The sequence below is a fragment of the Plectropomus leopardus genome, chromosome 8 (genome assembly GCF_026936395.1).
Source record: "Plectropomus leopardus strain MGB_pleo_1.0 chromosome 8, ASM2693639v1, whole genome shotgun sequence".
NCBI classification, from domain to species: domain Eukaryota; kingdom Metazoa; phylum Chordata; class Actinopteri; order Perciformes; family Serranidae; genus Plectropomus; species Plectropomus leopardus.
Window position 1 is genome coordinate 23,944,851 of NC_142183.1, and position 243,991 is coordinate 24,188,841.

At 40.8% G+C, this 243,991-nt stretch overlaps 1 protein-coding gene and 1 long non-coding RNA gene across 4 annotated transcripts; both read right to left on the minus strand.

Moving 5' to 3' along the window:
- Positions 1-7,142: 7,142 nt before the first annotated feature.
- On the minus strand, positions 7,143-8,011 carry LOC121966331 (uncharacterized). The gene is made up of 2 exons (XR_015777289.1): positions 7,829-8,011; positions 7,143-7,258 (listed from the first exon to the last, which is right to left on the minus strand). It is a non-coding gene; the product is annotated as an uncharacterized LOC121966331 (long non-coding RNA).
- Positions 8,012-17,904: 9,893 nt separating this feature from the next.
- Positions 17,905-242,395, minus strand: nlgn3a (neuroligin 3a). Of its 3 annotated transcripts, none has more exons than XM_088081221.1 (8): positions 241,870-242,395; positions 125,628-126,336; positions 124,486-124,545; positions 112,873-112,932; positions 104,900-105,049; positions 61,942-62,127; positions 31,703-32,492; positions 17,905-18,873 (listed from the first exon to the last, which is right to left on the minus strand). In XM_088081221.1, exons 2-8 carry the CDS (start codon positions 126,091-126,093, stop codon positions 18,015-18,017), a joined length of 2,571 nt encoding a protein of 856 aa, XP_087937347.1. In that variant the 5' UTR covers positions 126,094-126,336; positions 241,870-242,395; the 3' UTR covers positions 17,905-18,014. The 3 variants fall into 3 exon arrangements, with proteins under 3 accessions (XP_087937347.1, XP_087937346.1, XP_042349654.2); XM_088081220.1 differs by lacking the exon at positions 241,870-242,395 and adding an exon at positions 159,325-159,661; XM_042493720.2 differs by lacking the exons at positions 112,873-112,932; positions 124,486-124,545; positions 241,870-242,395 and adding an exon at positions 159,325-159,660.
- Between the last annotated feature and the right edge of the window lie 1,596 nt (positions 242,396-243,991).

Below are 243,991 nucleotides of genomic sequence, written 5' to 3' on the forward strand. Positions count from 1 at the left end.
CATTATTGCAACATACTATGCTATGGCATGTCTCAGCAAGCTACTTTATGCTGTTTTGAGGTGTTTTGAGCTACTTTTGGGACATGTCATAATTTGACAATTTAGCCTTACTAGCCCTCTGTTTTTGGTCATTTTTTCAACATGCTGTATCATGGTGTTTTTTTTTGCCGTTTTGTGTAAATACATGTCATAGCATAGAATGTTGCAAAAAGCCCCGAAAGACCATGATTTAGCATGTCAAAAAAATGGCCAAAATGCTGTTTTGAGATGTTTTCAACTGTTTTTGGGACATGTCACGTTTTGACATTTTTCACCATACTATAGCCTTGCATTTTCAGTCATTTTTCCCACATGTTATATCATTACGTCTTTGGCCTTCTTTGGCCTTTTTTTCACATGCTATACTATGACATGTCTCTATGAGGTATAATCAGTGGGTCTTTTTTGGAAATGTCAAAATTTTAGATTTTTTGCCACACTGTACTACACAGTTTTTGGCCTTTTGTTCAACATGCTATGGTATTGCGCGTGTCTACGAGCTCTTACAAGTGTTTTTTTAGTTATTCTTTGGTCATGTCAAAATTGGAGATTTTTCAACTTAGTTGACTATGTGGTTTTCAGCCATTTTTTGGACATGCCATATTATGATGTTTTGGGCCTTTTTTGGCCCTTTTTTTCCCACGTGTTATTCTATGACATGTCTCCACCAGCTATAATATGCAGTTTACATTTGACATTTTTAGCACGTCATATTTTTTGCTATCCTTCAGTATGGGGTTTTCAGACATTTTTTCTAAATGCTATATTATGAAATTTTTGGCCTTTTTTGACCATTTTTCGAGATCCTCTACTATGACGCGTTTGTTAATATATGAATTTTGAAAAAATGGCTGAAAACAACATGTCATAGCTTGGAGAGAAAAGTCACACTTCATGTCAAAAACAGGGATATATATATATATATATATATATATATATATATATATATATATACACATGGCTGAGAACCATGGCCTCGGATTTGAAGGTGCTGATTTTCATCCCGGCCATTTCACACTCGGCTGTGAACCGATCCAGTGAGAGCTGGAGGTCACGGCCTGATAGAGCCAATAGGACCACATCATCTGCGATCCTGAGGTCACCAAAGCGGACGCCGGATGGTGGTCCAGAACTTCTTCGAAGCTGTCCGGAAGTCGTTCTCCATGGCCTCACCGAACTCCTCCCACGCCAGGGTTTTCACCTTGGCAACCGCCGTAGCTGCACTCTGCTTGGCCTGCCGGTACCTGTCTACTGCCTTCTTTAGCTTGAAGGCATCCCTCACCACTGGTGTCCACCAACAGGTTCGGGTGTTGCCGCCCTAACAGGCACCGACCACCTTACGGTCACGGCACCGGTCGGCCGCCTCAGCAACGGAGGCACGGAACATGGCCCACTCGGACTCAATGTCCCCCGCCTCCCCTGGGACATGGTCGGAACTCTCCCGGATGTGGGAGTTGAAGCTCCTTCTGACGGGAGACTCTGCCAGACTTTCCCAGTAGACCCTCACAATGCGTTTGGGTCTGCCAGGTCTGACCGCCGTCCTCCCCCACCATCGGCGCCAACTCACCACCAGGTGGTGATCAGTTGACAGCTCTGCCCCTCTCTTCCCTCGAGTGTCCAAGACATGCGGACGCAAGTCTGACGACACGACTTCAAAGTCAATCAACTGCAGCCTAGGGTGTCCTGATGCCAAGTGCGTACCCTTATGCTTGAACATGGTGTTTGTTATGGACAATCTGTGGCAATACAGAAGTCCAATAACAAAACAGCACTTGGGTTCAGATCGGGGGGGCCATTCCTCCCAATCATGCCCCTCCAGGTCTCACTGTCGTTGCCAACATGAGCATTGAAGTCCCCCAGCAGAACGAGGCAGTCCCCAGAAGGAGCACTCTCCAGCACCCCTTCTAAGGACTTCAAAAAGGGTGGATACTCTGAATTGCTGTTTGGACCATAGGCACAAACAACAGTCAGGATCCGTCCCCCCACACAAAGGCGGAGGGAGTCTACCCTCTCGTTCGCTGGGGTAAACTCCAACATACAGGCAACGAGCCGGGGGGCAATACGTATTGCCATCCCTGTCCAGCACCTCTCACCAGTGGCAACTCCAGAGTGGAAGAGAGTCCATCCCCTCTCGAGAAGACTGGTTCTGGAGCTCATGCTATGTGTCAAGGTGAGGCCGACTATATCTAGTCAGAACTTCTCAACCTCGCGCACCAGCTCAGGCTCCTTCCCCACCAGAGACGTGACATTCCACATCCCTAGAGCTAGCTTCTGCAGCCGGGGATCAGACTGCCAAGGTCCCCGCCTTCAGCTGCCGTCCAACTCACACAGCACCTGACCCCTTTGGCCCCTCCTATGGGTGGTGAGCCCAAGGGAAGGACGCCAACAGGCGCTTGCCATCGAGCCCCATCCCCAGGCCTGGCTCCAGGGGGGAGGCCCCAGTGACCCGCATCCCGGCGAGGGAAACTTCTAACCATTTGTTGCATTCATCAGAAGGGGTCCGGTGAGCTACACTTTGTCTGGTCTCTCCCCTAGGACCTGTTTGCCATGGGTGACCCTACCAGGGGCATAAAGCTCCCGATAACTGAGCTCCTTGGATCACTGGGACATGCAAACCCCTCCACCACGATAAGGTGGTAGCTCAGGGAGGGGAAGTTAAAATTATATTCAAAATTAAATTCAGATTAATCTCCCAACCCTACGTCATAGTATACCATGTTGAAAAAAAGGCTAAAAACATCATAATATGTCCAAAAAATGGCTGAAAATGGCATAGTACAGTATGTCGCAAAACATCAAATTTTAACACGTTGAAACAATTGCTATATACTATACTATGACTTATTTTTATAAATATTTGAACAACATTCTATAGTATGATGTTTTGGTCATTTTTTGAATGACATTGTAGCGGAGTAGGCTAAGCTAAATTGTATGAAAAGGTGACAAATATTTAAATGGACTAGGAACACACAGAAGATAACATGAACATACTTAATAGCCCAATGTTAGGAGTCCAGTGTGTGTGAATACAGAGACATGAGGCAAGGTATGTTCAAATGATATATATTATAAATTCTCAGAACATAAATCAACATAATTACAAACACGGCTGAAAAGCTGACAAGCAGACTTCTACCTGCCTCCAAGGGCTCTTTGGGATTCAGGTATTGTTTTGGTTGTCAAGTAGGACTGTGCTTTTTCTGTAATGGTGGGTAATCAGATGTGAGATCGTGAAGGGGTTTTATGATGGCAGAATAATCCTTAACAAACCTTCTGTAATACCCAACAAAACCAAGAAATTACCTCATTTCCTTTAGAGTTTTGGGTACCAGCCAGGATGTGAGGGCAGAAATCTTCTCGGGATCTCTTTCAACACCATGTCAAGACACCACATGCCCTAAATAACAAACAAATGTCTGGACAAAGATGAAATTTTCCAAAGACAGCTTCAGGCCAAACTTCTCAGCCTTTCAGCTTGGTAAGTACTTTAATCAGCCTTGCTTCATGTTCTTCAAGTGTGGATGAAAACACGATCGAATCATCAATAAAAACAAGAACTTCCTTCAGATTCATTTCTCCCACGCATTTCTCCATGAGACACTAGAAAGTACTTTGTGCTTTGGTTAGTCTTTGGGGTATCTGGTCAAATTCCCAAAAGCCTAAGGGACGCAAAAAGGAGGTTTTGGGTTTGTCTGCCTCCTCCATTTCAATTAGGTATTATCCTGATTTCAGATCCAGCACCGACAACCACTCAGATCCCAAAAGTGCTGTGAAAGCATCCGCGAGCTTTGGAAGGGCATAGGCATCTTTGACAGTCTGAAAGTTCAATTTCCTATAGTTGATACAAAGTAGCACACTGCAGTTTTTCTTCCTTACCACCACAATCTGTGACGAAGAGGAGGGCTCAGACTCACAGATTACACTGCTTCCAAGAAGTTCTTGAGGGGTGTTGAAATACAGCGTCGATGTCTTGATGATGGATAGATCTTGGTCTGTGTTTCAATGGAGTTTCATCTGACAATCTGATCTGGTGAGTAACTGTGAATAATTGTGAGATGATGCGATCTTTTCGTTTAGTCAACAGTAGGAAGTCACCAAAATTGAAACTCATCTTTGGCCAGGGTCTGATGGAAAAGCACTCACCTCTGCAATAACAGACTTAGCAGGGATGACAACATCATGATCAAATTAATCTGTTATGATGAAAGGCAACTGACAAAGCTGCTGTCTGGGAAAATCAACAACACATGCATTGACCATCAAGCCACCAGGCAAAGGGAAGGAAGACAACAACAGACCTCTCTGACTGCAAGGATTGAGTGAAGTCCCTCCAAAACATTGTTTTTTTCCTGCTGGGATGGTTTATCCATACATTTTTGCAACACCTTGGTAACTTTCAGTTACTTGTCTGTGCCTGAGTTCAAAGATCTTCAATACCGCTCTGTACCCATAGAGAACAGAATCATTAACTGGCAATTTCTCTTCCAAGAGTTTCTCAAAAACAAAATCAAGAATGTTGGTGCCAATGAGCACAAGAGTGAGAGAAGTCTTTACATTAGGTACCACCAAAGCAAGAGTGTGCATATCAACTAGCCTACCAAAGAACTAGGTAGAAAAGTGAGATCAAGCTGCAGTAAAACAAGTAGGGAACTGAAGTGACTTATGATGGGAAGTGGACTGGGGTGGAGACCATTTAGTGGGAAATTGACTCGCTACAGGCCCTGTCTGTCCCTCCGCAAAGGCTGCATTCAATTTGATGAGTTAAATGAAATGTTCTTCATGTCCCAGGTCTGCTGTTTTTGTTGTAACTGCTTCTGTTTTGTCATCACGGGGTCTGGATTAGCTGGATTGGCCGTATTACATGATGTGGTAATGTGCCCATCCTCCCCGCACCTGAAGCAATACCAACATTTGGGTCTCTCTGCCTGTCGTGGCACAGCAGTGTTCGCAGCTCTGGACTTACTTGCTTTGGTTTCAGGCTTTGGTGTGGATTGCAATATCTTCTGAGAAATCAGAGATGTTAGTTGGCTCTGTGGTTTATTCATTTGCTTTCTGACATCTCCTGTTACACTGAAATGTATTCTGATTTTGCACCACAGGAACAAGCACTTTGGGAATTAAAATTAATATGTTGCTTAGATGAACTCCTGTGTTTCTTCATATAGCTCTCTTCTGTAAATTGTCTATCCTCTTCGGTGTGCAACAGGAGTAACAGCTCTGGAAAGGGAGGAGGGTTGTATTTTTTCTGTTCATGCTACAAGTGTGGTATGACTGTTGTCCCGGCATCCACGACAGAGCTGTCTAAGAAGTTGTTGGTTTGAACAGACAGCTCCTCTCCATAGTCAATGCTGCTCCTTTCCTCTTCCAGGTGTTCACTGATCTGGCTCATCATGTCCTTCAGCACTTCTTCAAGTTTTTTCCTACTTTGTTTTACCAATTTCTTCAGCTGATTGAGGTAGTTTGTTGTGCAACTGCTGCCTAGTGTGGCTGTGTACTCTGTTGCTAAAGCCTTGACATAGGAGGTGACTTCAGGCTTAATGGGATGTGTATGTGAATATGGCAAAAGTGGTTCTAATGCTGCTAAAGCTGAATAATTTATGAATTCAACAATCAGGTTTTTGTTCTGACTTGTGGGATCATCAACTGGAACAATTTTCTTAATAGACCCATATTTTTTTAAACAGTTGAACATTTCCTCATCTGCTTCTGCGTTAGTAACACCACTAACAATGACAGACCTTGACATGCTCACTCCTGCGGAATAACATTCATCTTGATTTGAAACAATCTTTAAATCGGCAATCAAATTTATAAACACTTAAGTATTCACACTTATTGGGCTCCTGCCTATCTCACCAAATTTTGTAGTGAAGGAGGCTAAGCTAAATTGTATGAAAAGGTAGGATTGGGTGATTAATCAAATTTCAATTTAGATTTTGGTTTTGGCTTCCCTCGATTTTCAAAACAAGATAATCGAGATAAAACAATTATGTGCGGCATGATGAGTCAAACCATGTTGCTCCCGCTATGTCTTTTAATTCGTAAATCAAGCATGGGCTTTCCTTATGCTCTGTTGGTCCCACCAGAGTCCAAACAGGTTTCAGTACGGGTGGAAAACAGAGAGCCACAGCGCACTGCTTCTTTGGTTGTTTTGAGACTTTGTGGTCTCATTTTGTTTCCAGACAACGTGTGCAGCGAGAGTGAGAGTACAAGCGACAACAAGCATGCGTGGGGAGAGCAAACGTGTATGTGCCGGTGATGGTCTCAGAGGAACAGAGAGTATGACGAGAAACCAGCCCACTGCTGTTTTAAGTGACAGAAGTTAGCCTCAAAGTTAGCAAGCTGAGTTAGCTTCCCACTGGAAACAGACCAGGCTCTCTTAAGGCGGACTGTTAAAGTGGACCGGCTTTTCTCATTGTAGTGACAGTCCCAGCTGTTTCTAAACAGATAATAGAGAAATGTCTGCTGAGTCTCTCCTGAGTTAGTGAAACAATCATTAATCCCAATTCAACATGGATTTTGCTGCTATTGATACAGTAACTGCTATATATTGTTAAATTATATTAGTTTGGTTAGGTTTTATTATTGTGGGAATATAAACAAACTACAGTAAAGTGCAAGACATGTTACAGTTGTGACTGCTCATTTTTTTCAGTTCACTTGTAGGCCTATTTAAAGTTAAAGATCATCCAGTGTTACAAATAAACACCAGAATTAATGTTCAATCACTGCATGATGCACTAAAGGCCAATGAGTAATCATGTAAATAATCGTTAAATAATCTTGATTTCAATATCAATCAAAATAATCATGATTATCATTTTTGCCATAATCAAGCTGCCCAATGAAAAGGTGACAAATGTCACTAGGACCACACAGAAGATAATAGGTAAGTACTTGAGAGCCCAATGTGTGTGAATACAGAGACAGGATGCAAAGTAAGTTCAAATTATATATATTATACATTTCTTACAACTTAAATCAACATAATAACAAACAAAAACAAATATAGGCCTTTAAGTTCAGTCCATTGATTCCAGTATAGATGTGTTTGCTTCCGTTTTTTTTCTTTTCAGTTCATTCAAGTTCAGTTCGGTTAGTTTCGGTTCATTCAAGTTCCAGAGTACGTGTTCCTACCACACTTTGAGGGAGGAGAGGACTCCAGTGTTGGCGGGTAGCTCGCCATCATCAACAGTCCATCCAAAAAAAACCTGACCTGGAGAGGTCATGAAGAATAATAAATCAATCAATATCTCTATTGTTGTTGTACAACAGCAAAATATTAACAAGATAAAAATCATGTTCATCAAAAGCAGAGGCACCTTTAAGTTAAGGCTAACATCAAAATATGCAATTACTCAAGTTATAGTGAGATAACTCAACAATATATTCATTTACAGGTTGAATAGAGTCAGTAACATCCACACTGAGTGGCAATATGGCTTACTGTGAAGCTAACAGTAGCTAACTCACTCACATACAAATCAATGCATTGTCAACCGTGATGCTAACTGCTAGGCTAACAGCTTCTAACCAACATGAAGATTATACAACGTAAAATGAACAGTGGTAGCTGAAGCTAGCAGTAGCTTTAGTCCATACAGCCACAGTACGATGCTAACCGCTAACCGCTAAGCTAGCGGGACTCAATAGCAATTGAACACACACACTATGCGATGCTAACCGCTAAGCTAGCGGGACACATTGGCAAACGAACACACAATATATGATCTGATAACCAGCTTAACTGGCGAGAACCTTTACGAAACATGCAGATATAACTCACCGCTGGACAAGGGTGAAAAAGTCCGTATGTGTGTGGGGAACACTGTGATCAGGTCATAGATCCGTGGCTCAGGTGCGTTTGCGTTTGCCATGTTGTACCGGGGGCCTGACTGTATCAGCATTTGGACTGCGTAAATATGCCAGATTTTATTTAGCTTGTTTTATGTCTGTTTGTATAAATTTGAATAAACATGAATAATCATGCATCCCCGAGTCCTTTATTTTGACCTGGAAAAAACTACCATTTGTTTATTAGATTGATCTAACAATTACCTGTGTTTGTGTGTGTGTGTGTGTGTATTCCTCAAAATTTCGAACACACCAATACACTGATTTACATTTTGTATTTGATTTTTATTATTATTATTAGTAGTAGTAGTAGTATTATTAGTAGTAGTAGTATATTGTAACTATTTATTTATTTATTGACCATTTATTTATTCATACATTTCATAAATATGTCATAATATAGTTTGTTCTCAAAAATATAATTTACAATTCATACTACATTTTGTTGTTAAACATATAATGAAAAAAGTCATAGTACAGTATGTCATCAGAAATAATATAAAACAATCATAGTTTAGTATGTTCTTGGAAATATCATCAAATAGCTGTAGCTGACTCTTTCTGTAGTGTTAACTAGCAACAGTTAATAAGCTAATGTGCAAAACTAAGATGTGATCATGGTTAAGATTGAGGGCCTTTCTCTGCTAACATTGTTATTTTCAGTGTAATGGCATGCTCATTTCAGCATTGAGCTAAATCTGCACTATTGCTGCAACAGCCTCACAAATCCACGTGCATGTCAGAGGTTTTCTTTCTGATGCAAGATCTGCATTTTGTGTGTTTCTTTACTTTTTCTAATGAAGCACGCTGGCCTGTTTCTGTGCTGTGTCTACAACAGTTACTGTAGTTATGTAAATATACCTTTCACAGCATCAGAAAACTGATGAGTCCTTCAAGTAGTCTGTGGATCTTTAAGTGAAATAGATCGACAATGTAACATTCATGAAACACTCTACACTTTCAGGAGGGAAAAAAAATCACAACTCTCTCATTTTAAAGTTGTTCGTGCCAATGGAAATTTGGTTCTTTTGGAATTTGTGGTCCCTGCCACGTGAATACATGGCTCTACCTATATTCCATGTCATTTCCTGTTATGGTCTCTGACTCTCCAGACCTCATTGTATGGACCAGGAAACCAGTATAATTACTTTCAGAGGAATTCATTCCCGAAGAATGTGACTCATCCTACCACCCCTAGACTTCAAATGAGCCATTACATCACCAGTGACTGGGAATTTCTTGACGCCACTTCACCCTTCCTCTTTTAACTCAGACAGGCAATTTACTTGAATTCATTACTGAAACTCAAGCAAACAACATACAGCGTATCAAAGGGCTCAAATATAGTTACGGCTCTGTTCTTGAATTATGCAGAGCCTCTGTATTTTAAATAATGTCCAGTTTAAGCACAAGTTATATATTGAACACTGGTGAGAATAGGGAGTGAAAACAAGAGGTTGCAGATGTGTGAGTGGAAGTGACAGTGAATATAGTTTTAGCAAATGCCATGGGGTACCTAGTGGGCAGGAAAAAGTGTTCTTTATTGTAATGTACCCAGCTAGTGAGCTGTCAGTCACACAAGAAGATCTCCGTGCATCTTTATAGCTGTGAAAATGTTTTCAGTGTTTTAGGAGTTTCAGGCAAGCGAAAAGAAACAAATGTGTACAATTTTTAAGATCCAACAGTAGACTTGAGAGTTGCCTGTGGTACCTAGACTGCCTTGCTGCTGACATTTCTATTTTTCAAAAGTGTGAAGCATTTTTGTGGCATCTTTTGAGTCACTTAGCTGACATTTTTTATGCCACAACTCATAATAACATAACAGGAACTTTAAATCTATGTCAAAGCAGGGCGTGTGACAGTGCATTTGCTTTTTATGTGTTAACACTGAAGGAGCAAGGACCTATACTTTGAGAAACGGTTGGATTGAAATCAGATTCCCATCTGCAAAACCATTACATCTTTAAAAAAGAAATGAGTAAAAGCTTTATGAGGTCAGACATTTATCAAACTTTATGATTAAGTATTAACAATATCTGGGTCTATTTGCGACAAAAAACTACCATGCAAACATCTATTCAATTTGTCAGAGAAATTGGAGAGTTCACTTCACAGGACTAACATTTAGGCATCACTGACGAATGAATGTCTCTGCCTCTCGGGGCAAAAAATAGGCTTAACTTCAAAGGATGTTTCCAGTAGTTTTCACAGAAAAAAAAGTGGTGCAGATTTTTTTAGGCAGTAAGCTCAGATATTAAAGTCAAACTCACAGTGTATTTGATCTGAGAGATCTGTGAAAAGCCTGGTAGCCTGGATTAGCACTTAAGATCAAATTGGTGCCACCGAAAGTCATTGTAATGTGATCTAAGTGATAAGATACTTTCGGGAAGTCATCTGGGAGTCGTCTGTAGTCTGTGCTGGAGTTCACAGGCCAGAGAGTTCAGACACGTAAGGTCCACTGACGCAACCCTCCCCTGCCACCAGTAACCCACATCTGAGAAAGGCATTAGTGGACTGCCATCTGATGGTGAACTCCAGCTGATGCAACTCAGAGATAGCGGGGCCTGGGCTTGGCCTCAGCTGGCGAGGAACGACTTTCCAAAATAGCTCTGAATTTGCGAGATAATGCTGTGAATAATGAGAGCAGTTAGGAAAGGAATGAAACATCCTAAAAGTCTTGCCATGAACATTTCTTCTCCACTGCAGCCATCAAAAATGGACCAACAAGGAGGAAAAATTAGTCATCAAGCAGCATTTTGTGGCTTTTTTTGTCAGTGAACTACAATTGATACTGTGTAGAGGCTTAAAATATGCTTTTTCCTGCTGCTGTTACTTCCCTCACACACACTGGGAGCATGCAGACTTTAGTCCCAGCAGCCTCAGTGGTATCTCCAGGCCATCCATCTTACAGAGGGCAGATCATTATGTAGTCGACAGGCAGCTTTAGGCCGGGGGCAGGTGGGACTGCTTGTACTAGATGAACTATAGGTTGCTACTGTTCTTTACTGAACCTCCATAAAAACCAAAGCAGCCCCTTTTACTGTTGAATAGTCCATTACACTTGAGCTCGTTCTATTCTTACAATGCTGCTACAATTTTGTTGCACCCAAAGCTGCATTTAAAGGATTGTGTTGGTGTTATTTCATCTTTTTTTATTTTTACCAACAAATTCCATTAAAAGACCAAAAAAACGCAATGAATTTATCCTGCTAACAAGTGCTGTCTGTGCAGCCACAGCTTGGAGCTTATGCCTCTGTGCCGCAGAACTTCGTCGCCATCCAAGAACCATTAAAAACACATAAAACAGCCACACCGCTGGGCGATACTCTAGTTTGTTTTGACACAGCTCGGCAGCAGCATTTCTCTGGACAGTAGCTCCACGTTGGGCAGGCGTCACCGAGCATGCCTGGACCGTGCTGTGGCTCCTTGCTTTGCTGGTTTGACGAGTCATGAGGACAGAGCTACCCTGTCTGTGCTTGTTGTAATTAAAGAATATGTCACCCAGTGCACCAGTCTGACTCTTTTCTCTTTTCTTTTTAATAGTTTTTGGATGGCAATGAGTTCAATGGCACAGAGGCATACGCTACATCTGGCTGTGAAGTCAGTACTTGTTAGCAGGATAAATTCTTTGTTGGTTTAGGCCTGTTGGTGGGATTTGTTGATAATACAATAAAAGATTAAATATGCCGGCCTTATCCTTTAATGCAAAAACTGTGATGTTTTTTTGGGGGGGGAGAACAGAGCACTCAAATACTGCATTTATAGAGATGCTCTCTGGGATTGCGATGCTCTCTCATTAATCATTTTGTAAGATGAAAAATATACAAAACATTATTATCAGCACCAAACTCCCTGGGCTCGCACCCACTGAAAATGAATGTCATGTTCTATATTCATGAGAACCACAATGAGATACAGAAAGAATAGATATTTTATTTTGATTACTCCAGTTTTGCGAGATTATAAATACATTCTATGGACATAAACATAGAAGTAACAGGGCATCTTTAGTAATCTGTACAATGACACTGAGATAACAGATTTTTTTATGATGTATTTGGAATCAAACACCATTGTTTTTTGTCGATTTCGGTCCTAGTTTCTAGTGAAAAATGTGTTACAATATCTGGGCTGGATGCCGCCCCAACATAAAAAAAGCTGCAGTGCATGGTGGTCCTTGTTAGGAAAACCTGAAAATATGCCAGTGATTTGTCTATGCTCTGTGGGGATGAAAGAAAATTGTCAGGAGTGTGTTTTTCACATGGAAACAATAGATTATTGATGTTTTGACAGAATGCAGAATGATTTCCCTTTGGAGAAAAACAGGCTATTTCAATTTAAGCTACAAGCGTTTTGGTTCAGTGACTGGTTCTGTTCTGCTTCCCAATAAGTAATGTCAATTAGCGTCTTAGTCAGCAGAGAAACATAGTAACTCAAGAAAATTACACCTTAAATGATTGGAAATGAGCGAGCAGTCACCATTATGGCACTTACAAAGTAGAAGAGAGAGAAAATGGGCAAGTCGCGTCCGCGTGAGACAGAGGTAGAGCCGCTCAGATTGCATTTTGTGTGAGGATGAAAAAAATACCTGCATGAAAGAGGAAAGAGAGAGCAAAGACGAATGAGACACAGAAAGAGAGCGATGACTGTGAGACAGAGAGTGAGAGGAAATATAGGTAACAACACGTTCACCGCGGTAGAAATAAAATCCTCAATTTCTGCACACACGAACACCCACACACACGCACACTCACACCTGCAGCTCTCTCCCAGCGGGTGGCACTGTGTAATTTGGCACATCCATTTCCGAGGCTGGGTTTGTCTTCCGTGCTGTCGAGGCAGTCACAAACCCCATCGGGGTATTCCAGCCAATCCTTGAATGATGTCACTTTCGAAACACACTCACTGAACTGCAAACAAATCTCTGCTGTTGAAAAGTGTCTCGCTCCTAACTGTCCCATTTTTCTACCAGTGATGATTCTCGTCATAGGAAGTTTGGACTAATTTCATCCAGCCTTCAGGTGTCTGATTGCTGAAGGAGTCTGACCCCATTTCCTCTCACTGCACCACACCACCGCACTTTCCATGGTCTTCCCCTTTGGTCTGCCACTTAATTATGTGGCTTTTCATAGGGCCATGTATCCCAAACCGTGTCCCCGAGGCCGCCAGGTCTATCCCTGCCAATACCCAGTGACATCTGCTCTGCTTTAACAGCATATGGGAAAATTACATGGCAAAAAACAAGTTGCCCTCCCATGACATTTCTTCCCTTTGATACTTCACTCTCAACTCCTCTACTCAATTTTAGCCCTGTGCCACTGCATGTGTGTGTGTTGGAGCCAACGGAAACTGACCTCCCAACACTGCAGACTGATCAGACCAGGGGACTACTTTTATCTGATTCATACTTGTAAATGTACGGGTCACCTAAATATCAAAAAAAGACAAACACTCAAACAGAACATATTTTGACAAAAACTGAAACAGACACATCTTATGACATTTGCTTATAATAAATGATGAATCAACAAGAAATAGAACGACGGATGAATGTTTGTGGTGCTAACAACAGTTCAATCTAAACCTAATTGATTTTTGGCCACACAACACTGATATCACCTAAACTTGATATGGTGAACTTGTTAGCAAACAGTTGCTTATTTACACATCCAGGAGCAACATTCATTTGGAGTCTCTCATTTTATCTCTATTTCACTTTCCCCTAAACTCCTGAGGGAAATATTTGTCTCTTAGCTGCTAAATGCTGCACTGTGTTCACCAGCTGCTGCTAATTCTGTCTGTCTGCTGTTTGGTGTTGGGCGGGTAGCGCACAGTGGATTTATGGCTTTTTTGTTGAAAACAACTACCTGCTGAATCCAGAAATTAGACTATGGGAGCACTGAAAAAAAACCTGAAAGGTTAAGTTTGTAGGCCATAAACCAAAACAATGAGCTAAAGGTGCTAAAATGCTCTGTGGAGCTGAGGGGGACTGCAGAGTCAAGGAATAGCTACCTTCTGATTTGTCCACAAATGAGTAGTCACTTGAACCATTGTTGGTATAAAAATATAACTTAATAGCATTTTTAAAGGTTTACTATGCTGAATTGTTGGTTACTGTTTGTAAACATACTCGCCAACAAAAGTCAAACTAAAAGTGAACCTGAGATTCACTCTCATTTGGCATTTTGCTGAGCTATCTTTGCATTTTTTAGCATTCTGTCTTGAGTCATTTTTAAACAGAGATCATGATATAGGACCCGATGAAGCCACTTTTTTATGCTACCTTTGCATTTTTACACAGAACCAAACACCGGCATCACACTGCTCCAGAGTGTGATTATAGACAGCATGCCGACATGAAGGAAGCAAAAGAGGCGTGACAGGTGTGCCATTTGCCACAACACGCATAACTCGCCATCAACATATTACAAGTGTCCCCCCTGTTCCCCCCAAGATCTAGTCCTGCTACACTTGATTTGACGCTGTTACTACCTCCATTGCTGGCTCAAAGGTGAGAAAACCCTTGTCCCCCTACTCTGCCATTGTACCTTTTATACAGAACAGTGAGGCAGAACAAAAGCGCAATATTCCCACCATGAAAAGGCAGTGTAAAAGGGGGCTTTAGATTCCTGCTGCTTAGGTCTGGCACCTGGTCACTACCTTTTCATAAAGCCCTGACATCACCCGAGCACAGTGAGGGTACATGCCTATAAATATCCTGAACACAGAAAATAAGAAGAAAATACGAAAATGTAGGCACAGGGCTCTTTGCAGTCTTTGCAGAAAAACACAATGCAAAACAATTCTAAGTGATGATTGAGAGAGATTATTTCTGTATAAATCCATACATTGTTCTTCAGGAAAATCCAGCATAGTATATCTTTGAAGAATTAAATAGCAACTCGTATTTGTGAAACAATGTCTCTGTGACTGAATAATCTATACAACTCGTCGTGTTTCATCAGTTTCCACCCAAAAAAACAAAAGTCCATAAAAACGGCGGCACTGTTAGAGGAATGTGTTGTAGAAGGGATGTTTTTTTTCTGGAAATGATGTCACATTTTGTGATTTTTGTTTTTGAAAATGTCATATTTCAATGCTGTGAGCACCACAAATAAAACTACATCTCCTTCGATGGTATGGAGGTGGCTGCAAAAGGAGCCGCATTTCTCAAAACCTTTACAAATAAAACTAAACCTTTCTGTATTGTTAGATTCCACAAAAGGTTAGTTAAAAACTATGTTTTTAAATAATTTGGGTGAATCAAATCTTTAGGGACATATTCCAATAAGACTTCCATTTTGCATTAAGGAGCATTTAATTATTTTGCTCATCAAAATGCCATAACGTTGCTTCATTTCATTCCAGACAACAAGCTGCCTCTGATTATTGCTACTGAAACCAGTTTGACTATTTGCATAGCCTACTCCTTACATAAGCACAGAGACATTATTAAATGTTTCTGTATGCGTGAGACAGCTCCATGTAGAAGCCATCCGCCTGTTTTCTTTCTTAGTGGCTGCGGCTCAGATGAAGATGCCGGCTGATGAGGAGGTGAGCCCCATATAAGGCAGGATGAGCAAAAACAAGATGACTCATATAGATCAGTCTCTAAGCAATTTCCCTCAAATAACCCCTTCTCTCTTTCTGCTACTGGCAGGATCAGTGATGAGCTGACCAGACTGTGCTTCTCGCTCTGCTGCATCTTCAATCATTAAATACCAGGGGAAGTTGTAATGGAATACTTCATAAAAATGTTGAGGTCTATGTGCATGAAGTATCTAAGAATTGCAACACTGATCCAGGATCACTGGTCAGGTCGCATTGCCACGCTTCACCATATAGTGCAGGAGACAATCTGCGCAACGCCAAAATACTTAATGAAAATTGTCAGTCTTACTCGCAGAATCAATAACTCCAGTTTTCTCCCAGAGAATAACATATAATAGGATGCAATGTGAGTACATCAAGGCAATCTTTTCACAATCTCCCATTGCTGCAGCACTACTTTGCATGAATTACAGTAAAATCTGGAGTTATGCACGCAGATAGGCCCCAAGCTGTTAGCCTGTTTTTCTCAAAGGTTTCAGCGAGAGAAAAGGAGAGAGGGAGGAGGAGGAGGAGAGAGAGGAAGAGGGAGGTAGAGTGGAAGTCCTGGGGGGAGACTTGCACTTGCTGCAAGAATGTTTCTTTTTCAACTCATTCAAAATGGAAATAATAAAAAGTCATAAAAGGGAGAAAAAGAACTTTGATCAAGAGAGAAGAAAAGTTTTGTGAAACTTTATATTCTTCATTTTTTTTACAGTTTTAATTTGGCACATGGCACAATCAGCATGTATGCATCTGGTATACATAAATAAATATTAAATATTTTATACATAAATATACATATAGAGCTCTTACAAAGACACCTAGAGAAGTCTTGGCTTAGGATGTTTCAGATGACAACAACAATACATGAAGATTATTTGTGTTGGTGCTTTGCAATCTGAACAGTGTTTTAATCATTTTGTAAGTAGGAGCGATATCTCCATAGAAGCCCTATACATATATGTATGTATGCCCATATTTATATATATATATTCAAAGAAATACAAGTGTGCACTGATGTAGGTTTATTCAGTGCAAACAGGCCACTGTCTGCTTTTGTAGAGGAACTCTTACAAAGTCAATGGAATCATGTCAGTTAGTTCAGTTGAATCTTTAGCTATTTTTTTCTCTTACATGTAAAATAATAGATTTATTTTGTAATCTTTAAGCAAAATTAGACATATATAACTTTGAAAATAACAAAAGTGCTATTTCGCAAAGACAGACACCCAGAGACGCAGCAGAAACACTACTGGTGGTGAACCAAAATCAACAACATGAGAAAGTACTCAGCCCCCACCCCCACCCCCCTGAAAAAAACCACATTATACAACCTACAAACAAAAAAACAGGTGCACGGACACACACACACACACACACACACACACACACATCCTCAACCCCACACACACACACACACACACACACACACACATCCTCAACCCCACACACACACACACTTGCTCGCCACTCTTGCTTTTGCAAGTTGCGACAATGTGTCTCTTCCTTTATCTCAGCCTCTTAACCACACTTGCGCGCAAGGAACGAGAAATCATTTTCACATGCACACAAACACACAGGTGCTCTAAGCAGCATGTGTACGTGCACACTTTGTGGAGATAATATCAGATAGCTTAACAGATAAATTGGCTGTAAAAGATGCACTTTTTTTCTTAACAAAACAATCACAGTAACATAGTATTTATCTCTGCCTTCTCTTCTCCCGGCAAGAGCTGTCCCAGACAAATCATTTCTATACGAGATTTAAAAAAAAAAAAAAAAAAGAAAAAGATAACACCATTTATGTGGCTGTTGTGTTGGTACACAACAGAAAGAAAAAAATGAATTGCCCAAAATGGGTTTTAAAATCTCTACATCTGCATATCCTCTAGGTTCCCTTCCTGGATTCAGTCTCTCATCTTTGAGTCTCATCGCCTTGTAACACACTCCACTTAGAATAGTCTCAGGGAATAGAAATAATGACAAAAAAAGAACAAGCTTTGTAAGGCATTGAAACGTAAAACAAAACAAAGAAGCAATTAAAAACATTTCGCGAATACTGACGTAGAGGCCATTGTTCGAGATGTGTCTCCCGCAGGAGGAAGGGATGGGAAATAAAAAGCACTTCTCTTTGTTTTTGTTATGAATTCAAGATAAGTGTTGATATCTCCTCAGTCTGCTTAAAAAGGCTTTTAAAATGATTATTTTAGAAAAAAACACTGCAGAAAGACCCCCTCCCCCGATCAGGAGAAGGGAAGCAGTTTGATTTTGGCAGCTCTGCACAACTTGACATCCACAGAGAGCTCTCAGCAACTCTCCTCGTAGTAAAAGTCTAGTTAAATCTCTTCACGTTTTAATCCGACTCATGCCCTTCCCCTCCCCTCCCCCTCGCAGCCCTCCCCCTCCCTGTGATATTTATAAAACACAATCCTCTCCTCCGCTCGTTCATCCTCCTGCTCCTCCTCCACCACTGCCGCCGCCACCTCCTCCTCCCCCGCCTGCGCTGGCTGCCCCTGGCCTCCTTAAAGCTATACGCGGGTGGTTGAGTGGGAGTGCGGCAGGCCGGTGGAGTTGAAGCCGGTTGTGAAGGCGTTGTAGGGGTGCAGGTTGGGCATGCCCACAAGGGAATTGGGGATCATGGTGATGGTGTTGGGGGTCATGAGGGGAATGTCGTCCGGAGAGCGCCGCAGAGTGAGTGTGTAATCGGGCAGCGAGGCCAAGCGTAGTGCCCCCTCGTTGCTGTTCCCCGCCTCGCACTCATGGTGCGTCTGGTTCATCTGCAGCGACATGATCTCCTCCTCGGGCGCGTGGTGGCCAATGTCGTTGGAGGTGGTCTGGCGTTGCGGGCTGGGCTGCCCGTGGCCGGAGTCCTGCCGCCGCTTGTCCTTGCGGTAGTAGAGAGCTGCGAAAGCAAGCACATTGAGGAACAGCAAAGAGGCTCCAACAGCGATGGTAACGCTAAGCTCTGTGGAGTAATCCCGCGGGTTCTCCACCACCAGCGGTCCCGGCTCCTCGTCGTCGCTCCAAGAGTCTTTGTCCTCGCTGTTGTAGGCCGGTGACATGGGAGGCCGCTTGGTGTTGAACGGCCATGAGGTTTTGCCGTTAGGCCTCTTGGTAGACAGGGTGTTCTGGGTGGTCTCTGGCGGGGGCACTTTGGTGGTGGTGGAGGTGTAATGGAACATGTCGTGGAGGTTGTACAGGTGGGGCACTAGGTGTTTCCAGAAGGCCACTTTGGTGGCGCGGTAGTGGTCGCGCACACGTGGCTTCAGGCCAATATGGAGATACAGCTGATCCTGGGGGTTGTACTTGGACCACGCCACCTCTTCAAAGCGGTTGGCCTTGGTGTGGATGAACTTCGTGTCTTGTGGAACCGGTTTGTTGGGATCCCTGCAGAAAATGAACATTCAGACATGATAGAGGTTTACATGAGATTCTGACAGTACATTTAATTATTCATGCTCTCACATTCACGTGGAAATATGAAGCATATAAAAATATTAAAAAGGAAACATAACAGTTTCAGTCACAGCTTATATTTTGGTGTGAAAGGGGTTCAGCCACCACTAGAGAATTTATTGATCTAACTTGGCGAAAACCACAACATCGAGAAGCACAAACCCACAACAGAGACTAACAGGCTGCAGTTAATAATTGATTGAGGTGTATATGGCGAGGTATGTATTGCACTTTTTGCAGCTGCATCACCTGATATTTCTTTTCAATTAATTTCCCCAATCCACTTACATTTTCACTTGCAGAAAAAGATCTCCGTGCAGCACAGGCACGTCTCTCTCCTCTTTTAGCCACCTCTCTGTGGGCATAATGTGTCTGTGTGTCTCACCACCCTCCCATCCTCTCACCCCAGATGTTGTTCTTAATTCACTTCTGATGCAGCCCACCCACAAAAACCAGGGCAGAGGCTTTTAAAGTAAACACATATGAATAAGTCAGCAGGCTTTAGGGCTCGCGTCAGGAGGCATCTTGTTGTTGATAATCCAACGCTAGTGGAGCCCCTCTGCTAATTGCTCAGGGAAGGCAGCACAGTGTGCATTGGCATCCAGTGTACTGATGTAAAGTGGACCATATTAATCAAGACACTAAGAGGGAACTGCAGAGGCGCGTGTGTGCTTGGATATAAGGATGTTTGAGTGTGTGTGTGTGTGTGTGTGTGTGAGAGACTGAGAGCGAGAAACAAAAGGGATGTGAGTGAGTGTGTGTGTGTGTGTGTGAGAGAGAGAGAGAGAGAGAGAGAGAGAGAGAGAGATTCTTGGTGCAGTACCTCTTTTGATCTACAGAGTTCACTGTTCCACTTTTCAGTGTTTTGACACGTTGCCTCAACACCGGATGGCCACCCATTTCAATTACAGCGACGCTATTGATTTATTGAATGAATTAACATATAGCAATCTCCCACAATCACACAAGTTCGTGTTACCTTGTTGCCATACAGTGTCAGGAGTGGGAGTTCTGCAGCCCTTTGCTATTGCTTTTTGTACTGATGAAATGATTTTCTGTGAAAGAACCTGAAGAATAGCGCTGCAGCCTTGAAAAAAAAAACATAATAATTGATGCCGCAGCCGAGAAGTAAAAACTGTGTTCTCGTGAAGAGGCAAGGATCTGCGCGACATTTCTCTAAATGTCATGAAATATCCCTTTGTGGTCCACTTGCTATGTCACAGGCAAGCAAAGTTCAAATTTAGTTCGGGATTTGGGGATATGGCGCCTACAGTGTTTTTCTGGCATGGGCTGAAAAACCTCCAAACAACGGCCAAGAGAATTAAAAGCCATGCCAGAAGAATTCACCCTCCATCCTCTCTCCTGTTCGTTTCTCTGCTGTCAATTTTTCTTTTTCAGGTCAGTGCTTCTGGGAGAGGTGAGAGAGAGAGAGAGGAAGAGAGAGGTAAAGCAAATTGAGATGGCTGGAGCTGAATCCCTGGACCTGGGCCGGTGTCAGCAGAGCAGCCCGTAAATAACCTCTTTTATTAGGCCCGTAATGATCCCCAATGAATATTGACAGCCAGACTATGATGACTTTGTAGCTGAATATCAGTAATTAAGTTTCAAAGGAGTGGGTGGTGGAGGTAAGGTCATATTGATCTCCCCGTGTGCAACATGCCAGAGAACAGGACGTCAATGGAGCAGCCTGAGACGTGATTGTCTGCAGCCTGCGTGCTTCATGAATTCTCACAGCACTCCTGTGCATGCTGTCATACACACACATACATGCAAGCAAATTTTCTGCCCCTGTCTCTCTCACACACATATACATACACACACATGACAACAATGATGGAGGTCAAAGCAATCTCCGTTAATGGGAATTCCGGGCATTTCCATAACACTGCAAATGCTCTCTTTTCAGGAGGGTCAATTTGCTGAATTGTTACAGCACAAAAATACTGAAAAGGTACTTGGATAGATCTCACAAAGCAATCGGTGTGTGCAGGGAGCAAGGGAGCGGTGGCGTGGAGGAGTCAGAAAAGCTCTTTGGTGGCTGGCTGGCTGGTTCAGTGCAAGTGAAGATGAATAATTTAGGGAACACAAAGAAATCAATGTGGCATCTTTAGTTAATTTGATTTGCCGCATTAGAGAACAACTGGCTGCCTTATCTAATTACACACACATATGCTTGGGTAATTGTTGCAAAGTCAATAGTAAACAGGCTACATTCCTTTGAACAATTTCTACCACCGCTGCTCAACTTTGGGCTGCATGCTGGCTTTGAAGTCCTGCCCTGAGCTGTAGAGTCGGAGGGAGTGATCTGAGCTCCGTCTCTGCTGCTCAATGTGGTGAGGGCTACAAGGTTACCCTGCTCTGTTTGTACTGAAGCTTACTGGGCACAGTGTGATGCAATGTAGGCAGATACACTTTATAATATTTCCTGAGTACTGTGCTGATATGTTTTCCATATGAAATCGTGCTGTAATTATTGCTGACATTTTCTGTAGGTGGCAACCTGCCTCATTTCCATGTGGAAATTATAGGTGGTTCACCTCATAGCATATATACAATATAATTCAATACAAAAGTCCTAAAGTGAACAGTAAACTAAACTTATCGTTATAGTCTCTCAAAAGTAATTGAATTACTTTAATAATTACTGCATATTTTAAGTAATTAATTACTTACTTTACTATTAAAACTATCTCTGGGTTACCTTTAAGTATCTGCTTCGGTTATCTTATTAATGCACACTTAGCTATATTACTTTATTAGAGTTGCTGTGGCACAGTGTGGGACAAGACAGCTGAATACAAATGACAAATCAATGAAACCTAGTGGAACAACACCCAAAACAAACAAAAAAAAAACAATAGATATGTTTTGACAGGCCTATTCATTGTACCCTCAACATGGCGTCAAATCAAGCAGCAAGTCTTTTTTATACTTCGTTCATAAAAAAAGGGACACTGAAAAATTTTGTCCAGAGTATGTAATACAACTCTAGCAGTGTGTTGCTCTGAACAACCAAACAATATAATCCAACAGTGCTCTTTATTTACGAATGGACCCGTTTTTGTCAGAGTGTGATCTGACTATTTTGAAACTGCCTTTAATATATTTTGTTCCACTCTTTGTACAATACGTGTTTTTTTTTACTTTCCTGCCATAATCTGATTGTTAGTTTTTCTGTACCATAAAGAAAATGTTCATCTGCTGTCTACCGTTTGCTGAATCCATGCTAATGCAGCATTATGCATTATAATTATCATTAATTCATTGCACCCCATTAAGTCAAGTAATGTTAGATTGCAAACCAAACAAAATGTGGTGAAAAGGCTGCATTTCTCCGCTATGCTCCAGATAAAGGAATGAGAAACAATCTCATTTTAGATTAAGTAATTGAAATTGCATTATTTAATTTGAAAACATAATTCAGTCATCTGCAGTTACTGCTATAATCAGTGGCTTTACAGTGTAAACACTTTGTAACATGTTACTTCCGACAGTGCATGAATACTTCCAGAGGCTAGCTCGCATTGGTTGTCCAATGGTTGAAGCGCTCACTTTGTTTACGCCGTAAATTGTGCCTTCATTTTCGCAGGAGAGTGTACTCATTGGCAGACAGAATGGCTTTGTGAAAGCAAGGCTTACAGGGAACCAGTATAAATGCAGATGGTGTAATTATTCTTCAACCATTACATTGTGCCATCAACGATAATGACAAAAGGGACAGTTCAGCCCAAAATAAAAAATACATATTTTTCAACTCACCTGAATGCTAGTGCTATTTATGGATCTATATTGTTCTGTGTGGGTTGCTGAGTGTTGGAGATATCGCCCATAGAGATGTCGGCCCTTTCTCCATTATATTAGAACTAGATGGCATTGGGCTTATGGTACTCAAAGTGCCAAAAAAAAAAAAAAAAGAAAAACTCATGTCCCTGTTATTCAAAATAATATACAGAGCTTTTTGTGAGCACTGTCATGTAGGAACTATTTATTTTATTACCAAACTACAACCACCAACCATATCACGATGCAGAAATAAGTGTTTTTCATCGCTAGCTCAACTAGCACACAGCTTTGCTGAGGGACGCCGTTAACATCTCGCACTGTCACAAGCATGATCCTCTCGTCCATACGTAGATGCACGCTTACTTGAAACAGTTGGCAGGTGCCGTTGAGTAGAAAGAAAATAGTTCCTACATGAAACTGCTCACAACAAGGGCTGTGGATTATCTTGAGTAACCAGTTCATGATTTCAGGAAAGAGACATTGCTGTTAAGTTTTGTTAAGTTAAGTGTCATCTAGTTCCATTACACTGGAAAAAAAGCTGAGATCTATACAGCCGATATCTCCAACACTGCAGCTCACACTAAAACAATCTAAACTGATAAGTAGCACTACAGGTAAGAGGAAAAATGTGTATTTTTTATTTTGGAGAGAAATGTACCTTCTAAAGCAAAAACTTGTCTATTTCCACTTTAATATATAATTCAGCACAAAACAACAGCAAAGCCCACAGTCTTTCTTTGCAGTCACAATCTGACGCAGAAAAATTATAAGCTCCACAAGATATTACCGTGTACAACCTTTGTAGATAATAAATAAATATAGACGGTTTGAAGTTGTTCCACCTAAACTGTGCAGAGCGTCTTAATCTCCACGGCGAGCTCTACGAGTCTGTGAACAGAGATATTCAGTTCTCACTCTGTGCTCTGATTACTTTAAAAACAATGCAACGACTATGACGTCAGCTGAGACCAGTCACAGCTGAATACTCAGAGATACAGACAGAACAAAATAGAATTTAATAGCCCGGAAAGAGAAGCTTGACGATAAGATATCAACAGTCTGCTGATCTTGATGGGCCGAAGACTTTTAGAAGTCACCGCGCAGTAAAGAATTTCCGTTTGAGATAAAAAATGAAAACACTTATTGAACATTATCTTAAGCTGTCAAAAAACTTCTGGCAGGCTGAACTGAGGAGGTATGTCGTGGTGTAAGAGTACCAACATTTTTTTAAAAAGCTGCATGCTTTGCCTGTTCATTTGATGCGCCCGAATAGCCTCAAATTACAGCTGACACTCAAACCTTGTGGTCATCGCATAATTTCACATTCAGATATTCTAACAGTCAGGTGATAAAACACTGCATCGTTGTCAAAACACTTCCCAAGCTTGCTGAGTGTGTTCAGCTCTGTGGCAAACGCCTCGTTGTGACTTCTTGTATGAACAGCCCTGGCATAATGTGATGTTTGTGGCCCTCTCACAGCTCCCCTGCATTAGCTGATAGCCTGCCTCCTGTCAGACCTCCCACTTAATCCGGATGGTCATTGGAGCTGTGGCTGGACTCCCAGGCAGAGGAGAGGGATTATTACACCCATAAAAGCGGGCGTTTTAATGGCCTTTCAGATTTCCTGTGATGTGTTCATATGGCTGCGGTACTATAAACCATCGCCTTCATCTCCTTCTCAGCCAACCCCCTCCTCCTCCTCCTCCTCCTCTCATGATGACCTGCTGACCCCCTCTAACCTTGGCCTGCCATGCGTGTATAAGTGCTCCCACGTGTTTGTTTCTGTGATTGACTGAGAGTTTGTGTGTGAGCGCTTCATCTCTGCTCTGTCTGCTCATGTACCTGTGTGTGTTTGTGTTTGTGATGCATCATAGCTCTGATGACCTCTGGGGCCACACAAGCGCACCACTTGAACGCAAGACATGTCGTATTTCACTAAGCAGTACATGCTGTGAAGTGATGATGACGAGACTCTCCAGACTGATATAAGGAGAAAAAAAAGTCTTGTGCAAGTGTTAAATGCTCTTCTATAAGAGGCTGCAGCACCCGGATGACAGACACGACTCCCAGCTCCACCTACACATGTGGCAGAACAGGGGCCTGTGCTCATTACCTATTCTGAGCCCTATCTGCACGCACTGATGTAAAAGGTAGATAAGGGGGAAGAATGAATATCATTTTCTTTCTTTTTTTCATTTCCCATGTACCTCCTTCCCCTTTTCATCCTGATGTAATTTGAAGCGCTTGAATGATCATAGACCTAGCCATCACCAAATCTGAAAAGACACGTTTAGGCGCCCTAAGGCAGAAGACAAGAATCTATTTTCACCACACTCAGGGTCTCTGAATCTGGAGCTGAGTATAGCTCCTCAATATAAAACAAGGAACATTAATTCAGTGGCACTGATGCTCATTTTGCTAAGCTGCTAAAATATGCAAAGTTGAGGTCTGTTTTTTTCTGCTTTAGTCATTGTTACTGTTGTGTAACAAATTCATCCCCTGCAGTTGTTTATCTACTTACCAGGTAACACAAAGTAAGCAGCTAATTGTAATTTTGTAACTCTGGCAGAAGGTTCCCAACACCTCTTGCTGCATTCTGTGTCAATTTTCAATAAATACGCTCAATCTAATTCTCTTTGTAGACATTGTCTCGTCTTGGCTCGGCAGAGGGGGGCAACTTCAGCACTGAGCGGGCAAATTATCAGGCTGTGCTCTTTTACCCTTCATGTGGATGCACGCTGGGGCAGAGGGCTGAGTGATGCGTGGTTCATATTTAATGGCAGCCTCCGGTTCAGCAGGCTAAGTGATGCAGGGCGAGGCGCTGTGACTTTGGGGCGTGCAGAAGTGTTGGAGGACACAGCTCTCGGACCACTCCTTATTATGGATGCTATTGATTTGTTTGATTAGATGAGTGGCAGCAAACACAACACCTCCCCCAGCACCTCCCCTACATTCCCTTTCTCCTTCTTCTCAACAATTAGTAGCTCTCTCCCTCTTTGAAATTGCTATAATTTTTTAAATAAATTTTACTTCTTTTTCCCATTTTAATTTGACAACTACTTGGATGTACACACGCAGATATACTTCCTTTTCTCCTCCCACCCCACCGCCCTCCTCTCATTACATTCAGCACACAGCATGGACACCGATCAATGGCATCCAGGCTCCTTAACAAGCCACACCACTTCCTTACCTTCTCTAATGCAAATCAGGATATTGGCTACAAATCTCCTATCAAGTGAGTGCCTATTTAATGGAGTAGCTAGGTGGCGGTTCGGGGCTGTGCTGCTCCACAATGCTGAGCATTCACAGACTCTTGGTACAGGTTGAGTTAACGAAGGAAGCTGAGGGGGATAATCCGAAGAAAGGACAAGGAAGGGGGATCAGGGATGAGTGATGTAACTACTAGACAGCTGGGGTAAAGAAAAAAAGGCTGAAGGAGTGCGTGAATGAGGTCAGACAGGAGAAACAGTTGATGTATACGTTGTTAACCCCGCAGAGGAGGGTTGTTCGATTGACAAGCTGGAGGAAAAAAACAAAAAAAATCAACTAGCAGGGCTGTAAATCAAAGCGCTGGCTGTTTAACTGCACTACAGACACACTGTAGTTACTTCTATCTACATTTGTTTGGTCGGCAGCCGTTGTCACTAAAGACAAAGCAATCAATACTGCATATTTTAGCTCATGTTGTGAACGTAAAACACGAGTAGACTTTCTTTCTTTTTGTACAGATTAATGAGAGAGAGAGAGTGAGACGGAGGAGAATGAGGAAAAATATTCAACACATGACAGCGCTCTGCTCTTTAACTGCCTTGCCCTGCGCAGCATGTGGCACAGCTCACGCACAGAACAGGGGAAATGAGCACCAGCCAGCAGGAAAAAACAAGTAGTGGGAGGATGGACTAACGTATTTATGGCACTAATAATATATATATAATGATTGATCTTTTCTTGTGCTTTTCATCATTCTGTCTTTTCTGAAGTGTTTTTGTGTGTTTCGCCGCATTTGTGTTAAAGACGGTGTTGCTGTTTGTGGACTTGTTGCAAAAGTTTTGGGGGAAAAGTGTTAAGAAGAAGTTTGTCGTGGCAATAAAGCGTGGGGCCATTTTTGCCTGTCAATAGTAAAAACAAATGTTGCAGCCAGAAAAATAACTCTGAGCTGAGTAAATCCCCGGCTTCTGAAACATCCCTAACTCTCAGGAAAGAACAGCCTCATAGTGTAAACACACACGCTCTCACAATCGCACTCACACACATGCGCACAAACACACTAAGAAGATTTGACAGCGTGCACTCTCTGTATGCTTTTATGCTTCACTGACACTGATGGAGGAAAAAAAAAAAAGCGCATGGGCAGGGATTTGCCCGGTAAAGATGACACATGAGAGCCAGGGACAGGAAGAGCTTTGGGGAACGCTGCTATGATACACACTGTTGACATGCAGCACAAGTGTCTCAACATTGTGTCACACATGCTTCTACAGCCGATTTAGAGAGAGGGCAGGAAGTGCAATCTGGGTCAGTTCATTAGGAACATCTGGAAGGGGAGTGAGAGCTGCTTTACAGATATAGGGAAGATGGTTGCTGGACGGGCAGCGAAGGCAAAGGGAATTCAACTGTGTCTTAATTAAAAGGATGTCCTCCAGAGCCAGATTGGGTTGGGTGGTGCTGGAGGAGCGATCTATATCCCCTAGTGTGATCTAAATGAGGAGGTTGAACTTCAGAATCTATGAGAAATATCTGACATCACATATCTGACCGACCCCCCCCCCGAGATGTTGATGGTAGAGTCCTACACTTGGACTGGGGTAAAATTACCCTTTGGATCAGCTTGCTGAGTTTTCTATTATCCTGGCATCTAATCCTAGGCTCTTTACCATCTGAGTGCCTAATTGTGGTCTGCATGTAATCCCCCAGTCTGGAGTTACGCCAAGGCGACACACCATAGGGTGGATACTACCCGTATTACAGCGAGCGCGGATACAGAACCAGCTTGCTTCCCGCTGCTCTGCTCCTAAATCAATCAGTGGCGCAGAAATCTACAAAACTGACATGGGGTCAGGAGTAAAAGTGCAATTTGTTTTTTGACTTCTGCTGCTTGCCACGGTGAAGGCCAGGTGAGGGTTATGGCAGACTTCCTGCCTGTGGCATCGTGTTGAGTCTGAGTGGTTGTGGGTACGATGGGCAGGCTGTCATCATCCATTACAATTAATTTCACTGACGTCGCAGGATCCCAGCTCAGAGTGATTCACTACATAAGCACGGTGCATTGTTACCTTGAGGCCCAGAACTTTTCTCATTAAAATTAAACACGCTTGCTCTTCTTTTAACGGTGGATAATATTCTCGAAAGCACGAGTACGAAAATTCCATCTGTATCTGCAAATTGCAGCCTTGTATGTGTTGACGCAAGATGGCTGCCAGGCAGAGGAGACAGCTGTTTAGTCCGAGCATCTCTGATGGACCTCAGTGCTTTTCCTTGAGGAGCCGACATCAGTCCATCTGCACTAGTCTGCCATTAGCAGCTCAAGGATCTCGCAGAGCCGGCAGCACGGGGGCTCAGCCTATCAGCCAGACGACTGGATGTAAATGCCACCTGATTGGACAGCGGATGATATACAGACAGATAAAAAACAGAACAAGATTTCAGACTACGTCCCATTCAGGATGGGATCAATACCTCTCTGCGAGCAGGATTGTCAAATTAAATTTCAGTTGTTAGAAATGATTACTAGTAGTCATACAAAATGGCCAGGCTGTCTGATGGGTGGGGGCGAAATTGAGCTTTGTGGGGAGCGGGACTCACCCAGGGCACGAGTGATCGACTGGGTCCACGCTGAGGGAATCAATACCACCGAGGGCAAGAGTTTGATATGTCTCCCTGATAAGTCTCTGTGTCTTTTGGGCTTCAGTGTAATAGAGCATAGATAGTATTTCCAGCCAAACACACACACACACACACACACACACACACACAAGCACACAGAAAGTATACAGAAAGGCAGGCAGCCATGCACACATACGCAACCCAAACAGGCAGCCAAGCACAAATAGCACAGCACACACTCTGGAGGAACATTTAATCTTCCTCAGATTCAATATGTCTCAGGTTTTCAGTCTAGGTCCCAGGAAGTCCGGGCAAAAAACACCTCTGAAAAAATGTCTGTGTTGAAAAATGCCTTTTCTGTCCTGCACTATCCATTGTAAAGCTTCCTTTTTCCTGCAGCCTCTTTTCTGTCACACAGAAGTCCTTTTAATAGGACTGTGACAGGATTTCTCTCTGTGACTTTCTATTTATAATAAATCGTGATTGTGTGATCACTGGTTTTACTAATTTGCAAGTACCGTTATTAAAAGCCATTTAAAAGACAAACAAGTAATATGTGTTTTTGCTGCTATTATTAGACTCACAATAAAAAGCAAAAAACCCCAGTGTAATCTAAATTGGAATAAGAGATGGATACCGGTCTAATTGGTACTGATTGGTTCCTGATTGGTCAACATCACGACACGGAAACCATCCTGCAGCAGTCAGTGATGCTATCGGTATTCTAATCATTCATTTATTGGTCTTAACAGTCGACATTTTCTCCTGGATCACTCTAACATGGAATTTACTTTATTTGGGTGATCTGTCTCAAGGAATAACAGAAAATGACCCATACCTATTGAAATTATTTACAATAGCAGCCACAAAAGCAATCACTCATAAATGGCTGCAAGCTGGTCAGTCTATGGTATATAACTGGCTTAAAATGATCAGATTCATGAGATGGAAATACTACTTTTACCTACTAAGACTGAGAAGAGTATGTTTGCTGGTTTGCTCCACCCATCATCGTTGCTGTAATATAGTGTCTATATTATCTGGATAGGTTGAATATCATGATGCCTGGCAATGTTCTGTATTACTGTTCTTGAAAATGAAGGACCTAATAAAATGTAAGTATATCAAAAAATGCCATTTTAATCACTTTTTCCTGACACGTCTGCTGATGTCGATGTGCTCCTTCGTGTTGTGCAAATACATCATTGTTGTGTTCACACTCTGAGCAGGTAAAACAGATGAAAATGCTTGGATGGCCATCTAAATAGTTGGCTAACTGAAGCAAAGAGAAAGGACACACAGCCAATGCCACCTGTATTACAGTTGCTGTGTATAACAAGGGCAACACTGGTGACCAAACAGGATAAAATGCCATATATTTACAGCATATGACTTTTTGAACAAAGCGACTGCTGCTCCACCATCACTGCAGTCAGTTCACTCCTTCTGGTGCGATTTAGCAATCCGCTTCAAGGCCCAGAATAATGCAACAAGTCGACCTTAAGTCAGGTGAAACAACTTCACAATTATCATCTTTAGAAAGAAATACTGCAAGTAACATTTCTGAGAAACTTTTTGTCATATTTCCTGAAACTGTCACTGCATCCAGACAGTCATAAATGAGACAGATAGTCTGGGGAAAAAAATCATGTTTCTTCTCCTCATAGTGCTTCTAATGGCATCCACTAGAATAGACTGCAGCTAAAGGAAAACAACTAATCATAGCTGCGGAGTCCCAAACAGAGCTGTCAATCATGTCAGTCACTGCTCATGAAGTGCAGTCAAAATGTCAAACTAAGCAGCATTGATCATATATGAATCATTATTCTGTTACTGCATTGCGTCAAATGTTTTCAAAACATATTTTAGTGTACTCTTCAGCTGTAAAATGTGAAAGCTGATCTGGCTGGAGGTGGTGCTGAAGCTCGACTGTATCCAACATGGCAACTGGGGCACAAACATTCTCATTTTACCGCTGAACCGTACACTAAAATAGGATTCTGAAAAAAAAATTTGAGATGATAACATATTTTAGTTTACTGTTTGGCTGTAAAATAAGAATGCTTGTGACCTGGCTGCAAAGTTAGAAACAGGATTGAAACAAAACACAGCACACCTTTATCATGTGATCGCTCGCCTTGATCGTGGTCTTGTGGTCCTGTCTGAAGCTGCGCCTGTGTTATGGGCCTTGGTTGCGCAGATGCCTTGATCCTGCTTGACATGACCTTCTACTGACATTATTATGAGTCATGCCTCCACTATCAGTATACGCATGGGAAACTTATCAACAGCTACAATATTTGCATGTAACATCACATGCTATCACAAAGTGAATTTAGTAATTCTACACCTATCACTGCTGTTATATGACATGCTATTGTTACCATTATTGCTGTTACATCTCTCCTCCTCTCTCCCGCTTTCTCTTTCCTTTTTGTCATTATTGTCATTTAATTGTTATTTACGGCATCTATTGCACGTTTGTCCGTCCTGGAAGAGGGATCCCTCCTCAGCCACTCTTCCTGAGGTTTCTACCATTTTTAGCCCCGATACAGAGTTTTGTTGGGGGAATTTTTCCTTAGATAATGTGAGGGTCTGAGGGCAGAGGGATGTTGTATGCTGTAAAGCCCTCTGATGCAAACTGTGCTTTGTGATAATGGGCTTTATAAATAAAATTGACTTTACTTGACCTTTCACAGCTAAATGCTACACTAAAATATGTTTCCGAAAACATCTAAGGCAAGAAATAGTTAACACAGTAACAGAATTGTGATACATATTTAATTGAGCTGCCTAGTTTGACAGATTGACCGCAGTTCACAAGCTGTGATTGACAACTCCCCGGCTCTGATTAGCTGTTTTCCCTTAGCCGGGGTAGATTTGAACAATGCTATGAGGAGAAGGAAGCTGATTGAGACTATCTATCTCACTTACTATGATCAGGATAGAGTGACAGTTTCAAATATGGCAAAAAGTTATTTTCATAAAATTTACCAACTGTAGCTAAACAAATGTTTAAAGACTATAGCACAAAATCAATATCAACAGGCAGTACCAATATCAATATCAATATCAGTAATGATAAAATACTAACAATAACCATTCCTAATCGAGATAAATGATAAAAAATAAGAGACTTTATTCTACTCACCCAGTCTTGGCAAAGTTGGTCCAGTAGGTCATGACCACAGCGCTCAGCATGACATCGTTCTTGGAGAAATTACACGGGAAAAGGTCAGTGGGACCAATCATAGGAATTCCAAAAACATAGGGCACCTCGTCCCCGTGGGCGGCGTCTGACCAGGCTGGCTTCATCAGGCTCTGGCAGTGGTGGTAAAAGGCGTAGAAATAAGTGGGTGAGCCGTAGCGAGCATGGAGGTCAGCCGTCACCACCGATGGCTCCACCCACTGGTGGTCGGTGAACAGAGCCACTAGTGTCTTGCGCCTAGTCTCTGGATTGTCCCTGTCTGCCCAGTCTGTGTACATGAACTTAATGGTCTCCCTCAGCGTGTCCTTGCCCTCCGGGTACCCGTACAGACTGTCCACAAAGTCTGACACAGAGAAGTCAAAGTCGTTTCCAGACACGCCGTCCTCTGAATCCACCACGTTCTCAACAAACCGCAGCCCCTCACCCTGGTTGACCCCCAGCATGATGTCATAGTTTAAGAACTCACCCTGCTCCATCAGGATCTCAGGGTCATCTGGAATAACATCCCCATCGATTACAGGTCCAAAGGCCACGTGGTACCTCGCTGGTTGGATGTCCTGCTCCACCAGCTCCCTGGAGCTCTTCTTCCTCAGACAGTCCACCATGTCTAAGGTGTCCAGGACGTTACAGCCTACCTTCTCTGCAAGGAGACGTGTATACTTGACTGGCTGGTAGTTCACCGCCCAGCTGGAGAGGGCTGACCCGCTCTGAATGATGGCTCTGTGAAACAGACCTGCACAAGGACACAGGAGGAAGAGACAAGATGATGTTTAACGTGTCACTATCACGGAGCATAACTCAGTTATGTGCCATACTACATGATAGTTGTTAATTTTGCTACTGCCATGATCAAAAGGGGGCTGTCAGCTACACAGTTGATAAGAATAACAAAGGCCAGACAGAACAAGTCCTTGTTGCCACACAGAACAATAATGGAATCATGACTGTGATAATGAATGTGCAGATGGCCTGGTCTCAGACAGCTCGCAGACAGAGGAGGGAATCAGCCCTCTGTCTGTCATCCTCTCTTCCTCCATCCATCTCTATATGCTCTCGATAATAATCTCTGTATGTTTGTCAGGAGCAGATGCTGCCAATATGGCTCGATAGGTTTTGTTGCAAACAGAGGATTGACTATACCACAGCAAAAATTAAATACTTTCCTTGTATGAAATGCAGTCAGCTTAAAGTGTTCTTAAATATATGAACCATGCACGCACGCCATTCCCCCGTTAATGTACTTTTCAAGGTAGCTTGAATTGGATGAACCTCAAACACTGCAATTATAGACACTGATGCTCCTCTTTGCAGTCATTACACATACACACACACACACACACACACACACACACACACACACACACACACACAGACACACACAGACACACACAGTACCTCTGCATCAGTTATGCCTTGCGCAAGTTAAAAGTCATCTTTTTACCTGAAAGATCACTAAATTCTACAGTTTGTGGGTGGATTGCTATAAATAAAACCAGACTCCTACTCCCTACATTTGCAGAAGGAATGGAGCAGCGCACATTCACCCAGCAATACAATGCAACATGGTGGCACACAATGAAAGAAGCTGAACAGAACACCACGGTCTCCTGCTTCTAATGTACAGAAATAGATACATGTTGCACTAAGAGTCAACACATCATCTAGTATGTGGATCTAATTAGGAGTTTGGTGTTGGTGCATGGGTGGGCTTTAAAGGGGGTGAAGGAGGTTTAGAGACGAAGGCGAACAAATCTACAGTCTCTTTGGATGCTCTCACAAATTAAATTACATTTTAGTTGCAGTGCTGTATGAAAGAAAATCTACAATGACTTTTCAGCACAAGGAACAGATCCCGAATAACAAACATCATTTCCTCAGGAATAATTGAATTGCATCCCCTTTGAAAAATTTCTCCTTACAGACAGGACAGTGAAGGTGACATGACATCCTCTCTGTCACGGGGAGGCCTCCCTCACATCGTCGCCGAAGCCTCGCGTACTCCGTCTTAACAGCACCACTCATCTGTCCGCCTGATACGATTTTCAAAATCACTAGAGCTGTTTTACCAATCTCGGAGAAAATCAAGAGACGTAGTTCCCACCACTTCACCACACTGCTTTATTGTCCATGGCAGTTTCACTGCCGGAGTCATGGAATAACACTGAACTCATAATACTGAAAGACACAGCGGATGAAACGCTCCAGAAATGGCACGCATATAAAAAAAAGTCGTTATATGATCCCACATTGAAGCCACAAAGACTAGCAGATAAATATACAAGCACGCAGACTCAGTTTCAGCGTCAGTGTGGGTGGCTGTGTTGAAGCCTTTGTGTTTATGAGGTAAACAGCAGACTTAAGTGCCAGATATATCACTTTGGTAGTCTTAATCAGAGGCGGCGGGGGGCTTATTTCTTCTTGGCGAAGATGAAGTGTTTATTTACAGAGCTATTTACATTTATTTGTTCGCAAGTAGTAAGTAGAATTAATGTGTCTGGGTGAGTGAACTGTGAAATGTTTCTGTGGTGAATGTGTTTACTAGTATAAGCCACAATTTGTGTATTTGAACAGTGATTTTGAATTTGAATGTGGCTGCTGGCAGACAAGATTTCACCACGTGAATATACATTTCTGATTTAACCGCAGAGTTTGTTTCTCTGTTTCTGCGTCATTCTACATGGATGAGTCCATCAGCTTTCGGCAGCCTCGCCAGGACGCTGCCCTTGGAGCTGTCCTGTGGTTGTGCGTCTCTGCAGGACGGCGGCCCGCGCCGTGTCCCAGGGAGCGGAAGCAGATGTCGAGGGTTTCACCCACTTGAAAGCATTAAGAGGGGCAGCCGCAAGATGAAAGATGGCCGCTCGGAGGCAGAGAGGGGGCTGGGGCTTAATCCTGCCATCCCTCCCCTCTCCTCCTCTCCTCCCCTCCCTTCCCCTCCCCTTCGCTCTTTAGTGGTATTGCCTCTCTTCACATCTCAACTCAGATTGCGCTGTGCAAACAGAGCCAGTCATGGTGCAGCGAGTCTGTCCTGAATCCCAATGCCGACAGCCATGCCAGAGCCACTTTCTAAACGTCTTTGATCAGAAAGTTGCTGTAGGAAAACGTTTGCCAGCAGAGCCGCTCCTGTGATTGCCAAGGCGATTTTGACAGACATACGTATATCAAATCAGTTTGCCGTAATTGAGGAGAGCAGCTTGAATGCAACTAGGCTTGGTCCCCTTTTCTATCTGATCCCACAGATGACCAGCTGCTGAGGAGGCTGCAGGTTGACACTACTAGATTTATCTTGCGCTTTGGTTGATGAAAGGGAGGAAGAGTGACTGAGGCTTTACTATTGTATGTCGGGAAACATATAAATCCAGCGTGCACGAGCTGTCACCGGACCGATAAATATGCATTAGAGCTGTGTGTGATGAGCCCCACTGTGGTAGGAAGCTCACGTGGGGAAGGTCAGAGAGAGAGGAGAGAGGAGCACAGGCTCCATCACCCACTGAGGGAATCCACTAATTATCCACACAGGGAGGTGTGCACGTGTGTTTTTGCTGACTTTGATTGATAAGACATGGACATGATGAATAGGCTGACTTAACAGGCGTCATCGTGATAGAGGTTAAGCATTTGTGACATTGTTTTGTCTCTAGTATTGACATCTAGGCGGTGAACGATTTTTCCCTTGACGTTACGAAAATTAACCAGGAAGCATGATGCAACACCTTCAACATGTGTGTCACATTCATATCTTTGCATGTTTTACTCTGTAAAAGCAACAGATAGCCCTATCATTATCTGCCTGTGTTTGACATGCAAGGACCCGACACCCAAACTGTGAGCAGATCCATCAAACCACAGCGTTGCTGGCAGATTGAGGTCACGCTGAATTATGACTGGAGCTCCGAGGTAATCACTCATTGGGTCCCTGCTAAAATGCTGTCGCGTCGCTCTGCAGCCGCCTCTGTGCCGCGGTTTGCCGACCTCGACCGCGCTGCCCCCTCGCTAGACACCCGTTAAATGGGCATGCGGTTAAGGCCCGGGATTGGCTGAATTGCTTGTGAAGATAATTCACCGCTGATGGGAAGAAAAAAAAAAGCTTGACCTTGGGGGTGACGACCGCTGCATAGGTTAGAGAGCCACAAACACACCCACAGGCTCGAACAAACACACACAAGTTTCAGGCCATGTTTTGACAACAGCAATATGGATGCTGATATTAATGAGCCAATGCCGCATCACTGAAGAGACAGAGAGTGACGTGACGTGGCTGTGCTTTGGATCACTGCTAATGTATTACGTGGCAACTATGGTCATGTGTGAGCGTTCCGTCCGTGTTAATGGACACGGATGTTCTGGTGGCGATGATGCCAGTAAGCGCCATAAATGACTGTACTTTGTAATCTGGAACAGCTGGCAAAAATCACTGGAGCATCAGCGTTGAGTTTTATCAGTCTGGCCCTGAGATAAATGCCACTGTAAAATGCATCCTGCAAACTACAACCTCAACGACGTCCTCCACATTTTAAAAGACTTAACAAAGACGTCTATCAGATGACCTTGAAAGTTTGGACTGGTCTCACTTTATAGGTCAGCGTTTCATTTTCTCAACAACATTCCTTGTGACTTTAAGAGTTAATGGGGAGGAAATATGTAAAGCAACAAAAATCTTATCAAAATTCTTCTCAGACACATAAAAGCCATCGCGAGAGAGGAGTAACTTGGCCACAGGGACGTGTCTCTCTCTTTTTTCCCCTTCTCCCGCAACTCCTCTACTACACACTTTTTCCTTGCCTTTCAATCTCTCCTCTGCTCTGTTTTTCTGTCTCTCACAATCTCCATCTCACTCTCCGTCTTTTTTTTTTTTTTTTTGAGGGACCATGCTGAGTCCCTCCCTGCTGATTATTAGACATAAGCCCGCGTTCAGCAGAGCCTGAATCCTCTGAGCCATCTTACCTCCACCATCACTTCACTGTAAGCAAATCTCCACAGACCCGTGGACTATGCCGAGCTCCCTCTGTTGCAAACATTTCTCTCCGTCGACAGTCAAACTAGGCTACCACTCAGTTGGACACACTCAATAACTACTGCCTCTGTTGCTGCATTTTCACTATTTTCTCTCTCTTTCTCAGTGCTGTTTTATTTTTTCCCCATTCTCTCCTAACGCTCATCCCCTTTCAGGAGCCCATAGTGTTATTGTTTTCTAAATTATCAAGATATATGAAGCGCTTTAATCCCACCTGAAATATTTAAAGCCAGCTGGGAGATGACTACTTATAAAATTTGCCTAATTGTACATCCTTGGCCACTTGCAGGCTCATAATACAGGGTTAAAGCTGCTGTCTCCATGGCTACAGCCTACAGTACCACAGGCTGCATCCACTTAAACACAAGTGCCTCTGGTCTGATCATGCATTAGTCCATGGATAATTTCACACTGGTCTGGCAGCCTAGAAACAACACCTACATTGTTTTTCTGTTCCATTAAAATTTCCACCCATCATCGAACTCGTCGACTTCAAAACAAACGACCGAGCTGACGGCATCAGGAAAGGGCAACGTGCTGCTTTCTGAGACGGCAGTGTCATTAAATACACTTCCTGGATTCCCTCGGGCTACAGGGACATACTGTAAGTCAAGCATCCAGGCAGTGTATGTGTGTGTTCATGAGCGTTAATCCAAGCAAGGCTGCTATTTGCCGCACTCATTTGCTTAAACATTAAAAATGAAACATGACATAAAACAGCCCAAATAGGACTTACTACTTATGATTCATTGCATGCATGATTTATTTTCTTGCTCTTTTATGGCTGTGACTATTCTTGTTACCTGGCTTTACATGTTTCCTCTAAACCAGATTTACCCTGGACTGATTTCATAACAGATGATCCAGCAGGATAGCTGCCAAAGAAACACACCGTCCTCCTCCCTGAAACTGTTTTGTTTTGCACGGATCAGAACACAAAAGCGAACTGTTGCCGAATTCCTATGAAACTTAAAGTATGTCTTCTATCCCGGGAGGTGTTGTAGCAACATTCAAGTGAAGAGCAGTGAGCTTTGAAACAGAAGGAGGACTGCCCTGCTTGTGTTTCATCATGTCCATATAGAGACAATGTCTGAGGGGTTGGTGTTTTCATCCATCAGTGTGAGACATGCTTCATGCCAGTCCTATATAATGTTGTTTGAAGCTGTTGGTCTTTGCTTCAGCCTCTGTAGAGACTGCCTGCTTGCCTGCAGGCTGTGGCTTAGGCCAGATAAAGAGTTTGATCCATGGGGGTGGATGGAGGGTAGAGGGAGGGAATGGGAAAGCAGAACAGAGGAGAGAGGTGAAACAAGACAAAAAGAGGATGGGACAGGAAAAGAGAGGACAGGAAGGGAAAGATGAAGGTATGAGTGGAGGAGAGGAGGGGAAATAGCAGGAGGCAAAAGGAGAGGAGGATAAAAATGACCCCATTGACAGGCTGTACCCAGGTTCCAGGATCGATGTGCATCTGAGCCCGGCGAGTGTGATATCTCCTACTAATCACGACGTGACATCCACTGGTCAATACCACACACTCCAGGCCTCATCATCACGCACACTGGCCTTCCCCTCTGTTTGCATGCGCAGGCACAACAGGGCCAACCCTACCTCCTTGAACTCATCAATCTGGCTACTAATCACAGGCACGCACGGCGCACCTGAGTCGAACAGTATTTGTTGACTAATTCTTAGAATTTAATTCAGCCTAGAAAGTGGCGTGGGCGGAGGCTTTACTATGTCGGGACATTTCAGATTAGCGCATGCTGTTGTTGGCTGGAAAGCAGATTAAATAGAATTTTTACTTCTCTGTGATTGTCTAAACTTTTTGGGTGCTTCTGTGTTGTATTGTACAAAACTGTAAATTGGATCTGGCACTTTTAGTAAGATAATGCTGCTATTTATTTGAAAATCCTATGTGATCCAGTTACGGTGCCCACGGACAGGCGCACAAGCATAAATAGGCATAAACCCACTCACTTACTCCTGGCTAAAAACATATTATGACACTTAATTGAGCGTTAGGGCAGCTTTTAAGTGCTTTGCAGTAATGTGCATTTGATGGACAATCACAGGGTGAAAGTAGGCCTTCTTTTCTTTAGCTGACATCTGGTGACTGACAAAGCCATGCAGCATGTTCAGTATGTTCTATGAAAGACATACAATTCAAGTTGTTTCTAAATCTATGAACAGACTTGTCATCAAAGAAGAATTCTTGTGTAAGAGACATGTTCGACAAAGAAAGAAAATCATTCCATTTTCTTTCATTACTGATCGTATATGCACCCAAATCGAGGCAAGAAAATGCCCTTTAACCTATTTACTATTCATTCAGCTCTTTCCTGTATTTTCTGGGACGTTATCTGTGCATTCTCATGACTACACACGCAAACACACTGAAGTCATTTCTGTCCTCTTTTCCTCTTGCAGCCTCCCTGCCAAACCAAGAGACACAGAGAGCCTGCACGGTGAATTTTTCCATTTGCACTCATGCATGTGTCACTAATGCTGCAGCCTCTGAAAGGCAAAGAATGCTATCTCCGTGTCCTTCTACTGCTAGCTCTCTTTGTGCTGTGGCATTCGAAGCCGTATTCACCGAGCTCCCCTCACACTGCTGCAGTGCCCAGATTGGCCTGATTGTGTGTGCACAACAACAACACGCACCGTCAGCGAGCCTTGACTAGGGCGTCGATGTGGAAATGGGAAGAATAATGAGTTATTACAGGGTTATCTGTGTGTATCTCCATGTCATGACTGTGTAAGCGGCTCTGCTAATCTCATTAGATGGGACAAGTTGTTAAAGATGTTTTCTGATTTCCTCTCTCTTCTCCTACTGTGTCCACAAATAGATTTCAGATCACTGTGCTGAGAGGAAATGATAAGTGCCTTTAGCTCCCAGAGAAACCAGTTTTCATAGGAGAATTGTGCAAGGGGCTGCTGTGTAGTAACAGTGCAAACATTTGACTCCTGTTGTTTCTAAATATATGCACCATGTTTTACACCCCATCTGCATTGTACGGCAGCCCCAAAGCTTGGTTCATTTTTATATATGCAGCAAGCAGTGACAGCCAGAGACAAAGAGTGCGCTTGCTCCAAGGAAGCAAAGCTCCATAAGTACAAATCAGATGTAAAATATGTCTAGCATGGGAGGGTCAAAGATATAAGTCACACACAAATATGACAATTCAGCCATGAAATGTGGAAGGATGGGAAGCTTCTATTCTTGGCGACATCTTGCCAGTGACAGCCAGATGGGGATGGCTGAAACTCATTTTTGGGCCAAGCAAAGCCACGGAGAGGGCGCAGTTGCATTTGTGACAGACAAATTATCGCAAGGGGTGTACACCCCCCTGGGGGGAAATCAGAGGGATTCAGAGCAAAGACGGAAAGAAAGAGTGACAGAGAGAGAGAGAGAGAGAGAGAGAGAGAGAGAGAGAGAGAGAGAGCTCGATCTAAGTGCCTTAGTCTTGCAGAAACAAATTAGCTGCGAGCTGTAGGGGTACGGGAGGTGAAACTGAGATGGATACGCACATCCCGGCCAAAAGCAGGAGGTGGGTGGAAGCTTACTGCTTACTCTGGCCCTTTTCACAGTCCTCCAATACAGCAGATCACTAGCTTACAAGCCTTTGAGCGTGGTTCAGAAAAGGATATGTTACTGATTACATCTGATTGTAGCTAACAAACAAAGGCAAACAATGTGCATGCTTTTGCTCCTCTAAATGAAATGTGCATCCTCTAAATATCAGCTGTTTCTCCCGGGAAGTCAAATCCTACTCTAGCTACACAGAAAATACCTACAGGCAACATGCAATATATGTATACTATACAACCCGCCTACATAAATGCTGCCAGCGTGCATGCACCTGCGCAGACACACACACACACACACACACACACACACACACACACACACACACACACACACACACACACACACACACACACACGCACACACACACTCACTCACTTATATAATTCAGGAAGCTCATTAGGCATCACACACAGAGCACCTAGTAGGCAGCAACCTTTTTTCTCTGACCAAGAACATCAGCAGCTCTTTTAATCTAAACCGCCATTAATGAAGCAGAACCAGAGGAGACATTAGAAAAAAAATACTCCCCTGGATGTGCTGTAATTCCTGCGCCCCACTCCAAATTATAGTGCTCTTCCTATTAGAGAGAGTTCCCCTGTTACCGATGCCTTTTAGGGTCAGTGGTCACACCAGCAGCAGCGTCTGAGCTGATTAACTATTGTGTGAGGCATGAACGTGCCAAGGCTGGGCGCGGGCTCCAGCAGTGTAAACATATTCTTCTAGCTGTGCCTATGTCACTCTGTGTGTTCCTCTCTCACAGCATCTGACACCACTGTTCCCCGCTCTGCCCATTGTGCCAGTTGCCCTGCAGCCAGAAGCCACACAAGCTCGGTCTAATTCAAGGCGGCACACCATGCAAACAGCGGACAAAAATAGGATGGATATGCGTCGCCCTCGCCTCGCCCTTGCCTCGCCCTCATTCTTGGTAGCGCGCATTAAAGATTGAGAGAGGGGCCCGGGGTGGGACGGCGCTCAGAATGTGATCCCGGCACCTGACTGTGGAATTACCTGAGGTGGGCTGTTTGTGCATTTACTGAATGTGTGTGTGTGTGTGTGGTCTCTATACTGAGAGAAACACAGTGGAGGGATAGCAGCACTGTCACAACAGCCCATCCCTGGAGAGCACTATGTCTGCTTTCCCTGCCTCATGCCTCATACTGTAAACTCCCATTGAGTCAATTACTGTGGCAGACTCTTTAGCCACCATAGCCACTTACTGTAAGTGGACGCTGAGACAATTGGGTTATGACATGTCCTACTGTATGTCCATTGGCGGCAGCGGCTCCCCGAACAAATCAAGTCAACTGGAAATCCCAACAATTAAGAGCTATTTGTGCAGCCTATCTGAATTCAGCGTTCGGCCGCTGAGCATCGATCCACAGCAAAAGTAATCTCAATCAATCCATTCAAATGTTTTTATTTTGATTAGGAAACAAACAGAGTTGCTGAGATGTTGACTTTAGTAATAGAGATTAAAAATGTGTTGACCAGAGCGTTCATCAGTCTGAGATCCTTCATTTTCTGCCTCCTCGGAACAAAAGCGTGCTGACTACACATTTATCTGCACCACAAACTAGAAAATACATCTTAGCAAGACAAACAGACAGACATATGGATGAACTAAGCTGTCGACATCTATTCTCATTGTGTCACAGACGGCGAGGGGAGGGAGGGAAAAAAGGGGAGGTCATGGAAGGATAAGAGAGGAGGGGAAAGAGGAAAAAAATAAAGACGAAAGTGAGAAGACTCAAAATTCCTCAGTGGGTGCTATTGTCCCTGGAGAGTATTCAAGGCAGGCAAAGGCTCTCTGCATAAGAAAATGGCACTCCGCATGCTAACTGTGACTTTGCATTCATTGTGAGGAAGACACAGGCATCTCAATGCATTGGGTGACTCATGCAACCATTTCATCTCCGATATGTGCCGTTCTTGAGCTCAATACAAGGGCTTAGAAATGATTTCAGAGTGTGATTTGGTTGAATTAGATTTCTTAACACCGAGATGCTTCTATATAAGGGATTGGAATATAGTGCAGATATATCACCGGGATTGAAGACAACTATTTTCCTCCTGTAGTAGATTTGTCAGATCTATTCAACAACAATTTGATTTCTATTGACTCTAAGACAATGAGAAAATGTTATTCTATTTGTCAAAGGGCTTTTGGCAGTTTAATTCTTTATGACAGTTTAAGCCCATGCAGTGCAGAAACTACTGCATTCTCAGCTAGTCCACTGCTAAGAAGCTTCGATGGCTTTCGGAACAGTTTGCTCAAAGCATTTTCATTTAACTGTATTTTGCGCGGCTCTGCCGCCCCTCTATAGGGTCATATTGGCTTATGATACTCTGCAACTGTGAGTAAATATAAGCCTGTGTATTAGATTTGGGGGCCTGAGATGAAATCTAATTTCTGCGAGCTCAGTGAGAGAGATTGCTTGCTGATACACATCCACATATCCAAGGCCACATCTGGCAGGTCCTATCAAATATACATGGACCTCAGGAGCTCATGATATGGCTGCACCCCCATTATTTCCTCAAGTCAACAGCACATTCTTGTTCAGTGTAAGGTGTTAGATGCCGACATTGACATTTACTTTGATATTTACCAACTACCATGTGCAGATAACCATGCCATGACATCTACATTTCGCATTAGTTTTTGGCACCGTCTTGGTTTTTGCCCGATCTCATGAGGATACCATTGAAGAAATGAATATTGTAATGAAGGCAATAAAGCACGGTGATGACTTGGCTGATATTGAGAAGTGACAGTTAATTTCAGTCATTGGGGTAGCCAGCTGATAACAGATTGATAGTGTCACAAACCGTAATGGACAAGTAATTAATATCTATTGCACAGACTCCATTTGGGACCCTAATGCATCATATTGAATTTCAGATGAAACAAAAAAATGGAGTGACAGAAAACATCTCAATGTCTGGCGCCGTGTCAACCTCATTTCAGACCAGCCGGCCTAATAACAAGGACTATATACATTCTCCTTTCACAGCAGCACTCCAGCCGGTTTCAATTTTGGCAGGACAGAATGCAGTGTATTTTTACCTCCGGTCCTTTCTGTCAAGCTCTGAAAAGGCCAAATGGGTAGTGGTGGACAGTTTCTTCACCACCTCAATACCCAAAATTGTGTTGGCTGCTTACAGAGGAGTGCTGGTGCAGGGAGTAAAACGCAGAGTGACAGGCCGAGGTCCCGGCACAAGGGCAGAGAGCTGTGAGCTGAGCGTGGTGAGGAGCAGTGCGTCCCCCGCCCCGGCAGCCTCATTCACTATTTATTTGTATCTGTATCTGTGTGTGAGCATACTGCCCATGCTAGCTGGCGTCATTGTGTTTGCTTATGCTGTTGTGGCGTTCATACACACGCGCGCGCACACACGCACACATACATTCAGGCGAACTTTCTCGTGGAGCTGTGCGCCTGCCTCGTAGAGGTAAGAAAGGCATTCAATAGTTGCCTTTCTGCCTGAGCGGTCACACTTCAGATTATCAGTCTTTTACATTCAAACCAGGCTGTAGGCAGCGGAGGAGAAAAAAGAAAAGAGAAAAAAAAAATCACATTCGTGTGAGAGAGTGCACAAGTTCCTTTCTCATGTTTTTGTTCTCTTTTCCATGGTAACATGCCTTTCACTGCAATCTGTCCGTTTCCATATCCCCCTATATTCTCTGCTCTCTGTTGTGTCTTTTGCTGCCAGTGCCAGTAGGCACACAGCTGTAGCCACATGAAATCCCCTTGAGTGGGGGTATGTGGACTTACATGTACACATGGACTCTGTGTGTGTGTGTGTGTGTGTGTGTGTGTGTGTGTGTGTGTGTGTGTGTGTGTGTACATGTTTGCGGTGCTGAGCTGAAGTGAGCTGAGCATGGGGGGAATATTTACGCGGGCCAACCTTTAACGACAGGCAATCCCACGAGCCTGGACCTGCCATAGCCAGAGCCCTGTGTGTGTGTGTGTGTGTGTGTGTGTGCGCGTGTGCGTGTGCGTGTTATGAACGTGTACAGCAGTGTTTGTGCTAGTACGTACATGTTTGTGCAGTATCGATGTGAGTCTGCGAAGATGAGTTATGTGCATGTACGGGCGTGCGCGTGTGTGCACACCTATCAGTTAGGCTGCACGCTGGCTCGCTCCACTTTCTCAATGTCAAGCTAACACATATTCAACAGCAACTAACGTCACAACCTTGACACATATCTCACCCACAGACATTCTTTTCCAGCACACATTCAGAGTGGCATCGGTAAGCCTATTGCCATTACTATAGAATGTGTCATTGTCAGCCTCCATCACTGCACAGAGAGATGACACACAGGTCTGGTCTGTAACTCACAGATTAGCTACTCAGTGTGTGAGAAATATGTATCTGTATATCAAACAACAACTACTCACTTTGGGCTTTAAAGGTCAAGTATCACCTTTTTTACACTTTAACTTACATTACTTTTACATTTTTACCTGATCTGACTATTACAATACATGGTAGATGTACCTTAGCTTAAAAATAATTGTTTAAAATAACCATTATTACCATAATTACCGCACTTCTGCACACTGAAATTTTATACACTGCATAGTAGGGCTGCGACTAACTATTTGTTTTGATAATCGATTGATTTTTCGATTACTCGGATTTAAAAAAAAAAATAAAAAGAGAAATAATAATAAAATAAGGATTTTTTTCTCTCCCATCACTTTGTTCTATCTATCTATCTATCTATCTTTCTATTAGGGAGATTATTATTATGATTTTCTGGTATAGATTTAAAGGGCATATGGGGTGCTGACATTTTATTTTTTGCAACAGGCTTTTTCATAGAGGAAACATTGACATAAAACAAGACGGAAAAAACACGTGTAAATAATAAAATTAATGACTAAAATTTCTGCTGCTTCAGTTTCAGGGTTCTGCTAATGTGCTTATTGGCTCACTCTCATAACTTAATTGGACTCTTAAACAGAATAGAGCCATTGTTAATGTTAGTAGTAACACCTGTGCTTTTCCGACAATGACTGCTATAGAAAAAGCTGGTTGCAGGTTGATAATTTTCATAGAACAAAGATCGACGTGGGGATGCATTCTTTGTTTCAGTTTTAATTTAAAAGTAAAGAGCTACTTGATGAGTGTGAACTCTTCACATAAATATTTTTAAGTGATTTTAATCATGATAATGCTCCATAGATACAAATAAATCTTAAATTTTAATACAATGTTTTGGGTACATGTTTAGAAGTAATGTTATACCCTGTCAGACATCATTTTCAGGTCGCTGTCAAAAAATGAAACTACATATAAGTGTTTTGAAATAACAAATATACTGTATTCAATTACATTTGAAAAAAAAAAAAACACCCCCAAAATAATATGCTTTTAGAGGAATAAAAATGCCTGCTGATGCGATACTGGGAGTCATATCCTGACTACAGTGAATGCTCAATATAGGCTAGACTGGACACCATTTCTCTTAGTAGTTTTTTCATGATTTCTCTAAGATGATTGGTCCAAAAGGGATCAATCTAACTTGTTTTCTTGATTTGTATCACCTTCCACCGAAAATTAGGTGAGCAATCAAGCTTGTATGTGTATGTATTACAGCCACAGCCTAAAAGGCATTTCCCCAAAGGCCACCAATGTAAAAGAGACATCTGTAAAACTGTTGACAGGATACTTTGAACTGCTTTTGCAATGATTTGATCCATGGAGGTTTTATATTTGTATAACTTTCATGGAGTCAAAAAATAAAGATTTAAAAATCTGTGGCGTCATCATAATGTAAAGTCTATGAGCTGAGCGGTAACTTGCAGGTGGGGCCAGCAAACACATATTCAGTGGGTCGCATACCACCTAATTAAACCCAGAAGCTAAAAACTTTTTTTTAATGATGCGCCAGGCGAGCAACTCGATTGAAATTAATAGTTGCCATATCAAGGTCTGGTATGTTGGTATTATACTAAATCTATGCCACAATGTGAATTTACTTCACCAGTCATCCAAATACTATGATTCCACATTACTGAGCTCACATGACAACAGCGATATCTCCACGACATCAAGCAAACTCCATCTGTTAATTAAACTGGGAAAATCTTTTGTCTGGATTGTTCTTTTTTTTCAAACCATTGAGCTATCTTTTCATGTTTACTGCATTTGATTTAAATGACTGCATTTAAAAATGTTACTACTCTAATTTAAGTATATCCAGAAAAAAAACATTTGAGTGGGCAATATAAATACAAAAATCAAAAACACAGTTTTTGTCATCCAATACTGTCATGCTAAATTAATTTTGATACAGTACATCAACAAAAATCAACTTAGGAAGTGAAAAGGAGTAAAATAGCCACAGAGGGATGTTTTTTTGGCAAATGTAGCAAATTACATACCTGATAAATCAAGGCACAACAAATACTAAAAAAAAAACCAAACAAAAAAAACAGAAAAAAATCCAATTTTACAGAAAGAATTTCTGCTTTTTGATTTGCAACATTGCCAACAATGGTCAAATATCAGAATCAAATCCCCGACGGTATGTCTCAAAATGTATATCATTATATTCCAACCTTTTTTCAAAAGATTTAATATACATATGTATTGTCTTATCCAGAGTGCTTCTTGTTAAAAAATAAAAAAAGAGATATTTATTAACAAAGAGTCAAAAGGGAGCACGGTTGTATTATCATGGTCCTCTTATATCTTACTATTATGGTATCATTATTCACAGGTGAGAGTATTACGTATTCCGTGTACACTCTGTCCCCCCCGAGTACATTTCCACATGACAGCAGAATCTACAGTTGCTGTCATTTACCGTAAATAGCTTGGAGCATATCAGTTCTACCACACATTGTCCCCCCCCCCGTGTCGCTGTGCACTTCATTTGCCTGCATTTCTGCACAGGGAATGTCACCAACTGCCCTGCGTTAATTCAATGAAGTACTTCCATGGTAACATGTTTTCCTGTTTGAATTTTAATCAAACACGGGCCACCGTTTTTTCAGCCAGGGATGTGTTTTGGCTGTGACAGTGGTTGCAGTGTTTTTGGCTCTGATCTGTAGCTGTTCCCATGAACACCATCAGATATTCACAGTGCCATCTCTGATGTCGCAGCTTTCCCTCCTCCACGCCAGCTTCATCAGTTTTGACACGGAGAAATAGACTGGTGCTTTCTGGTTACTGACAAATTACGGCAGCACAATCTACAGTCTTTGAATAATTTAACACCGTGCCGCTTTGGGGAAATTTGCAAAAAAAGAAAAAAAGAAGAAAACCTACACAGAAAGCTAACCCCTTCTCTCTCCGGGGTTTGAAGACGCAGGTATCATCTGTCTGTCCTCTGGGACTTTGTAATCTTGTATCTTTCAGTACTTCTGCAAGTGAGGAGCATGTTTTGGTATCAGAGAGGCTGATGGCTGTCTCAGAGGAGGATTCAGGTACCCATAAACCCACTGTCTTTCCCAGGAGGTGGGAGGTCAAGGTGGGCTGGATCCTGTAGATAGTTGATCCACAGAGGGAAGGTTTATTCCATACAGCGCTTTAATAGAGACCAGAGGGAGAGGAGGAGTAGTGGAAGCTGGTAGGGCTGAGGCACAGTGACGCTGTTTCCCATCGAGTCTGCCTCCCCTCTCCTAATGAGCATTCTATTAGCAGCTAGGGGACGGATTTAGGCAGTTAGGCATACGGAGAAGGCTGGCTAACAATGCAAGTGGTTAGCTAAACAGCTGTTCTCTCTCTCTGCTGCCACCTCCCATCCCCGGCTAATGAAGCCCTCACCGATGAGCAGGAGTCCCGGGACATGCCTGAGAACAGCCACAGACACCCAGACAGGAAATCTCAGTCACTCGCAGGCCTCATAAAAAAATCTGTGTGGGGGGAAAGCTTCACCGATAGGACAACCAAGACTCCAATTAGATAGTGGCTCTAAGGGGAACCCTAAGAATAGCACATCGGGCGAGCGCAGACATTTTTATGAGCACTCTGCGCTGCTCTGTGTTCGGAAAGTAAACACTCCTTTGCATTGTTTTTCCGAGTGGAAAGCTGTGGAAGCCATGATGCCTTTCATAATGGATAATAAACAGATCACTGTGATGATTTTGGTGAAATGTTGCATCGCTACATTTCATTATCCTCCACAGTGTGAGTAGTGTTCGCAGTGGTGGGCATCGATCAAGATTAGTGGCATGCCATATGGGTATGTCAACATCTGAAATACTGCGGAGGATGCGCGCTCTCCAAACAGCCTTCACTTAAACAAGGAGAAATGTTTCAGGAGCGATGCCTATTTTTCATTTGATAAAAAAAAGAAAGAACTTGATGCAGTATTATGTTTGGCTAGCAAAAAGCAGCATTTGTTTTGGTTAAATGGCGAGTCTGTCAAAGGCGTGATTGTCTGACGGCGGCCCGGGTCACCTTCAAATGATACTTGCATTAACATTTACTTTGCAGATACTCTCTTTGACTTTGTTGAGCACTTTAGCTGTCAAGTCTGCTGCATGCTTTAAATGAAGAGCTGTTCTGAACTGCATCAGAGCCTCTGATTCTGAATTCTTAACTTATATTTTGCAGCAATTATCCAGGTGTGCTAAGGTGTAAAAATAGGCAGAGTTTCTAGTACACTGCATTTTCCTTCTTTGTTAATTTTTCACACAGCCAAGTCTGCCACTGTGTTGAATACTAAACTGTTCATCACGAACAGCTTTGAGGAAAAGCTTTCTTTTTAGTGTTTGCTTTAATCTGCATTTGTTAGCTCATGGATATCGTAGGAGTCGCACTGGGAGTTTTGTTTTACTCCCACATTCCTGTTCTTACCTTTCATCTAACAGATAGGAGCCTCGCTGGTTTCTGATCCACTTCATTGCTGCGCTTTGTCAGCAAACACTTCCTCAGCACTTCCTGCAGCTGCTTCACAATAAAAGCCTTCAGGCGGCATAATCAATTTTGTAGGCAACACTGTTTTTCTCATGGCTTGATTGCTGCATTCTATTCTGTTTCCAATGAAATCCTATGGGACCAAAGCGTCTTGATGAAACGTGACCAAAAAGTTTGAAAACATTAAAACCTGTGGTGTAGATCTTATTACAGGATCTTCTTTCCTTTTTGTTGAAAAAAGATACAACTGTGGTAAAAACTGCTGCATATGGGGCACACTGGTATCTCAATGGGGAGATCAGAGACTATCTATAAAGACAGATGACATAACAGTTCTCCAAAAGTGAAGCGGCAACATCTCAAAGCCCCCTGGTGGCTGGCAGTAGAAAAGGTAATTAACCCCGCCCCCTCCATGTTAGCAGACAGGACGTGCCAAACTTAAAAAATTGAGTGCACTCCAAATTAACTTTTCCCAAAGATGGTTTCTTTCATTTTTAGTCAGTTGTCATCATGCTGATGTTTGTTCAAGTGTTTGTTTTTCTAAAATACATTTTAGCTTTAATGAGTTGTTTGATGCTATAAAAAGGGGTTTTGACATCATGATTGACAGCTGTGTTTGCCAATCAGTATGCTCGCAATGAATAATGCTGTTCAGTATTGGTCGGACGGGGGTGCATGTGATAACTCCACACTGCAGAGATTACTACTGTGCAGACTCTGGGTTCAAATAACATCACCAGCACAAGATGGCAGTGGCCATATCTGGGATATTTAGGCTTCATTTGTGTACAGTGGGAGGAAGTGAAGATGCATCGTCATTCTTTATATTCAGTCTATGGGCCAGATGCATCAAACTTTGTGTAGCTTCACAACTAAAACTGTGTGTACACAAAAAAGCAAAAAATAAAAAAAGATGCATACATATTCTTTTTGCCAGATTCATATAGCTGTATTTATGCCTGATTCTGTTTTATAAACCAAAACAATGTGCCACTGAGCGCATGGGCACAAGCCTCATTTTCACTCCCAAAGTATTACCATATTGATACTTGTGCCCTTCCACCATTCACTGGACCTGTCAATGACAAATGCGGTAAAAAAGTGCAATTTCACCAACAATGTTGCATCAGCAAGGTTCTCCAACAGCACCAGTGCAGCTGTCATAACGCACTGCTGTGTCGATTTGTGGCGTAAAGGTACTCTTCACTTTAAGGACAAATATCACTTGAGTAAAATGTGTCAATATCCGTTCTCCTGAAGAAGGAAAATCCTCATTTGGGTAACTATGTGCAATTTCTTGCTCTTGTTATAAAATCAAATGATCTGAAGCTCAACCCTGAGGTTGTTCTGTGAATATTTATCTAATAGATAATAGATGTAGCAACTTCTGAGCAAACCATATATATCTGTTTTAACACAGCAAGTTTTGTTTCGATCCCAGTCATCTCACCCATTTCCAGTTAAAGTCACACCCACTTTGAGTTCAAACTCCATCCATTCAGAGTATAGATAAGGATACAGATAATACAGTTGGATGAACAGATACAGATAATGATGTACTCGCTCATTTCCAGTCCATACCAACAATTCATCACAACGCTGGTAAAGTCTCAATCATCATCATTATTAAACATCAGAAGGATGATCAATAATTCGCGCTCATGGTAAAACTCACTTCATAAAAAATTATTCACAACAATTAGATTAAACAATCACCAACAGGGAATTGAAAGTAAATAAAAATGATAAAGATTAATCACTCAGAAGAATTGAAAAAATAACTTTGCAAATGCCCCTCTGAAGAATGAGTGCGTTGCGCATATTCTTCTTTTATAAATACCAGTTTATACGTGGGGAAAAAAGGCGTATGCATGGTTTTTGGGCATATACAATGTTATTCATCAGACGTAGAGCGTGCACCATGTCTAAGCTGAGTCCTTAGCAAGGCCTGTGGTTCAAGTCCGACTTGTGGCCCTTTGCTGCATGTCAACCCCCCTCTCTCTCTTCCTTCATATTATCTGTCCTGTCAAATATCAGCTAAAACAACACAAAAAAATCTTCAAAAAAAGTTGCTCATTTATTATTAAAATAGAGAAGTTTTGTGCATTTCTTTGTAAACCATACACTGCTGAAAAACTGCGAAATGCCTGAAATTGTTTTCTCTATTTCTCTAAGTTCCCTGTAATTAGTATCAAATTCTGCAATTCTTTCTAGGAAACTTCCCATGAAATGATAGACCCAAAATATGAAGCTGTTTTATCTCCAAACATGAAGGTCTACACACTACTTCAAAGCCCTCTCGATACTGCAAAAAATAAAATTCTGGTGGAGAGATACAAATTTTATTTTATTTTTTGAGTAAGCTTATAAAATAACCACCATTTACTGCAGAAAGAACCCACACTGGATCCTCAAAACACCAATTATCACAGGGAAAATACAAGAACATGACCTCAGTGTTGTCAGTGGTTGCTATGGCTTTAATGTCCCCAGATCACTTCTGCAGTTGCCAACGTCACAAATGTTCAAATCCTACACATGAGAGCTTTAAGGTGCCCTTGAAGGCTTTTTCTGTCAAGCAGCTGCACCAGGTTAGCCACTGTGGGCTAATACATTTAATGCAGTAACAGCTGAGGGAGATTTTTTTGTGGCCAGAAGATAGTGAGATTTCTATCCCACCCGGAAAAACATATCTCCAACAGTAACCCCAGAGCTGCTCATGTTTATTATTTCGCCTGTTTATAATGCAACGCCTCTCTGTGTAAGACAGCTTCTCCCCCACCTTCAATTTAGCTAGTTTGAAAAAGGTGTGAATGATTCACTGTCACACGCGGCTGGATGATGTGTTGTGCAAGCTAGTTTGTTAAAAGTATGCAGAAAGCCTTGCATCCTGAGATAATACTTTATTTGTGGCATGCGGATGCTATTTCTAAAGTGTCAAACTGCATTTATGTCTTCGGTCTGAACAGGTAGCCTCTCAAAATCAAATATGAATACTGTAAGTTGACACTCCAAATGACAGAAATTGTCTTCAAGTTGTGAAATAGCACTTTTGCCATATTGTTCTCTGACAGTTGCATTGGATTTGGCGAGTCACTCTCTTTTACCACTGAAAAGGATCTATAGTGTATGTTACCTCTCTAAGCTAAAAATCTATTACAGCCTTTCAGGCTTGAGAGCTAAAGATTTAGTCTTTTTGTCAGGTTGCACAATGTTGGCCCTTTATAGAAGAGGTTTCTGCTCGTCAGCATGTTTGCTGAAGTTCCTCTCATTGGGGATTTCATTGTGCTCAGACTATGCAAATTTCACAGCTAAGGCTAATGCATTTGCACTGCCCAGAATTGAACGTCTTGGTAGGCAGGCTACAGCTTGTGACTGCACGTGGACGGTTAAAGTGTGCACTTAGAGCACATTAAGTCAGTGATAGGGATCCAGATGGCACACATGAATGTCGTTCTCTCTATATCACACTGTTATAGGGAAATCGCACCAGCTTAGCCCAACAGCAAAGTAATTGGACTGATGTTTTTTTTTTTTTTACTATGCGACACTTCTTATCACACATTGAAAAAACAATTTTCCTTCCAATCATTCTGTCTGTAAGCACAGACTATAGCAAGCAGGCTCTGTGTAAACAGAATGATATATTCCTGGATGCCTATAATCATGCAGTAAGTATTTTTCCTCTCTGTGCAGATGAAGCGGTTATACCAGAATTAAGTGAGCACAAAGTTATACATTTCCTATTTCAAAAAATAATTCAGAAGTTTCAAAAAACATCACCCGAAACACCCAGTTATATGCACTTTCCTGCTGCAGAGGATGTATTTAAATCACATGTTGAGCAAACCTGTGGAATTGATGAAGAATGAGATGGTGTCTTGGCTTCATAGCAACTCCGCAGCATCAGTATGTTATTCATGCAGAGACTCTGAGCGCTTTCCTCTCAGCGGGGATAAACAGATGTACGGAAACTGAACGACTGACCTAGCTAGCCGCAGAGGTGAGCTGTCAGCAACAACAAGCAAACACAGAGTGCTCGTGGTCATCACCGAAGGCCAAAGTTCAGCTAATTACACCATAGTTGTTCATCTGGCAGACAAACAGGGGCAAAAAAAGTCTATTTAACTACACATCTACTCAGCCATGTTGCCGATTGCGGAATGCCTAATGAATAAACACTTGTGAGTAAAAAAAGAAACAAATAAAAATGTGCAGCGAGGAAGACAAAAAGAGAGAGCCCACAAAAGAGAAAATGGAGAGGCATAATGAAATGTGAAAAAATACGAAAGGGAAACTAGTGAGCAGTGGCAGAAATTGGGCCAATATGTGTGGAACAACAGGGAATAAAGGGAGGGTGAGAGAGAAAGGGAGATGGAGAAGGTGTGAGAGGAGGAGGGAGGTCAGTGGAGATGTGGAGATGGGCGGAGGAGGAGGGGGAGAGAGGAGCCCCCAATGCTCAGCTGTCAGAGCTTCCTCTGCAGGTGGGGCAGGAGGAGTGCCAAGTCCCTCTCTCCCACTCACACAGACACCCATGCATCACTCTATAATGGATGCTTTACACTGGTGCCAGAGAGAGAAAGACTGAGGCAGAGAGAGGGAGACATGGTGAGAAGACGAAAGAGAGACACGGGGGAGGGTGGGTACTGGAAAAAAAGAAAGAAACTGCTATGAGGAACAGGGAAAAGGAGCTGAAGAAAATGCCTCAGAGATTAAGGCAGTGGAGTCGAGGTAGCAGGGAAATGGATAGAAAGACAGGCAGACGGAAACCTCCATCAAGTCATTAGACCAATCAAGAGAGGAAACAGACGAGACAGTCTGGGAGCAATATGATGCGGCTATTGGTTTAATTGATCTAAAGCCTAACAGGATCAAAGAAAGCCGGGGCACAGCCCGGAGCTGCAGCCACCATTCCCCCTCCAACATTCTGCTGTCACTGTCCATTACGAGGTGTATGAATGCGCCCTTGACAATGATTTATCAAGAATGATTCATAGATGGCATCTACCTGAACTAATGACTCGCCGGCGTCTTCGCTGGGGATTGCAGGTCATCAACAGATGACATATTCTGTAGTCACCTCGTTCATCAGCTGCGATTAGATTCCAAAAGCAATCTCGGCGATACATCACCAGATGGGTCTCGTTGTATTGTCTTGGAGAATATTGCTGAGACAGCCCATGTGTGCCACATGTCGCTCAAGCTGCCGAAGCCAATTTGTACGGTTGTGGATCTGCGGCCACAGGTATATGCAATGCTCTGAGCTATTACCTTGGTTGATGGAGGCATGGATTTACTAAAGTACTCAATTATCCCCAGCTTCTTTCTTTGACCTGCTGCTCGGCTCTTTAACACCTATAACTCTATGCTTTATAGGCTCAACTACCTGCAGCAAGCAGAGACAGACTGATGGCTGGACTACCTGAATGAACTGCCTTCACCGTTTTCGGGCCATTTGTCAATTCTTCATTCCTCTGCTCTCTTCTGGCTAGGGATAGGTAAAGCTGCCTCACTCTGATGGACAGCCCAACTGGATATTATTTACTAGAGTGTTACCTCAAACTGGCTATCTGACATCAGCGGAGTCAACTTTACCCCAACAACACCCCTCCCACCTCACATTACTCTGCTGAGTTTACCTTTTTTTTCTCTGCTCATCACAGCTTTGGCTTCATTTTCGCTTTACAACGGTGAGTAGTGAAGAGAAAAAAAACCTATTTGCTGCCTGAATTAGGCCGTTTCCAATTTCTCACGAGTCCAAAAAAGAATAATACCTTTTAGTTGGTGAGTAATCCTCCATCTTTGTTTTGTAAAAATAAACCTTTTTTTTGCTCTGTCATGCAAAGTCAAAAACAAGGCAGTTCAAAGAGTGACTGAAAAACGCCACATAGGCCACTTGTTCAAAGCAGTTTGCTTTTTCCTCACAGTGACTGCCACACTATATGGCAGACAACAAAGCAGAGTAGTCAGCGTAAATAAATACAAGCATTCTTGCTCTGCAGAGATGGCATCCCCCTGGTTTAATTATCGCTCTTGTCAATCGAGGTGGAAGAATACGGCACCTGACAAGGCGCGTCCCCATTCTCTCATCTCGCATAGGCCTTTTTCACACCCTGAGATGCACAGACACCCTTCAGCAAACAGCCAAATCAAACCTTGAGATGGAGGCATTCTGTTGCCCCAAACACCCAGGTAACTTTACAGTGTCGAGTCGCTGAATGCCTTTGACATCTCAGAAATAGGGTCTATTCAACTTCGACAATTGTCCCTGGTTTTTCTCAAGCACGAGGCATTTGCACAACAATGGTGCTGAATCGTGTATGAATAACATCCCAGGGATGCGGTTACGCAGCTATCTTTCCCTGTGACTCCTATTCACATCCCAGCTCTTGCAAGGGGCCTTTATTTGATGCTTAAACTCCACAGGAGATGGATGGCTGCTCGTCAACGCGGAGAGTGGATGAATTGCACCTCCAGATGAGTACGGAGAGAGCTCAGCACAGGGGCATTATGTAGTGGGGGTATGCAGACATTTCCACGAGGAAAAAGTCCCATGAGTCTCGTTTCAGATAGGAAACCCACACGTGTTATTTTCAAAGGTCATAGCCACATGTAACATTATGGTTAAAGCAGTGATGTAGTGTAACACTCACACACTTTTCATCTATATGGCCTGCTTGCCTCATTCCCTCCACTCTGGAAGATAGGGTAATTTGGAGCAGCATTTAGTCTTAGATCACCTGTCGATATCTCAAGATACAGCACTGAATGAGTACACACGTTCTCAAAGCTCAACACACCCTCACAATCCCCTGCAGCCTCACTACAACACTGTTTGTGTTGTTCCCTCTGAGGACAAATACGAGCCCGCATGTACATGGTGAATGATTGTCAGAGCAGAGGTTAGGTGCTCGTGGCAATGCAGGCTTTGAATCCCACAACGGCAGCACTGTATCAGCGAGACTGACAGAGGCAGATTGATTCCAGGTCTAATAAACGTTGTTGTCAGTCTCATTTCCTTCCTCTGTAAGTCCACGAGGTAAATACATGCCACAAACAGCAGTCATTTACACTGATTTGTGCAATTTGTTCTCTAACCTTTGATGTGATGTCATATGGGAGCAGTCACTCGTGATGCCATTAAACTGCCAAATATTAAAGAATACTTTACCCACATAATGTGCATTTGTGTATCAAATATTTACTGTGTTGAATTTATGAAGAAAACATTTTTCTCGCATGCCTCTACAGTGAACGCAGAATCCAAAAAGGGCGCACGTTCCCCATAAATTGAAGTCACTGGAGAACATTTTAACAATATCAACACATTTGTTTACAAACTCACACAGCACGTGCAGTGTGATCAGTTATCCAGTCTATGCTCAGTACTTTACAAACCCATCAATTTTTGCTACTCAGCCGTGCATGAGTGTTTGTACGGATATGTTTTTTAAATCACAATATTTTAGCAAAACTGCATGCTTCTGCGAAGTACTGAGCATAGGACTGGATGAGTTAGACTTGGATTATACTGCACACGGTAAGAGTTTGTAAACTGTTTTTTTTTTTAAATAAGGATTTGCTTTTGCTAAATTTGACCTTTGATTACTTCAGTTCATCAATCAAGTTAGCATGTTTTGGATTCTTCGTTCACCATGAGGGTGCGTGAAATGAATGATAAATATAAATATAATTATTAAGGATACAACTCATGATTGTTTTAATTATAGATTAATCTATCGATTATTTTCTTAATTAATTGTTTAACTTCCTTTCACTTCCCAATAAATGAAAACAGACTTAAGATGTCAACTACTGAATCAGCTGCATTAGACTTGGCTCTATCTGAATACTGTTTGTTTGGCATTTTTAACCAGTCAATGTAATGATGAAGCACCTTTTGAATTAATAAAGCAAATGGTGTGAATAAATTAGAAAAAGCTTTTATTTTGAAAAAATGATTTTATTTGAGGTCCAGTCCATATGATAAAATACTCAACCAACTATTTACCGTGTTAAAATATATGATTTACCATGTTAAAAAATATTTAACATAGTCAATCAAGGTAAATTATTATTTATTTACTTACTACGTCTGCTCATTTGTTATTTGCTTCTGTAACAGTACCTTTTCTACCTATATTAAGTATTTGTTTTGTTTACACCACAGAGGAAGGCGTCTTGTGTCTTCTACTGGGAGGGTGATGGTGGGAAGAAAAAGGCGTTATAAATAACAAAAACTGTGATGAGTGTTGCTAAGTGTTTAAAACACTGACCACTAAAGATTTTTTTTTAAGTTAGACCTGCACAAACTCAGTGACAAATAATGATGTATTTGTGATGATATTTATACTTATAAAGATAAAATCTAAAACCTTCATCAACTCTGTATTATCATGTAACCAATTCTCTAATAAAGGCAGTTCTAAATATCTGGGGTATTATGGGTCTTTTATTTGAGGTTATTAAACATTTTCTTTGGCAGCCATTTTGCCTTCAGATGAGTCACTGGCTGCACAATCTTGACCACACTTGATCATAAAGGACACAGCAGTTTGTGCCTCACTGTAATCATAACATCACACTCAAGTGACTCTAACAGAAGCTCGAGTTTCTCACCCAATCAGCTGAAGGAAATTGTGCAGTAATACATCAGTTCCTATGACTTCCAAGTCACATCCTTCCCAGGACTGCATGAATCATAAATTTCAGTCCGAGAATCCACAGCAAGTAGTTCACGATGAAGAGCAGCCATTAATAAAGTTAATATTTCAGATTTGATTTGAGAAAAATGTCCTGCCACGCCATTTGATTTTTTCAATCTTTCTGATCCGCGATTTCTACACATCCCACGACGCGTTCCTTCGCTTAATCACCTTCCATGCTATACTTCACACTAAATGGATTCAAAAACTTGTTACCCTTAGCTGAAAACCGAGTACCTGTCACACTGCCCTCTTAATACTCATGGTTCAAGGGGTTTCAGTGTTTGCCAGGTGGTGTCTTGCATTAAACAGCCTTGGTACTCATTGCACTGCTATAATAAAAAGCAAGCATTTAACATGCACATTTACGGTCTTCAATAACCCAGAAGTCTTAATAAAAATGAAAGCTGACATTGGCATGAAGGATCCTCCACACTAGCTGTCTTTAATGTCCAAGACGTTCCATTAAAAGGGGAGCACTTCCTTAGAAGCGGAGCTTTTATCCTGATTGCTTACAGGAAGAGAGAGAGAAAAAAAAAGAGAAACCAAACGACCTTCAGCGACTCTACTGCTAGCCCTTCCCTCATGTGTGATCCGTGTAGAGACACGCCTGCGTGCACATACGTGAACAGCTGGGACAAGCACGCTGATGCAGACATATGTGCTAAGATAAACAGTAAGTCTTCTGTAGGTTGTGAAGGGAGATGGATACATCAGCCACACTAAAGAGATATATGTACAAATACACACATCTGAGTCATTGGCTACTTGGTATTCTGTTCATGAGCAGAGAAGCCATCTCGCTTTTTATATCGTAATGATTATTAGGAGATAGGGAAAAAGCCAAATCTGCATGTTCAATTAGTGCCTGTGCGATGCCAGTTAGATAATACATGGGACTGGCTAATGTCCTTGCTTCTGAACTTCTTCAGCCGTTTTCTGTTTGAAGCCAGAGAAAAAGAAGATGGGGACAGAGATTTCCCTCAGTGGGAACACAACTGTTGAGCTACATTTAATAAGCTGGTCAAAAACACTCTCCTGCCGAGAGGGACTGCGCTTTTAATGACCATTCTGCTTCCAAACTCTCAGATGTGCGGCTAGATTGCTTGCCACATAGCAGACAAGGCAGCCATCTTATTAATAGCAACACACCACACATGCTGCAGACTAGGGAGCAGAAACCCAGAGAGGGAGAAAGGGAGAGAGACATACGCTGGCACATGGAGAGAAAGCGTGTGTCCCCTTGCATGCTTTTACTGTCTGTGAAGGCAGGGAGACAGATGGGTGCAGTGAGGAGGAGATTAGATGGAGGAGGCAGGGCAGGGACCGGGGTCTAAAAAATCCAGCCCTCACGAGAGGACGACCAAGCCAGCCTCAACGCTGGCCAGAAGGGGGGAGGTGATGGATGGACCCTGTGACTGGAGCCTTCGGCACGCCCACATGGAGACGCCACCAAGGCCAGGCCAGAAGAGCAGGCAATCAAAGAAAGAGGCCGGAGGGCTAGGATGATATAGGAGGATCCAGCTTATTAAATAGGCTTCAGGAGGAGCATGGAGCATCTGAAGTAAGTTGTCACTCTGCCACCAACAGGCATAAAAGGAGTCTCTGTTAGATGGAAAGTCTATGCACTGTAGGCAGTGATGACAGACTGTGTACAGTAAGAGCGGGAATACTGTCATTAAATACAGCGACACACCAGGGAGCTCCAGAACAGTGTGTCAACGCTGATTTACTTTTTCTTTTTGTACCTGGGCCTCGTTATCTTGCATCTGAGCAGCAGGTGAAGTAAAATGTTTGTGTGCGAGACACATGTGAATCCTATGCTATGTTATCATATCCTCCTGTATGCTCCTCTGGAATCCAAGCAATCACTGTGACAGCACTGCCTCTATTTTCAATATGAATTTTAAATCAAAATAAAAAGCCAAATCAGGATATGGAGGCGGAACTGCGATGCATTGTTTACTATCTTGTTCCCCAACTTAATTTCCAGTCAGAGTGCAAAGTAGGCAACTTAATATAAGGCGCTCTCCCCCAGCCTGCTAACATGGACGGGAAATGATTACACAAATCCATTACCAGAGGCCACCTGAAACCAGGTGTGCTCATGCCACAGTGTATAATTAATTTGATTATAGATTTTTTACATCAATTTTTGCCGGCATGCAGATCCAAACACTTTTGATTCCTTTCTTGTTTACTGTGTTGTCTCGGCAACAAGAGCATCCGAGCAGTTTTCACTTCAACAGTTAAAACTATAGGAGGAGGAGGAGGGGTTGAGTACAGCGTTGGATGTGAGAGCAGGTGCAAAAAGACATTTCTTCACTTGGATTTCCTGTCACATCCAGCAGCCCACTCCAGTCCTAAACTTTATATAATTACAACAATCTGTGCTCAGAGAGAGACTGTGTGAAATCTGATTGCCATTGGTAACATTCGCAGCAAGAGTCCTGGCGTGATAGAAGGCTTCCTGTTTCAATTTCCTAGGATCCCTCAAGTTTTACTGGCTCTTTTTTTTTTTTTTATCCCATCAGTGGGGCATACATTTCCATTCAGGGGAAAAAACAGACCCGGTAATATCCAATTTACTGGGAGGCAGAGGAGATGGTTTCACTGGCAGTATAATAACATGCTACATGGAGCGTAACATTATGGAGTATGAATAAAAAAGGCATTTATGGTAAAAATTCAATCCAAAAGCAGTCATCATTCATCGGAGGAAATCAAGGCAATTAGTAACACTTTAATGCAAATTGGAGAACGCAAAACACATCACAAATCCCTGGCAGTGTAACAGGCACCAAAGAAGAGTAGCAACAAATGACCTCTTTCAAATGCATATTGGTCTACTAATAAAAAATCAAGGAACAGAAATTCTACTCTGCCTAGTGACAAGAAAAAGAAATGTGTTTGTGTGGTTGGGCCTATGGCACTTAATAGCTCCCTGACCACAATATTGCCTTAGCACAATCCTTTATCCCATGGAAGAGTGATTTCTTTAATGTAATTCACTTGCATGTAATGTACAGTAAAAAGCCCTGTGTTACATTTCCAGCCACGCGTGTCCAAAGCAGCATGTTTGTGGCTTGTTAACATGTTCACAAGCCGGCTATGCGAGCGTGGCCAATTTTAAAGATTTCTCATTTAGATTATTACCACCACATAAACAATGTAAAAAAACAACATAAACATTGCTATACAACATCAACACCTCAATATCGTAATAGTCTGTCATGTACACAACACTGCCATCAATTAAACGCAAAAACAAACAGCCAGCTCTTTAAAATGCATGGGCGGATACGTGACTGATTGTAATAACTCCAGGTTAAGGAAGATGCCGTGTCCTCTGCAGGGTGCACTTCATGGACGCAGCTCAAAGGGACCGTTCATTCGCACAAGTCGAAGCACTTTCTGCAAGAACTTACCTATGCGCAGTAAAGCTCCATCTTAATTCAATGATGCATTAGTGGAGCATGAGTATGAGGGATGTTTATCGTGTGTCCAGGTTCAACGCGCATGCTGCATTTAGTATTAAAGACATGGCCAACATGGGCAGTAAATCATCATGAAGTAGCATTAAGGTAGCCAGCAGATAAACAACATTGCTTACAAAGAGGACGGTGTGTGTGTCAGTTAGGATGCCACTAAAAAGCTCTCCCTTGTACAACATGTCCCTTTTTATCTTGCTTACAAAGACACATTATACCTACACATTTATTTCTGAGACGGAGAGGGGTACCAGCAAACCATCAGAGTGCATCACGTGTGGTTCAAAATCTGCCATGGAAGTGCAATTCTGGATGCTAATGAACATCACGATCATTGAAATGCAAACACCTGCTTCTTAAAGCATTCGTTATGGCTGTGCGGTACAGTAGAAATACATTACTCAATAACTCTCTAGCTGCATCGCCAGTTTCTAATATCTGCCAGCCTACACACCAGCAGGCATGAGCTCCACAGCTGTAACCCCCCCACCCTCGTCCCTGCTGTGCTGTACCTTCAGAGTGGTGGGAGAGGGTAAGCAGGCTGACGCAGGAAGCTCCGATCCCAGAACCGAACACAGTAATGCGATTGGAGTCTCCTCCAAAGAAACCGATGTTCTCACTGATCCACCGTAAAGCTTGGATCTGGTCCAGGAGTCCATAGTTCCCTTTAGCAGCCTGGTCACCGGTACTGAGGAAGCCTGCAACAAACACAGATATCAAGAGATTAGGAAGTCACCCAGAGACAGCTAATTAAATATATCACATTTGCACTTGACCAAACTGAAAAAGTAGGTAGTTTGCAACTTGCACACGCAACATGCCTCAGGCATTTATTTTCCATGTGCACCTGCAGTATAAAGGTTACCCGCAGCGACTAACCCCACCCCGATTTTTCCATAGGAACCATCACACCGGGTGACAGCAGCGTTCAAATCACTAGTTATTGGATGACACGGCTGTTGGTAAAATAGGAATGCGTGTGACCACATGTCATCTGCACCTTATGGGAAATCAATGGCATGTCTCCCCGGGTGAGCACCCATCATTGGATATATTGAGCAGTCCTGATGAAAACCGTAGGAATCTATGAAAACTCCACAGACGGACAGAAAAAGACATGATAACAAGATTTACAGTCATTTTGATGCTGCAAAACCCTCCGTATGGACTGCAACCTCATTATATATCCTATCAGAGTTCCCAGCTTCCTCTGACATATTTCGATTCTCCCTCTCACATTCTCGAGTCGAGACATACTTTCAGTCTAAACACTCACAACAGGCACTATCCGTTCACATTTCCCTCCATGTCTGTGTAATCTGCTATATGATGTCTTGAGTTGGACAGGGACTCTCTCTTGGGTACATCAGAGCTCGTGTTAACACACCACCCTCTCCCAGCTGCTCTCCAGGGCCTAAGCCCTGCTGAATGATGGGTAATCGAGAGTCGTGGGAGAAGATCAAAGGCAAGCAATCCCCGAAGTCCCCACGGTGGACTCAGTGTCCATCAAACCCCAGAACATGCATGCGAGGTGACAGCTGGGAGATGTGCGTGGAAACCGAGACCACCCCTCTCTCTCTTTAGTGGCAGCACTTCACAAGCAATAAATGTGTTGGTGGTGCCTCCAGTGATGGTCCTTCAGCATCACAGCATTGTTTCTAACATCTATTTCATGGTCTATGCCTCCATATAATGATGAGCTCTCTGTGTTTAGGTCCTAAGGGGAATAGTTTTGATATTAACAATCGAAAAAGAAATCCAAAAATGTGTGTTTTGTTGACTCAGGTCAGCACAGCGATGCTCACTTTAGATAAACACTGATTAGAAAGCAGCTGCTCCAGGGTTATGTATGAACAAAAAGAAGGCATGTCCGTCAACCCCTATTTTCTCTCTTTGTGCGAAGCAGAGACTGCAGAGGGCACAGCTTCCTGCCCCACCCCCAACAGCACACACCCGCCTCGCCCCGAGTGCCTGTTGGCAGCAACAAAGAGGGTGGGCAGGGGAAAGGCCAGGCCTGATCATCGATAGGAGAGAGGCGGTGGCACAGGAAGCAAAGCAGGAGACAAATGGATCAACAGATGGTCTCCTTCAGACGCATCCCTGAGGATGACAGAGCAGCAGGGCACATGCAGAGAGAGAGTGAAAGAGACAGGCAGAGGAACAGAGACGGACGCAGACAGAGAGACAGAGAGAGAGAGAGGAGAAAGGAGGACTCCAGTTGAAGAGCTTTTCCTTTTCTTTTTCTCTTGCGGCTCCTCCTTGTGTTCCGGCGTCATAACTAAAGGACAACAGCTTTTACAACCCTCTCCCGGGTGCCATGTAGAGAGAAAGGAGACGTGACTCTCCCAGAATAACCCTCATTTGTGAAATGGTTCACACTACACCAAAGTGTATGTCAGATGGGTTAAGAAATGTCAGGAGACGGGGATGTAAAAAAGGGATTCTGTGCAACTGTTAGTCTAATTGAAAAGACACAGCAAACATTATCCGTTTGGCACTGTAATATGAGGAATTACTAAATGACAAAATGTAAATCATTAGAGTTGAATCCCTAGCTGGTAAAATAAAGCACTACTCAATTCTCTAGTCCTTTTGTGATTTTATTTGTGTTTAGCGGTGTTGATTCTTCTGCATCTATAAATGAAACTGGTCATTAAAATGTAGAGGTGGAATCCAATATCTTAGACAACAAGACATGCTGCAGGCACCATTTAAAAATACATCTAATATAGCTGCTGGTTATGTTTTAATTGGAAAGGTGACAAAAAGTATTTTCTTTGGAAAGCAATTAAGATAGCAAAGTAATTGTTTTTATGCATGGTTATTTCTATTTTTACATTTATAGCAGACCGCTGACTTTAAGCTTTTGCTCTGCAGCTGTTTGGTCTTTTCTGGCTCATTCTTTACATCCAGCATGCAGGCATGACCTCTGGACCCTCTGTCTTCTTTGCCAGAATAATTTACAGGAGTACAATTTTTTAAATAATGACACACTAGTTTCTCTTTGTCTGTGGTTTGAGTGATTTAAATTTCCGAGCCTCGGTACTCACCAGGGAATGGGTTATAGATTTCCAGATCTAGCAGATGATCCCCGTCTCATCAGCACTGCGTGGGCTCTGGCTGCACATGAACCGTGATGTGCAGTGCACTATCTGTTCACAGCTCACTCCTACACAGGACCTTGGGATTCTGGGCTGCAGCTCAGTGCTTCTGAACTATTTGGTCAGGCTGGTTATGTGCTTGACTGTGCTACTCAACCTGACATTCAATTGAGATTTTTTTAATACTCACTAGGTGCCGCTTTACAATAAGCATTTAATTATACAACGTAATCACATTATATCCATCTTTGTTAGCAGCCTGAATTCAAATCGATATGCAAATTCCCTTTTAAATGATCTGACCAATTAGCTTTAGCACAAACAGTTTACACAATTACAGTGTCCCAGTCAAGTTAATTCCACAAACATAAAATAATCATTAAACAGTAAATAGTTCCAGTTGATCTGATACTTTGAAAGTAAAGTGCATACAAATCAATTTGCACTAATTTAATTTTCTCTGTGACATTATTAATCTTGCCTGCTGTGACTTCTGGAACAAACTGTAGATTAAATGCTGTATGTTTTTTTTTGTGCCTGTGTGTGCCAATTCAGTCTCAATAACTGAGGCAAAGCCCAAGCATAACACCTTCAGGCTGAACACGTCGTATATGGTTTGCCTTTTTCTCTTAAACTACAGTTACCTCTTCGTGGCTGTATGCCTCTGCGCACCATTCAAGCTGCAGTTACAGTGTACATCCATGTCTGTGAAAACATGGATGCTTCACACACTGCTTCCCCCCGACAGCACAAAAGATCTATACAATCAACACAGCTTCACGGTGGGCACCCAAGGTTAGTGTCAGATACATTCAGTATCTGACCAAATGTCTCCCTTCTGCTCCTGAGATTTGAGGCTGAGTAATGAATGGAAAAGTGTTTTTGCATAAAATTATGATGTCACAGTGAAGTTGACCTTTTGGATATAAAATGTCAACACTTCATCATTTTATCCTATTAGACATTTGTGTACATTTTTTTCATAATTAACATATGAATTCTTAAGTCATGGCCAAATACATGTTTTGTGAGGTCACAGTTACTCTGACCTTTGACCACTACATTTGAAAGTTCACTGTTCAGTCTAAGTGGGCGTTTGTGCCAAATTCAAAAAAAAAATCCTTCATGGTGTTGAGATATTGCATTCACAAAAATGACTTTGACAAGGTCACACTGACATTGACCTTTGACCACCAAAAGCTAATCAGATTACTGTCCAAGCAAACGTTTGTGACAAATTAAAAAAAAATCCCTCAAGGTGTTCTTGAGAAATCACCTTCAAAAGAATGAGACAGATGAGGTCGCAGTGACCTTGACCTTTGAACTTCGACCACCAAATTATTCAACTAATTCTTGAGTCGAAGGAGACATTTGTGCAAAGTTTGAAAACAATTCTATTAAAGTGTTCTTCAGCTATCACATAAAAAGAATAAGACTATTAAGGTCACAGTGATATTAACCTTTAACCAGATTACCAAGTTAAAAAAAATCAAAAATCTCTTTTGAGGTGTTGTGTTCCCGAGAACAGGATGGACGTACAACCTGAAAACATAAGCCTCATACCGTGGCTATCACTTGTGTGGAGGCATAAAAACAAGACCTTTTTTTGTGTAAGCTCAAACATTTCATTGAGACTGAGGTGACAGGCACATAAAGAAAAAGGAAAATGCCCTGAAGTTGAACTACACCGGAGAAAAGAAATCACACAACTGATCTTTATATTAGTCAACCCATCTTAAATCATGTATGCCAAATCCAAGATGTATTTAATAAGATCTGTTGAGGAACCTGGTTACATAAACTGCAAAAGGTCATGCCAACAAATAACATCTTAAATGGTCTGAGTGCTTGAAACAAAGATACTCAAAAATGGAATCCAACCTGTCAACACGTCAGCTGGAATGGACATGAAATTTGCATGAGACTTCCTTATTCACGGCAAACTGTATGAGTTAATAACAGTGATTCTGCGCTCTTTCTCTGCATGTTAGAACTGTAATTTGTCTTGATTGATTACATGATGTGTTTTTGTATTGTGTCTCAAAGCTGCTCTCCCTTGACAGTGATACAGTGCACTTGTGCTGTATGAAGACCTGGTATTTTTCTCCTTGTGGCAGCACAGAGTCAGAGATTCAGTCCTGATCTCAGCTGGAGTGGCAGCCGCAACCTCAGTCCAGTCCGCAGCTGGGTCAGGTCGCACCTGTCACCTTGCATCGTCCTTTCTGAACAGAACATTTGTGTGTATGTAGTGCAGCTCTCGCTACGAGGAACTGAGCTGCCCCTTGTCACCTGAACATGACCAGAGGGTCAGTTAATGTATACAGCATGACAGCCTCTCCCCTCTGCAGTGTTTGAGCTTCTGCCAATGTACCGGATGCAATACTTGAGCAGCAGAGTCCAGGAGATCACCCCTGACAAACCAACACTTTTCCAATTCCACACATTTTCACACACCAGCCTCAATCATTGCATCACCTGAATATCAACCAAACAGAGTTTATTTTTTCAGCAAAAAAACGCCAGCGCTGAGCGTGATGCCACATAATGCATTTTCCCGTTCTGATCGGATTTTATCAATAAGTGTGTGCCACTATCTCAGTCTACACTGAGCATCTCCGTTTCCTCCTGAGCCGCGGCAGCGATTTCCTTTAGCCATGCCTCTCAGCATTGATATTGCTCTATTGATTATGATTTAAATGTCTGTTTCCTATATGGTGGGCTATAACTCAGAGTGTAGCGGAAAGAGGTGATGATAATGATCGCTCCGACCCCAGACATCTCTCTTAGCCCGGTCTCCCAGATAATGGAATGTGTGTAAAGTAATGGCGGAGGGTGAGAAGGGGGTGAGAGAGGGTGAGGGGGAGGGCAAAAGCTTGTTATTGAGCTGAAGAGTGAGCTTACACAGGGACAGATGGAGGGAACGGATAGGGAGGAGCAGAGGAAAAGAGAGAAGGAGGATGGGAATAACAGCGATGACGTAACTGAAGGAAACTTTTTTGGCTTTCTACTGAATTCATTCTCGCATTTACCTCGCCTTTTCCCCGTTTCTTTCTCCCTCCCATCTTCTCCCTCTTTGGGGGTGCCAGTTAACAAGGCCGTCTGTGTCCAAACTCTCCTTTGGTACTCACTCACTCCTTCCCTCCCTCCCATCTCCCTTTTGCCCTCTCCCTCTATCGTTTCTCCCCCCTTCTCTTCTCTGGGGAAATAAAGGCCCACACAGTCACAGCCTTGACAGCCTCCCCTAAGAATCCCCCACTACAAAAGAGCTCCAACTTCCCCCCAGCCAGGCCTGGGCTGAATGGGAGCCTCTGGGGGTGTGGATGAGAAGCAGAGGAGGGAAGGGGGCCACCCTCCACACAGCCAAATAAAGGGCCTGTGTGTGGAGCTCGCGATGAGCAAGCGACATACCCAGCGGTCCATCCTCCACACAGGGAGTCATTCCCACAATGTTTTTCATCCTTCTCTTTTTTTTGAGCATATGCTGAAACATCGGCACCAGCTGCAAAGTACTTAATATCAGTATAAAGAAGAAAATAATCCAAGACCACATTGTTTATCTATTATTATTATTATTGTTATTTTTCTCATTGTTGTTATTATTATCAACTTAATTTAATTATTTAGTCAGTATAAAGAAGTAATAATCCAAGATCACATTGTTTATGTATCATTATAATTACTATTATTGTTGTTATTAATTTAATTTACTTATTTAGTCAGTATAAAGAAGTAATAATCCAAGATCACATTGTTTATTTATTAATATTTTTGTTATTATTATTATTGTTGTTGTTGTTGATGTTGTTGTTATTACTATTAATTTAATTTACTTATTTCATTATTTCTGAAATGGTCTGACTGTTGTGCTCATTTTCTTTTTTATTTCGTCTGTGCTGACCTACAGTTGGGCCGTCTACAGTTAGTGTCTACACTAGTTAGTGTAACATTACATGTTGTCTGTTTGAGGTGACAGTATAGAGAAAGCTGCAAGAAATCAACTGTGTTTGGGACTAATATTGTTTGAATGGGGCATTGGTGAGGAGTTGGTTAAATTTTGATTTTAATTTTGCTTAGGACGGGGGTTCAAAATAGTGACTTACTAATCATTTTTATGTTAATAAATTGCTAGACTTGTGTGTCTTGGTTTTTCTGACTTTTTTCTCTTTCTGTTTGTGTGTCAATAATAATAATAATGATACTAAAAAATTAAAAATCTTCTTTTGTTGGGGTGAAGATTTCAGCATACCAACAAGACTTCAAAAAAAAAAAATCTGGGTGAAGGGAAGGGGGCAGGAGGGGGGCGTGGGCCTGAATGAAGGTGATTGCCACTTGGATCAGTGTACAGCTCCTGTTTGCAGCTCACTGCCCAATAGCATGGCTGGAGCGCAGTCTGATCTGAGAGGAGGAGAGCGAGAGAGAGAGATAGAGAAACACAGAGAGAGAGAGAGAGAGAGAGAGAGAGAGAGAAGGGCAGGCAAGCACAAGAAAGCCTCTTTATGGTAGCCTGAACACTGAAGCCCATTTACCCAACACCACATCCTTGTTTCCGGTGGAAGAGAAAATAAAGACATGGGGGAAAAAATACTTTTTTGATTGTCTCCTCTACAAATTACTAGTTCCATATGAATGAATATGGCTTGATAGCGAAATCAAACTAGAAAATGGTGAAAAAGAATTTATGCATGAGCCCCTGATTCCTGCTGGCCTCATCACGAATCAATAATTAAAGAAAATATCAGACCGCCTTGAATGGCAACAAAGTCATAGGATGTTTCCGGGGTCTGCCCCTCGACACTGGGCGATTTCAAACTGAATAATAACGCACTTGCTAAACTGCAGGTCTTTGCTGAAAATGTGAACCGACCGGTGACTAACAGAAACCTAAATGGCTCAGCTTGAATATTCGTCTCGGTTGCACACAATGACACAGATAGATGCAGCCCGTGCAGCATGAACCAACACTGCACACTGAAAAGGTGGTCAGATACTCTGATGCATGATGCTGAAGATACTGTGCTGCCGTGTACAGACTGAGCCACTCAAATGGAAAATGTGGTTTGTGTGCAACAAAGCACTGAAAGAAAAAAAAAAAACAACGACAAAATGTCAAGAGGGAAAATCGGCGTCGCACAAACACCACAGCTCATCTGACACATATCTGAGCCCCTAAAACCCAGATCTCTTTCAGACAGACACGGGCCTGTTATAGCAGACGGGGACAAAAAACAGATACAGTAAGTCAGAGCTGGTGGTGCACGTGGCAGCTGTTGGTCGTCCTGCATGTGACTTGGGGACTGCTTAATCTGATTGTGCGATGTGTCCCGGTGGCCAGGCGACACTATTCAAGGGCTCTGGTGAACAGCAGCCCTGACAGCAACTACAAATGAGCAGTTTGCATATGTATGACCCCTGGCACCTGAACGCCACTCAATCAATCACACATAGCTGCTGTCGGCTTTCAGGTTTTTAAAACATTTTTTTATCATCCCTCCCACCCTCCCTTCACCATCCTTTGCTCGAGCTCCCTGTCTTGCTCTGCTCTCAGTGTCTCTCTCCCTGTTCTCCGTCTCTGCCTCCATCTCTTTCCCCCGCTACTTATCACCTTCTCTCTTTTCCATATCTCTCCACACCTTTCCTTTCATTGAATAGCACAGACAGTGGATTCTCTAAGACAGCGAAATGCTTTTACATTAAGGGAGGCTTTGCGTCTCACAGCTGGTGCGGAGGCGGGCCTGCATGCTCCTACAGAGGGAGAGGGAGAGGCTGGTGTTGGAGAGTCACAACTGTGAGGTTAAGCAGCGCTTTGGTTTCGCTTGGAGGAACATGCATCACGGGGAGATGTTTCATATACAATAATTTGCCTTTACTTAAGTCTTTTGCTTGAAAAAAAATATACATTCAGTATACTTGCCATCCTTTGTTCAAGCAAAACAACACTATATGCAAGGTGCTCTGTCTCACTTTTGGCCTGTGGCTGCACAAGTTCAAAGGCATGGTGTGTGAAACATGACAGCAAGCCTGGGTGATGTAATTTGAGGGCGTGGTGAGAAAGTTTAGCACCACCCAGCTCTATGAGGATGGTTGTGCAGTGATGCACTGTGATACCACAGAGGAGATCACAGCCAAGCTTATCAAAGCACATCAGCGGAGCGGTGCAGGACAGAAAGGCCATCATTTAGAGCATCTTCAAAGCCCAACTCCTCAGGTTGGAGTAGCACTGATATCTGACCGTAATGAGTTTAGTTTTGGTTTACCTCTCCTCATGAGAACATGTGAAATAAACCCAGGCAGCCCATTCTACAGCTTTTATTCCTGATACTGTAAATCCTGTCTTCTTACATTTGTTCATTTGTAAAACCTTGCCAAGTTTAGTTGTAAATCAACGACAGCAATTTAAATGAACATCTGTTTTCTTGAGGTTTAGCACTGTGGTGTGCTGTGTGAGTGATGTTTTATTTGTCTTCGGAAGGGTATAATATTTTTGGCTACAATAACCGGATGCTGCTGCCAGTGAGGTGGTGTTCTGATTTAAAACAGGCTCCAAATTTACAAGAGGCAAGGATTTGCTATTGGAAACAGGCTTTTTTGATTCTGCTTAACACATACCGAAAGCAAAGTTTGGACCTGCTCTGCTTTTAACTAGAGCACTAGTTATGCATATGTCAATTAACGTGCACAGTATTTACAATATGCCTCAGCACAATGAGCTCTAAAAAACACTTGTAAAATATGTCTTAGGATGTTCTATATTTGTCTTACAGTCAATAAATCTCATGAAAAGACCCAAAACAGCAAGAAACCGATTCTTGTCTCTGCAGCCAAAGTCTAATATATCTTATTCCTCTGTGCCATAGAGCTCCACTGTTGTCAAAAAACTATTAAAAACACATAAATCAGCCACAGTGTTGCACTGGATGATTCATTATGATGAAAACTGACACTGTCATTTATTTTGAGTCAATCTCACATAAACTGTCTTGCTGCCTTAAATACCAGCACACCAAATTTTTGGCACAAAAAAGTCCCACCACACACTCTGTTACAATTCTGTGAAACATTTACTAAAACCTCCAGTTCCCACACTTCATGAGAAATGATTTGGCCTTAAAAAACACAAACTGTATTTGTGACCTATTTTAAAAGGTTTACATCTTCATTAATAACAAATGAGCTTGGTGTTGGTGCCACAGACGGGAAAGTCAGACTGTATTAACTGAACCACCACCGACGTTGCAATCACTTCTAGGTAGACTGATTTGAAGTGCAGAGATGTGCAGAAACTTATTCATTTCTGTTGTCATTTTTATATAACATATATTAACATATGTAGATAAATACGGCGGCCCGACCTCTCTTATGTTTTTGCTGTGCTTATTTCATGAACTGTGTTGCTTTGCTAGCATCTTTGATAAACCAAATCTACAGGCACAAAGCTAAACAATATCCAGATGTGGACAGGGCTACAGCAAAGTGTAATTTAGCCACCTAAGAATACCCACCAGAAAAGATCTATATCAGCTTAAGTGTACTTATATTCAGATTATTTTTATCACTTAATCTTACACACTAACTGATGGAAGCAGCATTGCCATTTTATGTATTTGACACAGGTATTTTCTACCTGAAAGTTCTCGTAAACAAACATTGTGATTGGTCTACTAAGAGACACAATGCTGGCTCTGGACTTTATATGGGATTTGTTGACGGTTTGCAAAATAAAGAATATCACCTAATCCTTTACACAGTAGAGATACAGCTATATGCATTTCTCTTGTTGCAACTTCTCATTTGTGAGGGTTTGCTTTTGTTTCTTTGTTCCTTCAATAGAAAACTGTCTGTTGACTGGGGGGAAGAAGCAATCTGAAGACATTTGCAATTGTGATCAGCATTTTTCTTCTTTTTTTTTTTTTTTTAAAAAAGTTATTTTTAGACTAAGCAGTTAATCTTAAATAAAAATAATTGTTAGGTGCAGCTTCAAATCATTGCATGAAAATGATTACATGTGGAAAAGTCCACCTAACAGTATTTCCTGCCACATCAAAAGAGAATACAGTGTTTTCACACCCTCATCTTAGTCATAATGAATCACTTAGTACATGCAACTCAGGTAAAACATTAGCAACTAAGTATAATTACACTTTTTCCCCCAAAAATTTTACCTTATTAGTTGTGATGTGACTATTTTTGATCTAAACATAAATAACCCTTAATGAAGATTTTTTTTGCATTAGAAATAATACAAAAAATGTAAACCAAATATATACTATATTTGAATGAGAACTCAATAAAAACTGGGATAGGTAGAACCAGAATCAATAAAATGTATGTGCCAAGAAGAGTATGGGCAGTTTATGTTTGGAACAATTTGGAAGTTTATGTGTTAGACAGGTTGTGCCCTGGGCTCCAGCCATGTGTGTATGAGAGAGTAAATGGGACTGCCATGGCACTGAGTGTGGGTGAGTACGCAGCCACAGAAAGCATAAGTGAAGAGGAGGGCTTCCAACTGAGTGTGTGTGAGTATTTGTTTGTTTGTGGGTGTGCATGTGTGGAGCAGCGGCAGTAGTGTGCGAGTGCTCCGAGGGGGGGAGTGTATGCAGCGCGGTGAGGGAGGTATGGATATTAATCACCAGGAGGAGCATGGTTCTGTGGCGCCGGGCGGAGATGGATGGGGTGTGAGTGCAGTGATGTCACCCTGACAAATGGACCGGCCATGTTGGCTGAGACTCGCACATCGCCTCTCATTTCAATTAGTTCCTCACGCAGCAACCCACCTAACCCACAATCTGCAGGTTACACACGCACAAACACATACACATACACTTTGGCCATGAAACACACCCCATCCGGTGCCCCAACCCATAGCACAGCCCTCTAACAAGATGCACTGATCTGAAAGAATACAGTGGAGCTCCTTTAATTAATCTAACTCAATTATGACAGCACTTTTGCTTTCAATCCCAGCAGCCAGTCACTCATTACCATTCATATTATCAGCCAAGCGCACTGACTAGGTCTACGGCCAGCACTAGCCAGTGGGAGCTGGCAGAGAGTCTGGGTGTGTTTACGAACTAAAGATTGGGCACTGCCCGTGTGTTTTCCCACAATATCAATTTGATGAAGTGCCGGAACGATGGCAATGCGAGCAGCTGCTTGGGCCAATGGTAATGGCGTGCATTTACTCTCTGATGCGGAAGAGGTATAAGATCTGTACCGGCCATCACAGCCGCGCTGACAAACCGAGTTCAGGTATAATAGGTCTCACCTCCTCACTGTTTATAGCCTCGTTCTTAAAAGCCTGACACCGCTAACGAATGGAGCCAGGGCTGATTTTGAAGTGTCTGTCATCTGTTCAAAGTGTTAAGGCCCTGTTTTCAAAGGTCTGACGCCACTATCCGGCCGACATTGAGCCTTGACTATAACTCCTTTCTGTCTCGAGTGAACTTTGACACCCGAGGACTTCACTATACTCTGGACTTTCCTCTTAGCCCTCCATGTTAAACTACCTCTCAATCAGCATCCTACCGCTTCCACACCTTCTCGCTTTCAGCCTCCTCCCTCTCCCTTCTCCATCTGATCTCTGGTGCTCTCTGCTGCGATCCTCCTCTTCTTCACACCGGGAGGACGGTGCAAGAGGATCACTTTGGTATAAGCTAGGGCATACTTGGCCATGTGAGGCTGAACTGGGCTACGCAGTGCACAGTGGAGCGCTAAGTTGGGGATTTGATCAGAGCCTCCCGGGGCTCCAGCTCCATTTCCAGCTTAACATCAGTGGTGGGTATCTCTTCATCTGCCCGTGAAAGCATCAGGAGGTTAATACCAACCCTATATAGTGGAGTGATGGGAGGGGTGGGGGGTATTCATTGTGCCACAGATCTAATTAGACTCCTATACATCTGCACATTAACGGTTCAAAATCTGAAGCTGGAGAAAGATAGCACATTTAAGAGTTCCATAATTGCAGATGTTCAATCAGACAGCTGTGTCAGCGCAGCAGCCCTTCTGTGAACCTATACAATCAAATGAAGAAACAAAGATATATATATAACAGGAGTGCCACCTACTAAGAAAAGCAATCAAATTGGGTGACTTGGAAATATGAATCTGTGGTTATGTGGTTTGTTAACAACGCTCGCCAACACTCAACATATTTGATAAGTCGATATTGGCGGTTGGATGACTCCCTGTCTCATAGAAAGTGAAACCACCAGGTTTGTACATATGCAGAATTTATTACCTTCTACCTTGAGAGGGTGCTTGGCTTGCTTGGCTTCACATATTCCTTTGTTGATGAAACATGCCTGTTCTCTCACCCCGAGAACAGTGGGAAATGAAAAATGGATGAAAAGCTTTTGAAATAGTGTGTATGATTTCCATAACACTTCTACAATAGAGGGAGTGTGCCTGTCATGTATTGTTGCATGTAACACAAGGGCATGCACTATACAAAAGACACTTGTACCCATGTCCTACAAAAGACCACAATGTTTGCCTTATTTTCTTCCCCTTCAATTGATATTGAAGTCCTGTTTCCAGTGAGGGTCTACACATTCGAAAAGCTGAAGTTATTCCTTTTTTCATTTCACTTCGCCGTTCTTCCTTTTAATCTAGCAGCACTAAAGAACTAGGTTCCAGCAACAACAAAAAGGTTAGATCTCGCTTTCTGTTTCATCTCGGCCTCCTGCAATCCCCAGGGACGTCTCTCTGTGCTCGTCTGCACTGCTTGGCGATGGGAGATTGTGCCAGGGCTCTGTTTGTTTGGCTTTCTTCCCCCCCTCCTCATCGTGCTGAAATCTGCCTGACAGTTCGGCAGCATAGCTCAGGCCCCACAGGAGCTACCGTCAGATAAAATGTCACTGTGGCTTTGTTCCATGCGCCCTATAGGCTGGCCAGATGCACTGTACACCTGAGAGCCTGAAGGCCAAAGCAGAAAGCGTGAGCGCGGTTGAGGAGGCAGTGTTGAGACCGAAAAGCACCAATTCTTAATTTTGCTGCATGTGCCATGATGACCATGTTTGGTTAACTGCCTGCGTTTTATCCTCACTGACATCAGGTGTGATGGACTATTATGCTGCATTGCAGACAACTTGGAGCTCAAAAACGTCCACCCTCCTACTCGAAAGAGTACAAAGGAACACCATTCAAACTAAGACTTCTGACTTGTTAACTCTGGGCAAATCCATCTCCCTCAAAGTCATGAGGAGGCAGTAACCTGATGTCAAACAACATTATCAGCAGCCATGGAAGCACACATTGTAAATAGTAAACAATCAACTAAAGGGCAATAAATTATATATAACAGTATTTAATTAAAACAATAATAAATATATCAAAGACTAAACCTGTTCCACATGTAAACTGATGCCAAAAAATGTCTCCAATCTTCTCATTCATCAATCTCAATCTCAATCTCATTTATCTGGAATGCTCAGAGGCTGGAAAGATGAATATTTTTAAACTATAAAATTCCAAACTCTGATTTTGACTGGAATGTGGCATCATGGTGTGTTCACATCAAAAAAGAAGCAAAGGTTTGCAAAGACAAGACTAGTCATAAATTTGCACTGAGCGATATAAAATTTATGTTATTTGCATAAAGGAAACTTGTTTGACAATGTGTCGTAAAAGCCTATCAGCATTGAGACCAAGGATCAGAAGTAGATGACAAACTAATTGTTGCTACCTGTGGGGACCTAAAGTTCTACCATTCAATGTCAGTATTGCACTGAGACAGAGACAGAACAAAGAAGAAGAGGGTATGTAGATTAGTGAGTGAAGCCATAGGATTTAGGGCAAGTTTGGAAATATGTATTTGTGACTCAAGTAAGCAATTTAACGAGCAGCTTCGAAACAAAACGCTCTCAGTAATTTAAGTTGGTCTTCTAATGTAGAAAGTAAGCAACGGAAGCTGTGACATTCTGCTTTGGCAGTATGAAATATAAAAAAAGTGTTCATGTTGGATGAAGGCACAAAGCCGTTGTGTATAACCTTCTTTACAGAAGCTATCAGCTGTACATTACTATGAACCAACTTAGCAGTTAGCTGCCTTCCCCAGTTAGTTAACACAACTGTAAAAGGTGAATTTTCTCCAGTCGCGACCACCCTTCCTCCCAAAAAAACAACAAACAAGCAAACAAAAAACACTCCAGCTGATGTATTTACGCAAGTAGCGCAAAGCAAAGCAAATAATTTTGTGTTCAATATGAATGCAACATAAGTTTAGAGCTTTTAACAATAGAGCTACATGAGTAAACCAGATGAATCAAATGTGGTTCACTGTCGGGAATAGTTCTGCATCCTTTTATGAAGGAGAAAGATGTGATTGGGTATGAGCGGGCTACGCTCACCATCGCTCAACATAACAGCTTCCAAGCCTCAGACTCTTGATCTGTTTTTCTGTGAGCGGCAGCAGCACCAGAACCAGCTCCCGTCTCTGAGCCTCACATGACTCTTCTCACTGTTTCCCTAACGAGGCTCGAGCGAAAAAGCCGACTGGTCCTCTCACAGCCGAGCACCAGGGCGGTTGCCACTGTCAGCTCCTGTTAGCTCAGCCCTCTCTGGTTCACGTTTCAGAGAGCACAAACACACTCATCCCAAAGGAGCTCATGCGTTGCTCCTTCACCCACCCCGACCCTGCCCCCACCAATAAATTAATAAAGGAAGGAGCAGCTCTCGCAGGTAATTTGATTAAATACGACATCCCTGCTTTAAAGAGAGTGCTGACGAAGCAAAAATAAGACGGGACGTTGTCGGAAGAAATTGTCACTGTACTCGTACATGACCCCCGGCCCCGGCAGCTATACGCTCTCCTCCCTCTCTATCAGCTGAGCATCCCCACATAGCCCACTCTCCAAGGACACCCCGTGAGTGTAAGAGATGAAAAATGCTATATGCTCTAGATTACCAGGCTTGTCAGTCACCTGATTTGATGCTATCCCCACCAGATCTCTTCCCTTAATTGAGTTGCTTTTGCTCTATTTGATAGCAGACATTTAGGAGTTCATGTGTTTGAACCGTGGCTGCATGCCGCATAAGCCTACGGGCTTATCTAGGGCACATGCTCAGATTTTTCAAAACAGACATGGTGTAAGAAAACAACATGAGCTCAAACATTTGTTATCCACCAAGGACGTAAATAAGTGTAACCAATTTCTGCCAAATGTGCTGAGGGAATTGTATTAGCATTTTAGAAAATAAATAAATAATTCAAACGCTAAATTCTCATATTTTAGTTAACATGGTTACTCTGTAATTGCAATATTATTATCAAAGCAGCTGAATCAATGTGATAATTTATTTCATTTAAATACAGTGTATGTTCCACTTTCCCCTGGTGAACACTTCATCTCTTTCTGTGTTGATGTCATCCCCACTGTCTTCTCCTCTCCCCGCGGGCTTCACAGAGCTGAGTCGAGCTGGGAAGGATGTATCGAGCCACGACGTATGAATGGAATGACAAGCCATCTCAGTCAGAGGAGAAACCGCTCATTATACAGATTGCTTTGTGGTGTTTCTGGGTAGTCAAGGCCAATGTCACCTCTCCTCAGTCTGGCCGCGGCCTGAACGAGCATCGCTGCCCATCTCGCGAACATCCAGCTCGCCTTTTCCGAGCTGACACACTTTGTTTTTAACTCCCTCCGAGTCAGTTTGCCCAGAGGTTGCGAGGGCGTTTCACTGACCCAAAAACAATGCCAATAATGGTCTGGAAACAGACATGTTCTAATGGAAGAAGGGACTGTGAATCTTATTAGCGGGACATCTTGTTTCAGTCAATGCTCCAGCAGCCCCCTCTGGCTCTATGATAGCATCAGCAGCAAACAGCTAGCAGGTGCAGAGCAGAAATAAAGCCAATTGTCTTGATCGAATCATCCCCCGTTCTGCCACCCCACATCTATTCCTTCACTTCAGTGTCCACTAACTGGCTGAGCTATGGATAATGCTCTATAATGTCTATTAATGCTCTCTGTGGTGCTATCAAGGCATATGCTGATGACAATACTTCCCCCTTGTCTTTGATAGGTTAACTATGCTGCAATGGCTCCCATGTTGGGAGACAGGTGGTTAACTGCTCTTCCTGTCTGTGAGCTGTGGCTCACTGTCAGAGGCATCCCTACCTGTGGATGAAAACCCTGCGGCATGGCTACCTGTAATGGAAGCAGGTTTGTTTCATACTGGAGTCCTTATCTCTTCCAGCCTGAGAATCCACCTTTGTGTCCTCAGGATTGGCGTGAGGAACAGCGATGAGTGGCAGGCTCCTGCTCTAATTAAACCAGCACAAGCATTAGTCCTGCTTGTGAGCAGTGTGAGAGTTTTCATAATTACCCGTGCAATTCATTCATTATTTATCTTAACGAGGTGGCTCGGTGGCCAAACATACAGTGGATCCGAAGGCCTAATTTGGGAAATTGCCACAGAGATATTGAATACCCGAGATTTTTGGCCTTAGCCACCTGTAAAGCTCCGGGATGATGAGGGATCAGGAATAATGACTGAATATTTGGTCTTATTAACTTTGAAAGTGTCTGCTGGTGGTGTAGGCAAACACAGCACTCTTATTGCAATGTCTATTAAGTTCAAATGAAATGTAAGTATGACCTTTCTAAGCTCCTTAATTCAGCTACATTGGCTCCAGAGGAGGCTAATTTAGCCCTTTACAACATGGGGGGAAATGGGCATTAGAGCAGTGGTGCCACCAGCAAATGGCACTGGACCCTGACTTGTTTGCACAGAAAAAAATGTGTTAGCTTTCTATCCACAAAAAAAGTGGGACTTTCCCTGTTCCTAAAAGCCTTACAGGTTTTTTCTCCTCTAAACTGTTTATTCTCACCCAATTGCCGGTATTATCATTAGAACTTTGACCACCTCGGTATTGTAAGTAAATGTAAATGGGGGTTTACATTAAAATGCAAATGCAGAATGTAAAAGCATGCAGTCAGCATTTTATAATCCTGCATGAAAAATGTTACCATAGGACGGGCATGCATTTAGGATGCAACATCTAGGGATACAAAATCATACCAGGCTGTACTTAGAACCTGTTCCTATTCTAGCTGAGGAGACAATTGAAACACAATTCATGTTTAAAATGATGGGGGCGCATGATCAAGTTAGACTGGTGTGATACAACCCTGCAAAATTATTGAGTCAGGAGATAATCTGTTTTGATGCAGCCCTTATACCACTTATGATAATTCATATCATCCTATATATTCTCACTCATACATAACAGCTGGATCCGCTGATCACAGGCACACTGTGACTCATCCTACCTATGCCCTTTCATATTTCACCGGGAAAAATCTAAAAGGTGAAATATCCTCTGTATATTGTTGTTGTTGGGTGTAAAAACTCATGAATCCAGTTCTCGAAGAAAGTCAAAGAATTACACGCCTCCTGAGTGAGTCAGGAACAGCAGTGACACGCAACTTAAAAAAAAAAAAATCGGAATCCAGCTTACATGGTCTGACAACTTTAACAGTTCAACTAATGTGATCTGTGCCATTGAATTTCTGTCACTCAGAAATCCATATCCATTTTAATCCTTGTCAAGCATTGTTAACTTGTTTACTGCTATATTAAGCGCCAGATATGCTGCCTCAGAGAGTGCTATATAGCCTGTGGCAATTTGCTTCCAATGAAAGCATTAGGCTCACAGCGGTGTTACAGCAACAATGAATTAAATTACACATGTGTTCTTGTGTAGACTGCAGACTCTGTATTTTTGATTTCATCAAATATTTATGGCATACACAGCTCTATTATTGTGGAAATATTGCTCACAATGGTACAAGCTGCAGTGTGCATATGTGAAATGATGGCCATGTTTAGGTTAGGCTTAGCTTCCTTGTAGCTGGGTTACCGCTCATGCATTTGTATTGTCACTGCTGTGTTTGCAGCACAGATTTAAGGAGTGCTGAGATGGGGAGAGCAAGATTAGAATATACAGTTTTAAGTAAAAGCCTGAAAATCTATGGCATTGTTGCAAGTGTAAACCAGTTCAAACAAAGCAGCATGCATGGTTTTTCCAGCACGGAGGCATCACATCGCAAATCAGACAAAAGCCAGAGCAAAGCCACTTCCTTTGCCTCCACTGTCAGGAAATAGAATAGCATTTCCAGAGTTGTAACTGTGCTCCAGTGACCCAGAAACACATATTTCTAATTGTTCTAGCTGGCCTCTGGGGCTTCCTTCACACAGCTATGACCTCTTTACAATCGGACCACAGCGCGTGGCCCACCAGGACCCAAAGGAGAACCAGGCTGAGTACGATCCCCTCAGGCATTGGAGCTCTCCAGTGTGCAGGCAACTCCAAATGCCACCTCCATATCTGTCTGCGAGTCATGTTTTATGTGGCTACACACACACACACAAACACACAAGTGCTTGTAGACATCAAACACATTTGCACCCACACACACACACACACACACACAGAAGTCAAACACCCTCAGACAGCTCTATTTGTTCTCCCCATCCCCTTGAAAGTGCACCAAAGACCAAACGAAGGTGAGATGGACTGCGTATGCTTTTTCAACCTTTCTCCTTTCTGGACAATCTAATAACATCGGACTGCGGTGATGCAGCAAGGTCTGCCCTGGTCCAAGGTCACTCTCTGCTGGGTCCACGGCTGAGGAGGAGGCAAGGAGGCAAGGAGGGGAGGGGAGCGGCAGGCACACGGCCAGTACGATGAGATCTGATCCCAGATCCGAGAGTCCTTCTGATTACAGTATAATACATTTATAATTGAGAGCGATAAGGTCTTTGCCATCTGAAATGTTGCAAGTGTGTTGTTGATAATTAGTGACCCTAGAGAACAGCGTGTTTTTTTTTCACAGTACAGCGAGAAGCGGTTGGTGCTTGTGATGAGATCCATGCTGATGCTGACAAAAAAAAAGCCACCTAAACAGCTGAGCAGTGGAGAATAACGCACTTATCAAGTGCGATCTTATCAACGGGCAAGTATGATTCGAAAACAGAGACACAAGTTCTTTTGCGATGTTGTTTGGGGCTTTGAAACAATCATCTCTATACTTTGGAAAATATTATCCACTAGAGTCCTCTCTATCTGTTTTCTGGGGGACATGTCAGGGGCTAATTGTTAAGAATTGAGTTATTGAGCTGTATGCCCTTCTCGAGCCCCTGAAGGACTAACACCAATACAAATAGCTTCCAAACACTATTGGAATTCCAGTGGAGTGCCCCTGACTTACCCCAGCCATAATATTGTTCTAATAATTGGAGCTCACAGGCCATCAAATATCATGCCGGTTTGTTCAATTGATTCATACAGGGTAAAGGAAGGGAAAAAAAACAACAAAAAATCATTTGCAATTTTTCCATTTGTAATCTGAATAGCATTCATTCACACTGTCTTTGATGATGGGAAATTCTGCAAGGCAAAAGCATTTTGTAATTTGTCCTTTGGCTAACTTTTATGTGACGTGGTATGCACGGCTGTTAGGGCTTTGACAGGACTACAAACAGGAACACAATGCAAACAGCATGCCCAACTAAGCTGTATCATTTGGCTCCAGGTACAAAGTTGATACTCCACCACCACCCCACCAACAAATGGAAATGCCTTGATGACAGCTGCATCAGAATGCTGACTACGTTTACATGCACACCGATATTCTATTATTGGGAATATGACAATAGTCTGAATTTGACACGGGTCACATAGACAGTATATTGCTTTTGGATATTCTGAAGTAGGCTTATTCTGATGTAGCATTTTCCAAATAAGACATGTGGGATATGCTGATATATTTGAGAGCTATCTATGGACATGTATACACTGATTCAGTATATGCATTTTAATAGTTTTTTTTTTCTAGGGATGGGCATATTCAAGTACGTGTTTTGAAGTCAACGTATACCGCCACCCCTCCCACACGTGAACATGACTTACATTTTTTTCTTACTTTAAAATGGGTAAAACCTTATTTTATTGTAGAGCTGCATTTGGCGTATTGCTTCACTCAGCACCTCCCTGTCCCACTGTCCCTCTCTTTTACTCTCTATCTGTTTATCATGAGACTTCTGCTGAGAATCTGCCTGCACACACACACACACACACACACACACACATGCACACACACACACAGAGTGAGTATCGCGCAGCTAACCTTACATACAGGTAATTAACGGGTTTAACGACAGAGTTGAGCTGGCAGTGTGAGTTTGTTGGGACCGTTAAGCGGCTCTGTGTCAGATGTCAGCTGCTGCTGTGTGAGCTCATTCTTGCCAGGCAGACGTTAAACTGAGGAGCAGAGAGCGGCTCTGAGATGGTCTTTTAGTGCTGCATCTAACCTACGTAACTTAACATTAATGACAGCGACAGAAACTCAGGAACTCTTATTTTATGGTTTAATGAATTAATGGATGAATTTGACTGAATTTCAAATAGCACTTGTTTTTCATGTACATTACTATATACTCTACTCTACATCACCATGTAATCTATAATCATTTAATGCCAGTACTCAAAAATAGAGGTTACTTTAAATGCACATTTTTTTGCAGTTTGGTATACACACATTCTTGCCTGTTGTTAACAGTCAGCTTTGTGCATTGTCATGGATGTACAAAGATGGTGTAAAAACATATGTCCAAAAGAAAAGCCCACATTTCTGGATGGAAGGAGAAACATGCCTACTTTTAAGCTGTAGAGCCACTTGATCTCTTTAAACTTGGTAAAAATGTTTGTGTTGGTATATGATATATAGAGGCTCTGATTTTGTTTAGGTTTACATAACAGTTTCTTTATATTTTGACTGGTATGATAGTAGACATGTTAATATCTGTGTTACCTATTACAATATTTCTGTTAGAATGTAGTAAATGCTGTGTACCACAGCGATGGTGCTGTAGGGCATTTTAGTGCGCATGACAAATGAGGGTAGGATGACATTGTGCTTGAAAATGACGAGAGGTCTATGTAGGTGCAGACCGAAATAAGTCCAACAAGCGTTGAAAAACTTAAGATATTTTGATGTGACAAATGGCATATTAGGGCACATTAATTGATGTATGTACGGCTGCATGTAAACAGGAATATTAGTGGAATATTCATTCCATTAGTCATGTATTCCGCTTAGTAGGAATGTTGTCTTTTTTCAAATAAGAAAAACTGGAGTATTTTGTGGATGTAAATGTATTCACTGCATTTGGATATATAACATAATCAAGTAATGTGGTAGGATTCATGCTGATACTGTTCTGTTCAAATTGAATAGTTGACAAAGCAGAAGTGGGGTGTCAACTGCCTGTTTGCAACATTCTGCAGCCGTCGCCGCAGCACTGAAACGATGAGAGCTATATCACAGCCCATCAGTAAAGGCAGTGGATTACTTTTTGTGGGAGACTGCTGACTTGGCACGCAGCAGAATGAGGTTGAGTGAAGGCAAGTGGCAGAGCCGGATGATAATGAAAATAGTTGTGATAAAGATGTAATGGATGTGGGATCGCGGGGTGAAAAAAAAAAAGAAAGAAAGAAAAAAAAAACATTCATGAATAATATCATAGAGAAAGTGTGTGACACGGATTGACTTGGTTTGATAACATGCAGACAATCTGCACTTTAAAATGCGTCCCTGCCGACTCATTTTTTTGCACACACTGCTCTTATCACCTGCGAACAGGACGGACGCAGCAATGTGTCCTATCAAACAGTTGTCGTTCAGAAGTGTTTGAACATGTTTTAAAGCATTTCAAGTGCAAACTGAGTTTAATTAGAATGGCTGCTGATTAACACTGCCGCGGATAAAGAGTGTCCAAAGAATATCAACAGTGCCTCAGCCACAGCGTGCACGCCTCTCGTCTGGCTGGGCTTCCAACATCAAAGTCAAAAAATGGAACAAATGCAGTTGTATGAAAGAAGCTGTGACTATAAGGAAGAGATGAGACTAATCAATAATATGACAAAATGTGCAGATGATGTTTCAGTTTGTTTGCATTTTTGTGTTCTCTGCAAAAGCATGGTACAATACTGTGCTGGAGCCAGTGCATGTGGGCGTATATAGTGGTAAAGAGGGATATGTGTGCCTGTTAGATAAAGTGAGAATGTTTTATCTGTGGTTGCATGTATGAGAGAATGGCTGTAACTGGAAAAAGAAACACACCATATATTTCTTTATATATATCATGATTTTGGGTGCTTAAAAATTCCTCCTTGGTTTCTCTCTGCAGCAGCTAAGTGCAATAATTGCTCAGTGTAAATGTGCTAACTAGCTCTGCAGCCCTCCTCCATGCTCCCTGGTATACAATATACCCAAAGGGAAGTGTGAATAATAAAGACTTCAAATGACAAGCACGCAGCAGGGTTAATGATAAAGGTCAACTTGCCAGCGTGCAGCCAGTGAGTGTAAAGGACAAGTGGCATGGGGTCACAACTCACATGGGCTCCTGGCCAATATATGGGAGCAGGACCCACAATTCTGCAGAACCAGATGAGAGCTGCTACTCTGTGGCGTCTGTTCCCTAAGCGGCTGCCATGTGCCACACACCTCACTGATGCTTTTATTAGCCTGCTACGTCGTGTTAGCGATGACAGAAACTAATACAGTTTGATATGGGAGAACACAGCAAGGCTCATATCTGTGTAAACAAAACAGGAACAGATGAGACCTCAGAATATAAGGGGAAGCGGGGGGAATCTTGGTACAATTTGCTAGCGAGGTTGTGGTTTTTCGGTATTACACTCATATTGCTGAAGAGAAGCAGGATATTCAAGTGCAGCTATTGAAAAATATCATGGAAAGAGACAGCAGCGACGCTCCAGAGGCCCAGCGTCGGTTTGACAGGCAGCTCCACAGAGAGAATGTCAGCCAACACCTGAAGCCATGCAACTCCAACAAGACATTCAGGATTTATCAACACATTTTGCTGCTATTATTCATGAGAAAACTGGCATTCTGCAGCACCTGACGCTCACATCAGTCCTGCATGATATTTACAAGAATCCCTTGAACTTCTTTTGCCTGCGAGGAACAAAGCCTCTTCCTGTTCTATGGACTAATCTCAATTAAGCCCTGCTGTTGATTAGGTACCTCATGCAGTTTTTGAAAATCAGTACAGAATGGACACTGGACATACAAAAAAAAGGAGAAGCCAAATCCAACAGCATTAGGTCTGAAGAAAATTAGTTTTTATACCTCTTTCTTTTTTAAATTGAATTAGACTTCTGAAACTAACTATTTTAAACTACAATTTATCCTTATCTAAAATGGAATTACTTGTTTCATCATTTACCATTTCATCACCATCATCACAGTCTTTTATTTTGCTAACTGCAAGCTGTATCTGTGGTGAACAGCACTTTAAAGCTGGGGTGGGCAGTAAAATGGAAAAGAAAAAAAAAAAGGCAGAATTTGAGAATACTCCCGCCTCATTCAGCTCTTCTCTCTTTTTCCTAAGCCCCTCCCACCAGACAACCATGGGCATATGCACATGCTTCATACAGTAACCAAGCGTTTCTCACACATTGATTTATTTTAATCTTATTTCATTGTAGAGCTGCATACAGCAATTTCACTCAGCCCCTTGTTGCCCCTCGCTCTCTCTGTTAACCAGACTACAAATGAGACAAGAATTAGCTGGCTAGCTACACCACGGTCCCTCTTGCTACCTAAAGCTGTGGACTACTTCCCCAGGGGATTAGCAGGCAGCAGCTCAGAAGACGGACCTTAAGTCAGCGGCTGTTGTGGCGCGAAATTTGGCAAGTGCAAACCCCCCAGCGCCAGGTGTCAGACAAGGCTGCAGGCCAGCGTCAACATGAGTTGTAACCTGTCTAAGAGCAGCAACAGAAAGTTTGCTGATCCAGAGGCGAGCCAGGGACATCCAGGTCCCACGGCGCTAGGCTTTGCACTGACTGGATCGGGTTCTAGGGCTGCTCAGTGGGGGTCTGTCTCCGGAGCTGCAGCCTTCAGATAAGCAGAAGGCTAAACTATTAGCAACAGTTTCTCTCTATCTCTGAAATTCTCAATGATATTGACATGTGTTTTTTTTTTTGTTTATTGTCAGACTTGTGTAGGCAGTTGTTGCCAGTGCTCGAATAACAATTTTATCTGCAGAATTCCTTGCCATTTAATTAGGCTTTCGTCATCTGAAGGGATGAGCACACACACACCTGTATTTGTAGAAAAAGCCAATAGGAATGCCCTCTCTTTGAAATGACCTACAATTGGCAAAAGTCTCCCATCACGGTCTAGATTCTCCAAAAAATGAGCCAAGAGGAAGTGCACAAGTCTACTGTTTTCTTAGTCCGCCCGAATTACAATATGCTTGAAGTTCATTATGGGATTTTTGCCTAATCACACCAAAATCAAACTGCCTACCCCAGCTTTAAACCCTTTTGCTGGAGAACCAACCCCTTGAAAAACACATTTAATCCTCTGATAAACATAACAAACCACATTAAGTAGCAAAAGCTCAACAATAGAACTGTGTAACATGTGTGCTGTATCAATAGTTCATTTGGGCAATGAAAGAGGAAAAATTCCATTTCATTGAAGCAATATATTGCCTTGCCCAGTATGCACTCACACACACATGCACATGCTGAAACCATGTGAATAGAAAAAGCTTCCCTTGTTAAACCTTGTTCCCTTTGCGTGTTATGATGGCATTTTAATTTGTTCCTCCTCATTTTTTCTAAGGCTATCTACAGTCATAGTCAGACTTACTCTGTAAATAAGTAATTTCAAATAAATTGTTAGATATCACCCATCTGCACTACTTCCCTTCCACTGTAAGCTGCTTTGGCATGCTGTAATTTCATTTCCCCCCTTCAGGCTGCTGTTTATATATAACTTTCTTTTGTTGTTGTTGTTTGCTTTTATTAGAATCAAAACAAATCAATCCTCAGCAATACGCTGATGAGAGATTTTGAATTCTGGTCATGATGCTGCAAAGGCAGGTCAATCTGTCAGGATGAGATTCAAGTGGCGAGGAATTTCTTATAGTGCTGAAAATGGACCCTGGTGCAATGATTTTTGATTAAACCTTTTTTTCTTTTCCTTGTCTTCTGACATTAAAGAAACAACAGTTGGAATCTTATGCATGATTCGTTCACATTTATAAATGTAAATATTTCAGACTACCTCAAAAGCACTTAACACCAACCAACTTCAAAGCATCAAATGCAACTTTATATTCTGTTTGTCTCTTTTTCTGAATCTGTAATCATAACTTGTACAAAAGTGTAGCCACCAAAGCCCTGACTGTACTAATCGCTGTCCAGGGTGCTGAATCTAAGGCTGTCCTGAGTGCACATAACATTCACTCTAAAGGGCAGGATTTCTGCTGGCAGAGACTGATGCCTGAGAGTTTGCTTTGACTGATCGGTCTTACTATCTGCTTCACCTGCCAAGCTCATTATAGTATATACCTTGCTGTTTCAGATCCATGGAACTGAGTCTTGGAGATGCCGACGCCAAGCTCCCTCCACTCCAGTAGGTTTGTCTCGTTAGGAGAGGGTTTTTTTAATGTTATTTCACTGCCTTCTGTCTGTTGCCACTTCAGATAGTTTGGCCTGCCCATTCTGGCAGTAGATTTACTTGTTTTTGTTTGCTTGAACAAAGAAAGGAAACATAAAGTTTGTCTGAAGTCAGAAATGATACATGTGGTGTGTTCTCTGTGCTCGGGTCCAGCTGGGCAACAGTGAACTGAAAAAATACAGTATGCTATTGTTAAACTGACTGAAGTCTCAATATGTGAACTGACTTGAACAAACAAAAAGAGTCCGACTTCTGAAGGCCTGCTGATGTGGTAGGAGCTGTATTTATATCATAAACTTAAACTGAAAGAAAATAGTAAGAAAAAGAGCAAAAATGATACCATTGTATTTTGGGAAATTTCTACATGGCCATTTTAAACTGCTGTGTTGTGTTACTGTTCAGATGGTCCGCCATTGGTCAATGTTGGACAGTCGGACAACTTGCGAATAAATATTGTTATTTTGTGTCAAGATGATGCTGACAGGAGACATTTGGGAGACAGATTTTAGTTACTTAACAACGCAACATAAAACAAAATATCAACATCATCTTTGGTCAGTATTCTGTGTCAAATTGATGTTGGTATTACACATTGTCCTGACATTGAATTTTGGTATGTATCAGCCATAAACACAATCCAATGATTTCCACAGTCCTTAATTTAGTAGTTTAGTGGATTTTGTCCTGCCAATAGGGGAACCAGGTTACTGAATTGCTCATACAGTATGTAGCATTTTTGTACTGACAGATAATCTTTTTTAATCATTCAGATAAGAAACAACTTGTTAAGAAGCAAGATTCTGTTTCCATCCACATTTCCACAATAAAGAACAACTAATCAGGCTCATATAATGATGCCTACAGTCACACAGACACAGAGTAAAGATGACACCCCCCTCCTCCCCTCCATTACCTGAAATGACTGCAAAAGTTACATAAGCAGAAGGCAGTCAGGCAAAGGCAGTGCCTGCAAAATTCCTTGTACACTGGCTTACTACAACAAAGCCCTTCCAGTGTGTTCTAATTCTCTACATTTCCCTCCAGAGCATCTCCTCGCTGTTCCTGGGGTTGAAAAGAATGGACGGGTAAAGTAGATGGTGGAAAATCCCACTTGGATCAATTTTATACCAATCAAGGCTCCTAAATAGTGAAGGAGATGAAGTTGGACTAAGTTGGACCGCAGCCACGGCTCCACTTGCTACAGAATGTAAGGATATATTGCACCTCTGTCTCACACCGCAGAGAAAATGATTGTATTTTCTTCATGGCGGTTGAGGGGGAATGCCCTCCCACATGTTTGATAGACCTCCTTGGGGTTATGACACATTCAAAACCACAGATAGCCCCATAAAATTAATTCTCTTAGGTAGAAAGACGGCACAAGCCTGATGTGTAATAAAACCTGTCGTGGATATATATTGCCACCTATTTGCTTACTGTAGTCCTTCTGTGGATACTTTGTTTTACATATAAGCACTACACTGGATATTGTGTTACATTAACAGCCCCTTTATCATCTGGCATTTTTCTGCTCCAAACAGTCACGATTCTCCCTAAATGGGCATACTTCTCACCTCTGTCCTATTCTAATAATACCAAACTCCTACTCGAGAGGTGTGATTAAAAGCATTGTGATCAGACCTCGTTCACACGCTGTCCCTCCCGACCTTCCTCCTTCTGATTGGTGCAGTTCCACCCACTGTACAAGTGCATAGCACTCTGTTATTTTTGCTCCCCCTCCCCAGCTGTGCTGCCCATTTTAATCCATTATCCCAAAATGTCCACCTACCTTTGTTTAGCAATCTCCTTCACTACCACCTCAAGTGGCACTCTTTACCGACCACGCCCCCAAGGGTCGTCACTAATCCAACCTTGTTCTCGTCTACCGTTCCTCCCCTCCCACTTTCACCTTGTCAATTCAACACCCTGCTCCTCAGCCTCTTCAGACTCCTGCCTCCCGCCTCTGTTAGCCCCTCTGCAGCGGTGCTTTGTGGCGGCAGCTGTTGAGAGTGCCTCCCACACATGCAAGGACTGCTGACCTTGGTGGTTAGGCTTGGCCGCTGCTATGATTAATGCCTTTACAAGACAAGAAGCAAGTACCTATTCCTGCCTGGCCAATATATATCTTCTTACACACATCATTCCTGTCTCAGGACACACCTGATGATGGACAAATCTTAACCTCCGTCCTTCCTCTTGCTGTATCTGCTCTCTAATCCTCTCCTTCACAATGCTGCTGAGAAGGAGTAAGAAACTGAAAAAAAGGAGGGAGTTTAAGATTCACACACTTTTTTTTCCCTCCTTCGTCTCTGAATGATCAAACATGCTGCACTGGGCTCATGTGGAAGGTGTACATGCTGGCTTCCGTTCGATAAGGCTGTTACCTGTACGTATTTTGCCCTGAGGAAGAAGAAGCGCCTGTGTGTTTTTTGGTTGTGAAGTTAAAAATCCCTCAAGGACAAATGCACTAAGAAGAAAAGCAGTGCTGCCATTAGGAGCCCCATACTCCCTCCTAGAGCAGAGTATAAAGCAAAACAAAGCATTCAAGCAATGAATCACCACAGATAGATCTTTCAGGCGCCATAAACAAGAAGCCCAATACGAGTTGGGAATAGACTAAAGTTATAAAAGTCTAAGAAATACAAATATTCACCTTCGGGTATACAATGTATCTTGCTTGTGCCATCTTCTGACAGAGTGATATTTGTTCAAAGACTTCATACAATGATATGTACTGTTTTCATTTAATTGATTTTCGGTCTGGGAGTCAATATCTCTGTGGAGAAACAAAACAGTAATTTGCAGCTCCCATTACACAACCTGCATTGGGGTTTTTTTCTGTTGTTTTTTTTTGGGTTTTTTTTGTGGCACTGTGTGCCCCTCGATGTACTTTAGTTCGGTAATGCCAATGATTTTGCATTATTTAGTGCTACAATCTGATTCTCTTTTATTAAGAGCTTTCAGATATGTTCAGAGACCTTAGTTTAGTATTTATGTAGTTTAGTACCGAGGGAGTACAATAATACATCAATTATTACAGCCTCATATTCCACAGTCGTGATGTTATATCGCTGATATGTTATCTGATGACATATTAAAGGTTGAGGGGACCTTCAATTTATATCCTTGGGAAACCAAGGTCATTCTGCAATTGCTGGGCAGTAAAACAGCCCAAACACGACTAAGTATAGCAGGTCACACAAATGCCCCTATTGGTGTGAATATATTTTGGGATTTACTAGTGTGGCTATTAAAAGGGCATCTGGCTCGGAAAGCAAAGGCGAAGGCCAGCCAGGGATTCACACAAAACTCTGAAATGTCTATTTGTGCGAGTTAATAGCCCCTGCCACCAAAACCAAAGGTGAAAGAATAGCTTAATCACTGCATTGGCAACACCTGCCACTGTGCATGCATTGCATTATGAATTGCCTATTGGGCACTTTATGAGTCTCACACTCAAAGACACTCAATTTAAGGACCACTTGAAAATATGAAAAAAAAAAAGATCTGGCAGCAAGCGGCATACCTGGAAATTTCAGCTCTACCCCCTGATTCAGTTTTAGGTCAGACTGTGCTGAGGTGGAAATGGAAATGCCATCTCTTGTTGCTCTACAATGCCATGTCAGTGTGAGCGAGAGAGCTGCTCGGTAAATATTAGTCTTCCGTCTTTGAGGAGCCACTCAAATCTCCATCCGCAAAACTCAAATTTTTTCGTGACACTACTGGGATGAATAAGAATAACGTTTACTAATGATTAGGATGCAAATGAAAGCTTCACAAGAAGCACATCTTCCATCACTAACAGTAAAAGGTCAAACATCCATCAATAAAGCATCTCAACCACAAACACTGACACAAGGTTGACATTTTCCTTCAGTGAACCGACGCTCCATCTGTGCACTTCATTTTGCCATCTTTGGGTGAAGTGTTCCATTTTTACATGAGACGCTGCGGAGGACCCCTTGACCAGATGAAAGCAATTGTCGGCTTTGCTGTTTGATGTCTTTGTAATGCATATTTACTGTTTTGGTGGAAGTACTGCGATCATCTAAACGTGTTTTCATCTCAGGGCACTGTTACGGCACAGATTGTTTTGCATACTGAAAGTCACTACTGTACCGTAGAAATTGATTTCTTAATGTCACAGTTTTCTCAAATGTCATGCTTATGAAATATAATGAGCTTTGTTCCTGTTTCCATTTGTTGTAAGATGAAAAAGAAGGACAAATCCTCATTAAAAATACATCAGCAATCTGAGTTCAAGTCACAACAGTGAGAGGGAATTTGTTGTTCATTCAGTGTAGAACATCTTTACACAACGCTGCTGTGATGATTCTGAGCAGGTGGTTAAACTTAAAGAAACAGTGCCTCAAAACATCTTGAAATTATTCATATACATAACCTTTCAGAGTTGAAGCTGAGTCAGTATCCATAAAACCAGCCGGGATAATAGTTTCTGCGCGATCAAAGTTGAAAGAAAGAAGTTAACTAAAAGACTGCTTTTATTCTGCTGCCTCATGGTGTCCATATTTCACTCTCTAATGCAGGAACTATGATTTTTCAGCAGATCTGGCCAATGAGAGTAAATGGAAACAAGTGAATTTTCCACAGTTATGAGCCTAAACAATCAGGCAGTAATTGTTTTTGATTTAAAAAAAAAGCACAATATCCTATATGCAGATTGTCTTGTTATCTGACAACATTTTAAACCCCTGTTGAAAAATGCTGGAAATGGCAGTATCTTGTTATTTTTGTTTGCTATCAGAGCTAATTTCAAAAATTGCATTTCCTGTGCCTGCTTCACAAGCATGACACTGTGGGTTTTGCCTGTTAGCAATATCAAGTAGTATGAAATTGTTTGCATTACCAGTTAAACACTTAAAACACCTCTCATTATAGGCAAAGATAAGGCAAAGAAAAACATAAAAGTAGCCAAAATCGCATTATGGCCACTACGAAGTCTCTTCTTCATGCCGCCTTTGCATTTTCACATAGGACCAAACAATGCTCTAGTGTGTTATTTCTGAAAGCATGCTGGCATCTTGTAAGCAAAAGAGGCGTGACGAGTGGGATATGTAACACAACAGTGTCAGCCTCTTATGTTGCATATAACATAAACTTCAGCAGAGCTTTATGAACAATAACAATGGCATAAAATGGAAACAACAATAGTGTGCCATCTCTATGATATGGTGGCTGACCTTGTCCTCTGCTCTAAAGGGTAAGGAGCTCCTGAATGTCATTGTTTTTCCAATTTGTGGACATCAAAACATCACACCCATGCTGCTCATGATTTGGTCCTGCCTGCTCTCCCTCTTACACAGACACCATTTTGCCGCTCTTACTACCTCCACTACCAGCCTAAAGGCGAGACAACTGTCTTATTCTGCAACCTTTTATACAGAGCAACGAGGTGGCATAACAGCATGATATTCCAGCTTTAAAAAGACAATTTAAAGGGGCTAAAGACTCAACAGTATGCCTCTGGTAAAGTAGGTGCTGCTAGAGGACAAGTCTTGTCAATGGACTGGAGTAAACACAGCAGAAGCTGTTCTGCTAGAGAAGCAAATTAGCAAAAGAATAACATAATGGATTCTTGTGCATGTGTTAGTGTTTCCTGACAGTCCATAGTCGCCTATAGGCTACAGTTATTTTGACCAGGAAAAAGTCTGCACTTCAGGTTTGCGTCTTTCCTCTGACTGGTAGCTCTTAGTCAGTTTGTATGTGTCTCCCAGAGACCTGATGCTGGATTATGTCTTTGATTATGTCTGAATAATGTAATGCTAAGCAGACTACAGGGCAGATAGACTTCTAAACACACTAACTAAAAAGTCCAAAGGTGTATGAATGAATTAAAATGAACTCATGTCTCATGTATGTGAATAAGTGCCATTGTACCACATACAGGCACAAAAGAGGATGAAATAGGAAATAATGCCTACATGTGTGTTGACTCAGCAGGGAAAACATTAAATGAGAAAAGTTGATTTTTGGGAATATAAATATTTGAAAGCAACACAGAATGCCTGAGGGCCTCACTGCATTATATTCCATTATGCTTTCATATTTTAAAACCTCTCCTACCACTTGAATTTTTGGTTCACCTACATTAATTAAGATATTTCCTTCACAAATCCATGCAGAAAAAATCTAAAGAATGCCAGAAATAAAATGTAATGGTGATGGGGGGGGGGGGACCCCATGCTCATTGTGTCTCTGGTAATATTGAAATGAAACCTATGCTCTTGCCCATGATGCAAGGGGAGAAAAGTGAGGCTGGATTAATGCATGCATTGTTTCCTGTGAATGCTGTTTATGGGTGGGTAATCTGAATGGAAAAAAACGGCAACCACGAGTAGCCTCAAAAACATGGTTTCATTTACTGATTAAATTTACAATTCTAACTTTCACTATATTACAGCCTGTTCAGCTGCAATATGTCAGTCTATTTATATTGTTTCATGTCTGTCTGGATTTCAAAGTATTGCATGAAGGAAACGCTGCGAGGGAACCCAGTTGGAGGTTCCAGATTTTGGACGTTGCCATCAGTGTGTGAAAACACAATTAGACTTGATTGGTTCCCCTCCCTAAACAACCGAGCAAATTCTTTCAATCAAGGAGGTCTCCAGCATTTGAAATGACACACTCTCTGGATGTGGTGCAGATTGCGCTGTGAGCCAATCAAAGCACTGCAACTGAGAACTTACTTTATAGAGGATTTGATACAGGAATAATTATTATAAAGTGCTTTTTAACGACATAATCAAAAACAATTTTGTGAAAATAACATGCAACCTATAAATGTTTGAGCAGTGCTGAATTTAAAAATCATTCTATGTGGAGTGGATTGGAGGTCCTGCTGTGTAAGTGCTGTTTGACATCAGCTGCTCCATTATTTCTAGGGACTGAGTCCTACTCAGAGTTATTCCCCTTCAGTTTTAATCAATACTTTTCAAGAGTTTTAAACTAAAGAGGAAACATCTTCTGTGGGACGCTGAAAAGCCAGGCATTGGGAAACAATAGGCCCCATCCTGGCCCTGTCTTGCAGAGCCAGACGTTTGTTGCAGTGTGTCTGGCAAGAGCGGCTTAAGAGTTAATTTCCTGGCAGTGATTTGTAGGAGAGCAGCATCAACAAGCTGCTGCAGACTGGAGCATGAAAACCATTACTTCAATCCCTCACTCCCTGACATTAATAGGATGAATAAATGTTTTTGTTCTCTGCTTAATTTGGATGAATTCATCCAAATGGCAATGAAAACAAGTAAATATCCATCTCAGCTCTCCTCCTGATAATAGAAGACAAAGAGAACTCACTCTGCCTTCGCTTTTTCTTCCACCTACTGTTTGAGAATTCCTCTGCTCGGCGCCAAGCTCATATATCAGATGATAACCGAAATGACTGAGACTGGGAACACTTACTGAGGGAGGCTCTTTATTTTAAGTCTATTCACCCTTGCCACACAGGAGGTTGTCATGCCGAATTTTATTCCGTAGTAACTCAGAGAACAATTTTTGTGATCCCAGACATCCAATGTGACAAATGAGACGCACCCAGACAGTTTATATCCAGCATATGAACATGTAGTAAAAGAAATAAATAAAAAAAGTCATTTCCATACTCATTTTATAGAGTGGTGCAAGGATACAATAAATTAATGGAAGCGGGGGGTGTGTGTGTGTGTCAAAGACACACACATGGTCACTTTGTGTGTTGGACCTTAGAACAACATTTACATTATAAGCAAATGTGGTCAAAACAAATACATATCCGATCACTGGCTATGTGGCCACTGTAAGCACCGAGATATTGGAATTCATGTGTGTTTTCTCCATACATCCAGGTTTTTCCATGTCATACATCACTGCGCAGACCCAGATCATTCACCATACAGTGTCTGAGCTATCCACTGGAACTACAGAAGGCTGCCGTAGCCATACTGTTGCTCCACTGCCAGACGCTTTGTGACACAGACAGCCTGTCCACATTTTGAGTCCTGCCGTGACTTGCCACAAGGTGAAAACAAAGATATTGGAAAGTAGGCCTGCACACAAAAGTTTTTGTCGATTGGCTCATAATCCCAAAGCCTCGATAGTCCTAAAAATATCCCATTGGGCTGAAAGCCCATTTTACTACAGCCTGTTATCCCAAAAACAAACACACATTGCTCCCCAAAAGTTGCATACTCTCCTAAACAGATGCACATGGCTAATTATTACGCAGAATGAGGAAAGTCTGATGACATAACTCTGAATACTAATTAGGCATGTGCTTCTATATGGGAGCGTGCTATGATGACATGCCCTCATTAACAACGGGAAGTCCATCCCTCAACATATGACAATTTGTCATCCAACCTCTACAACAAATCATTCCAAGATAAAAGCTTGTACCACTATGTCATTCATTTTTCTCCCAAATGCCTATTTTGCAAATGTGGCATTTCTTGGTGTCGCTCCAATGTGCATTTGTATTACATGAATGTAAACAGTCTGGGCCAGAAGAAGACAAAGAAAATCAATGTGGAGGCACAAAACAATATTTGAGCCCTATAAAGGTAACACAGACTATTAAGTCTGAATTAGCCTTTAACTTTACTTACAGGTGTAAATGAGCATTCATTAATATGTTTTACCAAAAGGTGGCTCGTCTGTAGAGGGCTATTTATGATTTCTGTAGTGTTGGTGGTAAAAGCAAGCATATCTGTCCACGCACTATTTAATTCTCTACTTTCCTCCAAAATTGGATTTGGAATCAATAGATAGCTTCGCTAGGGAGACTCAAAAGTAGTCACCACTTTAAGGTTCAGCTAAATTTAGGGGAAAAGGCACCAGGCCGTAGATGTATGACGTTCATTACAGACGAAATGTTCAGTTTTTTCTTTTAAATCTGTGTATTGGCTACACATTTTCACAACTGAAAAATGTAAGAGTCACTACAGGCCTACACAATAATAAGTAAGAATTTAAATGTTAAAAAGTAACCTTTTTTCTATACTAGAGCCTGACCGATATATCAATCAGCAGATCAATCAGATTTTATTAGCCAATACTGGTCCGTATGCACACTATGAAAAATTTGTTTCTGTCAGTGCATAATGAAGAAATGTTTAGAGTAATTTAGAAACATCTAATTCCCAATTAGGTTTCCTGTTTCAGTGCACTGATCTCATTTTTGACAATTAAGGTTATTGTTAAAGTGTAAAATTCCCTGCCTCCATTATATATTTTCATCTCAAATATTTGATAAGAAAAAAAACTGCACTGCATAATTGCACATATATATATAATATTTGCTTATATATCCATTTCAGAATTGTTTACTCTGGTATATTGGTATCTGCATCAGCCGGGCTCTATTCAATACAAAATATTTTTTTGCCAAAGCCACAGGGAGTCACTGAGGAGGGGCTGTACGTGAACATACTGTAGTCTAAGTGTAAAGTCATCCAAGATGAAGTCAAGAGGGACTGATCTGAGCTGCTCAAGTGCACAAGTTATACTTTTTCTGGTATATTTAGCAGTAACAGGACTTGAGAAGGGCCGACCCTGATTTTCCCACTGCTTGTGAAATCACAGGATTGCAATCAGATTTATGATCCAGCCAGCCAAGACGCATTTATGTGGTTAAGTGTAAATGAAAGTGTCTTAAATCACATCTGGACTTAATCCGGACATAAGATGCTTAAAATGATGTGTAAATGAGGCCAATTGTTTTAAACCTCAAACAGGAAGTATCCAGATGACAGCCTATAGTATTACTACTTAACCAACATCCAGCAGACTGCAGCGCGTGGGTCAGGAGGCCGTGAGCACAGTGCGGGCTATTCAGCTCTCTGAGGAGCGCAGCAGTAAGTGAAAAACAACAACACAAACTTGTATGATGGACTAACTTTTGCTCTACCACATTGTTCACACACAGCCGTGCATTTCCTCTGCTCCCTAAATCCCTGGCTGAATTACCCACATTCACCATCTTTAGTTTGGGAAAGGGACATGAGAGAGAAAGGCAGAGTCACTTACTACACAAAGAAAAACTCAAATCAATGCTACATCACCCGCGCCGCTGCTGCTTCAGCACCGTTTTCACGCACACGCATACGGTAGGTTGAGGTTATTTTGATTGGATCTAAAACTATTCTTTTGAAGGCCTGAATAACTTGGGTGGACTGAGGTGACGGTCCATAGCTGTGACGGCCTCACCATAAAATGACTGCGATCAGAGAGATATGAGAGATAGACATCAAAGGTCACAAATAAACCCTGTTGAAGGTGAAAACTCTCCACAAGTACACACCGTACTTGACCATTCTCCTTTTTAGAGAGAGGAAGAGTCTCACCTTGAGTTTTGGCACGAGAGGCAGCCTTTGTTAATTTTTAATGCATTTGGAAACTAGTAATTAAGTCCCCCCCCCCCAATGGACTGGGAAATTGACATGCTCTGGAGAGCCAGTGAGTAATTATATTTGTAAAGAGCAGTGATACAAGATACTCCCCTCTGACTGGGACTCATTACACATCATTAGAGAGGCGCGGCAACTAGGCACACGCACCACGTGCACAGACCACACACACAAATGCACGTTTTGAGACACACACACACACACACACACACACACACACACAATGTCTCTTTCTATCACTCTCACTTTGTCTCACACACACACACACACACACACACACACACACACACACACACACACACACACAATGTCTCTCTCTCTCTCTCTCTCTCTCTCTCTCTCTCTCACACACACACACACACACATGCATACAGATCAATGAGCAGATATCCAAACAGTGTTTCTCTTTGGTAAACAAACTCTTTAGGTCCCGCTGACCTGAGCAGAGTGTGACAGGTCCCGACAGGATGGTCCGGACAGTTTAAAATTCTCCATATCTCATCTGGTGATAATCATGCTGCGGTGGGTCAATAACTAATTAAAGATTAAAAAATGAATTCTCATTCATCTAAATAGTGAAAGGTTCAGATATGAAAGTTTCCAAATGGGGCCTCAGGAGAATTGTGGTCCACCCTTTGAAGCAATAATTACCATTACAGCAGCGTAGGGCTAAGAGCTGCAGGGGGATGATAGAACAGCACTAGAAACTTAGTGGACTCCTCTTTAATTGGAACAGGAGTGGCAGCAGCTCTACACATCACCGTCTCCGGATAGAATTTGTACGACTCTTCTCCATGTTACCTCTTTTTTTTCTACAGTATTTTTCCTCTCATCTTTTTTCCCCTCTCTGTGAGTTTTTTTGTGTTTCACTGTAGAATCTGCAGCCGCCATGCACATATTGTAAAACCAGGCTGAAATATAGACTAAATCCACTGCGGCTGCCTGTCTTTTGGAAACCACCAAACAAATGCTAAATCTATATTTCATAATGTGCTGAGCACCATCTTCCAATATCTTTGCTCCATTTGAGTGAAATGTTGAAAAGCCCTGCAAAGCTGGAATTAGTATTGCTACAAAAAAAGTGCAAAAAAAAAATAAATTAATGCAAAACATAAATAAAACATTCAACACTGACATTTACCAAGCTTTCACTGCTGTCCAATTTGTTGGGAATTTGCTTGTGAAAAAGTTTGTTTTCACTTTTCACATTCAGTACAGATCTGTTAGTTGATGCCTAATAGTTTAGGCTTATTGTTTCTGTGAAATTAGTAACTATTCAGATTGTTGTGTGTATTTCAAAGGTGTTTACTGCATTATTAATGCCATATTCAGATTGCCCAGGGACGGTGGGAGAGCTATATTAGTGTCAGAAAGTGTAGTTTGTTGCCTTGTCTGCTTTCACTTTAAACTCATTATCTTGTCTAATTCTCTCTGCCTCCATTATTCCCTCATCCCTTTAAGCAGCCTAATTAAAAGAGCTTTCATTTTTTCATTCATATTTATTTATTTATCCTGCATTTCTTCATGAAACTGCGTCACCCAGCGTAGAATCTAAATTACTTCTTTTATTTTCATTATTTAAATGAAGGGAGCCCTGCTAAAGAGTCGTTGAATAAGGAGAAGTAAAAAACTGGAGTATTTGCTCTCATCCAGCTGTCAGATGACCTGATGTTACACTGATTTAAGCTTTCAACTGTGTGTACAAGCAGCTAATGTACAGTGTCCAATACAAACAGCGAATCTACTCCACCTAATGCTGTCTAGACTAGATTAGCGCTGAAACTGTTAGCGACCCCCATATCCAATAAAAAAAAACAGCAAACAAATATAAAATGAAGACATGTAATTATGATTTCTCATGTTCTGAGTGTTGCAATTTACACTTTATGACTGAAAATCTTCAGACAGCTTAGTGTTAATTGGCCCATCATGGTCTGATTTCTCTCTGGCCCTGGTTTTATTTGGTTTATATGAGTGTGTCTGTAATAACAGTTTAAAGCCGTACCATGGGGAGATTATCAGACCATGCTACAGCGATGGACATTATCGCTCAACTACATGCATCACTTCTTCTCTGCTCATTTCTCAGAATGGCTGCTGGGGAGCTCACCAAGAGAGCTGCTTTGGGAACTGTGCATGTGTGTATGTCTGTGTGTGCTTTGTGCAAAACTGCATCTGTATATGAGTGTGTGGGGGAATTGTTTTGGCTCATGTCTCACTGTAGGTTTGTTTGTGTGAATACAAGCATGTGTGCGAGCATGCACGTGCTCAGAGCTCTCGTATGTGTTGTTCGAGGGTGTGTGTGCATGCATGTAGAATGACATTTAGCGAAATGTGGCAGCGAGAGAAGAAACATCTGACTCATAATTGAAGTGCCATGAAAGAAATATGATCATGAATCCGTATTAGGCTTACGTGCTCGGCTTTAAACCAGCGGCGGCAGCAGCGGCACGAGGCAGCACGCTCAGATCAGTACTTCGACTACCTTACCACCCTGAAGGCTGATTACAATGCTCAAAATGATACTCCACAAAAATGACAGAGGAAAACACAGCGCATTCAAGGCGAGCAATCCTGATGACAAAATCGATAGGCCGTAGCGCTCTCATCTCCATCAAAAAGAGAGTCTAAGGATGAATGTAGCTGCGCCTGTGTGATTCAGCCACACCAGTCATCTCAATGTCCTGGAGGATAAGCCGGCACCCACTCCTCTGTCACCCTCCTGCTCCTGACATGAGGAGCTCTGTGAGCAGAAAGGTGAGGCAGACTGCTCCTTTAAGGATAAGGCTGGTCATCAGTAATTTTTCTTCTTGTCAAACAAACGCCATCAGAAGACCAACGTCAACAAAGAATTGATCTGGTTAACAAGCATGTGGAGCCAAAAGCCTGATATTGCTCAGTGGTAGTGGTGGTCCGGACACCTTTTTTAAATTTTTTGCCTTTTGACCCTTTAAAGGAGCTGTATGTGACATTCAAAGCATATCTGTGATTTAGGGTCTGAGCCGGGATTTTCCTATCTTTCTACAAATACATTCCACCATCATGGGTCGGGACAGCATTATCAATTGTAACTGCAATATTTTTAAAAACGCCAAAATATTTAAGATAACAAAATCAAAATTTTTAGTCCAGTGGGGAAACTCACAATATAACAGCAGCTATGAGGTATGACAAAGTATAAGCAGTGAAGTAACAATACAATAGCAATAAAAAATAAAAAAAATAAAAATATTAAGATATTAAAATGTTAGATAATAAAAAACATGGTGCCAAGTATTATGATTAAAAAAACAAGGTGCAAAAACAGTAACATAAATAAAATAAAATTACAAAAAAGAATTTGCCAACAAAAACAGTCTAGAAAGAAATAAAATAAATATAAGAAATATTTTTGTATAAGTCCAGTTGGTGTGTGTGTGTGAGTGTGGTCTACTGGGAGCAGTGGATTAATAAAGGATTATCTTATCTTCTATTTTGACCAATGCCAGCCTTCATCGAGGCTTTGAAAAACATATAAAATAAAGGTATGACCCTACCTATATAGCAACTGGTAACTTAAGTATAATTTAATGCAAATACTTAGGTACTTTTTTTTTTAATTCTTTATTTTTCTGGACATCATTATATGGTACAGAACATACATTAATAAAGATAGTTCAGTTTCCCTTGCTGTTCAGTTTTTTTTTCCCTGAGATGAATAGTACTTAAGTACATTTTGAATGCAGGACTTCTACTTGTAACAGAATATTTCTACACTGTGGTACGGATACTATTACTTAAGTAGAATATCTGAGTACTTTGTCCACCTTTGGGGACTGGTCCTCCATAAACATAACTTTGGACTTAAAGGGATTTTTGAACCAAACCAACTACATACATTTCTATAAAGCAGCCAGGCTGCTTTATAGACACAGCCTGTGGAACAGCTTTTTGGAGGACCTAAAGGTGGCAGAGAGTGTGAATATCTTTAAAAGAAATGTAAAACATACCATTCTGAACCTGGCTTTATCAAGTGTATTTTAATCTTCCTTCACTTTTACTGTTACTGCATGACTCTGACTATAATTTTTAGTTTTGATACATTATATTCTATTTTCATTGGTTTTGATAATTCCTTCTCATGTTTTTATGTTCAGCATTTGGAGTTGCATTTTATGTACAACTTGTGCTATGCAAATAAAGTGAGAAAATTAGAGACAAATTGGCAAAGAACAGAGAAGCTTGGATTACAACACGAACAGAGGGAGTGTGACTTTATTCTCTGCTCAGGGCGCCATTACTCCACTATATCTTTACAGAGTAAATAGTTGTTTGCTGCAATATAAGCGCTGTGAATGTCACATACAGCTCCTTTCAAACAAAGCCATATGCACAGATTCTACATTTCTCACATTTTGAAAGCCTGAAAAGGTACAAATATTCAAGTCATAACAAAAAAAAAAAAAAGAGAGACCACCACTGCTGCCTGGTGCAACATGTTCCTTTATCATGATGATCATGGACACTGTAGTGTATCTAACTTAATGCATCATCCTGCTGCTGCAACATTCACTAACACACCAGAGGATTGTGTTCCCCAGTTCAATATTCTCTTAACACACATTAACCCTCATATTGTGGTCACGTAAAACTGACCCATATCAAATTAAAATATTCTAGAAATATCATCCAGTTAACCTTGACCTTTGGAGATGGAAATAGCTTAACTTGAACTTGACCCTAACCAGAACTTGACCTTAACCTGTTTGGATATGGCAGTAGTTATTGATTTCCTAACACTAAGACATTTCGTAATGATTTTCCTTCTTTTTCATCTTTTGTTTTTCATTTTTCCTCTCTTTTAATTGGTTAATTAATCAGTTGACTGATTGTTATTGTTTTAAATTTAGGGCTGAAACATGTTTGGGAGTTATTCTCATACAAAAGGGGTAATAATTATCTACACTAATACCCACGCCAGTGCAATCTCATGTCTCTCAGAGTCATAATTATAGTCCCCTAAACAAACTCATGTCATATTAAGGGAATAAAGAGCCGGGGAACACTTTTTACAGGTTCTCATTATGTGCTATTAAAAGCTGGGGAACACATGAATGACCCCACACGGCAGCAGTGAATACTAAAACAATACTATGTAACTTTTGAAGAAAGAAGAAGAAGGAGTACATTCATTCTCGTACAAATGAAATATTTAAAAGTTATAAAACACACGCTTGCCCTATTCACTCCACTCCAGGGTTTTGGTGAAAGAGTCTTACTTGGCCTGGTGTAAGTAGCAGGGTACAGTGGCTCATGCTAGCTGATGTTAGAAAACTTCAAATAAATATTCCTTCGTAGACAGTCAGTTTTCAAACACTCTGCTCTTCTCTGCTGGTGTTACACTACATTTTGGCTTTTGCTGCTGTTAAGCAAATATTCTATTTGATATGCTGCTGAAAGTGTCCCCAACAAATGCAATATTTACCTCTCTCAGATAAACATCTGCCAAAAAATATAGTGCCCAGCTGTTTTTGGAAATTACTCGAACTTGAAGCTAAAACTGGAATAATATATTTCCTACTTGTGATGTTTTAAAGATTTACATCTGCAGGCTTGGGGCAGTGAGCCACACTAAGTATAGAGACAGAACTGACAGACAGATTTATGAATTGCTGGTTTTGGTGTTTTCATCTGATTTGTTGACAAAATGAGACATATAGAAAAGCACTTTGCTGTATCCTTTACGTTAACAGCAGCCAGCGATAGTCCAAACCTAAAGCGATATTCTCAACAAATGCAAACAACAGGGAAATTTTTATTTTATATTCAGTGTTTGTAGTCAGTACACAACCACTCTAAATGTAAAAAAAAAAAAAATGAGAGAGGGGAAATCAGCTGTGTCAGAGAGATGGATGGAAAAGGTACAAAGCTTGCGTAGTGTGCTAACAAACTCCATTTTGTGTTGCTGCAGCTGTTTCCATGGAGCTCTCTCTCCCTCTCTTTCTCTCTCTCTCTTTCTGTCTCTCCACTCTTGCGCTCTCTTTCTCACACACTCACGCGCGCACACACAAGTGTCTGAAAGAGGATTCAGCTGTGTGAGTCAATCCGCAACCAACTGCAACTCAGGGAGAGAACCCCTCGCTCTCTCGAACAGACTCCTCTATCTCTCCAGCATCACGCCCATCTCATTTTTTTTTTCATCCTCATTACAATAATTTCTTAATTTATTCTAAACCCCAGTCACAACAACAAACCCACATTCAACACACTCAATTACTGTGATTTTGATACACGAGCACCACATCAACAAGAAGCACAGGAACCGGTCCATGTATTTACACTGCTGTGTTTTTTTTTTTTTTTCCACGGCCTTATTTGTAGTGAGTGGATGTGGCAATCAGCAGTGCTCATTACACCTAGCTGCCCTATTAAGATGGCCCAGAAAAATGTCCTTGAAGGAGGATGTGAAGTAAAAAGAAAGAAAAAGATGCTTACCAAGGACTCCGACGCGGTAGTTGAGAGTGATAACGATGACATTCCCGTAGCTGGCTAGGACGCTCCCATCGATCATGTTGCCTGTCCCCTCCATGTAGGATCCTCCGTGGATGTAGACCATCACAGGCTTGGCCCCAGTATCTCGTATGTCTGCAAGAGCGGCCATCATTAACACATTCACATTGACGTCCGCCCACTCCAATCAAGGGTCAGCTCAGATTCAGATACAGCAGATACAGCGCATGGTGGCCACAAACAGACAAGCTGACAGTCACCTCTCAGATACCAGCTGTAAGGACACAGTCTGCTGGCCTACTAATGGAAATGGAGGCAATATTACTTCATATCTGCTCTATGAGAAACAAATTAATGTCCACTCATTATGTCGAGTTCAACTCTATTATAGTAATTGGCCATCTCAGCTGAAAATGTGGCTTGTCGTTCACCGTAAAAAATATTTATCATATAAACCAAACTATCAGGGTTGTATTTGTGTTGCCTTCCAGGAGGCAGACCCATTCTCCAATACAGACACGCAGGAAGCCATTAGGGAAAATAAAGAGAGAGGTACTCTGACACATCTCCCAACCAGGGAGAAGGCTAATCTGGCTTGACAGTGATAGGGAAACGCACCAGCTAATTACACAATGCTACCGTGCGCCTCCTTTTTACACAGGCCTATCTCTGTGCAACAATTTATTTGCACGGTCCTTGCTTGGCATTGCAGGCAGTTAAATGTGTGCTTCAGTTTTGGTAAAATGTTGTTTATTCTATTCCCGAACCAGGGCTTGATACCCAGCTGGAGCGACACTCCAGCCAGATAAAGCACATCCAGAGGTAGAGGGAAGAAAAAAGCCTCTGTTTGAGGAATAGACTGAATTACTGGCTGGCTAGCTAGAGCTGGGAGACAAGACAAGAAACTCTCTCTCATTTTCACTCCTGCTCCCCCCGCAATTCTGTGTAGCTTCTCGCCTTCCCCTCCCTCACTTTGTATCGCTTTCACTCACAGACTCTCCCCTGTCTCTCCATGTTTCTCTCCCGCCTTCCCTCCATCTCTGTCCAACTCCCTGCCTCTCTTTTTTTCCCCCTAAGCCCTGAGAGTGGTGAGAATGAGAGCGGGTGGGAGGGCAAAGAGTGAGGAAGAGAGAGAGAGAGAGAGAGAGAGAGAGAGAGAGAGAGAGAGAGAGAGAGAGAGAGAGAGAGACCGGAAGGAAGGAAAATAGAAAGGAATACAGATATAAAAAAAAGGAGAGAATATGAGAAAAAAGGAGAAAGCAATGGGCTTAGATTTAAAAGGGTAGTATTGTATTCTGGTTGCTATGGTGACCGAGAGCCAAAATTCAAAATCCTCAAGAACAGCTAATCGCAGACCACATCCTGCACAGACCAATCTGCATCCATCTGCAGGCACCGCTCGTCGTTATGCACCCTATCACATTAGCATGCCTAACACCGAGGACAACTGCTTAAATGCGTTTTGTAGAGACACAGGTTTTTCTGTAACCCCTATAGCAGAGCTCAGCCTTGATTCAGTTTTTTTTTTTTCGTTTTGGTATTCCCCTGGTTATTCATGGCCCCGTTACGTTTAAAAGCAAAGCAATAACTTGTGTATGATGTGGCCTTATTTATGGCTTTCTTTATCTTGCTGGTATCTGAGAAGGCTTACACAGTGAAATGTGATTTATAGCTGACACTTCTCTATGCACACACTTATCTTAGACAAGAGGAGGAGGAGGGGATGCATGGGGTGAGAAAGCATGAAAGGTACAGTCAGAGAGGGGAGGAAAGGGGAGGAGAAGGGGGGGAGAAAGGGAGGAAAAAAAACAGCATATCCTACACAAGCTACTCAAACAAATGGGCCACAGATACAAGGAGAATGGCATAGAGGGAGACAGAACAGGGGGCAGAAATAAGAAAAAGAGATTAGTCATGTCAATGTTATCAGTCACCTCTTTTGTTGATTCACATCGGGTCTCCATGACAACAGTTAAATCCCTTTGGGAGAGCGATACAAGACATTGAAGCTCCACTTGTTCTAATCTATTTATTGACTTGATCTGATGTGGGAGGCGTCACACAGATGTGACATACGGTTCTCGCTGACACAGATTTGTGTCAGAGGGAAAATATACATGCAACAGATCCCAATTGGACTTAAAGTGAGAAATAATGATCCTTTCTAGATACATCCACATGTGGGCTGCAGCACGGCATGACACGGCGGTAATAAGGTGAGCAGCTTTTCTGAACCAATCAGATCAGAGCTTTATCGGTCGCTGCGCACGGCCTAATTTGGTGTAACAGGTGACTAAGTGGCTACCTCGAAAAAGCCGCCTCCTGATTCACTTCTCTGAGGCAAAAGATTACATCAACACAAATATTCACAGCATTCAAATGTAGCACAGAGCTCTGTGCTAGAAAGAAAAACAGAGATTCATTAATACACAGACTGCTTATATATTTGCAATAACTTTACATGCAGTTGGACATAAAAAAAGAAAGAAATAAACTCATGTTTTGGTGATGAACAAAGAAATGGGTGCGTGATGGAAATGAAAGCTAATGTGCAATGAAGAGTGAGCTGAACAGAAAAATAAATTATATCACACATCATTTTCACACATATTTCTCTCAATCAGATCATGCAGCAACTACTATACAGTGACACACACTCCCAGCACAGATAACAGTATCACAGCAGAGAAAATAAATTAAAAATATGCAATAAATAAAGAAAAAGTCTTCCGCTGCACTGCACAGCTTAAATAGAAAGTCTGGCGACAGTTACGCCTACAAATACATCCCAGGGCATGAATTTTGGCAGGACCTGAGGAGCACAACCTTTCATAGGTGCGTCACAGCAGCTTAGGACTGATTGGAGTGTCAGTGGGAGGCATAACTCAGTCCTGAGTTGAGCCTCCAAGTGTTGGCGTTGCAAGTGAAACCCACCAGGAGGGCCCGGGAGCACTCGTTCCTTCCTCCTCTATATTATTTCCTCTCCCTCACCGTTTTGTCCTTTGCCTCTCACTCTATTGAAAACAGTCAGTCATATATCTGACGCTAAGCGCCCCCAGAAATGGCCTTGACACTCCAGAGTGGGACAGGACAAAGGCGAGTGGAGATAAGTGTCGGTGGCATTCACTGTGTCAACACTTGGTGAAACATGGTGGCTGTCAGCGGCTATCAGTGAGGTCTGAGGTTGGGTGGGGGGGTGGGGGGTACGGGTGACAATGTCCTGATGTGGCAGAACATGACATGCACCCTACTGTAGTGCTCTTGTCAGGCCAAGCTTCACGCTTCACTCATGACAAGTCCATTACTGGCCATGTTCACATTTAAGAAGTGCATTTAGTTGAGCTGGGGAGCTCCTTGCAAAACAGGCAGTGTAATTACACCGAATTATACAGCAGCTTGTGCCGTCGTACAAGTCAGTGACAGTATTCTGAATGTCACCGAATGTCTGCTTAATATTCCCTTTATACTGAATCAAATGAGCTAGCACTGTGTGTGACTAGGCCTCGGAGGGGGAGAAAAGGCTGAAGTGAGGGAACACGCAGTAACAAATTCACTATTCTGGAGTCACAGAAGATAGCGGAAGGAGACCACAAAGAAAAAAAATCACTGTTGCATAGCTGTTGCTATTTTAAGCCGGTGGACTTTCAGAGGCAGCACATCATCAGGAGTGATGGTATGGGCAGGAAAAGAGCACCTTATGGTTGGAGTATGTCAGAGTTTGCCGCGTTCTCCACAACACTTGACATTTCTGAGAGCGACAGGAGGTATAACTTATGCATATAAAGAAAATCTCCACATGGCACTGGGTATATGAAAAGGCAATGTGTGTGCCTCTTTGAATCTTGACATCACTACAGCAACAGTAATGGGAGGAATGACCTTTGTGTGAAGGTGACTTCCTGCTCCTTCGCCGGCGTGTTTGTGTGTTAAATATGATGTTGGCAACGGGGCAGACAGAGAGCACTGTGTATGAGGACAGAGAGAAACGAGAGGCGGGGAGAGACGCCGGCTGAGTAAAATAAAAGGGAAGGCACGGTGAGAAGCCTACAAGGCTATTAGCCAAAGCCCCCTACAGCTGGCCTGGATCTAGATGAGAGGACGAGGCTGTAGAGGTGCTGTCATCTGTAAGACTCGCAGACAGCTGTTTACTCCCTGAGTGAACGAAGACTAACCCTTTAGTCTTTCAGGGAAACCTGCTGTCCTCAGTGCGAGCCACAAAAGCTGACATTATACTGTACAAACCCACTGAAGGGTTGAGGAGAGAACACCAATAAATGCATCACACAAGTGCACACAGCCCCTCAGACGTGCTGTGCCACTGCATAAGGAAAATGCCTCAGTGAAGTAATTTAAAGCCACTCTGCACTCTTGTTCCATTCTTTTTCAAAAGCAGTGCGTTTTTACATGTTTTTGCCGTGCCAATTATTTCGTGCCACTCAAGAGTAAAGGACAAGGAGTGAAAAAAAAAAAACAGATGACAGCAACAGTCTGGGTCTCCCATCCTTTGAAATGGCTTAAATGATGCCCTTGTGGATCAGCCATTAGCAGCAATGCTTATCTTGGAAAAGGAGCTGAGCAGCAGCATTCCAAATATCTCTGCATAAATGGGCTTCAAGGGGCACGATTCTTCAACCCTGCCACATCACAGAGAATAAGATAGTGGCAGAATGGGGAGAATGGTGTGTGAATCGCCCCCACTGTCAATTCACCAGTCTCCAGCCTGGCTGAGCTGAGCTGAGGGCTTTGCTGGATGGGGATCCAGTCAGGCCTGTGCAATGGAATTAATGGTAATACCCAGGCAGGTGGAGCTCAGCTCTGCTCCCTGGCACAGCAACGATGGAGAGCTTCTCTGGGGGTGGGGGTATGTGTGTGTGCGTGTCGCTTCTCGGGCTTGGAAGCAAGCATTGTTTGCGTGTACAAGTGCGTGTATGTGTGCATGCTTCACTGGTTTAATGGATGCGGGTGTACATGTCTGAGTGTGTGCACACTCACACTGGGTGGAAGCATTCCTCCTGATTAGAGCTGGAATCTCAAAGTGCCAAATGACAGACAGACACACACACACACACACACACACACACACACATCTATTTTTCATCAGTAGGAGAGGGCCGAGGCAGCAGTGGCGCGAGACACTCTGGAGGTGGAGTAGGGACGGCTGCCTCTCTCTGCCTAACACTGGGCACGGTACCTCGGCAACGCTGCCATGTTCCACCTGGGAGATTTAGCTCCTACACAGCCTGACTTCCTCTATTTACATGCCCACCTTTATCTAACAACAGCAGGTAGGTGATTGAAAGCTTGCGCTTCCTTTTTTTTTTTTTTTTTTTTTACAGTGCAATAACAGCCTCTGTAAAATTGAGTCCTGATTGTGGGCCGATGTAAATCACAACTCGCAACTTGGCCCACGCGCTCGTGTTGCTGGAGGGAGTGTTGCGTAGAATTTGAATGCACTTTGGGGGATGCCAGGGGGTTGACTGCTGCTCAGACAGACAGGCGGACACACAAAAGGGACAGATAGAAAGACACAGGAAGAGACAGACAGGCTAATAGAGAGAGCCTCGGGGACAGCCAGCGGACGGAGAGCGATATAAAGTTTAAAAAAGGTCATTATATTCCTTGCTACATATTTCATTTTGCTTATCTCCTCGTTCTCGGCTGAATGTTTATATTGGTCTTTTAACAGCACATTTATATATTACTATTCCATTACATATGTTACTTACATTTCTCTGGCATTGTGAGGTATCCTTTATTGTTCCTATAAAACTTATTTAAATTTAAGAGCGTGTCTGGAGGGTTATAACAGGCAGGAGGGCAACTCAAATATGGTGAAGGGAGGGAGCGAATTAGCCCAGGATAGACAGACTGCCAACTGAGACAGCATGGTAATGTTGGGATGAACAGACTGAGAGATGGAGGGGGTTAGACAGCGAAAGCAGACAAGACAGCAGCTCTCTGGACTGAATGAGAATATGTGGATAAGAGGTGCATCAGCTAAAGAGTGAGAGAGTGGGAGTTCTGCCTGTGCTCTGATTCTACTTGGCCTTTAACTTGAATACAAATGTTTGATTTTCATTGGTAATGCGTGCAGTACATTTACTGTAGACAAGAAGATTGCTATTACCAGCAATAATCGCACAGCCACTTGTGAGAGCAGTAGTATGTAAGACAGCTTACAAGGACTCTGTAGTTTGTGCAGTGTGCTTGACCATCTCTCAGCGAGGAGTGAAGTTAAGTCTCACAGAGGTAACTGTTCTCTTTCATAGGGGGAAATTGCAGAGGGGCGCCTCTGAACACTGGTTTCATGTGTCGGGCCATGACACTTGAAAACAGACACATTCACCAGAACAATGAAAATCTTCTGGATCATGTTGAGGGATTGATGGCCAACTCTGTCACACATGCATTAGTTACAGCTCTGTGGCGAAGATTCTGCTGGGACCGTATTGTGCTTCTTCGGTGATGCTCTGTAAATAGCATTAGTTGCGCTCAGTAAAGAATAGACTTGTCACATTTTCAGCGAGGCTGGTCTTGCACAACAGCTTGGAGACCAAGCCACTGTGCGCACATGCAAAGACTTGCCAGACAAAGGGATCGGCACTTGTCAGCAATTTTGAACGGACTTAGGGCTACATACACTGACGCATGTGGGCTCGCTTGAGGGAAAACAAACATACACATGCGCTCGCATTTACAGACACACAGTCAAGCCCAAAAAACTGAAGGCAATTTGGCTTCAGTTGCAACAGCTTGCCCTGGGCTTGAATGAAGAAACACCTGTGTGTCAAAGTGGTGCCATGGCAACGCTTCCTGTTCTGTGATCAAGGCCAGCGTGAGGCTTCTTTCTGAAAGAAGAGCCCACTGGCAAAGAGGAAGGAGCTGCACTACAAACCCTCAAACATCTGGAAAGAACCCCGGCCAGCCGGCCTCCGGTGGGTTTAACACCCGAAGCAGGATCCACAGCAACGCCAGCGTTAATTGCGCCAACATTCAAGACGAATAAGTGAAAGGATATGGCCACTTAGTGTGACATCTCCTGCCAAATAGAAGGTCCATATGCCCTTAACATGCACAAACAGCTTCACTGCACACATACAATCTAGTTCACCAAATATACTCTTAAAAGGTAAGAATACAATCCATCCATAAAAAAACAGAGTATAAATGAAGGTCTTAACCTTGATATCCTACATCATGCTTGCATCACCTGCCCTACTGTGGCAAATGAAGACAAGGGCGGGGCGATATCAAGGGTTTGATTTAGATTCAAAGACTTAAGCCGTTTCTGTTGCAGCACAAGAATCGTCTCTCATTCTAATCTCGGCAGAGATCCACCCTGAGCCAGGAATATCCCAAGATAAATATGGAAAGTGAACAATGCGATTGCTGAGCAGCAACTTCCCATTTTCTACACCTCTCGCCTCTAATCCTCTCCAGCAGCACTCCTGAACTGCCGCTCCTCATCTAAATCTGCTGGCAGACCTGGTGAACAGCCTGATATTACACTGCTGCTTCACTTTCCCTCTGCCATTATCGCCACACATTCAGCTGCTGGCCACACCTTAAGAAGGGGGCTCTCACTACTGCCTCTGCCCTTGTAATAACAGTTGCTCCAGTCACTATGTGAGATATTAAAATGACTCAACCCGGGCTCAGTTATCTAGACAGCTACTAGATCCCATCTGACTCTAAAGCCAAACACTCGACTCATCGGCTGAATTTTGATGCTCAGGAACAGGAGACCTCACATTCACTCCCACGCACTCCAACACTTGATCCACGACAGCATCGTTCTACAGATTGTAATGTGACAGGGGTGCTCGATGATTGCATTTGCAATTAGGAAACAAAATAATTAAAACAAACAAAAAAAAAAGAAATGATCAGAAAACAGGGACACTATAAAAAAAAAGAAAAGAAAATCATGCACCATCTTTGTTCACCATGGAAAATACCTTCATCTTCATCACCGTCGTTATCCGATAAATCCTCGCCCTGTTTTTTTGCATGGGCCCCTGTTATTGAAGCAGGGAGAGACATAGAGAGGCACAGGGAAATTCAAAATAGCATGTTTGGTAATACACAGATGGGAAAAAAGGCAGTTCAATAGGAAAGCAGTATCTGAGACCAAATGTGAATAATAACAGTGTCAATTATCTGCACAATTCCCATTAGAAAATTTATCAAGCACATTTGTTGTTAACACACATACTATAATAGAAAAACAAACCTTTTTTTCATTGTATAAAAAAAACTACACTGGATAAAAGAATCAAAACACAGCTTGCAAAAATAACCTAAACAAAATAACACTGTTGTAATAGCATATTTGGAGCAGAGTCATACACATGGCAGTTTCAGAGAAAAAAAACTTTTTTAGATTTATCAGGAAAAGCCTCTGAATCCAATCCTATAAGTCTGGGTAACAGCACTATTAGCCTAAAGGATTGTTGCCAAAATGAACAACTATAACATATAATTGTGATTGGTGATAACTGCAGTTTGGAAATGGTTTTTTGAGCAGGGCTCTGCTGTGTTTAAACAAGACTTCAGTGACTTGCTTTTCTCCCTGGAATATGAACCGAACATCAATTCTTAACAGACCATACAAAGGCAAATTGATATTAACAGAAAATATGGTTACTGGAAAGTTAAATAAAAAACAAAACTGTTGAGAGAGCAGCATTTAAACTACAAGCAAAAGCACGTGACAGACTGTAACTTCCCTGGAGGTGCTAGAGATGTGAATAAATCACAAGATCGTGTGTATCGTGTGTACTCAGTGATGTGTATAGTTCCTCCAGCTTGTCTCTTTGCCCTAAACAGTAGGTAATATGCTGTTGCCCTTGTGCTATATGTAAGTAGGAAAATCAAGCCCCCCAGGGCGCCTGCACACCATGTGCAAACAGTGAACATGCCCTATCTTGACCTATCGTTTACTTTAAACTGCTTAGAGTGCAATATCCATGTATTATCATTTTTAATACCTTTAGTAGCAGGGCGCAAGGATATCAGTGCTGGTTAGTCATTTGGACAATTCCATCAGTACATTTGTTCAATAATCCTACTATCTTCTGATTAGTATTTTTATTAAATATGTTATTTTTGGAGAATTTTACAATTTCAGTGATACCCTGACCTTTTGACGAGCACCACTGTCGTTTTGGATATTCCTCTTGAGCACAGCTTTACACAGTAAATCCTAATATTTTTGTGACCTTGGACTTTTCCTCCGGTGCAATCACAAGACCACTATGAATACAAATTAATATCAAAATCTCATGGGCTGACTGTCATGGAATTTACTGAAGCATTCATGATTTCCTGAAGATGCCTGGCAAACAATCATCAGCTCGTCTGACATCATGTGGCTTTTCTTTAAGTTGACAAATACTAATTGTGTTAATCATGAGACAAGATGCGTCAAGATCTCAGTGCCTCTAAACAATTTTCCTGGGGGAAACCCTGGTCTCTGTCCACTTAACTCATTACAGGATCGTTCCCCTCGCCACCCTTAGAACAAATTATCAACATTTTCTTTAAGACAGCCTGTGTACCATTAAATTGGCTGTGGATATCCATGCTCCCTAGAGAATGACCCGCAAATATGGCTGTATGGTGCAATAATCATGCTAAAGTGGCCAAATTCAGAATTGCAAGTCACATGATGTACTCAGACTGAAAAACGACTTGAATGATCACAATGTCAACCATTACATTTAAAGCTTTGTGTGGGAATTTTTAAAAAGATTTTTACTTTTCAGCATTTCTTGATAGAAAGATACATAGTATGTATGTCTATACATGTACAACATAAATATGAATTCTATCTTCTTTACTAGTTTAATTACTTATTTTACTCCATTTTAATAATATTGTTATTCATATGATCTGTTGTTAATTTCATTCACTATATTGTAATTGTAATTGTAATTGTAATTGTGCTTTGACAATGCATGTCAAATGTCCCGCCAATAAAACCTATTTAACTGAACTGACAAGAAAGGCAGCTGAGAAAGGAGACGACATGCAGCAAAAGGTCCAGACTGGACTCGAACCCGGGCTGCTGGGGTAAGGACTCCTGGTGAGCCACCAGAGCAGACTTTTACATAAAAAATAAACGTCTGTTAAATACAAGCCCTTGCCAAACGAGTTCACACCATGTTGATTAAGCCTATCGCTGCCAGGGAAAGCTCTTTGTATTTCACAGTGTACCGGAGTTGTAGCGTCTGGGGCGACTCCCGCGCTAGTACACTGGAAGCAATGTGTTTTATGTCCGCCAGCCAGCGCTAAAGGGGGCAGGAAGGGGGGAGAGACCATATCGACGGAGAAGCAGCTAGAAGCATGGCGAAAGCTTTGATGGAAAATCCTAAAAAAATGTTAAAGAAAAGTTTCTGGAGTGGATTTTCTAGATAAACCTGGATTTAAAAAGGAAGACTAGAGTAAAAAAAGAGCACAATTAGAGCGGGTGGATACGGCAAGCTCACCTGCAGGCATACATCATAAACATGCATCAACAGTTCCACACTATGGATTTAATATTTCCTTTAAAGACTCTTTAAAGTATAATTTCTGTCACCCATGTGGGCACACCAGTCAGTCAGGAAGAGTCAGAAGCAACATAAACCTCTTTGGCATAGACACAAAAGTTAACAGCTTTTATTTGAATGAGTGCACCGGCTTGTTTGAATACCTCATCCATTGTTAATTGATAGATGAAATATATTGCATAATGTAACAGGCTGAGTGTTATGACATTTACTGAGTACATTCAAGCTCTAAAAGTGGAGAAGCCTTTTGAATTTGTTAATTCCACAGTCTGTGCAATGACCTTGTTCAGTCTAATAACAGGGCGTTATGAATAATGCAGTCAGTACGGGCTGCTATATGAGCTTTAGACCAGTAAACATAATCACATGACTTGAATAACTTCAAGTTCATAAACATAACTTTTGTATAACCCTGTTTGGAAGAAACAGGTTATCGGACTGATGTTACATTAGCAAGTTATGGAAGTTGTTACAGAAGGTTGTGTGAAAGCAGGCTTTTAATTCATATTATTCATTAGTAAGGTGAATGGCTTGCATGTGCGGTAGGATACACCCTCTAAAGTAATATCAACAAATCAATGGTTAATTAGTAAAATAGTGGTAGAAATCAATCATATTGATATTGCTTGTTTAATTGGAGTTTTATAGCATGCCCACCTCAATACTTCAGTTCAAAAACAATCCTGCCTAATACAACTCAAGGGCTGCATTGAAAAGGGCATGTTGGCTCAGATACTGGTGAAACCATAAATAACCCAGAATGGCTGGTTTGAGTATAACAGGCACGAGTTTCAAGGGTTACCAGATGCCAAAACACTGACAACACAGTGATTTATAACATAATTGTACTGGATTTTACAAGTCTGGATATCATGTTTGGAATAATTTCATATTTCAAAAACAGCAGAATGTGGCGTTCCTGTTACAAAGCAACATATCCTAATACAATAATTTTTAAAATAGTTAGGTTAAGTTTAGAAACATGGCTGGGTGCAATCATGTTGCATACTGTATGCACCAGTGTGACGTAGGTACATAATGCAGTGAAATTAAAAATACATTTTCCCAGTTTTAGTCTTGTGTTAATTGATCTTTTATCTCTTGTTATATGCCAAATACATTAAAAAAACAGTATCAGATTTACATCCGAATCCCTGCCTTGCCTCTTCCCTTTCTGCTGAGCAAAACAAAACAGTTTCAAATGATTGATGACTCATCCTGCACTCAGGAGGCATTTACAAAAGTTCACCCAAAACCAAAGTTTATATCCAAAACAATGCGGCTGAGGCCTAATTTCTTTATCTCTCTGTCATCCTCCTCCTGGTCTAATGGTGTGGTAAGTGTGCGTTGATGCTCCACATCAAACGCTAAACCCACCCACTTTCTAGCAGTCCAATCAAATACGAAGGATTTGATTTAAATCCCTCTTGTAACTGTGCACAGCTCAAATATACTTCACAGGAAAATATGTCGTAATGTATTAAACACAGGGTTCCCACACATTTTTACCAATGAATTTTTAAAACTTTTCATAAACTTCCTCATAACATTTTATCCCATTTCCATTAACTTAATTTGAATAGTTTAAAATAATTAGGCCTTTATGGTGACACAGTCATAAATTAAAACTCACATTTCCTAGACTGTTGTGGATTTAAAAAAACAAAAACAAAAACCAGACCAGACCGGCACATATGTGGGTAATTCACAAAACGTCACTGTCACAGCCGTTTTAAGGGGGGCAGAAAACCAAAGGTCTAGTAGATGTCAATGCAATCTGACTTTTGTTTGGATTTGAATTTTGAATTTGTTTGCATTTCTTTCTTGTTAATCAAGATCAATGACCCCACAGGAGGTGAGGCACTGGCAAGTAGTAATAATTTTAGTCGCATAGTGCAGCACTTGATTTTAAATGAATACTAGGAACATACATTTTCCAGAAATTTCATAACCATGGGAAACCTGTTAAGATGCTCTAACTTTCGTTTCACTGGGACTAATAAAGAACTCAACGTTGATTTTTGGTTTCACACGAGACAGGAACCCAAGTGTCCTGGGTCAAAGTCCTGTGTTTGTTTGACCCGTCCACCATCCCGACCAACGCCCTCCACCTCTACCTACGTAGACATTACGCTCTTTTCACTATGTGACCTTACTTCTTCTTTTGCTCCCATCATATAAAGAAGGACAGCCAACAACGCATAAACCGTTTGATCACAGCCTCCCTGCTTACAAAATGTGAGTTATATACAAATAGTGGATTCATTTTCATAAGAATGAGTATAAACCATTAATAAGGAACAGCCTGCATAAAGTCATCTACTGGAATGTGCATGCCGTGAAAAAAAAAATTCAATATGAAAGTAGGTGAATGTCATTGTGTATCATATTATTGTATAAATATATGATTTAATCATTGTCATGGTTTGGTGCTTTGAAAGGCCCGTGAGTCATTCTCTGTCTGCATGCAGGCATGTGAAGAGGCTCCAGGGTAAAAGTTAGGATTCTGTAAGATGAAACCTTGCATGTGATTATGTACGACATATAAAATATACACTACATAACGCTAAATCAGTGTTCTGGTCCTTTTTTTGGTATGGCTGTGTCCATGCTTACATGCTGTACCAAGATCTTCTTTGATGTCATATTTATATTTAAGTAAGACAAACTGTGGCTCATCAAGGTTTTTCCTGTTACTCATCAAAATGAAGATTGACCAAGAGTACAAGTTTTTCCACATCAGTGCACTTGTGTGTGTTAGAGTGGAAAACACTGCTTCTGAAGAGCTCTGCATTTGTGCCACTGCTATGCCAACACAGTGATCTCATTGAAGTGAATAAGGGGCCTCGTTGTTTCACAAAGTGCTAATGTCAGTCTAAAAATGGCTTTACTGTCAGAGTTTGGCAGGTTTAGCACTTTAAAGCAGCACCCGGTCAGTCAGGAGCATCTTCCTTGTGTAGGAAGTGACTGTCATTAATCTATCAGACGTCATGTCTCTAACGTAGGCCTCAGGGGAAGCAGAATAAGAACCAGCACCAAGACAAGGACACTTCTCTTGCTAATACAGCCTTTGTTATGGCTTGTTAGAAATTACTGTTATTCTGGCGTTCACTGTGCCGCTGACATGGTAAAACAGTGATGTTATTGAGTGATAGTGCTTCAGACAGGCATAGATTGGATGGCAGGTGTCGACAGGGAAGCTCTGTCACTTTGAATCGTGCTGTCTGTGGGCCCGTGTGTGTCAAACGCTGGATCTATAATAGGAGCTGCGAACATGTGGCATCTGCAGTGACTCAGCAAAGCAAGCCTATATTTGACCTTGAATCTTTTTAAAGTGATGCCACGCTGAAAGTGTGACATTAAAAATAAAACCACAATGAACTGACGAGTTTCTCCGCGTAGCTGGCCTCCAGGAGTCGACATTTGCATCTCTTCAAAACAGGCAGCATCTAGAATAACAGCTTTTATTCATGTTCCCTGACAAGCAAAATAGAAACCTGTCGCATTTATCAAATCAGGTTCAAAGGAACAGCATTTGATGGGCTTACTTGTTACATAAAAGCTATTGAAATTTAACATTTTAGCAGGGTGGAAATGCAAACAAAAGACACCCTTGAAGTTGGCTGTAGAGTTCTACATGAATAAACCCAAGCATGCACACACACAAACATACCAACAGATATAGAGTGCTCTCAGGCTCTGGAGACTTCTTCACTGAATCCAAAATGCACTCAATACGTTGTGGAAGGGCTGAATGTTAACGGTCTTTCCTTTGCTGGAAAAAGGTTCACTGACAATAGATGGGCCTTAGAGTTAAATATCAGAAAGGTCAGAATGTGGAAAGGGACTTAGTGAAATGTGAAATGTTGCAGCCTTGACAATTTAGAGCAGTTATATTCAGTCTCTAATCCTCAGGTGGCCATTTTTCTCTTTCAGATTGCCCGGATCCGTCTCCCCTCCTGTCTTTCTGCTCTCAGGTCTCTCTCTTTCTCTCTCTCTCTCTCTCTGTCCGTCTCCATCTCTCAATCCTTCTCCCAGTGTAGAGGTTAAGGAACAGCTTGGGAGGGACACATAAGAGAGAATGATGGAGAATGCAGCTAAAAGGTTAAGGAGGCTGTAATCCTGCAGTAAAGGACAGCCAAAACTCACACTGCGCTTCAGCTGTTCCCCAAATAATAAAAAAACAAATAAAAGGCAGCCAAGTTGTCTTGCTGCCTGTCTACAGCTCGATAATGAAAAGAGACATGTTTAACAGTGACCACAGGCTTCTGAGTACGGTGGCAGCCGAGCACACAGGGGTCTCTTACCTCTGTTCTGGATCTAATGAACCATTTTTTCCCTAAGACGACTACGCTGCACAAATATTTTACAAAAACAATCACCTCGCTTTAGGCTTCTTAATCTTCTGTAAGACACAGCAGTCATTTAAGTAACTGTTGTGCCACAGTTGAATATGAGACATTACTAACTTCAGACTCATTCAGAGCCTTTGAAAGCCAGAACAATAAATGTATGCAGCCTTAAACACAGTTAGTGGCAGTAACACAAAAAGAAATGTGGCAAAACACTACCAACGGCAGTGAAAAATCTAACATACATAGATGTAAATGCTGCACAATTGGGAAAAAAAATAGCACACAGACACACTCAAAATGTGTTAAATCTCAAGGATACAAACAACAAATCTTGTGGGAAAATACTAGAACTGCATTCATGTGCCTCTCAGGTGATCCCATCTCCTGAGTCAGGATGTCATTCCTCTGACATTGGTTTAATCATGAGCTTTAAGTCATAATGTAGACAAAGAGAATGTGTTGCCCAGAGCGAATTTTATAACCCAGAGCAGTTAAACAACATGCTGATTACCATTTGAAGTTACATATTACAAAATGATTTTGTCCCAGACTTGTTGCAGCACCACTTTATCCCCTAAAACTATTAAAATCTACCACTCTTTTTTTCCCCCCCCAACTTAACGGTATAATATGATTGAGGGTTCAAACTACGGCCATTCAAAGTCTTTTTGCTGGGTATCAGCCTTATGTGCAAGAAAAATGTGGATAAAATGTTATGGTATGGCCATAAAAACAAGGGTTTCAATGATGAAGTCCACTTAAAGGAGAGATTCAATGGGAAATCAAGCTTTGAGATTCTGACTCTAAGCTAACAGAGATACCAGAAGCAACAAATAAATAGTGTTTTTCCCTTTAACAGGGCTTTAAGACTCCACAGGCTGTGTCCTCTATTCCGTTTTGGGATAAACAAAGAACAGAACAGAGATATTGAGCCTTGGATTGACTGTGGAAGCTGGACAGCACAGCAGCAGGAGGCTTCTGAATAGGGACTTCCTGCTTAGGTCGCGTCTTGCATCTCAAGTCAGTGCGACTTGATGTGCCACTGGCTGGCTGCAGCGTTCACTCGCCGAGGTCATAAACTGTCCCAGATAGATGATCACAGAAGATCATGGAAGTAATTTTCTGTCAAACAAAAGCGGACATCTGCTCTGTTTTCAAATCGCACAAGCCAATATTTGTTCTTGTCTTCTTGGAAAGTTTTTATGCTGTCTGCCTGGCGTACAGATTTCCTCGGCAGCACTCAGGGAGCAGCCCCTCCTTCCCCGAGGCAGGGTTGAGTCGGCCAACCAACGGGATTACCATGGTCTGTTACTGTCTGCCATGGCCCAGACGCAGTCTAACCAGGATTGGGGCTCTTTCGCAGTTTTCACAGCTCTCTAGCATCTGGAGGTCATCTGGTAAGAAGAAAAAATGTCCAGTGTTTCTGCTGGGGTAGTTAATCTACAGGTTTGGCAACTGACTGACTGTTCAGTACTGGCACCAGGCTGCGTAACACATGGCAGCCTGCTGCCTGTGAGGGCTGCATAAGAATGATAGTTGAGTGGTCCAAATCAAGCCAAAACGTACAACAGATTTCGCTGCACTTATCTCAAATGCACTCATGATGAGGGATGAATTTAGGAGTCAGGGAGGTTGATCTCAGAGTGTCTCTCAGAAGCTGTGTTATTCAGAGAGACCAGTGTGAAGGACAGTTTTTACAAGCGGGTTACAAGCGGTGGAAGAGACGTGCCGTAAAACCCAGCAGAAAAATAACACGCATATTGTATAAACAGACAGCAGGCAGCACGGTGAGAGCGTCTTATCACCAGGACTCTGCCTCAAAGAGGAGCTCATCAAAAGGATGTGATTTTACAGATCTCTTTTAAAGTTTGTCTATCAATTTAACAATGTAAACCTCTTCATAAGATAAAGATTGACCTCATCAGGGTTCGTCCTCACAAAATTGACCCATCTCGAGCCAATCTAGCACTAGAAGGTTGAATAGTGCTTAGCTGTGTCCCTGCACATCATTACCCCTCTCTTCACTCCATTCACTCTGACTCAGAGAAGAGAAAATGACTGAGTGATATAACCGTGGCTCCTGCTCTGTGCCCCTGTGTGCACACACTGTAAGGCCACTTCAGAAGGAGCAGTGGGCTACGGTGCTGATCTTGCACATTAGACTACCAACTCGGACATCTTGGACTTGCCGTGCCGCACCAGTCTTGCAAAGCCATTCTCCAAATTGCATTTTAGTCAGTGTAAACATCAATTTGTTCCTGAGCAAAGACCAGTGCTCTGTTGGTTTTGCACTGCCAGAATTAGCCACACAACAACCCTAGCTCTGAATACTAACCAACCATACTGGAAAAAAAGGCACATCTACTATAATTTTGTCTTGAGCCTTCCATTATTTTTTGAATGAGTCTGTCTTTGATCTTTTGTCCGGACACTAGTGTGCGGTTTAAAGGCTTTCCCCCTGTTTAATGGAGGAAAATGAGCCACATCTTTGATATCAGCACATTAAGTGGTTTCCTTGCACAATGCCTAGTAGGACACTAATGGCACAGGATGTATAAGGCAGGCTTTCTCAATAACTCTCAATCTCTTGTAAGATGAAAATCATTTCTTCAAAACCGAATTCTACATATATTATTCCCAACACTCTATGAAGTCACACCGACGAATATGTGCAAGATTTACACACAGTCTGCACTGTGCAAATCACCATGTACCGGCCTCTTGTCTCATAAAACACGAGAATCTAACTCTTGATGCATTTTGCAGGGTGCATGGGTGATATATATTTCTCACTTGATAGGCATCACCATTGCAACAAAGGTGCTTCACGTGAGGTAAGAGGGCCATTTACTGTGCTCCTGTCGCTTGGCAACAATCACACAACCATTTCATCAAGGGTCAAACACCATACTTCTGTCTGAAAATTAATCACTCTTTGCTCCAGAGGAAGCGCATTCATAGAGATACAGATTATAAAATTGGTAGTGGAGGCGTTATTAGTTCTGAATATGCACAGTGTGTATGACTCTACTGTATTATACAGGTCTCCACTGAAAGCACTGGAAAACATATAACCCTTTTTTCATTAACAATTTTACGGAACCGCTGAAATGACACTAATTAAAATATTTAATGAGAAAGTGATGAACTGTTAAACTGTTTCCCAGTTCTCTTTGAATTTGCCAAACCAAGACTTTAACTTCCTTGTTGAAAACATTTAACCAAAACCAAAGTATGCTTCAGAGCTTGCTTTCTACATTTCCTAAGAAGGATAAATTATGCTTCATTTGCACTGCTAATTCAACATAAGCCAAGATTAGTAGAAGCAGTTTAAAAAAAAATGGTGCAATTGAAATAAAAAAGAGAGTTTCCAGCAAGACTGAAAATTACAACCTTTGTGTTTATAGCAACAGAGGAGCGATGCAACAGTCATCTTTCTGCACAATAATGTGTCACAAAACCAACATATGAAACTTATGATAAACCATTTTCTCATTACCAAACACGGGGAAGATAATTGAAAAATTCCAAGTGGAAGGGGAATATTAAAGAGATATTTCTGTGTATATTCCACAACTGGGACTAATTCAGAAGCAGAAGTGCCTGGAGGGCCAGTCTGTCTCTAACAAAATTGGTTTACCAAAGCAGAATGTACGAGCCGCGGAGTGAGGCCAAATAGCTGCCTCCTGCCTCCATGGAAATCAACAGCAGAGGTCTCGCAGCTGAAACTGAATCTTTACTCTTAAGCGAGATGCGCTCAGGATCACAGTCTTAAGGCTACTCATAAGGTCCACCAGTGCCTTCAGGCATGCTTGGATTAAATTAGCCCTCTGTTGTTACCAACAGTGAGATTTTAGCTGTTGCTAATGAAATTGGACTGTGTGTCTCTGTGGCTGTGTGTTTAAGCATTTGCCACATGGATGGATGAAAGCTGTCATGCCAATAAAATCCCCCACAAGCGCCTATTTGAACAATTGTGAATCATAAATTTAAGAGAGAGGTGGCCCTCCACTTTTTAGTGTAAATTTAATCAACGGCTGAGGCTCAGACACTTTCAGGTGTCATGTTTGACAAATACTTCCAATAAGCTGGTGTCTTAAGTGCTGTCAAAGCCGTCTGAAACATGACTAAAGTTCTTTGCATACTAAGTCAGATTTTATCTTCAAGTATTTCAAAGCAGCACTCGTGCCTCTGATTTAATCAACAGTTGTATTTAAATTAAAGAGCATTACACTTTAAAGAGAAGTCATACAAATCGTGTAAAAAAGAAAAAGAAAAAAGAAATGAAATACATTTTATTCTTAGACATCATGATCTGGTGCTTGACGAAGCGTCATAATTTATTTACGGACCTGGATTTTCACTCCTTGTCACACTCTCATAGTAAAACCACACGTCAGCATGCACACACTCTCACGCACACACGCAACAACATAACACAACACAAGCGCTCACTCATCTCTCACAATCATGTCAAGGTTGATCTGAGTCACAAGTCCCACGTTCATCCCAATTAGCACTCTGATTTGGGAGTTGATAGGTGGTGATTTTGGCGGCTTTGGAAGGATGCGCCCATCACTCTGCTCCTCTCTCTTTCACTCTTTCAATTCCTCTCTTTCGTTCCATGTAGGCTTTTTTGTTTCTTTTTTTTCTTTTTACATACCTCCTTTTCTACACATTTTCTTGTTGGGTTTCCTGGCACATTCCTTGGATATTCTTTTGACTGTAAAATGAATGGAAAAACTACAAAATAACAGAGAGCTCTGGAAAAAGATCGCATGTGACATGCAACAACTCAGACTGAGTCAGACCCCTCCCCCTCTTCACCCTCTTTCCCTCCTCCTTCTCCTCCTCCACCTCCTCCTCCCGCCACCCTCCCAGTCATCATCAACAACAAGAACAACAGAAGACCTGTTGAGAAAGTAACTGGGGGTGTTGCTGCAGAAATATTCCAAAATGGTGGAATGAATTTGCTGCATCCTGGGACACAGGAAGCCCATTTTCACATGCACTTCTATTTAAGACCCATTACAGCCACACAGCAGGCGGAGAGGCTACATTTCCGACGTTTTGCAGTTCACATTGTAATCTGATAAGTGAAAGTGTTATTTGACATTGCCCATTTGATTCTCAGAGCACTTAACATTTCAGCCCACTTTGTTTTTTTCAGTGTGGGTCTCCTTCAAGTGGTGAAATAATGTGGGGGCATTAAAAGAGCCAACATCTAGAAATCTTTTAGCCACAGTGGAGCCCAATCTATGTTTGCCTTTTGCACAAAACCTTGCTTTTAGCTTTGTGCAAGGACAAACTGGATAAAGCAAGGAGAGTAAAGGGTCTTACATAGGTCAGGCTGATGCCACAGGCCTCTCGTGTACCAGACAGAATATTTCACCAACCCTACAGTAGTAGATCATTCACTTATGAGGCAGGCTACTAATCACTAATGGCTAATATCCCCAGAACAGTCAAGACAGTGAGGGTAGGAAGGTGCGCCAAGTATTTCCAATCTGCTCCTTGTATGATTAGATTTTTTTGTTCTTTTTGTTCATATTAATAAGTCATTTAGTCATCAAAAGAGGAACCTCTAACAGTGGCATGGAAGGGGAGAGTTGATGAAAAGACTAAATGAAAGATCAAGTCAAGATGGGAGGTTGAGATGATGGGACACAGACACAGCATGCGCCAGACAACAGGTCATGCTCCGCGCAAAATACAGAGGTGACACAAAATTGAAGAGGAAAGACAGAGCGAGAAAGAGGCAGAGACAGAGTAGAAGGTTTCAACCTGTTCACTTGACACACTCACCATCCTCAGTTGGAACATAGATGTTTAGATAAAGACAATCCTCGTGTTGATCCTGTATGTATGTAGTAACTATATCCAGGTTGAAGGTGAACCATATAGGCATCATGATCTCTGGCACAGCGTTGTGAATATTTTGGGGGCAGACGGGAGCAAAGTGAGTGGCATTCTTGATCCCTGACCAGGAGGAAGGAGGCTCCGGGGGCATGAAGCGCTTTTCTCCCACTGGGGAGGCGGCGTACGGAACCCCAAGATACTGGTCCACCGGCCCCAGAATCTCGCTCGGCAGGGGCACCCTCACCCCTCTGAGTTTCCCGTACTGCGTGTTCACAGTGGGGTGGTAGTTCTGACCTCTCATGGCCGCAAAGCACCAACAAAAACTCAACACCCACAAGGGCAGATTGGTGCAACTGTGGGCACCGTGCCAGTTCTGCGAGGGGAGACGACTTCTCCTTGGAGAAAACCACATGGTCCTTGTGAGCGAGTGCAACTGCAAGTGACCAACATACAAGCCGGGGCACCCCCCTCGGCAAACACACAGGCTTCCCGCTCAGCCCTGCAATCCAGCCACCTGAGGGACAGTCATCAGCTGTGGTACTGGAGCCTGCCGGCGTACAGGCGAGGAGAAAACAGTCACAGTTATGCAGCTCCTCACCGCAGCAAGGTCCTTATTCACTGTCCTTTCTCCGCTCGTCAGATCTTCTATCCTGTGCTGCAAGAGAAGAGGACAGGAAAATTAATGACATTTCTGCGGCAGCCCACCAGTTTGCTCCCATTTTTAGTCAGTCATTTTTATTGACTGGTGGAGGCCTTTTCTGGTATGACATAAAATGGCTCACATAAACATGACAGAGCTCTCAGTGCTATCATCAATCCACATAATCAAGAACCTGCCTTTGACTTGGATACTGCAATTAAGTGCTGGGCAACTTGTCAAGATGTACCTAATAATGGTAATAGGACAAGTGAAACGTGAAAGGCATCAACTGTCAGCAGGTAATTATTCTCTGCTGCAAAGGCCAGTGTTTACATTAATAGTTAAACGATAGGTTGACAACTCTGTCTTAAAAAACGTCAGGTGCCCATATTAACATTAAAACAATGTTTTGCTCGCCGTAATCATTCCTCCTGTTAATACTGGTCATTAAAAGATCCCTCCCTAACAAGCTTCCAGTATAAGTGACAGGGGACAAAATCCACATCTTTTCAAAAATGTATTTAAAAGTTTATCCGAAGCGAATATGATGCTTCTGCAGTCTGAATTACATAAATCAATTGGGACCAAAGTTACAGTCTTGTTAGTTGCACTTTTAACAGGCAGCGTAACCTTGCTGAGCTGCAGTGAATGAATAATAGGTCTGCAAGATATAGTGTTTCAGCATCAATGTTGTGATGTGCGCATGGGCAATAGCTTCTTTGTGGGTCGTGCGATGTAATCAGGGTTTCCAAATAGTTTTACCAATTGATTTACAAATCATTTCCATAACTTTTCACCATTTCTATATGTATTTAAGTTTCAAATGGGTACGCCTGTGAAGCAAAGCATTGGTCATGCATAGTGTGCACAAACATGGATAAGTCAAATTCAAGGACTTTTAAGTACTTTTTCAAGCACTCATTTTTATTTTTAAAGATGAAATTGTTTTCTCCACAACCATCTGTTACAAGAAAATTGTGCAAATTCAAAAATGAGAACGGACACATGTTACCAGAGCCTAAAATTTCACTTATTGTTAATGAAGTGGTTATTATTTTTCTCATTTCAAACACTTTTCTACATTTTTTTTAGAATAAAACAATTGATTATTATTATTTTATGTTTTTCTTTTAATAAAATAATCAATCTTTCAGTCTGTCTGTCTCAATTCTATATAAAATACATTTTTTTCAGGATGCAATTAAAAAAATGGTAGTCCTGTACTTAAATTTCTGAGTGCAAAATTCAAGTACCTTTAGCACCTTTTAAAAACTCTGCATACATTATCAAACACACACCTCCAAGGTAAACTGCTAGAGCTTGCTAATTCTACTTGCTTGTTCGACACTGGCAGCCATGATGATGACGACGCCTATCTGGTCCATGTTTATCACGTGATACAAGTGACGTTAGTCCTGTATCAGGCGTTACAAAGGTTACATTTTACATTAGTAATACTAGGATCATATTTTGTGCAACATTTTGTGATTTTCATATTTTAAACAATAGCCAAAACAATTTATATTCAAAACTTTTCCAAAATATTGTGTTAATTCCATACCATTTTCCAGTTCCAAAACAGTTTTTCTAATTTCATGTCTTCTCCAGGTATTCGTGACCCTGATGAACCCAGAGTAATGCTGCAAATTTTTTGCTGCCTGATTCAAAAGAAAAGCTCCCACGGCTCTCATTCTTCAGAACTAATGTTACCAGCCAAGCCTTTCCCTTAAAGACCTGCCTTGTGACCCGTTTAAGTGCGACGTAGTGTGGCGGGGTTTGTTGCAGTAAGTAAGATTCCTCTCTGAGTGTTCAGAAAAGTAACATCCGGGTTCGTAAGTGCCACAGACGCAGTGAAGCGCATGCTCTTGCAACAGTTAGTCTGCAGAAAATGTCTGGTTAACCACAGGCTCAATTGTAACAGCTGCAAAAAGCCCAAATTTTGTGTTCGCTTCATAGAAGCAATCAGGCATCTGTTAAATCCAATGTTATCATATAATCCCCCGACTGATCATTAGAGTAGAGTTGCCAGACTGTAAAACCTAGTTACAACCTACGAGCCAGGCCAAAGTGAGCGGAGTTAGCTTAAAGAAACAAGATGCTCCAAACTGCAGGTTGGACTTGCGAGGCTGGAAGGGTAACACTAATGTACAAGAAAAGTTAGTCTGATATAATATGATTTACTCCGCTAAAGGAACCGTGTTTAGGATTCAGTGGCATCGAACAGAACTAAAAAAGAAGAAGAAGAAAAATGGCTTGGCTTTATACAGCGCTAAGAATGTGTAAACAACAACAACAAAATTTAAAAAAGGCAAAAATACTAAACTTTAAAGAAAAGAAAAGAAAAAAACTGGCAACTGATATGGATTGCAGATTGTAACTAACGTCATGTGCCATGTGTGAACACCCAGCTAGAATTCCTTCAGTGTTTGGGAGCTGAATTATATGCAGAGTTCTCTTCTTCTCTAAAACTAACAGACCCAGGGATTTAAATCAGTAAAACACTGAATAAAGCACCATCATGTTAAAAATGTCTTTTTCTAAGGCTGTTGGGCTCATCCCAAAGGGGCCACTAACTTCTGTAGCCAAGGGGAAAACCCAAAGAGCCAGTGTCTGGTTTGTCCATTCTGAGCTACTGTAAACAAATGGCAGTGCAGCAGGCCGGCCTCCGTGTGCAAGGACCTGCTCCCTCTGTAGATATATAAGGCTCCTTCTAAGGTAACAAAAACACGTGGTTTCTCATTTTCAGGTACTTATACAATGAAGAAAATGTACGTGTTATAAAATATTCCATTTTTGTCAATATATCCCTCTAAATCCTACACACTGGACCTTTAAGAGTCCCTGGATACACAGAGTTGTCTGCGAGTGAGTGACACGCAGGCTCTGCATGCATAGTGAAACCATCAATCACAAGACATGTTGGATCACAGACTTTAGCCTGGATTGATACACGAGTATTATATGAATACACTGGTGTCATGGTGAGTCAACCAGAGTATTAAACTACATAATTTTCCACCTCAGAAGAGTAGCCACTGTGAAGCACTCTCTGCTATTGGGTCAGTGTGTGTATGCATTTAAACCAATTGTATAGCAGTAAAGTACAAGGAAGGGTGGTTCACACAAAAAAGTCTTTAGAGTCAATTTTAAGTTTTATCATCATCATCATCATCATCATCATCATCATCATCATCATCATCATCATCATCATCATCATTATTATTATTATTATTATTATTATTATTATTTAATAAATAATGCCAATCCCAATGATTCTAGAATGAATAATTATTTCCAACTAGAGCAATTCAAGTCACCTGGTGTATTTTTTTTATATCACAAAACACATTGCAGAAATATCCAATAACATGCAGCCCTAAAGTATATGAACAAAAGGAGAAAATTTTGCATGATATCCTTTTGATTTAACTAATTCCGAGTGCTGAAGCCTTCTGATAACTTTAAATAACTTGGATGTATATTTGCAGAGAAACGGGACTGTGGATTTTGTCCTCCATCATCTCTGTTGAAAAGCTTCTTTCAGAAGGCCAGTGTGAACAGGAGGACTGATTACAGCAAGCATAAATGTGTTTCATTGCACGTATGGACATCTTATAGCCATTTTAAAACAAAATTGTGAACCTGTCCTTTTAGGAGTAGCCATTTACAGGAGCAGCTCTGCTAAAAACCCAGCAGCAGGAGTCATACACAGGCACATAATAACATGATAAAAATTTCATGCCCTGCTTAATGTCATGCAGCATTTTCCCTCCATCTCCCTTTGGAACAGATATGAACAAGGCAGAATTTAAATTCCATCTCCCTTGTTTGCTCTTACAAGAGATCTCTTTTTCTGTGATGAGCAGAAGGGCCAGAGGAGGATGTAGCTACAGGCAGCACAGGTACCTCCAGTGTGACAGTGCTGTAAATGCTAATCAACAATCCCACGGTGAACCAGTGGTGCCAGTGACAACACCTTCCCACACTGCCTGATCAATTTTCAATTTCTGTGGCTTAGGGTCCCCCTCAGCCGTGTGTGCCTATTGCAGTATTCGCTCTAATAACAATGGAGAAGAAAAGCCAGCATTTAGAGGAGGATATTGCATTCCAAAATGACTGTGTAAATGATTTATAATGTATCAGCAGCCGTTGGAGGGCCACTAACCACTGAGAGAAAGCAATCCTGACGTTCCTGGAGGTGCTGTTATCACTAGGCAGCTTTCCCATTTGCTTCAGACGTGGATCAACGGAAAGCCTGCCCGTGGAAGTTGTACATGGGAGCCCTCACACATATAGTACATTTTTGTAAATACTGCAGATGAGCCCACCTTCACTGATACTTGTGCAAATGAAATGTGTGTGGCGGACAATTCTGCTCAGAGACTCCCGAGCACCTGCTAAGTGATAATGCATGAAAAGCCATCCATATCCAATCTCGGGACTAAAAGGCATGCATTGCTGGGGGCCAAGGGCTGGCAAAGGCTTCGAAATGCAGAAAAGTCACACTGACAAAGTCCCTTCCCTGCACACTGGGATCCCTGTAGCAGAAGCCGAAAACCTAGCAGACATTACTGCCATATCTCCACGTTCAAAGGCTATATGAACTATATCGATAAAAGTATTTCATTCGTGTTTTTATAGCATCGGCCGTTGAGACATACTGCAGCATTTATAGCCTCAGCTAGAGTGAAACACTTGAACCTGGTTGGACCTTTAAAAGAATACACACAACACACAAGAAAATACCCACAAACACCACAAAACACAACCTATTATATTCAAACCACATAATACTAATACATAATAATACATACTCAGTTGCCAGTTTATTAGCTATACCTAGCTGAAATTAACTTTACAGTAGATGTGTACCATATCATTCATGAAAATACCGCCATCATTTTTAATGATAAGAAAGAGTCATATCATGATAATGGCAATATTCCAAGTTGTTGACATAATGATGTCATACTGTTATGCACACGGCAACAACAAGCATGGCTGAAAGCAAAATTGCTTTTGGCACAGCACTGAACATTTGAAGGCAATCTTTATTCTGACATTTAAAACTATATGTTGCTGCAATACTATGTTCTTGTAATGAATGATAAAATATTTTTCAGTGATTTTTTCTTATAATCAGGAATATTGTTATTGCAAAAAGCATCCTGAAATATTTTGATATTTTAGAGCCATATCACCCATCCCTACTATACAGTCATTTTAGAAACTGTGGGTTGTTTTGCTGTTGAATTATATTGCATGCTACTGACACCTGTTTCTAATATTTTGTCCACCCCATTCGTATCCACTCCATTTCTATTGATGAAATTGTAGTCAAACCTATTTTCAGTGTATCACTGACTAAATATTGCAAACATCTGCCCATATAATGCAATTCAGTTAAATAGCATCACACACTACAGCTTACAAAATGCTCATTAAGTTGAATAGACACCACTCGGAAACCGTTACTACAAAAACTGAACATTATAGAGTTGCGAAGTGGGAGAAGCTATTTCAGGCCCCCCTAGTTCTGAAAATTAGTGTCTCATTATTTTTTCCCATAGACATGACTCACAGTTGGAGCTCCTCTACAATGTGAATGAGCAAAAAAAAACTCCTGGTTAAATCATCAGTAGAACAAATTAAGAACTCCCTCAGAAAATACAATAATTCTTTGAGGGTACAAGCCTGTGTACAAAAAAACTTCAAGGTAGATGTTAATTATGACTCGTACCAAGAAACGTGCAATCACTAAGCTCAAAATGTTACCGAAGCATCTAAGGGGAGTTGGAAGCTAAAAATTATGGTGTCGATACGACACAATCTGAAGTTACATACATTACATACATATATTAATGAATCAGTTTTAACTTCCGGTTCAACTGTGCTTAAATTCAGCAACTTAAATTGGGTTTTCATACATTTATAGCACAAACATAAACAAAATTTTCAGAAAATTGTCAAAAGAAAATGTACATATATGTGTGTTTTCTGAAACTACCATTATGCAAATATTTCATGTTGGTTCAATGAGATCAGCAGTAGGTGGAGTGAATTCCCCAGTCAGGAGCAAAAAAAAAAAAAAAACCAAAACCTAGTGCAAAAAAGATTAAGGTAATAAAAGAGTGCCAATCAAATTTCAAAGAAAAAATCAAAACAATGGATGTATAATAATGGAGGGAACACACGACAATGGAAATAAGAGAGTTTAAAATGAACTACTTCTATTATATCAGATATATGTATTTTGAGCACCTCGGAGGTTACTTCTTGGCCGGATATGGCACGTGGGTCACCAACTGAATGTTTCCATTGTGTTTCTGAACGTTTCCATTGCACTTAGTCGTATTTACCTTTTAATTGATACACCAACTTTTCTACCTCCTCTAGCCATAAATCATTTTTTCCTTTTTTATGCACAAATTTAAAATGTACATAAAAAGACATGGATAGAAACACACCTTATGGTTTGTTCCGTGTTTTGTTCTCAACTGGAATGAAGATATATTTTGAATTATCCTCTGCCCAGATTCATGCCTCAGGCTGGCCTCCTCTCCACGGCAATGGCAGCTGAGGCTCTTGGGTAGTTTAATATTTCGACCTGTCTGCCAACGCCACAATTTTGACCAACACATGACTCAGACACAAAGTTGAAATGATGGTTATAGGGTCGTGACATCATCCTGTGTTGTGTCTGTACATCGTTATTTATTCACCAAATCTTCAACTGCTAGTTGCATTTACCTGCAATCAATAAACATTTTTTTGGCATGTCCACTTTTCTTTTTTTTATGCACAAATTCAAATGAGCCTATAAGATGTGGATGGAGACGTGGGAATCCATACAGCATAGTTTCACGATATTTAGTGTGGCTATATTGTATCAATATACAGACGGCAAGTATCGATTTTCTACTCCATATATCATTAAAATTTCAGATACACATTTAACTTATGGAAGCCTATGAGAATAATAAATTCATTTTTTTCAATTACTTTTTTTCATTCCACTGGATACATGTCACCACAATGAATGTATTTGAAGTGAGATGAACCAACTAAAAACTGTATCCTTGTAGATAAAAACAGATGCTGGCAAAGTTTCGCCTTATTTTGCAATTGAATGGAGATAATAAATTGCCAAATATCTTCCAAAAATCGCAAAACAAATCATAACAATATGGTATTGTGACCTAAGTATCATGACAATATCGTACTGGGGGCCTCTGGTGATTCCCACTCCTACAGGATTGTAACATCATTGTGTGTTTTTTATTTGTAACTTAAGGAAAAAAAAAATAAGAAAAAAAAGGAAACACTTAAGAACCAGAAAATTAGAAAAAAAGTACCACAAAAAAGTGCTGATCAATAACCACATGTCTGATTTCTCTTCAAAACTGTTTCGACTGAAATTTAAATTGATCATATTTGAGGTCCATTATGTGCTCTGTGGGTAAAAAGTTCCACATATTGATCCCCTGAACAAAGAAAGATGTCTGCCCAAAGGAAGTTTTCAAAAGGACACCTCATTATTCCCCACAGATACAAGATTTTCAATTTCAAGTTTGGCCGAGGCCATTTGTGTTTAGATCTGCACACACAGCAGCAGAATGAGTGTGATAACACTAATTCTTGCTGAGATAAAATACATCAGGTCAAACTTTTTAATCAGGACATAGCAAGGACATAGGACAGTGGTGATGGAGTGTGTGTGTTTAGAGGACACACAGCACAGAGGACTTCATCAGTCTCCCCTCCAACAGCATCTCAGAGGTCCTCTCCGCTTTGATCTCTCTACCTGCTGAAGCACTGCCAAGGGAGGAACAGAGAGAGAGGGAGAGAGATTGCATGAGTTCTCCCTCATCATCCCAGAAATATTGATCGTCTCATCACCGTGGCCTTGCAGCCCATAATAAATACAACTGGGGTGATGGAGGCGGGGTGAGGAGAGGAGGAGGGGGGGGGTGCTGTGCTGAGTCTAAGAGAGGTTATTAGCTCTTAATGCAAGACGGCACTCCACCAAGTACAAGCCGTTAAGCACCATCCTCCCCAATTCTCCGATCCCTGATTAATAGGACATGTTAAATTCTGCCAGTTCAATCCCTATTCATCAATATTCAAAAGCAGCCCGACAGTACAACACGTGAGCTGTCCCCATACAGATCCCATATTTAGAAGAAAATACATAGACTTTCTTCCTCTTTATTTTTGTCCGAGCCCACAGCCGTGTACGCTCACTGTAGGGGACCCTTTGTTCTCCTACAGCAGAGAGATCTCTGCATCGCAATAAAAGTCTGAGCACAGAGCCAAATGTACTCCTACGCCCCGACATCCCTTAGAGAGAGGCTGAATGGACTCTGTTAAAAAAGGAACCAATAAGAGTTCTGAGTAGATGGAATTTCTGACTCTCCCTTCTCTGTTATTATAGTAGCTCAACTGCAACAAAGGCATTCACAAAGCTGCATTAGTCCTCTGGAACATCTAACTTCAAATAAAGTGAGCCGTCCTGACCTGAGAGAGTGTAATCAGTGATTACAAATGCTTCTGGTGCTGTTACATTATAACAAAGGCCGAAAGTGCCATTATAGAAACGATAAGAGACAGGCAACAAGACAGGAAGCACAAGGCAGAAACCTATGTACCCGGGCGGTTACCTCAGCTGAACTCATTAAAATGTGAGAGGCAACGGCAAAAACTTAATTTAGTGTCCTCACCTTCTATTTGTGCTCCAGACAGACACCAATCTACATCCGTGCGAAGGCTCCATTTTGAGGCAAGCTCAGCTTATGATAGCATTGCTCCCTGGCCTCTGCGTGTCAATAATGTGGAAAATATATCTGTAAATTGTCTGCTTACACGTGTTTACTTCAAATAGGCAAACATGGATTCCAACACAGCAAAATCAATAATGAATGTACACACATACTGCACGTCTCCTCTCGCAGGCACGCTCTGTGCATAAGCTCCTGGGCTTGACGAACAACAGCCCGCCATATTAAATCAAGGAGATTGGCATGTTTCAGAAACAACATTCGCGAAATGTCAAAACCGAGCTGCGGCTTCACAAGGCTCCTGCTGGGAACCAGTGGCACTATAACGGTGAGGGATGAGGCCCACTCTTCCTTTGCTTTGCTTTTTTCGTCAGACACAGAGCCTGTGCAGTCATTATTACTTAGGAGATTTGGCATTAAATCAAGGACAAAGACGCAGCACATTCTGACTGCTAATCACCACGGTGATGCTGACATATTTCTAAAGAAGCGGAAAGGGAGATGGTGGGGAATGACGGCGCTGCTGCTGCGGCCGCCTGCTAAGCCGTGTGTCTCCACCTACTTCCCCTGGCTGCTGGAATAAATGCTGCCATGAGTATCATTACCAGCCAAACGGCCGAGGAAACATGAAGAGGTGAGCTTGGCAGGCCAAATAGAGACAGATTCCAGGTGAGTACATGTTGAGATGAATTCTGTGGCTACACAGCAAATAAATAATGGCCATTCGGTTAACTGCTGACGGTGCTTGAAACAACTGTTTGCTCTTTGTGACTAAAATGATAGGGACAGATTTGATCTAGAAGTCCTGGGCCCATCCCTACATCTATATTGCCTTTTTTTCTCTTGACTGGGTGTGCATGCCTCCGAGTGTCAGATACAGTTTAGGCAGTAATATGAAATGTGAAACAATACGTGGGGGTATGGGGAAATTAATCAGCACAAACTGACTCAATTAGATGGGAAAGGACTGAGCTTACTTTTTTTAACAATCATAAATAAAGAATTTTCTCAAACAGTTCATCATCCTAACTCCTATTGATCCACTGCAGAGTCCCACTAGACACTCCTACTGAAAAAAAACTCAAAGTAGCTAATCACTCAAGTAGCCCACAGGGATTCTTTGAGAAACCGCAGGGGCAAGTATTGGGTCCGTCTCTAATCTAGCCGTATGTAAACACATTAAGGCTTTACACATGGCATACTCATTATCCACCCTCCCACAGATGTCGTTTGCAGGGTGGGATCTGTTCTCTTGATGAAGTGTTTTCTCGTGCAATTTCTATCACCCTGCCAACACAGCTCCAGCAAAGTGCTGCTGACATAAAGATGAGGACGCTTCTGTCTTCAGAAATAACCAAATCACTGATCATAAACACTGCAAGTCTTATTAAAACAGGGGGATTTTGTTTATTCTACACATCTCACATTATCTGTTAGACCATTTACCATTAGATATCGATACTTTGGAACGATTACTGAAAGAGCATCCGGGCACAGGGACAGAAAGTGTAAGTGTCCTCATCTGCAAAATGTCACTCAAATTAACAAGTACTGCCCAAGAAGACATTCAAAACAACCACAAAGAGATGCAACAAAGATGCGAGGAATGACAAAAAATGGAAAAGCAGCCACACAGACACACAAAATGACCAAAAGGATACAAATATATCTCAAAAAGACACAAAATTACTACAAGGAGACACAAAAACACTAAGATTGAGACTATAATGAGATGCAAAACGACGACATACAAAGAAGCTAAACAACTATAAGTGTATTTGCTGATATCAACATTATTATTACACACACACACACACACACACACACACACACACACACACACAAATATATTATATGTATTTGGGTTTTTTTTATAGTTGTAATCATAGTGTGCTAATGGTGGCAATGAGAGTTGGGTCTGTAAAATATCTCAGTGAAATTTCGTGGAAGGGTAACCATGAAATTTTATTGCCAGATTCAATCCTGCTGACACTAATGATCTCCTGGGTTTTCATGTAACACCACCATGAGTTTATTCTTTTGTTTTTCAGCAAAATATCTTAACAGCTCAACTTCCAGTGTGGTAGAAATCTATAATAGCCTAAAACCACACCCAAAGAACACACAAAAAGCAAAATGTCTTTAATATAATATACAATATTATTTATTTATTAAAAAATAAAATTAATTTGAAAATATTTAACATTTCACATGAAACAAGTATGTAAGTAAAGTGGCAGAAATAAAATGTTTAGAAGCAGGAATACATTTTTCATTTTCACAGATAATGACAGAAAAAAATCCATTAGATATTAATTTTCATTCAATAAAATTCCCCAAAATTTGACAGAAAACTGATCATGGGATGTTTTACACAGGAGATGGTCATTCTTAGCTTCTTATGGAATTGTGAACTATTAACAAAATAATATAATAATAATAATAATAATAATAATAATAATAATAATAATAAGATTGTTGCACTTGGTCTAACAGCTTTGAAAAAGTTGCTATTCTAATACATAATAAAATAATAATACATGTATATCATGTAATCTATTTTGTATAGTCTTAATTCTTTAAATAGAACTAACAACAATAAAACAAACAATCCAGTGAACAGTATACCTACTAAAAATCAGCATGCTACAGTGATTTTTCACATTTAGCTGCTGTGCCTGTAAGCACAGACTCACAGAGCTGTTATCATGGCTGCAGACTCTTAGTCTTGTTTTCCTTTCATGCCTTTTCATCTTTGACACCACTTTCATAAGATTACTACTCTTCAGAAACTAGAGGGAAAAACAGTTAAATTAGAGTAAACCAAAATTTCTGTGGCCTCTTTGTGTTACATATTCATAATCATGACAGGGTAAATATCCATAAGAATTTTCATTAGGCATATTATCATACAGGTGTCAGTAATCAGCAGAGTTGGATTTTCCATGTATGCATTACTGATTGGGGTGTAACAGTCCATCGATCTGGATGCATCTATTTACGACCTAGTATCATTGATGCAATGTGAAAAAGTCGATCCATGTCATCAACTTCAGAGATATACTTTACAGGATTTGCGTGGAAGTGTGTGGAGCTGTGTTTATCTGCAGCAACTCGGTGCTGTGTTATAGGCGTGTATCCCCGCAGCACTCAGGCGAAGTCAGGGCTTTTAAAAAGGTAGCAGCCAGGTGCTAAACATAAGCAGCACGCATTCAAGAGACACCCAAAACACACAAATACAGAGAGGCGGACTGCTAAACAAAAGTGAATCTGGCGTTGGCTTTTACTTTCATTTTCTCTGTTTACAAACAGTAACCAGCAATCCTGCATAGTTTACCTTAACGATACCCTCTTATTTTGAAAATCCCATGGAAAGCAATCAGATAGCACCAGGCAGATACTGGCAGGCAGCCGAGGAAAGATGATGAGGATATTTACTACCCTCTTTGGAATAAATCAACCGTGTTGAATATTTTGGATTTTGGAAAGAAGACGGGTCAACAGACAAAGCACATGCCATATGCAAACAATACCGTTACCAGATAAAAGACACAGGAAACATGATGAACTTGGCCGGGCACCTCGCGACAAGCAAACTTTAGCTGCTCTGTTTCAACGTTAGGCTGAAAAAACATACATGCCAGCTGAAAGCAGGTGTGCTGTTCTATAAGGTAAGTTAGAAAAATAATGTAAATAATACATGTAAATGGTTAAGCTATGAGTTAAGGAAAGTCCACCAGCAAATAGGCTTATTTATGCAATGTAAATGTGCTAAAGCTAATATTGGGTGACTAGCAAAAAACTGTTGTTTTATCAGTGAACCTTGACAAATGTTTTTGAGCCAAATTTGACTTTTGTTAAATTATCTTACTGATGAGCCATGTTTTATGTTTGTTAGCGGATTCAGTTTTAAGTAAATCATACTGCATCTAACCTGTTAAAATTATTCAGAATCACTGATTGTGTTGTTTTCATCTTTTATGGCCAAAAGCAAAAAAGAAAGCAGTGTCAGATTTTTGTGGCAATCCTTTAAAACCTAAACAAGTTGGCTTAATTTCTTTCAAAAACACATTAAGAAGTCAATGAGAAACTAAAGAAATTAGTAAAAAGTAAAAGAAAATTACCTGCCAATAAAGAAAAAAGAAATATTTTTAAAGAGTGCTTTAAAAAACAATAATATTCTGCAACATTATTTAAAATATGTTATTATGGTAATTATAGATAAAGTTGTAGTGAAAATAATTTTCCCCAGCTGTTTTTCTTTTTTCTCTTGACATTTTTCTAAGCTTTTTTTTTTTTTTTATGTTTTTCTAAATCTACTAATTTCTTGCAATTTGTGGAACATTTCTGCCAAGTTGCTCAATGCCTTTTCTCCCCATGTTTTTGAAAGAAATCACACCAATTTGCTCAGAGTTAAAAGGATCACACACCTGTGAAAGGCATCTGAAACCAGCACAAGAAAAGTGTTGTGGCTCCAGATTTCAAAGGGTTAAATGCACATATGATATTCTTTCATATCAACTGCAGCCCCCTGAATTGATTCAAAGTTGTATTGGGGCAGACTTTGCGATAACAGCAAATATCTTATCCTTGTCCAAAGAATCGCTGGTACTGTAATAATCCTGCATCGTGATGAAACCAGTGATTTACATCCCTAAGTACTAACACAGACACCGTCTGAATGTTGTGTTTCCTTGTTGTTGGTCAAATCATCCTACATCTGCGATGTGGCAACACATTTGATTGGACTTGGTGAGCGCATGTGAAACATGATTGAATTCCTGGAGAGGATACACTCGAGCATACCAAGGAGAATTCAGCAGATATTTCAAGCAGCTCTTCTCATCTCCTCCACTGTGAAGACAGCACGTATAACATGGCAGCACTAACATCAATTTCTGGCTTACAGTTGAAAGGAGGATGGATTTTTAGCCTTCTGGGATGAATCCCTAATAAAATTCAGGCAAGTGCAAGGAACCTGAACAGCGCTAGCATGGCACTACGTATATAAAGCAAATCAAAGTTTATGACAATCACTTCAAATGTGAACTGCTGTGTATTACTCCTGCTATACTCTTTGGTCAAAATGTTGCTTGCCATGAAGCTCGCCACCAGTTCCAAAGAGTTATTGCCCGAGAAGAAAACTCACTTAACATTTACACTGATTGATTATAGTTTAAGATTAATGAGGATCATTTAGGATAAATGGCTTATTTCCTATTTAAAGTCTGTATCGAATGCTTAAAGTATGTCATTTTAAGTAATGTATCGAACAATATGCGGCGCATTGAACATTGATCCATGTGGATCAGATGCACCAAAGAACTGGCATGCATGAGAGTGGGGGAAACATTTTTCTTACAGCAGCTATTAACACTTCACAAACATATAGAGTTGAACTGAAAGGTTTGCTGTGAGTTAATTGAGGTCTGGCTGGTAATTACAACAGAGAGTTGATCTCTCACAATCAGGGCTCCAAGTTCATTGGCACCGCATTACAAAATCTTAGATGGATCAGCTCCTATGGCTAGTATTGACCCTTCTACTCTGGGTTAAAGAGACCATGCAGTTGTCCTTGGCCTGAATACTCATTTGCAAAGCCAGTATCAAATGCAGATACGCAACTAAGAGTAACCCACATTGGTAGGCAATTATTTAAACAGAACAAAACAGTTCCTCTGGGCCAGAAGAATGGTTCTCGTGATAATGTGATTTAGATTGTCTTTGCACAGAGTAGCACGCACTATACATTTAAAACTGGGATTACGAGGGTAATTTACAATGCAGTAATGTCCACAATGTGGCAAACATTTCCTGGTAGGAATAGAGAAAATTAATTCTTGCAGTAGTGTCCCTGCCATCCACCAACCCCCCCATCACAGAAACTAAAACACAAACAGAAGTATCCTCATAAACCACACAAAGCCAGGCCTTTGAAGAGCTGATCATCCTGAGGACAACACTTAGCTATGCACCATTTCAAAAAGCAGTGAAGCCCTGCACTCAATGCATGTAATTCACCACTTTCACCCACTGCATTTTGAATTATGTTTTCTGCAGACAAAGATAAAAAATTCAGATCAACTTGTCCAGAAGAATGTGGAATTAATTTCATTTTTTTTTACACTAAAATGAAAGCTGTTGGGCCTTTGCTGTGAAATGTAATAGCCTTGTGCATCTGTGTGTGCATGTGTGTGTGCGTGTACAATATGTACTGTAAGTATGCTGAGAAAATGAATCTTTCCATGGCCTAATAAGCTAAATAACAGCTTTAATTTAAGGTAAGTAGGCTGCAGTTCGCAGGGAAATTGAAAGATCAGCTTCATCATTCGATGTGAGAGGGCTCCCACAGAATAATACATACATATACCAAGCAGAGACATGACCCAGATGCCGCCTGTAAAATTAATGAGCTAATAATGCATTAGGTGCCTTAGCATTTGCAGCAGTTACAGTAATGTGCAAACACAGAGAAACTCCACATTTAGGTAAAATATGGTGTTCGACTGCTAGACTTAATGTAGGAAGGGGAATTAATTAATCTGATCTAAAAGTATCACAGTGTGTTGCATCATATACAGCAGGTCTGTAGCTTCACCTTTTCCCTCAAGGGATGTGCTTTAAATATTGCATGTAGTTTTAAAACCGTCCTGAGCTGTACATCTAAGAGTCCTTAATTGTGATTGATGACCAAATGCGCCAAGATACATTTTTGAGAAAATAACGCGTTAATGACAGCAACACATTATTCTGATGTTTCTTTTCAGAGGCCTCCGCTACCTGGCTTCCTTTCAGAGTACTCACAAATGCCAAAAGCACAGTGGTAGACTGATGCTATTGACATGCAAATGCTTGGTAGTTGCAGAGAAGTGAGAGGTGCCAAAGTGTATTGTTGTGTGACAAGCAGGATTTCTGAATACATAGCTGAAAGCCGAGATGTACACAAGCGCGCTTGACACAGCAAAACCATATGCGTTTATTTTCTTATATAAAAAAAAAGGCTATAATGGATTCATGGGCATTATGGTGTGGGCCCTATTTACAGAGGGAGCACAGGGTCACTGTAGCCTAATGACAGCAGATTAAATGAGGTCTGTCCACTGCACATGATGCCTCGAGTTTTATGGGAGCATAATTAAGTTTCAAACCGACCTGACAGTGATGTGCTTTTAACTAAAGGTCAACAGTAAACAGCGATGTGAGGCACACTTGATTACTATGTATATCACAACATCAAAAAAGATGCTGCTGCACTAATGAGGGGGTGACCTTCATCTTCAGCATAAACAAAGACCAAACAAACACATGCCACGCCACATGGCCTCTATCAGTCATTAATAAGAGGTGTTTAAGAAATTAATAGCGCTTTAATATCCACGAGGACTATATGGCATACAGTCTCTGACATTTCAGAGACAGGTTGGCTGTGAACTGTATCCTGATCTTGAATGGGAATGGGTGTATTGAACATACTTCATAGCTTCAGGAAAGCCTTAATAAAGATTTTTGAATGTAAAGAAAAGAGCTACAAAATGTCCTAAAAATATAATTCCGACTGCTTTCGTTTACATAATAAATACTCACAGAATATGACAATGGGAAATTTAAATGTGGCTTGAGTATTTACATCTTAATTCATCACATTACGGGCTCATTCAGAGCTACAGCCAGGTGGATTTAGAGAGATGTGGAGGGATTAGTGAGGTGATATCAATCACCACAGTTGAACCACCCCTTTATCCAGCAGCATCAGAGCCCCTGGCTGTTTCCCCCATTGATCCCAGGCTCTATAGGGCTGGAGCTAAAGGCAAGGTTTTCCCCTCAGGGAACCCCAAAGCTTTAGAAAATAAATTCATCTCAAAATTTGCAGCTAGAGTCAGATATATTCTTAAAGGGATACTTCGTCCATTTTTAACCAGCTTTGTATCCAAACAATGTGGGTCGTATGTGTAAATGAACTGTGGTAAACAATTAACTGTGGTGGTTCCCTCCACCTAGCAGCCAGATTGCTGCTGCTCATCTAGTTTAGTGTAGTTTCCCAGCATCCAGTGGATTTTCACTGGCTCGAGGGCTGGTGCTCGAACTACAGGTTGTACTTCTGCATTTGTGTATGTCCGCTAAAGAGTAGAAAAGCAAATCAAGAGAGACCTGCCCCTCTTTTCTCCCTACTACTCAGACCAAACCGAAATCAAACAGGAAAACAAGGCAGCGCTGATCAAATATAAAGCAAGATTTTTTTTCTACTGTATTGCCTATTTTCACTTAAAATGTCTTCACTTTAGCGCACTGTTTGGAATAATACAATAATCTCTGAACAGGAAGTGGGCTGCATACTGTCTCTTGTTATATATATATAAAACAGGATATATGTTTTGTTTTGTTTTGTTTTGTTTTGTTTAACTGAATTGCCTATTTCTCACTTCAAATGTTTTCAGAAACATATTTTATTGCACTGCTGGCTGTAATACCAGAATGTATGAACAGGAAATGGGTGCCATATTGTTTTCCGTATTGTAACAACAGAGGCTGAAAATACTGAGACCAAATGGTGGTGGTAGGCAGTGCTGATCAAAAATGAAACAAGAATCTGTCCCGTGTTGCCTGTTTCTCACCTAAAACGTCTTTAGAGACATATTTTGGTGAAACGTTTGGCTAGAATATGAGAGTTGCCATACTGTTTCCAGTATTGTAGAGGCTAAAAATATTGAGATCAAATGGCGGTAGGCAGTGCTGATAAAATATGAACCAAGATTATGTTACTGCATTGCTTATTTCTTGCCTAAATGACTTCAGATACATTTTAGTACACTAATTGGCTGTTATATATGAATTAATACAGAGGAAGTGGATGCCATACTTTTTATTGTATTGTTAACAGAGGCTGATGTGTTTTTTACCAGCTTGCTACCTTTCTGTTTACTGTGGAGATGGTTTATAGGTTTTTTACCTCTTGATTAAAAGCAAACGCCTCAATCCTTTTCCTCTGTTTCTATGGTCATGTAGCACCAATTTCAAAAGTATGTGCATTTTTCTACTATATAGCCTGCCGAGTTTTGTGAAAAGACCGTCTATTCAGCAGCAAAACACTTCTTTAAAATTTTACTTAGATTGTGGTGTCCAAACATATGAGTGTTAGAGATAAGATCAACAGGCTGCTTCGGTGTGGGTAAAAAAAAATAAATATATAAATAAAAAAACACCAGAACAATGTCCTGAAGGCAAAGAAAGCAGCTGTTTTTCCTCCAGTGACTCTCCCAGTTGTCTGTTTAGAAAAGCAGCCGCCTTACTCTGCTCACTGCATGCTCACATTGATATTCTAGATATTATTAGTAAGGCCGGAGACTCCAGATGATGATGAGCTCCGAGGGACATCTTAAATGACAGTGCCCTTTCTGGAGCGGAGAGAGTAAACAACAGAGGCGACCAATGCTGTCTTGTTACTAATACTCATCTGCATTCGTGTAACTGAGGGGCAAGGCCAGGAAGACAGGATGTGACTTTCCAAATAGAAAGAGGAGGGTGGGATTGTTCGGGAGAGACATGCCTCAATATCACACATGGAGGAGGGAACACTGTCCCCTGACAACAGTCCTTTCGGCTCGCCCTGGCAGATATGTCGACTCTCCATTCAGTATTTCTAATCCTGTCTGAAAGCCTATCTTGAATGTCAGGCTTCTTCCTAAATTGGCTCGTGTTCTTAGTGATTGATTAAAGTACTGTAACCCAGCTTTATCAGACCGCCCTGAACTCTGTATTTCTGCCAAATCTATTAGGTAATGCATCTTTTGTTATTGCACTGGTTCCCCCTCCACCATCCCCCTTGTCTTTGGGAAACGCACAGATCCATTTGCTATGATACAGAATCCTGAGTTGTACGTGGCTCTGCGATAGCACAGCAGCCTTCAGATCAAACAGAGGAGCAGCCTTAAGCTCACAACAGTTGGTGACAAATGTGGCATCCTAATTCAATACGGCATTATTCAGTGAAATTGGCTTAAATTTATCACCAAGAGTCAAAAAACAGTGTGCACAGGTATATATTTAAAAACAAATTTTATAATCCCCATTTCTCCTTTTCTAGCTCTTGACTGAAGCCATGGTGGTACCACAAACGTGTCTCTGTCCCATGACATTGAGCTAACAATATGGCTATAATTCATGAGTTCTAATGCTGTAATATCCCCCATGCCATTGCACACAGAGGAGAGAGGAGAGGTTGCCCTGATATTACTGCTGACGCCTGAGTCCTAGACGTTGCACTTAGAGTGTCTCCTGCAGGACATTATTCAAACACACACAGGCACTACAAAGTCCATGAGACAAGAGTAGGCCACTACGGTACTGAGCGCACACATCCTCAGACACTGCGGCTTACTGAGGGTACTCAAGGTCATTCAGCAAGGCGCCAGGATGTCACTACTTCCTAAAAATCCATGCTGTTTTACCTATACATATGGTGCTGAGTTTAGTGGGATGAAAAGACACAGTGCAGACACTCTGCATAAGGAACTCTGGGTATGAATTAAAATCCCATTTGTGTACTTTAAACAGAGTAGAAAACCACATTAATGACTGCACGCTTAGAAGTAGGCCATGTCCAAACACTGCAGGCAAATTTGGCCTCGGGTTGTCTGCACTTCCTCAAAAACTGCACACAGCACGCACTGTGAGCTACTACTGTATCTCTCTTCCTATCCTGTGCCTACTTTGCAGCAAAGGAGCCCAGAGCAATGACAACACATACTGTAGATTCTGTCTATGTACTCCCTGCCATCGCCCATGCAGACGCACACACGACGCAACATTTCCGAACCAATTTTGCTCTAATGAAACAACTTCTCTCATCTGCCTCTTTTTAACATTCATCCGAATGTTTTCGTCGGTGAAATGAGGATAAACATCCTCCCTGTTCCATGTTTCATTAGCAACCTGAGGGGGGAAGAAAGGGTTTTCCTCTAACATCTGGATGTTAGCTACCTTGAGTGAAAAGTCATATCAGATCAGATCCCGCTACATCAAATGCAACTTGAGGGCACATTATTTATTCATTTAGCTGCTGACATCCAAACCATGCCCTAAACGGTGACACTTTGAAAAACTATTCCTCTGTGCCTGAACTGTGCCGATACGAGCCGGGGCTCGCAGGGGGCGGGGGGAGAGATTTTTATGCTCCTTTTACCAGGCATGAACGCAGATGAGTCGGAACAACGAGGCCATTGTTGTTTTCTAGCTGAAGAGCCTTGGAGCTTTTGCGAGGAGCAAACACAACAATGAAAGTGCCTCCATGCCTGCTGTAAAATTTCATGTGACTACAAGGCCTTCTCGCAATTTTCATAACCACTAAAAGCAAAGCCACTGGAGCCACAGTGGCACGTCACCTTTTACCAATATTTACCCCTGTGGTGAGTAATAGGAAGCCTGGCTAGCATAAATACAGGCCTGCGTAGGTGTGTCTCAGTGTGTGGGGGTGATTTGTATTGTGCATTTCATGTTTCATGAGTTGGCAGGGAAAAAATGGTGAGCTAAATCAGGAGGAAATTTTCACTCAGCGGGAGTAGAATCTGGCTTTTTATGCTTTGTAATTTTTTTTGCTATGCTTGTTTGACAGAAGCAAACTGCAGCGTTTTAAGTTTTCCGGGAACAAACGCATTTTTTAATACCACAAATTTCCTTTTTCTATCTCAGAGCGAGAATTCTGCTCACTTTCTGTTATCTTGTGAATAATTTAAAAGGCATCTGTATACACACCCATGGGATAATCTAAACAAGGGCATGACGGCAAAGACTTCCAGAGGTTAGCATCAGCGACTTGGTATGCAGAGATACTCCATAGAGGAAATCCATAAGCGATACAAAGAAAAGGTTTTCAGTGGAAGAGGAGAGCCGCCTCTGTGCAGGATTAAGTGCTTTAGATCTAATGATGAGAGAGGGCCTGTTTTTATTTGTTTTCAAACAGGCATTTTGCTCTTGACGGAATAGCAGCTGTGTTCTGTCTCCGGAGGTTACAAATGCTCATCAAAGACCTGGCTTTGTCAAACAATCCATAAACTCTTAATGCCACATAGCACGAGACACTTGCTAGACAAGTTCAGAGAAAGAGCAAAAAAAAATCAATGACAGACAATTTGTCCCAATTTACAATGTTATTATAGTACATAACGTTTTACATCATACACTTTTCGGCCTTTGATTCTGAAACCATTCAGGGACGGCTCATGTTTTGGGAAGTTAGCCCCTCCAGCTCCAGAATTCCTTGGTGGGATTCTAGCTCTTCCTATCAATATCTGCGGCGGTGGCTGCCAGAAGATTTGGTAGCTCTGGATGCTCGGGGCTGTAAATCTGGGCCAGGGGTTGTGTGGGATGCTCAGATAAATGGGTTGGGCTTTGTTTTATTGCAACACTGCTTGTCTTAACTTTCTGTGTCTACCAGGGATTTAGAAAATTTGCTACTGTCCTTGGGCCTCTCTATGCAACAGCGGCTCTGAGTCGGGTTTGAGTCAGCCCTGGTGCCCCAAGATTACATAAATATCCTCTATGAGCCATTCACCACTATATCCATGCTCTACTGTTTTGGTCGCTTTTTATCTTTAGCAGCGTTTTTTTGTTTTGTTTTGTTTGTTTTTTTGGTATGTTTTTTTGCGTGGGTATGGGGTGTAAGACTCAGATTAAAAGGGAAATTGAGGATCTTCATTTAACCCAATTTGACAAGTCCTTCCGCACTGTGCTGAACAATTTAAACGCAAAGTGTAAACATTTCCTCAATGGAGGATATTCTGCTCTCAAGTCCTCTGCTCTGAACCTTTGCTAATGGATTTGACTAAAAAAGACCTTTACATGTAAGGCAGCTGTTTGTCATTCGTGTGCAGCAAAGCATCAGTACGAAGGGAAAAGTGGGCCACCGAGACACAAAGCACAATTATCCCCGAGGAAATATGTCACATTTCCAACATCTTTTGTGATAAGGTTTCCTCATTCGTGCTTCCTAATGTCTCCTTTCAAAAAAGCACAGTGGGAAACAAAGGCAAAGATATGGCTTATTAGGTCAGCTCTGGATTCCTTTTTACACACTGATCATGGATCTGCTGGATAAATCACATGGGTATCATTAGAATCAACCCCGAGGAGTCTTTGGGTGTAGTGTGCAAGTGTGTGTGTTCGCTGGATAATGACTTTCCTTTAGGTATTTTCTCAACAGCCAATCAAGTAAAACGACGTGTAGCAGTCTTGGTGGAATATATTTTACAGTTCTGATACCATTTGCAGCACTGTAAAGTCCACAATACTCCTTCCCATCAATAATTTATTTCAGATGTGGGAGATATTTTGGTCGAACAGACCAAGAAGAGGCTCAAAGAATGTAAATTCAATATCCTGTTTGGTGAATTGTTATTCTTCAGCGGCAATAGCAAATAACTCCATTCGACATCCCATTAGTTAACATATTACTGGGTGCCAGGCGACCAAAAAAGCTTCAACAATAAATGCTTATTGTCGCTGTTTGCTTTGGAGTTGGGGCTTCTGCAGAATTTTAAATGCACGAAATGTGTGTGAAGCAGGTTTGGATTGAAAGAGGATGTGATTAAAGGGAATAAGAGATGAGGATGCCAGTAAATTCTGGGGTGTCAGAAAACCTTGAATCATTTAGTAATTTTCAACATGGCAGGGAGATCTGCCTCAATCAGAAATCTTCACATAAAAGGGGGAGCGCAGGATACAATTCAGTAGCATTTGTATTCTGCTTGTTGTTTGTGTATCGCTGTAAAAAATAGATGGTGGAGCCGTAGTTGTCCACAGCATGAATAAAACAAACTTGGCGGATTTTTGTTTGACTGGCTTTCTCCAGCCCAGAGCTCACTTGTCAAAAGGCTTATCCAGGCTTACCTTTCTCCAACCTAACCATTTTCCTCTTGTTTCCTTTCAATCTCGACTCTTCCTTCTGTCCTTGCTCTTATCCTCTCTGATCCCCGCTCCATTCCTGCTACTCTCAGAGAACCATTTCTATCTAACAGTATCATTTCACTCTTCAGCTTCAGGACTGAACTGCCCACCACTATTATGTCATTCAACACCTGTACTTAAACCCGGCTGAAATTCACAGTGGGCGCAGACTGAAAGGACCTATGAGAGAAACTACAACTCTGGAGTCTCTCATCCTAAATCTACCTTCCTGTTGTAGTGACTCGAGCGACAAAACACAGGTGTCACTTTCCAGGATTCCATAAAAACACAGCAAGTTGTGGCTAAAAAAAGGCACATGAGGACTTAAAGCCGTGGAAATACAGTATATTAATAATCACAGTTCAAATTGCATCCCACATAGCTACAGCATTCTACAAATAATATGCGATTATGGATTTTGGAGCGCATAACTTGGGCAGTTTTAGCAAAAACCCTCAAATCTGTGCTACTTAAAGGATCAGCAAAGCGCCTAGAGGATCCCTCTAGTCTTATGTGTTCACCCACATCACCAAACTCCCCGGAAACAAAACTTTTTTCTAGATTAATAAAGAAACAAGACACTCGTCAAAAAAATCTCAAGCTCCTGCCCTCTTCCTCACTTTTTCACTCAAACCATTGTCATAGTGACCTACAGCCACCAATTCATCAGAGCTGCAGTCTTGGGAGAGTAAGCCACAAGGCTATTTCTGTAATGACCCAGATTTTCAGGTGAATCTGGATCCGTATCAATGTAATGAGCTGCAGCAAGTCAAAGAGAACATATTAGGTCAAATAAACTCTGTTAAAGCTCGACATGTACTCTGACAAAATATTTAAAATAATAAAATAGCTAAATGTGCTATTATTTGAGCTCAAAGAGCCATGCAGAGTGAGCATCTTGACTTTAAAAGTCAACCAATGCCAGAGAAAATTCCCAAGTCTAATTTCCTTTCTTGGTAATTTTGTCAGATTAATATCAAGTCAATTTCCTGGAGCCTGTTCTTACACAGAGTGATGGCATGATGATGGTATCATTGGAAGAATGCTATAATTGTGGAGGATGGCTCCTTTTGGGAGGAATATGGGCACAGATGGGCCCTGAGTTTGATGGAGGAATTTCTCTGTCCTCAAAGGCTATCAGGAAGCATTGCCAAGCTGGCAAGAGATATAAATAGACTACAGTCAGGAGCAGGTCTACATGTAAGCACCAAAATAAACCAATCCCAACGCAGGTACTGTCTTTGAAAGGAAGAGGGTTTACAAAGTCATCAAGGCCCATTTAAAAAGCTGCCTCACTGTAAAACACAGTACTGTTATGAGACTCTGATTAGATTTGGTTGCTTACTACTTACTGATCCATGTATTGTTTTACTCACGTATCCCTTTTCAGGTTACTGAAGACTACAAGGGGACACAGTGGACTGTGGATCAAAGGACTAACACACAGAGATCCACTCACACTCACATTAAAACCTGCAGGCAACTCAGACTCTCCAGTCAACCTGATTTGCATGTATGTGAAGTGAGGGAGGAAAAGTGAGCATCAGTAAAGACAGAGATGTAGCTACTACCGAGGACACCGAGGACATGTCCTCACTATTGTTTGGGGAATTTGGGAGTTGAAATGACCTCACCTCAGCTAATTAAAACCTTAGCTTACTTTTTGGGGGGTTGATTTTGGTAATTTTCTGTAGGGTTTATATATATTTTTTTTTATAGTACTGTTTAACACCACCTAAATTAAGAAGTGCAATATGATATTTCCACGGCCTAACAAAGTTTAATCAATGCTTGTGAACATGAGCTGCTCTCTCTCACATTTCTCAAATTTTATGACATTTCTGTGGTTTTAGGACATTTCCAGGATTTTAGGACAATTTTAGGACATTTCTAGGATTTCAGGAAAAAAAAATTAATTTTATGACAATTTTAGGCCATTTCTAGGATTTCAGCAACATTTTAGACCATTTCCAGTATTTTAGGAAAATTTAAGGACATTTCTAGGATTTCAGGAAAATTTTAGGATATTTCTAGGATCTTAGGATGTTTCTTGGATTTTTGGACATTTCTCAAATTATTTGACATGTCTATGATTTTAGGACATTTTCAGGATTTTAGGATGCTTCTTGGATTTTTGGACATTTCCAGCATTTCAGGAAAAATGTATGATTTTAGAACATTTCTTGAATTTTAGGATGTTTCTTGGATTTTTGGACATTTTCCAAATGTTATGACATTTCTATGATATTAGGATATTTCTATGATTGTAAGACATTTCTTTTACTTTTGGGCATTTCTCAAAATTTTGTGACATTTCAATGATTTTACGACATTTCTAGGATTTTTTGAGCTCACCAGGATTTCAGGACATTAGGGGCTTAGCTAGGACCTCTGTTGGAGGGTGCAGGTATCCTCCACTGGCAGCTTTTTTTTTTTAAATAAACAACTGATATGTGTTCTCTGTTCTGACATAGAAATGTTTCCATACACTCAGACCATTCCCTTGGTTGCTCTCAGTCTCTAGAACATTGTTAAGAATTCATCGTCTCCAGAGCAGCTGCGGACTTTATTGACTATGACATCACAAATTTGACTTTAAGCACTATTTTGGACTGTCTCAGACCATAAGAATAATGTATGAATTTTGAAAATGGGTGTAGTTCCCCTTTAAGGTAAAAAAATAAAGATTGTATCTCCACCAGAGTTGTATGCCTGGCATTAGGGGGAAAGTTTTGAAACATTTAAAGAGAGAACATCAATAAAACACTCAAATGAATTTAAAAAAAGTCAGAAACAAAATCGTTATTCACTTTTTTAAGAGGCTAGTCAAAACTTTCTACTAGGGTGATGCTGCAGTGGGAAAAATTTACCTAATTACCTCAGTATTTCTTACATTTCTGTCTCCAGTCCTGAGTAAAAAAACAACATAGTGTGCACAAGGACTAACTAAAGGCCCCATCACAAACCTGTGCTTTACATTTATGATACACATAATATTTTATTTGGTCTCCAGGTTTCTCAGCAGCCAAAGTAAGTGGGATGAAAAAATAAATAGCTCAGTGGAGGCAATACCTCAGTCAACCAGAGCTATGAACCAGTCACATCTGTGCCTAATGCCTTCTCCGTGTCACAAATACAGGTGAAAAGAGCGGTGGAGAGTCAGCCTAAAAACAGATATAAAAATAGGATATAAATAAACACTTCTACATAATTTAAAGCTTGCCTTGAAAAAGGAAGAAAGATAAACCAGCATGACACTGGACTCAATGTCAGCAGTGATTTAACTAAATCCATAATATAGTCAAAAATCTTCAATATTGGTGTGTGTGCAATTGAAACTAGTGGTGAGAGGAGAGAAGAGACGATACAAAACTGTATAAAGCAACTGTAATCCAAGAGTCTGATCGTAGTGCAGGGGTCTGTGATTACATGATGGCCAACCAGTTTCAGAGGAGTGTGTGTGTAAGTGTGTGTGTGTGTGTGTGTGTGTGTGTGTGTGTGTGTGTGCGTGGGAGAGAGTGAGGAAGGATCTCTATTAATCTCTTGCATTACTGCAGTCATTTCCACTCTCTTCATCACCAGCAGCATGTGCTCTGTGAGGTTTAAAATATTTAAATCTGTAATCTGTCAGCATTATGAGGTTAACACACACACCCGCAAGACTGCTGTCCTATCCGTCACCATGCTTTCCACTTCACGTGGCCCCCACATACATCACAAGGACCTGACACGGCCTTTTGTAGCTCGGGCTGGAAAAGACTTTGCGACCGGTGTCTGTAATTTCTCAACCACGGTACAGACATGCTGCCGGACCCTGGAGAAAAATTAAGGGGAAATGCGCAGGGCTGAAAAAAGACAGAAAAAAAAACAAGTTGCGGCACCGCGATGCGTGAGGAAGCCTCTAATTGTTTCCCCAGTGTATGTGACCCAGTGACTCTGGAGGAGTTCTTCCTTGTTCTTTTACTACGGGTAAACCAGCATTCATTATTGATTTGGTGGCACAGACTTACACAACATGGTCTTATGAGTGCAGCCTAAGTGTTTTGCCAGTTTGGTTCACAGTTGCATTAGAGCCTCACTAATACAGTTCTATCACCTTTCTCACACACAGTGCCTTATTTTCCTAAAACTCTGAATTAATAACCAAGAATGAATAAATTGAATGGGATTAATGCTTGAACGACAGTGACCCATATATGAATATTAGGTTGATGGAAGACACTCCAACGTAGCCCATTTAGCCAGCTCCATGTCATGTCTTCATACGACAGGCTTTTACTAAGCTCCTTAAGAGCCTGCCCCAGGGGATCTATGGTAGGCTGGAGGTACTGACTCAGGCCTTATCTTCACTAATTTACCCCATGAATTAGGCGGGCCCTTCGCTTCTGTGTCCTGCCAGACCCACACAATACTCACTCCATGTTAGGAAAATGAGGAGAGAAAGGGGCTTAGCGATTGCTTTGTTGGATAAGAAGCCGGGGAATCGACGGGGGAAAGGCACACTCTGCCACATCAACTTTACCTGAACAGTAACGTTCATCCCCGGGATTTAAAAGTGTTGATTCCCTGTCACTTGTCTGTCTATTCTGCGGGTGGATTAAGTGGAATAGAATGCAATTTGAATCATATGGATTAAGGTGAACTTTCCAGAAAACAAACAGGCAGGGCTTCACCCCTGTCAGCCGCAAAGTAAGGACTTTGTTCGTTTCAGACGTACCTTAAATTCTTTTTGACAGACAATTTAAAATTCAAATGAGCTGGCAAGCTGCAGATGTGGACTTTTAGAGGACAGTAAGTGCAGGACCACGGAAATCTATACATAAATTCGAGATAGCTGTTTGCCGTATCATACTGCATGTGCGAGTCTATGCAAATCCTAGTCAAATAGTCGGCAAATAAGTGTGACACTTCCACAAAGTCAAATCAATGGAATGTAAACAAACTTGCACACGCTGCCTCGGTGGATTGATTCCCGTACGCCAGAGTTAAAAAGGTCATTCATGTCGTTTGCGTGTTCCACATGAATGAAATGAACTGAGCTTCATCCCCAAACTAAGCTTGTGCAAGTCTAAAGTGAAGCTTTGCTCTCCCTATCATGGCAGCCTCACGCCCCCACCTCTCCCTGTCTCTCTCTATGTGATGCATTTTTAAAAAAGGAAAACAATCGAAAATAGCTCCTCACTGCTGCCGCATATTCGTCCCTGATTTTAACTCAGCAGCCTTCGTCCTCTGCCTGTGTATTATCGAGTGTAAATTTTCTAATTAATAAATAAATAATAAATAGATAACTTCTGGCAGACAGCGAGCGGAGACATACTGTGTGACATCTGCTTTGTAGTTAGAATGGCGATGTCCAAAAGAATCTTGTTTACTAAGCAGACATTGGTCTTTGGCAGGGAAACCTGTTAGTCAGGGGAGATGTTTTTGGGCCATGAACAATGTAAAATCTCTGTTAAATATGTTATGTGCAGTAGACTTGAGGCCTATCTTTGTGCCTCAGGCCAAAACCATTTTGTTAGTCAAACAAAGACGCTTTCATCTTTTCACAGATTTAACAAATACTTCTTATTCATTATTTAAAAACGAATGTGACACCACTGTATCTAGTGGATTGTCGCTTGTTTCGAGTGATATTTTTAAAAAAACAATCAGGTTGTTCTTCGGCAATTGTGTAACAAAAGGTGTGATTTAATGATGATGAAAGCGCATCCTCCTGTGCAAACATGAAGAGACAAGTTTATCCTCCTTCATTAGTCACTGTACGTCCATGTCTGCAGACAGCCAGATTATGAAAGAGCTCAGCTGACACTTCATGACACACAGTTTGACTTGGGTTTAAAAACACAGCCCCGTCAGTTTTCAGAGCTCTCTGCACTAACACTGTTGTTTAGGCCAATTGAAAACCTGAAGGACGTTGAATCATTTACATTTTTATAAGGTAAGGATTAAATTATTTCACTAAATGAATCTCTTCTGCACTAACAGAAAAAAAGAGATAGGCTTAAGGAAAGTCTGAATATGTCTGCTTTGCAAGACATTTTTACACAGTGTGTCTTTAACAGCATCAGCCATTCAAGGCCAATGCCATCATCTATGTTGTTTGCTTGGTAATATAGTGACATATAATATGTTTTGAATCCAAATTCTCCACAACTGCCTTTTTCTCTTTGTGTGTATGACATTGAGAGGAAGTGGAAACGGTGGTCAAACAAAGACAGGCTTTTCTCCAGGTGTAGGATAGGCAGTGATAGGCTTCTAAAAATGGTTTAAACTTTAAATCAGTCCAAAGAAATCATTCAGAAATTGCAATTTCAATTCCGCTCATCGACTCCTGAACAGCTACACTCTGGCGAGATGTGGGTGTATGTAGTGTAAATGGCCAGAAAAAAAGATGGATATAGTCTGTATACATGTGTATACTCTCGACTACACCACTGACTCTGCCACTGTTTCTGGACTGGACAAGGCTCCACAAGGCGATACAATTTGTCATCACCCTGTCTAGGCACTACAGGAAAATCAACACGAGTTGTCAGCACATGAGTCTGGTTAAGGCCTTACATCATGGACCACAGGTTTTCTCCTATGCTTCGATCGCCAACACTGGTTTGCTCTCAGCACAGCCACCATCTCTCTCTCTCACACACACTCACTACACACACTGTACACACATGCACCGAGCTAATCCTCAAAGCAGCTAAGCTACTCTTATAACACCATTCTCAGCCCAGTTGTATGTTTTTCTACAAGATGCAAAGAGATGCATTTCAACCTGTATGTTGTTTGTATTGATCACTGTGTCATCAAGGAAGTAAACAAGCCTGCCTGTTTCTGTCTTCAACCGTCACGTTCAAACGGCTGAACACTGAAACCAACACTTAAGTGCCAAAAACTACACTTCTATGAACAGCCACTTGAGACTGGCTCCAGAAGCCAGTAAATCCCCATAAGCACCCATGTTAAATTACTCAACTTTATTGCAGAAATAAACATTTTTACAACCTGGCTTAAAAAACAAAAAAACTTTAAAAAGGTGTTGGTCTCTATACCTAATTTCAACATTAATGACAACTCCTTGGGGGGTTAATTTTTATATAAGTCACCTATTTACATTTTATTATGGCTTCAGGTTATACAAAATTAAGGGCTTGCCGCTTTAAGTGACAAATTCTTCTGACAGTGTCTGCTGCATTTCAGTAAAATTCACCGCTCGCTCCTCCAGTAATTTAGATGCGCCGGCCAAAATGACAAACTCCAGGCTTCAAAACAGGAGTCTATAAACCAATGGGTGACCTTGCGGTGCTACGTCCATTATTTTTACAGTGTAAGGTTGCACTCTACTAATTTCGTGGACTATATGTAAAGAAGCAGGCAGAGCAAAGTCTTGGAGTGTGAGGTAGATGTAGTAACTTTACATGTGAAGCTATGTCTGGAGAATTATTTGAAATCTTATTATTTTTTTTTTTTTTTACTTCAAGCAAATGACCGTTAGTATTCGGAGGGTTTCAGTGTGGTGAATGAAAAAGAATGCATGAATTATTGTCAGGTCATGTTATGTATTAAAATTCATTTACAGGTTTCTTAAACTTCATGAAGTGATTGTGGATATGAATAAATATGAATTGTGTAATTAAAAAAAATTAAAAAACATTTCCTTTGTGAAAACGGCATGCGCCCTGTTCTGACCCTACTCCTCAAAGAAAAAAAAATTCGAGAATCATATACAAACAGAATATATAAGCAGAATCAGAATCATTAAAATCCAAATGATACCCAGCCCTTGTGATAGGACATATTTTCCAAAGGTAAGGGATATCCATTTGGGAAATTATTTCAGCTCCTGCTCCTGCTGCTCCAGGACAACGCGTCAAACACAATGAAGAATATTAGAAAACACAAATAACCTTCTGCAGCCTTTCTCATATGTGCAACAACACACCTCTGCATATCCACAGAGGAGCGCAGGCGCTCACACAACTCCGTCCACACGTCTGGATGCGAGAGCAATAACGAGAGCACGCGGAAAGAGAAACTGAAGGCTACAGAACAAGAGGCCTCTCGGGCCAATGAGCGGCTCATCCATGTTAAGTCAGGCCAAGACATACTCAGGTGTATTCACTTTGGGTCAGGACGAAGCCTCGCTGACCTTTGCAGCAGACAGGGAGTCTCATGGAGCTTTTCTTGAGCAGTTCTGAGACTCACAGGGTAAACAATAGACTCAATGCTGCACTTTGAAATGCTGTGTGTTAGTGTGCGTGTGTGTATACCTGTCAATGATCACATGTCGACCACTTCTCAGTAGCGCCAAGCCTTAAAGTCTAATGTCCGACTAATGAACACATTCAGTGAGCAGCGTTCTCGGTAATTATTCTCCAACAGCTAAAACACAAAGCTCCGGTTTTTAGCTGCCATAATTATTACACAGCTCAAGCACAAGCCCAGAAAATTTCTGAAAAAAAGTAAAGAATGGATATTAAAACAGCAGGGAACTCGAAAAATAGCACTTTGCTGGACTGGAATACAAACTCTGAAGGGCCAGAGAGAGAATCCACAAGCAGCAGCAGCAGCAGCAGCAGCAGCAGCAGCAGCAGCAGCAGCAGCAGCAGCAGCATGCATAATCCTTCACATGATATTGAAGACACACATACAATATGAATGAACGCAATTTGCCTGCAAATCAAAATCCAAAGAGTGCTAATCAAATTTCACAGGGTGGCTGTTAAATGCGTGCAACAAAAACTAGGAATTCTATGACGTCTGCGTTATTATCACCCATTAAGGGCTTCTTTCATCAATAGTGGGAATGAGTGCCAAATAAAAGGCTGGATCATTTCCTAAATGCTTAGGTTTCAGGGACACATTGCTTATTCAACCAATCACCATGACAACTCTTGCTTGACATTTTACCTCCCTCTTCCCTTTTTTGGGATTCAACTCTCGCAGTTAATTATTCTCCACAATGACACTATTTATCTTAAAGCTTCTGCCATGTGTCCGGGAATGTAAAGATTGCAAGAAAGTAGACACCCGGGGGCCTGCAGGCTCATCACAGTGTTTTAAATTTATACTCTCTCCTTCCACCAGCAGTTTGTGCATGTGGTTTACAGTTGTCACAGGAATTATAGAGATGGGAAAGTGAGGTCGCTTGCTGCAGGGATTTAGCAGAGTCATGGAATAAGTCAAAGATCAATGATGAAAAGAGGCTACTACGTCAGAGACAATTTCAGTGATGAGTAGGCAGGAAAATATGAGTACCAAATTATAACTAAAATATATTTATTTAAGCATTTTATCACCCTGAATGCCAAAAATAATTAAATGCTATTAACCAAGCAAATTTTTGTTGGACCTTGTGCATTTAAATAAAGCATCCAAATTGATATATTCACCCAGAAACCTCAAAGAAAATCAATCAGTGTGCAAAACTTAACAAACAAAAAAAAAAAAAAAGAAATGAAAATGGGGATCCCCTCATATGCCTTTTGCAGATCATCCTGCTCCTCACCACAACAGATTGAGGTAGCTTGCTGCAAACTGGTGCCCGATTCCACTTGTATATATCCACTTATATATATATATATATATATATATATATATATATATATATTTTAATAAAAAAAATCTTAGATCTGATGTCATCCTGGGCGATTTGATTCAGTAATTCTTCTGTTTAATTTCCATTAAACTTTGGAGCTTGCAATTTCATTTGCCTAAAGCAAGTCACCGGGCTATTTCATTTGCGTTAAAGGCAGAGCAATGAAAGAGAGAGAGAGAGAGAGAGAGAGAGAGAGAGAGAGAGAGAGAGAGAGCCTGCGCGTCACTGCTCCATCACGCGCGAGATGTCTTTATGCCCAAGTAACAAGTGCTCTGAACAATTATCACATCATTTATTATGTGAATTAACATTTGCATTGCAGTGTTGTGTATTATATGCGGCTTTGTGTGTAAAATACACGCAGTTATCCAGCATCCAAATTCCTGCCTCTAATAAGACCCGGGGTAGTCTGTTCAAGTCTCTCTCTCTCTCTCTCTCTCACACACACACACACCAAAAAAAAATGCGTTTTGGAAGTATACGTGCTTCATGTCGGTGTACTGCGGTGCGTCGATGTAGCATCGCAAAAATACCACTCTTTGTCTTTACATGAAAAAGAGACAAGTCGTATAATTTGAGTCCAAGTAGCCCGATGTGCCCGCTTCCTCTGCATCTCCCCATAACTCACTCAGCACACACACAGCCCTGAGATTTCTCCCCCAGCTGCTCATCAAGTATCATGAAATGACTCACCTGCCTTGCCGAGATGTAATTCCCCCCATGCCTTGCTTTTCCGGATAATAAAAAGCCGGGACAATGTTTCACTGTTTCGGGGTCTTCTTCACTTGCAGTCGGGTATACTCCAAATATCCATATAGTCTGCGCACTGCTTATGTTTTTCGGGAATGACCTTCCTGTGAAGCGGTAACGTCTCTCATCATCCTCGCTCCGCTCTCTCTTTTTAGAGGATTTCTCCCGTGTTTTTGTGTTGTTGTTTTTTTCTCCAGCCGGGAAAGCTCTCCTGCTAGTCCTGGTGCGTTTTGATGCTTTTGCCTGGACTCTTCGGCTCAACACGAGCTTCGCGGGAGCGCGCGGCGCGAGCTCGGGGCTGAATATTCGGGAGCGCCGATTGGAGATGGAGAGGAGAGTTACTAGGTAACCAAGGGCACACGCATCATACATGAAAAGGAGCAGAGGATTTATGCCTCCCAACTATACTCTGCCCCTCTGCTCTGCTGTCTCTGACAGGTCATCAAAAAGAAAAAGAAAAGCTTTTTTTCATGTTTCACTGACGGGCCACGTTTCACTGCCCCTCACTGATATCATCCATTAAAGGCATCGTTTATAGGGCAGCTTGGTCCTGTAGGGAAATTCTTAAATTGCGTTTCCAGGTTTTAACTTAAGATTGAATTCTACTATAGATAAGATATTTACAGAGATGGCAAACTGTTAAGAGCAGGGAGGAGGACTTTTAAAAGGCTCAAGAAAATTAATGAATGAAGAGGCAAAGCAAAAGTTCCTTAAATGCTGAATAGGCTGCTTAGAAGCCTAATAAGCTACATGCGGATGTGGTTGATCTTGCATTTCTCACTCAATAAATTACCTCCAGGCTATTAAAGCTACTGCACAACCTTTATTTGATTTCCAAGATGAGCCAATAAAGTAATACATAATGGAGATTCATGTCATTAATAATCAACTCTTCTTTAAAAATGTACAAGCTTACAAGTGAGAGAATATACAAACCAAATTGATATGCATCATAAATGGAAAACATCCATTTTTGGTAATAAGTGGGTGTGCAATAATACTAATACTAATACTACTACTACTACTACTACTACTACTACTACTACTACTAATAACAATAATAATAATAATAATAATAATAATAACAATAATAATAATAATAACAATAATAATAATGGATTTTAAACATTTTATCATTTTACATGTAAATTGTTATAGTATTGTGATTTTATGTATTGCACCAAGTATCAACTTTTTATTGTATAAATTCTCAATATTACAAATACAATTAGTGTTGTGGCAGCCTACTGGAATAATAAAATCCATAGTTTTTTTCAGTCCAGTAGATACAATATGCTGTAATAAAATGATTTAAGTGAGATGAGCAGACTGAGACTGAAAGGTTTTTCTTTGGGGACATAAAGACATATCTCTCTGTTAACCACAATCAATGTTGATCTTGCTTAGCAAGATCAACATTGATTGTATGCAATAATTGTACGTACATATGGTTTTTGTTTGTTTATTTATTAGTTTATGTTTTGTTATTTTAGTTCCCTCAATTCTGTCATTGAGTTATGTTAGTTTATTTTCATTAAATCTTTATCTGTTTTCTCTTATGAATTTCATACATTTCATTGATGTTATTAATTTAGGTTTTTCTGCTAAGTCATGAATTCATCTGTTTAGACTGCTTGCTATATTATTGCCTTGTCACTTTATGTCTGTAGGTCTTTTTCTTTTTGTTTCTATGTCTAATTGTACTGCTTAGACGACTATATATTTATTTATTTTTTCTTTTCATGTAGTTATAAGTCTAGCAGTCAGCTTGTTTTATATCTTAAGTTGTCTGTACTCTTATTTTCTGTTGTATTGTATTTCAATGTACAGGACCCTGGAAAGACTAGGGGCACATTCATGTGCTTCTAATGGGGATTCTTGAATAAACAATAAACAGTAAATATAATTAGCAGTTGGAAAAAGGCAATAAACTGCAATGTTGTGGCAATACTTAGCATATTGCTTCACATTTAAAAATGCAGTAAAAGGGAGAGTTCAGGATTTTTGAAGTGGGGCTGTATGAGATACTTATGCATCGTCAAAGTATTTCACACAGTAGCTGGCGGTTGGCGCTCTCCCGGTTTGTAGAAACAGACGGAGCGCGCACCCCACAGGAGTTGATATCAAATGGTATTTTAACCACTTTATAAAAGGCCAACCTAAAAAAAAAAAAATCTAATTCAGTCTACATTGGCGCTTTACCGCTTTACCTCACCGTCACACAGCCTTGCCCTTTGGCACTACATTTCTCATCTGCCGCCGGTCAGCTGTTTGGGTCAGAAAGTGCTGTTAGCAGCCATTATGAGAAACAAAACTTCACGTTTGAAACTCTCTCAATACAGCATCTACTCAGACAGATATTGTATTTTTAGGGAGTAGTTTTTTAAAGTGTCTAAAATATGTTTTGATATCAGCCCCTCTCTACAGAGGGAAAAGAGAGCTTTCACTTAACTAAACCTTAATATGCATTGTGTAATTATGTTTGGTGGTTACCTGTGTGCATTCTGTCTGAAACAGGTGCTCAGCTCCATTCATCATGCTTTATAACAGCTCAGCCACACCTCCCCAATAAACCTTCATTCGAGCTTACATTGCTCTGAGTTTCCGTAATCACAGCTGAAACTCCTTAATGGACTTGTTTTTATGCAAATGGCTTCCAAATGTTTCTGACTGTTGATTTAGTGAAATGCTCTGGAGAGATAGCCATCTCTATGATATGACTCTACGGGATTTTAGAGCCACAGCCTTATGATACCATGGAACGGTTTATCCCTCCACATAAGTCTGCTCCCTCTGTTGACATTTTTTAATCTTGGTTGAAAACCCATCTCCACTCCTTGGCCTTTAAATCCAATTGAGATCAATACTGCATCATCAGTGCTTTGTCTTTCTGCGTTGTTCCTCTATTGTCCTTGTGTCCCTGCAGTTATGTTTATATTGTCCTTTAGGTGTTTATCTGTTTTCTGAAGTTGTGCAGCACTTTGGTCAACACTATTTGTTTCCAAGTGTCCTCTATAAATAAAATTGACATTATTTTTGCTGTGAATTTGAATAGCAGCTTTTTAAATTTCCCTTATCATTCGAAGGTTCTTTATCAAGATCAAGCTAAATAGCTCTTCATGCCTTAAAATAAAGTAAGTGCACTTTAGGGGCATCATAATGTGAATAACAACGCTGTTTTGAGGTCTAAACACTCAATTCAACCACTTAAAGCTGGGGTAGGTAGTTTTTTTGGTAAAGAAAAAAAAATAAGCAGCAGAATTTGAAAATGCACATTCTTCCTGTAGCTCCCCCCTCTCTGTCCTAAGCCCCTCCCACCAGACGAGCATGAGCATATGCACATGCTTCATACAGTAACAGTGTTCGCCATACATAGATTTTCTTTTTAATCCTATTTCACTGTAGAAGTGTGCACAGTGCATTCGCTTGTTTTGCTCTCTGTCTGTATCAGACCACAAAGGAGTCATGAATTAGCATGACGCCTGCGTCTTGCTCGCCACTGCTTTGGACTGCTTCCCCAGGAGGAGAGCAGGCAGCAGTTCTGGAGATGGACCATCCATTAGGGGCTGTAGTGGCTCAAATTCGGCTGGTGAACCCAGTCAGCCCCAGGGGTCATATTAGGCTGGGTAACAGCAGCAACAGAGAGTTTGATGATCCAACAGAGAGTCAGGGTTGTCCAGCCCCTTGGAGCTGGGGCTCCTGAGCTGCTACCCTTTCAACAAGGTGTTCTTCAACAGCAGGGCGGAGGGCGGAGGACACACTGTGATTTGAGGCTCGAGCAAGCTATTGTGACATAACCATGACCTGCCGTAGCTGTGATCTTTTGGCTTCATTTACCAGGAGGCTAAACTATTAGCAATATTTTCTTTCCATCTCTGAAAATCTTCACCCACATGTCTTTTGTTAATTGTAAGACTCTTTTAGACTCTTTTTGATAGGTTCATTTTTAGGTTGCTGTGCAGTGTAGGCAGTTGTTGCCAATTCTGGAAAAGCAATTTCTTCTGCAGGATTCTCCAAAATTGAATTAGGCTTTCATCATCTGAGGGAACATGCACTAGTATATGCACTTATAGAACAGCCAACAGGAACACCCTCTATCTGGAATGTCCTGCAATTCACCGTCACCGGGTGGATTTTTTTTAAAACATCTGAAAACAGCCAATGGAGGTGCAAAAGTCAAGTGTTTTCTCAGACCACTTCAATTACAATATGCCGAAGGGTTATAATAAGATTTTGGCCCAAAGACACCAGAATAAAAAAGCCTACTCGAGCTTTAATGGGGCTGAAAAATTTACAGCAGGAAAAAAGATTAATAAGTGACAAGTACAAGTCTATACGGAGGTAATTTAATGCAACTATTCTCTATCAGTACTCATACCTCTTTTAATTAAGTTGAACTTGCTAATGAATGTAATCAGATGTAGGCTTTGGAACAGAAAGCAGCGTATATATGACTGTTCATGGCACACTAGAGACCACGTCATTATACAAAGTAAAGTCTCTGATGTTAACAAGGGTCACAGCTGAAGAGCAAGGACTCGATGTGAAGAGCTGCCATTTTTTAAATGACACCCAACACTCATACAGTAGAAAATACATCATAAAGGAGGCAGAGACACTGATAAAAACCTCCAGAATGCAATGCAGCCATAAGACATTGTGTGTTTTAACAGGAGGCTCAAAGAACTTGCTAGCTCGATATATATATTTATAATAATCCAAACTTTGACTGGAAGCAGCAAGACAGTCAATAACATCACAAACAAACAAACAAAGCAACAACAAAAACGAACATTGCAAGAGTATCTAAAAGCGGTCTCACCCTTTAATGCCTGAAGTAACGGGGCACAAAAGCAACACGCGGGGTGTGTTGCAGTTTTACAGGTGGGTACAGGCGAGTCATTCATACTCACAAGGACACTTTTTCTCTCAAGGAGAGAGTCAGCTCAGTCGCAAACAGATGAATGTTGTGCCTGAGGCGACTGGTGGATGGGTTAGTTCAAAAGCATGCCGGAGAATAATATTTATGCCTTAGGAGTGAGTGCGAGCATCACAATGTCAAAATGCAGTCTTAAAAACACCGAGTGGTGTTGAAATTCTAGTTTAAATTTGTTTAAATTTGCTGCACGTAAAGCCCAAATTCATTTGCCCGTGTGTGGTAAATATATCACTGTGTAGAACTTTTATCAAGGAAACAGTCACATGTGAGGATCAGAAAACTCTGAGAGTAGAACATTTAAAATGGAAAAAAACTGACAGAATACTTTTTAGGAAGCAATACTGAGTATATTTCATAATTAGTTAGTCTCTAGGTTGATTGATGTGGAACTGCTCTGACTTTGAAGTATTTTTATCCCACGAAATAAGATAGACTGACAGGAAAATCATTTTGTTTCCTACAGAAGAATTCAATATTAGGACACAAAATATTAAAATGACTTCGCTTCTTAGATAAAGATAATGGCCATTAATGTACAATAAAAATGTAAATGAACTGGAGTTACCGAAAGACCTAAACGGCAAATCTTTTCAGTTGTCTCTGGCCAGATGTTAAACAGCGCATTAAAATGACGTGTGTTAAAAACGATAAACGCACGATTCATGAAACATGAAGCAACACAGGTGACAGGATGCGCGGGAGAGAAAAAAGCAGAACACCAAGATGAAAAAAGGACATACATGGACAACAAAGCTCGGATCTGTCAAATACTGTACAGTCAAGATTAAAGGGAAAATGTCAAGCAGGAGATGCAAGAAGAGAAAGATAAATAAACAAGACAGGCCAGCAGGAGAGTCAGCAGAACAGTGAAGAAGATAAACTGACTGAGATTGTGATGACCATGACTGTATATCAATAAAGAATTATTTCAGCTGCACTGTGAGGGAATGGAAAGTATGCGATAGAGTATAGAGTAAGACCTTGATGCTGCCATCTATAAGGTGCTTTTACATTGTCCTCTGAGGAAACAATACAAATTTACCTGAGCTGCAACAGCTCTCCAGTAACTCTACTTCTGCATCTGTGATGCCATTAATTTGAACGGTTGTTGTTGTTTTGTTTTAATGTGCTCATCTTGAGTCAAATTATTTCCCGAGCTGCTGAGACAACGATATTTTTCACAAGAGGATCAATAATTCAATCTGTTAATGCTGCTCCCCAATCTTTTCCATGTAAATGGCCTCAGAGCTGGATCTGAAAACGAGATGCTGAGCAAACGCTGGCTATTAGGATTGCAATGTTGGGCTTAATGAAGCCAGATAATTCAAAAGAGAATCTGCCAGCACTGAAGTGGACATCTAGTGGGGAAAGCCAGGAATAACAACAACAACAACCACAATAACAACAACAAAAACCGCAGATTTTTTTTAAAAATCAACAAAAACATTCTCTACTCCCTATTATTACCCATCACCGGGCAAAGTGGGCTCAGCCGCTTCTTCCGTGGACCAATCACTGTGTAGAAAACAATGAAAAAGTCCCCCTCTAGATATGTTTTAAGTTAATTAAGTATGTAAAAATACTCTATGATTAGTATTTTATTTAACATGGTTTCCCTACATTTAATCTCTAAAAAAGTAACCAGAAGCAGGTCTACACTTGATATAGCAGGTCTACTCTCGATATAGCCTCCTCCCCACCCAAACGCTTTCTCAGGCGCTGGCACAGCACTTCAATAAAGCAGGAGACTAGCGCTAGACTGACCAGTGAATACAGCAGTGTGCATCAAGATGGATAGCGTTGGCATTAGAAGAAACAAAAGAGATTCAGCCAAACATGTCTGAGCCTCAGTGGGACCCAGATTCAGATGAGGAGTCTGTCGTGCACCAAAGTCAGCGACTACCAGAGTTGGCATCTTTTGTTTGTTTATATTGTTTGTTAGCTTGTTAGCATGTAGGCTGGCAGTGTCAGCTTCTGCCGCTGGCTGACACTGCATCAGTGGCTGTAAAATAAAAACAATAATATGTGCTATGATGTAGTTTTTGGCAGATAGTGGAAGGAAGCTCCACACACACCCCCACCCCAAATCCTGGGTTGGTCGTTAATGATAGGAAAAGCCCTAAAAAAATCATTTGCCGGCGTTTTCTGTTCTGTAGAAAACAATTTGCTTTTGTATAAGTGACGTAGCTAATAGCTTATCTAGTTTGCCCAGGATGTGTGCAGAAATAGCCCCTTTAAATAAAGGAATGTGAATACACCTCTCTGTTGACAAACTTTGCGCAGATACAAGTCAGGACAGTCAAGGACAGTCATTTAAGAGAGCATAAACATGAGACAAAAGCATTTTGGAGCAGAGGGGATCTTTAAGTGCAATCATCACAAGCTGTGGTCAAGTATCTGCTATTTGTTGGAAGCATGTTTTATAGTAAGTGTGGGCCTGTTCTTCTGACGTTTATTACATCCTTGATGAATTATCATGGAAAGCAAAGTGATTCCAATGCTGTATTTTACAATGCCCAGCGCTCCAGGCTCCTTGTCACTTTAATGTGAATGCAGTGAATTCATCCATATAAGAGTCCTGAAGGAATTATGAAGATTTTCTAAAGAAATGATTGGTAAGAGAACAGGCCTCTGCTATAGTTTGATCTCCCTTTCACCTCACCTAACCTGACTGGCAGCAGTTCTGCCAGGCAGCATATTAAGATGGACCCCGAGCTTTCTTTTCTAATACCAAAATAAGATTTGACCTTAAAGCCACTGGAACTGACATGATTGGTCCACAGATGTAATTTTAACCTTAATGCCAAAATTTCAAATTTCGATTGACTAATTTCTAGTTATTTTGTACTGTTTATCATTATGTACATAAGACCCAAAAGTACATAATAAGAAGGCCACTGTGGATTTTGTTTTTTTCAGTTGTTTTCACCCCAAATTATCTGGCAAACGATTCCCTGTTCATTAGATTGTTGTTGCCTCGTGACAAGTTGTTCCGTTCAGGCTCTTTTAACCCCTCTGTTCCTTTATCTGGTCCTGGAATCACGGTAAGGGTTTTGACCGCACTTATAACTTGTTGCATTTATAGGCCTGCAGGGAGACTATGCTGAGTTTACTGTAGCCTGCTAATCTAGCAACAGAGTTTTTTGTTTCAAGCTCTGCCTTGTGCCTCAGTCTTGTGACGCCTCTGGCTTTCAGTAAACCTTTAACTTTTAAACATCTATGCGCTTCTGTGTCTCTCTGTGCTGGCGTCCTCACTCCACATTCATTTGAATTGTTAATAAAGCCGTGCTTGCCTCGATAGCACGAGTAAATGTGGCTTTTACAGTGACATTGTGAAAAGGGATAGATTAATAAATCGCAAAAATGGATTGTAGCCTCTAGTGTGTGTGTGTGTGTGTGTGTGTGTGTGTGTGTGTGTGTGTGTGTGTGTGTGTGTGTGTGTGTTTGTGTGTGTGTGTGTGTGGTTTCAATTCTTTGAAACTCATTTTTCCCCAGGAGCTCATTGTGCAATTTACTTCTGCTTGTAATAAAATCATTAAAATCGATATCTTGTGAAACGATTAATATGTTTGGATTAGTAGGCACATAATGAGCAGGATAATGCAGCTTCAAAATGCTAGTGATCACTGATAAAGCCCTTGGCTCATGCTGTTGTGTGGTCAGGTGCTCTCAAAGGACTTGGACAAATGGGTTCTCAAAAATACACTGATATATTTTGGATCCCAAAAGACAAAGAGAGGCTGTGTGAGTGGATGAAAGTGCTGAGGAGAGACAAGAGTGTGTAGTGTAGTGTAACACATTTATGGTCCATTCTCACTTTTAATACTAAAACATGTGATGGTGACCTGATCATGGGACTTTATTGCGGTATGTAATGTCTATTTTTTTCCACTTTTGGAGCCTGTAGTTAAATGGATACTTTCTCAGCGGAGTGCAGTCACACCACCTGGTTTTATCCGTGCATGAATGGAGGCCAAATATAAACAGATAACAGACATAAGCCCTATTTGCACGGGACTGGTAGTACTAGGGGGGCTTGTGTAATTTAGAAACCACCACCCACCCAATGTGTGTGTTTCATGTGGCACATTTGCGCAGGATAAATGTAGTCTACATTTTAGTCAAATTATTAAGTCTACATTTTAGTCATGGGGTCAAGGCTCTCCATAACACTGATTTTCAGAACAGTGCAGGACTTTGAAGCCAATTTGACATATTGACCAAACTATGTTATTACAACCTCCAGCTCTGTCACTTGATGCCACTTGGCCCAAAAAGACTTTTTCCTTTAGATTTAAATTGCAAAAGAGATGTTTGTAAATCTTTGAGTGTTACAATCCCTGCAAAATGCTCCACTATTCAGATTTGATCCATTCGGTCTAATAACCTTTTTAAAAGTACAATGGAGCTGCGATATTAATCATTTTATCCCCATTCAAGTTAGCGGTGGGCCAAACCGGAAGTCGCTGGCTAAGCCAAAGGAAACTAGCTGCTTGGCTGCTGAAATCTCTTCTGCATTTGCTCTACTGGCCCAGTGATGTGGAAGATCTGGGTAATTTTACACCCAGGAAGTCAAACTTCTTTGGCTTCATGCACCACTGAGCAACTTTCATAGGACTGAACAGGATCCCACCTCCAACACTGAATCCGGTTCTCTTTATCCATGCAATGGACACACAAAGAGACACTCAGTTTAATTGCTCTGCAGGGTGAGTGTCCATGCTGTGTTGCGAGAAAAGCCTCCTGAATTTCCACCCAAAATGCTTTAATTTGACAGCCGGCAAATACACATAAAGGATAGCAGGCACCAGGAAAATAAAGACAAAAATAAATAAAACATTGCAAAAAATTATGACTCCCAGATCACTGAGATGCTGCTTCACACACAACAAATACTATCACATGGCCTTTGTGTTTGGAAAAATATGGTCGGTAATTTGTGTCGGTACTTTGCAAACATTGCTGATTCACACAGCATTACCTCAATATTGAGATGATATTGTAGGGTTGACTATTGGTGCTTTGACAAAATATTGACACAGGAGATTGTTGGTAAATAATCATCAGTAATGTGGATATAATGACTGTGTCGGTAACGGCAAATAAAAGACCAGCTACAGTCTGGATTGGTAACAGTAGTTCAGAAAATCACATCACTTGACTGCAAAGCAGCCCTTACAACCAGTGAAGACAACATTTACAATATTACAATAAACAAAATTGAAGACCATATAAGTCCCATATCATGATATTGATGCAATATCGATATATTGCTCTGCTCCCCAGGTAATATAAATCCTGCACAAATATGGCAATAAGACATGGCCAGTGCAGCTTGTAGGGCACGTTGTCAGAAACCGAAATCTCTGAACCCATGACTGTTCATTCAGTTATGGCTCCTGACACTGGTTTCATGAGCTTTCAGAATATACAGTAACATTTTAGGGGTACAGTGCACAGAGAACATCTCTGCTTTAAAATAGCTGCTGTTGGGTAAAATGAGTAGGAATTTCAAATATATATGTATAGTGCACCATCCATTCCATAGATCTGGCAATCACTAAAGTTTTAGTCAGCACTTTTCATATTTTATTATGTTTCAACGCTGATAAAACGGATTTATTGTGGAGTTGCTTGGAGCGTTACTTTATCATCATTATGTAGGTTTTGCTGCAATAGTGACTCACCACAACTGGGACCTAACAGATACACACAGGTGAGCTCGATTTACTTGTATCTATAATTATGTAACTTCTAAAACACATTGGTAGCTCCGCTGATTTAAGTCTATCGTTTTGCATTTGTGCAAACATGCATTTTATGTATTTATTGGTAATTAATTTTGATCCCTGAAGTTCAACAATTATCTATTTCACTTTGGCATTTAAAGGTCCAGTGTGTAGGATATGTTTTCTTTGGTGTATAATCACCTGAAATTAAGAACCGTTGTGCTTCCGTTACCTTACAATGAGTCATTTTTATCAACACAAGGAGCGGGTCCTCGTTTATGGAGACCACCATGTTTCTACCGTAGCCCCTAACGGATTAACCAAACAGCAGCCAAATAGGGCTATTTGCATTTTTGCATCAGCAACAGTAGTTAAAGGTCCCACTGAGATGAGCATGAAACAGCTTTTTCAGTGTTTTATAAGGTGAGGACACATTCAGTCATCATAGGTGAAAAGGTGAGCAGACATAGCAGGCGCTGGGTGAGCGCGGGCCATCTGCAACGTGCCAAAAGCGTGAACACACAGTGAAACACAGATTTCTTACAGGAACTACCATTAGTGTTTACACTGGCTTTAATTTGTGTCAACACTAATGGGATTCTGTCTAAAATAATGTCGTCAGAGGACATTTTTTAAAAAACATAAACATATATTAGTATTTTCTCATCTTTGTGACAGATAAAGACATTAAAACTGTAGTAGAGTCAATATAATTATCAAAACACTTCTTTACCATCTATTTCTGCTGACAGCTGCACACGGAAAAAAATGATTAGGATGTGCCATGACTCACCACATTAAGTGTGGCTTCTCTAACTTGTTAACACAGGCACCAAAAGAGAAATAAAAAAACATTTTAAACAACGCTCACGCGCTGCTCAAAAGTAAAAGCCAGAATAGAATTTGACCTCTGGGACTCTTAAAAGCTGAATGTGGTTTTAGTTGAACCAGTTACAAATCAATCAGGACCTGATCTGCTCTGTCGATTGCTATTATCAGTTAACAGATGTCCAGTGCAGAGCATTACAAAGATCTTACATACTTCTGATTTTATTTTGAGTAATTTGCAGCATGTTTATTTTTCTTATTGTAGCTTTACCCCAGAGATCCACACTGTAATCTCTGTCAGAGTTTGACCAATTTACTCAGCATCTTTCAACCTTTGGATTGCAGATCGAATATTAAAAATAGAAAGTGAAGAGGGCGCAGATGTACTCGTGGGATGAATTTGAACACACAGAACTCTGTCCATATTACATCCTTATCTTGCTGTGAAATTATTCCAGACAACTATTAAAATAAGATTTCCACTTAAACTGAAAATCTCATCCTCTTAGTGGGGTGGGAAATGTGATGGGATAATGACCCTGTAATCTATTACTTTCCTGTAGTTTGTTGTTTTCCTGTTTTTTTGCCTCAACCGTTGCCAGACAGCTCAGAGAACACACAGATAAAGACACAGAAAAACCAATGTTATTTTTAAAATATTAAGCATCTGTTATCAGCCCTCAGGTCAAGTGCATAATTCAAAATATGGTGGTGGCTCAGCAGCCGGTCACAAGGTGACGAAAACCCCCAAATTATCTTAACATAGCAAGGTTAAAAAGAAGAGGAAACATTGGCTAAGTGAATAAAATTTGCTAAAGAGATGTTTTTCCCTCCCAAAATGTATAAAGAGTCTGTTTTGCAAGTTAGAAAATTCAGCTTTTCAGACTTTGAAGGAATCTTGATGGCGTTGTAATACTTTCAAAATTTTACTCACAGTTCATGACCATAGTCAACTCACGTTAATCCCCCTATATTGTACAAACCCTTTCATCATTTCTCCTCGTAAACATCCATTTTCAGCTTGGTTGAACTGCTTTTTGTGCTTTCAGAACACATTTATGGTATTTTGAGACGGTCTCCTTGTTGCAGTGACTGGGTCTCAGGCAGAGGCTGATTACAGCACACCACATCAGACACTTTCCCAGGTAGCCTTGAAAATCAGGAGATCTCCCCAGGACCCTAATAGTCGAGGAAACAAAGAGTTTTAATCATGCTGTTGATGCATGATTTTAATGCTAATGTCTTCATCAGACACTCTTTTCATTGGTCTAATGTTTACTACCACACTGTATTTATTAGGACACGCTTTTCTGTACAATAATCTTAACGCCATTATTGCAGAAAAGGGTTAGTCACAGCATGTGTCACTGCCCAGGGTGGGAGAGGGGATTTAGGGATATTTTTGTGCCAAGCGCCCAGGGCTTTGCTGGTCTTTCCCTTACAAAAGTCTTTAAAAAGAAAAAGCTAAATCTAACATGCAAAATCTACTGTGCACAGATGATTTCACTGTCTCCTGTCCCTATTATCATATCTGAGACGAATAATTAACTGAAAAACTAAAAGTACCCAGTACTGTTGGAAATGTTTAATTTTTATGTGTAAAATGTTCTCCGAGTGATCGTGTTGAAGTAAATAGTTGCCAGTTGAGAAAGCTCCAATCTTACTGTTTGCTATCAGTCTGTTTATGCTGAAGTGATACTTGACTAAACTGTGCAATAGGCAAAAAGCAGCTAGACAAGAGCTTGGCTCTCATGCTCAGATTTCCATATTTATTGCCTGAAATCCTGCAGGGAGTTCAACTGAATGCCAATCGTAGAGCTGACTCACTGAAACAAATATGCATCTGCAGCCTGCACATTACAACACAGACCCCGTACTGTATGACGCTTGATTGATTAAAATCTACCTTTTCAAGCTAAATGTTATAGTATAAGCAGCTCACTGTGTCAGCTCTGAAAGTGATAAAACCCACTGGCTGTTGTTCTCTCTGTTATAACAAGACAACAATATTCTCCATTGATAGAGCACTTTTCAAAACCACAGTAAAAATGCCTCACACGAGGCAGCAAATTAAAACCAACCAATTATTTAATCATTAGATAAAATACTTTAAACACATGTCAGTGACAAAATAAGCTCAAGTACAATAAGGATAATCTCTGGGGTAAAAGTATGTTTTAAGAGGACAAGTAAAATACAGTACTGTCTTATTTTGTCAGGCAGATGGTTCACATGAGATCCTATAGTTGTTATCAGGACATGACCTTATTTTTTTGGACATCTCTCTTATCTATTCTTTTTTTTCTTGTAAGTAGCAGAATAATTTTACTTCTTCGATACTCTTAAATTAGAAAAAAATAAATTAAAAAAAACAGAACCGCCTCACGGTTGTATGCTTCTGCCAACCGGTCAAGTTGCAGTTTACATCCATGTCTGTGCAGACTCACATATGTAGTGAAAACATAAAGAGAAGCAAAAACAGACTCAAATTTATTGTATGTGTTGACATGCTTGGCCAATAAAGCTGGTTCTGATAGAACACAGACATGACGCCATGTCAGTAGACATTGCTTCAAATATGGATTGTGCTATAAAAAAGCTACAAAGCTACTAAATGTGAACGCTTCACACTGATGTGGCCGACTGAGGTTAAATATATGGGAGTGTATAGGTAACGTCTGATGATATGTCATGTTGTGAGGAGACCGAGCATTTTTTGGTAGTTTTTTCATTTTTGCTTGCAGGCAGTTGGTAAGGTTCTTTTTAACATGTTAACACTGAAGGCCTCTCTTGTTCTACACAGCTTCTACTGCACATCAACAAGCATGTTTGAGACTGACACACTGAAGACACTTCACACAGCTTCATAAAAAACTGTTAATCACTTAAACGCTCTGCTTATTACTTCCTCAGCACAGTGAATTCCTGCGCGGGTCATCTTTTTCTAAAAGATGCTGGTTAAAATGCCACCTGGAGCTCGTTTTTAGTTATGATAGCCTACAGGTAGATGTGTGACTATGATGGGCAAAATTATTTGATAGGGACTGTTTGAGTTCAAAACTCAGGTTCAAAAATAATTTCCTGCCCAAGACAACAACAAGTTTCCTCAGAGGAAAGCTCTCTACAGGGTTTCTGAATAAGCCAAATTGTCACAGCCTCTTATGCACCCACAATAAAAGTGCCTTCTTTCTGACCCCACCCCGGGCGCCACAGGTGTGCCAAAGGAACCTAGCCACGAAAAGACCGAAAGCGTGTTTGGCACGCTCTCAGCGCACTTGGCAGGGCCCACCTAACTGCGATCTGACTGTGCTGATTAGAGTTAACATACCATATATGAGTGGGGGGACAAAAACTCTTTAAGTCCTTTCTATTTAGGCACCAGTGCTTCACACACACCTTCAATCTGGCAGCACAGAAGATCTATACAATAGTGGGAATAAAAAAAGTGGTGAAAAATTCAAACAAAGCCCAAGATGATGTTCTCAAATGTTTTGTTTTGTCCACAATCCAAAGATATTCTGTATAGTGTCACTCGGGACAAAAGAGACCAGAAAATATCCACATTTATGAAGCTGGAATCTGAGAATTTTGAGTTTCGTTTTTTTAATAACCCAAACATATGAATCAATATCAAATTAGCTGGCAATTAACATAACCATTGTGATCAAGTCATTGCAGCTTTAAATGTCAGCAATTCAGTATCTGACTAAATGTTTCCCCTTAGGTTCCTGAGTTGACATTGACAAATGACCAGAGGGGTGGGGGCAGAGAATTATGATGTCACAGTGATGCTGACCTTTGCCCTTTGGATACAAAATGTCATCACTTAATCATTGTGAACTATTATTTATCTCATCACAAAGGCAATTATTACTCTGTGAAATGTTGTCATAATTAGTGTATGAATTCTTGTTGACAAAAACCAACCAAACAAAAAAATGTGTTTTGTGACACAATGACCTTTGACCACCAAATTCTAGTCAGTTTATCCTGGAATCCAAGCGGACATTTGTGACAGAATCTGAATTTTCTGCCAGGTGTTCCTGAGATATAGTGTTCATGTTCAATGGGATGGGCATGGAGTCACAGTGACCTTTGAGCACTAATGAGATTATCTTTGAGTCAAAGTTTGTGTTAAAAATTGAAGAAATTCCCTCAAAGTGTTTCTGAAATATCGCATTAACAAGGACGGGATGTATAAATGGAAACCTAAAAAATGATGCCTGTGGCCACAGCTGTTGCTTGCATGGTGGCATAAAAAGTCTTTAATTTAACTGCTCACAGCTTGTGGACATGTGCAACTGATGACAAGGGAGCACATGTAGTTTCATGGCATCACAAAACAAGAATGCTGGAAACCACCAATACAAAACAATCCAGCACTGCCTGTTCGACACTGCATGCATTAATGGTTCTGCTTCTGTCTCAAGGACGTAAGTATCTTCGTGGACAACTTATGTTTTTTGTGTTCAGTTTCACTGAATACACAGAATACACAGCTTCATCTTACAAGAAAAAGAAGGAAACGAGCAGAAAGGAACAGGGGAAATAAAGAGCATGTGTAGTAAATCAAACAGCAGGGGGTCAAAGCAAATTATTAGACCTGAACAGAACCTTGTCAGGGTTACCGGCTCCTACATATTCACAGTAGATCCTCAAAGCAAACTTAGTTCCTCCCTCAACACTGCATCAAATCCCTCTTTTGTCTCCATCCCTGCAGAGACAGGCACATGTACGCACACTCTCTGGCACACCTTAGAGCATAGAAATGTCTAATTCTATCTGATGCAAATATATGCATTGCCATTGTGAACTATGAGTCAATTATATTGCCATGGTTATTCTGAGCAGGCTGAAGGTGGAGGCACCTCAAGACATTAGTATGCCAATGTGTTTAAAGGCCAATTTCACCCTGCATGCCTCTGGAACAAAACCCTCAAAGAATTTGCATTTCAACAGAATATCACTTTTCACTGCCTGTTTATGAATCTACGTCCCGTTGGTCCTTTTTCACATTTCCTAGCCTGGATGCATAATTACTTTTGTGTCAAATTGTCTTCATTGAGTTGTAATAAGCAGAAAAAGATGCCAGTGGAAAACAGTTCTTTTTTTTTGGATTATACTTCCTAAATTTTTGCTGAGAGTTGGCGTTCTTGCTTCTTGCGGGGATTTCCTCGAGTGTGCAATGTTGTGTTTTTTATTATGTATTATATTCCTCATTAAACACAAGATAGCAGGAATGAATAGACAGCATTCATCGCTTTCTGGACTTAAACATAGGCTTCCTCATGCTGTACAAGGAATTATTGTAAAGCTCAATCATATGTTTCACTCCATTCAAAATGGATTTTCAACTCTCCTCATATAAAAGAACAAATTAGAGCATGGTATCCCCTGTGTGCCCTCCTCCCCCTTTTATCATTGGTAGTAATGACAGTTTTACAGAGGAAACTAATTAGCAGGTTTCCTCCTGTCAGCACTGCCACCAGATGAGCCAACGCAAGGTCTCACAGGTGGAGAAGAAAGCAATGGTCTCTTACGCTTTTGCTTTTCTTAACTACTTTGTTATGTTAGCTGTTAGCTCATTTAAATGACCCGCTCTAAAAAAGAAACAAGGTGTTACTATCCCTTCAGCTGTTAAATGCAATTAACAGCTAAATAAACATGCAAATATACTAATGCCTGTGTCTACAGTATAGATGGATCCACAGTTTAATACGAAATAACTCTGTGGTGAGACATTAATTGAATAATAGATTCTTCCCCAGACTTTAAAACTTTAGTTTGATTTTAAAATCTAAACATTTCAGAGGCTGCACCCGAACCATTTTGAGTGTATGCAGTGTGTATGTCAAAGCGATTCTATTAAAAATACAACACTTGCCAGAGAGAGAGAGAGAGAAAAAACCTCTCTAAAAGACAATTTCTCACTTTGAAATGTTTCTTGCCTGAAGCATACAATAAATGAGGCTCCGGTGAGCAGGCAATAACTTTTGTCAACAATACACTAAATGGTATGAGCTGTAGATGTGCAGTATGTAGTTTAACAGCATCCTACGAAACATCCACATAAAACGCCTTTGAACCGCCAATAATGCAATGTACCAGGTACAAAAGGAAGTTCAGAGAAAGGCACTTATCCGCTGTTGTTTTCGTAAATTAGCATTACTCGTGTCACAGCAGGCACGATTCACAATTCATGTTTATCTTCTTCTGTCTGAAAATAAAAAATTGATTGAACTGTATGCGGAATATTAAATTAAAGAGGCTGTCACCATGAAATCAGTGACTGCTGAGGTGCACTCTAAACTCAGCAGGAGAAGGAGCACTATGAGTGCAGACTTTTACAAGGTTGGTGAAAAAAGCATTAAAGTACATATCAAAGGAGAAGAGTATGTCAATTATTTATCAAAGTGAGGAAAAACCACAAGGGCAGATGCATAAACAAAGGTAAGGTTCTGCAGGATGGTGCTGGAAACAGAAAAAGGACGGGGCGAAGAATGGAGGCCAGCTCCAAAGCAATGCCCGGCAATCACCAGCCACCACACGAACCCCTAAAACATATAGACCATATCAGATATTCTGACACAAAATGATTCATCTATCTTTTGTTTGTTTAACCACACACTCCCGCCAAAAGCATTAGCGTTTCTACATGTGTACACAGATTTAAGTGTTCTTTGTGACCCATAAAAGCTGCGGGGTATAGAGAAGTTTGCAGCATCTGTAGCATTGTTTATTCGTGGTAAAAGGTCAGCGTCTGCACATTTACAACATCTCTGGTATTTACCTCAATTTGCAAACATGTACGCACATGTGCACAAGCAGTCAAACTTGATTGCATTTACTGTAATGCGCTCTAAACACATACAGCCCTGTGTTTGCATACATCAAATCTAATTTACACGATATTCACACACTAAAGAATAACACATAGGCTCCAGTATGGGCACATGGTTACTAAAGCTTAAGGCATGTTAGACTGTTTTAAGACTTTTTAAGATTTTTAATGATACTCAGAGTGAACTTTAACACCAGTTTAACAAGAACTAATTGAGGGTGGGGGGGGGAAGCATGATCTAGCATAATTTATTGGGGTTGGGGAAATTTTGTCCAAATGTTTATTGTAAAATAAAACATGACTTTTTTGTCCCCTGGCGCAGACGAGAGTAGAACAGAACTGGGAAATACCTGGTGTTTGTTGGCAAGTTGTTTTTGGCCAATTTTGTGTTTCTCACTCTGCATGTGGGATTACACTGCCATGATTTCCACTATGCCAAGTCTGAAAAACTTTTTTGCATAAAAATACAATAAGCCTCGTGTGCATCGCATTGTACCAGCTTCCAGCCCAGTAAGACCGTCCTGATGACAGGAGCTCAACATTCTGGTTGGCTCTCTGCATCAGTCTGGATTTGCTGCCGCCCAAATAGATTTCAGTGGACGAGAGACAAACTCTGTCAGCCAGTTCTGACATTAGCATTAGCCTCTACTACACAAATATCTTGTTACATCAGACAGTTACAGTCTAAAAAATACAGTTTATGTATATTTAACATTTGTATGTAATGTGTATCTCATCAACAACAATCCCCGTGAGGTTTTTGCGATACACTGGCATTCCCAGCGTATTTACTTAATTATCATTCAGCAACCAGCCGCCTCTGGACTGCCAAACACCAGCTAACAATACTCTTATTGTACGTCTGAAGCATCATGAACACCAATCTGCATAGCCATGATTCCCAGCTCCCACCTCTTAAAACAGCTGTGAAACAACAATGAGCACTGGACTCTGTGAGTACATCTTGTTCTGGTTTAATTGTTGCTATTGACTCTGTTTCTGCAGTAACTTCACTTATTGCTGTGTTTACTCTACTAACGTTAAAGTTTGTGTTTGTTGCTTTAGGAGCTGCCATTGCTGTTCTGCAAACTTGCATTTTATGTCATAAACTACAACACAGTCTCTGACTGGCTGCTTATGTTATCAACTGCGATGGAGATCCCTGATTGGCCCAGATTTTAATTTCTGAGCAGTATTTGGGGTGGCAGTGTCGGGACTGACGGAGAGCTTAACAGAACATTGAGCTCATGTCATCATGTTGGCCTTACCTGGCTAACCTTTTTCAACCATGCTGCAAAAACGGTCATTTTTTGTTGAATTTGCACTCCCCGTGTCATCCAGGGCACAGTGATAGCTAGCAGGTACACATTGAATCCTCTGCTTTGAGCGTCCTGGCCAGAAACAAAATACTAGTGTTTCTAGTTGCACAAGCCTTATCTGCAATACATTAATACAAGAGGCATTTGGTAAATTATTTAAACAATATCTGTATTACCACTTCTTTGTAGATTTTACAGTGCAACATTAGAAAAAAAAAGATTAATAAAATTCTGCTTCCCATGTCTCAGCACAAGACTTTTGAAAGGTGACATTTTAAGGATCAGTGGGAACCCCTGATAAAGATCCCTATAAGAACTATTTTGTATTCTGTTTAAATGTGCACGAGAGAGGGGGGGTGGGGGCACAGGGGTGACCAAATCATTGAACCGTGAACTTGGTTAGTGTCACTTTTGCAGGTCCATTTATCACCCTCAATACTGTGATATTTGGAACCCTGGAGGGGCTGGATATAAGCACCAGACATGCAGCTCCTCCTCTCTCTGCTTCTACTGAGAACAGAAGCCTGATTCTCCCACCTGCAAAGTCTCCATCTGCTCCTGCTGCACAACACAACAACAAAAAAGCTCCACAACCTGATATACAGTCAAGCCAACCTTGACTATAATACCCTATGACAGTTTGTATTTGACACAGGCGTATCTGCTTGATGCTTCGCAGTTATTTTCAGCGGCTACAATTGTCTCTAGAATAAATGCATTCGATGGTGCTCTGAGATATTTTTCTGTCTTCTCAAATTACATTCCACTCTTGTTTTATATCGTATCCCAACTCTTCAAGCTGGTGGTCTGCAGTGCTTCAGTGAGGGATGGTGCAGCACGTAGAGAGCTGGAAAGGAGAGAGGGTGAGTGTAGGTTTTGGTATGGTATTAGTTATTCATGTGTGTCTGCCCTAAAGACCAAAAAACCTTCCCCGCAATCCCACAATAAAGCCAAATGCGTAGTAAAAAGCAGCAACGTGGACCTCAACAACCTCTAGAGAGGAGATTTATGGGACCTCCATGAAGTGAATCTTCCAGAGGTGATGGAGGAATGAGGGCACTTTAAATCCCATTACTATGTGATCAAAAGTCGTTTCTCACTCTAGATTATCCAGCGGAGGCGCGGTGGGATCCTGTAAAGACGAACCAGAGAAATCCTAAGAGGTAAAGTATTGGCGGGTAACAATGGTGAGAGCGTGAGGGGTGCATATTTCTCTTCATTAAGTGATAAATAATGCAGGGGGAATCATATGAATAATTTTCTCCCTAATGGATATTGCATGCTGAGAAAGGATTTCCAGTTCCAGTTTTTAAAAATTTAGCATGTGAAATGATGCGTCGCTATGTGACAAAGTGATTTTTCGGGGCAAGAAGAGAGTAGCGCAAATGCATCAGAAAGCTTTGGAGAGAAAAAAAAAAGAAAAAAGTGAGACTGAGAGAAGAGAGAGGCTGGGACTTTTCCTGGTGAGTCTGACAGCATCAAATTACTTACTTACCCTGTCAGGCCTTGCCACAGATTTGCTGGTAAACACCAATATATTTTATCTAATTGTTATACATTTGTGGTGCTATAAATCATTTCTATACTGTTCTACTTTTCCTCGGCTTTGAGCTGTGCACAATTGAAACTTATTGTAACACCTTTAAAAAAGCTCTCTCTGCACATCAACTTATTTTTGTCAAAACAGAAGTCCTTCATACTTTCATGTTGAAAGTGCATGTGCGCAAGTTCCAAATATAAGTGTGTCACCTTTGTCCCCCACCCCCTGAAATCTCCGCCTGGGAACATTAAAAAAATATATTGAATTTTGCAATAAAATGCTAAAAGATTTCTTGATACCATCATGGGACTGTGACAAAATCTACCGTGATATAAAAAGGTGATTTCACTGGTAGCTTGAGGCCCCAGAGAACAGCACAAGGCTTTGAGGCAAATTTTACATAGTTGCCAGAAGTGGAATTACACGATCTGGGTACATCATGTGATGCTATGGGGCACAAAAAGACTTTTTTTCCCATAGACTTAAACTGTGAAAAGGACATATGCAAATCAGAAGACACATCTGTCTGAGCGTCACAACCCCTGCAAAATGATTCGTTTCACAATCAGGATTTGATTGATACAGTCTGATAACATTTTTAAACTTGGGAAGAGCTGCACGATTAAATCATTTTATCAGCATTCAAGTTAACCAAATGCTACACCAGAAGAAGCCGGTTTGACTGGTGGATGTTAGCTGCTCGGTCGCATTTGCTGTACTTAGCCGCCATAAGTCTATAATGTGCTTGCTCTATGGGCCCCACAATGCAGAAGGTAGGTAATATCATACTTTGGAAAAAGAGTTTTTTTTGGCTTCATGCCCTACTGAGCAACTTTCAATGCTGTATCATCAACGTCTCTTTATGAATTCACGGTATAGTCACATTCTACCATTACTAACATTAAATACGCCTATCTCTGAAAAGCTGCATGTGAGAAACCTACAGTTTTTTGCCCAGACGGTAACATTAGTTAGTTAGATCCAGTGTGAGCATATACCTTATAGAAGCTTTCTAATCCAGCTTTGGACAGTGGTGTCTTTGGGAGACTTTGTCAAATAAATCCATAATAATAAACTAGACACTGAATGTCTTCTGTAATCATTTATACATTTTTTTGTGTTGAAAAGCTTAATATCTAGCTCTGATTGTATTGTGTTTGTTAGGACAGCAGAGGGCTTGATTACACTAGTCAAAAAGACAGACACACAGAGACAGGCTCAGGGTGTGGTTTGTATAAATTAAGGCTCAAAAACATCGAGAAAATGGTGATACATCACATCAGATTTATTTTTCAATAAAAGGTAAATTTTTAAGGCACCATTTTCCTTTTTTAAATATTTAAATTAATGTATAAATATCAATCTGTGGATTTTTTATCATGATATAATCATACTGTGAGTTTCTGGTAATATTCCATGCCTATCAAAAGCCAGAGCTGGCTAGCTGTAGCGGATGATGATAAATGAAATACTATCGATTATCTGGGAGGTTCAACCAGCTCCAGAAAATTCCAGCTTATTTGATCTGAAAAAAATACAGAAAACGCTGAACATAGGGTTGCTGAGTGTGGAAAATTGCATTTCTCATCTGTCTGAATACAGAATTCCTCATACGTTATTCTCTTCATCAAAACTCTGAGATGGCACATCACAGATTGCATGTACATTAGAAATGCAGCCTGTCATCACCAGATAGGATGGGAAGCATGACAACCTATGGAAATTCAAATAGCATATCCAAGCATGCAGGCTCTTTCACAACGGTTGATCGGTTGGATGGATGAGCTTTAACGTCACAATAAAATGTATCTTCTTGCTGTCAAAGTGTGTCATAACTCGCAGTGACACATCTGTAAAGATATGAAGGAAACAGCAGAGGACTGTGACAGTTTACAAAGCCCGGGGTATAAAGGATGTGGACTTCTTTCAGACTTTCCTCAGCCCCTGTGATGCTACCTGCATTCAGCAGCATGACATACAATATGCATATGTTATCAAAGTAAAAATCTGGCATGAAACTTTAATGAACAGTGGAATAGAGGGAGCAGTGCGAAAGAGAAGCTGATTCGCTGAAGGCAATGTGGAATTGTTTTAGCGAAGCGTAACGGACAAGAAGCAGGAAACCTGGGAGAAGAAGAACAATCGCTATAGGCATTTGCATTTCACATGTGGATGTAAGAGCCACCTCTGCAATTATACATACCACTGAGTAAGGACATGGCTGCAATCCACAAAGCAAATTTCCATGCTTTGAACAGAGCCACAGCTTGCCTGGGGACTTGGCAGCTCAGGTGGCAAGCATGGTTAATTTCACCATTTGGGAGAAGTTGTAAGCTTAAGCCTACATGGTCAGCAGCTAAACGTTACTTTCCCATCACTAGATGCTATCTGATTTGTTGTCCTTGGACTAGAGTCTCTTAATCTTGTTTTAATTGCAGCACACTTCCCTCTAGTGAGCTACAATCCACCCTTTATTTAAGACAAACAGCACAACAAGAATCCAGCTCTGATTGGGAAAACTGTCCTAGAGCATCTGCAAAGTTTGACCCCCGCCTACATGCAACCTATTTTGAAATCAGATTGCCCCCCGATTTACCTCCACACACCAGACAGCATTAGTCCGCACCAGGGCTGGAGTTGCTAGGCAACTGAAGACACATGCTGCAGACTGAAATGATTCTTTGATTCAAGGAAAGATCTTATATAATGCCTTACAGGGGAGACATTTTTATATAATTGCATATAAATTGTCGTAGTAATTAAAATTAATGTAGTGTTATGTAGTTAGTAGTTGGCACAACATACTGCAAAACAGCATGAGTTTACTCAACATGAAACAGTCTTCACTGAAATGTATTTCTCTTCAAGTTGGTTACTTTACATGAAGTAGTTTTGCCATTATGAATGGGATTCGGGGTAAGAAAAAGTAGACACACACTTTATGATAATGACAAAATATTGTGTTAACTATAAGAGTCATTAACATATAACTTAATGCATGGTAATGAGTTCATGTGTGCTTATATGTTGCCTTTAGGGTCAGAGAAAAATCAAAGCGTTATAAGGATGCGACCCGAGTGTTGTTATTAAAACATGCTTTTGTAATTATCCCCCAATATTTATTAGTATGACATACTGTAAAAATGATGTGACACACGAACCATCACTTCCTGTCACAATAGTTGGCTTGTGTTAAAAAATGCTGCAATGCTGCACTGCACCAGCTATCCACAATGCAAAACACAAGACTATTTCAGTCCTATGTTAATTGTGGTTCATCTAGTTAACATAATATGTGGGTAGTCTGAGACATCAGTAATTACCATTTTCTATATGCTTTTCCGTGCCGTAGATACCCCTGGGAAATTACCGGGGTTAAAGGTCGAGTGGTGGGAGCTCCGTGCTGTGGGTGACCTAAAGAAGCGTCCTGGAAATGAAGGCAAACCGGCTGCAGGGAAATACATAACTTGTATGTGCTTGGATTATCTAAATCATGGGTGAGGAAGCTCATAAATATGCATATTCATTATCCAGTGCTGCATCCTTCTCACTGAATCTATCATGAAGATTAATGAATATTATTCAGTCATTCATGACTTACTGTAAGCAGCAGTTTCAAATGTGGGCAGACAGCATCACCTACTGACTAGAAGCAGAACTCAACAGCAGAAATATATCTGCTTATGGGTATATCACAACTTCAACTGTGGAAATTCAGCATATAGGTTCTTTTATTAACTGTTTAAAACCCCTTTGTTGTTGCTGTAATACTACTTTTACCTGCCATTTCTATATTTGGTCATTTTCATTGCCTCAAAGTAATAAAGGTAATTTTAATCACAGGTTGAAAGTCATTGCATTCAAGTTAAAAGTGCAGCAACTGCAATAGATACCTGAAATGCATGCTAAATTGATGTAACTGAAAAAGAAGATCGGTGAACAAAGTAGATTTTTCTGAATTGTTTCACCTGATATTCATAATCAAGCCCCTCCAGTCTTGAACTGTATGCAGTCTAGTACATCACCACTAGATGCCACTGCATAACCGTTAGTCAGGCATGAGTGGGGTCTCGACTGTATGAATAGAAAGCCCGATAAATGTAAATCATGAATAAATAATAAAGTTGTCCTGCTGCATATGAAACACTACAACTCAGATACACCGATCCCACACATGTGGGCAGTAATGTTGGTCTCACTGAGGCTTTAAAGGAGGTGAATTTACAGTCTGACCTACACTAACACACAGCAGGCACACACACACACACACACACACACATACACACACACGCGCAGAGGCATAGGAGATGACACAAAACAAACCTTGCATTTATTTGCTCTTTCATGTATTTATTATTTGCCGTTTTTCTACCTCAACTTTTTCCACCTCAATGACAGATTGGAAGGAAAGTTAACAGTGAACAACGAAATCCTAACACATATACAGTCCAAGCATATCACAGTCCAACAGTTGGACTTTATAGATTTATTAATAGTAATCTTAAAAACTAAAGGTGAGTCATGTCACTTTCTCTTGTTGACAGGTTCTTCTGCTGCTCGTCTGTCTTGCTGCAAGATTTCTTCTCCATATAGTGGTTGGAGGGGTTGCGCTGCAGCAGCAACAGACACTGGTTCCTCAGCTCTTTGTTCATACAGAGCAGGATTATGGGGCTGGAGAGTAAAGGCAGGTCCAGCAGCAAATCTCTGACCATCTCATGACACACAGACAGGTGCGCCATCAGCGCAAACACAGCACCTACAGTGCATAAAGTATGGTGTATAAGTCAGCAGTTTAGTCATTTTTGCAATGCTTTTAAATTTTCATATTTATATTTTGTGATTTAGAACCATATTAAAGTCTTTTAAAACATGTTTTTCATCTTAAAGTAATAACACATTATAAAGGTCTAACCCTCTCTTAATAGAGTATAATTTAGTAAGACTATGATTAAAAAAAAAAAGTTAAGAAACGTGTTTTATTTCAGTTTGACTTTACCGAGCCAGCAAAAAAAAACCAAACATATATATCTATTTAAAACAATAAATATGCACTACACTCATCAATTTTCCTGTTTTCAATGAGACATTCCTGAGTAATACAAATAACTGTGTCATGTCCAGAGTCAAATTGACCTTGGTAGTATCAATGAAGTCCTGTTTGTGCGAAATCTTAAGGCAACTTTTTATTCATTGATTTATTTTGTTTATATTTTTCAATAAATATCCATTTATAGAATAAAAAATGTATGTCTCAAACTGCAGTCTTGGGTCGAAACTCATTTCTCAGAAAATTGCCTTCATACCTTTGAAATGACAATGTCCTACAAAGCTCTGAATCTCATTAAGACACAGTTTCTTAGTCTAAAAATGTTGTTGAATATCGCAATATATTATCTACAATAAATAAACAGATATTAAAATGTGATCAGCTCTGCCTCTCTGCTGTTTTCAGTAAACTGCTAAAATACAACAGATTACTGATTGAACACAATAATTTAAGGAAATCATTTCCAACATTCTTCTAATGAACAATGAAATTAATACAAGGAATCAACAAAACAAAAACAAGTTACATTGTAAGGTGCAGTTTTCTAGTGATATTTTCTTTCAACTCACAAAATCCCTGAGTTCAACATCATAGTCTTTCAAGTTGACATTGTGATCACAATTTAAAACAAATATATTGTGCATCCCTAGCTAAACCCTTATTTTAGCTGAAGGGGAACACCACCTAAATTAAGAATTCCAAAATGTTATAAGTCCAATGAATATTTGTTAACTATTCTCTCTTAAAGCAAGAAACCAGAGACATATGTCTCAAACTTGTGATGTAGGGTGGCGTGGTTGACGTAGTTTTCATTTTGTATCAATATGATCTTTATTCTTTCATCGTGTTCTCAGTTCTGAAACAGGAAATGTACCCAGACTCAGAAAATTCCCCTGGGTGCTCTCAGCGTCAACAGGAGCAGATTCCCAATTCATTGTCAATGGAGCGATTCCAAACTTTATACCCTATGACATCACAAATTTGAGTTTTTACGCTTGAGTTTTGGACTGTCTTAGACTATAGGTATGAATTTTGGAAAATGTTCCCCTTTAATCTGAACCGTTTCACTTTGGAATCAAGTGGACTTGTGAATACTGTTAAACTGTAAGACAGACTTTAAAATGTGACCCCATCCTTTACGTCAAACTTGTCAGTCAATGGGCCCCCCCAAATCCTTAAAAGTAACATTTACTCACCAGGAACATGTGCTGTGAAGGTGATGAGAGATATGAGGCTGAACACTTTGGCCAGGTGCACATTGACTCTCTGGCTCCTGTGCATCAACTTTGCGCTCTGGACGATGGTGTGCAGAATGTGAGCGTAGAAATACAGGCTTAATGGCAGAAACACAACCGTTTTCACCAGCAAAAGGACCCTCATGATTTCATCATTTATGAAAGAGAAGCAAGTGAGGTTGACACTATCCAGGTGATCCACATGGCTGCCCAGGAGCCACAGGGTCAGCTCCTTCAGCCCCACAGGAAGGAGCGGGAACAGGAGCTGCAGCGCCAGGAAAAGTCTGCTGTTTACCAGGTGCCTGCAGCCACACACCACCGTCAGGTAAAGAGAAAGGGTGATGAAGGAGACATAGTGGAAGGAAGCAGAGCTTGTCAGGTTTTTGGCGCTCACCATGACTTCACACAAGCGAGAGCCGAGCAGCCAGCGGCCGTGCTGCTTCCAGTGGATGGTCATGGGCCACAGGCTCAGGTTGACGAGGTTGCAGCTGGTGCTTCCGAGGATGAACATTGCCACGTTGCTCCTTATCGTGCTTCGCCGGCTGAGCAGACAGGACACGAGGGAGACCAGGATGAAGATGTTCAAGCCGAAGCCAGGGACCAGGAGCAGGACTTTAGAGGACGCGCAAAGGTTCAAGTAGATGGAGACAGCGCACAAGGAGGAGAACGTCTCATTCATGGCAGACGGGTGATAGAGAAAGCAGTGTCCAGGAAGGTGGAGAGGACTGACTTTTCTCAGTGTTGCAAAGTACTACAAAAATAAGACCGTAATACCCTTAAATAACAAGGACAGGGATAGAGTCTGTGCAGCACGTGAAATGCAGATTCATCCCTCCATCACATAAACATGTTTTCTTCCTCCGTCTCACCTCTGTGTCCAATCACCTTGACTTTTGCTTCGTTGGAAGTTTATTGTTTCTAAGACTTTCTCCCAGTGGACCCAATTACAAAGGATTCAGTTCATAATCCCCTTCCTCTAGTCATAAGCCTCTAATAAAACGGAAAATCTTTAGCTACTGTGCACCAACTTGACAAATGGATTGGACATGACCTTATATTCCACTTCTTCTTTCCCAGAGATTTTACAGTGCTTTCTCCTGCTTTAATCAGACGTCGATGACAACCACAGAACACCTTTCATTTGTTAGATCTCATATTTATGTTTTCTCCAACCAGAGGGCATTTATGTTTTTACTAGTGACCATTCATCTATTATCTCCCGCCCTTATGACCATTCTTCTTCATCTTCTTCATTCCTTAATACAAACAAGGTGCTTTTGCTCAAATACCCAGATGAGACTAAGATGCACATTCACCCTTCAGTCATAATATTCTGTCCATGAATTATTGCGGTTTGTTAATTCTAGGTTGTTTCTAATTTATTACCTTGCGATCTACACGTCATTACCCAGCAGCTTCCCCCCGCTCTACCAGTGCGGAAATAGTCCTAATGAGAGTGGAAAACGTATTTGTTTACTTCTCTGGGGCTTTATTAATGTGACACCGAGCCTGGTTGATTAAGTAGCTAACTACTCTGACATTACCTGAAAGCAACATATAAAAATGGCCTCCATTACATGAGCACAGTGATATTTGAAGGTTTGATTCAGTGTTGGATTTAATGCATTTGCACTGCATGATGTTGCTGTCCTGTGTGAGCAGGTGTGCATTTACTTATCACTGTGCATGCTCTTGCAAACTCTCACACATGATATATACTGCAAGAGTCTGTTCAAATTCTATTTAAAATCTGCATTTCCAGCCCTTACTAAACCAGAATCTGGTTTCTGGATTAGGCTTTCTTTAGCAATGTTTGCCTGTGGGTCAGCTGGTCCATCTCTTTTGCTCAGACTGAAATATCTCAACGATTGGAGGAATGGTAATATGTACAGACATTCATGGTCACCAGTGGACGAATCGCCAATGATGATCACCAATAACAAGTCATATTATATTTGTCCAATACCAATTTGATTTATGGCTAAATACCTGAAAAAGAACATTTTCACATCATCCTAAGATGCACTTAGTGTTTACACCTACTTAGCAAATGCTAGCATGCTACCATGCTTAACTAAGTAGGTGGACATTGTAAACATTTTACCTGCTAAACCTCAGGATAACAGCATTGCCATGCTAGTAAGGGTGAGAGTGACCAGAGGCTTCACGGATACCATATTGTCACAATACTTTAGCCAAGATACAGTTCTATTGTGACATCAAACGATATGCTAAGTAGTATAATATCATATATTGCAATATATATCTATTTATTGCCTTTTTTTCCAACTGCAGATGAACTCAGTCTGGACATCTGAATTCAATCATTTTTATTTCAGCTAAATTTATCTAGGGGATAAAAAAGGCAATTGTTTTTATTATTCTAGTATGCTACTAAAATAGTGGGTTTTTTTTTATTTGTAATATGAATAATTTATATGATTAAAAATAAAAGCGATACTTGGCATATAGATATAGTATTGGCACGAAAATAACACAATACTACGCTGTATTTTATTGGCGTATTCACAAAGAATGGGTTGCGGCCGCTGATAGCACCATGGATTGCCCATCACTTGCAACCACAATCTGCCCAATCTCAAGGTCCAATACACAAAAGATATCGTGCTAATGATATTACAGCAAAACACGCCTATAAAGTTTTTTCAGATGAGTGCAATTTGTCCTTATTTTTGCATCTGATTGCATCTGTCCATGTGGAAAAATATAAATGCCTCCTTTGTGCCAAGAGCACAGTAGGCAAAACAATGGCAGAGAGAAAAAGACAACTAAAATGTTCACATCACAAGCATGCCTCGCTGGATGAAACAGTGGTGATACAATCATTCCTGCCATGGGCACTAGCAAGTTTGGGCATGGCACTCCTATAAATCGAATCACTACCAAGTCTCTGATGATACTAACAATTTTACTGTAAATGCGTGACTGTTAGTTCTGATCTTTGTGAATTGGACTGTTTTTGCAATGAGGCTCATTTGCATAGAGAGTGGCCATTTTGCACCAAATGTATGCCTATTACCCAATTTAAATTTAAATATGTGCAAATTGCACAGATAAACCAAGACATTATTTGCTTGGCAGAACAGTTACAGGTACACTTCCCAATTTGTGGGTGCTTTGGGAATAACACGATTCCTTTTGTCTTATTTGTGCTGGTTTTGTCAATGTACACAAGCTAAAACTGTTAAAGTTTATCCTCATCCTTCAACATTTGTATTGTTGAATTTGAGAAAAGAACTGATTCTTTGCGCACTAATTATTAACACACACACACACACACACACACACACACACACACACACGTGTACAATTTATGAACCTGCCCATCACAAAGGCTTTTTGGTTTGAAATTCTCAATATTTTTTCAGGTCTCACTGAGGTTTGTTTGTTTGGTGGTGCTGCCTGAGTGATTCCAGCGGGCGATCTGGTATAATTGGTCAGCATGAGCAGGCCTGTCTAAGGCATCAAGGGGCACTGTGCTCTTCACATGGCATCTAATCAGGCTGCAGGAGAGATGTGATTACTGAGCGGACAGAGTTGGACACTGCTGCAACTTCATATCACATGCAGTGATATGTGAATTCATGCTGAAGACACACTTGAATGAATTACGAACACTCTGATACCACTTGCTTTGCTTTTTAGTTTGATATTTTTCAACCAAGTTGGATATACAGTATACTTAAAATAGGACTGAGGGGGAGGAGGGATGGCAGTGGCCCCGGAGAGTTATTTTTCAGACTTTTATGTAAATGGTGAATGCTATCAGTTTACGTCCCTGATGGATTCAGCTTCCACTCCCTCCAGCAGCGGGTGCTCCGAAGAACTGACAGACAGGCAGACAACAGTGAAAAGGTGCTGTTCCTGAAATTGATTGAAAATCAGAGATGCTTGCAGGAGCAGTTTGATCTAAACAGACTGCAGAGCAAGGGGTTGGAGTGATAGAAAAGAGAGATAGAGGAATAGAGACAGCGAGAGGGAGCGCTGTCAGTCAGTCGTGAGAACAGATCGGCCTCAAGGTGACAACTCCTTCCATGAGATGGTTTTCCACCGAGGGTAATGGTCCTTGGGTCTTGTCTCACAGAAAGCAATTTATAGCTAAGCCAACTGAGGTCTGAGAGAAACAGAGTCTCCCTCGGTGTCAAATATTTTCGGCAACAAATTGTGCTGTGTCAGGCCTGTAGATTTCTACCTGAGGCTCATAACAGTCTCTGTTGAAAACATGCTGCTTGCATAAGAAGTTCAGGCTGTTAGAAGCAGACAAACAGCAGTATACAAATGCTTTAAGAAGAAGACATTCCTTTAACAGTTAATATATCTGCTCTAATATATCTGCTATTAAATATGAATATGTCATAAACTAATCCTCACCCCAAATCAGCCCAAAATAGCCCATAAGGCAAAACAAGAAACAAAAAACACTGCATTTTATATGTAAGAAACTAACACTGTATGCATTTAGTGCCATCTGTGGCAGCTGGGATGACGCATCTAATTTTGATGAGAAGATTATCATCTTGCACCTTAAAACTGACTGGCAGAGAGCCAATAAAACCTTATGAGGGTTACAACTGGGCCCTCTCCAAATTCCTGTTTGGACGAAAATCCAAAAAATATGGCTGGCCTGGCTGAATAGGATTTAATGTTGCTTCCAGGGAAATGAAGAGACTTGCGCAGAAATCTCTCAAGCGTACACACCACTTTCCAAATCACAGACTTCATTCTTTGATCTCCTTGCCAATTTCCTAAGCTTTTGTTTTGCAAATGGACAATGTCGTATGAAATCTCGCTCGAGCAGAAGATGGTAGTAAACTCTCAAAAAAGCTCTGATACACAAGAAAGTTAACTGCAAACTGATGTCGTGAGTGGACCACATGATATGGTCCTCTTAGTGAGGCCAAAGGGGAGACACGGGTATCGAGTAGATTTTCTGGGTGGATTTTAGGAATTTAAAAGTATCACGACTAAAAGGAGCATCATGACAAAAAAAATCCATGAGGATCGCACTCAAAAACATTTCTAAAAACATTGAAATAACAAACATAATACATATAAATCGATGGAAAAAAAAATAAATTCAGCGTTTTTTCCCACATTCATTCATTTGTGGCAGCCTGCCACAATTAGAACATCGTCACATGACAATATGTTTGCAAGCTGACCGCTCATTAGGAGCGCTTTTGGAAAAGAGCCTCAGGTGCATTGAAAGTGAAACTTAGCCGTTCATAACACTGAGTTTAAAAGTTTGTGTTCACTCACAGCAGCTGCTCCCCTCACCCATCTGACTGGATCCGCTCTGAACAGATCAACAGATCAATTATCCAACACGCCAATCACAAGCTGCTACTGAGGAGAGAAAGAACCCATGGAGAGCTCCGCCACTGCTGTGTTCACAGACCCACAAAAACCTCAGAATTTAGACAGGGGACACAGAATGATACAAAGCAACACACGCAGTTAAAAGAAAAAACAACATTGGTGCCGTTGTTCCCCCTCTCCTCAAGCAGATTCTGCCACACATACACACTCATTTTGTGAGAAACACTGAAATTACAATTCAAACCACCACCCTTAAACTCAAGGTTCAAATCTCCTCCATCAAAAGTTAACATCAACACTCTCCACAAATCCTCCTTAACTTTTGTGATAAAAATTGCCTTTGTTTGCCTTTGTTAAACATGCAGGGACAGGTTGTTCCATAAGGACATCCCAGCATAAAAACATGAGCCTCTTGCTGTTTTACATTCAACACTGCATGACATCATGCTTGCTCTTGTGTTGCAATTATGTTGGCTTCCAACCGTGTCAATGTGATAGTTCATATATTCTCAGGCCTTTTTGTGAATTATATCAAACATATGGTTCAGCTGAAGTTGTTCCACTCGATCTTCAACGAGTATTAACTCAACTTGCTTCACTGCTTCAGGTCCTATATGTGCCCAGGCAGGAGCTACCCATTTCCTTGATCCCAAATTGCCCCCCCCCCAATGCATTAGAGCAAGATACTTTTTCCCAACATGACCCATCTCCTGTCCCAGTGGAAGAACCAATTTTCAGACAAAGAGTCTTTGCTTGACAGTAATTACCAGACTCAGTATTGATCTTATTGCAAGCTGTAGATTTCACTCTTGGTTAAAATGTTTGGCACTATCCGGCTACTCTGCCCTTACAGCAGATTCACTGCAGCACCGTTCTCATTCGACCTTCAGTCTTTCTTCCTCAGCGTCTCTATAGCCGCCTAAGCCTGGCATGTAAATTCTTACGGATTCAGGCTCTGGGGTGTCTGCCTGTGTGGGCTGGCTTTAAAACCTGTGAAAAACTGAAGGACAAAGGCAGGTAGAAGAAACCGAGACCTCTCACACATTTTTATAATCATCTCTCAAGTGTACCGAGGGCGGATAGAGAATTCATGCGGCGTGACGATCAGGTCCAAGACAAACGGGGAGCAGCAGGCTAAACTCTCCTCTGATTAAACTATCATCTCTGATTTGAGATGGCCCCCAGCAATTGTTATGGTTACTGTATACTGTGAGACTAGAAAGCTGTGCGATAATGGCACTTAATGCAGCCATAATGGGAAAACTATCACAATGTGCTTGTCATGGTGTTAAGCCTCCTTTCAAAGCAAGACAATAGATCATTGATCTGTCCAGCTTTTTGTTTGTATGTGCAAAGGCTTGTCCCTTTCATGCTAGAAGAGCTGCACAATCAACAATATATTCTGACTTTGAACAGTTGTCAGATATTTGGATTTTGTTTTTTAAAATGACCAAGTCACCAGTCCTAAATAATAGAAGAGACTGCAAATGTCCTCGATGACTTACAGAATGTGATCACTTCAAAAAATGACTCACTGAAAAGTGTTTCTGACCTGTCAGCACTATGATTCAGTTTAGACAACCAGAGCTTTGTGGGAAAGGTTAGGAAAATATCCTCATGGTTTAAAATACTCCTTGCTGATGGTTTGTTGTTGGTAGGAAATAGAATGGAAAGCAGCTTCTAACCAAATTCACACGCACTGTTGACTAAACCATCATCCCTGGCCACCTCCCCAAGAGTGTTGTGGTGGTGTACCAATACCATGCTCCTTCTGCCTTTGTTACTCAAAGTAAACACATGTCAGTGATCCGCAGTTGCTGGCTCTCCGGGGAGGACATTCATTGTCGGCTAAAGGTAACTTTCCAGAAAAATGCAAACATGTGGTTTGAAGCATTTCAGTAAGAGTTGAGTCTCATCGGGAATCCACATCAAAAGCAAACTGTCCATTCAGTCCACACAGACTCCAACCTCTCTGTCCTCAGAACCAGCCCTCTGCTGGTCTGTCTGTCTGTCTGTCAGCACCGCCAGAGGTGCTGAGAGGACAGTGACCGGCCAAACTGTCTTCACCACGCAGACCTACAGCAGACATTTACGGACGTGTCTTGAGGTCAGGGTGCACTGCCACATTTGATAAAATGGTAATGTATCTGTTCCATAAGATGGACGAGTGCAGTGTTGTAATGTAATGAAGAAATAAATATTTTATTACAATACTTGTGTTCTTTGGCCGTATCTGTATTTTACTTGAGATTTTGTATTTCTGTTTACTTTCACTTTTACTCCACTACATTTCCCCCTGAGCATTTAAGTTACTTTACAAAATAGGGAAGGAAGGTCGCATGGAAGGAGGAAGAAAGAGACTGATGGACAAATGAAGAAATGGAAAGAATAGAAAAAATGGATTTTGTTCTTATTCCTTAAAGTGTGTTGTATGCACCATTTTTTTAAGTTAGTGTATGTCTTACGAAGCTAAAAACATGATAACTACTAAAATGCATTACACATGCTTTTTTCAACATTTACTTGTAATTTTACTTTCAATACTATATATATGTATATATATATATATACACTGTAGGTATATATATATGTGTTCAATAAAATTTACTTTTGATACTTGAGAACAGTAAATATCAGATTCTTTGGGAATTTTATTTGAGTAATATTCTAATAGGTGGCTTTAACTTTTACCAAAGTCATTTTCTGGTAAGATATCTGTACTTTTACTCTGTTCCACTCTGTTTAGATCATCCCCTAACTTTAAACAAAACAGTACAGGAACATTTGGTGTGGATGTGGCAGCGCTGGCTTTTCTTTTAAATAAACTTCTTTTTTCTTTTGGGCTGGAGCAGCAGTGGCTCCCTTTTCCTCTGCATCTCCCTCTCCGCTCACAGGGTATGCTCTCACCCTGAGGGTGTCTGCTTCATCATAATGGCCTCCTCATCATTTGGGTCATAGTTGCCCCAGAGTGCAGTGTGCTTCTGGCAGAGCTCTGTGCTGGGACTCTGCTGCTGCCATGCGGAGCAGACACTTCCAGTTCATAATTGTAGTGTCAGTATTGACAAGCTCAGTATTTTACAATGTTTTTTATTTTATTTGATGAACACGGGTGCTCTTATTAAAAAAGAAAAAAAAACTAAATGGCATTTATTTCTATTTTTTCAAAAAGCAAAACAACAGTGGGCTAGTAATGTAATTGGTTTGTGTAATCAATGAAGGCTCAATCACCATGTAACCGTGGTAACACCAAATACCGCAGCAAGCCAAAACAATCTCTCAAGCTATGATTTCACAATCAACTCAAAAAAAGCTTGTGTGGAAGTAGAATTTCAGTTTACAAATGAAAGTATAATGTGATGACATCCAAATCCAAATCTATCCAAATGTGCAGACAGTATCTTCATATGGGTCTCTAAACCTCTAACCCTAACCCCATAACCCCTAAATATTTAAATTCCCTTCACCATTGGCTCAACAAGTCTGAACCTCCACTGGAGGGATGAACATTCTTATTAAAGGTATTCTGTTGCTTGCCGTATTCCTGATGGTGGTGGACAGTGCTGTCTAAGGGTACATGTCCACAGGTTTAGTCATTTCCACACTTCCCATTCATCGTCTCTGGAAGCAGCCATGCAAACCACTCTAAGTTGTATTTTGAGGGACAGAGCATCAGTTTCTCATTTGTAAAACGTCGAGTCCGCAAATAAGGGGCAACCTGCGCAACTCCCGGCTTCTGAAAACTCCTGAATTTTTTTTAAAATAACTGTTATCGATATAAAAAAAAAAAATATTCAGCAACTGCATGGCTTCAGAAACACTTTTCAGTAAATTACTTTCGGAACATTAAAGAAAGCTTCCAAACAAGCTGCCATAGTCTAGTTTAAAATCCAAGAGCAGACAGCCCTCATACCTAGTGGCACACCCATCAAGAGGCCAATGCTGGGGAGGGGTGTGAGCCCTTGTGTCCAAAATGCACCTGTGGACACTACCATTACATCTCTTCCTAACATACAGCGAGGGAGTTCTGCCGGATGAAGCAGGAAAAAGTTTCCGGATATAAAACAAGCAACAAAACATTCAGGAAGCCGACTGAGCCCTGAGCAAGCCCAAGCAGTGGCTTGATGAAAATAGGTCCGAGTACAAAGCTTTGCCAAAACGAAGCCAGGGCGAACTGTTTTTCAAACAAGCAACACTTCACTTTGCCTTTTCGCTGACGCATGGAGCAGGTTGGGACATCGTCATTGGAAAACACTGAAACAATTTGATGTTCATTTGCATTACGCCCGGTTAGGAAGAGGTGTTGCTCCAAAGCAAAGTAAATGATTCACATATTTTATACTCATCAAACCATGCAGGTGACCTTTCACACTCTGCACTGATGAATCAGCACACATTATGTTTCTCCTCTTATTTATTCGGGTTTTTGCTTTAATTTGTCACCTGTCTAGATGGAAATTGGAAACATGTCAAATTAAACTGATAACCAGTTGGATAAGGGCGCAAGTGCAATGTATTTCCCTCTCCAAAAACTTTTGTTCTTCATACTTGTGATGATAATTGTGTGGAGAAATTATGCATTTAACTATAACAGTATGAGCAGCATGCACACAAGACCTCGCAGTAATTCTACTCAGCGGTAATAATTGATATATTAAATCTATCTTGACTACCATCTGACAGATTTGTTTTTCAGTAAATGCAACATGTCAATGATAAATTGTAACTATAACAAAGCAATTTTTCAAGTGGATCCAGCAGCCGTGATTTGTGTCTCGTGTAAACAGCTTTGATAAATGCACTCCGCTGTGTTTGTCATCCTTTTGCTCAATCATTTTCATGCTTAAATGAACCAATTTGTTTCTCAGAGCGCAATCTGTTGGAGTTGATTATCCAAGATGGTGATGTCCACCTCGATAAAAATAGAAAAACAGTCTAGCCACCCACTTCTAATGCCAAGAGGACTACAGCAGGCTTTGTTTCTGTTGCGAATCTGGAGTGATTGGGAGGAGTGACTTCTGTGGAAGAATGTGAGAAAACAGAACTTTAATTACTGTAATGAATCTTGCTGGAGAGGTATTGAAAGTGTGGCATTCGTGTGGTCTCAGCGAGAGCTCATTTTGGCTTCTAGCGCCATGGTCATTCATCATCAGCTGAACAATACACTGCATGGTGGAGAGTATGATAAGAAACATGGGAAGAGAGGAGTCAGAGAGAAAGGCAGAGAGATTACATATAGTTTCTATCAAGACTAAGGATCTCAGATGTTTGCAAAATCAGTTGTAATACCACGAATCGAAGAAAATACAAATTTCTACATATCGAATATCACAAATATGACAATAATTCCCATTGGTGTCTTTGGAAGTTTCAAAAGCTAAGGCATTGCCAGAAAAGCGGGTAAGAATGGTTCTTTGATCAACTTTTTGGCCACTCTGAAACACAATTAAATCTTTCATGTGTTCGAAAATAACTGATGGATTCAATTAGTACCTAATTCAATCTTGTAGCTGCGCTGCTTTGAATTCTGCCCAAGCTACTTATATCTTGAAGATTTTGTAATATATATGCAAATCTGTTTTCTGACACATTTCTACAAGCAAATTAAGAGTGCTAGTTTCTCATAATGGCCAATCAATTCCTCATTTAGAATATTCATTTCAGCAACAAGCACAAGCCTTGCCCTCACTCACAGTACAAACTCCTCTGCTGAGTGATGCTTCTGCACCTTTAATTTCTCAATAAGAGATCAAATGTGCACCAGTTTTGGTTCGCTAATTCACTGCTTCAGTTTTTTCGCTGACAAATATTTTTTTGTGCTATTGAGCAGATGCACTTTACAGAACAATGTTCAGTAGTTGGAAATGTAATCATCAAACAGATTTGCACTCCAAGACAATTTGTAGTTGAGAGTTGAAGCAATTTTTGTTACCAGCCACTGAGCCAACTCATTGCTACTGTACTTTGTGAAGAGTCAACAGAGTAGTTAAAATATAAAAGGAAATAACCTGTCATGTATAATTTATGAGTCGTGTCTTTGCAAAGTTGTACGGCTTCTCGTTTTCTTTGAGAGCCTGCCTCAGTGTGAAAGGATTCCTCTGTGTTTTTGTACACAGTGGCATGCTCCTGTGTGTTTGTTGTTTTGAGACTCTTTATTCACTTTACGGAAGTTCTGTGTTTGTAAATGTATTGCTAGCACTGCTTTCCTCATTTATAGGCCATGATCTGTTTTTAAATTTTTCCCTTTTCCCAACTTTACTTCAGGACACTTCTAAATTCAGGCAGGAATGTAAACTGTATGAAGCATCTTTCCATACTTCCCAACTTTTTCAGTTTGCTAATTCTTTCACACTTTGTTTGACCTGACATAATTTGGATGGAGCACAGATGTGCACACGTCTGTTTCTGTGTGCGCCTATGTGCCTGAAATTTTGCAACAACACATGCAGCTGTTCTTTTGTGAGTCACTTCTGTGGGCACAACAAAACATAATTACTCTGATGAACACTGAATGGCTGAGTGGTTTCTGAGTTCACAAATCTGTAGAATTATGAACCCACGCCAGAGCTATTTATTTCACGTCTACGCAGAGATAAAGGCGGAAAGGGGTGTGAGACATGAAGCACTGACCCCAAACATGATTGCTTGTATGGCGGTACACCCTATTATAAAACTTGTTCTGTCTTGTATTATGAAATGCTCATATTACTGCAACATCAAGAAAACAGCCTACGTTGTTAGTGTTTGACACATCTTTGAGGAATTACCCTTCACTGTACGATTAACACAAACACAGCAGAGCATTTGAAATGACAATAATGAAAATCCTACCCCACTGCACTCTACAGTGTATGTACAATACTGTGTTAAAGCAATGCACAGCCTGGTTTTTAAATTGACTTTAATAATGTGATAATGACGTATCAACTGAGCTTTAATCAACTGAACCACTCAAGCTGCAAAACACAAGTTGGACTTGTGTCGTTGGACACCACTAGGTGGCACTGGTCTTCTAATTTGGAGTGTGTGCAGCTTCTGGAGAGGGCGGAAAAGCATAACCACCTACCTGCAATTTACATTTACATGTCTAATAGCGCAGGGGTGCCTTCTCTCAGAGTGAAACTGCTTGAAAGCAGAGAAAAGCATTTCCCACCCACATAGCTGGAATACCAGGGTGCCCAACACACATTTTTTACAGCATCACATCAGCAAAATGACAGCATCTAGGTTTACCATTACCACAGTTGCAGCCATCTGAATATGGAATACATTTTTTTTACTGCACGTGATTGGTCAGTGTTCTCCAGTAAATGCATGTCATATGGGACAAGTATTTGCCATCTCCAGTGCCGAAACCACAGAATAACAAGCCAAACCTCATGACACACTTTTTAAAAAAAGGAAAAAGTGAGAAAGGTCGCGTGCTGGCGGTGAAAGATATCTGTGTTTCATTGATGTCAGCTGGCAATTCATTCTCATGATAATGCCCATGTCCTTGATTCAGACAGCAGCTATACTTGAATGATAATACGCTGATGGGTTTGAGCCTCAGTCTGCCATGAAACGAGCATGACAGAGTGATGGGAATGGAAACGTGCATGAAGCCACCCCGTGCCTTCCCATTTCACACCAACCAATCTGTCCTCTTTAGACACTAATGAAAATAACAGGGCCTATTCTGAAATGGATGCCCCCTTTGTCAACCCCTTTATTCCTGAGACCATTTCCACGATTCCACCATTTTTGACTCACATTCGTCTTTCATTTTCTCCTTGATAGAGTGCTTCCCTTTCATTGGATTACAAAGAAAAGTCATTGAGATTGTCACAGCTCTGCATTCTGGTGTATGATAGTCAGCTATACTGTAGCTTCACTGTAGGGCAAATATGCTGAAGGTCCACTGTTTCACTCTGAGCTGGTGAATAGTGATTATGTCAGAGTACATAGGATTGTCCTTCTACATGGTCAAGAACAGAGCTATGTCCTTTCACACTTGTTGTCCTGACAACCACGTACACTTTAAAATATCAGCCACCACAGGATGTCTACCATTTCAAATCAGCTGTATTAAAGGGACACCACCAATTTCCAATTCACTAATTGTGGTTAGTGCTTCACAAATCTGTGCGGAGAGTTGTGAATATCTTCTGTGGCTGTGGAGGACCCTTGTCCTGTCTGACAAAGGACTTGTTCAGACTGCCTGACCAAATATGTTTTAGTTTTTTTTTTTTCATTTCCAGATTGGTTTTAGAAAGTCTGGACAGAAAAAAAAAACACGAGATGTTATTTTTGCAAACTGAGATCCAAACCACATTTGGAGTTGGTTTGAAATACTAGAGTTGTACCTGACTCAGAATTATGCCAGTCGAAGCAGATTTTGCTGTTCAATATGAATATCAAAGGATTAGTTTTGTTTTCCATACAAAGTTTTAAAGTTGAATGGGCTCTGCGGGACATTCAGTGTGACAGAGGCATTCACATACTGAGTAAAAAAGCTTACGGCACTGACTGTGGATCACAAATGTGCAACATGTTTTTGCTCACACTCGATATCAACAGAAGCCAAAGACTGTATCCTATTAATTTGCTGTGAGCTGTAAATCCACTTCTTCTTCACCTTTTCTCCTACTATGCTGCTGCAGTTGTCTACAGCTGCAAAGAGTAGCGTGACAGTCCGGAGCACTCAATCTGAAGCAAAATCTAGCTACCAAAACATCTCCAGAAGTACACGACTATACCACAAAAAAACGACTGCTCAACTTGAAGAAATCTCAGTCGATTAAGGGTCTCCAACTGATGATTTGAACCTCCGACTTTCAAGGGGCATCCCCATGAAATACGATCCCATTTATCTCAGTCTGGCTGCTCAAATTGGATTTGAAAGTGGTTTTTTTTGCATCACTCAGTGCAACACACAATAACAATGTCAAATCCAGAGTGATGTAAATGCTGAACAGAATCCACGATGCTATTAGCAGAGCGCTATGGAGGACAACATTAAAAACAACAGTTCATGGGCAGACGCCGAATTATATTGTGTGCTGACACTTTGCAGGCACCTCCAAACAATCACACTGTCAAGTAGGCAAAATTATGGACCTCCATTTCTTATGCTTCCAAGCCGGAAAGCTGCGTCACTAACATTTAACATATACCACAGCTATGTAGTTGCTGATGCCTACATCGTACCATAGCAACTCATGCAGATAATGTGGTGATTTCTGGACACATAAAACCAATTTGTTCAATTACAGTGTGGACAGTCCGTCTTAAAAGATCTGATTAAACAAACAAATCAGATTTGTCTGCTTTCTGAGCATAGCCAAAATAACTTGTGTCATAACAGGGGTTCCCACATATTTTCATACACAAAATTTCGAATCTTTCCATGACTTTTTCAGGACTAATAAGTTTAGGGGGTTTTTTGCCAAATTTTCCTGGGGTCTTTTAATCATAACAGATTTACACTTTATTCAAACATAATTTCAGTTAGCAAGCAATCATGAAGAGAGAGACTGAACACAGGAAGAAAATAAAGAAAAAAAAAGAGTACATGTCACTAGCTACAGAAAAATAATTTGCCGTTATGTTTCACTACCCGAACAGGTATCCACGAAAGATTACTGTAAAATGTCATTACACACAGCACAGTTCCATTACTTTTTTTTTAACATTCAATGATTTTTACTAATACCATGATGTGCAGGCCTGGAAAATGTGACTGTAAAATTCCATGGCTTTCCCACATTTTCCATTTCTTTGGGAATCCTTTATAACAGACAATCAGTGTTAATACTGGGGGTGCAGAGTTTGAGAGACGTGGGCATTTAGCTGCTTCAATTTTGACTCTTTTTTTTTTTTTTAATCTGTCTCTGACAAGTCCTTCAACTTATGGAAGTTCCAATACTAAATTGCTGGACTACTCTCTTAACTCTGCTTGACATGATGGCATGATGTAGTGAAAGCATCTTATCATCCCATCAAACATTATATTTTTTGACACCGGTTGTTTACAGTATCTTGTTTTATGTGACAAAACCTGTGAAGACATTGATTTTTCAAACTGGTGATTTTATTAAACTCAGGCGTTGCTTCTTGCTTGACTTGTTTGAATCTTAGCAGCACCAGTGGGCTCTGGGTGTGTATGCAGCAGATGTGCGATTGATTTATAACTACAGAGACACAGATTGATGAGTAGACAGGTACCAGGCAACCACCTCTCTCGGAGGAGGAATATGCAGAAAGAACGTGGCTTATTATGGCGACATGGCTGTTAACAGAGTCATTCAGGAGAGTAGTCAAGCCCAACCGAACACAAGCCAGACAGACTACAGTGGCAAGGTTAAGGAGTGTCCCACCCCTTAATATGCATGATGACATAATTAAGAAAGCACCTGACCTGAGCTGTGGTACACCAAAATCTGGGCAAATGTTGAGGCAAAATCTACAATGCACTTCAACATTATTCAGATCTTATGTTTTGTAATGAACCCGCATGAGATGCAACACAGTATGATTATAATTACAATGTCCTTCACCCACACAGCAGAGTGTGAAAAATGGAAGCAGAGTGAGTGCCGACTGATTTACATGCAGTAACAATATAAGCAATCACACAGACTTAATTGGACTTAAAGAAGAGCACATCAAGGTTAGGATTGTCATTACTGACAGATTCTCACTGACAAATTAGGCTAACCTTAGCCTATGCAATGATCAACTGATGGGTGTACTGCAATAGACTATTTTAATTATATTTCAGGATTTATTGTGTTAATGATATACTTAATTATTGAGTCGCTGGTTTTCATCATCATGTGGACTGACCTCACCAAGGAGTCATTTTACATTGTGCTCCCTTGGCTTAACATAATGTATTATTAGTATTCAGCTTGAATAACAACTGATTTTATGATTATCAAGAAATACTTTGATAAACAGTTGTAATTGCTTTTGCCATATGAGTACAGGATTTTATGTGAAACAGGGCCAGAAGTTGCTCAATTAAATTCAGACTCAGGTGAAGGTAGCTCAAGGGCTTGAGTTGGCACAGACTTACCAGAGCCTTAAGGCAAGACACAACGCACACTCACTCAACAAACTATATGTTCATGCATTTTCAAAGTAAAGAAATTAATATACAACACTCTCGCAAAATATGAGTAATGAGTGAACCCCCTAAGCTCCTACAGGCTCTGTTCATCTGCAGTTTAATGGCCCACCTGACAATAGTTTGGAATACACTGCCCATGTCTGATTGGAGAGTGATGTATTGTTTACCGTTATGTCAGTTTTAATACACGCAGGCTTACACTGTGATGTAATGCAGTTTTATGGAAATGCAGGAACGCCAGATTTAATAGAAACAAACTCTGAATCCCATTACCAATCAATATCTGATAAACTAGATATTCTTGATCCAACTACAAGAAGTCGACCCACAGTTGAATACCACTGCATAGATTATCAGTCTTATGCCCGCTAATAACTAAAAGGCCAGGTGGCAATGGAGGCGACATCCAATCAATTTTTGTTTAATGAAAGAATTTTCTTACAAAGCACAACAGACATTTATGGAGCAGTTATGTTACGGTCAATAGATAAACTCTGTAAGAAGATGACAGGAGGTGATATTTGTTGTGTTAACGTAGGAACATCCAGCTCGAGCCATTATGAATCTACGGCTGATATGTACAGCACACTATATGGTTTCTGCTTAAGGTCAGTTTTGTTTTACTTACGTACCGACAGACATTGAAGAAATGCTAAAAGCCTTTACATAGACTGACCTTGATGTGCTCTAGGCTGACGTTAGTGATGTTGCGTGGGTGTCAGTAGGTGCAATGCAAACAGAACGCTACAATCTTAGCTTGGGTCTGGGAGGACAGAGGCGGGGGAGTTAACTCTGCGCGGTGTGGAGAAATGACTGCAGGGCAACAGTGATTAATCTTTCCCTCCTCTCTTACTTTCTGCCTTTGTCCCTCTTTTCCAGATTGCTGTAATTCCCCTTATAGATCTATTCTGTCTTATGGTCTGATTATGTTTTTTTTTTTTTTAATTTGTTTGCACAGGGGGGGGCTACCAAAGAAACAGTGTCTAGAAAACTTTTACCACTTCATCACATTTATCTGTTTCAATGCCATTTCAAAGGCATTTCAGATGGCTTATTTGCTATTGTTGTAGTGAAATTGAAAATTAAAGGCAAACATTTACTTACCTAGCTCTGTCAAGCTGCTGTTGTGGGTAAATAGATGGAATGGAAAGAACTTACTCACTTAATAATATGGTTGCGTCAGTAGACTTTGGAAAAGTTTATGACCCACACATGTGGAGCTTTGCCTTTGGCTACTTGTGGCATATAAAAACACATAACAGATGTTAAACATATAGACATCGTATTCCTAACACATAACAGACATAAGTCACAGGGGTGTCCGATACATCAGTCTGCACTGTGTGAAAAAACAAATACCTAAAAAATAGTTAGAAAAATAAAGATATGAATTGTGAGGTGTACGCAGCCATATTGCACATTAAATTCCAAGTTATGGGAATTTAAAAACTGCATTTCATTTTGGACAAAGACTTGATTTCCTTAGTGGCTCTTGACACACTATATTACCTGCCCAAGGGGAACTATACAAACTATGAGAAAAGGGAATATGTCATCAGGATGTGGGTTGCATACTAATTTGTGAACTGGGGGACACAGAAGTGATGAGAATGGGATGTTTTATTAGGCATCCATATTTCAATAGATACTGTAAGTGCTGTATCATCAGCCTGACCAATGATATTTTATGCACAAATGTTTAACAATCTGTGTGAGAGGTACAAGCAATTTACTGTTAAATAAAAAAAGTACAGTAAATTACACTGACATGGTTACAATTATAGGCCTGATAAGTCTTGTCATATATTACGCTGTATTATCTCTCCATTGTAGGTTGAACAGCCACTTGAAATTCTGAAGAGAAAATAAAAGCCCTGTCGCCTGTAGGGAACGAGCGTAGCGTCTCCCACCACGCTGGGCCTTTCTTTTCTAAACACAGCATCATGGCTGACTGCCCATCGCCTTTTCACCGGGCACGCCAACTGAGAGGTGCGCCCATGTGTGGATGGTTGCGAATGGGGCGTAGATTGGTGGGAGTGTTGGGGGATGGAGGATGTCCCTTGAACCTATTAATAGCTCTCTGAAAAAGCACCTCAGGGAAATATCACATGCTCTGCTGGCCTCCTGCACTAAGAATCGTCTGAGTGTCTCTCCAGAGATGGGCATTCCTTATGGACACACAGGAAACACAGCCCAGATGAAGGGCATCATATGGTCTTTGAGGAGAGTTGAGTGCGCCTGAATGCAGCTCATGGCAAGCGTGGGAGATGGCTTTGTAGGAATATACTGTAATACCAATGAAGAGGCTTCAGATCTGAATAACATTCCACACATCTACTGTACTAGCTAAAGAGCTGGACTGACCTCATGAAGAGGGTTTTAAAGTACCATAACCTAACAAGATTTGGGACCTTTTCATACTAGGAAAGGGCAAACTAGCTACCTTCCATATTCAAGTACTCACATTATTACAGAATACTTGAGTACCTTCAAAAAATCAAAAATCAAAATATAATCTTATGTAATAATAGGAATGTAAATTGGCCACCAACGAAAAACAAGTGCAGTTTGAAATTAATCTACAACCAGGCTTCAATTAGTCAATTATTTTTTAAATCATTCACATACAGGAAGTTAGGCAGCGATAATACTTTGAACAAATACTGACATCCAAATCGAGCACTTGAGTACTCATGCCCATTCCTTCCTTGCACCTTGCTTTAAAATAAGGGCTGTCAACGTAAACATGTTAATTGTGATGTGATTAAGGCCGTAAATAACGCATTATTTTTTAAAAAACATGTTAACCGCTGGCCGACATTTCTGTCTTTCAGAGGTTGTACTGGGCTGATTTTTAAAGCTACTCTGATTCTCATGAAGGGGGTAAAATAACACTCCAAAGTTGGGCTAAATTTTGGCAATGGAAAAACAGCATGTTCGTTTTACAGGGGCCCTTTGAACTCTCACCTCAAGATTTCTGAATGAAAATAGGTTCTATGGGTACCCATGAGTCTCCTCTTTACAGACACACCCACTTTATGCTGGTATTACGTGTTTTTTTTCTGTCATTTGATTCACAATATAGTCAGTCGAGTAAGAATTGCTTTACCTTGTCAGCATGGACTTCATAACTGTTTTGTAATACAAAATAACATGATTGAAAAGACAATTAATCACGATTAACTATAGAAATTCCGCAATTAATCGCAATTTTAAAGAAAATAATTGTTTGACAGCACTAATTAAAATGCACTACGAGTGATAAGATAGTGCTTGACCACATAATAGAAGAGGTGCAAATGTAGCTGAAATTAACTGTGAACCGAATGTTATACGGCCAAACCACCTCCAGAGGTGCTCAGGGACGCATTGTGACCACATTGAATACAAGCAGGGTTTCGCACACATTCATTCATTTGTGGCAGGATGCCATTTCTCACAAGAGAAACAGGAATGTCTGTACCAAATGTTTTTTTGCAATCAATCAAACAGTTGTTGAAACATATCCTTCTGAGCCATAAATCTCAACCTCTTTGTTGTGTTCGAGGAAACTTTAGCGATCACTTAAGTTTTAGACTTTATTTTCTGGGAACCACAAATGTCTGCACAAGGTTTTAATGTCCATACAGCAGATGTCAAGATATGTAATCGCGTAAGTGAACATTTTTGACCTGCTTATAACACTAGAGGAAAGATTGAGGGATTACTAAAGTCTTTAGTATTCATACCCAGCACCTTGGACAGCTGTAGCAATAGTGATGCCAGTCCTACAGTCGCTGAGATATTTCACAACAAACTAAAAATGTCAACCTCATGGTGGTGCAAGATAAAATGTTACAGGATCACCAGTCATTTAAATTCATCCTCAGGGGGCCATGCATGTCTGCACAAAATTCATGGCAATCTATCCATTACTTCAGAACAACTGACCGACAGCACACTAACATTGCCATCCATAAAGCTACACCTCCAGCAAGGCTAAAAACTGTGTTCCTTAAAACTAGTTTGAACACACATGTTGTGTGAATTTTGTGACTAAGGCATTTGGGAACAGTGCTGTACACGATCCAAGATTTTAGCTCTCACCACTAAGTTACAACTGGGTAAATTGGGGCAAATGTAGCAGAGGCTAAAAAAAAGAAAGAAAAACAGGTCAGTAAAAATGCTCTACAAAGAAAGCTGCATTGAATTGGCAAGTGGGTTGTCAAACTCCTCTTAAATGATCTTAGGACAGATAACCTAACTAGATGTGAGTGAGTCAAGGACACCTTCATTAGCATTCAGATCCCCCCTCATCAATGTAGGACGTGTTGATGAGTTTGACCCGGGGCTGGTAGATGCCAATGATTTCCCTCATTTCTCAAGGAAAGCAGTCTCGAGTCTCTGGAGTCAGGAAGGAGAGTTGCTGTATGGTTCCTCCATTATTAATACATCTGAGAGGAAAACTCTGTTTTCACGCTTGTATAGTGAGGTGAAGTTTGCCAAATTATGCCCACTTGAAATTCAATGAATAACTTATGGCTCCATCAATATCCTCACTTCTATTTTCTGCGGAAATAAGACTTATTAAAGCAAATTAAAGATATTAACTGTGTTTAAAATATTTAAAGACAAATTGTGACAATGGGACTTTTCTACGGTATATCACATGGGATGAGCTGAATGGGATGTTTTTGTGGAGAGAGCAAATTAAACAGGCATTGGGATTTAAAGACGACAGAAGACTCAACCTTTAACTGCTCTTTAATGAACTTTTACAATCTGAACTCTGTCCTGACCCCAACTTTATACTATCATAAATTCTATTAGACAACCATATTTTCCCATTATAACCAATTAGACAACTTTACAACAGCAGAGTGACTAGAGACCACAATAATACCTCACCCTGACACTAATAAAAGCTTACTATATTTATCTTATCGTCTATAAAACTGTATCAGATACCATCCTGGTGCGCTCAAGCCTGTAACATTGGGCTGATCAATAAAAAAATCTCCTTATAATTTTACAAGACAATTAATATCGGTGTAGATAGTGTTGATGATATTAAGGACAGAACATTTTACAGTGTCGTTCAAGTGTTTGGGACTGATTGGACATTAATTTGATGCAATACAGACAGCTCCTAATAAATCACCTGTTTTATTATCATTGTATAGTAGCTCTGGAAGTGGCCTTGTAAACTCTACGTCCTGATTCGGGGCCCTGACCATCTGGCCTGTGTGTCTTGCCTGTCAGCTCAGCAGAAACCCGGGGATAACTAGGAGTAATCAGAGGGCACGGAGCCACGGACTGCCACTGTGGCTTACACCATGCATGTGACTTTTAGCTAGACAGGTGTACACGCTAGCAGGCAGCAGCTGGTGATCATGGAAATTGTTCGTTGTGATGGCGCAGGTATGCTAATTGGCTATATTCTTCATCTTCTTGTGGTGCCATCACCAGTCATGATCGGTTCCTGTGCATGATGTCTGTAGCTTTCGAGCTATCAACATGATTTTGTGTGAACAGAGATGCAGAGGAATAAAGAGAGGCATATCAGGACGTGTCAACAAAGAAGTGATGAATTTTGCTTTCATAGCGAAGCAATTATGAACTTGAGATTGCTCAAATTGCAGCGTCGCACATGCTGTAGCCCTGCAATCAGTCTGATTAGCTCTCATGCTTACTTAGTGGAGACCAGTGCTTTATTTTGCATTAACTACAGATCTTTAAAATGAAAATTATGCTCTGCTTTTATGAAATCTGTGTTCGTCATCATTTCTGATGACAAACACTGACATCTGTTGTTTCCCGTCATGTTTCGACCGGCTTATATTTTCGCAGCAAAACACTTGGCATTGGCAACATATGTCCTCAGTAGATGGCTTCATGTAACGAAAAAGACAATTTCATCATTACAGTGAAGCTGTTTTAAGCCAAACGCAAAAAAAAACTATAACAAAGAAACGGTTTTCTTTTTCACGAATGTCATTTTAGATTAGCTTTACTCAGTATAGTGCACCATCACCACATACAGACAAGTCTTGAGGCTGCCCTTGTAAGAAAAAAAAAAAAAGATTAAAGGGTACCTATAATGCAAAGTTTCAGGCTCATACTTAAGTCTTCTACTATTACTTGTTAATACGATTTGATGTTCAAAAACACTTTTCCCTAATACTGTCTGTGCAGGAATACTGTATGTACCCTCTGTCCGAGACGTTGTTTTTGCGTCCCCCTTATGAAAAACCCAGTCTGCTCTGATTGGTCAGTATTTCCGAGTGTTTTGCAACCCAGTGCATCATCAATTCAGCTGGGGAATGACTGTAACAGAAATAGCAGCATTTTCTATGGGGAAAAATCACAGATTGAAGCTTCAAAACACAACAGGATATGTTCTAGTGAGAATATGATCTGAAATCTGAGAAGAATTAACAATATCAGCAACCGAGATAATATGTTTACCTAAGGTTAGCAAAATTTGGCAGTTTTCACTTTTCTCCAGTACCGTAGTTTCATGCTTTCACCTGTCCACTGTTGCTGCTTCCTCTGCAAGCCTCTTTGCAACCCACCCATTTTGTTTGTCATTGATGCTTGCTCTGTTTTGGGGTTCTTTGCTGCTGCTCGCTCTGCCTTAGGCTTTCCATGCAGGCGCATGGAAAGGGCAGCGAGGTTTGTCTCTCTGCCTTGGCTTTCCACTTAGCATGTGGAAGGGTGGGGGAGGTGCTCTAAGAACAAAGCATACTGCCAAATATCATGTTTCAAATAGAAATAAAGTTTTCTTTGACTAAAGTGGTCCTGACTGAAATATGTTATTGTAAAACGTACATAATATGTTCATGTATCGTGACATTTTTAGCATGTAGCTTCATGTAGCAGTGTTGTGCACAGGCACTGGCATGCCTGGAGCATGCCTGGAGCAGTTTAACATATAAAGACATCTGTCACAATCTGACGCCAAAGTAGGAAAAACACTAGAAGCTGAGTATTCAGTTTTCATTCTTTTTCTTTTATAACAATCATCAACACTGGGAGATACAAACTAAATCAGAAAGGCAGCAGCTAACAGACAGACTGTGCTCTCTGCCTGCATGACCTCAAATTTATACATGAATAATTCAAAACAGCTCAAGCCGAAGTAACAATACAGATGTTACATTTCAAAGAACCAATTCTGTCAGTTTTTTACATCTTAGAAAAATCTTTCTTATCAAATGGATTTCTTGTATTGGAAACATGGCGCTGGTTGTTAGCTGCAGTAATGAAAACTGATCTAATTTTGTCCGTCTCCTGAAGTTGCTGAAGCATCAGCTCCTGTACATGCTGTGGTTGTGTATAAATACAATCTGTGCTCAATCAGTCAGCCCCCGGAGCATCAACCGACACTGCTCAGGTTGTGCTGAGCATCTCTGGGCCGCGAGCCAGAGCTCTCTAGACACAACATAGACAGAAAGCTCCAAACAATGCCACCCTGCATGGCAGCTGCCATAAACTCACCAAAATCCCAGTATAGTCAAAGCCCATTAGATTTCATTCTCAGTACCTCAAGGATATCACTGTGGAAAACATGCACAAAATGTTTTTTCTACTCTATATCAGAGCACTTTTCAATGTTTTGGACTAAGATCAAGTCTAAAGTCATGCAAGGTAATTCCATGTCTCAAGATACTCAGTCAAAAATCGAGTGTCTATTAATGTTGACTTTGACATTTTTGTTCCTAACACAATATGTAAAATTGCCAACTACTTCTTTTTGAGGTTATCAGTTATGCATTCCATGTCCTGCTGCAAGTGATGAATCAATGTATTTTTCTCTGTCAAGTAATTTTCTGAGAACAATGAAAGCAAATGTTTAAATATGTTTAATGGTGCAAAAAGCCCCGTGGTGAGCTTCTGTCTGTCTGGAACACAGCAGCATGTATACGTCAATGCTCCTGGGTGTCTTCCCCAACACATGCCCGCCTGGTCTCTCCTGCACAAATTTAAAAATAAACAAGTGCCAAACGCATCCAGGCCTACGGCGCGTGTGTGCATAATAACTTCATGGCTCATTTCCAGCTCAATACAACACACTAGTAGAGCTGGGCAACATGACTAAGGAAATAATAACTTAATATTTGTAAGCCTTGATGGTATCAGGCTTTGGCAATCTTGGCAACACTTGTTGGTATCACAAAGTACTGCCAATAGAAATTAATATTATGTCTCATAATCTTTGGCACCATGATAAAAAAATTCATCCATATCCATCCACCTGAGTTTGGTACAATATATAATTGAATCACGCAATCTCTCAATGTACGTCTGTATGTGGGCCCTTCGCACTAACCTATCTCAAGAACTATTCACCCGATCTACTCCAAATTTGGGGGGTGTATTGCCAGCGACCCAAGGATGATTTAAAGTGCTTTTGGGCCTCTTGTGCATTATTTTGGTGTACAATAAGTTACAACAGCAACAAAATTAAGTATTTTCATATCTGAATATAATAAATCTATAGCTTCTTGGAGTCCAGGTGTATTGCTCAGGACCCTGAGAGACACAGTGTCATGAGTGAAGGTGTTTGTATGTGTGGTTCTCTCAAAAGGTTCAAGCAACATTACCACAAGCCAAAACTCAGTCCGTTCTGAACAGGCTTGTGTTTGAACGGGCACTGTACTGGTAAATTTAAAAAGTCTGTATCAGCTTTGTGGCTGCAGGGAGTAACATACATCTGCTCTATACAAGGGGGGTAAAACTATTAATAATAATTTTATGTATTTAATTCTATAGTGATAGGCTAATTTCTCTAATCTGAATTTAGAGACAACGCCAGCTGGTGCACATGCAACATACGATTTTTTTTTAAGGCCTTGGAAACATTGGCATGCCTATCTCCATCACAATATAAATTTTTCATGCACTGTTCATAACTGCAAACCTGCATGTGCAGCACTTTTTGATATTTACCGCTCTGGGCTACCAAATCCCATCAACTTTTCGCATTTAAGTTAAGTCAAGTCTCGAAGCAGTCGAGTCCCATGTAATTTAAGTTAGCGTCAGCATGCAAATCAAGTGCTCATATGTAAAATTGAGTCTGTTTGAGTCTCAAGTGCCCAGCTCTGGTCTATATTACACTATATAGAGATGTAAAAACAACAGTAGATGTTCTGATTGTTAAATGATTGATCAATAATTGCAGATATTTCTTCATGCTCTGGTTAAAGCTCTCTGTGCTCTTATGATGGAGCTTATATGGGGATGTCTAACCATCATAGACCTGTAACTCTTTCCTACACTGAATTATCATAGTAATAAAGCAATTAAAATGGAAAATAGTGGAATTTAATCACAGATGTGTGAGGTAATGTATACTGCACTGTCAGAACTAATGTGACTAGATTAAGCATGCGACAGTCCTCAGGTCACAAGTCAAAATCAGACTCACTTTCCTTCAGCTCTCTCTCCTCTTTTTCCACCCCCCTTCTCTCTGCTTCTCTCTCTCTCTCTCTCTCTCTCTGTCTCTCTCTCTCTCTCTCTGTCTCTCTCTCTCTCTTTTCTTTTACAGTAATGTGCTGAAACATAGTGAATTGATGAAGATCTTCGAGCTCCGGGGCTCCAATTGTGCCCAAAGATTATTCTTCCTTACTCCTGGTCAATATGTAGTTAATCCAGCATGAAATTATATTTTGTTCAAGATGAAAAAAGAGAGCGCTTGTCATCACTTTTGAATGTTTGTGCCATCAAAATGTAAGGCTTTATAGATAAATACTTGCTCACAGCAGGGTTGGGTTTACTTTATTTCATAGCTGTCACAAGGCATTATGCACCCTTCCATCACCAAGGCCCACATGTAAAAGCTAATGGATCAACACTATCTAACATTTGGGGCACTACACCATCCAAAATTCACAACTATTTGAATGACTTAGTAACTTGGCTACATCTAGGCATGTATTAATTAATACCAATACCAGTGAAATTCCGCAATTCTCAATTCCCAATTCAATACCACGATAAGAAGAATAAAATTAAATGTAAATCCCATGTCCTTAAACATACACTCCTATATAACAATCATTTAAATCAAGTTTTATTAAAGTTGTATTATTAATGCCCAATGCAAAGTACCAGTCTATGTGAGTTCATGATTTGGATATATTAATATATAGCCTACATATTTCACCTCCATTGTTGCTGTTCCTCAGTTCCAACCCTCTTCCACAATTATTGGATGACTGAGTAAAAACTGATAGTGACTAATATAACAACAAATTTACCAAAAATAACATTTTTAAACGCTGCAGGGCATTATTCCCCAACAAAAAATAGCCCAGTCTTAACTGGTAATCTGTGTTTTACAGTCTGATATAAAGTCTCTCCGAAATAAAATTAATGCAAGAGCTTGTTCCGTTCAAATAAAAGGAATGCAGCGCATCTACATGTGTACAGATGTATCTACATCTACATTTAGCAATCCAACAGCAAAATAAATAAAATAATGTAAAATACAAACCTCAAATCTAGCAGTCCAACAAAACATCTTACAGTAAAATTGATGCAATTTGAATAACACTATAATCCAGCCATAACTGGGCCTTAAGGCATACCGCTGCCTACTGACATGAGTGCTGTATTTTTATATATATAAGCACATATTCCACTCATTTATGAAGTTATACAAGCTCCTGCACAGCTGACAACCCACTCCTATAAATGTTTCAAAATAAAATGCATTTTAACAGCAAATGATGGCATTCTGTCCAAAGAGACACAGACAGATAGTTTTTGTTTTGAAAAGGAAGCAAGGAAGTTGAGGTAAAACAAACATCTTTGTATTTCCTCATCTCTGTGACAGAGAGAGACTTTAAACCGCAGTATAAAGTGGTATAGAGTCAACAAGTCGCGTGTAAAAAAAAACGTCTAGTCACCATTTCTCTAGATGTGCCGCAGCTGAAACACAGCTCGGACGCACCTGACAGGCGCTGCTCAGGCGAGCAGTGTGCACACTCTAACTTAATAACATGAGCGCCGAAACAAAAACAACACGATCGGCGCTGCTCACGCTCTCATGGGGTGCGCTTTGTGAAATGGTGCGACGCATATTACTTGAATCAACATATTTACGTAATTGATTACGTTGATGCATCACTCCAGCCCTATTCTTCTTCCTTTGGTATTTAACTAGCAGACTAGAACACTTGTATGCGCTGCCCCGTCAGGTCCATAAGAATTCCATCCCCAGTATCGACAGACCTGGAGAAAAGCGGGGTTACTGTCACGTTTTCTGAGTTTTGGCATCAACTTAGTATCGAAGGTTCTCCTAACATCCATAGCTACATGTAATGGAAATTGTAAATTAATCTATATCATTACAATTGGTTGAATTAGTTGTAGTTATAGTGTTAAGTTGCATAACAGTTATCATGGTCCAGACTTCGGAACAACAACAATGGGGAGTGCTGTGGACAAGATAGATGTTGCTATTGAGGCTGTTCGAAATCAACATCTCTTCTTAACATCCCCCGACATCTTAGTTTGTTTAACTTTGCTTCACTTCACTCTTAAAACCCTTACAAAATAGGCATTTTGGCATTGCTATGTATCAGTGCGGAGTTAACGTAGCAGGAATTAAGATCCAGGTGGATACATAGGTCTCTAGTGATTGGTCAGGAAAAATCGAATCCCCTTCTCCTACAGAAATCGGTTAGAGGGGAAGCAGTGTCGGACTGAAGATGAATACAGAGTGTAATGAGTTGACAATTCTTTCTGACAGCAGTCAAGTATAACATTACCCATCAAAATATTCAAGAAAAACCTCAATCTCAAACAAGTAAAACATCATACACTTGGCCTGTATATTATTGAATTCAAATGGCAATTAGAGGCTTAGAAGCTTAATTTTAAAAAAATAAAACAGCATGAGTGACAAGATCTCTTTGTCATATCTTACATAACAATCTGATCAACAGTTCTCTGTATCCTTGTTCATTCCATGAGCGCATGCAGTCATGAGGCAGATAACACACTCCAGGTAATTACATTGGCCATTATCCTTTATACCAGTATGTTATGAAACACTGGTAATTTTAGCATTTATGTGCCAGAATACTTTTTTTCCCCCTAGAATATCTGAGATCAGTCGAGTAAAACAATGCAGCTAAATCCGTCTTTCCTGAGACTCTGTGCTGGTTTATAACCTGGGTTTTGCAGTCTGTACAAGTCATCTGATAAGCTTCAGCAGCCCAGAGAAGCCCCACGTGCCATTCTTCTGTATTATCATTCTGTCCACAACAACAAACAAAGCAAACTGGCCAGAGACAGGAGAACAAGAAGGGCTTTTCCGTGCTTATTGTAACCCCTTGCCTTTTAATAACTAACAACCAAACTCTGCACATCCATTCTTAAGTCTTCTGGCAATCTAGCTGGTGACACGACACAGTAGTAAGGTGGCATGTGATAAATGGCTGGACTTTGCTGGACCCTATAGTATTATCATCTCTCCAGCACATCGAGTGAGGCTTGTACAGAGCAGAGGTGCTGTAGGCTCTTTTTATTTTTTAGGGCTGAAATGGATGTTAATAAACAGCCTCACCTGAGCACAATCCTGTTCAACATGTAGTGATTAGGCAAGCTTAGCTGGTTAAGCCTAATCCTCAGCGTTGTAATCCTTACTGAATTTCAACATATCAAACATTTAATTTCCAGCATAGTGGAAGATGTTATGGTGCAGCAACAGAATGTGCAAAGAAAATTATATTTAAAAGGAGGAATTTATATAATCATCTGCTGATGTTGACACAATAGTTGGCGGATTCGGCATCCACTGTATGTTTAGTCCTGTCTATAATGAATAGCAGCAAGATTTACAAAGCTGAGAAACCTGAAATGGTAAAACAAAATCTCATGAAATGTATGGACTGAAAGTTTTTTCAGTGTCTCTCCCATTATGGCAAAGGACCAATGTAAAAACAAATGTAGTCACATCAATAAGTAATTACAGTGTTTCTTCGCCTACACTACGGAGTCCCCAGAGAACAATGAACAAGAAGAAACATTTAAGTAAATGGCTGTGAATAATATCTTAAGAGGTTCAGTAAATTGTAGAAAATACACTTGGCACCTGCTGTAACTATTCCTTGTTCGTTTAATCAAGTCTAAGAAACCTGTGGAGAGTAAGAGTGTCTGTTTCAGTTCATTTAGCTATTTTTTTTTTCCAATAGCCCAACAACCATTAACAGGCACCTTACAGGTTAATTATGAAGAAAACAATCCAAAATCACATGAAATTAAAAAGACCTTTTCATTTAGTCCAGCATTCAGTGAGCTTTGGCACCACATTTCAAGGTGCTGTTCATTTAGAGGTGGTGAACTTTTAATGTTTTGTTATGTAAATGTCTTGCCTTTTATTTATTTATTTTTCTGGCTTTACTGACAGACAGATAACTAGCAAGCTTTGACATGTGGAAACGTATCATCCATCCTCCGGTCTCCACTGACTGGGTAACGTTAGCCTTGGCTGGTCTGCACTGTACACCACCCAGGTCTGGTATGGCGTATGTACAATGTCGCACTTATGGTAGTACCATGGCTAACACAGCTAATATTGATAATTCAGTTAACAATGCTAAAGGGAGTTTGGGTCCCAAAAATGGGCAACTTACTCAATGGGGCAAACTCAGGGTAGACCATAGACTGTATAAATAAAGGACATAGCTACTGTGACATCATCCATTAGTTTGTGAAATGCCCGTTTGAAGCCTTGAGTTCATCATCATGTTTTTTGGGGGTTTTTTTGTGGCCAGTGTGACCATATTTGGGCGTTAGGCTGGTGCTGTAAAGAGAGTGAGGGGTGAATCTGACTGAGAAGCCGAAGACACTATCGGTAGACAGCCTGTCACTCAAGCAGCATTTAATATGTGTATTTAATAAAGTGCAAACAGGTGAGTTATGAAAAAATTCAATCCATGCAGTTGTCATGAATGTTGAAATTAGCTATAGCGACCAAAACCCTTTTATGTACCAGGCTGTAAACATATCTATTTCCACTGTTAAGTTGGGATTTTTAACTGTTTTTGGCACTTGCCACTTGGGGTAGACCCAAGGATGGCCAAAAAGTTTCCATAGCAGCTGTTGGGTCAGGGCAGTGTTACTGGCAGTGATCGTACATTGAGCAATGCCGCTAGTAAGCTCTGACTAGGACTCAGTGCAGTAAACTGAAGAGTTTCAAAACTGTGCAACCAGTCAAACATATTCTTGCCACTTTACCCATTAATGGTGAACCAGCGACATCACTAGTGTAGTCAGTTGGCTTTGCTAGGAGAAGACACGGCAGGAGTCTGCAGGTGGCTCAGAATGAAGCACTTGAAATTTTACACCCACAGCTTCAATATTCCCTTCCAGCACTTATCAAATCAGTGCTTACAGCACCGACAGTAAACCACAATTACTTCACCTATGGCTAGAGTTGTACTTAGTCCACAGGGTTGTGATTCAAACACAATGTCAGTCTCACCTCCAAGCAGCCAATAAAAATGGCTGATCCTGCGGCTTTTCAACTTTCCATTCAGCAGTTCCGAAAACGCCATGGTAGTGAACCAGCAATCACAGTTTAATGGGTCAGCCTACCCTCCTGGCTTGAACTCAAAACTTCAGAAACAGCGTTTTACTGCCAATCACACATTAATGGAACAGATGGCTCGTTCTGAAATAAAGCAGCCATTCCATAGTTCAAAAACAGAATTAACTGAGGCTGGGGGAATATTTTGCATGAAGTGACCTGCTCAGAGGCATAGAAAGTCAATATACAGAAGAATGTGGAAAACTATTGCATCAGGAGAGGTGCACTGTATTTCATTAGACTTTGCTGCTTTGAGAAATACTTGCATGTATTGGTAGGTTGAGCAAGTACATGTGGGGATTTTAGCATACAATTATTTGAACTACAATACCAATGAATTTAATCCTGCATTCTTTTCAAAAATCACATCTATTTTGAACTAAACGTCTTTGTCTCCAGTTCTTCCCACTTCATCTATTGTCCCTGCTTAGTTTAGGAGGCTGTTTTGGCACAACTTACTGCTTCCTCCACTGTATTAGAATCACTGCCAATTTCCTTTTTTGTGTGGATGTTTCTTTGTTCCATTCTGGTTTGCTTATGCCAAGACCAAGACCTCCATGACCTTGCGGCACATGCCCTATGATAGGCCATGTCTTAGTGCCAATTGTGCTTGCTGAGTCGCTTCTTATGGGTTCATTTACCACTCTGTTAAGATAATAGCTGCTGCTCTTAGTGGCCTTATGCAGTGCATGCAATGCAGAGAGGATCTTTCTCTGCAGCAGCACATCTGTTCCTAAAAGCTGCGTGGTTGTCCCTTCAAGTAGAAACTGAAAGTCAACCCAATAAATCAAATGACAATGGCTTAGCGCTCATTAATCAGTCTTGGAAATGCAAAGTACTTTAAAAGTGCATGCCAACATACGTGTCAGAAAATATTACCAGTCTTTTTTGTCAAAGCAAATTAGTTCCACTCACGTGCCAAGCTATCGAGGGAGGCCATCTTTCATTGTCGTTGATTCTGCAATCTGAGCTTTGAAGATAGACATCAGTAATAGACCAACAGGCAAGAATTTTACACCACGTTCTTGAACTCTTATCAGAGGAGCAGTGTGTCATAATAAATCTGAAATTCATTTCAAAGAAATTACATCCCTCGGTATTACCTGAAATTAAGTCATGCTAAGTGAGAGCGGATATTCCCAAAGTGTAGCCAACCTTGGTTTAAATTTACCCCGGATTTATAGGGATGAATATTAAGTCTGAACTGACGTTTGTGACCGGAGACCAGAGGGCTGCTTTAGAGTAAGAGAAAGCAAAGTGGCTGACAGACACACAGTGATAGATCTAAGATCAATGAGGTGAACTCTAAGTGACTGTGATACTCATTTGATGTTAAAAACAGGGGGGCGCTGAAACACCACAAACAACTGCAGCACACTGATAGCAATTCTGCTTAGTGCAGGTCACGACCATTATTACGAGCTGCTCCGTTTGGTTTTTGTAAAGGGTTGAGGTGAAGGACTATAGCAATTAGGGGACAGCCAGATGAAAGGTGTTCTGATGCTTCATCTTGGAAGAGATGGGAACACAGCTCCAGTTCACTGGGAGAGCAGCTCTTCACTCTAAAGGGCCAGACCAATATACTGTATCTCCTACAGCTGAACCCAAGAGGCCATCCACACATAGTCTTATAACATGAAGGCCTGCATATATCAGATGAAACATCTGCATATTGTTTATTGGAAAGTAAACCATCCATGGTCAGTATGCCATGTTCTGATGATATTTTTAATCAATGTGGACGACAGACTGTGGAAATCCATCAAATACAACCCGGTAACAATTATATTTTAACATGCTAATGTTGGCATGCAAAAATGCTAAATGTTCCATGATTAATGTCAGCTTGTTCACATCCGATAATGAACATTTGTTAACAGACAATTTGAGATAATAGCAGCGCAAGGTATTAAAAACCAAAGCTATCAATTATATTCACACTAATGTAAAACATACACAGCGATTTGTGATGTGGGTGTTGCGATGAAAGACTGCTGTTAATTTTAAACAATGAAATCTCGTTCCTCTTTGATGTGAACCTGTCAGAAAGCAGGTAGTCAGAGTAGACAATGTAGTGGGCGTGCGACACTTAAACCATTATAACTTAAATGTGATAACAGTTCAATCACAGCTATTCAAAGCTTTAGAACTCCAAAGTGACTGTTTCATTGTGTTCAAAGAACCTGCTTTAATTACTTTATGGGTCAGTGTTTTGAAGATTACCTCAGCTTTTAGTGTTTTCGAGAGCAATGCAACTGGCAAACTAGAGCTGGTAAAAGCTGATACAATTCAGAACACAATGGTGGAGATGGAAAATGAAAATTAGGTCTGAAATACGTGGAATCATCTTTTAAAGAAGTGCGCTGTTTAAATTCAGTGTTACCAAACAAAATGAGTTGGGTGTAACTTTGAGGTCTAATGAATGTGTCAAGTGCTTTTTTTTCCTCAGAAAACATTTTAAAAGCTTATCTTTTAAGTATTTTATATCTAGCATTGTCACCAGTCACAACGTTAGGAAGGCAGGTTTTGTTTTCACTTACAATCTGTGTGTGTGTGTGTGTGAGACACCCGATGACGATATATTCACTTTTTTTCCACCTAATAGTATCATCACATATCTTCTGCAGTGGAATTAACATCACATTATGCATGCTCTTATTGTGCCCACAATCAGTGTGTGATATCAAAAGAAATCAGCATGCTGCCTGATTCCAATATTTTGTTTTAAAGCCAATATCTGCAAATACTGATGACATGTCGATATTATCATGCATTCCTACTTTTGTCATTGCAATAGTGTTGCAATCGTGTAAGATGCAGTCACAAAATTTTACAGCTGTGTTGTTAAGGTCACAGTGAAGGCTAAGTTCCAAGATGGGTGTGGTTGGAGCAGGAACACCAGAAGTAGGGGGGTAGAAAGACGTAAAGGTGCCATTCCTCTGCTACATCACACTGACTGAAAGCAGCACAGGCGCTCTCCATAAGTTCTTTTTTTTTTTTTTACTTCAGCAGCACTTCAACTTTGTGGAGTTTGCGTTGTAAGGTGAATCTGTTGATCTGGTCAAAGTTGATCGGATCAGGTCAATGGATGAGAGGAACAGTTGCTGCAGAGGCAGTGAATGCAACCTTTTAGACCCAGCTCAATTGACAGCTGTTTCACTCTAACTGCACCTGGTTTTCTGCTGCTCCATCAGTGACAAGAGTCTGCTCTGTGCTCTAAGAGTGTGAGTCAATCAATAACCTAACAATATATATTTATTTTATCTTTTTTTCCACCAGCACTATTAATGAATGGTCCAGCTACAAAAATATAAAACCAATTTGTGGCGGCAAATATTTTTATGGTGGCAGCCTGCCAAAAATAAATGATTGTGTGGGAACCCCTAGATAGAATATCCAGTAAATCCTAAAATCTCAAAAAAAAAAAAACCTTTTGCTTAAAAAAGGACTCATCAATTATTTACATAGGATCTTGTTGTTCTTTCTTTTTTTTTTTAATTATGTGCTATCATGTCCAATGTGGAAATTAATGTTCAGGCCTGGACTCTTCTAAACTGCAAAGGAAAATAAATGTGACCACCATCAAACGAGACTATCATCAGGAGCCTCAAGCACATCCACAAATTCTTCGCAGGTGCTAGGTCACAATAATTTGCATGCAAAGACAAATGTAATTTCGTCTTCAGTTCTTTCATTTTACATGACAGCACTATTACCTGACACCTGAGGAAGAGTATTTATGGTTGAAACACTGTCATGCCAATTTTCTTTAAAAGAGGAACTGGGATTTTGTTTTTCATCTCCATCAAACAAGGCAGATCCAGCCCAGATTGTGATAATGTAACTCTTAGAGTGCCCGAGGGCAGAGGGGCAGTGAGCACAAGCATCTGTTGATGATACACAACTGCTCAGCAACTGGGCCACCCAAAATCCATATCAATATAAACAAATAAATCACATTTCAAAGTTAGATGCTTATCCCATGCCCTCGATTGAGGAAGTGGCTGTTGTGATGAAGAGGCCAAGTCTTTCAAGGAGAACCCTTCATTCACCAAACTGCAATTTCTGCAATAAACCCTCCTAGCCATTGTCCAGAGAGAAACTTTCATCATCTGCCTTCCTGTTTTTGATTATGATATTGCACTTCTCTCACCACCTACCCATTTCCACACGCACACACTCTCTCAGCAAGATTGTAGTGTGTTGATCCATAGAAGATATGATGCAATTTCCTGCACCATGCCTCTACATGTTTTTGAGCTCTGCAACTTCAAGAGTTGTGCCAAAATCTGCACCACCACTGCATGTTGGCCCTGGCATGTTGATAATACTGTAAAATAATCAGGAATGGCAAACCGTGATAATAATCCTAAAAATATCTCACTTATTTTCAACCTCAGTCTGATTTGTAAAGCAGTTTCTGCTTCAAATTAGGTAAAGGAAACACAAAGGCAGGAAAGCCGCTGCAAGAGGAGCTGATGAATATATTTTACCCTTATGCCTGCTGAGCCCTTAAATAATAACTGACCACTTTTGCTTGGTTTGTTTTTGCAAAAGGACAGTGATACCACTGGGCGGCACACAAGGGCTTGCAGCTGAACACCCCCCCCCAACACTGCCAATCCTCTACCCCACTACGGCTTAATACTCGTTCTTACAGGAACACTGCAGCTCTTACTGCCCAACCAGCCGGGCCAGGGTGGGGGTGCACTGCAGTACAGAAGGCTCACTTCAACAATAGTGACTCAGATTTCCCTCTATTATCTTTAAGGAAGGACGACAATTTTGTTTGAGGCTTTTCTTTGACATTGGATAATACATGAAACTCCGATGCACAGAAAAATGTAAAGGGTCATTTGACAGTTGAATCAAGTTCGCATGATGTAAATATATAAATTTTAGCATATTCTAAATCATGAACCATATTTATACTCACATTTTGAGAAATTCCCAAAGACGCATGCAGCAATATGGTCACCATTCTGTTCTACCATTCTGTGTGCTTGTCTATTTGTGTGTATCAATACAGATATCTGGCATGACGCATGTCTGTCTGTCTCGCCTATCGACACAAAATCATATTGCCTCTCCTTCGAGACATAAAGTTGCCCATGCAGTTTGCTGCTGAAAGAGGTCTTCCAGCTTGGAGGTTAATCTGGGATTTGTGCGGCTGTATGAATCAGCATTAAGCCCCTGACATTGACATAATAGTGAGGTTGCGTTCTCAGACACAGTTTAACAGAGTAATGGAGATCTCATTGCTGATGCCCATGAAGCCAGTCTGGAGGAGGCCAGATTGCTGCAGTACTCAGTCTGCTGTCCTCATCAGTCCTGCTATCAGGCTGGGCTGTTGGAGCTGACCCCCATCTGATATCACCCAAACCTACTTCTCTGTCCCGCTGACCCTTTACCACCACCCCAATAACGAGGGGAGGAGAGGAGCTTACTTCTCCTTAAAAGTGAAAATAGAAATATATATGAGCTATTTTAGTTTTTGACACTAATGTCATACTATTTCCACCAAGAAAGAATAATGAACAGTGTAGATAAAAATGTCCAATTATAGAGAGGAGATTGCAAAGTGATTTACTTGGCAACAGACACTCTATCTTGAAATACATGCAAGTTCCCCTTTTCTCTGTTTTTAATCATCATCTCTACCACTCGTACGAAAAGACTGAGCATTCATGTCGTGAGAGAAATATGTGTTTGATCATACCATTAAACACGCTATTGTATAGATTTGGACGAAACTCCGCCTAAAATGCCGAACAGATGTGACTGGAAAGGTCTTTCTGGGCGGGAGAGCTCAAAGTCAGAATTAATGCTGAGGTGGTTCAGTAGGGTAATGCTATGTGGGAGGTGCAGCGATTTTCATTTCCAGAATCAATTCAGTCAGCAGTGTAGAGAGATCATGAACTTGTGGACAATTATCCCGCTGATGACAAGAAGAGTCCAATCATGGCTTGATAATGGTGTTTCGTTTTCATTCTCTGTGAAAAGCCTCAAAATAAAAGCTATAATCACTCTCATGCAATTGCAGCCTAGAACCTCATTTTCCTGGATGGTCTACAGAATTTATCACAGAGGTTAAACTGGACATCTGCCTTCTTGGCCATATTTGTCATGTCTGTGAAAGGAATGTGGACAATTTCTTAATGTGGGGGCATCTCAAGCATTAGCAGGTTTTAATCAAACTCTAGAAACACAGCTCACTTTGAAACACAGATATCCTCTCCTAAAATTCTGACTGAAGTGCAACTACTAAAAAACATGTGATCAAAGTGGATGGCATCTAAAATCAAAACAGCATCCGTGCCACAGTGCGGTGCCATATGGGAACTGCTAAAAAAAAATTCTATGCCCTTCCAACATTTTTTTCTAACTAAAGCTGTGGAAGGCAGTTTCATTTTGCCATCACTGGGCATAAACTCTGTAACAAACTTTCAGCCTATTGTAATTCAAGTGTATGGAGAGAAAACAAGACTTCTGCACCTTCTTTTGGCTCCATTTTCAGGTTTTACAAAATATATCCCCTGATGGGAGTCTCTGGCCAATCATGACAATACTGACAAAGCTGCAGCAACAGCTGCCTAGACTGCAAAGCAACCTAAAAGATGGAAAAAGAGTCTAAAAGAGAGTTTAAAACACAAACATATGCCCAAGTTCATCTGGTGAGAGGAGAGCTGCAGGAGGCAAGTGTATTTTAAAATTCTGCAGATTTGTTTGTTTGTTGTTTTGTTTTGTTTTTCAGAAAACTTCCTACCACAGATTTAAGTAGAAAATGTTTACTTAAAGGGCAATTTATTGCTCTAAAAAACTACTACTACTAGTTACCTTGGGAAATTTAATGTACTTTCTATATTTATTATAATTTATATGTTTAAAACCATACTTTCCTATGAAATGATATATTTGTTTGAACATGTTTTTTATGTATTTGTCTTTTCTCTATTTTGCTAGTGGAAAGCAATCTGTGTGTCCCATATTTAGGTCATAATAGCATAAGGCAGATCACTTATTACTTTCCCATACTGTTATACACTAAACCAGTTGATAAAAATGGCCACTGGCACTGTTAGTGCTGTGTTTCAGTTGTGGGGGCAATCGTGGTCCATTTACTGGTTAATCTTTGGGGTGCACACATCTTACAGTCTGTATTTATCAGTTTTGGCAACTCAGTATTCTCTGGTAATGAACTGCTTAAGTGTGTTGTTGAAAGTTTATTTGTATCTTTTTGTGATGTGTGATTGTTTTTCATGTATTGTATGATCAGCTCTGGTTTGGTTTAAGGCTGTTTATTACCTAATGGTACCCTAATCTGTTGTTATTTATTTTGATATTCATTCTTCTGCTGTCTCCAGTCCGTAGCTGTAGCTCTCATGAATTTTTAAAGCACAGTGTGACTGAAAAGCCCACCACTGACAAAATAACATTGCTTCAATTTACATTGTTTTTAAACACTAAACCATCTTAACCAAGAGTTACCCACAAAAGAAAGCCAATGAAAATTAACCATACTTTCCATATAAAAGTAAGCTGTCGCTTTAAAACAACAGAAATAATAGTCACTTTCAAAAACATTTTGTAGACTAGTGGACATCTGCTGTTAAGTTTGTGAGATCTGATAGCCAATGCCCCTAGCTTTAATTAGCTCACAACACTGGGCATGAACATTGCACCAATTATCTTTCTTCAGGCATCCACAGGGAGGAAACGTTACCCATGGCAGGTTCTCTATAGGGGATGCTTTGGCAGCTGCACATCTAATTACACCTATGGGGAGAATCTCTTGGATATCAGAATGGTCCAATTTATGCTCATACTGGGCAATTAACAGCTCCTGTATGCCCATGGCAATGACTGAGCATTTAGTTTTATTAAAAATACATGCACGTCATGCAAAATGTATCCTGTGGTGAATTACGCCTCCTATAGGAAGCTTTCTGTAGACAAGTGTGACTGATGCATATGAGGCTTAACCTCCTCTCAACCCTGTACTCTGCGTGTAGTGTTTAATTGCATGAATATTTCAACAGTTACTGCAAGTCCTTTCACATGTTGTATCAGCAAGATCGCAAGTTTTTAGATACCCCCTTGAATAATTCATTTCAACACACAATTTTGTGCAATCCTCTCTGTTTCATGTGGGGTTGGATATTGGAAAGCCAATAAGGCAGATCAATAGGTTTTTTCCTGTATTAATACCTCATGTTATCCAAATTCTATCAATAATGTTGATCTCTCTCCTCAGTCTCTCTCTGTAAACGATGAAACCGAGCCCACACAAACAAAGACACACATACATGTGTACGCTCCAGTGAGTGCGGCCACGCACAGATATTCACTCTCAAATGTCAGTTGAAGATCTGTCTATTAGACTTCTTTCCAAATTGCCTATTTGGCCAAAACAACAACATGGAAAATGAGAAATAGCCTTTCAATTTTCCATGCACCGCATGTAAAGCTGTGAGTTGAATTGTGAGCTGCAGATTAGACCTATACACTTATTTCAATATTTTTCCATTCAAAGTAATCAGAGATTAAATTTTCAAAAGGTCAGTTGGAATAACACAGCCCAAGGCAAACTTGAGGCACACCGTTTCAGGAGGGGCCATGTTCAATAATGTATGAATGCATGCTGTTTCATTAAAATAGATCCCAATTCAGAGATGTCTTTGATGAATATCCCATTACCGAGATAACCCTTTTATGCAAATAAAATGTCAGTGTTTTGACTGTTTTTTGGCCAGAATTCAGGGTGCAATGATTCAGTGCCCATTTTTCAGCTGGGTGGATTTGAGAGCGATTGCACCCCACAGTCAGCATGCTCCTAGCAAAGCGGGGATGGCACTCCTGAGCTGTTTCAGCATTACTGATGATTATTCTGTGCTTTGTCATGCACTTGCATGCAAGATTGGGACATTCACTTATTCATGATAAAGCTCATACATATTATATGTCTGTTTTCTTTGATATAATAGATGACTTATAACTGATTTTACTGCAAGTCAGCAAGACTCATTGGTTGTACTCTTTTTTTGTTATTAAGTAATGTTCCTCAGTTTCTCTCTTACTGCATACATTAGAGTGACTCAGAATGACTTCATATGTGTGCTTTAAGTGGGCCTTTCATATTATTGTTACACATTACTGACCTCTCCTTATGCACATGGTGCTTTGTTTTGTTATTTTTGTTCACTGCTGTACTGCTGATAATGTACATCTCCTCAGTTCAAATAGTAGTAAAATTGTAAAATAAACTGTTTCTTACTTTTTGCAGTGCAGTATGTGATACGCCCCTTTACCATGTCCTCAAGAAAATATTTTCCAGTGCACTTTGATTTAGGTCCAAGGGTATGTCAGTTTATCCATATGGATAAGCCTAATTTTTATTTAGCCTTTCAGCTGCCATGCTTGAATGAATGGAAAGAAAAGCCTCTGGAAACTCAGAATACAAATGAGAGTGCTTCGACACACGCTGTGTCAGAAATGATAAGTTTTAATATTTTCCCATCCAGTTTCCTGGTGTCCTCCTAGACTTCAGATTACTGACAGGCCACTTCATATTTCCAGATTTTGAGTGAGAGCAAGGATGCAGGCCTCACCGATAGCTGATGACCACAGGTCATCCCTTTGATAGAGAGGGTCATGCTCTCACCTGCTTCGCCCTGCCACTTGGCAGCTTGCCTTTTTCAGGAGCATACTGTGGTTTTTTTACACCACTGTCTTGTGCGTATGACAGGTGATACAGAGGCCACTGGCCCTTACTTGTTTGTTTTTTAGAGCAGCTGCCAGAGTTAAATGAACTTTAACCACTGAATAAACAGAAGGAGATGCAAATGCTTTAAAGATTAGTAGCAAATAAACATAAAGCATACAGTAGATGTTACTATTAACGCAAACTTATTGATACATTTTTATAGTTTTGATAAAGTAGTGTGTCTACAGGTAAAGTTGGGCCAGTGTCAAAATCTTCAAACCAGTTTGATTTTAAGCAATCGCTGGACCAGAAAAGTATACTAAATCTTACCACCAGGTGTCGCGTTTGATTCAGCCGCTTCTGAGTGGAACTTAATGACATCGTGTCCTGACAGCAAACAACAAGTGCCCAACGATCGCATTGAATCACATTACATAAATGCTCTGTCCACAATGAATCCATTAAATATGCACTTCTGTTACGTCATGTAAACATAGACCCACCTATCAGCTGCGTAATTGAGATCAGACTGAAGACAGAATTACTTAAAAGATGGGTGAGTAGCCAACTTGCTATCTTTCTATGATTGTACTCTTTAAAAAGAAAACACATATTATTGTTATTTACTAGAAATTATAATACAGCCAACAGCAAGTAAGTTGCTAGAAATGGTCAGTTATCAGAAACTCTCAGCTTCCTGGCAATTTCCCTCCAGCCAGTTACCACCTTATGTTGGTTTTTCTAGGGAAATAAAACAGTTAACTCCTTATTTCAACTTCACAATTCAACTGCTGCTCGTCTATGCCATGCTTTCAGCCACAGCAATAAATACAAAAAAGGACGTCCAACAAACGTTCAAAACAGGCTACCAAATCCAACATGTTGCCATTTTGGTGCAATTTTGGTGTTCTGGAGGGACTACCTCTGTCATATCTTGTCTCATCAGCCCAAAAAACACACAAACTTTCTAGTAAACAAACACATTGTGTACCACCCTTCCCCCACCCAACTATACTGAAGTTTGGTCTAAATGTTGCCAGCCTCTCAGGGCCTGCCATACACTAGTGGCTTCATTAAACCGTTTATAACCATGTAAACATACAGTATACATATAGTATTTGTCATGATTATGTTCATCTCGTTGTCATAGTGCATATTACTAACACAGGCCTAAAACAAGGTGAATTTAGAGCTGTGTTACTGTCACCGCAGGTTGCCGATGTTAGCATTGTGTCATAATGACAAATGCTGATTCAGCCAGTTTGTATAAAATCAAACTGCTTTGAGCTCCAACCTGATTGGACCAGCAAAATTGACCAAAAACTAACTACAGTGGAATATAATTGCATGTTTTTACCAAGTCATGTGTGAATTAACCTCAAGTTAGCCCAAGTAACTTTCTTGATTGGTCAACAAGGAAATGAAAATGCAAACTATACAATATACCTGATTGCTTCATGGTCAATTAAGGCTTAGGGGGAGCAGATGAAATCAATGCTGTTCTTCCTGAGGATTTAATGGAGAATTAAGACATGTTAGGAAATGCCCAACATCTCACACCATTAAAAACTTTAGGGCTTGTGTGGGAGTCTGTGTGTAAATAAAAGAGGGCAATAATAAGCTCCCTAGTCCTGATAATTGCAGTCAATTTAGCTATGAGTAGATGTGAGGGTGAATGGAGCTGGTGTTATCTACATGGGACCAGCCTGTGATAGTAACACAGAGTCCCAGGGTCCTGGGAGACTAATAACACAGTAGGATTACTGAGCGCTCACTCCGCTTGCACCAAGGACATTTGCCAATAACAACTTTATCTGCCTCCTCCATGCGCCTTGGGTTCTGGCATTTGTAACTGCTGGAAATTAAGAATCGCTTTGTTTTGTCTCCAAGCTGGGGATTGCTGACTGTGGCTGTAATCAAGACAAAAAAAGATTCTTTCAAAACCTTTTGATAAAACCTTGAGCAATTTCATCATGTCACTGTCATTTTGCCACGTTCTTATCAGTTGATTAATCGGGAGAGAGAGAGTTGTCTGCAGAAGACAACCGTTTGAGGTTTCTAAGGATTTTCTGTGTCTTCAGAAGACGACAGCCGCCCTCTTGCTTCACAGGGATGTCATTATTTCACAACCTACTAACCTATTAATGGAGGCTGATAAAGGTCTACAATTTTTGAATAGACTTGATTAATCAAAGTCATTTTAACTTTAAGGAGGCTTTCAAGAGGTGACGTGGAAATTACAGCTCAGTGCGTCAGTTGGATACATACTTTCATCATTTTATGCTCATGTACCGTAACCATTCCAAATCTCATCAAATTCCCCCATAAAGATCTACAGTATGTGGTTAAGATTAGGGGTGTCAACGTTTACAATTTTTTCTACACGTGTAAACGGGACTTCAAACCGACGTGTACCTGGTTACACGATTTATGATCTTTTTCTATCGCAGTTGCGCTATATAACCACTAGATGGTTCTGTCTCCATTCAAATACCTCCTAATCTCATTAAATCAAAGCCATTCCAGTAGTTAGTTATCGCACAAAAACGTTTATTCAGCGAACAGAACTTAAAAAGTAGGCGATCCATCTCACCATTTAAGGCTTAGACCTACTTATGACAGAAAGTAAAATGAGTTGAAAATAAAATCATCAATTTTGACAGACAAGAAAACGTACAAGTGAAAGCTGGAAAAGGTTTAACCTTCTTTTTTAATCATTGTTTTAACTATTGCTCACTTTTGTACAATATATTTTTTTAAGCTCCGCTTGTTCATCGCTTGTTGCTTGTTGTCCATGCGGCCCCGAGTCAACTTGAAGTGACGCGACACTGGCTGTGGCTGCGTTTTTTTTTAATATCCACGTAACATTGCCACCTGTGCATCTATTATGTATGCGGATAACTGCATTAGTGGGAACATTTAAGTGTATAGTTAGTTAATGTTATTATCTTAAGCTTTCAGGCAACATTATCACCCCTAAAAATACTATTGGTGAGAAATGAATGAGGAGGAGGAGAGGAAAAAATGACGTGTAAACGGTTATTGATTTTTCTGAACGGTTATGATTTGTTATCCGTGTACCCGTTTACACGTGTAGATGTTGACATCCCTAGTTAAGATATGATGCTTTTTATTGTGGCAATGATCAACATAACCTCCAACTGGAGCTGACCCAATCTGATGATTGTGTACATAATAAATCGATCAAAATAGAGCAGAACATTAATCTGGTACTATCGTCAGAATTGGTTTAAAGGTAGGCTATACTATGAAAAAAATTGTCACAAGCTTCTTCTTGAACCCCTGCTGTTTATGGTCTGGATTTTGGTTGCTACCTTTTTTTTAGTCCTGACCTCATGTGCGCCCCGTCCAACAACGCCCCAAACACAGAAAAATAAGCAGAAATTAAAATATATGCAGAGTTTCTGCAGTACAGCTGCACACACTTATGGTGGAGTGGTAGGTGATGACTGGGAGGGTCTTTACAATGTTTCTTTTTAATGCTGCATAGTATCTTTAATCATTTAAGTCATTTTCTGAGCAAAAATCTTAAATATTCTGTAGTTTTAGCTTTATCATATTACATCCATCACACGTATTTTGCTTTTTGTAGTAATAAAGGGGCATCATATAGATAACTCATGATTTCGACTTCATGAATCAGCCGTTCCTTGTCCATTGCAGTGCTTTTAAAGTGAGCGATAAAGGGGGTTAAAAAAAAAAGGGGAAAAAAAGAAATAGGGCGTCCAAAAAAGCCTGGCACCTCCAAATCCAAAATGTTGCCATATTGGCACAGATTTAGTTTTCTTGTGAGACTAACTCTGCCCTGTCTCGTCTTGTAACACCAAAAAACACATTTTCTACAAACACTATCTGAGCCACTCTTCCCCCTTCCTATTCTGCTGAAATATCATCTCCTTTCATATTGCTGTAGCTAGGCTCCACTGTAAATTACGTACAGCGTGTCAGACACCAGCAGCTCCATTACCCCGTTTATAAACAAATAATATCATGTTCATTTTCATATGGCTTATTATTGCAACGCAAGTTGGATTTAGTGCCATGACATCGTCAACACAGGTTGCTGTTGTAGGCTGTGTTTTTTACTTTTCAATTTGCCGCAATGTGTAATGATGACAATTGCAGGTACAGCCAGTTTTCATAAAATCAAACCGGTTTAAGCTTGTGCACCCCACAGATTATGCCGTCATGTTGTCTTATTAACAACAATTGCAACAACAATTGCTCTTGTTGCACGGCATGCATGACCTCTCATACCTGCGATAAAAATGCAGACATCCCCCCTTTAATTTGTGCCATTGTGCCACACTGCATGTTAAGAAAAATGTTGCCCCTCTTCCCTGAAATGAGCCAGATGCTCCTGACATTGCTGCACCGTAGGGAACACCTGACATTAACACAGTGTTCTTCGGGGCTGTGTTTAATATGTATAGGAGCCCTTTCTCTTTTAGCAGACAGATCCCTCATTGGTGCGCCTCACCGTCTCACTAGCTTGAAGAGATGAATTCAAACACTGACCCCCATTCAGCAGCTAACATGCAAACGCCTGAGGTGATGAAGTAAAGCACAGACGGAAATGTTTTGAAACACTGTCAGTTTAGTTTAAATTTGTTTAAACATACTCATCTCTCACATGTCAATTGTTGGTGTAGAGTTCAAACCGTGTGCTGAGCCTTGTTCCTCCCAGGCTAAGCTAAGTTTACAACTTAATTGCTGCCTAGGGCTCATCCTCTCTAGCTAAGAGGTATTAAAAGGGGTCTCAATGGACAGGTCTCAGATTTTTTTATCCCCCCGCAATTAGTTTCCATAGAAACCACAGAAAAATAATGCAAATGAAAAGTTTAACATTTTGGCTTTATTTGATCTTTACCACCTCATTCCAGCAAACTGACAAAATAGGATGAGCCACTGCTTAACTGCCAAACAAAATCCATTACTACAACAAATTCGTCATCGTTGTTGCAAAATATATGGCTGGGAGACGTTTGTGTGAAATTCAATTAAACTACAATCCAACAGTTTTCCCAAAAGGCACTTTGCTAAAAAAAATGACATACAGGACTGCCATAAATTATTGTAAAGCTACTCTAGATCTGAGTTCGGTGTGTGGTTAGGCTTCCTTTTCACTGGCTGAATAAGTTCCTTTCAATTATAGTGACATAAACTGTCTCAAAGATGATAAGAACCAGCATATGCCATTGAATGAAGTGCAGGAGGTTCACACAGTAATGTAGAAGCCATTCTTTGTCTCACACTGAACAGGCAGTGTGGTGAAAATTGGAGCTTTTTGTCATGTTTGATATGAAAGTGGTGGGCCACAGATTTCATAGTAAGGGCATTAATTACACTGCAGACCACTTCCAGCAGTATATAAATAGCAGTAGATGAAAGGGCAGAATGTAACAATTGAGATTGGGCATTTATGTAACATGTAGAATATGAATATTTGTACCTGATTCAAACAAAAACCTGTCACCTCATGACAGTCTGGTCTACTTAGCAGCCCAGAATCTATTAGTCACTGCAACCTCCCAACCTGCTCAAACATCAGCAATTAAAAACAGACAGCATGTGGGTTCAGAGTAGCAGAAGAAGCGTAGTTAGCAAAGGGAATGGGGCTAAATGTTAGACAGCAAGGAGCTGCTGTAAAGTGAAAAGCATTGTGCAGGTGCGTTACATAACTAACATAAAAGCAAGGCATGAAAGAGACATTGTATGATGGCATGAGATGAAGAAACACAGATGTTCGTTGCAACTGGCTCACCCAGTCTTGATGATGATGGGAGACTGAATGCTGGAGCTCGGTGGCTATTTCCGTGCTTGTTCCCATCGGGGATGGGTCTTAGCAACATGCCACAGGACATTATTTCATGCATCACTGAGCTGCCTTGAAACTAATGCAGCCAGTTCTTGATTTTTTTTTTTTTTTTGGCTTCTGCAGAGCTTACTTTTTATAGAATATTTTGATACTGTGCCTGAATAAACCTGTTGGCAAATTTTTAAAAAAAGTTTACAATCTTAAAATGAAGATTCCTGTTCATTCATTTTGTATCAAAAAGAAATGTGTGGTAAAAGCAGAGCGCTGCAGACTGAATTCTCTTCATGCAACACAATGTGGAAACAAAGACAATGTGAATTAGCAATTTACAAGTCCTGTCTTTAAACTGTGATTGCCATTATAACTCTGGAAAACAATGAACCTCGAGGAACAATGGTTTCAGCACAGTAGCTACACATAAAGCTATGTTGAGACCTGTAATTTGTGCTTGTAATTATATGCTGTCTTGTCCGGTCCCCATTACTCCATACGAGCCTGCCTAAAACGTGATGTTGATCTTTGCCTTTGCCAAAACATGGGGATATTTTTATAGCGCAGAATAATTACTACTGTTGCAATTTGTAGATATACAGTTATTTATTCTGTGCACTGTGGTCATTACGTTATTGTCACAATGTTCTTTATCTTGACAGTACTCATTAGCTCCATCCTGATCCACAAAGGGAGATCAGTGTGCTCTCCTTGTATGCATCCATCATTGCAACCTTTTTATATGGAGGCAAAAATAAACTGGGAATCCCAGCATGAGATCACAAGCAAAATATATTTTTTCATGGTTCCAATTTCCTTAACTTAAAAGCCCATGATTATAAATCCAGAAATGTGTAAAGACATCAGGGCTTGAAATACCATGTGCATACGCATGGCAATGCATGTAAAATGTGCTCATATAATTCTCAGCTTCACATGTGCACAAGTGTATTTGACTTGGTACAGTAAATATGCTGTGCAGGTCTGCCAGCTCTCAGGTATTGACAATGACACTCTCTAAGTTCACAGAGCCCAAATATGACAGGGGAAACTCGCAGATTGGCAAGACTGTATCACACATCATATACTAAATAAGTCCTGTTGAATATCTGATGTCGAGTTTGAGGTCAGCCTGGGGCCCTTTGCAGCATGTCACCCCTGCCTTTCCTTTCCTGTTTCTCTCCAAGCTGTAACTAGTCAATAAAAGCACAATTACTGAAAAAAATGTATTTTTTTGCCATAGATTCACAGCGTATTACTGTATAGTAACACACTGAAAATGTACAGAATTTAAAATTCTCACAATGGAAAAAAAAATATTTTTTGTCTGAGATTTGCTGAAATGTTCAATGTCATCCTGGCCAGGATGGCCCTGACTGTGACCATATAACATTTGAAGCTATTCAAAAGAAAATTAAGGGCAAAGTCAGCTCAAATTACATTGTAACATTATGTATATATTGTAACATGATGATTTCTTCATAATTGAACTATCATAGTAAGAGAAAGTGTTTCAGTAGTCAATGAAAAAAAGAGGTAAATACACCAAATTGTGCAGGTAAAAAAGTGGGGCATGTAATTTTAAAAAGTTACATGCACCAGTACATATCCACAAAAGGAATTTTGAGCCCTGGACATGAACACAAACACAAAATCAAACATCCAACGAATTATAAATTATACATATATGAAGTATTGGTCTATTGGGTAACAAACTGATATCTGGATTTCCGTATTGAAATGACTAACATAACATTAGTATTGACAGCCAGTCTAACTTAGTTGGATAGAGAACATGCTGCATTCTGATGCAGTGAAAACTGTTAATAATGAAACCACAAGTCCAACGTTTCCTGAAAAACCTCTCACCTTTGCAGCACGGAATAACCTTTCTTCAGAAAGCACTTAGTAACATTGCTGTTCTGTGAGAAATCATACATCACTTGTGGATTTTTCTCTGTTTTCAAGAGCTAAAATGTATAAGAAATAAAAATGGTACGGCTGTAAAGATAAGCCTTTTGTAGATAAAGTATACATTTCGTGCCGTGTTCTTCAAGATGGACCAAGGCCAGCTTTGCTCCGGGTAATCTAGCATAACTTGCATGTAAGTGGGTTTCAAAACAGATATGCACACACGCACACACTTATTCATCGCAAACAGAGATACCACATAACCAAAAAAAGAAGGGGGAAAAACCTTGGCAACACCTTATGCTCTATTGTGATGCAACTATTGCCCTGACTGTGGAAGATAGTATTTCCTTTACATGTTAATCATTGGGCCAACATAATTAGCCGCTGGTCCAGTGTAACACCCCGTGTCAAATGAAGAGCAGGACTTTTGAGTGGATAGTGATTGCACTTGAAAGTCTGGAAGATTACCACACATAAGCATAGCCTCAGACGAAATTTCCCGGTTGGCAAACTTGATATTTGCTATGCAATTGCCTCGAAGGTTTTGAAGATTTAGCAGAGAAAGTTGTGATTGTTGAACAGAACATCTACAGAGACGTTTGTGTGAAACTCAAACACATACTGTAGACTTATTTAAATTCATAGTGAGCATTCACAGCCATGCTACAGTATATGCCTTATCAAGACTCAGGGAGAGGGAGGCTTGATGAATTTTCAAATCTTGATGCCCTTTCGTGTTTTGTCATTTAGTGGAGTGGAAACATCAGCAGATAATGACATTAAAATAAAATAGGACTGTCCCCATTTATGTCCTCGTCATTTTCTTCACCACAGACATTTGTTCAGACCCTTGAGGTTTCAAATCTCTAGAGGCCTCGTTGGTTAAATTAATTGTTAAGACTCAGGCCTGCCTTTTCTTGTGATAGAGGGAATTAGACTGTCAAACAGCAATATCCATTTGCAGCGTCTCCCTGTATTGATTTTTCGTATTTTGTTTTAAGACACTGCGACATATTGTGCCTCTCTCTGACTGAACACCAAACTGTCTCTGAGTCATCTGGAATACAACTTCAGACGTGGTTATCTCTACATAATGCTTACATTTCTCTCAGGAGAAATCAAAGACGTGCAAAAGGATGATTAGCTGAAATTATTCAATAGCTCAAAAAGGACGTTAAACTAACTGAGGATTAAGGCGTGCATCTGTGATGCGATGCATGAGTTGCATTCACAGCCAGTTGACTGTAAGTAGTGCAGAATCTCGTGACCTGGGTCCAAATAGCTGTCTGGCATAAATATTGATAAAAGAAGCAGGCACTTCCACAGGCTGACAGAGTTTAAAGGCAGGACAGGCCAGACAAAGAGAGGTGGACAGCTATGTGGATGAATATACAAGTGCCCCACAAACATCCCCACACACACACACACACACACACACAAACACACACACACACACACACACACACACACACACACACACACACACACAAACACACACTGCAAGTCCAACAAGATAAAAAGCACTTCAATTAGCGCAGGAAATATTGATTGCTATGCTTTTCTTCATGTGCCCATTGAAAAACAGGACACAGAGCACCAAGTAGATACAGGAAAAAACTTCCTATGGCAAATTTCTTTAGAATATATCGTTACACAGCAAGCATCTTGTTGGTTTTCTCCCCGTTTATTACGGGCAATTAAAATATTTCAGCACTTTCATGCTTATTGATCCACAGCTGTTTTAGGGACGGCTTTTCATGGTCCCCATCCTTAAATCATCACAACACAGTATGATTGACATGTGTGTACATGTGTCAGCACAAATTAATGACATTTGCACGTGCTCAGCTATAAATAGTGTTGGGGGAGCGGGTTCGTGCCTTTATCCTCTGACAGCATTTCCATCGCTGTCACTGGGCCACTCTGAGTTTAGACAGTACAATGGTAAATGGACATGCGGACAAGGCAGTGCTTCTCTCTCACTATTCATCTGTGAGGCAGTTCGATCTGTGTTCCGTCAGTGTTACTCACATTTATCACCAGATCACGGTACCTCCCACAGATGAGATGAACAAAACCTAAATGTGTCTTATTTTGTTAAAACCTTTTTCCAGAAATACAGTATAAAAGATGGAACGATTAGATCAGAAATGATAAGTCAATCGACCCAAGAATAAATCAGCAACTGTTTTAATAGTCGATTAACTGCCCATTTAAAATAATAAAATAAGAGCATTGTTGTTCAAAGACATGCATCCTATTTCTATATGAATTTAAGAATGGTTAAATTTCACTTGTGCCCAAAACATGCTCTGATGCCTTGAGAGTGTTGCTCTGATAAATGGTATATTCCAACAGTGCTGCGAATCAACGATTCAGCCAATGCGGTTGTGTGTGTCTGTGTGTGTATGTGCATGTGAAAGAGAGACAGAAAAAGAGAGAGACAGAGACAGACAGAGGGAGAGAGGGACAAAGAGAAAGAGGTGCACAGCTCCAAAATTAGAAAATCAATATGTGGCAGCAAATGTTGATATTGAAGTGGGCCACTTTAAATAAATGATCGTGTGGGAAACCTTGGTATTGGCCTCAAACGTCAGTTAGGCGCTATTTTGCATTTTCAAAATGATCGTGACTGAAAAAATATGTTAAGTATCCAAAAGAAAAACACAGTCCCACAGTAATTTTGTCTTAAGTCCAGACATCTTTTGAGTCAAAAATATATATATTTTGTTTTGAGCAATAATTTGAGTCTGATAAGCCTCAATCAACTAGTTTAAGACTAAAAAAATCATAAAAACACAACTTCTCCTTTTTTCTGATTGGAAGTCTATAAATATGCAAATATTGTTTATTTCAGAAGTTTAACTACAGGGCATAAAGTGTCCTGCTTGACTGAAAAGTCAATTCTCAATCCAGGCTTCAAGTTTAAACATCACACTTGTGTAAGTTTTTAGACTAAACCACCTTTGCTTCCAAACCAGTAATTAAAATTATGCTTGTACATACATGTCTTAAACTCAGGTTTAAGGTAAATACTTTCCTCCTTCAGCAGATGAATTTTAAAAACAGCCTTCTTGTGTCAAACTCTGCACATGCCTCACTCTGCACAGTGAAGGTCAAACATCTAAGTAAAGTAACAATAAGGAAAACACATTTTTTGAGTGATGGGAGACTTTTGAACTGTCAATGACAAAGTGATGAGATGGTATAAAACTATAAAGTTTCAAGTACATCTACATATCTGTGGACTGTGGAATTTAACTTTGCTCTTAACTTTTGATTCCACACAAGGGAAGGGGGGAACTGTGATAAATACAGTTGCATCCAAAGAATAAGATTTAAATCACTGCTTCTCTCTTTCCTTATCTGTTCTAGTTCCCTCTAACCCTTTCTGCCTCGCTCCAATAATGATAATATCATTTACTTGTCTCCTTTCTCAGTCACTATCTTTACTTCAACCCTCCGCTGCTTTTGCTTCCTGCTCCCTTCTGCAGCCTTGTTGAGTGAAGTCAGCCAAAGCCTGCGGATCTCAGGAAATCCAAACAGATTAGAGAGTAAGAAGGACCTTGGAGAACCCAACTTTTTATCCTCTCTAAGGTGATAAATGTCAGCCTTGGTTTTAGCTGCGACAATGATGTACATTACAAAGGGGCATTCCATCAGATCTGTTCATCCCCTGATATTCATTTGTAATGGTGTGACCATATTTGAGATATTTATCACAACTACTATTGGTTTTCAAAACAGATTACACCTGACACGGGCTTTCCTCCAAAAAATGTTAACAAGCTCTATCATTTTCCCTTGCCTACAATTACGGGTCCACTGGTGAGGATGGATGCCGAATCAGTGGCTGCGGTGACAGGCTATGGTGAGGAGCTGCATGCTGTAATGGTTTACCATTGCTCAGTGTCCATATGAATGAGAGAGCATGCCATTAGCACCACAGGCAGCTCCATGTTGGTGTCTTCAATAATGGGCCAATCAATGGGAATGCACGACTCAGGGAGTAAAGCACAAAAACAAGGAATTGTAAGTATTAATGATGTCCATCCAAGGCTCTCAGACAATAAGCAGGCTGTATGTTTTTCTCTGTAAATATCTAACAGACTCTTGACTACACAGGATAATTCACACGAGTTTGATGTTATTGAAGATGCATATCTGCACCAAAAAAAAAAAGAGCTTTTTTTGGTATTACTAGGAGAATCCTGCATTGCGGCATTAGTATTTTGAACCATTGAGAGTCCCAAACGCAAGCAGAAATCTAAAAAGATGTGTCCATGTGCTCCTTTCCTATTAGGAAGAGAAAGGGTTTTGGAGGATAGGCGTTTGAAAACTCTCCACATCCAAGAACAGATTCCAATTATAGATCAGGGCTGTGCCCGTCTCAGTCTTCTTTCCTTCAGATCATACTCTGGAGTGCATGCATTTTCTCCCTCAGCAAAACAAACACAAAACACATTCACATTCTAAACTGCTCGCGGTGAGGACAGCAGCAGCCAGCGAGAGCAAGAGAGAAGGACTATTTGAAATCATGTCAGTGTGTTCTAGTTGGGAGATAGTTTTACCCAGAGCTCCCTCACATAGGAGGGAGAGGCCCACTGCGAAGATGCAGCTTCAAAGTGAATAACTGTGTGAAACTACCATCTGTTTGCTCCAACGTACAGTATCAATTCTGCACTTTTAAAAAAAAGGCTTATTTTAAGAGCAGGATGTTGTAGGCTTTGATGTTGATAACATGCATATAATGCTTTAAAAATCAAAGTAAATATAGATATTTTTGCCTGAAAGATCTATTCTTGGATGGTGCTTCACTGCAAAATAACAGAGAATACAGAATAACAATTTCTATTACAATCATCTGGTTTATTTCTGTACTTGCATATTTTTTGTACAAAATCTACAGGCCATCCCTCTCACACAGCATTGCTAAAAGTGCAGCAGCAGCAGCGTATTTAATTTGAAACATGTGACAACTGTATGCTGTCCAGATCTCACTGCTGCAGTAAATGAATTGGTTTTGTTCTCACTGGAACTTCACTCTCCTCTCCTTTTAATTGAACAATCAGTCCGTAAACATGGCAGATCTGTGTCACCTCCCACAGGTAGGACTGGGCACCAAATATTGTTTTCGTTGTGGGTCTATAGACACAGATTTTTAATTCATCCATGCATCATGTAGAGCTACAACTGACAATTACTTTTACTGATGTAAAAGAAGAAATATTTTTGCAGTTTTCCTTATTAAGTGATTGGCAGAATATGACAATAGTTTGCAATACATTTTTTTGTCAGTCGACTCATCAGTTAATTGACCAGTGCTAGTGAAACTACAATTAAACATTAGGTGACCAAACGTATAGCTCCTTCACAATGAAAAATTATTAAACTACATCCTAACATCTTTCAAAAAATTTTAGTTTGTCAAACTAAAACTAGTTTTTAAAAGTAGTACAACCTCATCCAAACTACAACACCAGAAATGATCACAATCTCAGCCTGGAAACTCATAACCTTACAAAGAGGTACAACTGAACTGAGACTGAGTAAGTGGGACAGGCCATGCCAATTTTCACCGAAGCAACAAGAAATCAAGCAGAGAATGTGTTTTACAGAGAGAACCGGGGAGCAATTATCAGGGTAGAGACTTTAGGGAAATTCATTGTATTCCATTGCAGACATCTTGGTTGCAAATCAGAGTTGATTTTAGTCAAATAGCAGGTGATTGTCATCAAATGACAACTGTGGCCAACTCTGAAAATGTAGTTTGTAATTAACCTCACAAACTACATCATCCAAAGTAGATAATGATTGAAAAGGCTACTGAGATTTAAATGTAGTTTAACTGCCACCCAACTACCGCAAATGAAGATAAGATAGGATAAGATAAGATGAGATGAGATAATATAAGATTAGATGAGTTATTATTAGTCCCACAGCTGGGAGATTTGCATCACTACAGCAAAGGGAATAGGGCAAACAGAGCATCAGTTAAAAAAAAGAAAAGAATAATAGGTAGCAATTGGTCAAAACAAAACAAAGCAAAACAGTAAATTATGATAAATAAACAGTAAATATCACAGCAATATATAGTATTCGACTAGTTCACTAACCACTGTAATTGACTAACAGATGTCAGTGACAGCTAGCTTGCCTCAGTGCACCATGCTAACACCTCAAGCCAAGTGTCAGCTGCAGAAAAAAAAAATATGAAAAGCCCTCCACATACAACAACTGCACAGCACCAGGGTTTGCAGATAGGCCTCAGAGTTTGTTGTACTGAGAGCAACAACCAAACCTCTGAGCAATCTCAGGGAGCTGAGACCAAACCACAACTAAATATTGAATACACATTGACACCAACCAGCACACCACAAATAGCACGACTCATCATGTCACCTGTGTCTACTCACAGCACCGCCGGCTTGTTACAGTTCATCAGCACCATGTAAGGTGACATCACGCTCACGAGTCATACAGAGCAGACAGAGGCACCTGTGCGCAATTTACAACATAAAGATGTACTCACCATCAAAACGGGTGACTGGTGGTGTGGGTTAAACCACTGCATCCTTACGCTTGCCAACGTTTTTCTCCAGCGTCAGCTGCACTTTCTGGGCCCCTTTCCCTTTGAGTGGCTCCTTGATGTCCATAATGTCCTCATGTCCATCCATTAATATGCAGCATCTTCCTCGGTGTAGTCTTAATCCCAGTGTCATGCACTCATAAATACTTTTACCTTCATGTAAACGGACTGGCTGTAAATGTCCTTGTCTCGGTGTTAAGTCTGAGGATGGGGGCCGCGGAATAGAAACTGTTGTCGGGTGTGGTTGTTGCACATGACCACAGCTAGCCGCTAACATGTTAGCAGTTCGCCCTGTGCACGTGACTTGTCGCTCTTGCCTTCCCAAAATACGTCTTTTTCTCCAGAAGTTGCCACACATTAACCTCCGCCTGTTTAAGAGTTATGGTCACAAGAACTTTGAAACTATTTTCAATGTCACTAGCTCGTTTACCTGATAAACGCGCGCGACTTTCCGCATGAATCTGCTTCCTGTTATTAATTAACACCTGAGGGAACAAAACCCGGCAATATGAGGTTCCGCTTTGGTGCTGTATATATGTATATGCTCCTATCCCTAAATATTTTAGCCCACCATAATCACACCATTTATCATAGCCAGGAACTGTAAAATATAGTTATTTATGATGGAGGGAGGGTCATGTATTTTCCTCCAGTCACTTAAGGAGGCTCAAGAAAAAATATTTGTAGCTTTTGGAAGGGTCGTCATATAGGCCTATATAACAAGTACCACTCCAGCCACCCCATACTCTGTCAAATAAAGTATTGCTGAAGTAAAACATCAGTTACATTGCATAAAATTAAAAATCTCAAAATCTACCCTAGGGCGGCACAGTGGTATATTTACATATGGTATTTATACAAAGTTTGATCATCTAAATTCCAGAAGTGTTTTTACTTGGATAATAATTGTCAAATCACCTGCAATCACTAAACATATGTATGAGAGTAAGCTGAGCACCAGGTTGACCTTCCCACAGGGAACATGTCTGTTTGCATTTCTTGATTAATGAAGGTCTTAAGAACTTAGCGTTGCTTCAATCAAACCTCCACCTTTAATCATATGATGGGGAAAATCTCTCATTGGATTACAAATCAGCATATGCGCTCAAGCAATTCATTTGGAAAATAGGAAAACGCAACAAGGATACCTAAGTAAAGCTGCATGAATTTGAGACTTGAGGGTTTTTGTCTGCAAAGTATTTCATGAAGTGACAAGCAAACAATATTACTAAATACAGCACTTTATTTCATGGGGTAAAGAGAAGATCAAATGAAGTGCACAGTTTGTCTCTCTGAATTAATAGGCATTAAATTGTGGATCTCCCCAGTGATGCCAGCAGCTCAGTGCCACTGCAACACTTCGGCTATGACTAATCATTCTTTTCTAGTGGCAACAGCCTTAGGGCTTCAACATGCATTGGCAATTCAATGCCGCCACTATGGAAAATGGTAAGATAAGACCACATGGTACATACTGTATAATGTGCTAGTGTCAAAGATATTTGTCTGTATCTGCAACGGCAAAAACAGCTTTCTGCAAACCAAAAAATACACATAAAATAAAGTTTCCCATAATATTCACTTTTGCCCTTGACTTGCAGAGGGTGATTTAACCTCTTGACATTGTAAAGGGAGACAAACACATTTTCATTATTTTGCAGAAGCAGTTGTATACAGTGTCATGAACAAATAACCCTAATAAATTGTGCTGGGAAATGCTCATAATTGCTAAACTCATAAATAGTGCAGAAATAGGTGGGAGCAGGGGACGGCTTGCAATAACTGTGGCCACCTGGAGACTTAATGGAAGTGTCTGTCAGTCAGTAGAGGATGCATGCAAAGAAGCTAAATTTATGTGAATGGCAATGCTAAATTTATCACCCAAAAATGACAGATAACAAAACACATGAATTGTGTCTAATAGCCCTTTTTTTTAAGGCATACAGTATAAAGCCTTTCCGCAATCTTTTACTCTGATGAGCACAGGGAGATGCTGCTGCACAATAACGAGACGTAAACACATTTTTAGATGTCGGACTAACCAAACTACAGTGGTGTTAACTTT

Bases quoted from the DNA above. Each gene is read 5' to 3' on its own strand.
- nlgn3a (XM_088081221.1), bottom strand. From the start codon at position 126,093: ATGTGGTTTTCTCCAAGGAGAAGTCGTCTCCCCTCGCAGAACTGGCAC. The intron at 112,933-124,485 runs GTATGTAAAAAG...CTTCAATAACAG, and splicing joins GAAAATGTGTAGAAAAGGAG to GGGCCCATGCAAAAAAACAG. The intron at 32,493-61,941 runs GTACAGCACAGC...GTCCTTGTGCAG, and splicing joins CCTCTCCCACCACTCTGAAG to GTCTGTTTCACAGAGCCATC.